Source organism: Nesoenas mayeri, assembly GCF_963082525.1.
Source record: "Nesoenas mayeri genome assembly, chromosome: 4".
Classification (NCBI taxonomy): Eukaryota; Metazoa; Chordata; class Aves; order Columbiformes; family Columbidae; genus Nesoenas; species Nesoenas mayeri.
Window position 1 is genome coordinate 43158632 of NC_137540.1, and position 288358 is coordinate 43446989.

General features: G+C 40.2%; 8 protein-coding genes across 23 annotated transcripts; 4 read left to right on the plus strand and 4 right to left on the minus strand.

Annotated features, from left to right (window-relative positions):
• Positions 1 to 21980: 21980 nt before the first annotated feature.
• Positions 21981 to 118973, plus strand: WWC2 (WW and C2 domain containing 2; the record flags this gene model as incomplete). Its single annotated transcript, XM_080344230.1, has 23 exons — positions 21981 to 22111; positions 56617 to 56726; positions 69997 to 70200; positions 71234 to 71310; positions 75245 to 75324; positions 78489 to 78618; positions 79207 to 79353; positions 80360 to 80433; positions 83881 to 84123; positions 88971 to 89060; positions 90850 to 91463; positions 94981 to 95104; positions 97652 to 97732; positions 97816 to 97902; positions 100959 to 101151; positions 102813 to 102977; positions 103811 to 103926; positions 104934 to 105126; positions 107046 to 107210; positions 109731 to 109823; positions 110853 to 111095; positions 116270 to 116397; positions 118907 to 118973. 23 exons carry the CDS (start codon positions 21981 to 21983, stop codon positions 118971 to 118973), a joined length of 3555 nt encoding a protein of 1184 aa, XP_080200356.1.
• Positions 118974 to 122268: 3295 nt separating this feature from the next.
• Positions 122269 to 123001, minus strand: LOC308040037 (claudin-22-like; the record flags this gene model as incomplete). The annotated part of the gene is given in 6 exon segments (XM_080343846.1): positions 122269 to 122439; positions 122441 to 122515; positions 122517 to 122758; positions 122761 to 122861; positions 122863 to 122959; positions 122962 to 123001. Coding segments are annotated over 6 exon segments (726 nt in total).
• A 1207-nt stretch (positions 123002 to 124208) lies between these two features.
• LOC308040402 (claudin-22-like) lies at positions 124209 to 124862 on the minus strand (the record flags this gene model as incomplete). Its single annotated transcript, XM_080344377.1, has 1 exon — positions 124209 to 124862. The coding sequence occupies one exon, from the start codon at positions 124860 to 124862 to the stop codon at positions 124209 to 124211; it is 654 nt and encodes a 217-aa protein (XP_080200503.1).
• A 44051-nt stretch (positions 124863 to 168913) lies between these two features.
• CDKN2AIP (CDKN2A interacting protein) lies at positions 168914 to 173907 on the plus strand. Its single transcript, XM_080343594.1, has 3 exons — positions 168914 to 169193; positions 169296 to 169426; positions 170179 to 173907. The coding sequence occupies exons 1-3, from the start codon at positions 168970 to 168972 to the stop codon at positions 171804 to 171806; spliced, it is 1983 nt and encodes a 660-aa protein (XP_080199720.1). The 5' UTR covers positions 168914 to 168969; the 3' UTR covers positions 171807 to 173907.
• A 6060-nt stretch (positions 173908 to 179967) lies between these two features.
• Positions 179968 to 219308, minus strand: LOC308039917 (uncharacterized protein). Of its 13 annotated transcripts, none has more exons than XM_080343663.1 (8): positions 219227 to 219303; positions 218517 to 218677; positions 214552 to 214734; positions 205175 to 205390; positions 203018 to 203113; positions 202488 to 202550; positions 201325 to 201532; positions 199289 to 199535 (listed from the first exon to the last, which is right to left on the minus strand). In XM_080343663.1, the coding sequence occupies exons 4-8, from the start codon at positions 205205 to 205207 to the stop codon at positions 199441 to 199443; spliced, it is 495 nt and encodes a 164-aa protein (XP_080199789.1). In that variant the 5' UTR covers positions 205208 to 205390; positions 214552 to 214734; positions 218517 to 218677; positions 219227 to 219303; the 3' UTR covers positions 199289 to 199440. The 13 variants fall into 13 exon arrangements, 9 of the variants coding, with proteins under 9 accessions (XP_080199789.1, XP_080199792.1, XP_080199786.1 ...); XM_080343666.1 differs by having other exon boundaries at positions 203018 to 203110; positions 219164 to 219302; XM_080343660.1 differs by having other exon boundaries at positions 219164 to 219302.
• ING2 (inhibitor of growth family member 2) lies at positions 185292 to 190785 on the plus strand (the record flags this gene model as incomplete). The annotated part of the gene is made up of 2 exons (XM_080343657.1): positions 185292 to 185481; positions 189046 to 190785. 2 exons carry the CDS (start codon positions 185292 to 185294, stop codon positions 189714 to 189716), a joined length of 861 nt encoding a protein of 286 aa, XP_080199783.1. The 3' UTR covers positions 189717 to 190785.
• A 1343-nt stretch (positions 219309 to 220651) lies between the features above and the next one.
• Positions 220652 to 227300, minus strand: RWDD4 (RWD domain containing 4). Its single transcript, XM_080343946.1, is given in 8 exon segments — positions 220652 to 221976; positions 221979 to 221994; positions 222163 to 222212; positions 223192 to 223306; positions 224090 to 224234; positions 224344 to 224453; positions 226854 to 226934; positions 227212 to 227300. Coding segments are annotated over 8 exon segments (579 nt in total). The 5' UTR covers positions 227236 to 227300; the 3' UTR covers positions 220652 to 221938.
• Positions 227301 to 227716: 416 nt separating this feature from the next.
• Positions 227717 to 254217, plus strand: TRAPPC11 (trafficking protein particle complex subunit 11). 4 transcript variants are annotated; one of them, XM_080344378.1, is made up of 29 exons: positions 227717 to 228134; positions 229117 to 229286; positions 230289 to 230359; positions 231193 to 231307; positions 233383 to 233482; positions 234220 to 234293; positions 234524 to 234620; positions 235399 to 235532; positions 235892 to 236039; positions 236880 to 236973; positions 238186 to 238265; positions 238389 to 238467; positions 238563 to 238617; positions 240068 to 240213; positions 241375 to 241436; positions 241539 to 241671; positions 242369 to 242499; positions 242997 to 243152; positions 243741 to 243928; positions 244592 to 244740; positions 246227 to 246348; positions 247006 to 247125; positions 247484 to 247549; positions 247646 to 247802; positions 249483 to 249591; positions 250324 to 250415; positions 251315 to 251448; positions 251820 to 251987; positions 253396 to 254217. In XM_080344378.1, the coding sequence occupies exons 1-29, from the start codon at positions 227931 to 227933 to the stop codon at positions 253438 to 253440; spliced, it is 3399 nt and encodes a 1132-aa protein (XP_080200504.1). In that variant the 5' UTR covers positions 227717 to 227930; the 3' UTR covers positions 253441 to 254217. The 4 variants fall into 4 exon arrangements, 3 of the variants coding, with proteins under 3 accessions (XP_080200504.1, XP_080200505.1, XP_080200506.1); XM_080344379.1 differs by lacking the exons at positions 227717 to 228134; positions 230289 to 230359 and having other exon boundaries at positions 229122 to 229286; XR_013922125.1 differs by lacking the exons at positions 251315 to 251448; positions 251820 to 251987; positions 253396 to 254217 and having other exon boundaries at positions 249494 to 249591; positions 250324 to 250344.
• Positions 254218 to 288358: the final 34141 nt, after the last annotated feature.

The following is a 288358-nucleotide window of genomic DNA, read 5'->3' on the forward strand; positions in this document are numbered from 1 at the left end:
GGAAAAAAAAAAAAGAGTATCACACAGGGTCATTACCTTCTGTTTCATGTGCAAGACCAGCTAAACAATAAAAGATGCCTGCTCAACAAGCAAAACCAAAAGATGCCTATGTATTTCCCTAGTATTCTTAGGGCAGAGGTTAAATCAGGATAGTCATCACATGTCATTATTGGAAGGAATTAAAATAGTAAGAGAGTAAGTGCAGCTGAAGAGGGGGAGGGGTGCTTTTTTTTCACAGTGAGTTCTAACCCTCACTACCTAGAGCAATACAGCTGTTTTCCTACTGATGTCAGATGCCTATGACGAAAACAGGACTGAAAGCAGTGATTGCGGGGGATCCTTTCTGAGAGGTTTTTGTGCTGGGAATCAAGGTACTGAGAAGAAAATAAACCTTCTCTTTGCCCTATCTGAACCCTTCTCACAGCAAGGGGCTCAACTAATCTCTGCCATGCTGGCCTGTTCTGTGTTGGTCTTTGTAGATCCTCTACGTTATTAAATCTTTCTAAGTCAGTATGGAGAGTGTTCATGGGTTTCTTTTGTGATTCTCTTGAATTAGCCTGTAGCTGTTCTTGCTTAATTCTGAACATATCTTAGATATTTTCATCATCTTACTGGTTGATGGTACTACAAAGGCTCTGTCAAACTCTCTGATGAATTTTAGATCTCTACTTTGTATCTAATATTTTCATAAAGAATTTTTCCTCAAAGACATTCAGATATCCACCTTTGGTAGATTTCCAGATTTCATATCCACACATTAAGATGCAAATTATCTCTACTCTCCCTCCTTAAAGCAATCTTCTATTGCTTCTTTTCATAATATTGCCAGTTTCTTACTTTTGAATGCTCAGTTTTGCAATACTAATGACCATTTTTGGTAGAATATGCAAAACAGAGCAATCTGCTGTTAGCACTACTGGCATCAGTGGTATTATTCCTACTCTTTGTGAGTATAATGATCAATACAGATAGGCGCAATGAATTCCAGAATAGTTTCTTGGGATCCTGTTCTGGACAATTTTCCATTTAATAGTTTCTTTTACAAAGCTTTCAAGACATCTAGAATTTTTAATAAGTATTTCTAATAGGCTGGAAGAAAGATAATAATGTTTTTAATAGGCATGTAGTGAATGAAGCTATGAGAATGAAATGAGGGTAGAAGCAAAAATGGAAGCAATCTTACTACTGTACTATAAAAGAAGGACTTACTGTGAGTTCCTTGCTTTATGTTATTATATGGAGAAGAATTCATATCTCAAATATACTTATTGGTAGCTCATTTATAACTAAATGGTCATCACCTGTGGTCTATATTGTGGTCTTGAAAATCGTATTTTATAGTCTCTACTTTTATGAAGAATCTGTTCCATCCTGTCAAATAATAATTGACAAAAATGATGTTTCATCCATGATGTTTACGATAAAAATTCTATGGCTTCTGGCATCAACTGACAACATTATTTTCTAAGAACAGGGGAATCATTAATCTTTAGAGACAATCAACTGCTAAATCAATTACAAAAATACAGGTGCATTCAGTTAGCTTTAATTGTTCATTATCACAAGAAACTCAAACACTTGGTGTAGCTGCCCAAGGCACCAGCTAAGCAAACCTATGATGAAGTTCCCATAGTTGCATGAAAGCGAAGCTAAAATATTTAAGTATTATCCAGGAACAAATTAACGGAGCATGGGTTGCCATACGAATCATAGCTACACCCAGCCTCCATTAGCTGCTTCCATTTCCCAGTTCCACTGAAATTTGAAGCACTGAAATGTAGTGGTAGGTCCTATTCATAGCATTTTCAGTAATGGTTTTCCATATAGCTGCCTCATTTTATTCTGCCCTAGGAAAATACACCTCCGTCCCTTAGGAAAAAAACAAAATCAGAAACAAACAAACAAAACAGAAAACAAAGAGCAAACATCAAGCTACACTCAAGCCCAAACAAAACAGAAACCAAAAAGCAAGCCAGAAATGCAAAGGGAGAAAGAGTTAGCTGATGCGGATGGGCCATACCTCAGCCTGCTGTACAAGAATTTCTAGTTGCAAGCATTAGTGAAGGATTTTTTCCAAGTATTACTGCAAATCAAAATATTCCCTTTAAATTATCACTGACAGAATTTTAAAATATTTACATTATTTATCAGCTCCTTCATCTCCTCATGTAAATGTAAGCTGTAATCAATAAATCATCAATGCCTCACTATATCTTTATTCTGTGGGAGCTAAATGATGCAGCTTTCTATTGTTCTATATCTATATGTGTGTGTGTGTGTGTGTGTATGTATCTATAATGCCCAGCCTTTCCAAACCCATCAGAAATAAACTTATTTCTAATCAATAAAGGTGGTCCTATCATTTGGGAGCTGTGACTACTTCTATATACTGAGTAATGAATTTAAATAGCAAAAAATAAAATGGCAGAAATTGTTCATGCATTCCAACTCTGCAGCCTTACAGCTTTGAAGATGAACGGAACCGGGTCCAATGTTTAGGCTGTGGTTTTATTTTATTTTGAATTGTGTGCTTGTCACTCCCTTCATGTGTCATGAGAATCAAGAATGCTCAAGGTCTGAAACTCTACTGTAGACAGAGGACAGAATGGAGAGGAGAGGAGAACAGGTATAAGTTAAATCTCTGAATTTCTGCAGTTTTTTAAAAGGATAGAATGGTGGGATGTGTTACTACCAAAAACTATCTTCCCCTTCCTGATTCTGTAAGCTTTGAAGTGATTCACAAGGAATGGTAAAACATTATAAGAACAGAGTCTTTGTTTTTCAGTAAAATACTTCCTTCAGGAAAGGTGAGATGGTTAATGAAGCAACAGTAAATGCTGAAGCTTGGCATATTTTTTGTAGTGGAAGTCATGTGGGGCTTGTAGGAGGCCTTGGGCTGGCTTTTTGAGTACAGCTATACTTCACCCACGCACTTGAATTGAAGTTCAGTTTTCTTAGGAATTTAACTAACTTCATTTCAAACCATGCAGAAAACAACCTTGAAAACTTCTTACTATTACTCCCAAACTTATTTTAAAGGCATCTTTTGATAAGAAAAACTAACTCATTAATCTGAATGACAATTGTTACTGTTCTCAAAACTAAAGCACTTAAAGAGTCTAAGGAGTTCTTACAGAAAAGCTTAAAACTATTATACTTCAAATTAAACTCGAAGGTGTTGCATATTGAGCTGCCTTTTTTTTTTCTCCCACTGTTTTTAATTACTAGTATATTTGCATAAAAATAGGATCTTTAATTCTTGAAAGCTCATCTGCTCTTGCTGCTTATTCTTCATTGAAGATGTCACATGCAAAGGGTTAGATCTTCAGGTGAGGTAAAAGCAAGAACAGATGTGCTTAGAAGAAAGAAAGTTTTTAATGCAAATATTATTTTTAATAAAACAGAAGAGGATAAGAAATGAGAATACATGTTCTGAAATAAAAATTCCAGTATCTCTTCCGGGAAATAAAGATGTCCCTCCAAACAAAAGTAAATTTGAACTTTAAAACTGAATACAGAACACGAAAACACAATATGAAACCCTAAAGATTCACTAGATCACTATTCACTTTAAAAGACCCCTAGCTTGATGCTCCCACGCTTACCATACAATAAGGAAGTACAAGGCCCAGGCAGTCAGGTTCATTTAAACCCTCAAAATAAGACTTTTCCTGTACAAAAGCTTCTAATTTTTGATGGTCCTTTATGAAACAAATGCCTGATTTCTATCCAAAGAGAGGCATTTGCCTTGTAGAAATCAATCAGTCAAATGCTTATGCCTTAATGTGAAGAAACCATGAGCAGCGAATACTGAATGAAGATGAACTATGAACTACCTATTGGCTCTTCCACGTGCAGATCCATTGGAAACACTGTGGTGCAACACTTTGGGGGAGTCTGCGCCATCATGAGTCTGTGCTTTCAGAAAGAACTGAAAGTATTTTGTATTTAACACCATATTTAATATATGACCCCTGCTTCTATTTCTTGATAATCTAGCTTTATTACAACTACCAACAAAAATGAGTACATGAAAACAGCAATGAGAGCCTGGGCTGTATTAGAAGTACAAGAAAAGCCAGCAAAGACTCACAGGGTAAAATCAAACTATTCTGACCTGAAAGAGATATTGTGCTCTACCAAATGTTATTGAAGTTTAACTGGTCTTCAGATACATCTGCCCAGTTAGGTAATAAATGTGGGGGGTTTATGTTCAACAACCATTGCAACTGCTGCAGCCTGCCTGGGAAGCATCCTGAAGCTCATCACACTCCGGGCACCAGACTGGTGATGACAGTAAATGAGTTGTTATTCATTGGATATTCCAAAACTGTACAGTAAAACTTGTTTTGGTAAATAATGTTTTGGAATAACAAAACAGCACAAATGATTTCCATGGTCAGATCCCTAGTCCATGTAGAGAAAACTGGAGGTAGTGGTGCCTCTCTGCTGAAAGGGTGCACCACTTGATGGGATGGGAAGGGAGGGTTGAGTTTGTAACATGAGTCCTAATAAGAAAAATACAGCTCTGTCAAAACTCCAGAAGTGGTATTTGACCTCATTTCTCCTGATACAGAAAATGCCACAGAGGCAGAGGCAAGGCCCAGCAAGCATTTTAGCTGCAGCCAGGAAAAACTGAGGGTGCACTCAGATGCTCAGATTCAAATCTGCAATACAAATGAATTGCTACTAATAAAAACAAAGCACAGAGTCCCTTTTACATTGTTTTATCCTGTTTAAAAGACAAACATTTGCGCACTGCAAGCCTCAAATGGATAAAAGCTACCATGAGAACTTATAAGCCATCTGCTAGCTTCCTAATGAAGCCAGTAACTATTATTGTTTACAGTTGAACACCAGGGGTCATGTGTATTTGCTGTAATGAAAGAATCAATGCATCACTGCAGATGCTAAAAGAGAAGTTTTTTTTCCAGACGGCTAATTATAAATACAATAAAATAGCAAATTAAAAAAAAATCTGTTCATCTCCATAGAGAAATAGTGTCGGGCACACCAAATACAAAATGCAGCACTCTTCTGTTTTCTAGTAGTCTCCACCTGACAGACTTGGATTATAGAAACAGAATCACAAAAAAGCTACCCTTCAATACTTAACAAACAGATGATCACCAAGGAATGCTTATTCTCTAATTCTCTTTACAGACCTCCTACATTATTTAATTGTATTGTTCATTTGAATTTAATGATGCATTAGCAGATACCTCTCTGCTGCTGTTTCACTCTGTTTCTCTTGCTTGAAGAAGATGCTATGACATATGAAAACTTGGCTTAGCTAAGCTATTAAAAATGTCCTAAAGTTTCTTGGATTTTTTAAATGTTGGTTGAAGAGAAACAGATATAAAGCAGTGATACAATTGATTTCTGGCTTACTATTTCATTACTCACACAAAAATACACATAAAAATACAAAAAAAAACCCCAGCAATATCACTTCCCAACATTTATTAAAAATTAGAAAATGAGAAATTATTGGGCATTTGTACCTGATGGAATTCTTAAATTCACTGAAAACAAGCCACTTACTTTTAAATCTTGTTAACAGCCTTTATTTGCTGTAAAAAAATACCTTAATTTCAGGGGAAAAAAGCCTGTGAATCAAGAAAGCTTACTTGCTTTGCTGAGTCAAAACACTACAAATGGGTCCTCATTGTCCTCTGAAACCACCAAGTCCATGGCACAGCCTTCTTGCAGCTTATATTCTCCTCATTCCACCTGCAGCATATGCAGAGGTACATATCTATCATATAGCTAAAATGCAGTATTACATTATAGCTAGATCATAGAATCACAGAATTGTAGAATAGTTTGGACTGGAAGGAACCTTAGAGATCATGTAGTCACAACGCCCTGCCATGGGCAGGGACACCTTCCACTAGATCAGGTTGCTCAGAGCCCCATCCAGCCTGGCCTTGAACACTGCCAGGGATGGGGCAGCCACAGCTTCTCTGGGCAGCCTGTTCCAGTGCCTCACCTCCCTTGTGGTGAGGGATTTCTTCCTTACATCTAATCTAAACCTGCTCTCTTTGAGTTTAAAGCCATTACCTCTTGTGCTCTCACTACATGCCCTTGTAAAAAGTCTCTCTCTAGCTTTCACGTAGGTACCTTTAAGTACTGGCAGGCTGCTATAAGGTCTCCACAGAGCCTTCTCATCTCCAGGCTGAACAACCCCAACTCTCTCAGCCGGTCCTCATAGGAGAGGTGCTCCAGCCCTCTGATCATCTTCATGGTCCTTCTCTGGACCCACTCCAACAGGTTCAGAGAGTAGTTCAGTTTCAGTTCCTACTCTGATGTTACCATCTTTGTGAACTTAAGTGAATAACTTAATTTATACGTCTTAATTATCTGTTTCATAAAATGTCTGAGATAAAACTTTCTTCCATAACCATATGCAAACGTGTATGAATATACTTGCTTCCCCAAATTACAGGGGAGTTGCAAGAATTAATTAGTTAATGTTTGCAAAGTGCTTTGAAGGCAGAAAGCACTCTATAAATGCTAATTATTAAATCAAAGGTTTATCTGACTTTATTACTACACCACTAATAAAATAAGTTACATAGCTGTTGCAGGTTGGAAAAGGCACTTTCACTGTCTAAAAGATATAAAGGTTTTAATTAGCAAATGTTTTTAAAGCACTTTGCTGAGGAAAAAAATGCTAACTGTTAATAAAGGTTTTCCCTAATGAAAACGGCTACAAAATATGAACTCCTGGATGCTACGCTAACTTCTGCATATATTATCTAAAGTTTTGTCCCATGACAACAATATTTTTATTTGAGGCACAATTTTTGTAATATTGATTAAAAAAATGGTGGTTATGTTTGTTGAATAAACGTTCAGATGCAGCAAGAGATTAAAGGTATCATTCTTAGCAGAGAATAGCAAAAGCTAACGTATTGTCAAATTATACATACATGCACACATACCATTATTTTTGCTATTTCAGTTTTAAGTTGTATTTTGCTAAGCTTCCGAGCTTGTGCTAATTTACAAGGTTCAGTTCTTCCAAATGCCCTACTGTACCTGCACGTATGTGACTTGTTACATATGTTATCTTAAAATCTAAGCATGCAAACAGATTTGAATCTTTTATGCATAGGCAGTTAGAAAGACTGAATTCTGAAAGTGCCTCAAACCTGAAACACTGTGGATCTTTAGGTTTGCATAGTTTCATCCTGCTAGGAGAAACCTTTGTTCATCTGTTTGTGACACTTGTTTCCCCTCTGGATTTAGTAATATAAACCTGGTATAATAATATAAAACTGTTGATTCATTAATATGAGTATAATAATTAACATATTAACACAACTGGTTCAGATTCATCCCCTTCATATGTACATTTTAGACATAAGCTTGCTTTTAGAGCCTTCCAGAGTCATACTGCTATTATTTAAAAATCACCAGCTAGTAATCAGTATTTCTCAAGTGCCTAGGCTAGTGGTTTGAAAACAAGTTTAAAAGTAGATCTTAACATGCCTAATACCTGCTGTATATACCTTAATATACCTAACACCTGCCTGTGGCTGTAGAAAACATGAAACGTTGGACATTAATCTATTAATCTGCTTTGCTGAGAGGGGAGAGGCGTGCCAGCATCCTCCCTATGCAAACCTGTGCTGACGGCAGGAGGATGCAGATGCACCCAGCCAGGCTCGCTTGGTGAAGCAATGCAGCCTGGCTGCCAGAAGCTGCTCATTTCCACGGAGAAAAAAAACCCTTGTGCTGTCCCTCATGCTCCCAGCAGGACAGAGAGATCCAGGTGTTGCTCCTACAGAAATCAAAGGGGTCTGCTGCTTTGCCGTGTCACAGACCAGTGGCTCCAAAAGGTCCCTCTCAAACACCCCCAGGGCAGGCAGTAGTATGTGTTCATTCATTGGAGCCTTAAATCACAATTTCATATGATAGGAAAATGTCCAGAAGGTGATACACTACAGCAAGGCGTTATGTCGATTTCTGTGCTCTTACTATAGCTCTTCCAGGCAGATGGGGAGAGTCAGAGCAGCAGCAGGAGTGATAAACCTTTATCACTGCATCCATTTGTCAAGCTGTCCTTGAAGGAAAGATGACTGGGATTTTTTGGAAAGGGGACAGGGTTCAGGGCTGGGGACAAGAAGGGCCATCTAGGAATAGATGGGAAAGCGAATGTATTCAGAAGACTTGTTAAAATGTCAAACGGGTCCTTAGCAGAAGAAACTCAAGATTACTGAATTTCTCTGAGCCCCGGGTTTTCTCAGTATGTTTTCTTGGGTTGCAAATTTACCTTATAAAAACATAATTATCATATCTTTACAAAACAATTCCAGACTAACTAATAAAAAGATAGCCCAAATTATTTTATAGATAGTCTAAAATTACAGATTGCAAAATAAAGTACCAAAGACATAAAGTAAAAATAGTAGTGCTCAAGTAAGTTCTTGAACAGTATTTTTGGTTTTATTGTTATTACTATTAGCCCTTATTTAAAAAAAAAAAAAAAAGGAAATTGTGTGGTCTTTCTGAAGAAAATGTATTGATTTAAAGGGAAAGAGTAGTATTAATATTACACTAAAAATTATGACAAAAATAATCCCTTTTTTATTTTTAACACCACATTAATTAAATCAAAATGGGCTCTGGTAAAATAAAGGTATACACAAATCCTAATTTGGAGAACCTTGAAATGTATATCAACTTCCATAGAATAATTTTGGTGGCATCAGAGCTCAAAAAGACAGATCTACCTTCAGTAGCATTTTGAATTCATGTAGTTTAGCTTTTCACATGCTGATATCAGTAGTGGTATTGGTCCATTCACAGATGGTAATAACAGAATTGGACGTAATGCAGAACAAAGCAGACATGCTCAAGAAATACTTCTGTCTTGTAGCTGAGGAAAAGGCACCTTCAGTATTAATAAACGATGCTAATAAAATACTTCCTGCTCTGACAGTGAATTGTGAAAAAACAGGTATGTAGGCACTGGGCACTAGAACTTTGGTATATGATGGCCAAAAGTAAGCAATGTGGGTTTCAATAGGAAAAATATAAAATCTTGTATCTGGGAAAAAGTATGCAGGTTATCTCTAGAGGATGGTGGCCTTAATCCTAGGAATCCCTATCACAGAGGAAGAGCTCAGGTCACAGTGGCAACCCTTGGACACAAGTCCCAGTGAGGTGCTGTGGCAAAAGGAGTTAATCCAATCTATAGCCAAAAAACTGTGGGAACTATAGTAGAAGTGGATGGATGTCACATATCCCTATATTTGGCATGTGTGACTGTTGCTGGGGAATTAGTTCTAGTTCTGATATTTCAAACTGAAGAAAGATCTACTTTAATTGGAGTGGATTTAGAGAAGCAAAATGAAAATGATTAAGGGACTGGAAAGTGAGCTTTACAGTGAAAACCTTCCAAAGAGGAGATTAAGACTGATCATACTATGTACATTCGCAAAACAGAAGTAGTCATTTCCACTTGTGCAAGATGGGGTTTAAACACAGCTGATAAAACACCAGAGTGAAGAATTCTGACAGGAAATGTTTACCTCTTTTCTATAGCTATGCCTAATTCTGATATGTATAGAGCACTAAAATTAAAATCCAATATTTGAAGAGTATGCAAAAAACACCTTCTTGCCTTGCTTCAAATAAAAATTCAACAGTTACTAACATTCAGCTCTTTGGGTTTCCTGTAATCATTTGAAGGCAAGTCTGAAAATGATTTTTTTCTATTTGTTTTGATATTCCATTATCCTTGCTTACTTTAGCAATGTAGTTTTCTTCCTACCTGCTATGTGTTTGCTTTCAAGAAAGTCTGCTCCTGTGATTTGTCCCAGAACAATTTGTTTATACAAGTACACAGATGAAAAATATGAAAAATATGAATAAGCCTAGCTACTGTTTGAGACAACCTCATATCTCAGAAATCATGTGCAACGATTGATGTAGATTATATCCTACTGTTGGTCAGGAAAAGCAAGGCTTTGCAGAGGTTAAGACGCCCTGTCATACCCTGAAATTGTCAGTGTTTGCCCTGTACCCAGCCAGATGGCATTTGGAATAGGGGATCATGTTGAGGATTTAAATCGTTGGACTAAGAGAACTTCACCGAGTGCTCCAAAAGTATCAGCTGTCAGGTAAGGCAGCAAAGAAAACAAAGATTTGACATGATCATTACGGGTTGGTTTTCATCCATCATTGTTTGGCTTTGGGGTTTTTTGTTATTTTTTAGTTTTCTGCAGGTCCTTCAGTATTTGACATGGTTTCAAAAAAATATGACATGACAAGACATCATAATTATTCTGTCATGATGATTTGGTATATTTGAACATATGAAAATGTAAATACAGTGAAGGGATATGAAAGAGAATTTTAGCTCTGCAGTCTGGTTTAAGGCCTCTGATTTTACTTTGATTTGGAAATGTCACGGTTCACTGCAAGCTTACCAGAGTGAGTTTAATGGATTAGAATATGTTATTAAAATGAGATTGCTAGAGAAGTGTATTCCACAGATGTGGAATACTGAGAAGGCAGATTAAACAAAATGACTGGTGAGAGCCCTCCACTGCATTAAAGGCAGCATATGCTACTTTTTCTTTCTTGCCTTACAGGATAAAGGACAGGAATAGCACTACAGGTTCACTACAGCAGACCAGTTTTCTCTGGTTTTAGCTTTTCTTCATTTATGTTGATACATCAAAAATGATCTTTTAAAGACGTATACAGAAAAGCACTGATGTTTCACATGGTGTCATGGACAAAAAATCTGCATATATGTGCTTTTGAGAATTTTTTACTTTTGAGATCTTTTTTTCTGAAACATGATTTCCTTCAGGGGTTTCTTTGATTCAAGAAAACTTATTTTCATTAACAACTCCTTACCTTCTTCTCACTTGCCCCAGTGTACCAAAACAAAATAGAAGTCTGTGTTAGGTTGCTCACGATCTATGAAAACCACCTAAAACTTTAAAAATATGTATTTAATTGGTCAGATCTTTGCTTTCTTTTAAGAGAATATCACAGCCTTTGATTAGTGGCGTTTTACATAACTTGAGAACAGCTCTTTCCATGCAACTAGAGTAGAGGGCACACTGATTCCAGGGGTGATGATGGCTCGTAACCTCCAGTTGCCGCCTCTTCCACCTGTCACCAGCTGAAACTGCTGGTGTGGCTATCAGCCAGGCGTGGGAGCTGCTGCAAGGCCACCAAAAGACATGCAGCATATTCGCCTCCACTCAGAGCCCTCCCTGGGCAGAATCCAGGAACGAGCAATCCTGATATGGTTTTGACCCTATTTATCCGTATCGCAAGAGTGGGATGGTTTGAGCGACAACCCCAGCCACTGACTCTATCAGCAGACGCCACTGTTGGCAGCACGGTCCTTTGCTGACTGCTCACAGCAACAACAGGGATGTGGGTGACTACAGCCACTAACAAGACTGTTCCAGGGAGTGCGGATGTGCAATGCACCGGAGAAGGGAGCAGCACAGTTGACACAGGTATGACAGCTCACATTGGGGAGCACAGTGCAAAGACACACGAGCTGTGAAGTAAGCCAGGTCCATCAGTGTTAGCTCCACTGTGGCCCAGGCCCCGGCAGATCAGAGCTGGTGGCTGCAGAGCAGTGAGAGCACCAGAGGGAGCAGCTGTAAGAAGAAAGGAGGTGGGGAGAGGATGGCAAGGAAAAGAGCAGGACCCAGCACCTGCCACAGAAAAAGGTGACACTGCCTTTCCTGCCCCCACCCTGATCAGTGATACATAAAAAATTACCGTGAATCTTAGTTATATGGGGCGAAACTAGATGGAAGCTGTAATACCAGCCCCTTGTTCTGCTATATTTTGAAGATACACTCCACTTTCTTTCCTTGGGTTGAAAGGCTTAATTCTGCAATTTGAAAAAAGGCCCAAACTAATAGTTTCTGAGTTCCTGGAGTGAGAGATAGGCTGCCACTTAAGAGCAGCATCCTTTTCCACATTTGTCATGTTCTGAAAAAAATTTATAAATGGTTAAGTAATCAGAGAGTTTCTGAGCTAGTGTCTGAAAACACCAGTTTACTTCTTTATTTAATATAACAATTTTATTTATTTCTATTGCTGAAGGTGGCATATTGAGTTGTAGAAACATGTATTAAAGTTTCCGTATGAGAACCAAGGTCTTCTATGAGTGGTGACATCCACAATACCTCTGAAGGCTGCAGAGACCACAGTCCCAAGGAGGTTAACCTCTTGTTTGATTGTCTAGTTAAACTAAAGGGAAAGCAGCACTGGCTATAAGTGCTCGGCTGCTGACTCGTCTGCACCTCTGGGGCACTTCTAATCTAGAGTTCAAGAAGCCAGTTTGTAGTGTGGTAGCTTCTCTGTTTTGGTGTGTTTGAATTATGTGGTATGCTTTTGTGCTCTTTAAAGAAGCGGAGAAATGGGCAAATGGGCAAATGGGCAAATCTCATGAAGTTCAGCAAAGAGAAATGCCACGTCCTGCACCTGGGGACGAATAACCTTGTGCACCAGTACATGCTCCAGGCTGACTGCCTGAAAAGCAGCTTTGCAGAAAAAGACTGGGGGTCCTGGTGGACAAAAAGCTGACCATGAGAAAGCAAATTGAACTGGAACTGTTCAGCCTGGAGACAAGAAGGCTGAAGGGTATCTCATCAATGTCTATAAATACTTGAAGGGAGAGTGCAAAGAAGATGGAGCCAGGCTTTTGTTAGTGGCGTATGGTGACAGATCCAGAGAAAAAAGACACAAAATTAAACAAGGGGGTTCCCTCTGAACATCAGGAAACAGGTTTTTTTCCTGTGAGGGTGGCTGAGCACTGGAGGAGGTTGCCCTGAGAGGTCGTTGAATCTCCATCCTTGGACATATTGAAAAATTAGCTGAAATCTCCATCCTTGGACATATTGAAAAATTAGCTGAACGTGGTCCTGGGCATCCATCTCTAGGTGGCCCTACTTAGCCATGGGGCTTGAATAAGATGACTTCCAGAGGTTACTTCCAACCTCAACCTTCCTGTGATTCTGTGATTCCTTTGGTACAAGCTTCAACTGTATATCCTTTGGCTTTACATTCACACCTTTACAGAACAGCTGATTATTGGCAACAGCTCTCTTGTTTCTTAGTCCAAGGATTACATTTTAATACTTAAATTTTGCAGGCTTTACCTAGCTTTGAATTATTTTCTTTGAATTATTGTTCAGTGTAATCTTTTCACGCTAGTCGAGGTTGTTTCTTTATTACTGTATTTAATTTATGGACACACAAGTACAGCTAACTACAATTTATGCTTTTTTAATGTTTCTCCAAGAAATTCACAGGAGAGAGTTGTTGAAATATTGTCATGTGTCTTGTACATGGACACAAGCATTTAATAACACATGCTTGACCATATGGAATTGATAACTTTTATATAACGCATTTTACCTTAGAATGAGATACTGAATAAAGCAAATTTTTGTATGAATTATAATATTTCCCTTGTAATAAGAAAGCTTACCCTAAGTATTTCTGAGACCACATATTGAAATAATAAAAATGACACAATGCAGTTAAACAGATTCATCTCAAGAGCTGAAAGCACCCTATGTTCTAATCCCTATCCTATTTCATTTAGGTATTTTTTACTCCATCATGTCACTTTACACATTTTTTTATGCCCACTGCAAAGTAGACATAATAATATCATGCTGTGTTCTTTAAATTTTTTCAGTCCTCTAAAAAGTGCAAACATTGGAATTCTGGGTTTTGGATAACCAGACAAGAATGAAAATTGCCATAGGATAATCCATACAATTCAGCAACATCTCTCTCTAGGAGTGCTACACCTCGGTACTGATGCATCTCCCATTTTTGCTGTAAGTTTGCACAGATTCTAATTTTTTATTTTTGCAGCATGTTTTTTAGCCTTAGTTAGCAATAAGACAGGATTGAAGTTCCTTTGTTGTTGGCCAGGATAGAAGTCAAACTACTTTGCAGTCATGCAAAGAAACTGTGCTTATTTGAGAGGAAAAAAAGAGGTGAAAAGTGGGTGAAAGAGAAAATAAGCTTCTTTTTTTCCGGTTGTAGTTTGGCAGGCTCATACCTGGTTTGTGTTTCAAATAAGATTTTTCATTTGTTAGAAGAAATGTTGTTGAGTCTTCTCCATCAGTCAGAGGGTCTGTGGTTTTTTGGTTTGGTTTGGGTATTTTCGTAATGCGGGTGTTAGATACTCAATTAGTCCAGTCTACTTCATTTACTGTGTCGTGCTTCTGAAAGTACATGGATGATACAGAAAAGAAATCTACTTCAGGATGTTGTTGCTAAAACATTCAATTTTGTATTTCACCTGTTGCCCCCCTTAGATACAACACAGCAGATGTACATAAAGTCCTTTCTTCTGGCTGTAGTGGGAGCCCTTACTCCTTGCACCAGCAGAGAGGGACTGTTAAAAGCATTAACTCTGTAAACCTGTACTTGATGCAGTATCTCACATACTTCAAGAAACTAATCACTGTTCTCCATCAAAGGAGCTGTTATTGAGAAACTCCTTCATTCTTCCTTCCCTGGCGATGAGCAGAAACCCTCTATTTGCTGGCCTATTTCTGTCTTGCACACAGCCAGAAGAGAGGACCAGGCCTTGGCTGACCAGGCATTCTTATGTGGTTCTCCAGAGCCACTCTAGACAGCAGTGGAGACAAACTGCAATTCCATCGATATGATGAAATATAGGCAAGTTAAATTTGTGTGTACAAGTATCAGAGATACATTTAAAAAATACAGTGAGACTGTTTCTATGGAAGATGTAACATCAAGACAACATACCAAGCCTGTACCAAGAAATTCTGTGGTAATATGCCTCAGAGGATAATTTGGACCTCATCAACCCAAAGATTTCTGGAACAACCAAAATTATCCATCTTTTTTTTTTTTTTTTTGTCCACAGAAATATCAGCAGCATGAATCAGAGTTAACAGAACTGAATGCTAAGTTAATTTAATAAATGGTTTGGGGTGAGTTTGAGAAGATTTTTACATAAAAACATTACTCACGTTTCTGTAGTTAGGTTTGAGGCAAAGCTCTTAATACATCATTTCCATTCTACCTAACCTAAACTTCTATAAATCAGTTAAAATAGTTCTGTGCACTTATTTTCAGATTTGTAGGATTAGAATTATATCTGCAAGGACTTGAAATGTATAATTGCTCATTACTTTCTCCTATGCATGCCTGGCAGCAAAAATAAGGCCAAAATTCAGAAAAATAAGCTAGCATATACTCATTTGAAGCAGAACCTCATATAGTCTTTTTCACTGATACTCTGGGAAGTCTTTGTAGGACATCCTATTTTAGCAGCAAGCTATCCAATTGAGTATCAGTGGAAAGAGCAGGCTTTGGAATAAAGATAAAAGCTGAATGAGCATAAGCATTATCAAAGCAGTTCTCTGGCTCCATTGCTTCTGCAGACCTTAATCATAAGGTCAACCAGAAACAATATTATTTAAACATCTTTCCCTCTCAGATGTATACGTGCATCAGAAGCTGACAACAGTATAAGAAGCATCCCTCCTCTTTTTGTCCCTCATGCATGTACACTTTTTAAATCCTTTTTTAAACTAGAAAAAAAAAATTGCAGCATAAAGGAGTCCTATTTTTTTGTGGGGCATTTTTTTTTTTTGAAAACGTAGCTGTCAGATAAAAATCACTGATGTTAAATAAACAAACAAGTATTTATAATGCTGAAAACACTATTTTTTAGAGTTCTACAGTAGCTGCATGTGAGAGAAGTCAGACTTGCTGCGTATATTTGGACAACGGTAAACACTCTGTTTAAGTGTCTAACGAAACCAAACATAACCTACACTTGTTTTCAAACATTTTTGTCAGATGTATTTAGAAATTAATCCTGTCACTATACTTCATAATTCATTCTGCACTCAAATTCTGTTTGAAAGCAGTGGAGGCTGAACTATGTAGATTTTCAGGCAGACAGCTGTGGCTCTTGATTCAGAGCCATTTGTTGATAGTACAAGTTAGAGTTGTAACAGCTGTAAATTTCTTCAGGGACATCACTCTAGTGTATCATGAAGTTAAGAGAGTCTCTTGTAATGGAAGGACAAGTTACAAACATGCCTTTTTTGATCACAGTCAGTCCCAAGAACAGATTCACTGTGAAAGAAGCAGCAAGCAGAGAGCATCAGGAGATTAACAACAGTAGCACAGACTGCAGTAGGGTATGCTTCTCATTATGTGACGGGGCAAAACCATTTGCCTTTACAGACCCTCTTTCTGGATTCAGCCACTTCCACATTTGTGTTTCAGAATTTCGCATAGACATTTTTCTCCTGGCTGATAACAGTAAGTAGAAAGCACATAAAATAGTTATGGTCCTAATGTGAACTTCTCCAGACCAGTTAAACATGTATATGCAAAGCAAAAGAAAGCAACAATTAGCTCCTTTTCATTGAGCATATCTTGCTATTTATCATACTTACTGATAAATACTTAAGTCATGCCATAGCTACATTGTTCCTTGCTTTTGGACAACTCCTTCATATGCACCCTTCTGTGCTTTGAATAAAGCATGCTTACATCTACTGAACTATGCTGTCTTATGCAATTAAGCCAAACAATCTGTGGTATGCTGTCAGCTGACAATGTCAGCACAAAATGCTAGGCAGGTTATCAGTTGAGATGTAGGAGGTATACTTACAAAACTACTTTTAGTTAGAATTTATAGCATATTTTAGGCTAGAAAGGATCATTATGAACATCTGCTCTGCCTTCCTATATTAAACATATGAAAAGAATATTAAACTGTAGTGGAACAAGTTATTTTCTACCAGTTCAAATTCCAAAAGACCAAAAACCGAGAGGATAATTGGATTCTGTTTTTTACAACAGTCATACTCCTTCAAAAAGCTAAATGTTTTCACTGGTATTATTAAAGGTCTCGCATTTAATTACACAAATATTACCTACTTTTTGTCAGTCTGCCTTCAAATAGCATCAGTTCTAAGTAGTCCTAAACTGGCATTCTGGACTGTAGACTCTAATTATAAATACAAACACAATGAAGTACTCAAACAATGGGAAAAGGAGGGAGGAAGGAGAGAGCTTAAAACCATGCAACAGTTTGTATTTCAGTGTAAGAACATCTGTATTTGCTCATGCAAGCATATATATAAAAATTAGACAATTGTGCAATGATCTTAGTACATTTATTTCCAAAAATTAAAAACTGCAATTTTGATTTATTCATGCAAATGAAAACATAGAATCATAAAATCATTTAGGTTAGAAAAGACCTTTATGAGCACTGAGTACAACCATTAACGTAACACTGCCAAGTCCACCACTAAATGATGTCCCTAAGAACCTCACCTACACATCTCTTAAACACCTCCAGGGATGGTGACTGCACCACTTCCCTCAGCAGCCTGTTCCAATGCCTGACAAACCTTTCTGTGAAGACTTTTTTCCTAATATCCAATCTAAAACTCCCCTGGTGCAACTTGAGGCCATTTCCCCCCTTGTCCTATCACTTGTTACTTGGGAGAAGAGACCAACACCCTTCATGATGCAACCTTCTTTCAGGTAGTTGTAGACAACAATAAGGTCTCCCCTCAGCCTCCTTATCTCCAGGCTGAACAGCCCCAGCTCCCTCAGGTGCTCATCATCAGACTTGTGCTCCAGACTCCTCACCAGCTTCATTGCTTGTCTTTAGACATCCTCCTTATTGATGTTTTCTGATGATAAGTTTTACCCTGGTAAAGAGGGTTATAAAACAGATCTATATCTACACCATGTGGATCTCATCTGACCAATAAACAAAGACATAGTTCCGACTGCCTTGGTGGTGACATAGAATAGGAATTAGGTATTACATTGACTGCCATAATTAACTTCAGGGGAAACATTGACATAAATGAGGTTTCAGTTTCACCTTGGTATTATAAATTTTCTAATCTCATACTTTCTTTTGTGTGGATTATTTAGAGAGTAGGAGTATAAGAGTGCTGCTGTATAACAGGCATGCTGTTTCAGGATGAAAAGGGCTGTGTCGTTATAAAAGCTTCTCTTTAGTGCCAAAGATGAGTAACTGGCAGCTAGTTTCAGAAAGAAAAGTATATCCTCTATAGCTTTTTATCAACTTACATTTAAAAAGTCTAATTGATAACTCAATCTGAACTTTAAAAGGAAAAAGGAAATCCAGTTTATCCTGTCCCACAACTGCCACATATACACTGTAGGATTTCACCTATGAACAAGTTTATAAAATTAGAGTAGACTATTTAAAAGGACACAAATGTAAATGGATAGTAGAAGTCCTTTTTTACACTGACGGAAAACAAGACAGGATTCAGCTCATTGAAACTTAATATTCTCAATGAAAATAAATTAGTCTGTCACTTTAATAGGCAGTGATCCTGTTGCTTTCCCTAAGTGGCTGAATTCTTACAGATATCCAGAAGTTAGAATGGCTCAGTTTTTCTCCACTAAGACCTTACTTCATGTATGTAGTTCCACTGCACATTACCTTACTGCAACAGATGTCAAATAAAATCCTCAAGATTCTGGATCTCAACATACAGGTATTTTGTCGAGGCACATGAGCCATTTACAGAGATAGTGTTACAGAATAAAATTAATAGAACTACTAAAATAATAAATGTCTTAGCTCTACCAGAGTGGCAATTAGCTAAATTAATGTCTTGCTGGCACTTTTTTCTATTTAGGATCAGATCGAACAGTGAGACTTAGATACCTGAAAATTAGTTACTGCAGTGCCTGTCAGCTATGTGGCCCCTAAAGTGGAACCCAAAAACTTACTATACAGTGAGCAAGTCCAGTACCTAAAAAGTTTAAGTTGTCTTAGAGGAATAATTCATAGAGCTGAATGCTAAAGATAGTGGTAATGGAGTAGATAAACAGATTAAAACCAAACCAAACCAAAACCAGCTCTGGGTCCCAGACTTCCTCTCCCAAGAAATTGTAGTTATTTTAAACGAGTAACTTTTGAGTGAGAAGAAATGAAACATTCCAGGAAACAGAGGGGAAAATGGTTAGGAACCTGCTACATCACTTGGACACCTACAAGTCTATGGGGACAGATGAGATACATCCAAGGGTGCTGAGGGAGCTGGTGGAGGTGATCACTAAGGCACTTTCTATTATCTATTAGCAATCCTGGCTAATTGGGGAGGTCCCAGTTGACTGGAAGTTGACTAATGTGATGCCCATCTACAAGAAGGGCCGGAAGGAGGATCTGGGGAACTACAGACCTGTCAGTCTGACCTTGGTGCTGGGGAAGGTCATGGAGCAGATTATCTTGAGTAACATCACATGGCACATACAAGAGAACCATATGATCAGGCCCAGTCAACATGGGTTTATGAAAGGCAGGTCCTGTTTGACCAACCTGATCTCCTTCTACGACAAGGCAACCTAACTAGTAGACGGAAAGGCTGTGGTTGTTGTGTACTTAGACTTCAGTAAAGCCTTTGACACCATATCCCACAGTATCCTCCTGAAGAAGCTGGCAGCTCATAGCCTGGATGGGTGTGCTCTGCAATGGATGAAGAACTGGCTGGACAGCCAGCCCCAAAGAGTTGTGGTGGAAGGAGCCAAATCCAGTTGGCAGCCGGTGACAAGTGGTGTTCCCCAGGGCTCAGTGTTGGAGCCAGTTCTGTTTAGTATCTTTATCAATGATCTGGATGAGGGGATTGAGTGCACCCTCAGTAAGTTTGCAGACGACACCAAATTGGGTGGGCATGTTGACCTGCTGGAAGGTAGGAAGGCCATACAGAGGGTTCTGGACCAGTTGGATATTTGGGCTGAGGCCAATTGTATGAGGTTTAACGAGGCCAAGTGCTGGGTCATGCACTTGGGTCATAACAACCCCATGGAGGACTACAGGCTGGGGGAAGAGTGGCTGGAAAGCTGCCAGGCAGAGAGGAATCTGGGGCTGTTGGTTGACAGACAGCTGAACATGAGCCAGCAGTGTGCCCAGGTGGCCAAAAAGGCCAACGCCATCCTGGCTTGTATCAGGAATAGCGTGGCCAGCAGGACTAGAGAAGTGATTGTGCCACTGTACTTGGTGCTGGTGAGGCCATACCTTGAATACTGTGTTCAGTTTTGGGCCCCTCATCATAAGAAGGACATTGAGGTGTTGAAGAGAGTTCAGAGGAGGGCAATGAGACTGGTGAGGGGTCTGGAGCACAAGTCTGATGAGGAGCACCTGAGGGAACTGGGGTTGTTTAGCCTGGAGAAAAGGAGGCTGAGCGGAGACCTTATTGCTCTCTACAGCTACCTGAAAGGAGGCTGTAGCATGGAGGGTGTTGGTCTCTTCTCCCACGTAGCGAGTGATAGGACAAGGGGAAATGGCTTCAAGTTGCGCCAGGGAAGGTTTAGATTGGATATTAGGAAAAAAGTCTTCACAGAAAGGTTTGTCAGGCATTGGAACAGGCTGCTGAGGGAAGTGGTGGAGTCACCATCCCTGGAGGTGTTTAGACAAGGGTCTTAGGGACACGGTTTAGTGCAAGAGTTAGGTTATGGTTGGACTCAAGAATCCTGAGGGCCTCTTGCAACTGAAATGATTCTATGATTCTAGGTACTAAAACTTGGGTTACCTAGGAATCTTAGCTGCTAAACTAGGGAGTCATATTCCTCCATAGGTGCTCTACTTTTTGTGCCAAATCTTGGGAATCAGATACACATGCAAATTAATAGAGCTCATTAAGTTACCATCTATCAGCTGAACCATGGTAACCAGCCTAGAGTACTCGTCTCCTGTGGCAAATGTGAGACAAACGCTCAGTAATTCACACCTGGTTTCTATACTTGAGACTCCTTAGCTGCCTGCTTTTTAGGCCAGAACAGCTTGGAGCACAAATTCTCCACTGGTGCTTCTGTTAAAAAGAAAAAGAAGAAAGGAAGTTTAGGTGCTTCCAGGGTTAAAGATGGGTTCCTTTTTTTGTTCGGTTTTTGAACTCAGGTATGTCAAGGTCCTTTTTGGAAACCTTAGCGCCTTGTTGGAGTTTAGCAAGAGTTCACAAGGATGTGAAACAAGGTTAGCGGGACCTGCGTGGAAAGGAAACTCTCGACACCCTCGCGACCCAGGGCACGGTGGCAGCAGCAAAACTGCCTTTTTCCGGGCACACTCCCCGTGTCCTGAGCGCCAAGGCACCCGCTGCGACCAAGCCTCCTGAGCCACCTGATGCGGGGCCGGCAGCGAGTTCACAGACAAAGGGACGCGCCGGCCGGTCGGTCGGTGCGGCCATCGCACCGGGCCGCCGCAGCCCCAGTCGCTGCTTTGCCCCGCGGGGCGCTGGTGGCTGGGGAGCAGCTCCCGCGCCCTCCCAGCTCCCCACAGCGGCTGCGGGGACGCGCCCGGAGTGCCTAAGCGCCCGGGAGCTGCAGGCGCGGGGACGCGGGCGGTTGGCAGCCTCAGGTGGTGGTTTGCTACCCCACACCGGTGCAGCCCCTGCGCGCCGCGGGCAGGGCTCGCTCGGAAGCAGCAGGGGCGCCCCTTGCCGCCTTCCCCCTCTCCTGCCCTCCGGCCTGCCCCACGCCGTCCCCCACTGAATGGTTTCTGTCCCGGATCCACGGCCGGGGCCTGCCCAGCCCGGCGGCGGCAGCGCCGGCAGGGTTAACCCTGAGGAATGCGGCGGGAGGAATGTGCATGCAGATGAGATGGATGCTAATCTCATGCTAATGAGCGGCGGCCGCGGCCGCCCGGGGCTCAGCCGGGCTCCCCGCGCCCAGACGGCAGCTGGGCTCCGCCGGTAACCCTGACCCGGGCTGCCGCGGCGCGGGCAAGGCGGCAGCCCAGGCATGGTGGACTGAGACCCGGCCGCGCAGGAGGGCTTTCCTGGGCTTCCGTGAGCGGCCTGCTGCGTGTTCCCAGCCCCCCTCCCGGCCCCTTCCCCGTCCCCCCGGCTCGGGTGGGGGCTTTTTCCCGCTTCCCGTCTTTCTTTCCGTCCCTATGGAGCAGCTACCCCCGCCGCCCGACCATGCCTAGGAAAGCGGGGAATGGGCAGCTCCCTTTACCCGATGGCTGGGAGGAGGCGAGGGATTACGACGGCAAAGTCTTCTACATCGACCACAACACCAAGCAGACCAGCTGGATTGACCCCCGGGACAGGTGGGTGCTCGGGCGGGGAGGTGGCGAGGCCCGGGCCGGCGGGGTGGGTTCGGAGCGGCGCTGCCGGGCCCCTCGCCGCTCAGGCGGATCCGTCGCAGAGGGACGGGGCGGGGGGGAGCACCGGAGGGTGCCTCTCTCGGGACGGGGGAGCGGGGTGAGGAGAAGCCCCTGCTTGCAGGCGGGTACGACGTGCCCTCCTTCCCATCGGCGTGGGTACAGCCTGTTTGAGTGAGCTGATGTTGGCGGGGTGTGGGTGTGCGGGACGCTCGTAGAGTTATTCCCGGAGGCCACGGGGGTCGCTGGCGTTCGAGGAGGTCCCGACAGGTACCGAAGTTGGCGAGTCCCTCCCAAAACGGAGGCGCTGGCTCTTCGCCATCCCTTCTGTTCCGGGCACCGCGCTGCGGGGCCGCCTCCCTGCCGGCCGGCGGAGCGTCCTGGCCGCCTGCCGTCCCTTGGCCCCCCCGCGCCCCGGTCCTGGGCACTGCCCGCCCCGAGAGCTCTGCGCTGCTGGGGGTGCTGGGCCTCGGTGCTAGCTAGGCCTCAGCCAGCCCAAATCCCCTCAGCACCCCGCCAGCCGGAGCACGGGCTGTTTGCGGCGCTTTCCCGGTCCGAGCGCTGTAAATCGGCAAAACTCCTTTGAAAGTGCTTCGGTGTGCGAGGTAAACAGCTCACAGGCCGGGACTCAACGGGGCAAGACTTGCAGCTGGGGAGGGATTCTGGAGCTTTGGGTGGACTTCAATAGCCGTTTTTAAATAGCTGGATGATAGACGTCCAAGATACCTATTTTAAAACGTGTATTTTGTCCAAAGTGGTCCCGAAAAGTAATTAAACCCCAAGCTTTGTATGTATTATGAAATACAGTGTTGCTATTGAAAACAGCGTGGGCTAATTATCAAAAACTTTTAAGACATTATAAATGTATGCAACAAGCTGCACTGAATTATAAATGAAGGCTTTGGCTTATATTTCTCTGGTGAAATTAGAAAAGGTAGTTGTGGTGAAGCTTGCTGGCTGTAAGTTGCATACTGAAAGTTCTGACAAGCATCATATGCTGGTTAGGCCCACTTCCCTGTGCTACTTGCTATAACAGCAAATTCCAGTAGTGGCAAACTTAATACTTAAATTCCTTCGTACTTCAAAACATGTTAAATGTTAGTTAGCTGGTAAGGTATACATGACAGTGTTATTAATTACACCCAGCCTTCTCGGATGATGTTTTTTTACATCAGACAGCAAAAACTTCTGGTTTTCCTGTCTCTAGAAATAGTGGATTTGAAGATCTATATAGTTTTAGACTTTTCATTTGTGTTTGCAGAGCAAAATACAAGATGGTATAATCATACCATGAGGTATGGGATATTGGAGTGTATTTGTTATAATACTGCCTCATGAATATACTAATTTTAAATATTTTTTTTTTACACATTCTGTAGTCCTGAAAAGTTCAAGAGTATTCATATTGGGTGGTAAAATTTGAGCCTTCACTCTCATAAACACTAGACAGCTAAGTGGGTAACACTTGTGTGTTTGCCACTTTAAAGGATGAATATTGTTTCATTAATACCTTGATTGCAGATGATAGAGAAATCAAGCTCTGAGACTTGATAAACTGTAATGAGAATGAAGGAAGTAAAGACCTTTTTCCAGAAAGAGTGGTGTTTGAAATAATTGTTAACCTATGTCAGTCATGCAAAACAAACAGAAAGAGGGATTTTGCCCTGGGTGCTTGAGAGAATTTGTTCTTTAGTTAGTGTACATAGCTCAACTGTGAAGCTGAATTGCCTGCACAGAAGAGAGACTGATAAGCCCATTTAATGTGCAGCTTACAGTATTTGTATTTATAATATCTGTATTTACAATCTGCATTTATAATGGTAACGTGGTTTGGAAAAGTGAATAAGAAATGCTTGAAAGTCCTGTGATGACTTTGCTCTAGATTCCACTGTATCTTCCAGGTACTTAGAGAATATATGTTCAGAAACCACGCAGGACATAATTAGGGCTTGCTGTCAGAAAAATTGAAAAATCATCTTCCAAGTTTGTCAATACAATAAAGTCTGGATTCGTGCTGTTTCTAGTACTTATCTTAAATTGTCAAAATGCAGATAATGGATTCTACAGAAAGATTGAAAACGTGTTCCCTTGTTTGATGATACTTTAGGACTCTCTTTTTTCAACTATTTTCTCTGGTCGGGGTCATAAAGTTTTCATAACATACTGGTGTAACATTATAGTACATGGGGTCCTAAAATCTTTCATTGGTAAAGCATGTGTAGAATACATAGATTTTTATGGACAATATTCCTTCTACTGCTGTTATATTGCATTCTGTGGATGATTAAATAGAAAAGACACACTGATGTTTTAAAACCATTTTTATCCTCTTTGATTTAGAAGATACAAATAGTGAAGACTAGTACTGTGAGACATCAGCTCTATGTCTGTGGGTTGCCAGGTGTATTTGAGAACAATTAGAAATGTCTTTGTTACTGGTTTAAAATATTCATGTCCAGAAATAGGCAGACAGTTGAAAACGCCATATTTCAAAGCTGCTTGAAAAATTTTGTGGTTTGTTGGTTTATTTTTAATATAGTGATGCTTTTTCTCATATGCTTTTTCTAGACTATTCTGATAGTACATATTCTAACTGCTGGTATGGTGCAGGTCTGTTATTATAATGATAGCCTTGTGTACAGCTGTGGAAAAAAAAATCAGCTTCAAGCTTGGGGCTCAGTTTTCAGTTTTGCCCCCTTCATTTATATGAGTAATCTGTTTGTTGTCTTTTAGGAGTGTTGTGGAAGCTATTTGAGTTGCTTTGTTCTTCAGGGTTTTTTAGTGTTTTACACTATTCAAGAGTGATTTTTTTATCTTCAGACACTTAGGGTACTGTGTTGATTTGTTTTGAAGACTGGTGGCCCAAAAGAGAGGGCACTTTAACATATAAAGGGTGAGAAAGAGAAACATAAAGGCAAGAATGTAGGAGTTGTAGCAACATTTTCACTCACTAAATATATAGATGTTATTTCTTTGTTTATGACTCTTCCAAGCTACAGCAAACTGAGAAATCATCGATCTTGACAGTTCTTCTGAAACTGGTTTATTGTAAGATGGGAAATAGCCCAAAATGCCAATCGTATCCTGCTACTACTTGACAAAGTTATAAAAAAACAACTGTGGACTGAAGAGGATGAGCCAGATGAAAAGGTGAGAAAGGGTTAGAGGAATTAATACTTTTCTTTGAAGTTCCCTTGAAACTCTTTCAAGTTCCTGGGATATGGAGTTACACTAAGGTGTTGGTGTGTGTATCGTTTTTGTTTGCTTGTTTTTTCTCTGATAGACAATTAAGAGAGGCTTGGGATGGAGACAGAAATTTGGAAAGGAAAATTTTTTCATTTTTTCCATTGTTCAACGTGTTATCAGTAGGCCTTGTGTTTGTTATATTCCTTAGTGGAACCAGCAGAATAGAGCGCCAAGGAGGAGCGGAATAGGAATCTCAGTACCCTCAAATCCTCAGCAGTTGGATGATGCTGAGCTTTCTCACCAGGAATGCAGGGCTTCTCATCTTCTTCTCATCTTGGTTTCTGTACAGTAAATTGTCCATACTCCACTGCTGATCACCACTGACTCAAAATAGATATGTTGTTTTTTATTTTTATAGCTTGCTTAAAATGAGTTCCTCAGCACAAATTCTGAAGCCGCAAGTGTTCTTTGTTAAAATGTTTATCTGAACTCCTGTTGGAGTGGTAAGGAGTGAGCTGCTATGAAAACAAAGCTATCCTTCAATTCTGCCTCCTTTTTACTTCTCTTGCCACTGAGGAGAAAAATCTGTTTAAAATAAATGAGTCCCTTTGAAATAGTTGGTAGTATACGTTTGCTACAGTGTTTCTAGAGTACTTACTAACAATATAACCAAGAAAGTGCTTGAGAAACATGGGATGTGCAGAAAATGGAGAACTTCACGAGTTAAGACATTGTGAAAGAGTTTTCTTTGTGGTGATGTGGAGAGGGAAGGCAGTTTGCATTGCTGATTTCATCTTTTGCGGAGGTGAAAACAACAGAATTTTTATCATAACTATAACTTGTACAAGATTTGCCTGAATTAGAACCTTTTCCAGGTTTCGGCAATTAAACGTTGCATGCCCTTTTCCCTTAGAAAAAAAAGGGCACTTTATTTCTTACTTTTTCACTGGAACTTGCCTTCTCATGTCCTGTGAACGGCAGAGGCTGTGAGGAGGGAAGATACTGAGGTTGAAGTTACTCGAGCAGGGGGACTTGGGTCCTGTGTCTCTCCTGGGCACTGCTGTAGCCCAGGGTGCATGGTAGGAGGCTGCCAGTCATAGTGGAGACTCAGAGAAACAAGAGGCATGTAAGATACTGTGGTGGTGAAAGTTCAAGGTAGCAAATAAGAGGTAAGCAGAAAACGGGACAGCATGACAGGAGGCATCATCAGAGGATGGAAAATACATTTGTATCTGTTCTTTTTTGCATGGAAGTGAGCTGTACTGTGACAGATGAATAATAACTTCTACTGTCTGAAATGCCTGGTGTCTGAGGCAAGTACTGTTCTGTGTGAAATTGGTGACTGCAGGACTTCAGCTAACACAGGAAAGAATTCTGAAACATTAAAACTTCTGGGTGGGTGGGAGTGAACAAAATTTAGCTGAAAAGCAGGAGTGTGATTCATCTATCCTTTGAAGAATAATGATGTTAAATTGAAGTGTTAGTCATTACATTTTGAAAGGGATGGATCTTAATTCTATTTTAAGTGCAAATCTCAACATTGCTGATTTAAGGTACAACTAGAGCAACTACCTGATAAATCCTTTCTTTAGGCAGTTGCCTGCTAAAAATGACTTAAATGCAAACCATTACCGAAAGGTTTCTGTTCTCATGCCCTTTCTATTTTCCCTTGCAACTCCCTTATTTGCTAGTAGCTGAGGAGGGAGTGGGTCTTTCACATTTTTGGTGGCACCCCTACATAAGTGATGAAATTCTAACCTTAACAAGAAGTAATCATCTGCTTATTTTGGAAAATTGTTAGAGGATCAGTCACTTGATGATGCTTCAAGGTGTACAACTTGCAATTATCCTGTAGTGAGACAGCACAATGATTTTTTTTTTTCCCCTAAATATCTTTTTCCACTCTGCTTCATCCTGAAGTATCATATGCTGGTTTTTATCCTAATTCCATATAATCTGTTCCTGTCTCCTTGTCTGCTCAGGAATGTGCATATTTCCCATGAAACTGTCTGATATCCCATTCTGGTTTCACTGACAGGTTGGGAACTGCTTTTACTTAATTGATGTATATTTATTCGAAATAAAACCCGTGATACAAGTACTGAACTTGCAATGAGAGACTAGCTGTGTCTGAACTTCTGACACCTTCATTTGTTTATCCAGTGTAAAGTAGAATTCTAATATTACAGTGCTAATATAGCTGTGATAGCATCAGACAGTGTTAAAATACATAGTGATTGTTGTATGTGGGTTTTTTAACTAGTCTGTCATTTGCTTGAGGCTATGTGTTGTTGATTTTAGCATTAGTGAAAATGGCTATGGTAACTCTGAGATAATGCATTTATTCTTGATTTCCTTGGGAGTGATAGGGCTGCACTATATCTTTCATCTCAGAGCATGTGAAGTTAACAAGTCAGGAAATGCTATGGAGTATTCGCTTGTGTGTGCAAAGTATGTACCGCTGCTTAAAGCCAAGGACTGTGACCCGGTATGTGAAGTGGGGCAAGTGGTCTAGATTTAGGTTTATCCAGACCTGTGTCTGTAGTACTTGCCTACTGGAGATATTTTGATTAAAACCTGTCTCGACTTACAAGATAGTATTACTATAGTTGTAATACACAATGTAAGCCTTGATGAGAAACTGTACACGTGAAGAAAAATACACCTTTTATCAAATGAATGGAACTGAGCTGTTTGCTGGAGATATTGTCCTACTACAATATAGTTAAATGAAGGAATCATTCAGAATTTAGACTTTCAGAGAAGAGGAACTGGCTTTACTTTGAAGTAATGGCTGTGAATGAAGTTTTCATTTCTACAAGTAAGGGTCAATATACAGATCAAATAGGACAAATTATTTACAACTTCAGAGAGCTGTGCAGATTACATTAAGAGTTCTTGTTTTCTTCCAGTTAAATAACTTGTGCTCAATCCTTTGGTTAAAATTCTGTGCTTTGAACATGTTATTAAGGTTATTAGAATAAGAGGGTTTCTCAACTTCCAGTCATTAATGAATGTAACATCTAGAGAGCAATTGAATTTGGTGAAGTAGATTTTGATTCAGTTTTCTTGCTACTTTTTTCTTTTTAGCCTAAAAAATAAATAGGTGTTTGAGATTTCACAGTTTTTATATCACACAGGTGACTGAAAACTAGAAGAATAATCATGGAAGTGATGGAAAAGACTGAAAATGGATGAACATACAGTAATATTTCCACGGTGACACACCTTCAGAAAGGCAGGAATAGAAACAATGCTGACATTCCACAACTGTTATGCTGGGACGTGTAAATTCTTATTACAGTGACCTGCAAGGGAAATGGCAAAGGATTGCAGAGGGGTAACACAGTCCACTGAGTGTGGGCTGTCATGATTCTGTTTACCTGTCCCTTTCCTGCCACCAAAGAGGAAATGGCCCCCAGGAGATGATCTGGCTAACATGAAACCCCTTGGGTTTAGGGTTGTTTTGCAGCAGAATCAGCTCATTGTGTCACTGGATGGATAGCGGTGTGAGACAGGAGGCAAGTCCAGAGCTGGGAGCAAAAGGCAAGAGCGATGCTGCAGAAACCAAGATGCACATAATCCTAGCTGATGTGGATCTGTCTTTGTAGATGTCCGTTTCTTTTGTTGGCTTTCTCCATTGTTTTCTTGTGTGTGTCTTTGTATTCACCTTTGCTTTACTGTGAACCACCAGTACAGCTGTCCCAGACATCTTGATCCTAAACACGTTTTCTGTCACCAAGAAACTTGTTAGAAACTTTTTACTGTCTTTTTAAATGTTTGTTACTGTGAACCTCTTGTTGAAGAGAAATTTTGTCATTGCACAGTTGCAGAACTAGATCCTGTTTTCTGGTAATATGTTGCTGTTGACAATATGCTTATGAATAGCTAATTTCTACTGCTTATGAAAGGAGATCAGAAATTCTTTGACTTTGGTGCATTTTTTTCCTAATTATTCATAAAATATGTTTTAGAGACCGCTGCAAAGTATCTCACCAGAATGTTGGTGTAGTTCAAGACTTAAAATGTTTCAACGTGCGAAGCAAACTGAAGCCATTTGTCTTCCTGTATTTGAAGGAGTCATCTGTATGGACAAATTGACTTGTCTTTCATGTGGAAGAAGCAGCTAGTGGCTGCAAAGGGGAGTGGTACAGTAGTTATGGTTTCCATTTTGTGTTGCTTGAGTATTTTGTAAGAATTTGCTCTGTGGGTGTAGGGTTTGGGTCTTTTTAAATAGCACATTTTGAGTGTTGCTGAACACAAATGCTCTTCCCACTAAGTTTTTCTGTGCAAAACCATTAGTGACAGTGAAGTTCCTACCTGATGAAGTCAGTCTCTGGCTCTTGTTTTTGAAATGCTAGTGAACGGACTTCTTGGGGGGGGGGCGGAGGTTGCTCTCCTCCCCAACCCCTTCTACCCCTGCCTTTACGTATACTTTTTTAAGGCTAATTTGCTTCTGGATTTTTTTGGTTGGTTAGGACTTCTGGGCTAGAGGCAGACTGTCAGTGGTATGAATGTATTCTGTCAACTGAAACAATCATTTGCATCTCATAGAACAAGATCAGATGCTATCCTTTGAACTCAGATACTGTTTGTACTTGAAGAAAGGCAACTTTATCTCATCAACTCTGAATACATATTGTATTCAAAGTGATTGTTTGGGTATGTAAAGACGCATTGTCTTGGGACAGCAAACTCAAATTTCTGCAAATTCTTGCTGCGTGCTATAAAATACTGTGTATTGGACCTGCTTTACTGTGTCTGTGCTATTTTTCTGACTTCATTAGATCAAACTTCAATTGTTATTTGAAAAACAAAAACCATACTGGGATGCCTTCCATAATATGCTGTTTATTCCAATAATCAGGCTTTCAGTGTCTAGAAACACCTTTTTTATTTTTTTTTTCTTTCAGTATAGAGGAAATGATGTAGAAGAATATGTATTTTAACTAAATCCTGCTAGGACACCCTCTTTGAATTAGCAACTTTCTCATGTTGTTATTGAAGGAACAGTACTTTACACACCTATTGTTTCTTTCCAAAGTACTTTTAAGTGCTAAACTGCAGTCCTGTCCAGATAAGCCTATCTTATGGCCTCCAGATGTGACCTGTGAAGAATTCTTACTCTGATTCAATGCTTTGCCCTTCGCTCTTAAGAGCTTACCACCCTCCCAGAGCTGGGAATGTCTAACAAATATGTAGGTATTTTTAATAATGTAGCAGATGAACTTTTGATATTCTGCAAATTATGTGCAAGCATGTCATGCCCGTGGTAGTAAATATGCCCCACACATGAGGAATGGTGTCTGCCTTTTAGCTGTGGGGCAGGCATGTAGGCATCTTAGTAGCATCTTGTCAAGTAACAGGGTTTGACTGAAGTGCAGGTGTCCCCTGTCATATACCTGCATGGCAGTGTATTTATTGGGATCACACTGTGGGGGAACAATTCTGGTTGCTCTTTGGGGCATTTCTGGTCATTGGAGGGCAGGGTGATTTACTCTGTGGTTCTCTAATACTTCCAGAAGAAGAGGTATGGCCTGTTTAAGCTGAAAAACTGGGCGTTGTGGCCTCACTCACTGTCTGTGGTGGGTTGCAGAAAATTGCCAGGGAAAGACTTTCTTTGTTCTTGGTGAGGAAACAATAGGGTGGGATTTTTCCTTTGTTTAATACCGTCAATTGTTAAACTGTAGTCTAGTCCAGAAAGGCCTGTCTCATGGCCTGATGACCGGACTGAGAAACGGTACTCTTATCCAAAGCCTAGTCCCTTCATTCTTGATTTCCTTGGTTATGCTTAAGTGTTTATGTAGACTTACAACTTTCTACCTCTTCACCAATGTTAACAAAATGTTTCTAAGAAAACTCTTATTTCTTGTTAGAAATAACCCTGTGCAAAAATTCATTTGGTTAATAAACACCGTGTATCAGAGAAATAGATGTGATTCAGATTTATGAACTAGATTTTTTAAAACGCTTTTGTTTAGCAAATGATTACAGTGTCATCCTGTGTTGCCATTCATGTTCATGAGCCGTTCTGGCTGTGCAGGAGCTCTAGGTGGGTGCTGCTCTCCTCACTGCAGCCTGACACAGAGCCCAACCAGGGGCTGCTGGTTTGGGTTTCCATTCCACAAAGACCCCGTGGAGACCAGTGGTTGTGGAGGAAGGTTTATGGTGCAGTAAGGTTGGAGTGGCTGGGAGCTGATCTAGGGAGGGGACATCTGAATGATTTTTTTCCTGTTGAGAGGGCAATGGGGAAAGTGGCACATGTAATGGAATCTAATGGACTGTCTGTGGTTACCATTGCTTACGGTTGTTAAGCTTCTTTGACCTATAGTAAGCCTTTGGTGTTTTTGTCTGAGATGTGTAGGATATAAAATTTCCTCATGAGCAAAATGACATTTCTGGTCCATAAATCATCCACTACTCAAATGTACTTCTCAAAACTTCAAATGTGTGTTGGTAGTTGAGGTTTGGTTTAAATTTTAAAACACTTCTGCTCTTGTGAGTTACACTGTGAATACCCAGCTTGAGGTATCTTTGTACATATAATTTCTTGGTACAGCATCACATAATGTAATTTAAATTTTTTATTATTTGTAAAGAGATATGGCAAGTATCCTGTGAGAAACTCAGGAGCCTTCAGAAGTTTAGGAGCTTAGTAGCTTCTTTTTTTAAGGAAGTGATAGCTATGTAGGAACATACTAACACATTACTTCTGTTCTTAATTTGTTGTTAAAACTTTGACAGAAGGTAGATCCTGGTTTTGCCTTAAGGAATATGGGGGACTTAATTATGCATTTTGTATACTACTGGGGATGTATTCCCAGGTGTACCTAAGCTCAGTGTCCATCCAGATCTGACCACCATATTTCCAAGGCCTGTACAGTGCCTCAGTGTGGTCACGTATTACCAAAAGAAAAATCAAGTCCTTTTCAGCTCATTCTGTCAGTGGCTGTCTTTTAACACATGCTATCTTGTACAGTAATTTGTGATAAATTTGCAAGTATCACCTTGCAAATATTATGTATGATTGTATTTTATTACATTGATTTTAATCACATTCCCAGTAATCGTCAACTTTGTTCGCTGCAGGATCTAACCCAAATGGTGTGGTGGTTTTTTGTCTGTTTTTTTATTGCTTGAGACTTTTAGTGCAAAGACTTGCACTTGCCTCTCCCTTTTTAGTTTGGATGGAATAGTATAGTGGTAAACAATTCTAGTTTGGTGTACCATGGACCTCTCTCAGAGAGATTTGCAAAATAAGCTGTGGTAAGAGTTAAAGGCACAGAACTATTCAGTACTGAATTTCAGAGTGAACAGTGAGTGACAAACTGCCAAAACTGGAACTGCGATGTCCACAGAGTTGGAGTGAAATAGAGAAAACAAATACTGCTCAGATGATGTGATCTCTGAGAGTCTGATGTGAGTTTCACCCTTCTGAAGTAAGTAATAGTGTTCCCTGTAATTTACTGGCTTGGAATGTAGACCCGTAGAGAACCCTCAGAAATTGAGGTTTTCTGTGTTTCTGGATCTTAGTGTTCCCGAACAGTAGGAGTTTTGCCAGAGCTCTTCCTATTTCCCACATTCTTTTGCAGTTGCCAGCCTTGTTTGATGCAGAAGTGGCAGGCTGCAATGGGGCTTCAGTGGGTTACAGCATGAAGGATCATTTGGAATGGAAGTATCACAGTATCACAGTGTGTTTGGGATTGGAAGGGACCTCAAAAGATCATCTAGTCCAATCCCCCTGCTGGAGCAGGAACACCTAGGTGAGGTTGCACAGGAACATGTCCAGGAGGGTCTTGAATGTCTCCAGAGAAGGAGACTCCACAACCCCCCTGGGCAGCCTGTTCCAGTGTCTGTCACCCTTACTGAGAAGAAGTTTTTTCTCAAATTTAAGTGGAAGTGTGAAGTATTAAATATTTAGAATATGTTTTGCTGAAGCATTGAATAGTAAATGCTTGTACATAAGAGGATGCAATTCAAGACAGCAACCTGACAAGGAGTAAAGACCTATTTCTGTCATGCTGTGAGTATTGCTATGTTTAAAGTGAACTGTTAACATATTTACAGTCATTCCGGTAAACAGTAGAATGCTATGGATGTGAATAATCATTTGAGACCGCTACAGGACATTCCTGAAATAGTGTTCAAATGACTAGAGAAATTATGGGATGCAGCAAAGCACACAAACACTGTAAGCCTTTTAGCCAGCTAGTCCAGTCAGTGGTTTACTACTGCTGTAAGGAAGGCTTAATTCACAGGAACTTACACAGTAAACAGATGATTTATTCAAGTTTCCCAGCTTTGCATGTTCTTTTCTGGTTTTTCTCTGTTATTTATACTTCCTAGGCTCTCTTTTTAGATCTGCTCTTTGAGAGAAAGACTTCAGTGAACTCAAGTTTGAGGTTTGCAGAGGAGTTGTTAATTGGTTACACTGCTGTGTTAGCTAAACTAACGATACTGTGGTCTAGAAGGAGAATTGCTCATAGGAAACAAATTATTATGGTGATATGGATTACACTTTTTGGTTCTTATTTGCTTGTCTGGTGGCTGTTCTGCCTTGCTAGCATGACTTATGATGATTAAAATGAGCCATGGGCTTCTGTGCTGTGGCAGGGTGTTGATTTGCATGCAGGACCTGGCTGGCCCATTTGCTCAGAATGTATGAAGCCATCAAAACTGTATTTTTTCAGGGAAGATTTTGGCAAGAAAATGAGCTTTGAGGACAAATGTGGAATAGTTAAGGGTTTTGTCTTAAACATCTTTAAAATCTCTTTTACTTGATGTTTTGTGTCCCTTTCTTTCCAGTTAGGTTTTGCTGAAAAGTTGTAAGGTATCTTCTTTCTGGTCATAGTTGTGGTGCCTAATGTGGCTAGTATAGTAAAAATGTATGAAGAGTATATTAAAACAAAAACCACACACACAAAAACAGACAAGCAAACCAACAAAACATACAACAACCAAAAAAACCCAAACAACAAAGTAGTGTTCCCATAATCAACACTTCATTTGTTATTTTATTCTAGGTTTGGCAGGCATACTAGATAGTTAAGCAGCTTCAGGCAGCTGCCTGCAGTTCTTGTGAAACAATTCCACTACAGGTGGCTATTGTGCAGGGGTGACAGTGCTTATCACAGGACCCTCCATGTGGCAGTACTGTCATTGCTGTTTATTGAGATAGTAGGTTTCTAACAGATCTTTGGGGAATAAACTCATTAACAGCTATTTTGTAATATTTTATTTGAAAAGCTTTTAAAAATGGGCAGAATTAGAACTTTATCTGAATGCTCTCTTTTTCATTGGGTGTGAATAGCATCTGTTTGAGACACACAGTGATGATGAATGCAGTAACATTCAGATATCATGAAAGGTTTCATGTGGCCTTGAGGATGGTGATGTCCTGATGGGGGTATTACAGTTACATAAAAAAACTGTATAAGAACTGAAATATTTAACATTAAACTTAAGGCAATTAAAGGTCATATCCCAACAAAAGCTTGTAGTACTACTGCATCAGTGAAAAGTTAATTTACTTTCTTTTTATTTTTCCCTTTTAAAAACTAGCTTTGGAGACTAAGGATAAGTTAGGTACAGAAGGTCTACCAAATTAATACTGACTGGTATTCCATACAGATGTTGATGTATGTGAAAGTAACAGCAGGCAATTGATGAAAAGTATATTTTTTTAATAGAAGCCACAGTGTTTTAACATGGAGATAGAATTTATACTTTTTGTTATGTTGAAAATGATGGGCCAATATATAATCTGTATCCCCAAGGAGCTTTAAAAATAATGGCAAGTGGAATTGCAATGATTTACTGAATTAAAAAAAGCGTGGAAGCATAGACTGGGATTTGTGGGCAAACACTAGAACACACTGCTCTGAGTGGTGGTGGACACGACTTGGAGCAACCTGGTCTGATTTCAGAGCTGTCCTGCATTGGGCCAGAGGTTCCTTCCCACATACATTATTCTGTGACTACCTTTTTTTTAAAAAGGGAAAAAATATTTTCTCTGGAAGACTGGCCTGCTATTACTAAAAGCAAATATTTCAGGATTTTATTACTGGCCTTTCCTTCATTATTTGTCTGGCATGTGTGGGTAAATGTGACTTTATCAGGGTTAGATCATCAAGCTAACTAAACATCATATTTTGGAAAAAAGACTGGTTTCAGATAAGTAATGTGTTGATGCAATCTGTTGAAATTTAAGGAGAGTACTTACTACCATACCCTGACACGAAGTCCTTAGTCCCAGACACCCGTGCCTTTAATAGAAAAATTGGGTGATGATAAAGTAGATGCAGAACAAGGAGACTAAAATGTACTATATTGGAATTGGAATTTTGAGGGTAATAGGAGGGTTACTAGTGCTGTTTTGCAATGTAATGGCAGTAACTCAACCACTGTCCATTTTAGTAATGTCTGTAAAATGATCTTTTTGCTCTAGCTGTCAATCCTGCAAGCAAAACTGTGGAAATTAAATTCCCCTCTCACTTTGAAGACCAGCTCTGCTCTATGTTGTATTGATATGCATCTCCAACACCCAGCAGTTAGCATGTACTAATAACTTGGATTTTAGAATTTGATGAGGGAAGTGTATATTATGTCTAGTGATTGTTTTATTAAAGATACACTGCAAACAGAATAACCTCCCCCCCGCCCCCTCCCCGCCCCGGTAATGTTAAAGTTACTGCTGCTAAATATACTAAAAGCATCCAGTTACGATTTTCTTGTGTTCCTTCAAATGTGACTTCGGAAGGCGCAACACTTTAAAGTTTATTCCAGAAGGCACTTTCAGAGATGGATGATTGAAAACAACTCTCCTGAATGGCACCTTGCTGTACTTCATAGATCATAACAGCTTTTATTCACCACTGTGATTGTTTTTTAAATTACTACCTGTGGATGGACTTGGATGAGTTGGCCTGCTGGCTGCATATTTGGTTTGATTGGGGCCTATCTTGAAGTTGCCTTTACATTACATGGGGTTCTTGATGACCCTAACATTTTCTAATCTTCTTTGTACTGCATGGCTTGTTTAATTTCTTATATTCTTGCCATTTTAGAAGCACAGTAATTTTATCATTAATTGCTTTCTTCTTTAAAAAAAAAAGGTGTCATTTCAACCTAAGATATACAGAGATGCTTCTTTTAGAATGACAAAGATGCTGCTTATTTTGCATTGTTTTTCCACTGGAAGCTGTAGATTATGTCATGAATAATTATTATACTAATAGTTGCTGATGGACTGAAAACTGTTTAATTTATAAAAGATACATTTGTCACAGGGAAAGCTCCAAGTGACATCCATATCAGTGGTGTACAAAAGCAATACTGCTTGAATACTTTATTTAAAATATCGATATAGCAGTGGCATGTTACTTGTTTTTCCACAGGTGGACATTTCATTTCAAGACAGACAGATGAAAAGAGAGAAAAGGAATGTCATAAGACAAAGTGACAATTGAAGTTAATTGAAGTATTTTGAATAAACTTTTTTTTCAGAAGTTGCGGTGTTGATAAGTCTAAATAAAACATTTCATTCTTCTGATTTGATTAATTTTTTTTTTTTATCAGGGGCTCTTTTGGGAGTGTAAAAGACTGGGAAGATTTTATTGCTTATTAGGCAGGGTATTGGTCTGGAATGTGAAAGAATCTGATTCCAGTCCCTTTCCTGGCTCAGAATGACTTGGTGCTATTGAAAAACCATTTTCCTTGAATAATGAGACAGAAGAGGGTACCTGAGCATCCCAGGCCTGGTTCCTGAACTGTTTTAACTCAAGGCAACAGGAAAATCTAGGTTACAGTTTTGAAAATTGAATATTCTGAAAATATTATGGGGAGAAAGACAGATGAATAAAAAGAAACAAAGCTGTAGAAATTTCTGTGAAATGTAGTTGTTGTCCTCTAGATAGCTCTAAGAGGTGTGTGCCTATCACTAGAAATATTTAACCAATCAAAGGATATCCGTAGTCTCCATAAATTCCTCTCAGATTTTTATCAACAGCAGTTCCCAGCTTCAGTTGCCATGTCCTGTGTTCCCTCTGTTCTAGCATTTGATCTTTTCTCTTTTCATTCAGAAAATAGCTTGAGTGAATATGCAGAAGACAGGAGTGTGGTGGAAAGAGTGGATCTCAGCCTATTCAGATATGTAGCTCCATCTGTATGAATAGTATGGGATAAATAAAAGGTGGGTAAGGGTGATGGCAACAGGAGAACACAACATTTTTAAATGCCCTGAAATCCTCAAAATGTTTTAGGTTGTTGACAGCTTAACCACACAACTAGGATTGTTAGCGACTGGCAGGAGGAGCATGATTTGTTCTGTTAGTTCTGGTTCTTGGGCCACAAAGATATGCTTAGCCAGGCCTTCCTTCTGCAGACCCTCAAAAATTGAGTTGCGGAGGCCCTAGCTGTGTTTTGGGCTACCTTTGCCTTTGGAAATTGCTTTCTCCCTTTTATTTTATTTTATTTTTTTTTTCCCCCCTGAGGCATATAGCAGCTGAAGGGAGCAAAACAAAAGGAAACAAAGACATGAAGGTCAGGGTTGGGGTGTTCTGGTCCTTGTATTGTCTTAGTGGAGAGTTTGCAGGCTACAGATGTTCCCCATACCACAGCTGAGGGATTTCTCTGACCCCTATCCACCTCAGTCTGTCCCTAGTGACTGCAAATCATGTTCTGCAAGTGATACTCTGCTCTATGGACAAATAGACTTAGCAGTTTTTCTGCCCAGTGTGAGTATCGTACCACTGGTTCATTTTGCCTCTATCCCTACTGTCTGAAGCAGTTACCACACTGCAGCACACCCTGTTACAACCCGTTCACAAGTACTCGGGCCACCTGTAAAGGACTTTGGTTATAGCCTAAGTGTAGTGAGCATCAGTACAGTACAGGTCCTTTAGACATCAATTAAACTTCCTAGAGAGGTTTGTGAAAGGAAGAGATTTTGTTTTCCCAAAGCCCAGTGAAAGGGTCAAAAAATGCTCTAGCTTGCTTTTTTTCAGCCGGCACAGTGGATTGCCATGCTCCATCAGCCAGACTAATTCTTTGGCTGCCAGTGAGGGTCACCAAGCACTGCTGCTTCCTTGCGTATCTCTCAGCAGCTGGTTTCAGAGGGACAACAGGAACAACAATCCAGGCTTGGAAAAACAAGAAGACAACGCTGTTAGTTACTTTGCAAACTCTATCCATTTCTTGTGCTGAAAGCCATACATTTCTTCTGCAGGCTCTGGTCAAAAGAAGACAGATGTCATTATTAAAAAACCCAAATGTGGCAGTGTTTGTTTTTTTAGGCTTTGTGTGTGTGTGTGCGTGGTTATGGATTCTAGGATTCCAAATAAAAGATGTCTGTTATTATAATTAGATTCTTGAAGGCAGGAACCACTTCTAGACAGAATGTCTTGTATGTGTTGATATAGAAATGCTAATAATGGTTGAAATACTGTAACGTTGAGAAATTAGCAGCACTGGTACCTGGAAACTGCTCTGGTACCATTTGGTGGAAGTCTCTTGTTCTTTAAAATGATATTCTGATTCATTCAAGTTTATGCACACCAAACCAGAGACCTTGTTACAAGCTGTTTATTGTAAATACAAGTGAGAGAACTTTAACATGGAAAAGGCAGTAAGGTGAAGGAGAGCAAATATGATGGGTAAAATTAAATGTTTTTTGTATCTGTGGCATGAAGCAGTGAAGTCAGCAAAAAGGACAGAAGTTAGACCCTTTCACCTGGACTTCCAATGAAAGCGCAGAATTTTTCCACTATTCAGTGTAAAAACTTATGAAACACAGGCGTTGGATTGAAAAAAAGCAGTGAAAAGCTATGCAGATCGCCTTTAGGAGGGAATGTGGGTGCTTTATTTTATTGCAAAACCCTGCATTTCTTCCTCACTGTTTTTGCCTATAAAAGTTCAGTTCTTCATAGCATGGCACAAAAAGAGATGCTCGGTATAATGACAGCTGAAACCCTGACATGATCAGCCTGCAAGTACGTTAAAAAATGATTAGAACTAAAAGAAAAGAGTGGATTTTTTTCATTAAATAAGCACGCAGCGCTGATGATTCCTGTTAACTTCTACCATTTCAAAGACTTGACAGAAGATCAAATCTCCCTTTTTGTGGCTGATTTAAATCAATCATTGTTCTGTCTGGCAAAATTCCAAGCCCACATATTAAAGCTCTTTTGAGAATTATCCTTCCCCCACCCTAGGTTAGATCTGCCAGATCAGGAAATTCCAGCTTCTTCTCTTAAATTTACTATGGAATCCCGAGAGTCTAAAATGCAGAAAACAGATTTTTTTTTTTTTCTTTTTTGGCTTTCCCTGGACTGTGAATAATCACGATCCTCTCTTTCTTCCTAAGCTTTTCACATACTTTCTAAAATAGATCTTTAGCCACTCTGAGTGCCTGCAGATAAGCTAAAAAAGAATTGCATGGACTGTCATGAGCTTGGAAATCTGTCCTCTTGTTAGGTCAAATTCCATGCTTGTATGCTTTCTGACTGAATCTTAATTTTACTTATAGTTGCTTTACTTAATATGCTGTAGAGCACTGAAATGCTTGCAGGTACCTAATGGTATTTTCAACAGATTAGAAGTTTGACTCCTATTTAATTACAGTGCACCTACTTTTAAGCTTTCCAATGCTTCTGGAAATTGTTTTAGATGACTCATGTCTATGGGACAAGTCAGAAGCCTAGCCTCCAAGTAGATATGTTTTAAAATAAAAGTTTGAATGATACATAAAGTAATTTCCCAAAGGAACCTAAGGATATCAGGTAGAACTGGAGGAAAAAAATAGTATCTCAAAGTATTAATATTTATGTTAGAGATTTTTCATGAAAGCAACCGATGTGGATTCATTTATAGTAAGATAGTAAGGTACTTCCATTGAGAAGCTTAAAGAGATTGCATAAGTAATTAGTAGAGATTTGTATATGGACTATCTTTTAAGAGCAATCTTTTTTATTCAGTTTAAAAGAATAATAAATGACAAATGGAGATGTAATGCTTATCTTGGCAAAGACTGACTGCATTTCCACTGTGAGAGCTCATGTTGAGGTTTTTCATTACTCAAACTGCATAAAAACTTTACATCTAACAAAATACTTAAAGTGATTTTTATGAAGTAATCATTTAAAAATACCGTGTCTAAGAAATTCGAGAAGTCTGTGAAATTGCAGCTTTCTAGTCAGCTGAATTTATTGAAACATTGCTTATATGGCAACTTGTCTCTTCCAGTACCAAAGATATATATAGCGTGGGAGATTACTGTTTAATCAATTGTTTATGCCTAGGTGTTGCTTTTCTCTGAAAGTGCCTCTGCTTAGTATTTGAGAAAGTATGGTAGTTTTCAGTGTCATTAGCAGTTGTTTTTTAAACTGTTTCCTTACTCTAGAGCCTAGTTTTGGCTAAAAAAAGTCAAAATATCACAAGTAAAACCTCTCACAGAAGGATAAAATATTTTTAGGTTTTATTTTGGCAAACCCGACAAAAGGTAACTAAGGTATTAATCACCTACAAAGTTTGCTTCTAGCATTGTTGAAAGCAATGGCAAGGCTGCCTTTGACTTTGGTGTAGAAGGAGGCTGCACGTGGAAGTTTCCTTGGCTTGTTCTGTGAAGTTGTGTGTCCTTCACAGGATTGGACACTTCACTGATTTACACTGTTCTCCTTTGAAATTCAAGTAGCCAGTAGATCAAGGTATTGCAATAAAAATAAATGTTCCTAGTTGCCCAAGGATTTCCATTTCATAATACAACAGGAATGAAATGCTGATCTCTGTAATTTTGTCCCTTTTCTCAGAAATAGGGCTTTGCAACCAGCTAAAGTTCATTGTTAGTCCAAAACCCCACCAAAATCCGCATAAAAACTGCACAAAGTAGTTAAGCACCCCTCCAGTTTTGCATGCTTAGTCTTTATATGTCTGTTTTAACAGCTTAATCGTTAAGAGTAGTAGTAGTAATCCCGTATACTACAGTACTGCCTACAGTCTGCAGCAAGAACCAGGGTTTCAGTGTCTGTTCCTAACTGTTGTTTCATGACTAGTTCACACCAATCCGAACTGGGACTGCAAGTGGTTCCACCCTTTCTCTTGCATTGGCACTTGTACCAGTAGTGAACTTGTTAGGCAGCTAAACTGGTTAAAAAAAAAAAGAATTCAATTTCCCCTACTGTTTTATTTCTTTGAACTGACTTACTATGGAGTCAGATGAGTGCCAGCACAAGTAGAAGAGAAGAAGCATGTACATGTAGCATGGAGGAAGAGCAGAACTGTGATAGCCAGGTCAGATCCACTTAAATTGTTATGAAACCTCAGTATTTGGTTTAACAAGTAACAAAGAATATTTTTTTGTAGTCAAGATACACACTGACAGAGTTCTAAGCTCCAAGAAATGAAAGCAAGGCAGGAGTGAATACATATATATGTATATGTGCACATGTGGTTTGGAAGTGTGGTGACAGCAAAGATTTAAAAATTATATGCAAACCCGATGATCAGCTGTGAGATCAGAGTTACTCAAGTACAACTTCTTGGGATAGCTTGTTCCACTGCATGCCTGTCCTCATGTTGATATTTTCTTTTTCCTTATATCCAGTCTGAACTTGTTTCAGCTTATGCCTGTTTTCTCTTATCCTCCCACCATGCCCACTCCTGCAAAGAGCCTGATGCAGTCGTCTTGAAAACTTCCTTGCAGGTAGGAGCTGCCTCTTCTCCAGGCTGAACAAACCCTTGTCCCTCAGCCTCTCTTCACAGAATAAGTGCTCCCAGCCATCCTGCTGGCCTTTCTCTGGATTTGCTCTGGTTTTTTGACATTTTTCTTGCTGTAGGAGACCAGAAGTGGATGCAGTCTGATTTGAGATGCAGTCTGCTGAGTGCAGAGTGGAGGGAGTAATCACTTCCTTTGAAGCCACACTCTGGCTGATACAGGAGACTGTTGGCCTTCTCTGCAGCCAGGGCACTGGATCACTGCCAGTTCACTGCCCACCAGGTCCCCAGAGCTGCTTCACAGCTGATCAGTCCCAGCCTGTGTCCCTCTAAGGAGCATTTCTTTCCTGGATGCAGGACTTCCCATTTATTATTGCTGAATCTCTGAGGGTTCCTGTTTGCCCATTCCTGTAGCCCAAGTCCTTCTGAACAGTGGTCATGTCCTTGACAATGTTGATTTCCACCCACCCCAGTCTGATGTCATCTGCAAGTCTGATGAGAACACACTCTGATGCCTCCTCCCAATCACTGATAAAGAGGTTAAACAGGACAGATCCCTCCAATAATCCACTTCTTACTGACTTCCAGGTAGAATACAACCCACGGACCACCCCAAAAGAAGGCAAGCCTGGACTGCAGGCTGCTCATACAAGACTAAAACAGATGGAGAGAACTGGTATAATGTTTTTAGTCAAAAGTGGAGAATAATTCTGACTTCTTTCCATTCAAGATGGAACCTGTTGCTGTAAGCATTGTGGGAGTTGTACTGCTCCAGTAACTGATCACTTTCTCAACTTGGGTTACCTTTCAATTTTTATTAGAATTCAATATTGACCATATGTCATTTCTCAGAAATTAGATTACTGTAAATCTAAGAAATGTCAAATTTGAGTGCTATTTATTTTTTAAAAACATGGTTTGTGCATATAACTCTACAGAAGAAGAAAAAAAAAGGAAAAACTCTAGTGGCTCATTATAAAATGTTAAATAAGTGTTTATTAAATAAGAATACATTAAAGGGACTTCAAAGATATATTTGCTTATGAGTTGCAGTAGCTCTGTAATGCTCTCTGTAGTGAGGCTGTTTGAAGAATTCTTTCTAACAAACGTCCAGTTTGAAGTGTGTGCACAAGGCCAAACTATTTTTTTCCCTCCCTCTGGGAAGCATTCTCTTCACTTTCATAATTGTGATTTAATTCTTAGGATTTGTCTATTATGTGTTCCTGTCTGTTGCCAAAGAAGAAAGACTGTGGCATACTGTTTAGCTATGCTGCTATTTTAGTAGCTGTCTTGAAAAGTATTGCCTCTCTTATGGGCTTTTGTTTGTTTTGTTGTCTTTAATCATTAATGTAAAGGTGAGCATCTCCTATGTAACCACTCTTTTATTTAAATTTACTTTAAGACAAGATATTGTATCTGACATGGTTTCTGTCTTTGGAGTTCCAATGGCCGGTTGTAACAGCCTCGGGAAAGGAAGGAGTAGCAGATTTAATTAATGTTTCTGCATGTGCTAGCAGAGGAGCAAATTTAGAATAGAAACTCCAATAGAAAAATTTCTGTCCTTGTAACTTGGTAACCAAGCTGTTTGGTGTTTTGGCTTCTGTTAAATGTTGAGCTGATTCAAAGAGCCATCCATGCAATCACAGAATGGTTTGGGTTGGAAGGGACCTTGAAGATCATGTAGTCACAACCCCCTGCCATGGGCAGGGACACCTTCCACTAGACCAGGTTGCCCAAAGCCCTATCCAACCTGGCATTGAACACTGCCAGGGATGGGGCATCCACAGCTTCTCTGGGCAGCCGGTTCCAGTGCCTCACCTCCCTCATGGTGAAAAATGTCTTCCTTATATCTAGTCTAAATCTACCCTCTTTCAGTTTATAAGCCACTACCCCTGGTCCCATCACTGCATGACCTTGTAAAAAGTCCGTCTCCAGCTTTCACGTAGGTACCTTTAGGTACTGTCAGGCTGCAATAAGGTCTTCCCAGAGCCTTCTCTCCAGGCTGAACAACTGCAACTTGCTCAGCCTGTCCTCATAGGAGAGGTGCTCCAGCCCTCTGATCATCTTCATGGCCTTTTTCTGGACTTTCTCCAACAGGTCCACGTGTCCTCCTTATGCTGAGGGCTCCAGGGTTGGATGCAGTACTCCAGGGGTCTCACAAGAGTGGAGTAGAGAGGGAGAATCACCTCCCTTGACTTGCTGGCTGTACTTCTTTTGATGCAGTCCAGGGTACAATTGGCTTTCTGGGCTGTGAGTACACATTGCTGGGTCATGTTGAGCTTCTCATCAACCAACACCCCAAGTCCTTCTCAAGGCTGCTCTGAATCCATTTTCTGCTCAGCCTGTATTTGTGCTTGGGTTTGCCCCAACCTAGGGCAGGACCTCAGGCTTGGCCTTGAGAAACTTTTTGAGGTTCACATAGGTCTACAAGGAGTTGAATGACTTCTTCAGTGGTGTTGGCAAAAATACATAATGTCTCCTGCTTCAATTAAAAGTTAATCAGCAACTGAATTTGAAAATGTGCAAAATAACCTCACTCTGGTATTCTTATCTTCTTTTCCCTTCTTGCATACACTTTCACCTTGAAAGACAGGGCTGATAAAACATTGCTGTTATGTACTCACAGGAGTATTGTGAATATTGCTTTGATGTTTGTAGGTTTATTTGAAGAAATTATGATAATTTAGTCTGTGCTATTAGCAACTATAGCCCAGGACTAGGTTTTAATATGTACTATGTTCTCTGAAGTAAATTTTTAACCTAGATTAGAATAATCTTTTTAAGCTAGTGATGCAAACTGCTAATAAACCTGAAGGAAGTGCATTTGCACATGTGAGAAAGGTACACAGCTCTATTCCAGTCTGGTCAGTAGAGCATTAGCTCATCTGGCAGTTCCAGGTTCCCTTTTACAGTATCTCACAGAATTCCTCAGCAATCTTTGCAAATTACTGCCTTGGAAGTATTTTCCCTGCTATGAACAACTGCTTGTGCCAAATGTACTGAGTAAAGAGGGATATGTGATAAGCAATTGTATGCTGGGGGTAGAGGAAAGGCTTAGAAGGCTTCAGTGCTTGGTTTTGTTCTTTGTTGACTACTAGAAAGCTTGCGATATTCATTACAGGTTTTGGGGTGTTTTTTTAAGGCAGTTTCTGGGAGTGGGTGTGAGGCACGGAAGTCACAGCAGAACACTTAGATGTTTCCTGTTGGATAATTGTTGCATATTTCCCATTCCTCAAACCATACTGCCACTGGGAAGAAATTTAATATAAAACTTGAATTCGGTTAATATTGTGAATAAAGAAATACAAAAACAGTAGAAATGCTGAATTAACTCTACATTGATTTTGTTTATTATAATACTATTTTGAGAGTGTCTTGGAATATGCGAAGAAAGGCAGTTTAATTTTAATAAAAGCATTATGAACTAGAGTTCTACATACTAAAATAATTGGTGGAAGGGATTAAATGTAGGCCAGAATATCTGTATATGTGAAGTCTTTTTATAATTGTAATTTTACAATACTGTAATGTTACGGTACCCTGACACTTCTGCATCTTGCACTTTTAAGTTCAATGTTAGATTTATGTAAAGGAAACATACTTGCTACAGCTGCTTCTTGTTATTTCAGTTTTGTGCAGTTTTCCTAATATATGTCATGCTGTGGCTTCCATCACTCTGCTCTCAAGAATGTAAAGATTTTTCTAGAGGCTGTATTCTGTGAAACCATAACTGAAGTTATTTGAGGGAACTTTGTTTGCACCAAGGGTTGGCAGACTTTTTAATGGTTTACTATTAATATGAAAATATAAATATATTCCTTCCTTTTTTTTAGTATTATGCTGCTTGCAGTTTTATAAAATCAATGGTGTATTTATTCATTTTCCATGCAAAAAAATTAATATAGTAACACAATAAATTATAATATCTATAAAATGTATTATAATTTTATTATAATTAAAGATTATATATAATATATAATTATATAATAATAAATATATAATATATAATTATATAATTTTATTATAATTAAAGATTTCTCTTTCTCTGGTAGCATCTGGAAATAGAGCTGCCCAGTGCCCAGAGGCTGGCCAAAGGACTGCGCACCCTTTGAGCTCTCATCTAGCTGTGTTCTGCAAAACACGTAATGATCTGATGAAGTATGCATTAAAAATTGCTAGAAAACAAATGATGGGATGAGAAGAAACTTCTCAGTGAGGGTGACAAAACACTGGAACAGGCTGCCCAGGGGAGTTGTGGAGTCTCCTGCTCTGGAGACATTTAAAACCCGCCTGGACACATTCCCGTGTAGCCTCATCTAGGTGTTCCTGCTCCGACAGGGGGATTGGACTAGATGATCTTTTGAGGTCCCTTCCAATCCCTAACATTCTGTGATTCTGTGAAGCTAGAAACTGGGACATGAAGAACTCAGTATGGAGAAAAATTGTTTGGAGTGGAGCGCTGTCTCCCTCTGGGCACGATTTGTAGGTCTGTAGCTGAATTGCAGTGACCTTGGAGTTTACTCAAGTTCGCTCCTCCCACCTTCTGGAATGATTGGAGTACTGGCTGGAGTGCTTTACAGCGCTGAAGTCCAATGTTTGTGAGGTTATTTGAGATGTTCAGATGGATGGTACTTTTCAGAAGTGCTTGTCACACATTTAAGTGTCCTGCTACTGAAATTGGTAACACTCCTGCTGACTTCAGTGGGAGCAGAGTTAGGTGAGGAGAGTCTTCAAATGTCCTCTCTATAAATCCAAAGGTTCCTTGCAATACAAGTGTTTGTTTACAAGAGGAGTGAAGGGGAGTTTGCAGCACCAAATTTTCAAACTAGTTTTCTATATCTGATGAGGTGAGTAGTGGGGTGATTTGGACTGGTGTCTTTATGAAATTACAGAAAGGAGGAGGGGGAAACGTCAGGGGCAGGGAAGATTTTTGAATGCTGATGTTAGCTATCATGACTCTTCTCTGGTTTTGACTGTGTTCTTTCTTGGAAATGCATTTCTCTTCCTGAGCCTTAATTTTCACACTACATAAGTCACAGAATGTTAGGGATTGGAAGGGACCTCAAAAGATCATCTAGTCCAATCCCTCTGCCAGAGCAGGAACACCTAGATGAGGTTACACAGGAATGTGTCCAGGTGGGTTTTGAATGTCCCCAGAGTAGGAGACTCCACAACCCGCCCTGGGCAGCCTGTTCCAGTGTTCTGATACCCTTACTGAGAAGAAGTTTCCTCTCAAATTAAGTGGAACCTCTTGTGTTCCAGTTTGAACCCATTACCCCTTGTCCTACCATTGGTTGTCACCGAGAAGAGCTTGGCTCCATCCTTGCGACACTCACCCTTTATTTATTTGTAAACGTTAATAATGTCACACCTCAATCTCCTCTTCTCCAAGCTAAAGAGACCCAGCTTCCACAGCCTTTCAGTTCTATACTTAATCCTGTGGTGGTGAACTATCTGCCCTGAAGATTGCTTTTGATACTTAGTGCCTGACAGAGAGCCAAGCTGACAAATCATCCAAAATAACAGAATAAATGTTTAAATTCCCTATTATAAGTGTTTCAGTTTTGATTTATTCTAATAAAGTATTCCAATCTATGGACATTTTCCTCCCATTGTTTGTTATACCATGCTTCAATTAAATGGTAAACCTTTGGGGACAGATGTTTCTCCTGTTTGCATATGGAAATTATTGCAGAGTTTATGCCTTTTTTTTGAATTCCACAAACCAATGCTTGACTGGGTCTGTGGTTTTGGTGGTTGATTTTATTTTTGTTTGGTTGGATTCTTTTACTTGTGTATTTACTTGTGTATTTCTAAGGGTACATCTTTGTATTGTAGAGGAATACTTTGACAATAAATGTATGAAATTAGAAGCAGAGTGGTACAAGACAGGTTAAGGAAACGTTTTCAAGTCCAGTTTGCATGTAGAAATTGTAGAACTGGGAGCACTTAAAATTACTGGGAAAATATAATGCTGTTCACGGTCTCAGATTAAAAGTAATAGCTGAGTGTCTTAACAGTTCTCCATTGATGACAACACAGTTTCCCTCTATCAAGAGCATACAGCCACGTATATACAAATAACCTATAGCAACCCTGCACATAATAGCCTTTTCATAATGTCACTGCATTTGAGCTTTCCGGGGGAAAGCTCAAAGGTCGTATCGTTGGTTTATGGCTGTGGAATTATCCCTGTGCTAGGGTATGGTTATCAGACATTCCTCACATTCCAGGTGTCTAATATTATAGTACTTACAGGCCAGCACAGGACCAACTGCTGTGTCAAAGAAAAACACAGGAGAAAACATGCATGGTATTAACCCATTTCCACTCTTCTGCTCCCCCTTTCCCCATAACCTTTCAAAATGTCTTCTTTGCATTGAACTTGGCAATGTTAAAGGGATAAACAAATTACAAGTAGTGATTTGGTTGGGGGATTTGCCCTACAAAAACAAATAGCTAGTATGCTGTGCTGGAAAATATTGGTTCTCCTTTTTACTTAAATATTTGGTTCCTTTCAGTACCCTCAAGGATAAAGTCATGTAGCAAAACATAGAGCTGTGTTCAACATGGGCTATTTTCCCTTCACTGATGGTAATTGTTAAGTGGAAGGCCAAAACAGTTTATCATAATCGAAAGGAAAAGGAAACAAAAAACCACGCCAGCAGGCAGTTTGACCTGGTCCTGCAACCAGTGGGTGTGGGTCCCTTCCTTCCCAGCAGCATTCTTCCCCTCCTGGTTCTGGGCTATTCAGTGTATGTGTCTTTTCAGAAGCACCTGTGAAGGGGCAGGGTGAGCTGACATGGAGCTAATGTTAACCCCTTTGTCACTGGGAAGAGGCAGATGTGCTCTGCTTCATTGTTGTTATAATGTGTTTTCATGGCAGCTACTAACACTCATGTGGCATCTGATGGTCAACTGGAAGGTGGCGTGTTCCCCCTCCACTCGCCTCCCTTGTCTTCTGCTTCTGGTACTGAAACCTTTAAGTTGTGTGTTCTCTACTTGCATTCTCTCATGTGCATGTGTGTGTGAGAAGGACAACGGTTCCCTGTTTTGTGTGTTTTTCTGTGGAGGACAGGCAGGTTCTTTAGAGACCCTGAAGATTTCCATCCTTAACTTTTCTGTATTGCATAAAGCTTAGGGAGTTTGTGGATGTGTAGGATTTTTGACCATTGAAAATAATCCTTTTTATTTCTTTATTTTAATATATTTTAAGTACTTAGTTGCTGATGATTTTGCAGGATACTTGCAAAACTAAGTGAAGTAGGATGAAATTTTTGGGGAAAACTGTGTGTTCCACCATATAAGTTTGGGTGTTTTTTTAAAAATTTATTTAGGTTTGATATTTTTACCCCCTTTGGTTAATTGCTTGGAGTTTGGTTTGCTTCACTACTGCGGATTTTATTTGTCTCTCTAAGACAAAAAAAAAACCCAGCTGGCTGTCCTTTATTTGTCTAAAGAGATAGCATTCATTATGTAGGGGTTTTTGTCATTGTTCAGTTATTTTTGTTTTCAAGTTTTGTTTTTGAAAACTTACTTGTTCTGCTGTTAAAATAAGTGGACTCAAATTCTTTACAGTTATAAGTAGATTTTTGGTTTAAAGAACTTGTTGCTCCCAATGTACAATGCATCTTTTCTAGTAAATACATGGCTGTATTGGCTTAAAGTTGTCCCAATGTACAATGCATCTTTTCTAGTAAATACATGGCTGTATTGGCTTAAAGTTGTTATGTTCGTAATAGATATTGGAAACTAAGAATGTTTGAGATTTCGTTTTTTTGGTGTTGCACAAGTTTAGTAAGTGATGAGTCAATATATTGAATTTAGGATTTTTTGTTGTGGTGGGTTTGCAGAAAGGTTAGGTGATTTGTTTTCATCCTTGCCCCGGCAGTTAAATGTTTAACTAGAACAAGAAGGGTAGTTCTGGAAAACATTTGAGGAATGGAGCACAGTTTTCTACTGTGGTTAGTGCTTGTGCTCAAGACCAGTCATGGGTGAGGTACCAGCTTTTCATTTCTAAGCAGCACTTACTGAATATGGTGTGTGGTTGTGTGCCATCGTTCAGTGTACAAAACTCTGAGCTGGTCTTCAAGAAGGGCTTTTGGCAGTAGCAGTCGGAACTGATCACAGGCTGATCCTGCCGTTTCACGTGGCAGTGTTGTTAAAGCCACTGCCTCTCTGGAGGGCTCTCTGACTGCAGACTGAGACACCGTGCAGCACATGGCCCTTCCCAGCAAAGCTTTTCAGAACAGCCTGGAGTACTTGGCCTAAATTACAGAGAAGCTGCTCATCCAGGACTCAAACAAGGTTTAAAAAAAACCCCAAGCCTATGAGGACAGATAAAGATTAGATTTTAATTTCTGCTTGATCTGTGTGCTACCTGAACACAATACTGTGTTCACCTGGGCTGCTGGCTAGTTAGACAAGTCTTTTAATGGGAAATGTATTTTTTAGTTTTAGGTGTTCCTCGAAACATCATTGAATGTGGTATAGTCCTATCTACATGAACCCGTAGCTGTCTTGTAGTATGGGAGATGATGTAAACCACTGTCACGACAAGTTCGGTACTGGAAACCAAGTTTTTGAACTTGTAAAATAGTTGTGAGAGCCCATTATCCCTGTAGTACCTACCCAAATAACGTCCAGCCATTCTATCTTGCTGTAAGGTGGTGACCTTATGTATCTGTCTTAGTATAACCCCCTATCTGCATGGGTGTACATTCTCATTTACCAATAAAACCCTCTAAAACCCAATAAGAGTTTTAAGTCCTGCAGCCTGTTTTAACTATTCAAGGTGTTAATATAATCATAGGGTAGAAATTGCATGCTATTGAAGATGACACTGTGTACGTCCATGTGTTTTTTAGAAAACTAGAATCAGTGCCCAAATATCTCAGGTTTCCATTATTTTCATAAAAATTGGACTTCTTCATCTTCATGTTACCAAGAGCCAAATGAGCTGAAATCTGGAAAACAAGTGAAAATTCGTGAAATGTGTCCAGGAAATACTTGCTGATTGAGTGAATAAATCAAAAGTGTTTAGCTCTGCTGTGACATTATTCTCTGCAGCTAGTTTTTGAGTATCCAGTTGTGGTGCAAAAAGGTGAAGGCATGGTACTGTTCATGTATTGCTGACTGCCCCATGTAAATGCCAGGAGCGTGGCTGGGAATGTTTGCCTGTAAACCTGTCCTGTTGGGTGCAGGCATGTGCGATACGAACCAGGCATAATGGTGCACATGCTAGTGGCTAGAGGCATAGAGCGGCATAATTTAACGTTCCTGAGAATTTTTTGTAATTAAAGAATGGGGTGATATTTAGTTTCAACTACTCTTATTTATTCTGTGTTGGTGTAGAAAAGGTAACATGCATGTTTGCTGTCTTTTAAATATAGACATTTGTTAAGGTTTTGTTGCACGCATCTTGTGAACAAGGTAAACAGATGTATGACCTTACTGTATTTATTTATTTTACACCACTATCTTAAAGCAGGGGCTGCCTCTGTGCTACTCCTTAGTTGATGTGTTTTAATGTTGTACTGATGTCCACTTAGTTACTGTTTCAAAATAATACGTGTAATGAAGTGGCAGTATATCTTAGTAATGCCCTTGTTAAAAGAGAATGTACCTAAGCAATACAAAGCTTGTACATAATGTCTTGGCCCAGCACCTGAATGGGAGGCACTACTGTGTTAAGAACATGGTGTTTAGAAGCTGAAATCCTGTCAACAGACTTATGAATGAGCTTTTTGGAGAGAGGGAGGGATTGTGTGTGGGATTTGCTAGTTTACTGAACTGAACGAATAAAAAATATGGTAAAAGGGTGCTTCATGGGTATGCAAATTCTGCCCTTTTCTACAGATAAATGGCCCAGTCATTACTTTTAAAGTTAGGAAAGTGACAGCAGTATTATTAATAAAAAGTAAATGTATTTTGTTGCAGCTTCAGCCACTGTAATTTGTAGAAGAGAAAATTGTCTTCCTGATGTAACGTAACTTTCATGCTGTTAATGGATACTGAGCTCAGCCGTAGGGAGCAGTATTGCCTCTTTTTAACTCTGACCTGCAACGTGGAACTGGAGCTTGGTCTCTTTTGCCATTTTATATGCACTTTGCTGCCTGGTATAGTATTTGTCCTGCTTAAATTTAGTTACCTTGTATGTGCTAAGGAGCATTGCATTCAGACTCCTTCTGTAGTTACTAGTAAGAGAGGGAAACCTTTGATGTGATCAATCTTTAAATAGATGTGTTGAATCAGACTCTCTAGGGAACCTAAAGGAGTAATTTGTGTTAGACAACTAACTTTTGAAGTTAATGAGATTGATTGCACCCCTGAGTTTTATATAAGAAATCTGTCTTGGGTGCCTAAAGTGAGTAAAATCCATGTTTGGGAGTATATCTGGGATGCAATTAGAAACATGTTTATAGATCCTTCAAAGTCACGATGTCTATTGCGTTAGAAAGTTGGGTAGGAATTGAATTGATTTTTAAGATTCAACTTGAGCACTAAATTCAGGAGTTCTAGTGAAGAATTCAGAGCCTTTTTCTTCTATTTATACATTCCTTTCCCTGATCAGTTGATTTAAATTTTTACATTTGCTGGTCTTGAGCTGCCGGATCAAAATAAGAATTAAATATTTCGTCATCCTTTTGCGAAATGAGAAATTAGCAGATGCTGATCACAGGTTCCTATTCTGTGTCATTGTGCTAACTGAAAATACTTGTGGGGAAGTGCTCAGAGGAAACTTTTTGTGTTACTGTTGTGTTATTGGTAAGTCATCTGTGCACCGTTCTATAATGGTGTATGTATGTAGTTAAATGAGCCAGATTCCAGGTAGGTGTACACGTGGTCCTTCCATCACTGGGTTGCTCTTGTTACAATAGGTGCTCATTCCTGCACATCTAAATGGTAACTTGTGTTTTGTCTTCTCAGTTCCCAGACTGTGGAGAAGAGGTATGTTTTTCAGAACAGTTTCTGTCTAGAAAAAGTAATAATGCATTGTAAGAGAATATAAATAATGTGTAATGTACAATATATGAGAATAAATGGATGTGAAATTTAGTCAGTACAACACTTCATGTAAGTGTCATGCAAGATCTTGCTACATGGCAAAGAACATGAGGTCATTTGGGTAGGGGATAATTGGGTTTTAGAGAAAGTTTTCAAATGCATGTTGAAGTTGTTATACAAGTTGAGCATTGACCCCAGTTATAATTGAATTCAAAACTACAAGTCTTGACTGTAGGTCAAGCACCACACAGCAAAGGATTTGTTCTTGGAAGTAGTTTTGAAAGAGATTTAGATGAACCTGTTCATAATTCTGTACCTCTTACCAACGTGCATTTTCTTCCTTTCTAATTGAGTAAGTCTCAGATTTTTATTTTTTTTCCCCCTCTGTGTCTCTTCCCTCTCCCCCTGCCTTTCCTGAGATCCACTTACTGTAACCTTTCTCTCTTCCCCACACCCTCCACCATATATATTAGAAATCACAGTCTTACAAAATTGATGCAAATAATTCTACCTGAGTAAAACATGTCAAGCTGTACTTGCATAGTCCTTCAGAGTGTGGGTAAAATCAGGTCTTGAAGTATGCTGAGGAGGTCAGTGGTGCTGGTATCATCTGGCTTTAGAATAGAGAGAAGACCAAATTCCTGAGTTACCTGTCAATAAAGCAGAGTCATAATCATAATATGGGTAACCTCTGGTTCAGTGTTACAGTTTATTTAATCCTGAGTGGATTCTGGAGAAAAAAGGAGTCAGAGCAAGAATGCAGCATTACTCTTGCGTAGAACAATGTGTTGAAAATAGTGTGTGTGTATATATATATACACACATACATATGCATACAGATTTTTAATAACATGCACATTGATAATCTCAGATCACAAAAGTGTGAAATAATACAGTGGATTGTCCATATCTTGACAGAAAGATAGCATTCACTAGTATATGTAATAAATTTCTCACTTTTTGTGGACCCTGACCTTAGGAAGAAACCTTTCTTCTGTGAATTTTTGTGGTCTAGGGAGTGCAGCAAGCAAGCAAGTGCACAAAGTTGTCCAAATGGAACAACATTGCACTGACAGTCCATCAGTCTGTAGTTATGTTTCTGTTTCACAGTGTCATCAACCTCTTTATCAACTTCAGATGCACATACAGACTCTTATAGGTGTGGCTGCAGCTGCAATAGCAACTATTAATGATAACACATATATCAATGTAGAGTCTACATTTTAAGATCTTAGCTTAACTTTATATTTCGAAAATGTTAAATAAAAGTGTGGATTTGAGGTGGCAGTACAGCTTCTGAATTTGCAAGCTGTATTTGTCTCCTGTGTTTTCCAGGGCATCTGTGAAGTGATTTGCAATAGCACAATTATATACTGTTTACATAATGGAAATACAGAATTCTTCCTGGTTTTCTTAAGAGTAGCTACTTCTTGTTACACATGCCTGCTGCTTTTTCTCTTGATCTGGGGAGTACACTTCTATCCGTATGCTGAAATTGGACTGTTGCAGCCATATAGGGTTAAGTAGATAAAAATGTTATATATGAGCTAAATGCTAATAAATTAGTCTTCACTTGGAAGGAGTTCTATAAAGTTAAAAAAAATTAAAAGTGCCCATAGCTGAGAATACTTGAGCTTAATGATATGTATTAACCCCCCACACACCTTTTGTTAACTAATTATACTTCACAGTATACTAAATGTGGACTTTAACTCATCCTTTTTAGAGTATTAACATTCTTTAAGAACATGTAAATTGATGACTACAAATGGAAAAAGAATTATAAACCACCTCAGAATATCAGTGCCCTGAGACACAGCACTTAATCCTCTACTATGATGCAATAAACCTCATTTTTCTTGGGTCATGGTTAATTAATGTAATGGCAGTCTGTCTATCATAGCTTATTATGTCACAGATAATGATCTTCACACAGAAAAGATTTCTTCAGTCCTTGCTCTCAGGTATTATTTCCTTTCCAATTACATCTCGTAACTCTCTTTGCTTTCAACTTTTGTCTTGCTAATTTTCTCTTCCATTTAACTTATCTTCATGTCATGGTAATCTCATCCATTTTCCATATGTATTTTGAAAGAAAATATTGTTTATGTTGGGACATTTCTGAAGACCCAAAGCAGTCTAATATCACCCTGTGCTGGTTGCTGCTCAGTTGTAAAAGTCTACATCAGGCTCAAAAAATCTTGTGCTATTGAAAGACTCTGGAACAAAAAATAGAGTCATAGGAATGTAACACTCTTAAGTAATTGTGATCTTGTTATGTACAAACCTTTTCGTGTTTTAAAATCTATTCAGGAGCAGTTTTCCTGACATAGTTCAGATCTTAAGGCTGCAATGTCCAAGAACGATCCAGCAGAGCAGAACTTGTCCAGTACTGCCTGTATTTTGGGGTCTCTGTCTCCCTCTTCCTCTTTTGTTTAAGGTCCAGAGTAAGTCACTCAATTAGTTTTCCAGGTTTTTTTAGTGTCACTTTAATTTATGGAATGTCTGGGATGAGAGAGCGGCTGCTATTCATTCTCATGGTGTCTGATTTCTGACAGGTGATAACACCTGGACAGCACGTCCACATGGCCAGAGTGGTCTGTGGTCTCACCTACAGAATGAGCTATAATAGTAATAAGTCAGTATTTGATTAAAAATAAATTGATATGGAGTGCAGATGAAAAGCCAGGATAGTACTGGGATTATATCCTTCCTGTGGAGGTAGTTTAAACATCAAGTCTAAGTGAGGTGTGTATTTTTGATGAAAGTTGAATGCTTATGTAGAGTTATAAATGCATTTATTAGATACCATCTGGGCATGTTTATGCTAGTTTATGATTTCTGCTAGATGATGTTTCAAATATTTTTACTACTTGAACTACAAGACCTGTGTTTTGAGTTAATGTTAAAACATTAAGGCTAAGGATAACATTGAACTTTGTTGTTTTTTTTTTTTTAATTCGGTTTATGACACGTTTTATGAAAATCCACAATTGTAATGTAATTTGAGGTGAGACCTAACAGCAAGATGTGCCCTAGTAGTTGGCACAGGTTCACATGACTAACCAGGTTTACCAAGGGGCTGTTGCTTTTACATGATTGACGCTTCCTCTGAGCAGTCGTGTTCTGGAAACTCTGACATGGGTATCCGTGTTCCGTCCGCTGTGTGCTGTGGACAGTCTGGCCAAAGTTTGATTGTGTGCATCGTCCTGGCTTCCAAAGGCTTCTCAGAGCAGCCTTGCTCGGAGCAGTGCCGTGTCCGGGTTTAAAAATGAATGTCAGCAGTGGGAGAGGATACAACAGGTAGGCTTGGCTTACTACTACAGACCTGGTTTCTCCCTAGAGATCACTGGGAGGTTTAATGAATTCAGAAGGATGGAATAGGGAAAAACAAACCTAAAGCCTAAACTTTAAGAGGGATAAACCAGCTTGCTCCCTTTTCTCCCTGCTATATTTTTTTAGCTTCTGTCTTAATAGGTATTCGTATGGATAACAAACATATGTATGGAAGAGAGAAAAGCTATACCATTAACTTGTTTCTTTGGTTTTAGGTTAACAAAACCCTTGTCATTTGCGGATTGTGTTGGGGATGAGCTACCGTGGGGATGGGAAGCTGCGTATGATCCTCAGATTGGTGTATACTATATTGATCACATCAACCGTAAGTATTTTTCAGTTCACCATATTGATTATATAAGAAGGCTCATCATGATTTAGAGCTTCCTAAGTAGCTTTTAAAGCATGACTGAGAGTACGGAAAAATTTATTGTGAGAGAAGTGTAGTTAAAGTAACAATTTCTGATTTTCAGTGGACAAACTACCCCATTTGTATGCATGGTTTTGTTGGGGATGGTTGCAGATGTATTATAGCTGGCTCAAAATTATTCCTATGACTCTTCATCTTTTGCTGTGGAAGAAGTCCATGTAATGTGTAGTAAATAAAGATAGTTTACTTCTGTTGGTATCTGTAAAGTATATTACGTTTGGTGGCTATTAAATGTTCAGTAATGCACACTGGCAGAGAGAGTCTGTATGAGTAACAAAAACTGGCTTCAGTTTAACTACTGAAAGAAACTATTGTGGATAAGGTAGTAAGGAATGTGTGGGCTATTTGTAAAAGGGTTACAAGAAAATCTGCTGATACAAAATGACTACACCTAATTTTACATCTATTTTTTATTTGCATGGGAATTATGTCTAAGCCATAAAAAACTACAGCAAAATTTGAAATACAATGCTTGTTGACTTATTGAAATGAATATATTCCTGAAAGCATTTTAATCTTCTTTTTATAGGTCTGTTACTCCATATTAATTGACAAATTCCATTTGAGATCAATACCTGAATATACGTGCCCGCATCTGTGCTAGCAGTGCTATGTACTTAAAGAATGTTAAGGTGTCTGTGGCCATGTGAGATGCTTTAGGTTAGCAAAGCCAACTGCATGAGGTCAGCAGGTATGGCATGGACAATAAGAGACCAGTGGTCTTTTGGAACAAAGGTGGAGATGAGGCTCATTACCCTATGGCACTCTGAAATGTATGGGCAAGTGAATCAACTCTGAGATGTTTAAGCTGCTTTTTCAGTCAATAGTTCTATGGTCAATACAGCCTGTGTAATGTAAAGTGTGATGTAGCTGCCTGTTTGGGTGACTGCTTTGAAGAAGAGCTGATTTTGGCTCTTTTGGTTGGGTTGGACTGGGATGCTGATAACCAGAATGAGACATTAGACATCTACTGTGCTTATTGAACCACCTGCAGATAGACACCTAATCTTGAACTGAATCCCATCCAGTAACCTCAATTGGGGTTTTATAGCCCAGCTTTATTGGAATAGCAATGGGAGTCCTGTGATCTTATATGTGGTGTTAAATGTTTTTGAACTTTAAAAAATTAGGGACATACCTGGTCGAATTCAAAAGGTGAAGAAAGAAAAGGATTTCCTTCTGAATCTAAATGCGGTTATAGAAGGAAACTTGTCTTTAGCTTCTGCTTTGGCTAAAACTATAAAATTTAAAGCTATAAAATTTTGAGCAGGCAATCCACATTTCTGGGTGTTTTGAAAGTGTTTTCAGATTGCTACTCTTCGTCACTCTGATAATTGTGCTCTTTTATTCCATACATGCTCAAAACTTTTTGTCAGTTCTAAAAATCCCAGCCTTTTAGTTTTGTGCCTTAAAAAAGGGGGGGGGGGGGGGGATTAAATATTTTCCTTATGGTTAAATGCTATTTCTGTGCATTGAAGGTGAATTCCTGAACACTACCAGCTGTTCGTGGGTTGAAGTTCTGCTTCACACATGTGTAAACTCTTGAGGCTTGGACAGCATTGTCCTGGAATTCTCTTGACATTCGTTAATATGCTGCAAACACTGATGTTTTACTTAATAGAGGAGTTGTGTACATCCATCTGTACACATCTTTCTGTGGCTGGGCCAAATAAGTATGATTAGCTAGGTTTCTTTATATTATGTTACTGTGTATGATGGATGACAAAGTGGTATACTTCGATATAATTGAACTGTTTTCCATCGATTGTTCAGTTGTGCATTTGGTTTCTGTTACGGTAACATACACGTTGCGTTGTAGCGATTTAAATGAAACTTATTATTTTGTAAAATGGTGTATTTAAGTTTTGTGTGCTGTATTTTGCAGTGTTTTGGTGAGAGTACTCGAGTCAATGGCAGGTAAACTGCTGAAGTGTTTAATGAGCAGATCATTTGCCTGATGTGCGAGGTGTGGAGATTATAACTTCTGCTTCATCTCACTGGAGCACATGTGTTGTTTTGATGCTATTGAAATTTTGGTATGGAGGTCACTAATAATTAGGGAGGGAAAAAGCCTTTCTAGAGAGTGTTTTTTGCGCCTGCTTACTGCTTTATTAGCAGTGCAATAATTCAGATGTGTTGAATACGCTTTTTGGATTTGAAATGTTAAAATACTCAGTCAGAACAATGGGTATGTTAGAATGAGGAAGATTCCTTTACTCTTTTACCTGCATCAGTTTTGATTTTGTTAATTCTTTCTTTTATTGGACCAAGAAGTTCAGTGAGAGAGAAAAAAACTGCATGCGCTGGTAGGAGAAGGACCAGATGGGTAGATGCCTGAAAAACAGGTTGGATGACATGGAATTTTAAGACTGTAAATGGCAGCTTGAGGGATAGTGCCCTGGGAAGAAATCTGCTCCCATGTATTAAGTAGGGAGAGTTGACTAGAAACGTTTCATGTTCACTGCCTTCTGCCTGGATTCATTTCAGCAAAATGTTTGAAGGAAGGCCCATTGATTCTCTTCTCTTGCATCCCATAATTAATTACTCTGAACAGCTTTTCTATTATCTGCTCTTTTCCCCCTTCTCTCTTCTTTCTTTTCCCCCTTCTCTCTTCTTTCTTTTCCCCCTTCTCTCTTCTTTCTTTTCCCCCTTCTCTCTTCTTTCTTTTCCCCCTTCTCTCTTCTTTCTTTTCCCCCTTCTCTCTTCTTTCTTTTCCCCCTTCTCTCTTCTTTCTTTTCCCCCTTCTCTCTTCTTTCTTTTCCCCCTTCTCTCTTCTTTCTTTTCCCCCTTCTCTCTTCTTTCTTTTCCCCCTTCTCTCTTCTTTCTTTTCCCCCTTCTCTCTTCTTTCTTTTCCCCCTTCTCTCTTCTTTCTTTTCCCCCTTCTCTCTTCTTTCTTTTCCCCCTTCTCTCTTCTTTCTTTTCCCCCTTCTTATAATGTCAATTCTTAAAAAAAATTTAAATCAATGCATATTTTTAAATAAAAATAAATATTTTCCCAATCTGTGTAATTACCTGTCTCAGTCCTTTACCTTCCCTTCTCCCATACAAACCTGAGCAAAGCCTGTTTTCCTTAGCTGCTGGGAGAAACTCAGTTTCTCCTCCACAGTGGGGAAGAGTTGGCTGTGAGCAGTCTGCAGTTGTAAAACACTCCTACAGACGTGAGGAACTTGCTTTTGGTGTCAATATGTCTAAGTGTAATTTGTTTGGTTTTGTCATCACACATTTTCTATAATTTTATATATTTGTATTAAGTTTGGGGTTTTTTTATTTTGGTTTTGTTTTTTTTTTCAAATACGGTGTTTGTGGTTTGTTTTTGTGTTTTCCTAGCTCTTACTGATTGTCTTAGAGCTTTCTCATGATCCTTTTGGATGAGGTAATACGCTTTGAGAAACACTGACTGAGGTCATTACCTTCTGAATATATTACCCCAATTAAGAGTTTTAATGTGATGCTTTCAGCTTCAAGGGAGACCAGATTACGGGCCATCTGGCAAGGCAGAACATGCATATGATGTGGGTAGCTAATACCATAAGAACCTAAATGCTTACCCTGTGGTTCAGTAGCACCCTTTGTAAGAAGGATGACTGAAGGGATATTATTTGATGGTCAGGGACTGGGGTGTTCCTTTTGTGCAGAATCCATCTTACTGTGGTTTGGGAGAGTCAAAAATTTTTATAGCTTACACTATTCACTCTTACAGTCATTATTGCTTGTATGTACTCATGTATTTATCTACTTCAGCTGTCTAATTTGCCAACATTTACTAATTTTGCTAAATAACATAGTCAGGAACTCAAGGCAATACTAAAAATAACACAAACCTATTACTCTATTTTGTATATCTACAGGCAAAGTCATCACTGTCACATTTTTCCAATTCTTTTGCAGGCTTTTCAACATCAGGCGTTAAGTGGCTAAGATGCAAACGTTTATGCTCTTAGAGCTTGGATTTGCAAACACTTTTAAGCTGATATAATCTCTGAAAGAATTGGTCCTACTCTATTGCTACCTCTGGCCTTTTGTTCTGTTCCTGCAATGTTTTTGCTTATACTGGCATGAACATTTCCATGGCCAGACAGTGAATCAGATCAGGGAGCTGATTCGAGTTGAAACTAATCTGATATGGAAAAAAAAAAGTTGCTGTTTGTTCTCCTTTCCACACCCCTATTTATGAGAGCAAGAGAGGGAAGGTGACCTGGGAATGCGAATGGTCAGGTGGAAGAGACAGGGGACAGCTGCTTTTCATGGTAGCACTGGTTAAAGGTATTTTAAAATTACAGCCTTGAACTTCCATCTGTACAGGTTTGCCAGGAAGCAGTTTTGACTCTGGGGCTGTGATTTGCAGGTGCACTTCTCGTGTGGTGGCAGCTGATGCAGATGTCATTGTTTGCTCTGATTCCTGCTCCTACATTGTCTCAGCATGAGGATGTGTAGTAAACGCAGACAACGGGGAAGCTCTTGGCTTTCTGCCGCGTGTGAGTTGTCATTCCCCTCCTTCCCTTCCCCACAGCCACTCAGGTTTTCTGATCCAGATTGTTGCATGGGATGTGTGTAGATAAACAGCTGTGGAGGTAATGGGAGCAAGAAAGGGAAGCTTCTACTTCTGGCTTGACATGAGTCTGTGGGAATCCTGAGCTGGGTGGAACAAGTTCTGTCTTGCCTTCAGCACCCTACATCTTCCTAAATAATTTATCCTCTTTACTTCCAGTTCTTATTTTCAGGCTCAGGAATAACCAGGCAAGTGGTTTTCTTCATTGCATTGGTCTAGTTATCCTATAAAACACATACTCTGCTTTTAGCAACGTTTAGTGACAAAGGTAACAGGAACTGAATCACAGCATTTAAAAGATAAGGATGGGAAGCAACAACTACTCCTAGCCCAGTTGTATTTCAGACCATCACAATCGCTTTCTTTTTGCCACTCTGTACTTTGTATTCAATATGGTGATTTTTCTCCCTGCCCTCCACCCCCAGAACTTTTCTTCAGAACAGAGTTAGACATCTGCCTTCTCTGCTTCTGCAGCTGCTCCACACTTAGTTTTAGTTGTCCTCTTTGGAAGCATGAATGCACTTTTCCGAGGGACTGCATTCTACTACTGTTTTGTCCTCAAAGAAAAAGAAAATTGGGTCAGAATGATGCTAAAACCTCAGGAAGCATAGAGGTAGAGGGATTTGTGTTTGCTTAGCTTGACCATAGAATTCACTGGAGGTCTTCATTTCCGCACTTGGTTTCCTTTCTTCTGAAATGTTCAAAGCCTCGCTATTTACTTACACCATTTGGCACTCGTAACACAATATTATAACTACAGGTATTCTATTTCTTGCTGTAATCTTAAAGGCTTTCAAGCCAGTTTGCACCTGTGAACTGGTTTATCTAACACGGGAATTTTTATAGATAGCCTGACTCTTCTCTATTCCAGCCTGGGACTGTAGTACATCTGCATCTATGAAAGTACGCCAGACTGCTTCAGAAAAGGGAGAAATCTGAAAATCCCACCATGAGTCAGCAGTTACCATTAACTTGAGGGAGCTGAATGATGTATCATGATCATAAACATGCAGTGTTTGTTCCCATGACCCATCACTGTCTTCTAAGCAAGTGGTGACATGCAGGCATTTGGGAAACAATTGTGAAGCCTCTTCACTGTCACCAAACACACGGTGAAAACCTAAGAGCAGTATATTTTATCTTGAATCTTATTTACAGGTAAGTATCTTCTCTGTGCCCTGACTCCCGGAAGGGATTAGGGTAATCTGGTGCCGTGCTGGCTGCAGAAAGAGGGCTCGAGCAAGGAAACCTCTGAATTCAAGATGATTTTAGCTGCTGACTTTTATGTAAACATCATACTTCTCTGTTTTTCTTATGTCTCAGTTCTGATTGCCATAGCAGTAGAACATTACCTACTTACTGTATAACATAGAGCAAAATGCTCTGAGTTTCTACTGCATTTGACTGAAATATATGAGCATATGCTACCCAATACCTAGAGGAAACTAATGTGCCGTAAGGATAACATACTTAATATTTCTTCGTAAAAATTTCTGAATAAATATTTCTTGGAAATCTGCTCATGCTTGCACAATGTAGCTGGAAAATTTTCTCTCATTACTCAAATTCAAGCACAGAATCATTTCATGGAGAAGTGAAGAAGGTGTCTGGTAGAGAGAGACATTTTTGTGTGCAGGCTCCGTGGCAGGAAACAAACTGTAGAGGGCTTGGTTGAGAGCATACTCTGAATAACCTAATTTTCCTCCATGTCTCTCTTTATAACCCATATTCCATCTTATTATGTGGTAGATCGTGATTTTCTATGAGTATCCAGCAATGTGTTAGATCATTTTTAAGACACTGTATATGTCATCTTGTTGGGCTGCATGGTCTTACTGAAACTGCTGTCTCTGTAATGTGCTATTCTTTATTTTTATGTACCGATTGAACAAATATATCAGTGTGAAATGATGTAGTATTTGTTTGTGAGTTCTTCCTCTAATTTTTGGGTATGAATTGCCTTTTTTTTTTTTTTTTTTTGAATGTGAATTGTAAGTATTTTTAAAAGTGGGGGGAGGGGGAAGCAATAAGAAAAAAAAAAAAGGCATTCAGAAAGCCTCTGGTATGTAAACAATAAAGTGCATTCCTTAAGCTAGTCAGTAACACTTGGTTATTCTCCCTGACACTAGTGCTGGTACATTTGCTCCTTTGCTGTTCATTAGGACTTGCATCTTAATTGCCTACAATATTTGTTATGCCAGTTGAAGTACAATAAAGTGATATTTGCACTCTTTTTTTCTTAAGTGTACCTTTTTCTGATTGCAGGCAAGAAGTACTGGAGATTTGAAAGCCAGTTTGTTTATCATGAAACGTGGGATATACTTGTAGAATAAACATATCCGCAGGGATTACATAACATTGTTGATAAAATTGCTGTCACCACCCGGCACTGAGCTAACTTGCATTATTCTGTGGTGGTTGATAGCAGACACCATTTTTCCTCTTCTGATGTTTTATGTTTCCACCATCTTGAAACATTTTTGTGTGAGATACCGTTGATATCTTGATTCTCCTTTGCTGTGACTGGCTCAGTTTGGCTTACCCTCAGCATGCAGTAAGCTGCTTCCCAGGTATCCCCTCCTCCTCAAACCACCTCTGTGGAGCAGGATGTAATCCTGTCACAGCAGAGACATGGGGGGCTGTTAAAAAAACAGTCTGGATTGAGCTTGTGCACTTTTTTGAGCCACTGGGGTTCAGGAGAAGCACCTGTGTTACTCGAAGATGGGATTTTGTTTGGTTGGAGGTAGTAGTCCTGCAATTATTATGCAAGACAACCAGAGATGTCGGGTGTAATGGAATTATCTTTTCATCACTTACTGTTTCAGGCAGAGATATTGCCACCCTGACACAGAGTGCCTGGCTGAGCTGTGACATGGTGAAGCCCAGAGCACAGCCAGCTGTGTGGCCACAGACTTCTGTGGTGGTCAGAACCTCTTTTCAGGGCTCAGCCACTGCAGTTTGCCACCTCTTGTCTTGTAGCCCTGTTTTCCAGGTCTGGAAACTTTCCTGTAAGTTGTATATGAGGGAGAAGGTGCATGGTATTGATGCGTAGATCCATATTTAAGATTCTAGTGGATGAACAGATCTGTAAGTGGGCTTGCTGCTGCCAGAAAAAAAAGGATGTCTAGTTCCTTCCCCAGCTGGATTCTTCTTCCTTTATACTGGCTCATTGGATCTTTGGTGACATGGCACAACTCACCTAACCTGCCAGAATGTGATGTATCTTCATGTTACCTTTTGGAACCAGTTGAGTGTTTGGGTGAGTTTCGTGCTTTGTGCTGGGTTGAGCGAGCACCAGAGACTCTGCGAGACACAACATGGGAATGTGTAGTGTTGGGGAGTGTGGGTTGAGGTGACATGGTGGAAACCATCCCTGCCAAAAAGGAGGGCTGTTACAGCAGCTCCAGCTGTGGCACACAATGTCCTGTTGCTTTCATCCTTACAGATCTTAGATCTCTGGTCCTTGTTTCTAACCAGGTCAACCACTTTCCCTTGGAATAGTTGCTCTTCTGAGGCGATGATTCTGCTACATTTACAAACTGAAAAAATACAGTCATATGTTTAAAAAGGTGAAACTCCTCTCTTCAGGGTGAAAAGTATAATGTCACAATTTCGTCTCCTCTTGCTATGTGTGTATCCTCAAGTAGCAATCTAACATCTCCAGCATTTTTTTAGTGGGAGCTCTTGAGGGTATTCATGCTCTGTGTTGCCTAAATGCAACGTGTCTGACCGAGCACTGTTTACATGTGGGTCATTCTAGGGCCAATCAATTCTATTGTTTTGTTTGGCAAGGGGAGATGTTGGAAAACTATTGCTTCCACATATTGTTAATCCTGTAGTAAAATGTCCAATTCTCTCTTGTCTAGCAGTAGGGCGTCAGGGAGCCATTCCCTTCCCTGTGGGATTTTCTAGTGGGATTTTAATTTCATGTACTTTAGGGAAATACTGCTGATAAGGTAATAGTTTCCTTCTGTTCAAGTAGACTGTAAAACATTGGCAGAGCTTCTTGATAGAAGACAGGAACATAACATATGAAAATATCACATTTTAAAAAAATGGCATGCCTGACTATTGTCTGTATCCTATGTATAATATATATCTTATGTATAATTATACAGAGCATGCATAATGTTGATGCCCTTGAAGCAAACTCTAGCCAAAGGAATAAATGAAACTCTCAAGGTGTAAAGTCAGTCCTGGCATTTTGGCTTTGAATTATTGTTCGGGCCAAATTCTTTGCCGAATTTAAGTGTATCAAACCTGGCTGGCAGGGAGCCAGGAAGGGTGCATTTCACAGGGGCAGTGTGATTAAAGCCAGCACAGCTCGCCCTTCTGAGCTGCAGGGCTGTGATCATCTCAGTGCACAGGAACATCCTTGGGTGGAGCTTGTACGGTCCTGCTGGGCGAGACCTCAAGTGTTTTCCATCTCACAGAATTTCCCCCCAGCATGAGTAGTCACTCAGATCTTTAAAAATAGGAGGAAATACACTACTTGTATTTTTTTATGAATCTATTAACTATGCACTTGCAGTAATTTGTTTAAAGTTAAGTCAATTGGTTTTAAATCAAGATCTCTTAATAGAATTGGGTAATTTTGATCTGCAAGTGGCTTTGCCAAATGACGCTAAAACAAGTTAAATTAGGAATGTGTAACCAGAATATTAGGTGCACCACCATCCCCTCATCCTGTTAATATGGATTATTGTGATTGGACAGAGAAAGTTGGTATGTAATTTCTTTTATTTTTTATTTTAATCTAAGCAGTGCTTTTGATAGAGCCCGATGTACAACTGTAAGTTTTTTAATGATCCATTTTAAGAGGATTCCTTTAGTTTATATGTAAGTTCATGCCACAGAAAACCATAGCCAGTATATCATTTTCATTTTCTGTACAAGAAACAACTGAATTCTTGAATTTAACTATCTAGTGATGCAGAAAGTGTTGGAGAGGTCATGCTCGGTGATTTGTTTGCTCTCCACTGCTGATGATTGAAGTCCAGTTAGCAATTTCTAGAACAGATACAACCCACAGCTCTGGCTGGTGTTCATAACCAGCGCTTACTCCTCACCTGACCAGCAGAAACAACATCATCTCATCTGTCTGGCAAGCAATCTGTCTGTTGCATGATTAGTACCTGCTGCAGATGAGGTTGTAAGGCATCCTATTGCAGTCACCAGTGGAAACATTTATGTGCCCTAAAAAAGGGAATGACACCTCCCAAGTTTGTTTTACATCAGCTGTTGAATAATAAGGGTAGGAAACTGTTTGGATGTTCTTTGTGGTTTAAATCACATTCTTTGGTTTAAGTGTGAAGGGCTTCACATCTCATTTTGAAATGTTCAGCAAGCTGTTCCCTCAATGATATGCACGTAACTATCCCAATAATATTCTTGTGTATACAAGTTTGACCTTAACAGCAGGTGCTTAAAACATTCTTGTCCAAGGAAAAAAATCCTTACCTTTGTGAGGTTTTATTCTGAGAAGTATAAATATTTGGTTTTGAAAAAACTCTACTTTTAAAAAATTTTTATTGGCTCTTGGAAGATGGATGTGCTCAAATGAACATGCTTTTCAAAATGCAGCACTACGGTACCAGAAATATTATCCATAGTTGTCTTTTTTTTTTTTAAATCTGTGGGGTAAACCTACTCATTAAAATTGAGATAACTGAAAATTAGGGATGAACAAGCAGATGGTGCTGCTACACAGGCACGTGTTTATAGTTATACATATATCTGAACAACTTGGCAAATAAATTATATGCTTTTTTGAGTTTTCCAGTTCATAATATTTAAGAAAAATACTCCAGAGCCTTCTCTGCTTGGTAAAAGTTGAGTAACAGTTCTGCGATAGTCATTCCAGTACTGCTTTGCTTTTTCCAGAATTAAGTATTTTCCTAGCTGCATGTTCCTTCCAAAATGAAATACATGCAGATAGAATAGCTAAGAATAATTTGACCAGTCAATGTACCTATACGGGCAAATACCCAAACGTCAGTACACTGCAGTTAACAGTGTGCAATTTTTAAAAAGCAGGGTCACCTTTAACTCACTTATGACTCTCGGTATAAAAGATTTCAGCTCATGTAATCATAGTATTGTTCTGCACATGCAGCCTGGGGAAGCAAAAAGAAAATGTTTGATTGTATTTGTCAGCAGTACAAAATGATCTGCTGTTGATCAGCTTTGTCCTTCTCTTGCAGTCACAAGGACAGGGCATCTGTAGGCCACATTTTAGGACTCTGCAGGCTACATTTGGTCTTTGGGCTGCATGTTGAGCAATCCTCCCTTAAAACCTACAAGGCAATTACCTGCAACATGCTTGAAGATGAGACCTTCCAATCTTGTAAGATTATTTGGTGGCTGCTGGTTGCACTCGTAAAACGCAATCACATCATTACATTCTTGTAAAAAAACAGCATAACTGCTTTTATCCTATTTGATCATTGACCCATGAGAATCCTGCTTCATGTTCTTCATCCTGCTTCGCAGAAAAGGACACCTCTGGATACCAGCACTTCTTATCTTGTCTAAATAACTGTGAATGTGGAGGTGTGTTAAAGTACAGCAGCAATAAGTGGCCACAGATGGGGACATGTGTTGACCATTTAGGAGAGAAAAGGGACCAATTTGCTTCTTTGTGTACCCAATATCTTTGTGGGAAAGAGCAGGTAGCTATAAACTTGGATATATATATGCGTGTGTCCGTAACTGTAGTTAGTTTTTTGGGAGAGAGTGTTCCTGTTGGGATTATTGGAAAACCAACTGTGTATAAAGCTTCTCTGCTTTAATCTTTTATGCACTGCACTTGATTTTACATGATTTATGCTCTCTATGTATCTATTTTGTACATCTGAGAAATACCTTTCCCAAGTATAACAGAAATGCAAAGGCTTGTCATGTTTCTAAATGGGGGAGTGGGGTGGGTATGTATATTTATTTGTTTTTAAAAGCATCAGTAGTTCCACAGGCATTGTCAGTTCAGGATTCTGCAGGATTAGTTTTATGTGATGCTCCTTTTTATTTGCTTGTCTTTTGTTTTATGTGATATTAAGACCAAAAAAGGCTTTTGAGAAACTGGTAGTCAGTCAATATGGGAAATTGTTATTAACCAGAGCCTGTCCTGATTAGCTTTGCTGTTACAAGATCTTTTTTCATCTATGGAGCTGAAAGAGTGCCTTCTCCCCAAGAGTGCACTTCAGCTGCAGGTGAGAGCAATCAGGTTGGTTGTGCTGCAGTTCTTTTTCCCCCCATGCCTTCAGCCACATGTTCCGTTTCCACACACCCCCCAGCATTGGTTCTCACTGTAAAGCAATTTAAAGAACTGCCGCTAAAGTGGTAGAAATCTGACCCAGAGAATAAACTTACCTCCTCCCTTTTTTTTGCAGAAAAATTCTGAAGTAAATACTCTGCAATTAAATACTTTGGTACTGAATGTCACTTTTTATCTCTGATCTATGTAGATTTACAGTATGTAATTTACAAAGAAAATGCAGCGTGGTGCATGTTTGCATTTAGATTTCCAACTTTTCGTGGCTATGTCTTATGAGAATGTTTTTGTATTTCTCGCTTTAAAGGAAGAATATTCATTGTACAGCTTCAAAAACTGCTGAACTAAGTCAGGAAATACTAATGATAAGATTGAACTTTCAGCATTAGCTCTTCCTCTTTGGATGTTTATATTAAAAAAATACATAAAAAATCTTAAAACCTATAATTAGATTGATCTTATCACATACTTTCTTAATATATATCACTTCATTATGTCTAATCCTTTCGTCTACACATTCTATGTAATTCTGTCTCCTGTATGGCCATGGTTGCTGGAGTTAAAATGGTTGACCTCAAGCCCTTTGCAAATTAAGGGCTTGTTCCAGCTCACTCATTTATGTTACCTGGGCAGTCAGTGGGAAGCAGCAGACACCTCAGAAAGGCAGTTTGGTCCCGTTTATCTTGGCACCTGTCTTTGGTGGAGCCAGGTGCCCTCTGAGGGCAGCCCTCGCTGTCTGTTGACCACAAAAGAGAGTTCTGTCTTAGCTCGGATACTTAGCTGTGGTCAGGGTAAAGTGAGGTGAGATGATCTGGAGAGTTAATACTCTGGTAGTTCAGTTACAGGGAAAGTTCAGGGAGGGAAAGGAGAGAGATAACTGCTATAAAACATAAATAACATATGGCTGTAAAAATTAATGAAGTGGAGAGGAGGGGGTGTTGAAAAAATATAATAGCCGGGATTACTTTTCATTTTTGTTCAGAAATGTGTTCAAGATGTTGTTGAAAGACTTTTTTGATTCCATCATTTCTGAGTACTGTGGTGCAGTTTTTTTTTTTTCTTGAGTTTTAGGATGTTATTAATTCAAGGTTGAAGATGTAGGAATGATCTACATAAGCATTTACCTATTGTACCCTAATTCCTAGTTTTGCAATTGATCCCTTAAATACTTTTCTCGCACATGCTATTGTGGCAAAGAAAAACTTAAATAAAATTGAGTATCTCCTTACCAAAGACAAGCTATGATTTATACTTCTATAACTGTGGATTACAGGCAAAGAAACAATTCAGTTGCCAATGGATTTCAGCAGAGGTCTCTTTAAATCCTTTCTTTTTCTCCTATAAAGAAACAACACAAATAGAAGATCCCAGGAAACAATGGAGGCAAGAACAAGAGAGAATGTTAAAAGATTATCTTATGGTAGCCCAGGATGCTCTGAGTACTCAGAAAGAGCTGTACCAGGTGAAGGAGCAGAGGCTGGCACTTGCACTGGATGAGTATGTACGGTTGAATGATGCCTACAAAGAAAAATCAAGCTCTCGTACAAGCTGTAAGTACAGTAGAGAATACAATGTAACTTCATTGATCTGCACCTTGCAGGGGGTCTTGTTTCTCTTTAGGATGAGTTTTCAAGGTTTGCTATGAACACCTTGTACTCTGGCTTTTTTAGAGATATCATCCCTACTTCCTTTTTTTTTCTTTTTTCTTTTTTAAAATATATATAAAGATATTCTGCTGGAGAGAGCCCTCTTCTCTCTGATACAATTGAACTGCTTTGAACCCTGGTTTGGAACAGCTGGCTCTGAAAACTGTTTTTCATGCAGTTTGTCAGAACAAAATTCTGCCCAATCTAGGTTCAAATAGGATCTCTTGCACCTCATGATGCATACTGCAATGACCCAACTGTGTTGACAGCTATCTGCAACAGACCAAGGAGGGAATTTGTTGCTGCTTTATGAGAAAAGCATACAATGATTTTGTAGCCTGTGTGCAGTGATCAGGGGTGAAGTAGAGATACACGTAGAGGTACATACTACAACACTGGGCAAGGAATTGGCATGCAGTAAAGTGCTGTCAGAGGCTTGTTGTTGGCCAGACATCTCTCTCAGAAGCAGATGGTATGATAAAAGTAACATGTACAGCTGTGGAGGAACTGAGTGGCAGACCTCTGAGGCTTCTGAATAAATCTGCTTCTCAGAAATCTCCTTAGAAGGTTACAGCTTCCAGGAAGGGGTGACCATGAGATGGCTGAGCTAGAAGAGTGGGAACAGAAAGCAAGGGAAAGAAGGCCAGGGAGAATGAGGTGGTACTTTAGGATCCTGGGACAGGCAAAGGAGGAGAGATACCAAATAATAGTAAGGGAATAAAGGGGGAAATTTTGATTATTCATTAATTATATCCATCCTGCAATGCTGGCTACTCTATAACAGGCTATTCATATATATATATATGAATTATTATTATATACACACATAGTATTATATGTGTTTCTGCACTTTGTAGTTTTAGATCAATGTGGATTCATTGAGGAAGGGACTAATTAATTATTTAAAAGTACTTAAATATTTGTCTTTTTTCTTAAGTATTCTCAGGCTCCTCATCAAGCACAAAGTATGACCCTGATATTTTGAAGGCTGAAATCTCCACTACAAGATTAAGGGTGAGAGTGATTAACTTATTTATTTCTATACTGTGTGCGAAGTTTATGACTATGGAATGCAAAGCTTAATCTAGCCAGAGGCATCCTGTACCCTGATACTGAAACCTCCTAATATTCTCATTAAATACCACTCAGAGGTTTTTAATGAATTTTTGGAGCTCTCTGTTACTTTCAGGTAATCCATTTTGGAGTAATTTTGGCAGATATTCTAGTTAGATCTGGTTTAAATAAAGCTGATAACTATTTTCACTTGTATGCTTTTGTTTTTAAAAGGAAGAATAGAAAACCTTAGGTGAAAATAGAAAAGTAGTAGGCCAAGGTGAGCTGCAGCTAGATGACTGTTTTTACGCAGTTTGTCTTCCGTGAGAAATGCACCATTAACTACATGAACTGCCTCACAAACTTATGTTGGTTTAAAAAGCACTTTTCAATAGTGGTGTGAAACTTCACTCTATTTTGTCAAAATGGAAGAGTTCAGATAAAGAATGAGTTTGTGTTCATATTTTGAAATTGCTGCCAAACAAAAATCAATTATTTGGTTAACTCTGTCCAGTATGGTAACTAACAGACTCCATGTAAAGAATTTTCATTCACAGGTTAGTGTGTACTGAATTAATTGTGAATAAGGAGGCGATGGTGTGGAGGGCATTTAAAATCTTTATAGGGAGTGCATTTATTTAAGCTGTGGCATATAATGCTCTATGGATAGCCTGAGCTTTTGGTAGTTTGTAATGAAAAAAATTAGATCAAACCACGGAGGTTAAAAAGGCAGCACCTCAGAGCATGGTCTTTTGATGATGGCTGGAACACAGACACTGCAATACAGATGCTGCAGGAGCAGGAGCAGTGCAAAGCAACAGCAGTTTATCAGCTCTTCCATTGCCCCCTCCTGGTTTCCTCACAGACCAGCACTCGTAGAAGCTTCCCAGAGTAACATCCTTCCTCCTTCACCGGGAGTAAGAGTTATGATGAGGAGTCTTAAATAATTAATGTTTAAAAGGAACTGTGGAATAGCTCATTCAAATTTTAAAACCCAGTATAAATCAGGGAGGATGGAATAGACCATAAAACTGGTGTCTGGATGTTGCCCTCCTGACTGCTTGTACACTTGTTCATCCTTACCCACCTCAGTTTGTAGTCCCTTGTCCTTTAAGGAGAAGGGACGGTGGTTAGTGAGAAAAATTATTTCAGCTCTGGAGGAGGTGGGAAGAAAAATTTTTAAGTTTAGTAGGGAGAATCAACAGCAGTAAAGACCCTGTCAGGAGCAAGAATGAAAAGACAAGGCGAGAGCTTCTTTCTGAAACGAGTGGAGCAGTAACAGATGTTCCCTTTGGCAAGGGGATCACTAGTATATTTGGGAAATTAACAGTGTTCTTGAAGAACAAAACACAGGATTGAATTTAAATATAGTCACAAGTCAAAGAGGGGAAAACTCAGACGTGGTCCTGTGCTCAGTTTTTCCGGTGGCTTAGATCTGTTCACCTCCCAGCTCAAGATGAAGGAACACTGGATCACCTTTTGGCTGCAGATTTACAATTTGTCTGTTCACTGAGAAGAGCAGGTGTGTTAATCACAGTAATTCATTTTCTGGAGGTGCTTTCCTCTCTTCATTGTTCCTTGGAGTCAAGGAACCCAATATCCTACTGGTTCCAAACACCTGATTTATTGGCATTGCAAAGTCCAAGCTGCATATGTGCCTAAAATAGGTGACCTGAATCTTGTCTGCAGAGTTTAGAAGGGTGCAGTCCAAGAATGTCTGTGTCAGCATAAAGTGTGTTGTCATCCAAAGCCACTGGATATGAAAATCATTGAGGTAAGAAAAAGGGGAACCCTGTAATTCTAGGACTGGAAAGTGGTTTTCACAGAAGATGGCAAGAGAGGTATGACTATTATCATAGTTTACCCTTGTTGGAATGTTTGAGGATGCTTGCTACTGTGCCACCTTTTGGCATTTTACACTATATGCATGCGTGGACTTAATGGGAAACAAAGTTAGTCATTAGGAAGCTGCTAGCTAGCTATTTAGAATTTGCACATTGTTTAGTGAACTATTAGGTCAGATGTACTAAACCTGTTTCTCACACTGGCCAAGGCTTTACTGGTATCATCAGGTTAATGGTGGCTGAAGGGGGGAAAATCGGCATTTGAGGAAGTTCTGAATGGGCCTTTGGCCTTTTCCTTGTTAGCTGTGCTTAATATATGCGTGTGGAGCCTTTTGGATAAATGAATTGCCTGTTGTGCAATAGGTTGTGGAGAAAATATGACAGAAATCAGACAGCCGTTAAATGAAATAAGCAGAAGAAAGACCTTTCTCGTTAGATCAGAATTGAAGGATCTGATCCTGCAGTGGACTTTGGGACTTTAATTAGTAATCAGATAATTCAAACAACACATATATCATCACAGTATGTTTATGCATATGCAGTGTGTAGGGGATGCACCTTTATAAAATAACAAGGTGGGGCTGTCGCTGTTGTTCCCTTAGTACTTGAGCACTGAGAACAGCAGAGGTTTAGTGCAGGAGACGGCTTGAAGGTGCAATTAGGAGAAAGAAGCGAGAGGCCTGTCAGGTGACTGAAGATGATGTGCAGAAGCAGTAGGAAGGGGTTGAAGGATAAAACAAGTGAAGAGTTGTGAAAAAGTGGGAATTATATGAAAGTTTTGAAGGAGAAGACAAGGAGCATGAGAATAGCTTAATGTAAGTATGATGCAGTAAACAGAGTTTGTATTATGATGTAGGTCACGTCCTTCTAGGATAATGTGCCTAACTCACATTTCTTTATAATGAAATGATGATGAATTATGGCAGAGGACACTCAGAAGATGATCTTGAGGAAAAACATAAGGGTTTCTGAGAGATCCAGTCCTCTAAGTTGAAATCAAGTGTGCTTTCTACTATTGCTAATAATTATCATTTCTGATTTAAGAAAAAAAAAAAAGTTGTGTGTGTTTCTGAGAAAAGTTGGGACTTCTTCATATTTGACACAGTATTTTACCTGGACCACAGAGGTGATATCTGTTCATTTTCTATAACCTTGATCAGAACACTTAAGAGATTATTCTTGGGGTTTTTGTGCTAGTGAAGGAATAAATAGTTAAGGAACACTGAATGTGAAGAGACATTGCCTATTTATCATGCTAACTATTCAGTATGGTCAAAATAAAAACAGTTTTCTGTTAAGCAAAGCAACTGGAGGCCATATTTTGCAAAAGCCTGGAACTAACCCCTCATCTAAAGAACAGATATTTTATAATAAATATTTTATAGTGTATTTATATTTGCTAATAGCTGAAATAGCAATATTAAGATCAAAAAGTACAGAATATGCAAATTTAGGGAAAGCAGGGAAGGTTTTGCCAGAGATGTTTCTATTTAATCGAGGTGCATATTTGTGATCCAAATGTGTTCAGTGTTTGCTGTCTTTCAGTGAAGCGAATGTGAATCATATATTTAGTGATCCAGCGTCTGTAAAGCTTTATAAGAAAGGATGGTTCATAGGAAAAAAAAAAAAAAAAGTCTACACGTAGTCTTTTACAGTCCAAATGATTCGAGAGCTTCCTGGAATGAAAAAGTGAAAATATAATAAGCCTGAAAATAAGCAGGCACGTCCCTGTAGGACAGTTGGAATGCATGCTTAACAAGTAAGGAGTAAATTACTTGTTAAAGTTCTCTCAGGTTTAATAACACAGTGTGGTATCGATACAAATAAGCAATGTGATTTAATCTGCTTGTGTCCCTTTAATACTAAAGCATGTTGCCCATAGACATCAGGAAGAGAACAGATCCTTTTGTTTTTAATATGTGTCAGCAGAGCAATCTACTCTCTTTTTTTGTCTCATCTGATGTAGAGAATATATTAATTGTTCAAAGCCATGTGTTACGCTGTTTTAACAAGAGGAATTTTCTAACTCTTGCTTTGATTTAACACACAAGGTTAAGAAGCTGAAGAGGGAACTCTCTCAGATGAAGCAAGAGCTGCTGTACAAGGAACAGGGCTTTGAAACACTGCAACAGTGAGTAAAAGAAAATAGTAAAAACTGAACTAATTAAGTCACCTGATTTTTTTGTCATGGAATTGAATCCATCTTATGTGAGAGAATTATTGGAGGAGAAAACGAGAATCTAATAGCTCTTTTTGTTGTAGTTAGGAAGCAGGAAACCTGTAGAAATGGCAAACCTATTGTGTAAGTGTTAACATGACAAATCTGGTCCCCTCCTATTTTTTTCCATGAGGTAGGTTGTGTTGCAAAAAGGTAGAAAGAAGGACAGTGGTTAAAGGTTCTGAGGAATAATTTAGCTGCTCTCTGTGTCCCGTTTAAAAATTTTTTAAAAAAGGTAATTAGGTCTTTCCTCCTTCCCACCTCTAAGATCAAAAGAGAGACAGAGAGGAGAGTGTTGTTCTTGGAGGTATAAATGGTGCACAGCTGTGTAGGGTTTGAAATGAGTCACAATTTCACAATTTGAGGATTAGAGACCTGACTTTCTTTGTTCCAGTTGCTGGGATGACTCGTGTCCAAAGGGCTGATGCTGAACTGGGTGAGCATTCTGGGTATTTAATCAGTTGGATTATTAGGGAATGAATTTTTTTCAGTCTGAGCATTCCCTGCTGCTCCTGACTTACAAAGTTGGGCCCTAAAATATTAGACCTAGCTGGAACTGTCACCACAGAGAACTTGCTGCAGAGGAATCCTTGCTAACAAGCATGTTTTCTTAACTAATGCGAACAGAAATTTATTAATGCTAGTTGTTTTCCATATTGTGGCATGTACCCATACCTTAAGGATACATTACATGCTGAGTTGTGTGCTCTTAGTACACCAATTCCAGTAGCAGAAGCAATGTTGCAGCATTAATGTAATATTGTCTGGATCCATTTACCCTTTTTGTCAGGACCTCCTGTGTATGGCAGCGTTCTGTCAGATAAGTAACAATTTTTATCCTGGAGAGCTTGCAGGATATATAGGAAGATTGACAAAAGATGGGAAAAGTGCATTTCTGTCTTCCAGGTACTAAGATACAAAGTGATTTGCAAAGGATGACAGAGCATCTGTCTTTGAAGCTGAGAGATTTGGGTTCGGTTCCCAGTCCTAACCAAAATATCTTGTAGGCTGTTGCCTGTGTATTTTAAGATATCAGTTCTGTACAGTAGGATTTTTTTTAATTGGGAGAAAAACATTTCTGGTCCAGGAAATGGCCACTTATAACTAGATATGTGAAAACAGACAACAAATATTTTTCTGCTATGAAGAGTTTGAAGTCAATTTGGAACTGAAAACCCTCAGCATCTTAGGAGGATGCCAGTCAACTCTCTATCCTCCTTCATTTTGACTAAAACAGAAATGTAAGTTTTGTCATTTAAATATATAAAGGCTAGCAAGGAGTGAAGGGAGAAAAGGATTGTTGATTGAATTTATTTATTCATAAATTAGATTCATTTGAAGCAAAATTTAGAAGAAGAAAGACATATTGATTCCAAAGCTTAAGGTAATAAAAACTCATGCTGCTGTCCCAGGATTAAAGGTTAGCCAGTCATGCTGGTTTTATTATATTAATTCAACAGTGAAGTATTGTTTCAGAGCAGCTTGCTCACAAGCCATTTTGATAGGAATCCAAAGCATGTTTCAGAAACTGTCAACAGCATTCCACAGAAACACAATGGACATTTGTTGTTAAAATTCAGTGAGCCACTTTCCAACAGTACTAATCCCATTAATTTAAAACAGGAAGATGAAATATCTTACATGTTAGAGATCTGTTTTGTCCATCTTAATTATCTACAGAGTTAAGCAGTTGTGATTTGAATGTGGCACATCATATTACTTGGCAGCACGTGATGTGTTACCCAGTTGTTCATTCATGATCCAATTGTTGGCATATTCTGTATATATTTGACCTTAGCAACCTGATCAGTTACCAAAAATTGAGTGTTGTCAGACATTGAGTGCATGCCTACCTAGGAAAGGGTTTGAGGAACGTTCAAGCTGAAACAAATATATCCTTGAATAGAAATCTGAGTGCTGAGTCACACAGGTAATTTTGTTACAAAAATGCAGTTCTAGTTGTCAGGAAACCAGAAATGTGGGGAAAGGAAAACAGACGTGCTCACAGCTTAAAATGCTGCTTTAGAACCTTGATATCTTAGTGCACAAAACTGGAAGTAAAATAGAATACTGTTACAGGTGTTTTGTGCAAGCTTCTGTTCTTGCAGGAGTTGCTCGAGATAACTTCTGATCATTAAAATATTTTTTCATTACTGACTCACAAGGTTAGTGTCTTCTAGCTAAGATGATGGAAGATGATAAAAACAGAAAACCAACTGCATTATAAAATAATTTATCCTCTACTTGATACTTGACTTTTGTGAAGATGGCTGTTGTTTTTAATTTTGTGAAGCACAGCTGCAGTCATTTCTATATGCTATGAAATATTCAGTTAAACCAGAGGTCAGAGAAATGTGTTTACAAACCTTACTTCTTGACGTAAATAAGGAAATACTAAAATGAAATATCTTTTTATCTATAAGTTTGGGGGCTTTTTTGTTTTGTTTTTACAAGTTACAGTTTTTAAAATCATTGATAGTCCAGGAATTTAATAATAAATTGTCCAATGAAAGACAGATGGTATTAATTATCCAGAGATTTTGTGAGTAAAGAGAGTCTGGTGACTGACTGAGCAGAGCAGCTTTTCTAGACTGTGTAGTGCCTGGGATTATGGTGAACGAGAGGGAAGCTGTGACAAGAGTGGAGCTGGTTATGCTGCTTCTCTGCAAGGCTGATGAGCACCAAGAAACCTGCCTATGTGCCCATGTCAGGATGTGGGTCTGGGTAGAGGAATACCGCTGCTTTCTGTGAGGGTCACGGACAGCTAGAGGTACTCAAAAGCTGCTCTCTGCTGCAGAGAGCTATGGTGGGGATGGGAACTTCCATAGTCGTGTCAGCAATGCTGCTGTACTCATGAGCACTGTGTGTGTGTTAGCTTGACATTTTTCCCAATGATTAAATAGTAAGTATTTTAATTGTGATTTCAGTGTCCTTTTTCCTTTTTGCATGTCTGTTACAGGAAATGCTATCTTATCTTCTTCCCTTCTGTTTCCTAATTATGCTTCTGCCTGAAGCTGAACAGCAGAGATGTTACTATTATTTTCTGTATCCAGTTTTAATAATCTGTATTCCCACAGAATTGACCAAAAAATGTCTGGAGGTCAGAGCGGGTATGAACTATGTGAGGCCAAAGCCATCCTGAGTGAACTGAAGTCCATCAGAAAGGCAATAAGTTCAGGGGAGAGAGAAAAACAAGATTTAATGAAGGTACTTTGAATGGTTGACATAAATATTTGTGTGGATTTGTTTTAACGTGAATAACTTTCCTGATACTAATTACTTAGCATTTTTTACTTTTTAAGCATTTCTCAAAACTCTTTGAGCCAAACTAGTATTAAAATCAGTTTTCAGATGCGGCAACTGAAGCCTGTAACTTTCCTAATTCAAAAAGCCACTATATGTCAGTCAAATAATACAAGTTTCTGAACTTCTATGTAAGGTACAATGCAGATGTTACCTCCAAAGGACTACTGAAAATATTAAGTGGACAAAATTGAGGTGTGTTTCTGTGATGCATGGGCATTTTCTAACTCAGTGGTAGTTTTCCAAATGGAAATTGCCCTATTTCCTTTCCTGAAAGCAGACTCTTTTTTTTTTTAATCAGCTAAGTATTTAATTGTTTGACAAGTTTAAAAAGAAAAGGGCACAAAACCATATGAGTAGCTTAATATGAAGTAAACCCAGAACTTTTATATTCAAGTCTTCTATGTAAACATCTTTTGGAGATAAACTGGTATAAACACAGTAAAGTACAAAGGAACTTTAACACCACTGTCTTCTCTGTTTCCTGGACAGAGTCTTGCAAAGCTAAGAGAGAAATTCCATCTTGACCAGACCATTGGAACATCTCAACCAGACTTGAGTTCCAGCTCTGTAAACTCCCAGCTGTGTTTTTCTAGACAAACTCTGGATACAGGGTCTCAGACTGACATTTCTGGTGAGGTGAGCTTTCTTCCAGTTTGACAAATGTAAAGAGAATTTGAATCAGAGTGTCGCGGTTAATGGAACTGGAATAAAATGGTTTACTGTTGCTGATAGGTGTGTGTGTATATATATATATTTATGTATATATATATATATATATATGCATACATGTTTAAGAGAGAATTACTTAGAATTTTTCTCCTTAAATTTTAAATCAAGATTCAGATCAACTTTCTATGTTTGTCATGAAGCATTTATGACCATTTTATTTAATCAAATAGTTCCAGTACAGTGAAGATCAGCATAAGTAGATATTATTCTTCTGGTCTATCTGTAGGGTATGTTTCACTTTGCAGACTTAATTCGGGATGAAGACATTTTTAATTTTCAGAAACAAGATCTCACAATTTAAATATGCAATTTCATTTCACAGAGCTGAAAAACTGTTAGTGGAACTACTTTTTCAGTGATTGATTAAAACCTCTTCTGTTTCACTGACAGTATATTTACATACACAGAAAGCTGTGCTTAATTTGGGTACTTTCTTTGAAGTTCTGTGAACTAAGTTTGTAAGGAAGAGGCTGTGCAAGGTTTTCCAAGCAAAGAGCTAAGCTTGTCTGGGTTTTGTAGCAAATTTATTGAAGTCTTACTTTGAAATGCACTGACTTAGTTCTAAATTCTGAGTTCAGTGGAGTTCAAAGTAGGAGATGAAAATTTTGGGTGCGACCACTGCAAGACTTCTTTGAAAATGCTCTTGCTTTACTCTGGTGGGATACGGACAATTGGTAGTAGAGTAGTTAATAAGAGATGAACTGGATCAGAAGAAAACAGCACTGCTTTGTACATCTCAGTAGATTCCTAACTATGCATTTAACAGCAAGTCCGTGGCTGCAGGTGAGTGTGGTTTTAGTTTAAGTCATGATTGTTCTAGCCTGTGCATAGTCTTTGTTGATTAATTTAGCAGCTTTACACAGCAATAAGGCAATTTTTTAAAATTAATTTATTTATTTATTTTTCTCAACAGGTTGGAGCAAGAAATAGATCAAATTTAGCAGAGAAGGTCAGATTAAGTCTTCAATATGAAGAAGCAAAGAGAAGGTAATAAGGCTAGAGGCTTTGTTAAGTTACAGGGTTGCGTTGGAAAGGTGGCGTATCCCCCGGCACGAACGCTGCGCTTGCACTGACATCTAGTGGGCTTCTCTCCCGAGGCACCGTGGGCTTCACGGCAAAGTGTGTGTGTATTTCTTCAGAGGGCAAGCGGCTTTCAGGAGCAGTTGGTGCTTTTGAGCAGTAGGCTTTACGTTCAATGCTAAGTTAAATGTGTTTAAAAAAAAAAAAAGATGCAGATGGTGACAAATTAATGGCCATTTCTTCTTGTCCTGTTGCTTGTTACCTGGGAAAAGAGTCTGACACCCAACTCACTACAGCTTCCTTTCAGGTAGCTGTAGAAAGCAATAAGGTCTCCCCTCAGCCTCCTTTTCTCCAGGCTGAACAGCCCCAGTTCCCTCAGCCGCTCCTCATCAGACTTGTGCTCCAGGCCCCTCACCAGCTTCATTTCTGGGGTCAGCCAGCTTTCCACTGAAGGAGTCACCAGATTATTTGTGTCCATTATATCCTTCTTCCAGATCGTCATTTTGGTTTACTATTCAATGAAGGCTCTTCAGCTTTAGAGTTGCTCCAGACTTCCAGTGCAGATTTAGTAGGCTTAATTGTTTCTTTTTTTTTTTCCCCCGGGGAATTTGAATAATTTAAATATTTATTATCACTACGGTGTTGGGTGTTTTTAATGAATTTAGCCTAAGGAGAAGAGAAATCAGGAACTGCTCCATTGATGAATGTGGAATGCCTTTCAAATGAAGTTCTGCAGCAGTCGCTCATGAAAGCAGTGCCACTTGGGTGAATTGCCACAGCACTGAAGAATGGGCATCAGAAAGCAGAACATTCAGGGTTACAATGATGTGTTTTCTGGCACACCAAAAGTGTGGCACAATACCAGGGAAAATTTTACCATTTAAAAAAGTGTGTGGGATATCTCTCTATTAATAATTTATTAAGTGTATTGTATTATATTCTAATACTTTTCACAAAATTAGGTGTCAGCTATACAGAAACCTTACAGTTTTTGTTATGGAGGTGCTTTGTAATTTAAGGGGAATAGAAATCTAAAAAGTTATCCCATACTCAAAATTCCCTTTTTACTATAAAGAACTAAACAGGGTGATAAAATAAAAAATAACACTTTTCTCCAGATGAAAGCTGTGCCTAAAATTCCATTTAATCTGAGATTTAAGTATTATTTCAGTTGGAATACTGTGGCATAGTCAATTACAAAACTAGGAAAAGAAATTTGCAGCTTGTAAGTACACAGTAAAGGCATAGTTAATTCTTATGTTTTGAAGGCAGGAGGCTGCACAACCAACTTTTTTTTTGCTTAATTTCAAATATATACCCTCCCCATACAGAGTAGTAGCTACCATCCTTGCCAGTAACAGCAGTAATCCTTTATATCCTTATTACAGATCATAAAATTTTATTATATATTCAATGCATTCAGCAAAGAGTGCTAAAACTGTTGTGTATGTTTAGTATTGAGCATGTTTGATTTTGGCTCAGAATCATCATGTACACAGTGTTAATTGTCAGATGGTGTTTTAGATGCCGAGACATGGCATTTTTTTCCTCAGGTGTAACTGATACAAAACCAGATCATCTTCTCTTTTGACTATGTCTTAAAACCAAGCAGTCCCATCATTGTGTTCTGTCTTTCATCTCTATCATCCAACAGCTGTCAGTAACAGGTCCTTTCAGAACAAGGTTAGGGGGAACCAGTGACCTGGAGATGAGTCTTAACAAATGTCTGAAATCTGAAATTATTCGGTTGTTTTCCCTCTGAGTACTGCTCCTCTAAAGGACTGTTGAATATAAATGATACATGTAACAGCTGCAAAATATGTTGAAATGCTTCATTTCATCCCACCATTTGGTTATGGTAGTACTGCTGATAGCATTTCTGTTTATTTTACATTGTTTTTCTGTGAAAATACCTTGAGTCACACTTGTTCTTGCAGGGCTTTGGTGGGAGTGTTGGTTGTTTTCATTTTTGAAGCGTTTTTTTTATATTGAGGTGCAGATGAGAAGGAAATATTACCTATGGAAAGAAAAAGGGGAGTGGTTCCCTTTAAGCTTCTAGTATAAGCAATGAAATAGTTAGATTCAACATTAACTATTCTTAGCTTTGACCATAAATAAATGCCTCAATGTGCTGTAAAATTAATACTGGAGATGCAAAATAAGCATGATATTATTAGTTTTGTTAATCACAGAAAACAGACTGGAAATAAGAAAAATGTATTCCCCGAAATCTATTAGAACTGCAGAAGGATTATACACACCAAATTATTTGTGAAGTATGGCATGGGTCATTACCTTAGGTGTAGTGCCTGGTAACATTCAAGTTGCACAGACTTTTAGCATTTGTTGAGATGACTGAGGTGTATTTATCTATGGTAGTTACAAATAAATGAAAGTAACAGATCGGTTCCTCTTGCCTGAGATTGTATGGAAACTTCTTCCTATTTTGATTTCTCACTTCTTGGCCTTTTTCCCAGCCTGCAAGAGGGAGGTGAAGCAGGCTAGGAGCTGTTACAGAGCTCAGACCTTCCATATCTTTAGCTATGCAGCTGCTTCAGGTATGGCTAAGGCTGGAAGTGACTGAAAGGTATCATCCTGTTAGATATGTGGCACTTCTAACAGGAATGTATAGGCTTTCCCAGTGGACAATGAGTTTTTATTGCAAGACCTGCACTTTTAAAGCTACACTGCTGAGCCCATGGACAGCACGATTACGGAGACTGAACACTGGAAATAACCTGTCCTGATCAGGACTGAGCTATAGTACAATAACAATGTAGGGAAGTTTCTGCTTCCATTATATGTGTGTATCTGTGCAATATGTGTGGATAATGAAGTCTTGTGTGTCTTAACTCTGTGGTTCAACATCTGCAATGGGAACAGCAGTTGCGCAAACTCACACGTTTCGAGTTAATGATCTCCTTTCTCTTTAGGTGGCCGCTATACTATTACCTTTATTATAATCCCATAGAAGAACAATGCTTTTGCCTGTTAAGATTTGCATACATGCATGCTGTTGAGCACCTTGCTACGGTGTGTGTTCTTTCTCCATTGTCATTGTTGTTTCTGAGGAGCAGTCAGCCTCCAACAGCTTAGGAAAAATCCATGGTACTCCTAGATGTGCCACTACTACATTACCAGATATTTATTAATGTTCTGATTTTTACTTTGGCTAGGCATTTGAACAGGAGCAAATAATTTTTAATGCATATGCATGTTGCTTTTGGCCTGGATAGATGTCCTGCTTTTCTAGCATAGTCTGTATCCTTGTGAAGCAAAACTAATTAAAAGTGTGACTTTGAGTAGAAAATGTTGTGATATCCTGATACATTTCATAATATTGTATCACTTCTCTCTTTGCTGGGATTTGTGTGCTGTGCTGGGCTCAGACAGATCTGCTGTGTTTTATTTTAGCATGGCTAACTTGAAGATTGAACTCTCTAAGCTAGATAGTGAAGCCTGGCCTGGGGCATTGGATGTGGAAAAGGAAAAACTGATGTTAATCAATGAAAAAGAAGAGCTTTTAAAGGAACTCCAGTTTATTACACCATGCAAACGTACTCAAGATGAGCTAGAGCAGCTAGAAGCAGAAAGGAAGAGGCTTGAAGAAGAGCTGCTCTCTGTAAAAAGCACACCCAGTCAAGCACTTGCTGAAAGGTAAGGGGTTGTCTTTTGCTAATATTAAATGCTGCTTTCTGCAATCTAACCTTTGTACTCATTACAGACCCTGAACTATGCCTTGATGGGCTCTTTTCCTTCAGTAACTGTTCCATGTAGATCTTAATTAAATTTGTTATTAGCCCACTGGGCAGAAACACAAAGAACTCTTCTGTACTGTGAGAGAATGTGAGCACCCTGTATGTGCTCTGCAATATCAGTTGCTCTGCCTTTGTTACCAGCATGAAAATGCCTGTGACAGATGTTAAATAACTGAAGAATGTCAACATATCAGCAGGAGGGCAATACATCATTCACTCGTTTCTGATAATAGCTGTAAACTATTTGAACTCAGGTTACAAAGATTATCTTGATTGTTGCAACATCTGAAGCCTTTGATTGTGAGTTTTATTGCATACAAAAATGCAACCAAAAAGGGGGGCAAAAAAGAGTTCAGAGGAGGCACATAATTGCTGCAAAACTTTTCTAACTTGCTTCTACCTAAATGGTAACTGAAGCAACTCCCACAATAAATTATTTCAGTCAGATTCAGAGTTTGAGAACATCAAAGGTGACTGCCACAAATGGACTTTTCATCAACTGTAAGTGGAAATAAATTTATGGGCACCTCTAGCACACATAAAATGCAATAAACATGAAATGTCATTGTGTGTATTGGTGTAGAAGTAATACAATCAGCACTGTAACCCTTTCCTACTTCCCTCTGCTAGGAAACACCTGCTATTGCTCCAGTTTCACTGAATGGCGGAATTCCTCTTAGTGGCATTAGAACTTGGGTCTTAAACTGTAGCTGAGCAGTGAGGCATTTCTTTTGTTTACAAAGTACATACGTGTGTATTAGGCATGATTTTTTTAAAATGTATTTGAACACTTTATGGTCATTTCAATCGCATTATATTGATAAGCCTTCTTCTGAAACATGTTTGGATTATGTCCTCCTGGAACTATCTATTTTTGTAGGAGAAATTACCTGTCTGTAGTAATAGTGGTATATAAATTGCCATGGATCCATTGCTTTCTGACTTCCATTTATACATGGAGACAAAGGGATCAATGATAAAATCACATTCACAAATAAACAATTGGAATCTAAGGTTCTAATAATATGCTGTTGTTAGTAATAGCTAAACCTTGGTTCATGCTGTAAATAAGTAGGTGGTTTCTTAGTCTTGTGTTTTAGATGTGCCAGTTTAGTGCCAAAGAAAGTTCTGCACCTGATCATTTTCATGTATGTTTCAGATGCCAAACTTTGCATACCAAGGGAAGTAAAATTGTCTTCCACTGTCAAAAAGAAATGAAACAGCATATTTTTCCATGTATGTGTGACACAAATAGTTGTTACAGCTTGAAGTTTTTCCCTCTATTTTCTTAATTTTTTTCTCTTTTGATTTTCACTCCTGAAAATGTGGAATTTTTTCCTGAGGTTACTGTAAGATTTCATGTCGTACACTGCTGGTTGAGGTAGGATTTATGGTGGCTTCTGGTTTGCTTTTTTGCCAGTCCAGTGAATTCCTACCTGCAACTCTTTATGATATTAAAACTGTCTCTCTTGATGACTTCTTTCACATTAAGCTATTTTGAGGTTTATTTCTGGTATTTCTGCTATAAACATAAAGAAAATTTTCATTTTGTAGAAGGATTCAGATGGTGAAACTTTTCCTGAAATGTTAATTTGAGAAAAGGACACAGTTAATTCTATCTCATCAACCATCAGCATTTTAATTTTAGGAGATGAGGAAGATTCTCCTCTCCATTATGAGTGGAGGAGCCACACCACCTCCAAGGCGCTGCACTGTTGTTGCATTACTATTTTCTTTCATAAAGTTTCATGAATGCCTTAAGTTTCCAGTGTTCGTGCACGTACCGATACTGAAGCAACAGCGTAAGAAGCTATGGATTGTGTCAGAGTTTGATGTGATGAGGATTTTTTGGTGTGGCCTTTTTTATTATTTTAGTTTTTTCTAAAGGCGGGGAATAAACAGAAGACTTGCTCTGACTTAAAAACTTTACAGCATAGCCTGGGGTTATTTTGGAGTAGGATGCTGAAATTACCACTAGTAGATGTGCTCTGAATCAATTTACAGAAGAAGGGTATAAAACATAACATATCAGCTTCAAAAATGCAGAGACAGGGCGTACTCTGACTGCTTCGAGAAGCCCCGCAGCAACTATATAGCAATATCTGGAATGTGGAACTGTTGAGAACTATTTGCTATTATACTTTCTTGCTTCTGTGTTCATGCCGGGGAGATTCCATCACTCCTTTAGTCCTTGGCAAAGTCTTCTGAGTAATCACAGACAATTAAACAGATGCATGATTTAACTACTTGATTGTGCTGTTGCCTGTCATAAACAAGTCCATGTAAGTTTGCACTTTAAGTTTGTAATGTTTTTTAAGAGTCTATACCCCTCTCAGCAATGTTACAATTTAAGATCAAAACTGGAGATAGATGTCTCATTGACACTCAAGTCACTCCTGCAACAAGTAATAGGTTAATTTAGATAGGAGGGGTGCAAACAGGCTAGAGGGAGATCCATGTTAGAACAAGTAACAGGATGTTTAGGTGTTTACATGGGCTTTGTAATATTAAAGTTCCTGCTGAAGCTATAAAGAGGGAAGGTTCATTGTTGGAAAGTTTGAGGGGTGGGTTGTTTGCTTTTAATTTGGCTTGATGCAGAATGAAAAAAAAAATCCTCGAATGACAATTTGTTGTGAGATAGTAAAAATATTTCCTGTGTGTCTTGGAACTTCCAGGAGTGATTTTATCATCTGGCTTGTGTTTGTGGCTTGTGACTAACATCTTTCTGAAATTTACTTACAGGTATTAATACTAGTTCTTTAATGACTAGTAGCTCAAATTATACCTAGGAAAGATTTATTTTTTTTTCCAGGAGCTAAATTATATGGGATAAGTTACATTTTATCAGCTTCCTTAAAATAATAAAGGAAAACAAACTTTCACTTGTACTTTGGAGGAAAACAAACAAACAAAATCAAACCCAAAAACTAAAGCAAAACAACCTTTTAGTTTAGTAGTGCATATTCAGTGGAACAACGCTAGCTGTCTGTTTTGAGGACTCCAGTCAGGGAAGTTCCTAAGCTTTTAATTTTCTTTCTTGCCTTTTGCCATTGGTAGTTGAACACATACAGCCATTTATGTGCCCTTCCTTGAAGACAAAATGATAGTTTAGTATTGAAAAGCCAGAAAAGAGTGAAGAGCACTCTTTCCTGGGAAAAGCAGGCTAGATGAGGCTTTAGAAGAAGGCAGAAGGCGATGATAAATAGTAAAATGGTAGGAAAGAGAGTCTGATGCCATGGATGAGCATAATTCTTGGTTTGGAAACCTGTGTGCATGTCTTCCTGAGCAAAGAATGAAGCACTGTGGATGCTTTTAAGAGTCCTAGCAGGTTTGGGCAGATGAACACATTAGTGTCGTGTAAGAGCACAGGCAGCGGAGTGGAAGTTCACACCCTGGCTGACCTCGGGGTAACTTATTCACCTTTGCATAACCCAGATTTGCTCGCTGAATAAGCATGGGTGTAAGCAAGTGCTTTTCATGCTTTACTGAATTGAGGACTTAATGTCTTTTTACTGGTATCTGACACGCAAAGAGTGTGAATTCTGGGAACTCTTGAGTATTTCATTCAGTTTGCATTAGAAAGCAATGGTTGGTTTTGAGGGCTTGTTCTTTGAAGTGTTCTCTGCATTTGAATTTTAATTTGTATGCCCTTGAGATGCCAGAAAGGTCAAAGGAAAGATTTCTGAGAATAAACAACAAACCTTTTTTTCCCTTTTTTCTTTTTTTTTTTTTTATTAATGGAGGTAGGTAATTTGTCCCTCAGATTTGTTGCTTGAGAACTTCTGACATGTGTCAGTTGACTGAGCAAGGGCTAGAGGATGATATACTAATCCACAATTACAGGAGGGTTTAGCTGAATCCACTGAGGGAACGCAATTTATTTGGTGTTGTAAATGGAGTGATAAAAGGGAATTATAAAAGAAAGGATCACTGTAAATGTTAGTGAATCCTTTCTGCTTGCAGCCAGCCAAAAGGAATGGGAGAGTTCTACCATTTGCGATTTTAGAGTTAGGTTGGATAGCAATGCAGGAAGCAATAAATCTTTCTTTTTCATAAAGGTGAACCTTGATAATGAGCATTACAATGCTCTGTGGCTCTGAGGTGATGACAAAGCTGTTGGGGATGTAGAAATCTTTACCAAGGACTCCTAAATATGGTCCATCATCTCAGAACCTTGTGGTTGAATGCTGCTTTGATTTACTGTGCTTTGTCTCTATGTGAAGACTCTGAAATCAAAGGGAGTGCTTTAATTTTAAACTTCCTGCAGTGCTACTCCAATTTCTTGTGTTCTCAGAACTAATGCTGCTATTTGTGTTCCTTTTTCTTTTATCTTTTTTTTTCCCTGAAACTATATAAAGTGAGGAGCCAGTCTACAGCATGGCATTAAAAAACTGTATTAGTGCAGATCTTGTTCTCCTGAAGTTGCAGCTATTTTCCCAGAGCTTACCTGTGACTCTTTTATTGGGTGTGCATTTCCCTTGGTGCAGTGTGAGTCCACCAATGCTTTGTACGCTTAGCAGGTCTGTTACAGTACTTAGTATTCTGCAGGTAGAGTCACTCTACTGGTGTGGTTTGGCTTTTACAATACGACTGAGAGCTAACACAGTCTCTTTGATTTTAGTAGTTGGCAACCAGATAAAAATATGAGGGATCTTCACTTTGTTTCTGTCTTATCTAGAAAGTATTTTAGTCTCTGGGTTATTTTGTAATGCTTTCCTATATTTACATATATATGTCTCTTTCCAGGTTGAAATTGGAGGAGAGAAGAAAAGAGTTGGTACAGAAACTTGAAGAAACTACAAAGCTAACTACGTATTTGCATTCACAGCTTAGGAGGTGAGGTTGTACTGCATATTGTAAAGCCGGTTTTCAGCAACAGCCTAGTGGAGCTGGCTGTCTGAACTTCATTCTTATGTTGTTCTCTGAGCTGGAAGCTGAACAGAATTTGTTTAATATTTACATAAGACAAAAAAGTCTAATGGCTTTAAGCATTTTGCCACCATACAAACCTGATAAACCTTTATAATTTCAGTAAGCACTCGGGACTGGATTGAATGGATTTTTTTGTGCAGCTTCTATAATTAAGCAGGGAGACATTATTTTACTTCTGTGTAAATAAATAAAACAGGAATTCTCTAATTGGTCATATCTCCAAAATGCTGTCATCAAGGAGACCAAATAGCTTCTCAGATTTCTGTCTAAAATAAGTTATTAGAACTGTAGCCTTTATTCTGTGTAATAACAGGAGAGGCTCAATGAGTACATGTATGCACATAAACACTTAGGTGAATAGTTGATTCTGGTTTCAGTCTTCAACACTGACCTATGTTTTCTATAGACAGAGAAGTACCCTCAGCAGGATATTTTTTTTCCTGGCAATTATTGATTCAAAATTTGACTCTTGGTTTATGAAATTCAAAGTGATAACAAAAAAGCAATCAGGTACAGCGACTGTGAACTCAAACTCATTGTTCTGATAGGAATTCTGATATTTAATGTACATGTAACCTCCTAAGGAAGGGTTTCTCTCCCTTCTGGACTTGCACTCTGGGCCACCAAACCATATGTCCATTATATTTATTTAGAAAATCCTGAATTTGGTCAAACTGCTTGCATAGCACAGTGGGATACACCAATCAGACACTGCATTGATGTTTACCAGTTCTCTTAGAAATCAGAAAGGGGCTTTAAGAGGGAAAATGTTTTTAGGTATTCTATAAAGGTCCTCTCAAAATAAGCCATGGCATCCCACTCCTGGGATCTAGGCTGGCTTAGTCATTTCAAACATAGGGGAAGAGTCTTTAAATTCCTTTTTTCTCTTTTTTTCTTTTTTTTTTTTTTTTCTTTTTTTTCTCTTTTTTTCTTTTTTCTTTTATCTTTTTTTCCTTTTTTTCCCTTTTTTCTTTTTTTCTTTTGTTTCTTTTTTTCTCTTTTTTTTTCTTCTTTTTCTTTTTTTTTTCTTTTTTCTTTTTTTTTCAGGGTGCTTCTTTGTTTGGAATTGTGAGTCTTTTTATCCCATTAAACACAGTTTTCTAGTCCAGTGGCAAAATTTTAAAGTTGATAGCTTTCCTATTGTTCAGTAAACATCTTTGAAGTGTGTAGAAAGGACTTCCTCGAATTACTTTTCCTGATACTTTTTCCCAGCAGAGTCCTCCTGAGCCCGGGCAGTGACACTCAGTTTCTCTGGCCTGGCAGGGCATAATTTGGGCATAAATTGCTTCAGAGGTGGCAGCACTGCTCTGCTGCCATGACATCCTTCCTGGGGATCCCTTTCCTGTCACATGGACCCCATGAGTGCCCACATCAGAGTGGAGCAGGTCTCTGAGGGAATATGGCAGCTGAGAAGCTGCTGTTACTGCTGGACCAGGTTGTCAAATCTGCAGCTTCTTCTGGAAGGAAAGAAGCTCTGGCAACAGGCCGTAAGCTGGATTAATTGCCACGATGGTGTGCAGATTGGGTATGCCAATCTATGCCAAGTGTGGCTGCTTAAAAAACTTAATGTTCCAAGCAGCATTCGGTTGTAAAAAGTTCATGTGCAGCTCCAGTCAATCTTGTCTGTCCTCATACCATTTTGCGCTGATTTAGTTTAGTAACATCAGTGTATATGTTTGTGCTTTCCTTGCAGCCTCTCAGCTAGTACGTTATCTGTGTCTTCGGGGAGCAGTTTGGGATCCCTGGCATCCAGCCGGGGATCTCTGAACACGTCAAGCAGAGGGTCGCTGAACTCGCTCAGCTCCACAGATCTCTACTATAACCAAGGCGATCAAATAACAGATTTGGACTACCAGTATAAACTTGACTTCATATTGCAAGAAAAGAGTGGTTACATTCCTTCGGGACCTATCACTACTATTCATGAAAATGAAGTGGTCAGTTCCCATGGGAGACTGGGTTACAATGACTCTCCTTCAGCTGCAGACCATCCCAAATTGACTGAACCTCCCAAATCTGTGACATCACTGTCTTCCAGATCCTCTCTGTCCTCCTTGTCCCCTCCAGGCTCCCCATTGGCTTTAGAAGCTGTGTTTTCAGTGTCAGCTCAAAATTCCCCACTGCATCACCTCACTGCTGACTTTGAAGACTCTGACCTTTTGGGTGATTTTGCAGGCATTAGTCTCTGTGAGAGCCAAATATTATTGGACTCTGAAGCCAGCACAGGATCTCAGATTCCTCCAGATGATAAAGATCTTAATGAAGGCGTTAGGCAGCCTCTGCCTTCTCTACATGAAGGAAGTTCAGGTAATAAAAAAAAACTTATGCCAAATGTGTATGTTACATGAAAATTTTGAACTAACAGCAGGTTCTTGAATGGGGAGGTACCTCATGTAACTGAAGAGTATCTTGATCAGCACACCCATTGGCCATGGTGGGCAGTCAGTAATTCTGAGGGATGTTGAATCTAGTTTTGGGTACAGAGAGCTATGATCGCCCCAATTTCATCTACATTTTTTCAATAGCTGCCTCACAAGGAAAGTTCACGTATTGCAGACTATGTCATGAAGAAGTAACAGAAAAACCTGGAGCTGGATCTTAAAGACACGAAGGATACACGGTGTTCCCTTGTGTTCCTAGGTATTGTCAGGAATGTGTGGGGATAGAGCCAAAACACCCTCTGCTGGTTGTTGGTAGCTTGAAATCAGATACTTTGTTTCTCACTGACATATAAGTTACAAACTGACATCCGAAGTAAAAGAGATTTCTGCAATTGAAGTTAGAATATGTGTGTATGTATATCTAGTTATTTGAACCTGCTGTCCCTCAAAGATCTGCAGTTCATTGTTTGAGTCAAGAGATACAAGTAGCCACATGCCATGCAAGTTACAGTGAGACTCCTCCCATTTCTAGCATGGATTGAATAGCTTTTAGCTTTTTATCCACGAGTTGGAGCAGAGCTCCTAAGCTAGTCTAGGCTGCCCCTGCAGTCTGTGGGTGACTTCCATAATGGTGGGTCATCCTATCTGAAAACATGCTTCCCTTTAAGGAGGGACTCTGTGAAGGACTGATGGACTCTGTGAGTTATCAAGGTACCCTGAGTCACTAATTAACTTTGAGATGGCTGAATTAGGTGTAATGAATCCCACTTGTAGTCTGTAGTAAAAGCCATGCAACATACTGAGTCACCTTGTATGGTCAAAGCCTTTAGCAGAGTTGGAACTCTGAAAACCCCAGCTGTCATGAACTGGTGGCTTGTTCTCAGTCTTAGACCATTGAGTTTGCTACCTTTTGTTAGGGTTGACAGTATGTTGTGCTTCCGCTGCACATTTATTGACTTTTTCTAGTGTCATTGTTTTTAAGTATGTTGCAAACCATTCACGTGTTTACATTACACAGTGGCTCTGTTTTCCCCAGGAGGAACTGGGGGTGCCAGATCTGTGCTAGTGCTGGGCACTGGCAGCCCCATTTGAAACGTGAGCAGTACCTGGCGTACCCTGCTCCACGTGTCCAGGCCTGAGCTGATAGCGAAGTGGCTAACTAAGGAGTTTGGGTGTCTTAGAATAAATACAGCCTAGCTCTAGAGAGCACATTGTCCAAATTCGTGGCCAAGCTTGAACCGTTGTGCCTGGAGTCTGCTGGTTTTCAATAAAAGTACCTGGACATACTGATACAGATATATATTTTAATGAGAAATTTGCTTTTATTTATATATCAAGAAATGTTTTAACATCTGTTAGTTAATCAGATTAGGTTAGTGCAGTACTGTCGTAATTTCAATATTGACCAGAGCAATGTGGCACCAGAATTTATGGTATATATAGTACAAGCTGGGACTTCCCTGCGTTGTTCAACTGTGCAGAAAGAAAAAAAGAAATTGACTGAAGTCCTAATGGTCGGAACCTGTGAAATGCAAAGTGGAAAAACATGGAAAGGGATTAGGGAGGGAACGGATCATTTTGTCCTTTGTCTTTTCAGCATAGTGTAACAGTCTTTGCTTTAGAGCTATATTATGAAAGTTGGAAAAAATAATTAATTTTCCTGCGCATATTCCAGCAGCGCATCCTTTCCAAATTAACAACTTTCAGTCTCTCTATCTTTGTAACGTGGCTGCGACTCACCTAGTCTGTGAACTGGATTTAAGATGGCTTGTAATCTGGGAACACAAAGGGTTATGAGGAATCATGTATTGTATTGTTTTATATTTATTGCTTTAGACCATTATTTTCAGATGCATCGTGAGGTTGTCTAACATTTTTAAGGTTTTTTGATGTCCTGTTATTCTGGATAGTGTCAGGGTGTCTTTTAAGTCTATAAGTAGTTATGGTTTTAACACAGAACTTCTTCATACTGATACTCCCTCATGTAGTGTCATATATATGATACAAATTATCTTTAAATCTGTATTAAGACTATCAAAACAAGCACCCAGATTTTGAAAAGCCAGATATTAATTTATTATCCTTCAGTACCTCTAGTGTCCATGGTAAGATGGGCCTTGTGGTGAGGCCTCAGCACATTAGCAGTGAGACATAGACCTGGGGTTGGTTCAGTTTTTCTACTCCAGTTTCATTCTTGGAACTGCTGCGATGCTGAATGGGAAAGTTTTCAACAAACTCAGCCAGAGGCGGAAAACCTGCATGGAAGATTTCAGCCCACACACTTAAGACAGCAGATCTGAATACTGCTGAATTTTAACTTGGAGGTAGACAAAAACATACCCCAAGACAGTCTAGGTAGTATTGTCGTGTAGTAATCTGCATTGCCTCTTTAGATAGAGTGCTCACCTGCTTCTCTGTCTGTGACTTTTCTGTACAGGTGAACCATACAGATATTTGCTTCTCTGCACATGTCCCTGCTGTCAGAAACCAAGTTGGAATATCATGTAGTTCTTCCACAGTCACTCTCTGTCATTGTCAAAGTCAATTCAGGCTGCTGTGGTAATTCCTAAGGGTAATCAATAAATCATGTCATCACCTTCACCCCTCGCATGGTGGGGGGGAAGGGAAAGAGCACTTCATCATCAAGCAAAAAGCATTCCTACTGCCATAAATAAAAGCACAAATGCCGCAATCAATCATCTAATCTGAAGCCTTATATTTTAAACATCTTAACAAGATGTAAAGTCATGATTCAGGTAGGGACAATAGCGCATACCAATATCCTCACCCCTTGGCAGACACAAGTACTGCACAGGCCCTCAGCTCTCTGTACTGCAGAACGTGGCTTTCCCTGAGTGCTGCTGCTTCACCGCGTGACACTAGCGTATGGATGCGAGTTGAAGATTAAAGCTAAGTAGTAGTTGATAGTAAAGAGACCATAGCATAAAAAGGTTTTGATGATAATAAGCCAGAGGGGATTTTTCATTTCTAGCAGTTTTATCACTGGGGACAGGGTGTCTGTCTGACTCCTGAATATTTAATAAACAGTAGGCAATCACTTTGCATGTAGCCAAAGTGTTACTGCAGTGCAGAATGAGAACACAGCAAATACAGGTTTAAAGATGAGGATAATGAGGGTTAATAATGAAGATAATGAAGGATAATAACTAGCTCAACAGCTACGGGTGATGATAGGAGCCTGTAACTCTGGGAAGGAATAATAGTTGTACATTTTCAAGTTCATCAGTGTGGTTATATCCCTAGCCAGGATATGTGGTAACAGCAGTACAGTCTCAGAATGTTTAATGATGTGAAACAATGCTACTCTGTGATACTCAGTTATGGGTCACCGCTTTCAACTTAACGCCTTTCTAAGCTATGTGCTTCTCTCTTTCTGACTGTTCATCTCTTGGACTAATTTCCATTCTTCTTTCTTTTTCTAGGTGATGACTTCCCGCGGAGAACAGGTAGTCACCTGCTGGAGGAGAAGACAGCCTGTGTATCTGCTGCCGTGTCCGATGAGTCTGTAGCTGGAGATAGTGGTGTATATGAAGCTTCTGTGAAACAGTAGGTTTGCGTAATAACACAAGTCTTTCCACCAAAAATTTAAATATATCTATAAGCAATTACATAATATCAGCATAAGCAGTTTATTAGTCTTGCCTTTTTTAGTAAATATTTTGTCCTTTCACATTGAAAGGAAGGCACATTTGCCAAACAATGAAGTTTAATTGCTTTTTTAAGCTAATAAGTTTGCATTAGTTTGCTTGTATAACTTGCTTAAGTATCATTAATATGCTACCTTCTAATCCTGTTTTTTTTTTTTCTTATTAGAAGGCATTCTCTTTCCTGAGAGAAAAGCTATATTTAAACTCTACAGATTCTGCCATGTGGCTGTATTGACTCTACTCAGAGTGGCTCTTACTACTTCTTGTTTTGTTTAGGTGTAATATTAAGATTGCATAGTGTTTTGCTTGAATATTAATATAGATTTTTTTTTTAAAGAGAATACAGGAAAGATAAGATCCTCAGTTGTGATGTCAGTATAAAAAGAATCCAGTATGGGGTTTAACATTCATGCTTCACTGTGGTTAACAGGATACAAGACATGTATTTGCTCTTGTTGCTTTTTGACAAGACAGAAGTTCTACAGGATTCTTCATACTAGTTTATATGGTATTGTCTGTTTTCTGGCAGTGAGAACACTGGACTTTAGACTGCCTAACAGAAGACTATTGCAAACTGGGAGAGAAACTAAAATCTTTATTTTCCACCTCAGTTTTGGCAAGTTCTTCACATTTAGGATTATTTTTGTCCTTTTGAATATTCAGAGGGGTGTTTTGGCAGGATCCCTACAAAGATGTAGATGCATGTCTTCTGTTGCCAGGCAAAAAGCTTTTCTATTAGGACAGGTAGAGGTGCGTTATGGTATCATAAATGCATTTTATTGGCCTCTGATAAAATTACTTCTACTTCTCAAGTCTTTCACAAATTAAAACGTAATAAAATGGAAGAGACCAAACAAAAAACCTGAAATACAAAAGGGATTTTTCCTAAAGTGTTACTACGGCTCTTCAATTTCATCTTAGGTCATGGACCCATATTTCACCCTGAACTCTGCATCCTAGTATTAGTATGCTCCATGTCTTTAGTTAGACCGAATGCAACTTCTCAGGCTGAAATAAACTCCCATCTATTAAAAACTTGGCCTTTGCTTGACTGAGCACCAGTGACTGTGTATTTTGGTTCAGTAACCATTGTTGTCTTCCCATTTGGTTTCAATTCTGAGCCAGTGTGATCAAAACTTATTCTCTGCTCCAGTTATAAGCCCAGTGGATAGAAATGAAAAGGCACTGCACTAAAAGCCATGGATGGTTCTGTGGAGAAAGTCTTTACCTGCCCTCTCCAATGGCTGCGAGTGGTGGGACAGCTGGAAAACAGAACAAATTCCTGTCTTCTTCCTGTCTTTACTCACGAAAAGACAAAAGGCAATAGTTGCATCCCTTGGACCTATGTACAAAAGGAAACTGTTGCCATTGGTGCCAGCTGAGATTTACAGACACTAGTTATGCCATGATAGCTCCAGGTGTGGATACTCTTAATTCTTACTGAGTAGGAAATAGTGAAGAGGCAATGAGTGTCTCTGTGTGAGTTGCTTATGCTTAGTAGAAGTGTCTTTATGAACACTGTGTATGGAATAACTTATAATTTGTCTGTGCTCCTGAAGTTACAGTACAGCGATTTCTACTGTACAGACCAGTTTGCATTGAGGAATTTAAGGCAGGGGAGGAAATAAATACACTCTATAAAATTAGCCATAAAATGAATAGTAAAAAAAAAATCTCTAAATGCAGAGTCTTAAAATAATGCTGTCATGTCTCGATGAGGCGTGGGATGTCTGTGTCATTCTCCACTTTTCCTGTCTTGCCATTTCTTATTTTGATCTGGTTTATTGATCTCAGCAGTCTAGTTTTAAAAATCAATGAAACACATTAATACCACACCCTCACTCAAACCTCCCAGAAGATGACTGGAAATTATTTTGCCACATGGATTCTCTGTAATTCCATTCAATGCTAGAGTTGCTCTTCAGCTCTGAGACCTGAGTCGCTTTGGTTCTTTGAGAGCTTCTGCAAACAGGCTCAGAGGAAAGATGCTTCTTGTTTGCACAGAAACCTCTTCATTTTCCAAAGCTTCTGCTTCTCAAATATTCTCCAAAGCAGCATTTCATGTTCAGTTTATGTATGGTTTGATGTTTTGAAGAAACTTTAATTTCCAATTTTGTATTCTGGTGAGTAAAGAAATACTAAATATGTATAGGAAAATGTCATGAGGTTTTGGGGGTGTTTTTTTCCTTGTTAGTCTGGCCTGCTTCAGTAATCAGCCTGAGGCCCTTCCAACTCATTACCAGAGTTGTCAAACTGTTCGGGCAGCGACTGTCCCTAAACCAGGTATTGCTATTGTGTAGGCTCTAAAATTCTCAGTTGGAGTGCATGCTGTAATTAAATCAGCCTGTTTAGGAGGATGTATATACGTTCTGGGTATGCATACCTTAATTATTGCTGAAAGCTATCTATAATTTTCCTAAATTTGAATATTTGCTTGTTTCCCTAGACCAAATGAAACTGAGGACATTGTATATAGTGAAGATGATGCAACAACTCTAGAGGCTGCCCAGGTACAAATAGGACTCAGGTAAGTGACCAGTAAAGGGAATATTTCTGTTCATACATAAATGCAAATAGTAAACTTCTCTCATGTTGTCCTTTCTTTAACAGATACGTCCACGGCAATTCAAGTTTTGTGATAATCATAGCACAGCTCAGAAATCTTCCAGTGTTTTCGGTCCCCCTTGGCTCTAAAGTGTAAGTCAGACAATCACTGAGCAGTAGTGTTGAAATATCAGAGTATAATAATAAATGATACAAATTTTCCAAAGGAAGGGATTGATTTACTGCTTAGTGGCACTAAAATGTGTTCAGAACTTTTCAAACGGTAGTAGTATTTAGCTTTTACGTATTCCAGCAATGCTGCAAGATGAAGTTATCAGGAAATTTGTACATTCCACTGAAGTGGAACAAAAAGGATTTTTTTAAAACGATGCTTCATGTAATGTTTCTAAACATTCTGTAGCTTTGTGAGTGCAGAACAGCTACTTGGTAGTTAATAAAAATATTATTTTGATACTTTGCCATTCTTTCAGCTCAGAATGTTGTATTTTTATACTTATCTGGCATTTCAATGTAAAATGACGTTAAAGTAGTATGTGTCTTTTAAGTGAGCATTTAAAGGTAAGGGGTAATTTGATAAATTGCAAGTGGACAAGCACAGCCACATTGAGATACACCTGCCCGAGCAACGGGAGCTTGGAGGTCTGTTAAGAATTAGTTCTTGTGTTGAATTGGACAGAAAGGTCTAAAAGTAATAACAGTGGAAATCATATGTAGGAAATGAGCAAAAATGCCTGAATAAAAATATATTACCACTGAGATTCTAATCCCAAACTCTCATCTGTACAAATAAGTACAGCTTGCCTCGGCTCCTTGGGGACACTTGAACTTCAGTGAGCTTTTTTGCAGACTGGAAAGCTACCTTAAACTGTTGAGAAGCTTCATAAGATTAGAATAAAACATAATCAGTCCCTGGAAAATTGAGTTTTCTTGCTGGTTCCCTTCCCCCTGTCTCCTGTCACCTTGAATTTGATTGGCAGATCAATAGGAAGCCACTGAATATGGAAAGGATGCATAGGGATGCAGGTCTGGGTGCTTGTTGGGTTTTTCTGTTTGTTTTTAATAACAAATGGTTGTCTACTGCCATCCTTCCTTCTCTGACCTCCATCTTTCCACTGCTGACCTTCCAAGTCCTCTAGCATTTAGCACAAGAATATAGAATAACTATTGAAGAAAAAATTGACACAGCTGAGAGGAAAAGTAGATAATGTAGAATCTAAAAAGAACATCAATAAAATGGTCAGTAAGATAAAGTTAGGTCATAGCTGGCATCTTTTTAGAAATTGAAGTATAAAGTTGTAATTAATAGTCAAGCATCTTCAGAGCAAAAGTCCAGACCTGCTGCTGCTAAAAAGATTTAATAAAACTAAAGCTACCCAAAATGAGGAGGAAGAAAGGACAAGGTAAAAGAAGAACTTTGCAAATAGCATTTTTTCTGTCATTAATGATTGTAGGCATATATGTATAGACTGTACAGATATGTACAATGATAAAAAATATTGGCTGTGGAAAATGATGTGATAACTGTATTTTCTAGAACATCAAATTGGATAGATTAGTATTTTATTGAACCTTTACACAGAGAAGAATAGATTTGACATGAGGCCTTACTGGTATCTGTTGCCACTGTTTGTAGAAGCTGTTCACTTTTAGAGTAAGTAGAGCCTAGCTGAGTACTTATTATTTGTGTCAGGATCATTTTTTCATCAGTTGAGAAGTCACAGGTTTGTCACAGGGAAACCTGAGGCATTGGCTGACTTTTCAACTCTTTTAATTAAAATGAAAGTAAGCGCTCCTGTAAAACAAAGCCAGTGAGCAATTTTTCTTTTACTTCCCTGTTAACCCCTCATTCTGGCCTGATGCCAATAAGTTGGCTAACAGTTATTACAAGAAAGCTCCAATGAACCACCTTTTAAACACACTTTTAATGTAGTTTATCTTCTATTCCTACCTCTTTTCTAAGTGTTTCCTAATTGCTCGATCTATTAAAATCGCTGTTTTCAGTAGACCATGCAAATAGCTCACTTACATATCTGTGAAAACAGCAGCAACATTACTGGAATTACATTACGCTACTGCTTAACTTTGGGATTGTTTTGTCAAAATGCTGGATACCTGCTTTCCAGGCTATACATGCGAACCAAACCACTTAGATCTTACTTTTTATCCCAAGAAGCTTGGCACAACTGGGGAATAAAGGCTATGCCAAATAACAAAATTAAGTATCTCACAGACCTAATTTCTTTTGGTTTAATTAATGTAAAACTAAGTTTTAAATCATAATAGCAGTAACATTACCAGAAACAAGTTTTTCCTTTGGTCCACTTTTTCTCCTTGCTTTAGCTAGCTTCATTGTTTCATTACATTCTGTTCTACAGTGAATGTCAATTATATTTAAAGCCAATTCTGAAAATACACTAATGCATAGACAGAGAAAAGATGTATAACAGCGACTGTGCTCATTCATGTGTATGAGAAGCTGTGCAATAGGTAAATAACATGTACAGATTGCATTAGGAAATGTCTTTATCAACTAATGCGAGACCTGCAAGTTAGCAAGTGTTACCTGTATCCACATAGTAGCCATTCATATTTGTCTGTAAAAAGAATGCAGCTGCATAACAGTTTCAAGTTATTCCCCGTGCTTAAGTTCAGGCTTGCAAGATGCGTTCTTCTAAGTCTCACTTCATGTGGCCTGAGCTATTTTCTTCCTCAGTTTCCTTAGTTTTCTCTTTTTTTTTTTTTTTTCAGAGGTTTGATTCTGTTTCTTTCAAAGAGTAAAAGACATTACTGCTTTTCAGTGCTGCTCACATTATTCTAACAGTTTAATTTTTACATCCAACCGGATCTTTCATATTTTTTTAATTAACATTAAGGTCATGTTTCTTCTCATCTGTGACATGATCTTCAGTGTTCACAGTAATAAACTGGGGGATAAATGTGGATGGAGACAGGAATAGCTACCTTTCTTGCTGCTACCTTACCAGGCACAGGAATTCCTTTTTGGGAGATGTTTGTGTGAGGGGCAGGAGGTGTTTCTCACTTCTCTTTTTCACTCACTCAGTTTCTGATTTGTTGCTCTTTCGTTTTTCTTGCTATGCAGCCCATTAGTCGATGGGGTCAACTTCTATCATGTGTCACCAGCGAGTACCACTTTAAATACAGGTAAAGATCTGTTTTGTTTCTGGCAGGTATATTAGACTTGCAGTACTTCCATCCTCAACTGACATCAGCTGTCTGTTCCGCACAAAACTCCATCCAGCCACGGAAACCATCTTATTCAACGAGATATTCAGAGTAGCAATTTCCCAAGTAACACTGCTACAGAAGACGCTGAGAGTAGATGTTTGTGCTGTCAGTAGAAGTCGTCGGGAAGAATGCTTGGTATGCAGTTTTATTTCTGGCCTCTTTTTTTTTTTGCATGCATTTGTTTATAGTGTCCCCTCTGATTTTGATGGTCAAGGCTGCTAAAATTCCCCAATACTTGGAAACAAACCCTGAAGTGTAACTTAGTTGTTGTGACAGTACTTAAAATACTGCCTTTCTTGGAAATTCCTGATACAGAAGCTAATCCTGGATGGAAGTTTCAGGAGGTGTTTTGGTAATTCTAACACTGCATTACCTTAACCCTTTAATTACAGATTGATATTCTGTCTTTGCGGTTTTATACATAAAAAATCTCACCCAACTTCATTGCAACATTAGTCTAACAGTAGATTTTAAAGTAAAAGCTGAATCAGATCAACAGTATGTCCAAAAAAACAAAAAAGCAAACCCGTGTTATCACAACTTGCCACAAAGAACAAACGAAATTATATTTTTGCATGTTGTTGTCAATTATATGATGTCCACCTTTTTAGTCTTTCTGGTCTGCAGAAATAATAAAAAGGCACGACAGTTATAGACCAGCCTATTGGAAACTGGCACTTTTTAAATTTTGTTATTAATTGTGGCCGTCATCTAATTTGTGATGCTTCATTTACTTTCAAATTGCTTTTGCATGGTCTGGTACAACTCAGTTTAGTTTTTCACCATGAGGCTGACTTAGTAGCACAGCAAGATTTTTCATTACAAGATGCTGAAGAGATGCTGGAATCTTGTGCTGTTCATGTGCCCTGACTTCTGGGCACAGCCTCTCACTGTCAAAAATGTAGAAATTAACTTAATTCCTGGGGAATGTGTTGGCCTTTTTCATTATATAAGAGGTTTCCCCTCAGCTAGGGGAAGGGCAGCACGACAAAAATACAACAGAATGCAGGATACAAAGGTGAAGAAAAAAACCATCAACAACAACAACAAAGACGCACAACACCAAAGACACAAGAGTTAATCACAAGATCAAAGAGTTGGGACTACCATCCCCAGCAGAAAGCCCTGGGCAACATGACCAGAGTCTTGGCAAGAGCCATGTTTGCAGCCCAGTAGCTGTGAGGATGGTTTGTTTTGCCAAAGAACAGTGTGTTTTGATCTCCAAGGCACAGCCCAAACACAAATACTTCATCAGTTTTCCCAGAGTGCCAACTCAGTGGATGTCAGTGCTTGTCCAGATGAAAGGGTTTCTTAATCTCTTTTACTGTCTTTTCATCTGTTCTTCACTGGTTAGAGCAAACAAGGTCATCCGTTATTGTTTGCCGTATTGATGGTTTTTGTGGTGGAACAACTGAAAAATTGACTGAAACTTGCTGCTCCATGAGTTGGTGCTGCAGCTTTCACTGACAGTTTTTCATTATTGAATGCTATAGAAATCAGACATGTGCATTGCAGTGATATAGAGGGTTTTGTGTGTGTGCACGTGAGGAGAAATCCCACAGGCTGAAGAGATGGCAGAATGGACAATATGAAGGACCTTTCCATGTATTTCTATTTGTTTCTTTTAACTAGAAGTGGAGGGAAATAAAAATTGTACCATTAAAGAGGGAATTAAGATTCATGTCAAATTTGTGCTCCCTATTTTACATGATACATACTGCAAAATTTCTTTTCAGCTGTCTCTCAGGAAGAAGAAAATATTTAAACAATTTCCTCCTCTTTCTTATTTTGTGCAGGCTGGGACTCAGATCAGTCTGGCAGATTTATCATTTTCTCACGAGACTTGTACTCTTTGGTACAACCTGTTGCCTTGCAGGCAGATTGCCGGCAAAAAAAACAAGGAACAAAATGAAGAATCCATGTTTCTGTTAAGCAAGCGGGCATCAGACTTACTGGACTTGGTGAGCGAAGTGTTGGCTATTACTGTAATAGCAAGAAAAACCCCATAGATTCTAATTGTGCTGTTGCACTGTGATTACTTGAATATGTAAGTTGCCCTACCCTGAAGGTCCAAGGCCCTGTTGTCTTGCAGGCATTTTTGTCTATAGTGCCTTTGTGTGGGAGAAGCTCCTATATGGGATTTCAGGCTTGTTAGCAAGTGTGGATGGAGCTGATGCTGCTTAGTGGGATACAAAATTGCACTCCAAGTTGAAACCCTTCAGCTGTGTTTCATTTTAAAAAGAATGTTATTGAAAAGCTTCCTTAGATTTACCGTTGATTTTAATATGCACACATTAAAAATTGCTATTTATTAATTATTTGAATTTGCATGCTTAAAGCCATTGCACTGAAAATGCTGTTTATGCGAAGCACATACTAATTCTTCTGGTTAAATAAGTTTTTTCTGCTTTAATACCTCCTTGAGAACTATGTTAAAAATGTAACTTTTAAGAACAACCTTTTTTTACAGAGGCATATTACAAGTATGAGAGGGAGAGACGAGACATTAAGGGATGACAGGAGTGTATTTGATTGCATCATCATTTTACAATCTATTTTTGATTTAGATTTACTCTATGTGTGTGTATATATATGTGTATATATATATATATAAAAAATCTGTTAATGTGCTAAACACTGACAATTCAAACGCCTTATAGTTGTGATCTGAGTCACATTTTTGGTGGCATCAGGAAGAAGCAGGATAATGCAGCTCTTGTAAGATTTGTCGTTTTTTTAACCAATGTTATGTATCACTGAATTTTGGTTTCATCCTCTCTTTCCTTGTGAGCAGGATGCTGTGTCAGCTCTGCTGGAAAGGACATCGGCTGAGCTGGAAGCAGTAGAACAAGAGCTGGCTGAAGATGAGGAGGAGGAGGAACAGGACCGAAGGGGCTCTGAGGAAGACTGGTAAAGCCACTGTTCCTTCCTCACTGCTCATGCCTGAATGACTCCACTCGTTCCTCCTATTTTTAGGCAAATGAAAGGGTTGTACTTTTGGAGGATATCATAGAATGCTTTGGGCTGAGAGGGACCTTTAAAGACCATCTAGTCCAACTCCCCTGCCATGCCATGGGCAGGGACACCTTCCCCTAGACCAGGCTGCTCAAAGCCCCCTCCGACTTGGCCTTGAACGCTGCCAGAGATGGGGCATCCACAGCTTCTCTGTGCAGCCTGTTCCAGTGCCTCACCACCACTGGAACTGGTGTTAAATCTTGTTCTCTTGTAAAGTCAACGCATTCACCTTCTTTTAGGTTTATGGTGTCTTGGCTGCTCCGTTAACTCCTGCTACTGGTGCTCCTCCATTCCATGTACATCTTCCTGTGAAACCACCTGGGGAGCCTAAGCACTGGAGGTGTACTAGAATGTCTCATACCAACTATTAGTTGCATTAACTATAATAAGCAACTAATAGGATTTGAAAGGAGAGAGCTGCTGTCTGCCAAAGCGTGTATGTGTGCTTCCACTGATGCTCTTGTTTTTGAAGCAGTTCCCAAGAAACAGATTTCTTGCTGTATTGCAATGTTGAGTCCTGTTCCTGTGCAATTTCTTAGCTGCAGTGTAGAAATAAATACATGCTGTATGGTGAGCGAAGGGGAGACTTACTAATTTGTTTTATTAATTTATTGCAACCAAAGTTCTTTGACGTTTTATCAATATAAAGCTATTTAATGTAGTGCAGGGTTATCATCATGATCTCAAAGGTAAACTATAGTAGAGCTTGCTGGGTTTTATTGGAGCATATAGTGAAATGTGCCTTCATGTGAACTTAATGGAAGCGTTTGGGTGATACTCTTGTTTTCCCTGTCACAAAAATGTGTCTGTTATAGCTGTGTGAAGGCCTAGGCCTTCTGATACCTTTCTCTGGTGGGCTTTTTCAGTTTGAGAATAAGCCGGGGATACTTCTGTTGATGCAGGTTAGAAATGCTCGCAGAAGCCTCTGATGAAATTGTGGATGAAGAGGAAGATGACATTAAGCTGGTAGTAGAAGACAACTGTACTGATGACATGGGGTTACTCACTGATGCACCAGAAACAAATGAAGACAAGGACAGGGAGAAGAGTGATGAGGCCCTTCAAAGCCACCAAGCTTCTTTAATACTAACACTGGTGAGTATCTTAAAATACACATTCCTACAGTATCTCACTGTTTCTGAAGATGTATTTCTGAGCAGTTAATGTAGAAGTCTGCTGCACCTGAGCATTTACTGTTGGATGTGGCCTTTGCTGTAACACTTTGCTGTACTTTTAACGGAAACGATGTGGTCACTTCTGAACTTTGAAGAAGGCATTTAGCAGACATGCTGGGCAGAACTTCGAAGTCAAAGATAATTATCTAAACATGTCTATCTTCCCCGTTTTTGTTGCATAGGGAGAGTATTTAAAATACAAGTGCAGTTCAGTAACTTCCATTTGTGCACATTTTAAATATTTTTGCACATCTGGTTCATTGTTTTTTTTATTTTTTAATCTGATAAAAAATGGGGGAGACAGAACAATGGTCAAGATCTTTAAACCAGTGAGGGGATTTCCTTATTTCTTCCTTTTATTTTAGGATATGAAATACAAAAACTGGCTTAGCAGAGAAGAAGAAGAAAGATTAATGAACGGAAATTTCCAAAATGTGTAATAAACTATCTACTATTGAACTACCCACACGCTGCACATAACAAATTCTAATTCCATGTTCTTGTTAACTGTTTGCTTTAAATTACATTCCACCTGTCTGAAAGCACTTTTAGTAAATTTTTGGTAAACGTATCCCTGATGTGGTAGCACATGTTCTCGAAATAAAATTTTTAGAACACCTTTCTGCATCTTAATGAAAAATCTGTAAAACAGCAAAGGTAAAAAGGCAAAGAATCACATCTTTTTCCTTCATTTTTGTGACGATACAACAGTCTTAACACTTCAGTGGACTTGCTGGAAACTGTAATTAACTTCCAATTAACGTGGCAAGATGCCAAATGAGCTAAGGCCATGGTATTAAAAGGACTGACAGTCTGCTGGGTAGCAAGCAAATATAGATCAAAGCCCTAACGCAGCAAGAGGAGACATCAAGGACAACATCTGAAGGTTGGGCACGCACACAAGTGTTTTGCTAAGCCTGAGCTGGATGGACCTGGACAGTGAGTGAAAGACACAGCAGAACTCATTGTAAAGCCAGCCACAGTATAGACCTTCGTGTGCCAGATCCTCTCCAGGTTGCAGTTGTGTGATTTAGGTCATTGTATTTATCACCTGCATGTTGAAAACCATGAACCTCTTTAAATTACCCAAGGTGAAGAAAATGCCCCAGTGCACATGGTTAACAACAAATCTGCCAGCTGCTGCGGTGCTTGTTCTAGCCGAGCTGTCAGGATGATTGCTGCATGTAAGCATGGGCTGTGCCACCTACGGGGAGGCTGGCACCTGAGGCTCCCTGTGGCTCGTGTGGGCAGCTGTAGTAGGCAGCAGGCCCTTCTGAGGGACAGCAGCTAGCAGAGTCTTTGCCCTGGGTTGATAAGGCTGGTGCAGCTCTGCAGATTGCCCTAAAGCAGCCCCACTGCCAGGGTTTGGGGGACATATGACAGTATGTCAGGATGAACCTGGGCAATGTAACTTTCCCAGCTGCCCCTTTAGTGTGCATGGGCACCATCTCTAGCATGGCAGAAACTTGCTGTTCTGCAAATGCAGAACAAAATAAATATAAATGTGCAGTAGTAATAATAACATCTGCAAAACACTTGTTGCACCATGGTTGCATCAAACCATCTGCAAGGCAGCAAAGGCCTTTCTGCAAAAGCCTTGGTTTTACTGGATACAAAGAGTACCTTTAACGACTCCTCACGCACTGTGAAGTGTTTTGGAGTTTTGTGTTTCTTTACTTAGTATAGCTTCTCTGTATGTGCAAGATACTTTTTGCCCCTGATATTTTTCCATCCACTGCAACGTAACAAGAATGCTTGTAAATTCCAAAGGCACAAAATCTACGTGGTGGCATGTGTCTGGATATAGTGAGTTCTTATAAACTAAATTCCTTTTCATAGGTTGATAAAGAGACTAACACTGAGGAGTCTGTTAATGAGAACGCAACAGTCCGACCCAAGGACAGAGCCAGCTGGAGCTCAAGACAGCGTCCTTTTGTCAGGAACAGCATGATAGTGCGCTCACAAACCTTCTCTCCAGGCGAGCGGAACCAATACATCTGTAGGGTAAGAGGAAAAACACTTGGAATGAAGAGCTATTAACTAAAGAGTCATTTAACTTCTTGGGAATGATGCATTAATGACAGTGAGTCATGTACCAATTTTCCCTGCAAGAGGCAGAGCCTGTGCTTTCTCTAGGTTCTTTCTTTCCCTACCTGACCTGATGCGTAGTAGAACTGACTTTCAGCAGAGTTGCATACTCTTGCAAAACACCTCAACTAGGGCAAAATTACATCCCACTGGAGAGAAGTAACACAGATTCCTGTGCTGGCTGTCTGCAAAGTGTTTTGCTACATGTCAGCAACTACAGCTCTCATAAAGAAAAACAATTTGTTAAAATGTAGAATAGAGTTCACTGTAAACTGCCATTGCATTATCATATTTTAATAATGTAACCATTTAAGGGTAAGAGTGCAGAAAGAGCTCAGTCATCAATTCTAAATCTCACTTTGTATCGCCACTGGTTTTAAAGCCCAAATCCTGCTGTAATTATATCTTTGAAAGGTGTGTGAACGCTGCCTAGGGGCTGAGTTTTAAATATGGCTTTGGTAACAAAGCTCTCCAGTCTCTCTACATCTATGGTAGCATGGAAAAAAAAGAATTAAATTATCAGCCCTGTTGCTGCTAAACTAACTGTGAAAATCATGTGTTTAAAGATTCAAGCATGGAATATCAGCTCTATGGATTTTAATTACAGACACCCAAGAAAAGGCAGTTTATTTTTGATCTTTAGTTTTTATGGGTTATTCACACAAGTATGACTTTTTTTAAAAAAATACTTATGCTTTGATTCTTCTCCAGTTCGGTTAGTGGTAGTTGCCTTAATTATTTGGGAATATTGAAGTTCATCACTTCTCTGTGATTATCATTGGCTTAAAAAAGATACATATCTATAGTCAGTATCTATGTACTTAGGTAACTGTTCCATATACCCTCCAGAGTGAAACACAGCAGATTGTTTTATAACAGTCTTTACATAATTCGGATAGATTATTGGCTGAATTCAGAACCTAGCCTTCATCTTCATTCCTCTACACTGGAAATTAGTTGTATTGGCAAAAAATGTAGCCTTAGTTTACTGCCTGTGGAGGTCTTCAACAGGAAGTAACACTAGTTGCTCTGATAGTTTAGTTACTAATAGTATAAACTCCTGAGGTTTTTGCATCTGGAAAAGTATTGGCCTTCTGTAGCTTTGAACATTGCTATGTACCCACTGCCAGAAGCCAGAATCTAAACCAGCATCCCTTGAATAAACCATTCTCTTTCTCACTGTGCACAGTATTACCTGGAAGCAAAGTAGCCTAGGAAAAATGCATGTTTGCACAGATGTATCTTTTGCAGGTTCAGAAATACTTGTAGTCTGCTGTCAGGGCTCGAGATTGGGCACTGTAGCTGCACCAGAGTCCACCAGGAGGGCTGAACAACCCAGGTCTCCCCAGCCCCGGTCCCCAGCTTGCACCACAGGGATATCCAGCCTCGCTTGCTTTGTGGTGCTGTGCCAGAGGAAAGCATCTGCTGGATGCGCTCTGGCCGACTACCAGCTCTGCTCTCTTCAGAAGAGATGGCCTGGATTTAACAAAGCACCTACTCTCATATGATGTTATAGCAAACACAAAGATTTTTGAGGTGTAAGGACAGACCCGAAGTCTGTTTGTGCTTTTGAAAATATCCCTTGATAAGTGGTTAAAGAACAGTGGTGATGATAGCCACCTGTGCATACCCAGGGCTGAGCGCCCAGTAGTGGCTCCACAGTGAAAAGACAGATTTGTCTCTCAAGAGGTGCATCCATATTGCAAGAGGTTGTATTTCTCACCCTCAGTTCCTAGTCAGTCCTGCGTAAGCATGCTTTGGGGCTCTGGCTTTGGTTATTGGAGTGTCAGCAGGATGATTCTTTTCATCTGTCCTTTTCTGAAGAGGTGAAATAGATGTCCTGCAGATAGATGCTTCTGCTTTCTCTGAAGGTTACCACCACATGTGCTGACGTATCTAGCAATGAGTCCACACTGATGTATGTGGAACTAATGCCAGAATTAAGAAGCAGCTACTGCTGAGCTGTGGTGCGTATTTTTGAGAAGCAGAAAGTGTTTCTGAAAGAAGCTGTAGGCACACATATACTTGTTACAAAAAATAATAATAATACAAAAATACCATTTGGACAGGTGCATGTCTACAGTAATTTACCTTCCCTATAGTAAATTTGTCAAAAACCTATCCCAGGTAAATGAAATCAATAGTTTATAATCTGCAGTCATATTAAAGCCAGGTAGTGACTTGGCAGTACTTAATAACCATACTTATCTTCCTTACATTCCTAAAGAGTCTGTTGACTATTCAGTCAGTGAGATCAATGGCTGTCTTGCTTTAGCAATGGAATTTGAGAGTTGACATGTTCTAGTTGAAAAAAAAAAGTTATACTAACAGTGACCTACATGTGTGTCAATACTGATGTTTTGTGACTCATATTATCAATACAGATGTATTTGTACATGAAGATGCTTTATATCTCTGTTGTATATGTTTTGACAGTTGAATCGAAGTGACAGCGACAGTTCCACACTAGCCAAAAAGTCTCTCTTTGTGAGGAATGCCACAGAACGGCGGAGCCTACGAGTTAAAAGGGTATGTGCTATGTTACCTGGACGCTGTTTAAAACAAACTGTGGGGAGAGTAGGAGTAGCAAACAACTTAAATCATATGCTTTTTTACAAGTGTTTCAGCAAAAGCGATGCAAGTGCCACATGTAGTTTCAGGTTGAAATCTCAGTGCCATGGTCTCAGTCCTGCATCTTCCCCCACCAACAAAGCTTAAGTTGTTGTAGTTACAGCTGAAGCCACTAGCAGAACACTGCTGTCCAGCAGAGGTAAAGAACACAAATACTACAGAGTGACCCAAGGTGGCTTATGCTGCACAAAAGTCACTAGCAGCAATATATCTCTTGAGCAAATTTTGGTGGAGATTTTAAGGATTCTGATGTCCTTTTAAAGTGGGTTTACTCTTCTCCAGGAGTGTTTTAGCAAAATGGCTGAAGGACAAGAGACTAAGACTCTATTTCTCTTGCATGGAGTTCATTGTTATGTAAGTTGAGAGAGGTATTGTAACTAAAAAACACTTCTGCAGAAGAGTTTTTACCAGAGTTGTCATATTTGGCATAAAAAAGGAATACTGAATAGTCTGGAATGGCTTCTCCTGCCTAACTTATTCATGTGAAAAATTGCTGTGAAAGGACAGTAAATAAAATGTGAAATACAGTAAAGAAATGCATGTTTACAGAGTTCATAACATTATGTGTTTGCTTAGGCCTTGAAAAAGCAAATGCTGATAAAAATAAATAATGTAGTTGAAACCTATAGGGAAATCTCTGTAGTTTTAGTCTTCTGGCCTTGTGTCGCCCTGGGGATCAGAATGGGTTTTTTGTTTTCAGCTTGTAAATATTGTACACCTGGTTGGAGAAAGTTGTGCATTTACTTTTAGCTAGTGACTGAAGGAAAATTCCAGAATAAATGAATATTTGGACTTGGATCTCATCATAGCAGCTTTCTGCTAAAGAAAAACAAAAAATATTTGAGCTTTTCTACGCGTTTTATGTGAAATCCTACATGAGCCTCTGTGGATATTAATTTTTATTGTTCTGTTTCCCAAACAATTCAGCCTGTTTGCCAACCAATCATGCGAAGAGCTACGCAAGAGTGCCCCATACGCACGTCTCTTGACTTGGAGTTGGACCTCCAGGCATCACGCACAAGACAGAATCGCCTGAATGATGAGCTTCAGGCCTTGCGGGATCTTAAACAAAAGCTTGAGGAAATGAAAGGTAGAGGAGAGACAGACCTTCCCCTGTGTGTGCTAGAGGATGAACAATTCCAGAAACTCTTGAAACAAGCTGAAAAACAGGTATGAGCAGCATACAGATATTGTGAGAATGTGTATGCATATGCCCCTGCCTTTCCTATAAATTCATTATAAAAATCAGTCAAAGGTTTTTACAGAAGCTCACATTTTGACTAATTATACATCTGAATTACATAGTGTAAACAATATTTCATTATTAGTTAATACTACAACATTGAAACCTAGAGTTTGAGGTAGTGCCTTTCTAGTATCCTCTAAATACTTTGGTAATTGAGAGCAGAAACTATTTGGAGTAACAGTTGCGGTTGATGTAGTAAAATAGTATAGACACCTACTTAATTTAAAATTCTCGCATCCCAGACATACTTCTACAAACACACATATGCTTTTTGTCCTTTGGCATCAGTTGATTTGCAGTCTGCACAGAACTTGTAGCCAAAAGATCTTTGTAATGGGTAAAGAGAGGCAGTGACAATTACATACAGTGATGGTGGCATGTGGGAAAGGCTGTACTGCCTCTGTCGCCTATTTCTTTATGCAGGACGTTCAAGTTTTGACAAAGGAAAGCTGAATTCTATTCTCTATGTTACGATCTCTCAAATAATACAAATATAGGCATTGTCTCTAAAGTGCCATAAGGCAAGACGGGATGTCCTGAGGATATAAGACAAGACACAAGATAGAAGGAGTGAGAGCCAACAGCGACAAGTTGGAAAATTCTGACAAGATACATCAAAAAGTTGGATGTTGTGGGATTTTTGTTTTGTTTTGAGGAAGTTTTTTGTTTTTATAAATTGCGAGGGTGATCATACACTGGAATAAGGGCCTAGAGAGGTTGTCAGAGGAGGAACAAACCCAACCAAACAACAACAAGCCAACCTCCATAGCTGGAGATATTCAGAACCTAACTGGACAAGACCCTGAGTACCCAGCTCTGGCTTCACCTGCTCTGAGCAGGAGGTTGAAACAGATGTCCTCTGGAGACCCCTTCCCAGTGTCAGTCAATGTACACCAGTTTTCAATGAGGGCAGGTTGCTACTGACATCCAGGAGTGACTTGTACTCTTCAGCTATTTATGGTTGATAGAGATTAGTTATTCAGAGTAATAAACATGGGAAGCAGTTTTAACAAGATGCAGAGGACCCCCTAAGATGTGACCCATAGCTGTTGATTTATTTTTTTAAAGCTAAATCTCAGTACATAGATTTATATAGAGCAGTGAAGAGATGATCCTAATCTTTACATATACAGAGCTGAGCTCTGAGTTAGATGTTAGGAATGAGATACTCCAGATATAAAAAAAAAAACATCAGCCAAAACTTCACAGCAATCAGCAGGTGTCAAAAAGCAAGTAAGGCAGGAATTACTAAGAAAAGAAGCTGGAACAAAACAAATAATTGCTTTATGATATAAATACATCTTACGTATGTAACTTAAACATTGTGCAGCTCTGGATCCCCTTCTCAAAGTGGATAACAAAACTACAGATAGTGGAGAGCAATGGTCAAAGGAGGAAGCATATTAGGTGGCTAAGTAGCTACAACTGAAGTCTAGAAAACTGTGAGTGGAGTGAAAGAGAGCAATTAATCATTGTCTTTTTATAAAACAGGAAGTAGGGAATTGAAGATGTGGCAGGTTAAACGCAAGTAAACAAAGCACAACACTTAGAAACTGTAAAAATCTTTTCCACAGGACACTGAGTGCTGCAAGTTTACATAGGTTCAAAAAAACCAGTTTGATAAATTAATGGAAGAAAAATCCATGACAGATCATTAACCATAACGATACCACATACTTCGAGAAGCCCTTGACCATCTGACAGCTTAGGAAACAAAGCTTTTTCCCCGTATGTTCTCCCAGCTCTGCATTTATGTCCTGTTATGAACTGCGTGTCTTCCTGTCTCTCTTGCCTTGGCATTTTCTATAGCTAGCACTATACCTTGGCTGTAGCTAGTGGAGTTCTAAAATGGCTATAAAATACAGGCAGAGTTTAGGCTGAGTGTTGACAAGTGTTCTGAAAAACCCTTGGGTAAAATGGGATAAGACAGCACATCTGAACATCACACAGTGTAACTGTGTGGGCATTTCACCACGTGAATTCACTCTATGAATTTGATCTTTATAAGTTTTAAGCAGTAATAATAGAAGCTTATATAAAAGAAGCATAGCGAAATTTATTTAGAAGTTCATAGCTTCTATCTAATGCTGGATGCAGGATAGAAATTATAATTTTGAATTGTTTATTTAATTTTAAACTACTCCCCCTCCAAAGCTATTCCCACTAGAACAGAATATGCCTCTGCAACATATAATATTATAAATCCTTTGGATTTGTGCTTTCTTATTTCACCTGACTCTTTCAAGGCAACAGATAGGTTGGTCAAATTTTGTATCTCTGGTGTCAGTGATCAACACCATGACACAGGCTGTGATGAGGAATAAGGGTAAAACATACATTCTTAAAGTATATGCAGGCTGCAGCACAGCATTTAAGTCCTTCTTTCCAAGCTAAAAGTCACAACAACAATCACAGCCACTCCACCTCTTTGAAGAGCGCTTACAAAGTTTCTAGAAATATTTTTACCCTTAAACTCTCATTGCAGCCTTTCCCTGCAGAGCAAAACAACCCTGAAAACGCTGTACTCTGCTGTCTGTGTTTCTTCTTGTTTAGCAAAACACAGCAGCCTAGACAACATTGTCATAGATTATTATTTAGATCCTGCAGGCATTATAATGGCTCAGACTAATGCAGCAGCTGGAAGTGCCAGAGAAATTGAGAGTCTCAAGTAAGAAATGAAACCACAGATGTGGGGGATGTTGAAAATCAGTGGCTGCTTGCTAGCATGCAGTTACTCTGCTTGAAGCCAAATACACAGACTCTGTACCTTCCCTCCCTTCCTACCACACCTTCTTAAGTACAGCAAGTACATAAAGCCCACTAATACCTGCAGATCAGAAAACAGAAGGATTTTCTCTTGTTTAGTTGCATTTTTGTGAGATATCGTGCAGTATTTTAAATTTTGATTCTTAAGTCATCGTACAAGTTTTCAGGCACCTAGTATCCTCTGAAGTACTACTTCTTTGTGTATGTCCAAAAAGATTCCTGTGAGTGTCTGTAAAGATCATCTTTATTTATTTTCAGTACATCTTCTGTGTAGAAGTAATGTGTAATTATGTCATTAATAACACAAATATGTCCTTGTGCCAGTATTTTGGGTTTTTTTGCACAGTTAACAATTTTTCTTTAGATTCGCTTCATTCTTTTATACAAAAGCCACTGGACAAGACAGGAATTAGCATTTCAGCTTTAATTTTGATAGTGCTGCTTCTTCGTTATCTCATGCTTGAGCAAAGTGCAGATACAGACACTGCTATCTGGCTCTTACTTTTGGCACTTATTGAATGTATGCCCAACGTGTGTGTGCTTTTCTGTATTTTATATGATGGAGGGTTCACCATCTTTATAATTAACTCAAGAAACATGATGTAAATATAAACCTACTCATGTACATACCTTCTCATGTGCATACTCTTGGAGACATTGGGCTGAAATCTAAGTTCCTCTGAGAGCATCCTGAAAAAATACAAGGATTAAAACATGAAAAAGGACTATAAGGTAATGGAGAGTATTAAAACAAAGAAGTCATCTTTGCTGTTAACTTGAAATGCAGTAGACACAAGAATCTTCTGTATAGCTAGGGAAACAATAAAATTAGAAAATCTTGAAATATGGTATATTTAGTGCTTTGATGATAAATATCAACTAGGGGAGTTGATAAAACATATGGCTAGTGACATATGTAAAATTATTACACTACCAGTTGTAGGTTGCAAATTTATGTTCAGTAGCTAATAAGGAAAATGATATTTATAGGTTAATTTTAGAGTCATAGCTATTTTGGAGTTGGGTACTGAAGAAGTTAACAGCAGTACAAGCTGACTGGATTTTGAGTGCGTTTTTGAAAGGATGGTGTCCTTTCATGTAAAACACTTTCAACTGGAGTGCATTTCAACAGACAGAGGGTACCACTACCTTACTGTGAACAGATTTCTATAAATACCCAGTATGAAACTGAGAGTATGGACTAACTTTTATGAATTAGTTGCTTTTGTTGGTTGGGAGTCTACTGGATTGAATTCAGAACTGGAGATGTGAACTCCTAAGTTTCAAACTAACTTCCAAGATTGCTGTTTCTGGCTTGGGGGTGTATCTTAATCTGCAGTAACAGAACAGCATTTTTCAGGTCTGAGTGCCTAAAGTTATGCATCAAAAATTAACCTCTAAAGAACTTCAGAAATTAATAGAAGCAGTTCACGTTCTTAAACAAATTTTGATGGCTGGCAAAATTCAAATACAACTCTTAATAGTAGTCTGTTGCCAAAATGGTGGATGGTAGAGCTGTGACTGTCCTGTTGATAGAGCAGTGCTTGGTAAAGACATATGTAATTGAGCCAGCAATGGTGAGGTACAGAACTACCGTAATGTACTGCTGTGCATGTAGTTGCTCAACAATGTTCACATCAAGATCCTTGATCTCTTCTTACCACTGGTGTTCTGCTCACTTGCCTTGGCTTTTACATCTCTACAAATGAAAGAATTGAGTCTCTTGTGCAAAACAAGTGTCGTGTCATGAATAAAAGCACGAGAGTTCATGAATATTAACTTTGCTAAAAAGGTCAGCAAAACTGGAAAGTGTATTTTGAAAGCATGCCTTCTCTACTCTTCTTTTTTTGTCTGTCATTTTAGAGTAGGTATAGGCAACTTTCGTGGGAGCTTTCATAGGAAATAAAAGTATTTTACATGAGAAGAGAATCACTGTATCCCAGTTCTAAAAACATACTTGGCTAGACAACATTTGTTCATACAGATTTAGGTATTGTCTGTCTGCAGCCCTAAGAAATATTCCATCAAAATTTGCAACACCTAGTAGCCACCTGTGATGGCATGGGATTTGCTCTATTTATTTTTTTAGGAAAAGCTCCATTATCTTATTTTGTGCCTGTAGCACAGGCTGGTGCTGTTAGTCTTTTATATTGCTGACTCTTTCTAAAGAGATTTTCATAGAATTATTTAGGTTGGAAGAGTTAGGATCACCAAGTCCAACCATAATCCTAACACTGCCAAGTGTTTTGTGTGACACAGAAGAATCTGTCATTTCTTCGAAATGAGTAGTTGGTCATTGTTAGCAAAATGTAGTGGTTTTCCCCATTTACAGGCTGAGCAGTCAAAAGAAGAACAGAAACAAGGTTTAAGTGCTGAGAAACTGATGAGGAAAGCTTCTAAGGATGTATGTCGGCTACGGGAGCAGAGCCAGAAAGTGCCGCTGCAGGTGCAGTCATTCAGGTATGGCCTGTTTTGCTTTTCACGCTCTTTTTATTTTAGTCAAGTAACACAAATTATTTCCAAATATAATCAGACATGCTCTGCAATATTAGTCAAAAATCCACATGCCTTTGAGTTGCAGGACACATCATGCATTTCTAACATAGCTCAAAGTTGGAGTTTGAAAGGGCCAGATGTCAGCTGAGCTGAGGTGGGGAGGAAGCAAAGTGAAAAGTTTCAGACCCCCATGTGGTGTCTGCTGTGGGCAAGCACATGTGTGTGACCACTGCCATGGCTCAGCAGATTGACAGTAGACTTTAAGTAATGGGATCTTTTCTAGTGGCAGCAGGTACTTGAAGCAAATCACCCCTCAAGAAGTACAACAGTATCCAGCTCATCAGGAAACTGATTAACCCACTACTTGTGCCTTGCTCAAGGCTTATTATTCAAGAGAAATCTTGAATCCCTCCTTCTTTTGGTTGCAGGAACAACCACCAATTACCTGAGGCAAATGATGAACTGTTCTTGCTTAGTGTAAGTGAGAATGGACACTTTCTATCTCAAACTTAATTCTAACTGGTCTAAATTCCTAAAAGGCTGGACAATAAGTGGCAGGCTAGCAGCCCAAAGGCCACACTTCTATATAAAAATGAACATAAACCTGTTGATTAAAAAAAGTTTGCTTTTCCATACAGAAGCAGTACTGCAAGCTTATTTAGTCTAATTTGTCACTAACACATTTTTAAAGTTTGATTTCTGAATTCCTGTATAGGAAATGTAAGTCAGCTGCTAATATGTGTCAGGATTTTTTCCCTTTTTCAAGTGAGCAGTTTGAGAAGTCCATAAGCGAATAGGGAGGCACACACTGCAAACCACAACTGTAAGTGATGCAGAATCAAAGCAACAGAGAAAGGAAAGGGGTTCCTCAGCAAAGAAGCATTGCAGCTGAGCTCTTTTTCTTCAGTATCACATTCAGAGCATCTTCAAAGAGTTTTTACTTTCTCTGCAAGTCTTGAGAAAGAGTTTTGGTCAGTGCTGGTCATTTAACAGTCATCACAGAGTGCTGCACAACATTACAGGAACACGTAATAGTTCTCAAGGTATCATTCCCCTGCAAAAAGGGTATTGTGAGACTCCATTCTCCTTTATCTTCTAATCACCACACAAATAGCCAAGGAATACAGTTTACATAGTTGATTTTGCTCTGAGCTACTGTTTTTGATGGGAACTCACACTTAGCCAGTGGAAAACATGGTTTAGCCTACTGGACAAATAGTTACCTTCTAAGGCTGAATTGCACTCACCCTGCTAGTTAGATTTGTTACATTACTGTGGCTTTGTGGTGCCTTGACCCTCACTGGACACCGGGTGCCTACCAAGCTGCTCTGTCACTCCCCTCCTCAGCAGGATGAGGAAGAGGAGAAAATAGGATGGAAAAAAACCTCGTGGGTAAGATGAAGGCAGTTTAATAAAACAAAAGCTGTGTGCGGACACAGTGGAAAACAACACATTTATTCTCTAGTTCCCATCAGCAGGTGATGCCCAGCCTGTTCCTGGGAAGCCGGGCTTCAGTGTGCATGGCTGTTGCTCCAGAAGACAAATGTCGCAATAACGAATGTCCCTCCTCCTCCTCCTTTCTCTTAGCTTGTATTGCTGCGCAGATGTCATACAGTATGGAATGTCCCTTTGGTCCCCTTGGGTCAGCTGTCCTGGCTGTGCCCCCTCTCAGGACCTTGCCCAGCCCCAGCCTCCTACTGAGGGGGGACGTGGAGCCAGCCCTGAGCTGTCACCAAACGCTGGCGTGTTATCAACACCTGCCCAGCACAGCACTGCGAGGGCTGCTGTGGGGAAAACTAACTCTGGCTCAGCCAGACCCAGTGCCGGCCTCCAAGACTAATCGCACAAAGGCATTTTTGAAGCTCTCAAGAAGAATGACTGTTCTGAGCTTTAGTTTTTAAGCCCCCAATACTTATCTGCTTTCTAGGCTGCTGGCAGACAAGTTTACACAAACTTGTTATGCTTCAGTAATCCCTCAGTTCATAGGCAATGGAAATGGTAACAGCACAGCGGCAGCAACTAGACAGTAGCTGACAATTCTGCTTCTCTGAGTCTTGCCCAGACTCAATTATGATTTTTTTTTTTTCCTCACTTTTCCCAAGTCAGGATAAAATGTTTTATTTTGCCTTTTCATCCTCCCACTGAAATATCATCATAGGAAATTTAGTGACTAGATCAATATTGCAGTTTCATCATTGGAGGTATTAGTGAAATATTGATTTTTATTTTTTTTTTTAATCTTCCGAAATTGGAACTGCTTTTTACATAAATCTGCGTAAGAAGGGCATTATGTCAGAATGCTCTGGTAATCACATTTGTTGTAAGTAAACTGACTGTGGATTTTCTTCACTGTATGTTTTCCAAACCTGTCTTTTAAAGATCTATGCTGTAACATCAGCAACTCTACAGCAGATGACATTGGAGCCATGCTATAAATAGTAAAATAATAACTTGTTTTCTTTTCTAATTTCAGGGAGAAGATAGCGTACTTCACAAGAGCAAAGATCAGTATACCAGCCCTCCCAGCAGATGATGTGTAATTGATTGTGATGATGCATTTTCATTGAAGTGTTTTTCCACTTGCTCATCTCTTTTCAGATGAACTTCGTAGTTCCAATGACCTGCTTTTGAAGATCTTCTATTTTACGCTCACTATTGATGTGTTTCTTTGTAAAATATGATGAATTGAATTGTTGTATGCTTAAAAAATGGCAAAAATACCAACCACCGGAAAACCAAAGTAGACTAATTTTGGTATACTGATGCTGATTTTGTACAGTTTGTATGTATTGCATGTGTGTTTTTATTTTGTAAAGATGGAACAAAGGCAGTACCAAGCATGTATACTGTTGAACTGCACTGTGTTGAGAAATATTACGTTCAACAGAAGATTATCTTTATTTTCCTGTCAGCAGACTGTGAAGATGGCTGTTTTGCCATGCAATATTTTTGTACAAGAGTGTGACTTTTATAGATTAAAGTTAACCACAAGTGAAAGCTCCTTTCCAAAATATCAAGGCTGCCTCACAACAGCTGCTAATCAAGATTCAGCACTCACACTGGAATTTTGTTTCTGAAAACAAATTTTTCTGGTTTTGTTTTCTAATGCTTTGTAGGAAGCTACGGAGTTCAGAGTTTAGTTTTGTGAATGGACAGTACTTTAACCTGCACTGAAGGGTTTCTTGTACCTGTAGGAGAGTGGGCCAGGCAAGGCAGGCAAGTAATGCTAAAAACTTGTGAGACTACCAAAAAGGGGCAGCTGCTTTCTGAACTGAAGGGTGAATCAGATTCATAGTACCAACACTGAAATTGGAATAGTTATAACCACTGTACACTTAAAAATGAGAGATTCTCTTTGTTAATCTTTTGTCCTAGTGGCTGTCTTATTGCCAGCTAGGAATACATAAAAGTGTTTGTTAGGTTTACAAATGTGAAGGTGTTTTCATTGAAGTATTTGTACCAGAAGAAAAATCTGTCACATAGTAACTCAGCTATCAGAAGCCTTGCTGGAAAGGTAAAGCCTTTCTGAAAAAGAAAAGTTCCTGACTAGAACTCTTCACATATTTTGGTACCATAAAGTAACATTTTTTTCAAAATAAACGGTTGACCCTGTGTGCAGCTGAGGGTGCACAGGTTTCATAAATAGATGTGAATGGCATGTTTCAGATTTCTCTTACGTGCTAAGGAGAAGCATCAACTTGGATATATTTTGTTAGAAGTCCAGAACATCAGGTGTAGGTGTTGAAGCAGCCCTGTCTTGCTGAAGCAGTTGGGCTCTTCTGTGGGTACCGTGTAAGTAGGTGCACATTGCAGATAACAGGATTATTTTATTTTCCACTTAATATGTTGCACTCAGATGTATTTAATTAATTGGCGGAAGTTTTCTTCCCCAAGCAACAAGCCATGTATATACGAACTTCATCTTTCAAAAAGGCTATAATTACTTGGTGAGAAAACGGAAGCAAATATAACCACAATATGGTAGCAGCTGTCTCAAATTCAAAGTGACAATTCTGTGAGGAGAGGTCTGTGTAACACCCAAGGGTTTTCTTATGCACAAATGTATCAGTTCACTTAAGTGTATAGACAAACATGCTACTTTCTGCAAGATGACTGATTGAACATCCTTTACGAGTGCCCCATTTGTTTTTCATTTCTGAGGTTTGAGATAACATTCATGTTTGAAAGGTCAATTTAAAAAAAAATCTGCAATTATTTATGTAGAGGTGAAATGAAGGTTGACAGTTTCAACTTCTCAATTTGATTATGTAAGTTGTTTGTAGAATGATGTTTAGAGGTGTACTTTATGATTTTTCTTTTATTTATTTACAGTCTTATTTATGTTCTGTTTAATATAGTTCAGTTCTGGCCATAAAAATATTTGACATGGAGGATGCTATTGTGAAAAATATTTAGAGCTAAACAAATTCTTGCCAGGTTAGCTATATTTCAAAAAAAAAGTATTGCAGTCTGATTTGTAAGGATAAGGTGAGGTTGAAATTTCAGTATTGCTGGCTTTAGCTTGCAAAACTCATTTAAAAATGAGACTTAAGCATATTCATGTTCCTTGTTTTCCAAACTGGTCAAGTTGAACATATTTACAGGCAGCTTTTAACAATTTGGGGGTTGGTGTTTTGGGGTTTTTTTACTAATTCAGATTACTCACACTTGAAACACTCAAGAGAATAAGCTAAAATAATACATACAAATAAACCCCCATCAGTTTAAAATTATAAATATTTCTCTTGAATTGGAATTTACTCTGCACAGCAGGGGAAAATGAATGTAATTAGTTCTAGTTCCAGGTACCAATGTCACTGCAGTTGCATATATCAAAGTCTAAATACTACTGGTACAAGCATATTTAGCCAATGAGCAAAGTTCAGCAGAAATCGTAATAGAATACAAATCAAATAATTTTAAGGTTTTGGTTTTTTTACTATTACTATGTTTATTCTATATTAAATATCAAATGCTCAGGACTGAACTAAATATTTAATCAGGTTATATTCTGAATGTGTTTCTGTTCTAATTTTGTCTGTAAAAGTATGCAACTACATCACATAGATTAACTTGTCTCTGCACTTTCCATGTGTTTCAGTGATTGGAAAATACATTTTTTAACAAAGCTCTTTTCCAGGCCAGTGTTTCATGTAATTGTTTTATTGCAGTTTTATGTCTTTATACGCTCTGCAGAAACAGATGGCTGCTACAGCTTTGTCAATGTAAAATCATTGCAATTTGTAGAAAGTTCACATCAATCACGGACAAGTCTTAGGATAAGTTATATAGAAGCTGATTCATATACTTGAAGTTAGTTCTTTACATTCATTAAGTAAAAACTCTAATAGCAATGAACATGGTAGACTCTCCACTGGACAAAGTCTCCTTATTACTTGGAGACAGTGGCTTGCCAGAGAGAGAGATTGTGCAGGGATACATTCCATCTATCTCTCTCCCCTTGTATTACATGACATTATGTCTGGGAACATTTAGTTTATACTGGTGTAAATGATACAGGTCCAGGGAACTTCATTCAAGGTAGTGCTATATTAGGTTTTTGTAATGCATGTTGAACTGGCACTACAAACTGTTTCAGGACTTAAATACTATTTTTGTAAAAAAAACATTGTATCAAGCAGCCTCAGTAGGAGTTCTGCCATTCAAAATCTGGTCAAGTCTCCATATATGCCTAGAGATAAAAAAAGTTATTAAAAAAAACCCACCAAACCTGCAATTGATCAGATTTTGTGCAATACAGTGGTGACTTTAATCACCTTCAATTTTAATTACAATGATTGATGAACTGTGGAAAGTAGTGATTAAAGGAATTACTTAGCAAGAAACAGTCCCTCCCCTCCAATCTTGTAAACAGTAACCTGTCTGTTCAGCAGACCTCTCTGATTGTAATGCAGGAGTAAGGAATCTGAAAACCTGAGATCTACCCTTTTTAAAGTCTTCCATTTCCAGATGTTGCTGGATGTCTTGGAGATCTGGCATTGCATACTTGCTCTGGTGACTGATGCCCAGACGATAAGTGGGTTGTGGAGAGGAGTAGAGAGATCTCTGGAGTTATAAAGAAAGCCACCAAACCAACCACTGAGCAGTGCATCCCCTGGGATGTCTTCATCCCAAAATTCTTGCATTATATTAGGGACAACCCAAGAAACAGGGACTAAGGCCAGAACTCCAGCCATCCACAGGAGTAGTCCTCCAGGTACTAACAGCTGTTTCTGTACTGTCTGCTCTGTATCCTCCACCTTTAGGCAGTTTGAACCACGACCAGAGATCACAGGGCTCAGAAGTCCTAGTCCATGTGATGTAATATTAAAATCCTGGAAATCTTGAATTCTAGAGGCAAAGCTAGGAAAGAATCAAAACCTTCACACCGTGTCCCTCCTACACGTTGGAGTATACAGATTTGCCAGGGTCCAAAGCTCCAGTACACTTAAGTCTAAACTGAGATTTTTCCAGTCTGGTAAAAAGTTACAGGTAGCGGTTAAAATCCATCCTAGTACAGCCAAAGAAATCCAACTAACTGTAGCCTGTGTCTGTGGACCAAGTTCATTTTTAACAGTAACAGAAGCTCTAAACCACTCACTTTTTCAGACACCATTGTGTGCAATTCTTTGTCATACCAAACATAAACAAAAGTTAAACAATGCTCTATAAAGCATGAAATACTCCTCCCCCTCCTGCTTTGTGTTGCCTGATTCCACCTGTAGTGTTTGAGGATAGGGAGATAGCAAAATAAACCAATAACTGAAGGGTGTGACCACAGCTGGGCTGACTTTTCATTAGTTTTGATTATATTAAGAAAAACATATATTTTACTTTTCACCGATCTGCTAAAGTATTACAACAGTTCTGCCGGTTTGGCATCTCACAGTTTGTTTTCAAATTAAGTTCTAACACCACATTGATAGATTTCTGCTTAGAGCAAATGAAGCTGTCTGCTTTGCGGCTGCTTAAATAGAATTTGTTTAAAGTCAAAGGTTCCATGTTCAGCACAACATGTTGCTGTAAATGAATGGAGCTTAGAGAGCCTTTGATTGGAGGCATAATGCTTCCATACCTGTATCAGAAAAAGAGCGTATAAGTATCTTTTAAAGTAGCATTTCCCAGACTATTTTTGTTGCATAAAGTATGCAGGTGCCAGAAACGCTTAGAATAACTTGTATGAGCAGCTTAATGTGCCAGACTGGGAAAACACAACTCGGTTGCTATGAAGCACCCACCCCGTACATCTGCAAAGCCTGCTAGAATTTCAGAAACCTACAGTTTTCTCAGCACAACAATTTCCAAGTATACAGGAAAACAACTTGATGCAATGCATGTATATTTAGTCTGTTTAGGATGTGAAAACTCTCAAGTTTTTATGTCCCTAGATTAGGCAAGTGGAGAACTGCAACCGGGAGTCAAGCTTTGAGGCTCATTTAATTGGTGCATATAAAAAGGAAGCATATTCTGGTTAAAAGCCAAGCTGTAAAGGAACATGCATATTCATTTTCAGGATTTTACAGTGCAGTTGAGAAAGCAAAAGCAGCTTTTCTGTGCAGTCTATGAAAACTTCAGCATTCTGCTGTGGAACACAGTTTTAAACAGGTGAGAAAACACACCACCTTCCAGGACCAGTTATGGAGAAAACACCTAAGTTTAGGAAATCAGCTAGATAACAAAGAGTCCTTTGAATCACCACTGGAACAAGCTTCTGGCTTGCATGAGGGTTTGAAAAAGATAGGGCAGTCTTTCCGTATTCCTTAAAACTTTCCATTTTAAGGCCTAGTTTCAGTTTCCAAGTGTTGACACTGGTCTTGCTGTTCTGCTACTGTGTAACGGACCGAAGAGCGATGAACTTCAGTCGAACAGATGGTGCAATTAAGTAGAGATCCTCCTAATATGAGACAAAATCCAGCAAGCCAGCCAACAAATAACGCTTCCCCAAAATCCCACCTGGGAACAATATCTGGTATATTCTCATCCCAAAATTCCTGGACTGTGGAGTGGGCAACCCAAGAAACTGGGACAATAGCTGTAATCCCCGATATCCAGAAGAGCATTCCTCCAAACAGCAACAGCCGCTTCTTTTGTTCCTGTTGTCTTTCACCAATTTTCAAACAGTCCAACCCAAAGCCTGAGACCAAGAGGCCCAAAAGCCCTGATCCATTGGAAAAAAACATCAAAATCCTAGAAATCCTGAGCTCTGGAGGCAAAGCTAGGAAAGAATCAAAGTCCTTGCACTGCATCCCCCCTTCTTCCTGGACAACACAAGCTTGCCAGAGTCCCATGGTCCAGATCTCCAGTTCATTCAGTTCCAAGTTAAGATTTTTCCACTGGGGTAAATAGGTGGTGAGACAGGATAGGACCCATCCCACCAGAGAGAAGAGCATGCCACTTAATTGCATCATTGGTCGATGCACCAAGGCCATTATAAGGGCAGAGTCTTAAAAGCTTGCGGAGGAAGGTCTCCCCGGCAGTTCTGGAACAACTGCTACCTTGAGGGACAGTGGAAGCTATGATGATTTTACTTCTCTGCTGCCCCAAATATAAGCCTTTGCTATTAACCCTTTGTAGGCTCTGAAACACTTTTTTGTTCTTCACGAATATAAAGTTTCACACAAAGGACGAAGGACTTCACTAAACCATGAGTTAGGCTTTCCGATAAGGATTTGATCTGTTACCTTCCAATTTGCTTGGTAAAATTATATCCCAGTGCCTGATGATTACAAGCCTGAGGATGAACAAAGAGGGCTCTATGACCCCTCACCCTAAAACACAACAGAAATCTTTGTGCTTCAATACGGATTAATTAGATTTTAAGTGGTGATAAAAAGTCAGCTCTGTGTGCAACAGGAGTTCATTGTAATAGCTAAATTTGAGATTTCAGGGATGTAAATCAAGGCCTTGTAAAGAAAGGTGGACTGTTTGCCTATAATCTTTATTCTTAGACTTCCTCAACATACATAACGGCTTATCTTCCACTGCCCTGTTTTACGTCCCCAGCACTGTAAAAGACGCTTTGTAAAAGATCCTTATGTTTCACATTTTCTACATTCATGTCTTTTAAAATAGGCTTTGTTTTGACTGACTATTAAGGGGAAAAGGAGACGGATATGGTGAAAGTCCCATAGAAAATGAAATCCTAGACATTCCCCCACCATAATGAACCCCGGCATGTCAGCAACCAGCGTAAACTTTACTTGCCCCAGGACTTCACCATGGTAGCAGCTTACACCAGCTCAGTGTCCCCTTTCCTAGCGCACATGTCCCAGATGGCACAGAGTGTATACACTTAGTGTTTAGCAACATTTGGCACTCAGTGCTCCCAGGGCCAGGAATGCCTAGTACCTTTCTGATCAAAGCAAGATACCATTATGCCATTACCCCATTAGGAAACCCTGCTTTTTTCTGCTCTCCTATCAGCTACACTTGTGCTTGTCCACTGAGTCAGCAAGGAGAACATTTGTCTGCTGCTCCCCTGTGCAGATGTAAGAACACAGCCTGTACAGGAGGGAGCTGAGCAGTGTGAGCACATACACACCTGTACAACACAGAGGTGCTTCTCAGTCTTTCTTGACTTCATTTCCTAAATGCAATAATGTACTCGTCTGCATATTTTAGTTCTCAGTTGCTCAAAATGGGTTATCACATGATGGAAAAACACAACACTGATTTTGAAGGTTTGCAAAATCCTAAAGATTATTACTAAGAAATTTCACTGTGAGAGATCTCTTCTTCACTTCTATATTGAGTCTTAATTTCTAACCCGTATGTTTTTTGTGTCACAAGCTACAAAGAGCCAACACAAAGATTATCATCTCCTTCCTTTTGTTCGTGTACCAACCCAGTCCAATGACTTACACCTGGTCAAAAAATTACCATGCACAAGAGTAGCAATCACTAAAGATATCACTGACAACACTGGTAACAAACTGATGCAAGCAAGGCTCTAATTTTGGCCTTCCACTAGGCAAAAGAAGAAGAAAATAACAACCCTGTATTCATTCAAACTCCAGATTGTATTTTCAGATTTGGCAATGTAATTTCTCTCCCCTGTCTGTGTTCAGAGCAAGAATACTAGTTCTGGAAACCATCACAACATTCAATGAGAAACTCCATAACGCCGTTTGAACAATTTTTGAGATAAACAACTATGCTTCGGGAGTGCTTCTGCTCATTCAGGGGCTACATGCTTATTTGACTTTTAAATCACAGCTTCTCTCGTCCGTGAACTTTTAACATTTTCTTCCCTGCTCTTTTAATTCCAACATTCAATACAGTGTGAGAGCACAGGATCAGGCACGTGAAGGCCATTCATTTTACTAATGTTGACCACAGCTGGAGCAGTGTGACAGCCTTTAAATTTCAGCAATCAGAAGCAATCAGACTGCTGCATCAGTAAGATCTGCCAATTAAATTCTGCCGCTTACTGTTAAGCCTGCACTAACTTAGAGCAAGCACAGTTTCCTGATACTATCCTGTACAAGATTATAAAAGAATCTGGGTGGATGGGGCAGGGGGAGAGGTAGGAAATAATTCTCTTATTCTATTCTGTTCTATGACTTGTCACCTGGATAATAAAAAGGGCTGAAATTACTTAACTCGGAACTTACTGATCTTATGAAAATTCCAGCAGACCCATAAACAACAACAATGAAAGAACTTCTAGCTGAACTGAGATACGTAAATTCTTGGCTCAGTAATGGCCTTAGTCCTTTCTCCCTTATCAACCTTTCACATTTTTTCCTCCCCACTATTATTTGTCTCACATCTAAAAATGTCTCATTCCCAGAGTAATTTTATTTTGGTAGACTCGTGTCTGCACAGAAGGTAACACATCAGAGTTACTGCATATCCTAAGGGCTAGAATTGGGCAATATACAGCAACCACATGTACACCGCAGAGGTCCATGTCCCAGCTGTGCTAAACCCAAGCTGAAGGGCCTTCTCCACCACTGAGCCCAAATCTCCCATCAGTTTCTGTTTCACTGTTCAGGGTAATTTAAAACATAAAAACAGAGTGTACTTTTACAATGTAATGACAAAAAACATCTGCTGCTACCATTCCACCTGCACCAACAGCAGCTGCAGCGGCCTGACATCTCCAGGGGTTGCAGTGAAGGTGGCCAGTGCCCTCCAGGCTGGTGGTGCAGAGAAGCTGCCTGCCAGGGACCTCCCCAGCCATTGCCACAGGGCCACACACGGGTGAGCTGCTCCGGGACAATTTCACCCCTTCTCCTTCCCCTGCCCACCCCGCCAGCCTCTGCACAAGGACTGTGCTTGTCTAACACAAGCTTGTCAAGAAGACAAGGAAGGGCAGGTACACCTGTCACTGAGCACTGCACTTTCAGGCAGGGGGATGAGGATGAATTTAGAGGTGGTTTTGACTAGTTTTAGAGCTGCTGCCTTTCTTTTTTCCTTTACAGACTTTAAATAAAGTCTGATGTGAGCAACACCCACAGCAGCTTAAGCAGCTAAAATAATCCAAACATGAGATGCAGAGAAGAGAGACTTCTGGTCACTTCCCCAGGGCCCGCAGTGCCTGCCACATGCAGGAGCCAGCAGAGACTCTCTGGAGCATCAGCCCCACCAAAGCCAGGAACTTGCCGAAGACACACAGATTGGTACATCTTACACATGCTGTTGCCATTCGACCATTTCAGCAGCCAGTTCTGTGAGAACTTTTGTAGCTCTCATTACACATGATCCCCAGGAAGAATAAAGCATAGGTCACAAGCAGGTTCCTACAGTTCCAGTAACAGTGTTTAAGGCATCAGAGATCACATCATTCCTTCAAAGTAACTCCAAGTATCATTTTGCAAACTGATTTTTGACTAGGCTAAAGCAGAATGGGGATGGTCAGCATGCATATAATTTTATCCGGGTACGTGCTTTAAATTTTTACTCCCCATAAGACCATTTCAGGCTGAACACAAGGATTCTGAATCCTATTGCAAGTAATAGGACTATAGGACTATACTTACTCTTATGGGAACCCCCTGGCCAGAGACAGATACAATAATACTTTATCCCCTACAAAGATTATTAGGGAAATGTTGTCTTTGCACAGCTCTGCAGCCCACACAATTATCCAAATGTTTTAGATTCAGCATAAGCAGAAAGAAGTATCAGGTGCAGCACTTTGGGGGCTGATTAAGCAATTTAATCCCACAAAAGCAGTTGGTGTATTACAAGAAACTGATTCTTCACCACATTTCAGTTCCTTCGTAAGGCATAAACGTGTTCATGTTGTGGGCTTGTTTATTCTCCTCCAGCAGTCCAAAAGTGTGGTCATTGCTCATTTAAATAGCTAGTATTTTCATTAATCATTCACAGGTGTTTCTTATCTTTAGATTCCCATCTTATAGACACGTATGCAAAATATGGAAGTAAGAGCCAGTGAATAGATTTTCTATAACTGAATCTCAATTACAGCCAGTAAAACATAGCTGCTGTCAGAAGTTGTCAAGGTAGTGTCTTCATCATCCTACTACAAGTGAGTTAATTCATTCAGCTTGGCAGTCTTTTGCTTTCCACCTTATTGCTTGACCTGGAAGTTGTGGGAGTTAGCATTTTCTTACCCAGCTAAGAACCCATCTCTTTGTGAGGCTGGAGCGTATTTGGGTTTGCATATCCAATGTGCTCTTCAGTGAAACCCATCGAAACATCAAGCAAAGAACACAACCCATACTACTATCCATACAGACTTACTCTAGTCTGCATTTAAGTCACCTTTGACAAAAGTAATTATTTGTATTGGTAGATCCTAAAGTTTCATGGTGCTTCTGAGAGCATCACAGTAGAGAGAGGTTGACTTCTCCCTGAATAATTATCTGTGTGTCTCCAGCCACTGAGAGTCATAAACTTTGCAACAGAGCGATAGCAGGTACATTCTGGCCTGCTAAGAAGTGGACTGATCTGAATTTTATTTATTGCTAAAATTATGGTTCTTCTTCCACTTTATTTCCTCTTTGTTTGCCTCATTGAAATTATAGTACCAAGTTAGATATAGGCTCGTACAGAGCTCAAGGGTAGAGTCCATTGCAAAAGCAGGGTCTAGAGGTAGTATGGAGAGGGGCACGCTGGTGATGGAGACAATGACAATTTCCATTTTGAAAGGGTAAAAGAAAGTAACTTTTAAACACCCACAAAGAGTTAGATCTTGGTGTCATTACACTTTCATAAAACATCTAGCTCAGTATTTAGAGGTGATGGTTTATGAGACTACATTATTTGTTTCTGTAGTACATCTGAAGATAGTGCCCCTCAGGGCGCTGCCAGAGCGAAGAAGTCACAAAACAAACAAGCAAATGTTTTGCGTAGAAGTTACAGCAGAAGGAGACAGCCCAGCAGAGACAAAGCAAATCATCACGAAGGCCACATCACCTCTTTTGATCCACTGTCCCTGATGCAGGCAGAGAACATACCCCAGCAGTGCAGCCACTGCTGACAATTTGACACCGCTGCAGCACCAGGGCCAGCAAGGCAAAGTGGGGCAAGAGCATCCATGGAAGGTGAAGACTAAGTGAGCACACGCCACCTCAGCACCTTCAGAAGAGCCAGGAAGGGGGTGCAGAACCTTCTCACAGGGGCAAATGGCACAGCCATTGCTGCGCCTCTGAATAGGACCTCCCTCCCTTCCCTCTTCAAGTACTAGATGGCATTTATTAAGCATCTTTAACAAGAACCTATTTTATATGCAAAAGAAATGCACTTCTGGGAATGAAGGACCTTGCTGACAGTTCTGTAAGATTAATCAAAAGCTTGAAATAAGATGTCATGTGGGATTAATGACAATTGGACAAGATCTGGAAGGGAAAGGCACTGAAAGAGTTAAGCACAGCAAGGTGAAACTGCCTATTTCCACTTTAGGGATTTATTCAAAAGATTGAAATGAGAGAGGGTAGATTTTGAATCATTATACTGGAAGAATAAAGAATGCTTTAAGGCTCAGTACTTCAACCTTTGCAGAAACTTTTCCATCACCATCCCAATCCAGACTTCAAAGTGAGGGCTGACTGGGTTAGAAAATTAGCCTTATTCTTCAGGGAACTATTTTTGACATACTGTCAATACAGGAGGTTACTGTAAGTATGAAAACTCATGTCACTTGAACAGTGATTGGAATGTGATTTCCTTGAATGATGAAAGTCTAAGAAATTAATTTCTGAGCTGTGAAATATGTAGGTTTCTTTATCATTATCCATCTCTTATTATGAGATTCTGGTTTAATAGAGTGTTACACATATATATTTCTATAATGTTTTTCATTTAACACCTGCAAACAATTATTATAACAAGCTTTCTCATTCCTTAAGAGGTGTTTCTTATTATCAGTAAACTTATGAGAAATTATTTGTACTACCCAGCTGAACCTACATGGGATATTGTTATTGCATGACTACAGGGATTACAAAAATAACATGGACTTGTTAACCATAAATTAGAAGAGTGTACATACCCTTTAACATCAAGCTAGCCAGAGTGTGAAATGAGCCATGAGAATTTCTGACAAGTTAAGGAAGTGAGGGGAACCTGTGGTGTTTTGCTCATCTGCTATAATTGAGATTTGGGGTGAAGGGAGAAAAGAAGCTGAACAAATTATGTTAGTCATTTGAAATATGATTGTTCTTCAGATTCTACTGTGTTTAGTGTTTTACTATGTTTAGTGTTTACTGCTTTAGTGTTTTACGTTTTAAGGTGCAAGGAGCTAGGAGACAGAGAAAGGGGAGGTTGTTCCTAAGCAAGCAATTGTTCTCTCTAACATTACAGATCTTTTTGACTGAAAAAAAAAAAAAGCATCTTAAAAGCTTTCTTCCCTTACAGGATTTAACCAGGATTTAAATATGCCCTCAAACTGAAATCTAAGCAAGTTTACAGTTTAAAGAGTTCATGACACCCTGTCATTAACAAATTAAACCATTAAGATTTGTCAGTATTAGTTAAAACTTAAGTATACACCTTGCTGTCATCTTCTGTCATATTCATTCCTATCCCTTCTCTCTACTCCCTCTCGCCTTCCCTACTTTACATTAAAAAAAAGCTAAAAGGCCTTTATCCAGGTTCCTTCAGGGAGGGAAGTGAGGAGGGAGTCAAGCAGAGATGTCTATGGCTCCTCCTAAGGGAGGGCAGGAGGGCGCAGGGAGGGCAGGAGGAACAGCAGTTTCCTCCCTTCACTTTCCCCTGGCCCTGCCGCCAATTGCGGCCACCCAGCAGCATCCTCAGATGTCACATACTGCCTGCAGAGGGGAAAAGGATCACACGCAGAATCCACTAACACATGTCATGCATGTGTTTTGCAATACAGTATCACTGAGCCAAGTGAGACTGCAGGAGTTCTGATTAATTCTGCATCAGGAGATTGAGACAATGCCTGACCATGTTCATTATCATCCCAGAGAGAGGGAACTGCTGAAGACTTCTAATATCATACCTCTGCAACAGTTATGTGATAGTTATTTTTGTTTTAACTAATTGGTGATGACTGCATATTGGAAAGGAGCTAAGTATCTTCTGCAAATCTAAACACACTTGCATAGAGATGAGGGCTACCTCTGTACCATGGATTTGAACATTAAAACACAGTGCTTTATCCTAAATGAAAGACTGTGGAGAAGCTTAGGTTCTAACTGCAAGAAAATAATTGTGAGGATGATTACAACTGGTATTTCCCAATATAAAGATAACCTGTGTTCACTTGAGCAGACATCTGCTCTGTTTGGTGATGTCTCTTGTGGTGACCCTACCTTACCACTGTCAGGATTCAATACAGTGTGCACACTATCATTCCGTAACAGAATTAATGGGGGAAAATAAACCTCTTCTTTCACACCATGACCATCATGATTGTCATAGTTCTGTTTGTGTTCACCATACACTTTAGCACAAAAAAAACCCCAAAACAACAACGTTAAAATCTTTCCTGAAGTTGGAAATATTGTGAACAGCACCATCTTGGTCACAACAACCCCCTGCAGCACTGCAGGCTGGGCGCAGAGTAGCTGGAGAGCAGTCAGGCAGAAAGGGACCTGGGGGTACTAATTGACAGGAAGCTCAAAATGAGCCAACAGTGTGCCCAGGTGGCCAAGAAGGCCAATGGTATCCTGTCCTGTATCAAAAATAGCATGGTAAGCAGGACAAGGGAAGTGATCCTTCCCCTGTACTCTGCATTGGGGAGGCCACAGCTGGAGTACTGTGTTCAGTTCTGGGGCCCTCAGTTCAAGAAAGACATTGAGGTGCTGGAGCGGGTCCAGAGAAGAGCAACACGACTGGTGAAGGGACTTGAGCACAAGACCTATGGGGAGAGGCTGAGGGAGCTGGGGTTGTTTAGTCTGGAGAAGAGGAGGCTCAGAGGTGACCTCATCACTCTCTATAACTACCTGAAGGGAAGTTATAGCCAGGTGGGGATTGGTCTCTTCTCCCAGGCAGTCAGCAATAGGACAAGGGGGCATGGGCTTAAACTCTGCCAGGGGAAATTTAGGCTGGATATTAGAAAGAAATTCTTTACAGAGAGAGTGGTCAGGCATTGGAATGGCTGCCCAGGGAGGTGGTGGACTCGCCGTCCCTGGAGGTTTTTAAACTGAGATTGGACATGGCACTTAGTGCCATGATCTAGTAAACGGACTGGAGTTGGACCAAAGGTTGGACTCGACGATCTCTGAGGTCTTTTCCAACCCAGTCGATTCTGTGATTCTGTGATCTTATTGGTATGTTGGTATCTGCATTTCACCATTTGGGGAAAATAAGAACTCTAGCCCAAAAAATGAAATGGAAAAAAAAATAATTCTCTCCACAGCAGTCCAATTGAAATCCAGTATCTTCCGCTGTAAGATATGATTTTTAAAATGGGTATTTTTTTGTTTAAATAGGAAGGATACACTCCCAAGCAGATGTAAAAACAAGTTTCCTATAATATTCTGCCAGATGCACAGATGGCATGAGATTAGGAAAAGTGCTCCTGGCACCAAGTGCATGAAGATTTTCATAAAGTATAGGTTCGGTGATTGGGAATAATGCATCTGTATTCATGTGAAAACCCTTTATGCTACATCATATTATCATGCTTTCTCTTTACTTAATTATCACTTCTCTGCAGGAGAGTGACCACGGAATTTGCTGCTATTACGGTATAAGGAAAAATGGGATATTATATCCCTCAAGGAGGGCAAGTGAACTTCTCTGACCTGTATGTCCAGTTACACAAACCACAACCCACAGGAACACCACTGACAGCAGGGTGCAGAAATATTTTTCATGTGGGGAGTTCCCCCACAAAGGTGGAATAAGATTACATGTAGTTTCCATATAAATTGAAAGAACCATTAAAAGTAATTTTGCCCATCTTTTTCTTACAAGACAAAATAAAGCAAACCTACACTAACAGACAGTTACTTAGCTTTTCTTTAAAAATTTCTGCTGACAGAAAAAATACAGCATTCCAAAGCTACCTATTCTAATGAAGCACTGGAATACAAATCGCATTTTTAAGGCCACGTCTTTTTTCTCCCCTTTTGTCCTCCTTTCTTATAAAAAACATTCCTCTTGTTGCAATCCCCAAAAGGAAGTAGCTTGTTGTTGTTGTTTACACCATTGTTAAATCAGATTCAGTTTATGATTCGCTATGATTTTGAATTCTGGTATGATGTTCACGTTCCATGCAGCACACACATATGCATTCTGTCTTCTGATGATGTTGAGAGGACAAGGACCTGTCCTAACTCCTAGCACATGTGGGGGAGAAGATGGGGGCTGACAAGCATTCCCCTCCCTCTACTCCCTGCTAGATGTGATGGAGAACATGCAGGTTTTTCCTGGCAGAAAAACCTTTGTCTCTCACCTCTGCAAGTTGTTTGCTTTCAGAAATGTTTGATTGCTGAGCTCCCTGCTGAACTCTTACTACATCCCCACAAATGCAAGAGAGAGGCAGCCTCTTTCAGGTTTCCGAATCAGAATCAAACAACATCCAAATTGTGAAAGGCTGGAAGTGGGGTGGCTTGAGGAAAGAAAAGGGAAAGGATACATCTTGGGAGCATCTTGTTAAACATTTGGAATTCAGTTCCTAAATACTGTGCCCATACAAGGCATAGCATGTATCAGAAGGTGAGTCAGGATGCAGCTCTGGCACTTTCTCCCTCTTAATTACAGAACAGTCACATCTCTTCGGATTATTTTCTAGGGCACAGAAAACTCTAGTGTGCTCAAATCATCTCACAGCCACCACACAGAACATTTACCTTTCTTGTCGTCAGACTGTGTTCCACCAAAGACAGCAAATAAACTGGCTTCTCAGAGTTGTACAGGAAAATATAGCTCTAGCTCCACTTGATCTGGGGTAGCCCAAGCTGCAAAGCCAGCAATCCTCATGGGGCTGAGGAGACCAGCTTCCATGGAACCAGCAGGAGGAAGGAAGAGCTTTTATCAGCATAGAGCAATAATGCTGCACCACAGTCCTCAAATCCCAATGTAACAGGATCTTCTGACCCACTGTAGACTTTGGAGCTATGTTATTTGTGCAAGACCAGGAGAAGTGGGCAAGGGAAAGGTCTGGGAGATCCTGTGGCACTCCCAGGAGTGCCAGGCAAAACAATAATAAAAATCCTGGCTCCTTTGTTTTTTGTGTGATTTAGCTTTCTGTATCAGGGAAGAGCAGAAGTGAAAATACACTGTTAGAGCCTAGTAAGTGACCTAAACAACCAATAACAGATAAAAAGATCTTGGAGTGTGATGGAAGGAAGATACCCAAGTTTCGGTAGAAGGATCTACAGTGTCAAGTACCGCAGCACAGTCTGGGACTGCCACAATCCCCAGTGCCAGCTAGAATAGAAATTAAGGGCAGACATGAATGACTCTTGCAAATGAGACAGGAGCTACAGATGCATAATTTGAGAGTTTCCAACAGCTCAGGGAAGAAGCAGTAGCTGATAGAAAGCTGAGAGCTGCCTACTAACATTTCAGCAATAAAGGCAAGAAAGATTTACAGTCAGCTGGGCAAACTGGGACAAGAAGCTTTCTTTGAGAGTGTCCCTCACAGAAATGCTGCCAAGTAAAGCACATAAAGATCTTTGAAATGCTACATATATTAAGTATTAGAAAAGCCATAAAGAAAACTCAAGACTCTGCACTGCCAAGAGCATCAGATACAGATAAAAACCTAATTTATAAAGACACACCTAGGGCCTTGAAGGCAAAAAATAGAAAAAAAAATCGATCATAAAGCAAAGAAACCCCATTGTTAGAATTTGATGAGAAGCAGTCAAGCGGGTGGGTTGTTGCAGGAGTGAAAAGGCAGTTCGTATCTAAATACATCTTGAACTGTCTTTGACTACCTTGTTTTAATTTGCTTTTAAATGTGGGGGCTCAGTTATTTTTGAGAGCTCAAAGAGTTTTAACTGCAAACATACTGACAGCCCTAAACAATAAGTGTTCTGTTGCCCAGACACACACAGATCATGCTAAATCCATTAGGAGCACAGACCGCAGCCATACACCCAAGCACTGCTTAGCCAGCATCCTATTTCCATCAGGAACTAGTGGTGGGTGCTAGAGAAGAGAGCAAGAAGATAGTGCTAATTCCCCAATATCTTCTCCAGCTTCCACCTAAATGCAGGTCAGGGGCTTCCTAATTCTAGAGGTGGTGTCTCTGCATCCACTAGACCTACACTGTTCTTTCATCATTTTGTCCAAGCACTTACTGAAATCACGTTCAGCTACAAAAAAAACTTCTCAGGACAAGCCTACAAAAAACTCTTGCCAATGAAACAGTGGAAGCTTGTGGCGATAGCCAGTTCTTTCCCTCCCTTTTAAAATCAGCACCTAAATATGTTTTTCTGCTTGTACAGCTTATTCCATTTTGAGGGAATACAATACATTAGACAACAAGACATAATAGAAGGTTTTTCTAGTTCAGATATCCAAGCAAGCCTATTCTAGGCTCTAGAAAAACAGCCAGGTGACAGAAATAGATATTTAATAGTGCCCACAGAAATTAAACATTTAAATATAAACATGTATGTTCATTTTGGTATTACATCTATTAAAAAAAAGGTCCAAGCTGTTCCAAATTTTGTTTTCTGTGAATCAAAGCTTACGCTTTACTTTCAGAAATTGAATGCTGTTCCCAGTAGTCTCATCTCATCCATCCTTAAAGCATAATACTTACACTGCAAACTATTTCTTGGGGTTCTGGAATAACTGAACAGTGCTTTATGCCTTCTCTTTGTTTAGTTATGTGCAAACTAAACACTAATCCCCTCCAGGCAAAAAACAGACTTACTGGTTCTATGGAAGTGACAAGAACCTCAAGGGTAGCATAAAGTTATTGTACACCAGTAATCACAACAATAAAATAACTTTTAATGCATTGAAATAAGCAGAAAAATCCCAAAAAAGCATTAACAAGTAGAGCTTCCATGAGTGGCCATGAGAAGATCTGAGCTCAAGCTTTTATCTCCACACAAACTGGCTTGCTGACAAATAATCACCGTTCCCAGTTCCATAATACAATCTGGATTCAGTGGCTCTCTAGCCCGAGCAAAGCAGTATGTAACATGCACAACAAGGAAAATGACCAAGGGCTGGAAGTCAGGCTCTGGTCTTTTTCTCAACCCTGATAATGGACTTACTTTTAAGAAGCAATTTACATTTTGTGTAAGTACTCTGTTTTTCTTCACCTATAAAACGGGATTCAGAGCAGAAAAAAATCATTGCACATCTAAGGTGGCCAGAAAGAACAGAACAGTTACTGTGTAATGTATTTGTACAAGAAGCAATCTAATTTTGCATACTTATAAGGCAAATCAACTTTCAAAAGAAAAAAGGCTATATTGGGTGAACATTTTAGTGCATAGCACATTTAGGAATAAGTCTAGCAGTGTCAGTATTCTGATGAAGAAAGTGGTCCTAAGGGTTGATACATCTTATGAGTATAGGAGAATTGATGGAAGAAGAGAATTCTTTGATGTTTTATTTAAAAGTTTTGCTCAATAATTCAATAAAGAGATCCATTATAAATCAGGAAAGTGTAAGAACGTGCCACGAGTACAATCCAGTAATGAATAAAAACCAAACCAACACAAGGATAGCAAGTATCTGTAATTTAGGAAGCATATAATTCACTATTTAACCCGACCAAATTAAGTTACCTGGGGTATAAACCAGCACGGAGTCTTGGATCTAAATAGTGACCCTACTGTAACTCCCTCGTCCTGTGAGAGTGAATAGATGAAAATTACACAGCAGCTCCAATGTTTTTATTAACAGACATGCAATGCTCTACCTTTTGATCACCTATTAATGCCAGATTATTTCAGGCTTCCAGGTGAGGCAAACATAAAAAGTAAGATGTATGTGTTTTGTTGCTGTATCATTCCCACTCATCCCTCAACTAGTATTGTCAGGTCAGTTAGATACCCCGATGCCTATTAATTAAGAAAACTCTGTTGCACACAAATCCCAAGAACAGGATTAAACTGTATTCATCCCAAAAAGAGGATTAACCTTTATTTCATGGAAAGATATGTTGCCTTAGTGCTCCCAAGTGTCAAAAAGAACATGTGGCACAACACAATTGGCTTTCTAGATTTCTGGTGGATACACCTTCATGGACACCTCATGTCCCCTTCAAGCTGCCTGTATTTAGTCTCACATATAGATGATTAAAAATACAAATTTCTTACATTCCCACATATGTTGCCATTCTGCATTTTCTAGCAGGAAGCATAAAATTATTTCACATAACCTCACAAGGAATCTGCTAGCAGCAAGGAAGCCAAACCAAATTAGGAAATGCACTTCCACAAGTCTTCCATCAAAACACAGCAAATATGGAAATTTCCAACAGCTCAGCAGGTTGCTACATTGCCATTTGCCCATAAATTCCTATAATACATAGCTCTGGGATCCCATTAGCATCCTAGAGAGTGAATAACAAGTGAGCTATAAATCTCAAGCCCTATAATCACAGTCACGGCTACCTATCCCAAATCTTTGAATCCAAAAATTTTTTTTTTTTAAATTGCATTAGTTGTTTTTACTTTATTTTGTGCCAAAATAAGCAATTCTGAACTGAATGTCACCTTTTGTCAGCTTCAGCTTTAACGTTGTCATCTACCACCACTTTCTCTAAACAAGACATCCAGGTAGAAAATAAATATCTAAAAATCTGGTGTTCAGGATCTGTTATTACAGCAGCAACATCACCATTAGATATAGGAGGCTAAGCACTTCGTGCTTCCTTCTCAGGAAGTAATATTTCTACCTCTTGCTATTCTCGCCTGTCCCCCCAACCCCTCCAATACCTATTCTATTCCAGATAGTCCTGATTGTCCCTTCAGAATACATCATATTTTGTCCCAGATGCTTCTCTGTAAGTACTGATTAAAATAATAATCACAGCTATCTTTCTTCCTGACCCAGGTACCACTGATGCTCCCAAGGTCAATATCAACACAAGCCAGAATTTAGCAGGACACGACAGCGGTAACATTCGCAAGGAAACAAGATCTTGCTTTAATCAGTCTCCTGCTGCTTTATATTCTTAATCTGAAGGCAAATGCCGCTAGGTTGATATGCCTTCAGGTAAAGAATAGCTGCCTTTGTTTGTTCATCCTAACAGGATTGTGAAAAGAAAATCAATTTTAAAAAATCCATGTCTCTAAAAGATTACTTAGTGGTAAGTTCTGAGAATCATATAAACCTTTCTTATGCTATGATGTCAGGCACAACTGGAAAGCCAGAAGAAATGGAAAATATAAGCCAGAAGAACTAAATGCAAGTGAAGCAGAACTAAACCATCTCCCCTTAAGCGTCTTTTCTATTTCTCTTTCTCAGTTTTGGAAAGCTGTAGTAGAACTCTCTTCCTTTACAGACATCCCATAAGTATTCAAATGTAAAACTTCTCAGATTGTGTAACAAATCTTCAACCTGAGGCATAGGCTTACATAGCTGGCAATAGAAATTAGAAGTTTCTATTCTTGCCATTAATTAAATTCTTAAAAGTCAGATCTGGCAGTCATCACAACTATGCTAGGAGCTAAACACTAAAAGGGTGTGTCTTGTAAAGGGTTGTGGTGGCATTTTTATGCTTATTTCATCTGTAGGATAGGGGGGTTATGTTTATGCTGCTATTGTCTCTGGATATTCTCTTTCAAAAAGGCTAGAATCATTTACTGTACCATAAACTAGCCCAGACATGCCAGATTGAGCTCTTTTTAAGTAAAGCTCCTTCTTTTAAACAAACGACGTAACAAGTTATTCATGTGCACATTGTTTTCTGTTGCTATGTATACTAATATCCTTTAATGAGAATACAGTTTTTAAACAAGCAAAATGTAAGTGTATTTCTGCAAAACCACGATCAAATAGTAGTAAAGTGATGGACAACAGTTCCAGGCAGTTTTTCCTCAAATAAGTTTCCTCTCCACTTACACGAGAGACATTTAGGGATTATTTCCAGAGGCAGTTTATGTGTATTCATAAACCAAACCAATTTGTTACATACCTCGGAGAAAGTTACAACAAAACATTGATTAATGTTATATTTACCTCTCTCACAACTTCTCTTATGTTGTGGCCTGAGCCAACAGCGTTTTCAAAGATTAAGTTTTCAACTAAATGCAGCTCTAGTTCTTCAGCATCCGAGAGACTAACTGCTAAACATCCTTATTACATAGCTTACATTTTAACACCAGTGCAATAATGTAGGACAAGTTGATTGTTATTGTTCTAACATAAGAAAGGGCATATGGTTCCTGTCAGACTATTCTGTTTATTTCATTCTTACAGCTGTTGTGGAAGCAAATAGAAATTTTAGGTAGACCTCTCAAAACTTTAATTGGTTTCTGTGTGCATAGCTATTTATGCTAAAAGCTTTCATTTAAACAAATACCTCAGTGCAGTTTGCACAACGCAAAAGCAATTGAGAGTCATTCACCATTTGTTTTTCCTTTCATTATATGACTACTCAGTGATCCCAGGCAGAAATGGAACAGCGCTGGGAGACATGCTATGACAGCAGACAAAATGTTAGTGCCTGGTCCTGAAGGACTTTCAGTCAAAAAAAAGATTAAATCCTGGTGTAATAGCTTCCCTGCAGGCCTGATGAAAAAGCCACATTTAATATTATTGCAAAAGTTCACTGAGGCTCTAACCAGTGCACAACAAAACTAGATGCTGTGCTAAGTAACAACACTTGCCTCAACTTTCTTTCTCTGCTCTTGAGTCCCCTTTCTTACTCGGAGCACAGCCCATGATCAGATGGGCAGCCTGGGGCTACTTAAAGAAAACATTCATTCTCCTCAGCTCTATGACAACTATTAAACAAACAGTTGTTTAAAACTGCTTCCAATTTTGGAACATTAGAAATGGCCTCAGTAAAAACAGATCTGTAAGGCACAGAAGGCTGCCAGCAGTGAGGAACAAGTTCAATCAATAAAATTTACTACCTCTCCATCTGATGAAATCTGACATGTCTCTTCAGACTGTAGCAAATACATGCAAATATGTTCTAACAAAATATTTATTTCATCACATCTGGAAAGATTATAGCATTTTCCCCATGTAAATGAAAGCAGCAGCCTGGTAGTATGTATGGGCAGAGCAGATTCAAGCGGGAGTACCAGCTTCTGGAGTCCAGCAATTACAACCAAATCTATGCTTCCAGTTTTCGATCATCAAATATAGCAAAGCATGCGTGAATTTGCAGAAAGATGAATTCAATTGCTTTGGCAAATGCAAGTAACTTCTTGATCGTGCATGGATTGTAACCTCATGACTCACTGCTAGACCCAAAGAACATGGATGCCTTCCAAAACTGAGCTGTACAAACGCAATGGCCTCAGCCAAAACTGTTGCTATACAGTCCATATATTATACTTATCTTCAGTAAAGCCTGCTTGGTATTGCTCCTGGCACTAATCTAAGGGGGCATCTGGAAACAGAGAAGACTCACTGCTTGGTATATAAGCAAGTTCTAGGACAGTACGCACTTATAAATTTGAGTCTGTCCAGAATGATTCTAGGTGCGCTTGTCATTAGCATATAACTAGCAAGGAAATAAATCCTACAAACTACATCTGTGCCCAGACAGTAGAATTAATAAGCAGAAGGAATAAGTGTGCTTCACATTTCTATTAGTAATGTATTATCTTGCTGTAAATATTAACTTTGTGGTAGTTTAGATCGCTAAATGCAAATTAATGGAAAGCTATGGGAACATAGAGAGACTATGCTCTTAATGATCTTCTTAATACTACCTTTCAGCATACCAGTGGGAATTATGGAGAGATGCATTGTGAGATATTAGTTCTAGTGCCATTAGATCCTTAAGACACACATATAAAAGTGTAAGATGACATAAGTACGCATAAGGAGGATTTTAGTGACTTTTTAAATGACTTCTTAATCATAGAAGTGCTTCTAATACAATTGTTTCCAGCATGTAATTTACATTGAAAGTTAATATTTAACAGGAATAGATGTAACGAACCGGTTTTAGTAGGTTTTTGTATTAGAATACCCCAGTTTTGCCAATTAGCAGAAGCTAATATTTTAATATTATACACTGCCACAGTAAAAGACGACAGCTCTGAAGGGTTAGAAAATAAGTAACACTGCTTCTTTGTTCAGCCCTGTTTTGTGATAGACACCAAATACAATTTCTAACATGCCATTTAGAAGGGTTCAGAGTGGAAAAAAAACCAAACCAAAACAAAACCAAAAACACCCATTTACAACTTATTAGGGAGAAAGCAGCTGAGAACCTTTATTATGGCAAGACAAAACATGTATCTCAGCTACAGGGAGACCATTTTGTGTTTGCAAAAGAGATAATTCCTTAACACAAGATTAGGATAGATCATCTCTAAATCAATTAAATGCTTCCCCTTTAAGCAAAGTAACTTCTAAATGGCAACAGAACAATCTAGTGAAGCTCTGCTGAATAACATACAAGTTCAAAACAGTAGCCTCTGCAATTACCTAGGCAGATTTGTTGATTTAGATCTGTCCTGAGTTTTGCAACAAGATGCAGCTCTTACACCACACCAATATGATGCAAGACATGCTCTGTGTCACCAGCAGTAAACTCCAGGGCTACAAAAAGGCCTCAGGTAACCTATAGACTCCCTGCCAATGCCACTACAGATACAACTAAGTAGTGTAAGAGAGGAAACCTTGCATCATTTGTGTCTCTCCTTGACCATTGAAGTTAGAACTATGTGCAGGGCGGGGGGTGGGAGGGGAGGAAGCAGTTTCCTTGCCTGCATTAACTGATGGGGTATACAGAGGTATTACACCACTAGCCATTTTGAGTCACAAATTCCAGGTTCAGGTAAGCCTATGAAGCAAACAAGTCCTACAGTCAAAAACCCCAAGTCTAATGACAAGTCTGTCAGCAATGCTGCCTGTATCCCTCCTGCAAAGCCAAGTTTCAGATGCCTCCATCTCAGCCATTAGAAAGAAATCCATGAGCATTCATTCAATACACCTGTGTATCACCAGACATTCACATGAAGGGGACAGACAGGACATTACTTATGAACACCAGGAAACAACTGGGAAAAGCACCATAATATGAATACCAAAGCACCCACTGCCCTGCCGCAGGCACACATACATGTTGCTATGTCTGTCCTCAGGGAGGTAAAAGGTTAATTTGCGGGACAATCCATCAAAGCTATCAGCCTCTTTCCAAGTAACACTCAACACTTCCCTTTGTTCGATCTAATGTCTGTCTGCAAACAACAACTTTCCACACCACTGCTGCCACACAAATCCTGCTGGACTGTGCAAACTAGAGCCTCAGTCAGGATTTAAGCACGAGCACCACAAAAAACAGAGCTGCTTTCAGGGTGCTCGGTAAGGCCTTGCTGTAGCACTTCACCTCACAGAGCAGCACAGCCTCCTCTACTCCTGCATCTCTTGCTAAAAAACACTGCAGAGCAAGAAGGTCTGGCCCTCTCACAGCACAATTCTATGCAGAGCTCCCATTTAATCCCAGTCTTCCCTCACTCTAAGTGCAGCCCATAACCTCAGTTTCAGCTCCCACCTGTGTTCCTGCAGCTCTGTTTCCTCTTCCAGTTCACAAAGATTTTCTAAATTTGCAGCCAGTGTCACCATAGAGTTCTCCTCTTGTAGGTCCTTCCTGTCCACCTTCCCTGCTGCAGCCACAGGTACCTCACACCCCCAGGCACAGCTGAAGGCTAATGAGGTACTCAGACAACATTAAACCTCCTCCCTGCTAATTCAGGGTTGTACCTCTGCACTATTAGGATAGATCATCTCTAAATCAATTAAATGCTTCCCCTTTAAGCAAAGTAACTTCTAAATGGAAACAGAACAATCTAGCCAAGCTCTGCTGAATAACACACAAGTTCAAAACAATAGCCCCTGCAATTACCTAGGCAGATTTGCTGATTTAGATCTGTCCTGGACAAGAGTTTTGCAACAAGATGCAGCTCTTATACCCACAACAACTGCCCATCCCTATGGTGCAAAGAGGGCAGACTTCGATCTCCCTTGTGCACAGAAGACATTGAGGAGCTTCCAGGTTGCTTTTGACTTGGAACAAGGCAAGAACCAGTCTGCTTTCTACCATTACAAAGATTTGCAGCTGTTTCAGAAACATATTTTGGTTTGCTTTGAGATGGACCTGTATGGTTTAAAAACCTACAGGAATAAAATGAGATAAACCTGCTCGCTTCAGAAGAGTAAACAATTCTGGTTGTTCAGCTGAGATCAAAGACCATCTATTCCAACGGATTCTGACCTGTGCCTCTTAGATTTCAAATGAGCGTCCCAGTCACTTAGGTATGCTCACACACGTGTACTCGCTCTTGACTCCGAATGCCATTTACACTGGAGAAGTTTGCAGTGAATGGGTATGTTCTTGCAGAAACTTCTGAGTTACCAAACTAGCACTTTCTACAAACAAAACCACTTCCCTTCCCCCCAGAATATGGATACTTTTGCCTTTAATGCAGCAAACTGAACATGAAGTACTCCCACCACCATGCTTCATCAGGTTTAGGAACAGCATTGAGGAGCTGCTCCTTAATCCAGGGTGAAAGTACTCAATTGAACAGCCCAGTTTTTAATTTTTGCATGTATGGAGAGTAACCTCTACAGCATGGTAGTTAGATCTCCATAAGGGAGGACACATGGATTTCAGTCCCTCTTTTGGCAGCTATCTACACTAATTATCCATAAGAACCAGAACCCCACACCTTCCCTTTTCTTTGGGAGTTCTCTAACCAGCAAGTGACACACTCACTTTTCCCGACCCAAAGCATATTTAATTATTCCATGCAAAACATCACTAAAGGGAATCCAGTAAACAGAATACTAGAACACTTTATAGCCCAGCAATTAGGGCATTGCCTTTCAAATTCCTGCAAGCCATGAAAGAAATGGACTTTGTGTACCTACTGTCTGCATGAACATTCTAATTGTTAAGGCTCTGGATAAACAAGGGGAGGGTATAGGCTACTCTTGCCTTTTACCAGCTTAAGATTGTAAATAAAACTTTTCTATCTCAAGTTCATTTTAAACACAAACGAAAAATACCAATAGCATGTCAACCCACAAAGAAGCAAAACATTTTCTCTATCCTTTCTCTACCTGACTCTTCAGGCCAGAGTGCAGGAACGGGCCACCATCACACAGAGTCACCTGGCTGCCCACAACCCCTGAATATCCATCCTTTCCAGAAGCACTCAGCTTTAGACCACTCATTTCTCTTTCCGGACAGGTAACTAGTTTACACTGTTCAGTATGAATCAGGCACCCACAGGTTGTTTTATTAAGTATTACGGCTTATTAAGTATTCTCTTAGGCCTATGGAGGACCCCTTTCTCCATATTTCCTCTCCTAAAAAGAACCACTGCCTGTTCCTGAGATAACTGTGTTTTGCATGGAGCCTGTGCTTGTTAAGTCCAGAATGACAGCTGGATTAATTTCCATATATGAAGGAGGTACCTTACCTGTGAACCTCAATGGAACCTACATAGATGAGAGGGAGTGCAGAGCTCTCCAGCATCACCAAGTGTGAGACATGCCCGGGCATGGCACATGCTGTGTGGGAACTTTATCATCAGAGAAGCAGGCATCTGTGGATTATAGATCCTTCAATGCAAAATTGCAGCAGAGTATAAATCTTAACCTCACATACATCAATACCACTTAAATCCATTTGCGGATCTAACCTTTAGGCCTTAAAAAAAAAAAACAAACCACTAACCTCAGCAGATATTTTTCTCACTTTACTATTAATACTTTTCTCTTTCCCATCTAACCTGGAAATTGAAAGAGTCAACCAGTCTACAACAAGGCTACAAACCACAGTCTGGAAAATACAGAAGGCAAATTTGCTTAACATCTACCCCACTCAAATGAACCCCAAGTTCATTGGGCATTGATCCTTAAAGCACACAAAAAACCTGTTCTGGGATAATCGGTTTACGCACATTCCCAGAGTGTACCATTCATTGCATGCCCAATACAAACCCCTGTTCTGTGCTAAAAGACAGAAGGGCTCTGTAGGTTTACTGGTCATGAATGAAAAGTCTTGCTCTATATCACAATGTAAGCTAGTAAATGTATCATGAAGCCAAGCCAATGCATTACAGTACAGGATAACATTTTTTAAAAGCATATCAAGATACCTCCTTAAAAACAAGTCAGACTATAAATTCATAGGATAGCTCCCTCCCAGGTACTACTATGAGCTAAATGCTAGTTTCAAATCCATGCAGTAGGCTCCTTGACTAACATTTGGCTCTCAATAAAAAGATTACTGTAGGATTAAGCCTTACCTTGGGAGGTAGGGAAGAAACAAATCTCTAATTATCTCTACTCTTGTACTCTGGCCATGATTTCTTTTTCTCTGGGGAAAAATAAGCTTTGTATTGTCTAAAGTTTAATGTGTGTATTCTTTCAGTTAGTTTTAGTATACTTTAAAGTATTAATAAGGTAAATTGTAACTTCTATTTTCTAATTGTTACATGTACTTTTTAATAAGAATTTTTTTTTAATTGTTACTGCAACATATACACGTCCATGCTAAAACACTCTTTTAAATGTTTTACTCTACAACCTGAAATTCCCTTTTATGTAAGACCTAAACCACTTGAACCAATACAGGAGAAGGAATTTTGGATTTGTAACCAAACAGTTTACTTTTTGTTACTATTTAACTAATCTGTTGACAAATATTTGCAAAGCAAACTCTCTTGGTTAATGACTAAATACCATCAAGAACAAAAATAACCTTCCTCATTTTGAGAGGAACGCCATCCAAGGGGGAAAATTTACTATCTTATTCTTCCTCCTAGGGGCAAAGTTGAAATTGGAAGAAAAATAACTGAGGAAAAAAACAAGGAGGTCTTATCTAGAAAAATAAAATCATGGCTCTGCTGAGTGAAGAGGGAAGGAAATTGAAGGAGCTGCTTTCTAGTAACATGAGAGAAAACATAACTCAGTGGGTGACTCCAAGGGACAGAAGGGGAAGTTAGCGGCAGACAGGAACTACAGTTTAAAATAACTTTAGAAAAACACATGAGATGGTGCTTTTGGTAAATTTGGTGAAGAGGAAAAAGAAAGATGAATGCAGAGAAGGAAATATGTATAGAAATGAGGGAGACCGACAAGCCATCACAATGAGGTATGGGAAGAGAGTAAGGAAAAAGCATGAGGAAAATGTGAGAGAAAAACATGGATTAGTGCATGAGAGGAAAACCAGGATGAGTGCTGACGTTGCACGTGCAGAAGGAATTAAAGTCAACAGTAAAAATCCACTAAGCTACAATGGGCAGGGGAGGGAGGGGGGGAAGAAAAATAAAAATTAAGAAAACCTTAAGTTATCTGTCATTTTCTCATTTGTACTAAACCTAATCTAAATTATACACACTTTTGTTTCATTTAGAGGAAGTCAGGAAAGCTCTACAAATATTTTTCTCCCTGAAAAACGAAGTGTACAAATCACATTTTTCCTGAAATGTTTCTATTATTTTAGGAAAGCAGAACAAAATATGTTATTCTGAGTTAAGCTGAACTGGTGCTAAGTTTGCCTAACCAATCAAACCCCCTTATTTGGGGTTAATCTATAACTAAACTTTTCCTGTGTGAATTGTACCGTTTCTGGGGAGTTATTGTTCAACTACCACATTCTATTCAATGAATTAACTTTCCCAAGGAGGATTGCAGCTTCTCATCTGTCAAAACTGTTACATTATACACTACTTGCAGGAAAACCAGTATGTCACAGGAGACATCGCCTAAACAGACACCTAGTCTAGAGAGGAAAATGGGAATAAGGCACAGAACTGTTTCTTTCATAGAGGCCCCTTCCCACTTGTACTCATTCTTCGCTTCCAGTCCACAGCCTTATTATGGTTTTCTATTTCGTACTCTCACCTCCTCTCACACCGAAGGATATTTCTTCTACACTCCATTCTATTACCACTACTACCACATTTCTTTCCAAATTACTGCTGCCTTCTCTCTGCCCTCATCCTTATTTACTAGACACTGTCTGCTATGCAGACTAGTATGTCTGCTATGAAAAGTAATATGCTCCCCTTGGTATTTCAGGCACATCAGCTTGTCCAGGAACCTTCATTCTCCAATGACTGCCTCTCAGACCCTTTTCACAAGCTCAGAAAACAAGCCTCTTTCTTAGCCTCTGCTATTTAAGGGGTCAGTGGAGAATGTGAGTGTGTTTGTAAAACAAGTCCTTGGTGTGTGTGTGCTCACACAAAGGATACATATTTATAGATTTAAAAAAAACCCAAACCACATTTATAAGCTAAAAAAAAAAAAAAAGAAAGAAAGAAAAAAAGAAAAGACTCAGTACCGACAAAGAATTTCAAGCATAAAAAAGAGAACATTTTTCAATTACATGTTGTGATGTATAGGCCCAGGGCATATACACGAGCACGTATGTTCTCATGATAGGTATGTGTGCTGATGATAAGAAATGTTTTCAGTTCCTGCTGATTTCTTTCTTACCCCTAGGACTTGTTATAGAAGAAAATAGATTTCCAAAAATCTATTACACAAAGTATGGTAAGATAGTTACATTTAAGGTATACAAAAGGAATTTAGTCTCGGGTTATAGTTCAATTGTAACTAGGTTTCTTCTGGCTTTTTTAAAGACCGCAACTTCGTGTATTTTACAAACTAAATAAGCTTATATGCAAAATTAACCACCATATATTGCAAATTTGTAAGATATTTTAGCCTTTCCTTCTGAAATCAACTAACCTCACTCATCAGTCACACAGGACAAAACCTTTTCAAAGCTTCCCTCCAAAGAACATTTGTGACTGAATTGTGAGAGACCTAAAGGATGAACCAGTCATATGTTCTCCAAATCCTGACTAAATCGGCTTTGTGTTGTCTTCCTCCCCCACAAAGGAATTTCAAAGGTGTAAGTTATTCAATGTACTTGTATTTTTCAACAGAAATAACAGATGTTCTCAAGTTTCTCCAAGCTGTAAGTCCAACTGTTGTGCTGAAAAAAGTCATAACCCAGCTCTTACAAGCATATTAAAACTGATTTTATTTCACTTTACATTTTATTAGCCAGTTATTCTATTTATACCATTAAACATGATGCTTTCAACGACAAAGGGACCCATCATACACTAATTGAAACCAATGTCAGCACTCCAACTGAGTGCCAGAGTCCTTTACACATATTGGCAAGCATATTCAGTGAACTCATGTTTAAAAATGTCCTATATTTGCATAATTTCTAATGTCTTGTATTCAGAATACCAAAATAATAGCCACAGGAATCAAAGCTTTTTTTCAAGGATCTGTCCCTTTCTAGTTACACCCCAAAACTATAAGGTTATACCTTCTTTCTCTCTATTATTAGATGCCTGCTTGAATAAAGCACATGTGAATCAGTGACACAACCATGGTATAAAGCTCGTGAACTGCTAATCTGGTGCAGGGCAGGACTAAATCAAGTTCACAGAGGATAAGTGTACCTTTAAAAATACACAATATCATTTGCATGTACTCTTTAGTCCACTTTGTCCCCTACCTGCAAGCTTGACAAGAGGTAGCACATAATGTGCAACTTCTGAGTTACGCATGTACCTACTGGTCATCTAGCATACCTTAGGGAAATGGTAACAGCTGAGCTCCTTCCTACACCTCTTCACCACAATAACCTTCATATGAGTTTCTACCCACCTGTCAATATTCACTAAACTTGCAGGATTCCAAGTGATTATGATATTTAAAAACTATTTTCTTCTTAAACTTAGCAGAAATTGGTGCATAGATTCAAAACTTATTATGGACAGATTGATAAAGAGCATGAAACCAGGCAAAATAGTAGCATTGCACAGAATTAATGCTGCCCATGCTGAATACATTAAAATGCGTGATTGACAGATCCTAGAAAGTAATTACCATGGTGAAGTCATTAACTAGTGTTGTGTTCACTCTGTGGAGCTCTGCAAACAAAGATTCTCTTTTAGTCTGTCAGTGGCTTAAGAGAATAATATCTTTCTCTTCAGGATTTATGGGCTGAAATACTAAAAGAGTTTGTTATCCGAGTCATACAAATCTATCACAGTAAAGCCTTCACTTAAAATCTCTGTTGATAACACTAGTTGATTGTTACAACATATTCATAATCCCAAGAAACTTTCTTAAGCACAATACAGGTTGCACTTTAGTACTTTAGGAAAAGTATATTTAATTTTGTCTCCCTCATAGCAAATTAGACAATTTTTAGTTTAATAAAGTCAGATAAAGAATGCCTGTCTTCTCACAGCATTGTCTCAATCAAAATATACTTCTGCAACAAAATGTGTTTTGACTGCTGACAACTGAACTGATTTTATACAAAATAATTTCTCTAGTGTCTTGTTTCCTACACACATCAGACAAACATTTGGAGCCTCAGGTCTCTACATATTCATGGCTAAAAAGACATGAATGTGTAGCCTTTGAGACTTTTTCACATAAAGGAGGGAGGCTTCCTCAACTGTAATCAGAGAGGTTTTGTCTATGGATGATTTATTCATATAGTGTGTACATTATTTGAATGACTTAAGAGTATGTACCTGCTAGAATCAATACTTAACATCCAGATGATTAATGGGGTTTGCAGCTTGGGAATCAAGTCTTTCAGAATACTAAAGAGTCAAATATCTAGTGATGTTTATTGGGTGTATAATCACCTTTTAAAAGCATAAATATTCTGAAAGGTCATGGCCTGTCACCTTAATTAGCCAAACCATTAGGCAATTCAGACATTTTATTATCAGTGCTTTTTATTCCTGAGTGCTAGAAAAAACAGTTTTGCCTTTCATTGCCTGCATGGAGAAAGCGCTGAGAAATTGACTGAGAATTGTGCTGAGAAATGTAATGAAATCACTGAGAGAAAACTTCATATAATTTAGTATCAATAAATGGCATTAGAGACTGATCGCCATCACAGAGGGGCTGAAACACTCCACTCTCAACTGGCACGTGTGTTCACACTGCCAGGGCTCCTGTCCTACTGATGGCTTGGAGAGTAGTTTTCGCCCTTTCACTATTCAATCCAGACACTCTGTTGATTCGTCCTACGGCATGTGAATGATAGCTGGATATTCGTCAAGGTATCTATATATCTATTGTGAACTGGATTGAGTCATGCCCTGCACTAGGCTCATTTTAAATTAGCAGTTCATGAGCTTTATTCCATGGTTGCAAAGACTGGACCACTTTAAACTAGAAGCATGATGACATAATAAAGTAATGGAAAACATGGAAAGGAGTCAGGCTTACTGCAGGGAGCTGTGATATAGCAAACAACCATACAGAAAAACAAGTTTAATTTGTTTGCTTCACATATATCTCTTCTATGTAGGCTGCCGTATAGAATAGAACAAATGCCTAACATAAACTCTAGTGTATTATGTCAATAGAATCATCTTTATCAAATGTACTTGTAATCTTGCCAAATATTTTTTTTCTCTCTTAGTGTCTATGGCAAATTTGTTCCCGAAATCTACAGATTTAAGCAACTTTGGTATGGCAAACTAAACATCTTATGTTGGAGCTACTTCCTGGATGTTTGTTACAGACTTACAAACAAGACAAATAATTTGGTTTACCCTGTTTTTATTATTAATACTGGTCTTAAAATTCCACCTAAACCCACCCTCCTTGTAGCTTGCACTGTACTGACATAAAAGGGCTGTTTTGAGTCTAAAGTGCTTATTATTTTATTACTAGGCTTATAGAGAGAAGATGAACAGGACGAAGATGTGATACTGAAAAAGTGTATCTAGCAAAACAGCTATGTAGCTATGCTTGAACTCTGACAAACCTTGAGGCAAAGACAAAATGCTTGAAAGAGCAGAGGAAGATGGGCTTAGGGGTATTTACACAGATTTTGTGCTATACATAATGAGCAGCATTGGTGAAAGCATGGAAGTGAATGTACGAGAGTGCTTTAAAAGACTGGTGTCATCTATATTATGGCAGTGAGGGACTAGTTTTTGGTGTTGTAGATGAGACATGGCTTGGAAAGTAGAGAGAAGTCATTTGTATTTCACACAGTGAACAAAGGGGAGCCAATGACATGGTGCAAAAAAGAAGAGTGACAGGACTGCAACAATGAGCCAAGAAAATGACCTTTGCAATTGGATTGAAAGACAATGAAAGTGTTGTTAAGTGCATATATGTTATGCACATAGCTTCCAGCAGGTTGTTCTAGGGGGAGGGAGGCAGGAGGCCACTGGAAGCTGAGAAGGTAAGATATACCTGAAAAAGATAAAAAGCAGCAACAGGGCAGAAATCAACCTTGGAAACACACCAAAGCCCAGAGATTAACAACTACAACAGCTGGTTTGGATGAGAAAAGAGCCAGCACACGTGCATCCTACCATTGTGTCCTGCTATTAAAGGTTAGAAATACTTTCTAAGACATTCATACAAATCAGACACTGCAGTCTGGAAAGTAGTGGTAAGGGAGACCTGCAACTCAGAAACAGTGTCAGTCCTGAAATAGTTAAGTACATGCTGAACTTCAGGAAAACTGGGCAGTTCTTGGTATTTGTTTTATTAAAACAGAGGTGAACCTCAATTAAGTTTAAAGCAATTGTATTGTAGTTAGGGTCTTTCTCCCAGTGTCTCTGTAGTTTTCCCACTAGGACTTAAAAACCGTGAGCAAGCAGAGATGAAGGACAAGTCTCAAGAAAAAGTCTGTCTCCTGCCAGAACTCTTCAGCACGGATTTGGGGATAGAACAAAGATGTGGATTTGGATTAGCAGGCTACCCATGGATTCTCCCAGCATACTGAATTCCTCTGGATTGTAATGGTCTGGCTATAGCATAAACAGTAAAACATGTCCTGCTTTGTCCAAGAAAAAACCCTTTATTTTCACATTCTGTCCAGGTGTTGTTCTGCCAGGGAAAAGAGATTTGCCATAAGCCTTTAAGTGTTGTACACTGACCAAACTCTATATAAAAAAGTTCCATGTGGACAAATCAGACTACAGCACACATTGAGGGAGACTTGGGAGACCTACAGGAGCACTTTCATGCAGTGATAGCAAAGAATAATCTGACAGCTAGAAAAACTCTGCTGTGAGCTGCTAATTATCGTGTGCTCCAAACCTCTTTTCACAGGCTAAACCCCTTTGCAGTTGAAGCTCTGCAGTCTTTGAAAAGCTTATCTGGAGTTTATCCTTGGGAGGCTGTGGGGAGAAGGAGAGTGACCCTTTCCTAACTAATTATGTAGCTTTATCTGCCTTCTCAGATGAAAGATGAAATTTCAGTTTTGAAGGCTTTTCTATAGTCTCGCCATATTTTTTGCTGCTTTAAAAAAATAGTTACCCAGTTTTGCACTTACTGAAACAAATGCTTTTTGAGGTATAGGGTTCTAATAAATGATCCATCACCCTTTTCACAGGAGGAGAAAAAGTTGCCTTGGTATAATCAATGCCTCTTTCTGTGCCTGCATACAGCTCGGTGGTTTGAGCCTAAGCTGCATCTAGCCTGGGAAGAAATGGTACCACCGCAAGGTTGCCTTATAGTAGGGAGATTATCACCTTTCCAGCATGGCCTGTAAGGAATCAAAGACAGGATTACCCTGTGCTAAGAGGTCAGAGCACTAACAAGATGAAATAGCCCTGTAAATCTTTAATATTCTGCATCCTATGCCTTGGTAGGGTTTTCCCCCCTTTTCTAGGACTAGAATCAACTTGTGTTTTGTTCTGATCTACAAGTCTACCAACTTCTAAATACACAGCCATCAGGTCTTGCAATCAGTTAGTTCTTCATGATACTTTGTCTGGGTTGTCTGGCAGACTTTCACATGACACCGTCTTTTCAGCATAATAATGTTTCATCTGGTCTTTGGTGGGACACAGATAGTTTAGATATCTTTGTTCATTATCTGCTAAATGCATTTCTGAGCAACTCTTCTTACCTAAATAAAAACACAGCTCTACATTTGGTGTTCATTTCTTACCCACAGATTCGCTCATAGTGAATTACGGAATGGTTACATTGTCTTAATTCTTGCTATACTGTTTTCAGCTGTGGTGTTTTTCTTTAAGAAAGAGGGTTTGTTTCCTTATTTTTGGCTAGATTAAATCTGATAACTTTTAAGCCACTGTTCTGCATTTAAATATGAGAAGAAGAGAAAGTACCCTCTACAAACTCATCAGGAGTTTGCATCTCGGAGATAATATATCTGATCGTTTTACTGTATTCAGCAAATACAAACCACAAGCTTATGCTTATGGTATCAACAGTCAAGGCTCTAGCTTATAAATAAAATTAATAACAAGGCAGCCAAAAGTTTAATATTTTGCTCGTGTTGTTGCCAGCTCCCTCTTGTTTATGTAAATGATCTTCATGCACTCGCTGTAGAAAAAGAACTCTGATGCTGGCCCAGAATAAGAATTTGATTTTTGCCCCAGTGTTAGATTTTGAGTTCCTGTCTGCAGTAATTAATTATGAACCATCGCTCCCAGGCTGCCTTCTCTAGTACTGTTTTCTGAACAGCAGCTCCTGATTTTGTATATATAATAATAATTACTTCCCAGGTGTATTACCTTACATTTATCTATATTAAATCTCATGTCTCTTTCCTCTGTCCATCTCTCAAAAGTTGCCCCTAACCTTATTCTCCAGTGAGGAGAGATCCTTTCCCAGAGCTGTTTTGTTTATGGGATGTATTGCTGGAAGTGCGTAATAGGTAAAATAATTGTGCAGCTCCTCCAGATTTCTCATTTCCTCTTTTCTGCATTCCAATTCTGCTCCCTCTCATGTAGTCATCGACTTCAATTCAATCAAGAACAAGCATTTAAAGAGCTGGCCCATTGTCTAGATAATGGCAGCAGTCCCGTTATTGAAATTTCTTAATCCTTTGTTTGGATTAAATTTCTTGTTCTCTTCTGCAAGAGGCATGGGGGATGAGAGAAGAGATTAAACTGTATTACACTGCATCCCAAGCCTACAAAAATATTTAATAAAAGCAACTTGTAAATACTCTCACTGTCTGCTGTTTCTCTGCACCTGAAGGAATTCATTTAATCTCATGCCAGCACTTTCATTTTGGCCTGTTCGGATTCAGTTGTGTCTCTACTGGACTGAAGTTTGATTTTTTAGCTGACAGATTTTTGGTTCTAGCTTTTGGCACAGCAGCCCCAGTATGGTACATCATCATTGATTTGTAGCCTGATGTCTCTCAAGTCTTCTAGAATTCTCTCTGCATATCAGCAAAATGAAGATGAACTGAGATGAGAACAACCCTTCAGGTTTTACATAGCCTTTGACAAGACCTTGCCCAGGAAGTAGATTTGCCTGATCCCAGCCTAACTGAATCTGGGCAAACTCCTCATACACATGAGAAAGTGAATATTTTCCGCCAGTGTCGCTTGAAATGTTCTTGAAATGCTCTATAGAGGCCAACAGTTGCTGCAGTAGCCTGCTCAGAGTCTTGGGAGCTCCTGCTCCCTTTTTGGCTTTGGCACTAACGATCATGCAGTCCCGCAGGGAGGCAGCTCAGCCACGATGCTAATTACAGACTGCAGACAGGAACTCAAAATGTAACATTGTTGAAAAAATCAAATGTCTGTGCTGTTTTGTCTGCAGCTGGTCTCTAATGGTTGCATTTGGGGAAAATCTTTAGCACAGCTAAGAGCAAAAGCTCTCTCTGCTGTTAAGGAAGTATAGTAGCGAAGCATAGAACAGTAGCAAATGCAACAGATTACGAAGTGGCTAAAGCAAAATACAGGATAAAGAAAAATTAGTTCTCAGCAGTTTAACAGTAGGGTGCTCTTAGGATAGTGCTAGAAACGTAAGACTGGAAGAGACCACCTGGGTCACTGAGTCAGTCCCTGCAAACACAAGCTGTCATTCAATACACTGAGTCCAGAATGATCTACAGAATATTGACTCTGCATGCCTCCATATGCAACAGGCCTCTTTCAACATCTTACAATAATCTTAAGACCTACTGTGAACACAAAAAGTCACATCAATAATGTGTTTCAGGAAAAGAACATGTAAAATCATGGACATTGTCAGCGTTTAAGGACACAGATTAACAGCTCAGACTTTCTCCTTTCCCCGTCTCACCATGTGTACTAGCACACTGCCTCAGATCAGGTAGCAAATTTGTATGAAAACTCACTCTATAAAATCGTGGTTCATTTTCAGCCTTGTGAACTGCCTGAAACCAGTCAAAAACAAGCCGTTCTTTTTTTTGTTTGGTTAGGATTTTTTGTTTGTTTGGAGATTTTTGTTTGGTTGGGGTTTTTTTGATTGTTTCTTTTTGGCAAGCTTAGTTCTTGGCTGCAAAGCTTCCAGGACCAACCTACTGCTCAGGTGCACAGACACCAGGAGGGACCATGGTAGGTCTGACTTAGATAAGGAGAAACTGCTATGGAACCGCACTCCAGAGATGAAATTTCTCATTGCAGGAAAGCCAAACAAATGGCTAGCTGCTGTTGCATACAAGTCTGCCCCAACTGGCACTGCTGCTCAATAAACCATTCAATAGCTACTTACTTTCTATGGTGAGGCTTATTTTCCTCTAGTTCAGTTCTCCACAGCCACCAGAGATGTGGAAAGGCATAGCCAGGAAGGAGGAAGAGAAGTAGGACCACCTTACTTTTTTGCACTGGCAAACTGCTAGGGTTGCGTGGTTGCATTGCAAAGCTGCGCTACATAAGAAGTTCACTTTGCATGCTCACACCTGGTCCTGTACCATTTGTGTGCCAGCACCCATAGTCATAAAGATGCACAGGAGCAAGGGTCTAATTAAACTCAAGAAGTCTGGAGGGAAAAAAAAAAAAAAGGCTTTTTTTTTTCAGCCAGGGGTGTTTCTTGATCACATTCACATTAGAGGTGAACAAGATTGACCTGCATGAACAAAAAAAAGTTGACAGATGTAGTAGATAAGGAGTTGGAGGAACTGTGGACAACATTTTCACATGATCCAAGGAGTCCATTCCTAGGCAAGTGTTGGCAATAGCACAGAGCTGGACTATTTGACTTCCAGGTGTTCCTCCCAAACAACATTTCTGTGATTTTATAATTCCATACTACAGGAATTAAAAGCCACACACCAGTACTTACAGCAGGTTTTGTACATGGGCTAAATGAACTATACTAACGAGTGTATTTTAAACCTGCACAAGCTATTTATGACAAGTTTCTCTTACTGGTTTTTCATGTGTCCAGCGTCAAGCCAGCCAGCTCTGCTACATTTCAGCTTTTCTGTGGGAAGACTCCCAACTGGGTGATATTTCTACTTTCCAGCTGCTCAGGAAAGCAGTCACTCAGAGCTTTCTCAGAATGCTGCCATAAGGGCTTCTCTGCCCTTATTCCTTCTACTCTGAGCACAGCAACAGAATAGTTCCTCTGTTTCCCTTCCTAAGGTAGGACCTCTCCTACAGGAAGGACAAAATTCACTTTTTACAACCCAGCCCTTCCCTCTTAATTTAGAAAATGTATATGAATTAGTAGGATTTATGAATCATCTAGGTAGCAAAAAGGGATGTAATATGACAGAAGGCAGGCATTGTTCCTTTAGTTCAGAGCACACATGAGGTAGGGTAATTCAAACACACATTCAGGATGCAAGTGTCACACCTCCACAGTTCTAGGGACTGTATCCAGCAAATGCCAGCTGTAATATATAATAACCATTTATCAGCTATATAAAAAAAGAAATAACTATTAGGATGTGACCTTGCTGGACACATAACATTAGGAAAAAAGTGCCCATGATTCAAGAAGGATATTGAAACCCTAGAAAAAATTCAGACAGAGAGCAGCAAAAATGATCCAGAGATCGAAAAACAGTCGCTACAGTATAAGAAATCTACTAAATGTATCAGGGTAGTGACTGGATGACTGTGCACAGTCAGGTACACATAGAAAAGATACTTGATAGTAGGGGCGGCTTTTCAGTCTTGCAGGCAGAAACGTAACACGATATAATGACCGGAAATGGGAGTTAGACAAATTCATGATTGAAATAAGATGAAATTTCTTAGCAGTGGGAATAGCTAAATACTGGAACAACTTACCAGGTCATAAGATCTGGTCACCACTGCTTGCAGTCTTCAAGGCAAAATGAGGTATTTTCCTTGCAGACATACTTCACTCCAGCCTCTAGGAAAACTCCTGAAGGAAATTAGATAAAATGATCACTAAGGTTGCTTATAGCCTTCCAGCCAGGAAGCCTCTTCATGCAAGTCTATGAATGTACCCTAACAGAGTCCCTGATATGCCGTCTGAGTTGGGGAACGGAGGCTGGGCCTACAGTACCAAATTTATTATGCCCCTCTGGAAGGAATAGTGCCCTCACATCCCAGGCACAAATTTGATCTAAATATTTATCATCTGCTAGCAGCAGATGGATTTTTAAAATTAAATAAATAAACCAGAAATCAAACATATATTGCCTATAAATATTTACATAATCTTCATGGATAAGGTTGGCTTTTGTGTGTCTCTCTTTAAAAGCATTTTGCTAAGTGCCATGACTTTAGAAGTTGGAGATCTCTAGCTGTGCATGCATAAATTTTCCTGGCAGAGATAGTGGAAAAAAACTAATTGAAGATAACATCAAAAAGGATTTGAAAAAAACCCAAAAAAACAAACTTCATTTTCTTTACTACTTCCTCTGTGCATGCCTTTTGCTTAGCAATATCAATTTTTAAAATCTATGTTCCTGTTATCATGTGCTCACTATCACTGTCATACCTTGGATTGAAAAAAACCAAGGTTGATGACATTATAAAGTTTAAAATGATTGCTCAAATCTTCAGGGAACTGAGTCCTTCCTGGTGACATTAAAAAATTTACAAAACACCAGGAACAACCATCCCAATATCAAGAAGCTAATAATTTTAATAATTTTCATTATTTCACAGGTGTCAAATCTTAATCCATTATGACCAAGTATATAATGCTGCATAGTTCTTTGCTGGCTTGCCATGGGCTAATTATTGATGGTTCACTACTCTGTCACAAAACTTCTATCTCATCTGTCAAATGGAAATGAAATAACAGAGAGAAGTTGCTAAAATGACTACTCGAGATCCTTTAAAAAATATACAAGAGGAGAAAGATATTCTATTACCTTCCATCCCAAGGGGCATTCTGAACACTGCCTCTTGAACAATGTTTTTGTTTTGCTTCTTCAGTTTAACTTTTTCTTGCCAATAAGCACGCACCAGCCTTCATACAAACATCAACTTGAATCTTCAAATTATTTTGAAAGCATGCTATGTTCATGGATATATTAATCACTTATTTGAGAAGACAGCAATTCTGCAGTCAGTGCTTTGGGAATACACTTGCCACCCAGTTACAGAGACACAGAATTTATGCTGTGGTCATGATTATATCTCTAACCTGAAACATTGCTTTGTCTCACTGAAGGGGAAAGGTAGGTCCCCTGATAAATGTACTGGAGGAGATTGTGCTTTGCTCTTTGCCATGCTGCTGTCTGCTTCCATGACCTTGCAGTAGATTCACAATTTCAATAAAGTTATGGTGGCTGAAAAAAATACCATCCCCATCTTTCCTGCCCCTCTGTCAGTACTTACTGTCTTAATTAAGAAGTAAAACAGCAGAGTTTTGAGAAGCAGCTATGTTGGATGTCCATTATTACACAGCAACAACTCAAAGCCTGAAATACATGCTTAAAAGGTCATCTTCTGTTTTTACCAAAGGGGAGGTAATCCCTGGCACAAAGCCACATTTGACACCTGTACATGGCAAATGCATCTGTTACTGCAGCTAAACCCTACAGGGGTAATGAACAAGAGGCCACGGGCAAACCATTTCTCTCTCTGGATGCGCACATATGGCTTGATGCAGCAGTCTGTGAGGAATCCTCCAGCCAGGTCTGAGCCAGAGTCACAGGCACTGTGTATCTACAAGACCACACTGTTGTAACCAACCTAATTAGCACCATGTCCATCCTAATTAGCACCACCTACCAACAGGGTTAAGTACTTATGGTGCAGCAACAGGCATATGCAAGTCTACAGCTGCTGCTTCCTATTCTGCAAGTAACCTGAGAGTGTGTGTTCTGCTAAGTCCTGTGCTCCATTGCAATGTGTAGAGGTGCCCTCTGTCATGTTCTTTCTTTTCAACAGCAAACACAGATAATTTTATTTCATTGCTTCCAAGGCAATGCAAAACTTCACTTACTGCTGGTTTTCCATACACTTTCTATTTAACTGAATAGGGAAAAAATACTTAGCATACCAAAATACTAGAATAAAATATGTTTAGGATATGCTTCTACATATGTCTAAAAAGAACCCAAACAATGAAAACAACTAGGTGAAAATAAATCCCTAAGCCTCTATACTCAGCTGCTCATGTAAGCGCTGACTCCCTGCTATCTGGTCTCTGGGGCACTAATTTACAATTCTGTAAGATGTTACTGTAAACTGCTTAGTAGGAATGCTATGTCCATTTCTACAAGCATGAATGATGATCCAAGGTGTGAAGAAACAGAAAATCAGCCTCTGGTGTTTATATATGACCTTAGGGAAGTAAATCTCCTTCAGGGCATAGCTTTGTGAGTTTTTGTTGGTTTGGTTTGGTTTTTTTTTTAAAAAAAGTGTGGCAGTTTAATCCCCTCTAGCTTCTCAAATAAGCTGATAAGACTATGCCAATTTCAAGCTAATACACGGACAAATTAAGTGTAGTAATGAAATCCAAAATTCCTACAAGCACATAAACTGGGCATTATCAGTTGGCAGTTCACCATGTGTTATGTCATGGTAGAAGAAATCTTGAGAGATTTAAAGGATGCAGCAATTGCTTCAGGGAGGGTATTCCATATGTCGCGAGTGACCAAAAGGACATCATTAACAAAGCTACAAGACAAACAGATGGAGGAGATATGGAGACTGAGAGAGAAGAGGACAGTAGATGACAGGAAAAGGCAAAGTAGTGAAGTGTGGTGGTGCAATCGAGAACACAGCTGAGCTGACAGAGCACCCAGCTGCTGCTGAGCGAGTGGGCTCCATGGGTACACGGCAGAACAATCCGGCAAGCCCTTAGAAGAAGTGAATGCTTCTGTGCCATGTTAGCTCCCACAGTTGGCTCACTGGGCTGGGATAAGTACCAGTGTTGGCACAAGGGAAGCGTCAGGAACCAACCCATGATGAGGGGTGAGGAAGGAGGTGCAACACTACTCTTTCAGCAGTAACTAGCTATTAGTTCAGCTTAGCTCTATCGTCAAAATCTGGTCACGGCTCAACAGCTACCAACAGCGCCATATACACCAGCACAAGCCACTGCTGCTCTGCAACCCCATGTCTCTCACCACTTCTCTCTGTCCCAGACCCAACCCCTCAGTTGCACCAGCAGAAGTGTTGCCTGATAAACTAGATTGGAGAAATAAGCTGGTTGAAAAACGTGCCTCCCCTTCCTCCACCATGCCACTCTTCAGCCAAATCAGGTTCCTAATCTGGTTTACTACACAGCTGAGCAAAACAACTGTGCCAGCAAATTAGTGGGCATATCAAAGTGATAGGAGTGAATGGCTGGGAGCAGAGACTATCGTAGGCCAGCACAGCTGCCAAAAATATTGTCAAACTGCGCTGTCAAAGGGCTAGAGGGCTTGCAGAAGCAGGGAAATCTATGGATATACTAAAGAGGTAAGTACAAAAAGAAGCCACAGAAATAGGCCATGGAGATAAGCACAAGAATAGTGTTTCAAGGGATTTTTTTGACAGGTCAGGTCAGGCATAGGAAAGGAAGCTGTCATAAGCAGGATGAGAGATAACAAAAGCCTTAAAAAGCATATCTGTGATATGGACAGAGATAAGAGGAGACTTGAGAGAAGAAAAGGAAACAAAATTCATATATATCAAGATAAACAGGTCAAAAAAAGAGAGTGGAGGCAAAGATGACTCCCAAGTTCCAGGTCTGATTGACAGAGAGTAATTGTGTGCTTTCCAGGCAGGATCACATAGTCCCTACCCAAGAAGAAACAGGGGTCCTTGTGTGGGGACTGCAGATGGAGTTTCAGGTCGGGAGGTTCTCTGAAATACTATACATTTCCTCAACAGGTGGAAGCTTTTCATTTTGAATGAATTCCTATGTAGTTTTTCAAATGAGCTCAAAAGTTAACATACTTCCAGCACTTGTTCATAGTAGAAGAGGCCAGTATTGACAGCACTGCCATGGAGAACAGGGACCAAATATTTTTCAGATGTTTTGCAAACCTTCACCCAAGAATCTAGAATGGGCCAAAGCTGCACCTTTTAGCCTTTACGTTTTTGCAGGGGCAAGGGGTAGTAATATTCAGAAGCTTCCACTCTGCTTCCACTGTAATTTTGCTACTGTTAAAACCTAGATCTATATCTAGGAGTGTTTAAGAGCTGGTTTTGATGACAAATTATTACACCAAGATGGAAAATTAGTCCACATTGTCTGTTTCAGTAACGGAATGAAAATGTAAGCCACTCTATCTTTTTGGAGTTATGCTTAACTTCTGGAGATATTTCCATGCAATCCTGTCTCCTTCAGTGCCATCCAGTGGAATTAGTGTGAAATATGCACAAGGAGGATATACAAAAATACCGCAGCACACAAAACAGCTCTCTGTTTTCAGGAGGTGCTGTTCATAGCAGGTAAATTGCAGGTTGTCAGGAATATTGGTATAACAATAATGAAAAACAGAACCATGATTTTTCAATAGCAATAATTCAAATTAGATCTGGCATTGTTGCCTGGAGTCTCAGGAAAGCTCCTTATATCATTTCTAAAATAGTTATTTGTGTCTGCAAAATATGTAGCACATACAAAATTCATACTGGTACAGCATGGTATAAAGATTTAATAGCATCCATTTGTGTAATTCACCTATCCACAACCCAAGCCAATATAATATTAGTTGTAATTTTTCTTTTCCTTCAAGGCATGAATAGTTTGACTTAAGCAGTACAAGTATCTAGATTTATAGGTGCTTACACTCTCAATAATACAAGTATTTTTAAAACATATTCACACATATCTGTATTGTATTACATATGTATGTGTAGGTAGACATATATGTATACACATATATGCACACACACAAATAAAAATTCACTATGTTATAGGCTCATAATAGATTATTTTTTTCAGGAAAGACCTCCTTGCCCGTTTAGTGCTTTCCTGAATCCTCTTGAATTACAATGAACTCATGCCAATATTTGCATTAAGATTCCAAAGGCTGTTTTCTTGCTTTTTCCAACTCTAGGGTACAGCTGTCTGCCAAAGGCCTAAGGCTTCCTACCTAAACACTCTTTAAAGGTGGCTTGCAGGATGGATTTCTGCAAGTGAAAGGATTTCTACCTCTTTTGTTCCTTTATAGCACACAGAAAAGACAAGAAAATACCTTCTACTAAATTAGAATGGCAGAATATTTTCTTGGTCTTACTTACTGTCAAGGGTTTTAATTGCGGGGTGACAATAAAACTGTGGCAGATGTATTGTTAACCTCCTCTCCCCCTTCAGCCCCCTCCTTTCTCCGCCCTTCCCACTGAGGACAGGCGATCAGAGGGAAAGAAGGACAGAGAGAAGAGAGTTGGGAAAATTAAAAATGTTTTACTAATGCTACTAATAAGAATAGAGAAAATAATACAAAATATACAAAACCAATCTTGAAAGTCTCAGCAACTGCAGAGCCGGCACCTGAAGTCCTGGATTGGACTCTATAGCCAACCGGAGCTGGATTCAGCCTGTCACTAGGCCTCAGTTCGCAGGGACGAGTAGCAAGGTCCTCTCCTAATGTCGGCCATAAGCAAATGGGAAAGGGACGAGATCCTCGTGGTCTCCCACTTTTATATGAAGTATTCACATGAATGGAATGTTATACTCAGCTGGTCAGTTTCTTGGTCACCTGTTTCTTGTTGCCCGTCCCGCGAGAGGTGCATCCATTCATTATCAATAAGTTTGCATTCCATTGCTGTGTTTACCAAAACATGTATCTGGTTCTCCAGGAAAATGCAGCTAATATGAAGGCTTTAACTGACAGGCAAATTCACTAAAAGAGAAACTTGTTTTTTAACAAAACCAGGACACTTACCCTTGCAGATGCCTACTGCAACAGGAAGACAGCATTGAAAGGCTGTCTCTGTACTGTCCAAATTTTAACTCTCCTTTCTCTGTATTCAGATCCCAGTGGTTCCTCTGTTAATGCTCCCTTCCCATCACAGCTTGTTCCTTTGCTCAGAATCAAGAGTTGATTCTGTTTGATTTTGTCTGCTCTACCACTGTACTCTCATTCTTCTGGCTTCCTCACTGGCTTCCACACATTTATCCTTTCTAATTTCTCATTTCTTAGTCCTAGGCTCCTGACATACAGTCCCTCTCCAATTCCTCATCTATATGTACTTCTCCCCTTGCTTTGAACTCATTTACCTTCATTTTTCCTTGATAATTTAATTTCCTTTCTCACCTAATCCCAGTATCCTATCCCTATTAGTTTCATGCTAAGCTTTTCTACCCCCTAGTAGTTTCAGTCTCACCATCACCTCCATACTCACTGTTTCCCTCCTCTCAGTCTGCTCCTTGTTCCTATCAGACATGCTCAAGCACAGGTGAAGAGGAGAAAATGGCAGGTTTTTGGGTAGCACAGTGGATGATCTCCACAGTCTCACTCTCAGTCCAGAGACCCACCCCAGTCCACAGTGGCAAAGAGAGGACTCTTTTGGGCCCTGCAGCCCACAACTGGGGTGGACCTGACTGCAGTAGTAGCAAGGATGGTGGGAGCACAGCCTAAATGAGCAATGTGGAAAATGCATTTCTTCAAAGGCTTATAAATTATGCTAAGTGTAGTCAGAAGATCAGATGCCCCTCGTCCCAAATCAGTTTTTTGTAACAAATTCGATGTCTGCTCTAGAGTGTAAAGGCATTCAAGCACTTCATAGATAAGATCTCCACAATATTTTATCCTAGACAAAACCCCATTTCCCTGCCTTTGTTCTTAGATCATGTTTGCTAGCAGTACAGCATCCTAAACTGCCATTCTCAATATGGAAAATTTCACACCAAACCATGGACCTTAGCAAGTGCTGTGCTACCTAAAGCATAGTTTAGCAAGCAAAACTTGGGAAGTGGAATGCTACCTTTAGCTGTTCCTAAAGCTTAACAAACTCATTTAAAGGAAAACAACTGACAACCCTATTGTAGGCATTGCTATATATTTCAAGTATAACATATTACTAAATGCAAAATAGTATTTAAGCTAGTAATAAGAGCGAATACATGCAAAGAAAAATTATCAAATCAGCTCTTCATTTTTACCTTTAGTTTTATCCACTGCATTACAGAATATATTTTCCTCAGTTGAGAAATCTCAGAAGAGTACATGATTTTGTAGCAAAACAACAGTTACATAATTGTGGTCAAACAAAACCTACAGATTTACTCTAACTGCCTTTCCTTTGACAAGCCTGCATAGTTGTTAATGCTCTTTTAGTAAGTAATTTATTCCAAGAATTAGTTTACTGAACAATAAGGACTGGCAACCTTGGCACATGCAGACTCCCTGGAAGTGCTGTCCCTTGCCTGGCAAGAGCTCTGACGATCTGCTCCAGCAGCACACCTATGTTATCTGAGGAAACAGTACAATGTCTCTTCACCATGCTTCTTCAAGCTGCATTTCTAATGAACTTAAGCCAGGACTCTCAAGTGTGCTGTTACTACTTGTGGCAGGGACCAATCTACAGACGGAGCTCAGAGGATTCACTGCACCAGGCCAGTAAGACACCACTCTTAATGCATTTCTGTGGCACTCTGAGCTTTCCTTTGCATTGCTGTGATGTTGAGGGCACACTTCTCATATGAAGCTGAACAAAGAGTGTCACTATATATTAACCTCAATTGCACAGAATGTAATTGAACTCAATGGGGCTACTGCCCTCTGTTTCAGCAGGACTTGACTTTGAAGAAATAATAATTCACTGGTTTACAAAGGCAGAAATAAACTTTCTTTATTATACAGGAAGTGCAGGTGCAATACTGTGATTATAGATACTAGTATGATTCACTTTGAGATTTTAGTTATATCTTGCCAAAAGAAGCTATTATCAAGCCCCAAATGACTTTAACGACACTACTATCAATGTGGCATTTAGAAGTTCCCTCCCTGGTGGGAACAAAAACATCTCTTTTCTTCCAATGTTGAAAATTAAATGCACAGAATTAGCACCATCAATGAGGTGTTTAACTTCAAAATTGCCTTTCCTGGTGAGAACGAAAACACTACTTGTTTCCTTTTTTAAAATTAACAGCAGTGTTTCTCTCTCTTTTCTACTACACGCATTTGTTTAATCAACTTGAGAAACAGTATGTCTCCAGTGCTCAGAGAGCACTGCGAGAATGCAGCTATCTGTGTTTGCCTGCACGTGCACATGCGTGACATCCCACACTCCGGGGCTGGGATCTAGCCTGTTTCCAGTGTGATTCAAACACACAACAAAGTAGAAAGAATATGTCAGGAAAAAACAGGTAGGGAAGACAAAAGGTTCAATTTTAGTTCAAGTCATCTTTGTGCCAACAAGGCCACATTGATGCAGAAGGAGCATTAGAGAAAATTAACCCAAAATTAACAGCATCGGCTGCCAGAAAGGTACCAGACCATACAGGTTGCTCACTACAGACAAAAAACTGTTGTGAGCCATTCCAGAAGTATGCACGACTGTCCTCTGCCTTTTCTCTAGATGTCACCTATGTTTGTGTTCACTCGTATTGTCGGTGGACAAAGAGGTGAAATGGCTTTCAGTTGATGTGTCCTCCAAAATCGGGCAAGAAAAAGTTGTTCTCCTCAGTCCTTGAGCCACTCTAGCACCAGATACTCTACTATGCTTTGTAGCTATGCTCAGTCTTCAACACTCCCTAGAATGATGCTTTTGGAGAAGTCCAGGTCACACAAGTGATTCCATATAATCGCATACATGTGGGGCGACCAAGTGCAGACACAAAAGTCTGAGATGTGGAGGCCTACCTCTGATGTTTGGCACCAGGAGCTGTCATTCACCCATCAACACCAGAATATGACTTCTGGGGATCCCTTTGAGTGTATGGGATTGGCCCTGTCACCTGCTGGAGCCTCACCCTCCTCAGCTTCTACTCTTAAGTGGTATATGACCAGATGAACATGGATTAGTTCTCAGTAACTTGGCAGCTCAGATGGCTGCAAAGGAACACAGGGCATTCAAGGCTTGCTGTTTGCTCTGCAACCTTTGCAGAAGTAAAGGCAGCCCTGTTACAGCTACTCGGGCCTGGTTGAATTCCTGTGGTCCCTGACGGGCACATCTCAAGCCTGGACCAAGCCCCAACTAGCTTTGTTAGAAAGCGATCTGGTTCACTGAAGAGTGTGAACAAACAGGCTGGCAGCACAGCTGATCTCGGCTCAAGCGTGACCTTGAACCTATGTTTGCCAGGGATTCCCTTTATCTTTGTCTTCTAGAGTCTGTATTGACACTGGTCTAGAACTGTGGTGCTGTTTCTAAACCTTCAGACATTGTTTCTAAACAAACCCATTGCTCCACATCACAGCGTATACAAAATTTCCACGCTTTTCTTGCTGTACATGCAGACACAAAACAAGAATGAGTTTTTCAAGTCCCATCCTACTCATTCATTACTATTTGCTCACTCTCTGTCACTGAATTACTCTTGGCAATGCATGACATAACATGGCATGGGCTAACAAAGAAAGTGAAGGAAAAGCACTTCCACTCTAACAATGGATACAGAGCAAAAGTGTGCTGGAGTATTTTTTCCTGGCTTAGTCTCCTTAATCACTTAGTTTTGCACCACAGAGGTACTACAAGTTAGATCACTACACAACAATTTCCATGAAATAAGACATTAAAGTCACTTAAGGAGAAACACTCCTCCTTTAAATGCAATGTCTTGTAGTTCAGTCATGATGACACGTAGGTGTTAAAAATTGAAAACTTAAGCAAACACAGACTTCTAATTCAGGAAGAATAAAATCAATACAGCTCTCCTGGGACAGCCCTTTGGAATTCAAAACTCTCTCCAATGCAGTAATTCAGCAAGCTCCATCTCAGCAGACCAAAGCTTGGGCTGTTTTCACAGCATGTTCATTACTTTTTCAAACAGAATTCTCCAACTGGTTTTGAACAAAACTCTGGGGTAAATTCTGTAATGTCAAGACAGCCCAGAGTTGCACAAGCTATTATTTGAACCCTCTGCAGCCAGCAGCCTACTTACAACTCGTCATTTATTGTTTCCTTCAAAATGCTACAAGAACCCATTTCCTTGCCACCACCTTCCTATCACACACCAAGGAGGCAAAACTATGAATTGGTCCCATAACTCCAACCTCAGCAAGACTGGAACGGATCTGGAAGCAGAATGATGAAACAAACCCAGAAGTAATGCTCCTGTTCCCACTTTTACCAGGCGGAACGCCACACAGGTAACCGTGCCCATGCCATACAGGCAGCCTGTCTGGGCCGAGGATGGCAGGCCAGTGGCTCTTCACTTCTCACACTCTTCCAAGTACCAGCCTGACCGTAACAATTTGTGTGCAGTATCCACACCTGCCCTGTGAAACACCTCAGGCTCCAACTACAGTACAAACAAACAAAGGCCCAACCGAAGCCAGTCCGCGGGCCGTATGAAAATGCCTCAACGGGAGCAGGCGCAAGCGGACACGACAGGCGAGATGTCTGAAGGGCGAGGTACTCGCCGTGACCCCATGGCCAGCGGGCGGGCGGCCGTCCCAGCCCCGGCCCCGCCGTGGGGCTCCGGGCCCTGAGCCCCGCCTCCGCCCCGCCCCGCCCCGCCCCGCCCCGCCCCGCCCCGCGCCGACCGTTAGGGCTCCCCCTCTGGCTGCTGACGGCACAATCCCCTCCTCGTTCGCCCCACCTCGCGCGCCGCAAAGCCGCCTGGGGCGGCAGCGGCGGGCTGCCGCGCGCGCCGGTTGTGAGGTCATCCCGCGCGGCCGGAAGGAGCAGAGCGGGGCCGTTGTTTCCGTTGTGCAGGGCGGTGGAGGGCCCCGCGCGCGGGGCCATGGCGGCGGGGAAGGCGGCGGCCGAGCCCCTGGGGCGCACGGCGGAGGAGGTGGCTTGGGCCGAGGCGCTGCGCGGGGCCTGCGAGCCCGAGCACCACTGGCGGCACCGGCGGGAGTTTCTGCTGCGGAACGTGGGGGAGCCGCCGGCGGCGGGCAGCGCCCAGCTCCAGCGCCTGGTGTCGCTTTCCATGGTGTGGGCAAACCACGTCTTCCTGGGCTGCCGGTGAGTGCAGGCCGGGGCGGCGGGACCCGCGGGGGCGCGGCGCGGCCGTCTGACGGCGCCTCTCCCCTCCCCTTCTCTTCTCTCCCCTTGTCGCCCCTGCAGGTACCCGCCGCAGGTCATGGAAAAGGCGCTGGAAATGGCCGAAGGCATCCAAGTGACCGACGCGCCTGTCCGCACCACGAGAGACGAACTGGTTGCCAAGGTGAAGAAAAGAGGCATATCAAGTAGCAATGGTTAGCAGATCATAGCTGTGACAATACATAGGAGTCTAGAAAATGCTTGTTTTTGAATGTTCTCCGTTTACCTCGGGCTTAGAAAGTACTCAAAATAACTTACTTTGAAAACTCCTTATTAATCGTTTCCCCTATCTCTGCTATTTTACCTCATAAAATACCTGTAAAATAGATGTAATGCATAAGTATTTTGTTGGTAATGTAGAGCTCTTGTTTTGAATTTCTACAACTGGTGCACTTTAAGCTGATTATTTGCTTAATGTGATGTAGACTATTGTAATCCGGCTTAAATGTATTATTCTTACTTTACCTTTCACACTAGTCAGACATTGTTGCTTTGTGAGAAACTTAAGTTTCTCAAAGTGGTATTTTAAAAATGGTTTTATGATATTAGTAAACAATATAAACTTTTATTTTGGGTCAGATAGTCTTAAATGTATTAAGTCTTTAATATACTTTGGTCATTTTTGGTTTGGACTTCAAGAATACTAATATTAATACTTGCCTACAGGTCCCAAACCAAAATCTGAAGTCTTGCACATGAGTACTTTTAGTTTTTTTGTCCAAAAATGCTAAAATATTCTGAAATACTAGGTTAATGCTTGAAATGGCAGCTCAAGGTGTATCCCTAATATATACCATTTAAATTCGCATATATTATTGTTAGAGGTTTTTGGAAAATAGATTGTTTCTAGATGGATATTTCATAGAGCAGAAATTAAAGAGGATAACATATTTTACTTGTTTTGCAGAAGGGGTAGAGGAGCCCCCCAGGAAGCGAGCTGTTGAGAAAAGCAAAGATTCTAAGGATACTGGAAAGGATATGAAAACAAGCAAGGCAGAAGCCCCAATGGAAACAGAGAGCACATTGCCAAAAAAGCAGGAAAAGCATACCAGCAAAGATCCAGAAAGCTCCCAGTTAACTTGCAGCTCAGATCAAGAAATGGTCATGGCATCAGACATAGAAACAGAAGGAAAACCTGCTAATGCTGAAAATACCACTGAGCAAAATCCATCTTCATTTGAAAAAGAGTCAGGAGAGAAACCTTGCTCAAGTCCACTTAAGGAAAGCAAGTGTGAAAATGCGCTATCACCTGAAAAGAAAACTACAGTAAGTGCAGTGCCACAAGCTGCCCCGCAGGCAGAGGTGGTGGCTGCCGTGGTGCCACCGGCTGCCAAGAGTGCCCCCCAGGCAGCAGCAGTGCCAGTGGCTGCCAAGAGTGCCTCACAGGCAGAGACGGTGACAGCAGTGGTGACAACAGCTGCCAAGAGCAACTCACAGGCAGCGGCAGTGACAACAGTAGTGACACCGACCACCAAGAGCGCCCCACAGACAGCAGCGGCGCCACCAACCACCAAGAGCACCCCGCAGGCAGCAACAGTGCCACCAGCTGCCAAGAGCACACCACAAACAAGTGCTACATTGCTGTCTTCCAGAAACCAAGCGAGTGCCCCAGCGTCGGTGTCCAAGACCAGCGCTCAGGCGGGCACCTCGCTGCTGCTGGCACCCAAGAGCAGTGCTCAGGTGCCCTCCTCACTGCTGCTGGCCCCCAAAGGTGGGACTCAGGCAGGCACCTCGCTGCTGCTGGCTTCCAAGGGCACTGCTAAGGCAGGATCTTCACTCCTGGCTTCCAAGAGCAGCGCTGAGGTGGCTGCCTCGTTGCTGGCCGCTCGGAGTGGCGCTCAGCAGGGATCCTCACTGCTGACTTCCAAGAGCAGCGCTCAGGTGGGTGCTTCACTGCTGGGCACTCGTGGTGGCACTCAGCAAGGTCCCTCCTCGCTGGCGTCCCGGGGTGGAGCTCAGGCAGGTGCTTCCCTGATGGCTTCCAAGGGTGGCATGCAGGCAGGTTCACCACAGCTTGCCTCCAAGAGTGGCTCACAGGCAAGTGAAAGCCCTGCTAAGGCTCTGTGCAAACCATTAACCAGCGAAGATGCAAAGGAAAGACAGCCTTTTTTCAACAGACTATACAAAGCTGTAGCCTGGAAACTGGTTGCTGTTGGAGGCTTCAGTCCTAATGTAAATCACGTAGAACTTCTGAACTCATCAATTCAGTCTGTAAAAGCTACGTTAGATGTTGCTTTTGTTCCCCTGAAGGAACTTGCAGACTTGCCTCAAAATAAGAGCTCTCTAGAAAATATAGTTTGTGAACTGAGGTGCAAGTCTGTCTACTTGGGTACTGGCTGTGGTAAAAGTATGGAAAATGCCAAAGCGGTTGCTTCAAGAGAAGCTTTGAAATTATTCCTCAAGAAGAAAGTTATTGTGAAGATATGTAAAAGAAAATACAAAGGTAGTGAAATTGAAGATTTAGTACTTCTGGATGAAGAATCAAAACCTTCGAATTTACCTCCAGCTTTAAGAAATCCTCGTGAGATCTTGTAGGCGAGAATTGCTGTTTGTACCGTGTATATTTCAACACAAGGACTGAGGGTTAATTTTGTACTTTAAAAATGTAGGCTTCCAGATATTTTGTATTTCTTTATCAGTTTTGCAAGACAATGATAGTCCTTTCACTTGGTAGCAATTGTATAAACTTGTTAGAGATGACAAGTGCGCATTTAAAGGTATGCCTTAATATATAGCACACTAGCGTGCTGTTTTATTTGCAAAATAGTCTACCTACGTCTTCTATTTTTAATTAAATGATTAAGGTACAACTTGCTGTTTAAAACCTGACAATTTTGTAATTCTGACGATTTGATGGCACTGTTCAGTTGTCTACTATGTCTTTTTTAGCCACAGAAGTATGTAAATAGGGACCATAATACTTGAATGATTGAAAGTTGTTTAAAAATTTCAGTCAAAAAGTTGAATCATCTGTTTCAGGTGTGTTGCTCATAATGTTCGCTCATACTAGGAGAGAAAATAGTTGGGTGACTATTTTTTACTAGGAGACAAAATAGTTGGTTGACTCTTTTTGTGGGATGTTTTCGTAACACTGGCAATATCAATGACACCCTGATCCCATTTAACATTATACTGGCAGGATAGATCCCATTTAGCACTATACTGGCAAATTAGCAATTAGCAGTCAAGTCACAGATACTTCAGACACCAAAACTCTGTAAGCAGATTTAATTTATATTGTGAAATATTTACGTTGTTTTCAGATAAACACGGATTTCTATACTAGGCATATTTTGACTGCTACTAAACCAATAAAACCTCCGGGATATGCTTTTATAGCACTTTGGTTTTGGCTATTAAATATTCCAACCATTTCAATAACTTTGCAACACCTTAAGAAAAGCTTTACTTTTAGTTGCTTCAAGGTGTAGTTCCACAAGGAGGAGTTGTTTTTTTTGGATGCATAGCTGAAATACTGTAAAACTGATAGAGTGGACCTATAGAATATCCATTTCTACTTTTGTATCACTTACCAAGATAAGAAAAATGAAGATGCTGCTGTCTCCTGGAGACAGAGAGTGTATTGTAAAGCATTCACGCTGATTGAGCCCTTTTGCTACATTTTTACGCAATGTACAGATGGTTTGAAGCAAAGAAAGTAGATTACCTTTTATTTTCAATGTTACTGAAATAACCTGCACAAACTGCATGTTTTGATATATTGCATAATGACATATAATTGTAAAAACATGATGTCTTCAGTGCTATTTTGGATTAATCTTGTCTGATTACAGTAGCTAGTGTCATTTAATGGAGACCTGACACTTGACTGACAGATCCATTGATCGAGTAGTACAGCAGTGATTAGGAATTCCTGGGATCTCAGTAGTATATGTGTCCACTTAGAGACTTCAAGTTCTTTCGTGATTTTGGGACTAAACCACAATGGCATTGTTACACTGTACCCTACATGATTTTGAAGAGCCGCGGCTGCCTGGTCCATAGCACTCGAAGCCTGTAAGGCGCTCGTGCTTCCCCATGCCAGTTGAGAACTTCCTCCATCTGATAGCTGTGCTGCAGTGCCTGCGGTCGCCCTTGGCTCTAGTTAGGTTTCTCAGGAGCTCCCCCTCTGTGTTTCTGGAGCATCACCTGGAGTTTGGAACGCGATGTGTTAAATTGCATCTCACACAGCTCAACAATTGGAGTGTGTTACTAGCACAGAGCAAGTTTCATGCTGTATATAGGAGTTGTGTTCATGCCAGGAAGCATGAGATCTGTTTTCAGATCCTCACCCTGTTCGGGTAGAGACATGGAGTGACTGTTTTTGTGGGGTGGGAATTGCGCCCTGCACCCTCTGAAGTACAGCCTTTCTAGCTGTTTATTTCGGCATCTTGAGATCTCTGGTTGAGAATTGCAGCAAGTGTTGCAATGTGAAAACCTGTGTTTCGTGTCTGTAAAGCAAAGCCAACAGTATTTACCAACCTCGAGAAGATGTTGGGGTGACTGTGTTAAAAGGCTGAGGTGCTAGATGCCTTTTTAAAGTCCTGACTGAAGCTTACTTTTTAAAAAATTTTATGAATGTTATTCCTCTTTGATGTTTGGTTGTGATTCATTAAAAGATGAGTCTGTAGCTACTCTTAATAGAAACTGAAAGTGGACGTGTTTTTGTTAATTTCACATTCTGCATGGAAAGCAGCTCAACAGGCAAATTCCAGCATACAAGTATATAAGCATTAAGCGTTTGAATAAGAATTTATTAACATTTCATTAACCCTAAAGTAAGAAAAAGCATTTTGAAGAACTGGCTGTGGCAAAGAAGTGTTGGTACAGTCCCATCAGCTGTAAAACCTCTGAGTCTCCCTTCCAGGTGCTGTCCTGGTCTCTAGCAATTTGGCCACTGGCCTTTAATTGTCAGACCCTGCTGATGAGGACCATCTGGAACAAATGCACAAACACTGTGGGTGTGCAAAGTTGTCTCGGGGGAAAATGAAACCAACCGACCGAAAGAAAAACCGACCCTGCTTTTTGAGCGGGAGTGCAGGAAATTGCAGCCATTAAGCATGACTCCGTTTCCTCTGAGGGCCGCTAGAACAGCTCAGGCCCGCATGGCTGGTTCCTTGCGGACAGCGGCTCCGCCGGTTGCTGTTAGCGGGTTACCAGGTACATACCAGTTCTGGTGGCTACAGGTGAAAACTTCCTCCAGCTTGCAGGGGAAGTGAGGCGGGGCGCTGGCCACGAGGTGGCGCTAGAGCGTCCCGCCGGCGGGGTTCCCGCCCTGCCCCCAGGCCCGCGCAGGGGCGGAGCTGCAGCGCGCCATTTGCTTAATGTATTCCTGGGGGTGGGGCCGCGCCGGTGGACCCTCCATGGGGCAGGAATCGCGCCCCCCGGGAGCGTGGCGCTCCTATGGGGCCGGTCGGGCAGCGTCCCTGTCTGTGCACCGGCTGCGGAGACCAGCAGGAAGAGAAACGGGGCGGAGTGCACTGCTCGCCCTATCCTGGGGGTCTCCTGACCGCCGGCCGATATAAGCTCGCGACGGGGAGGAAAGGGGGTTGTCGGGATGTTCTGAAGACCTGCTCGCTAGGCCACGCACGGAGGACACTGGTTCCTCATGGGCCCCGCGCCCGCCTAGGGGAAAGTCCCCGGACCGCCGGCAGAGAGTGCCGGGCGCTGTGCGCGCCCTGGCCCGCCCCCATCTCACACAGTGCCCGCCGAGACGCCCCCGGGCCGAGCGGGTGAGGGCGGGGCGGGCTCTCGTCACGGTCACAGAAACGCAGGTAGTGCGCAGGCGCACTAACAGAACGGGGCTCACTCTCAGGCCATCCCTTTTTGCTGCGCCGTGCTGGCCACTCCCGGCGCAGGAACATCGCGGGGGAAAACTTGCAGCGTGGGACCCCCTCGGCACAGCAGAGCTGTTTGCAAGCAGAGCAAAGCGCGCGTGGGGCCACACCGCTTCCGCGGCAGGGGCTCTGGCTGGCAGGATGCGTCCCACAACCCCGTTCTCACACCCGCAGAACCTCGGGGTGCCTCCTGACCTACAGGCTCATTAAGGGAGGCCTGACCGAGCTCATGTCCCTGCCCGAAAGCCTTTCCTTCCTTCCCTGCTCCAGTAAGAAGGAAGAGGCCAGATGGGCGCATCTTGCCATGTTTGTTTGCCTTACGCAACGAACAGTTAAACAGCGAACGCAGAAGAGCCTGATGCGTATCTGAGTGATGGCATAAAACCTGACGTAGCACAAACATCTCACCTTTCTAGCGCAGCAGTCACGCACACGCTGATGTGCAGGGCTGTGCCTGCGGGGTGTACAGCTGGGGCTCCCCTGCTCGCTTGGACCTCCTCAGAGAAAGCAGCACCTCTGAGCAGTGAGTGCCACCAGGGTTACCTGCCCTCCCGAGGCGGATTTTCATGCTTATGCTATCAGGAGAATCTATGCAAGATGCTGCTCCCTGCAGCAATCACGCATATGTACTAGCCGTGCTGATGAGCTGAATTAATATCATAGGCAGTTCTGTTCTTGCCTCTAGTTTGTCAAACATATAAAGCACCACCATGCTTGACTCCATGGAAGTAAGCCTTCTGCTGCCCATAAGTCCTGTCTGGGTATGAAACGTGACAGAAGGGCACTGGCAGAGATGCCCAAAATAACATGAAGTTCAGGCATCTCAAGCCAAAAACGTGAATAATGGAGCAGCCAAGCTGCCCAGAGCCAATGCGTCCTTCTGGTTCACGCTCTCTTGGTATTCATGAAGCTCCTGTGGTAAGCCCAGGTCTGCTGAACTAGCAGTGTCTTTCTTTTTGGTCAACGACAGGCACACGGCCTATCTGCAGGCACAGTACAGTTTGCAAACCCCGCTGGTTTCCAACATTTGCAATTCTTCTTCCAGCAATATCTGCACAGCGACACCTTTTCAGCAATGTCAGAGCCCTGCGCTCAGCAGAAGAGACCAGCGTGCAGAGCGGGGAGTAGCTCCGTGCAGAACTAGCTATGGCAGCTCTGACTGCTTCACACCAGAGCTTTGAAAGGGTGCACAAAGGGCTGACAAACCCCCTGGCTTGAGCCATCTTGGTTGCTGTCTTAGTCACTTGAACTACTTAAGTGTCTTTCTTTCCTCCCATAATTCTTCATATGATCAGTTATATGTATATGGGAAAAAAGAGATTTCAAATTAAAATGCTATCAAAGAACCCATCCCAAAAGAAACAGCTAAACTAGGACACAGCTTTAAGAAGTTCTCTGTTGTTTTTTTTCTTTGTTGTTGAGAAGCTGTAATGAAATCCTGGTGTCCTAGTTTCATCTGCTAAAAAGGATATATCTAAGGCTCTATGAAGCTAACATTTCATGAGCTGTCATCCTTTTGTAGTGCAGGTAGCAGTTGCAGTACAGGCTGAAGACTGCAGACACACTTGTGTAGACAAGCTGAAGCTTGTGTAGTGATTGATGTGGGGTTTTGATTTTTGTGTTTGGACCCTAAAGATTGCACTAAAGCACCTCAACAATTTGGGCTCATTTTCTCTGTGTGTGGACAATATTCTCTCACTTCTATAACAGTTTATGGTAAATGTTGGTCTTCAAATCTGTTAACAGGAGAGAAAAGGTAAAACATCAAACCCATTTCAACTATAGTTGACAATGAAGAGACGTGATCTAGTGGTCCAGAGACTGAGGGAAAAAAGCACACATCAGAAGAGTTTTGATGCTTGCTTTCACTAAGCAGATCTGTCTCCCGCCTTTCTAAGTTGCAAACTGCAGAGAAAATAACAGCAATATCTGCTTTGTAGAACATTTAGGCTTTTCTTTCAGCTAAAATGTGCATTTTTGCAATGTTTTGCATAGTGTATGATATGTCACACTCTTTGTCCATTTAACAACAATGAACTTGTGTTCATGTGTCTTCTAAATGGTTCTGTTACTTGTCACTGCCACAGCAAAGGTATTGCCATTAGCTAGGTTATGTGTTTTTAAGAAAACACTGTAATTTATGCTCATTACTTCTGCACCACTCCTCATTTTAAATCTGCTGTCAGGAAGTATCAATTTTTAGGCTATGACTAATTGTTTTCCTTGCATGCATTTAAACCTGTGCAGTTTCACGGATCCCCTGTGATGACAGTTATTGCATGTGGCTGAGCCGAGATACCTGCTGAGGTAGAGCTGGCCTGAGTGGAGAGTCACCAGCACTTGCAGGTGACTATTCAGACATACAGCTGGCCTTTTGTAAATGACAGCCAAGGTTTCCATCTCCCTTTCAATCCCTAACATTCTGTGATTCTGTGAAGACACACCCATACAAGTATTCAGAAAAATGGGCTTTATGTTGATACCTGGTAATGGTCTCAAATATGTTGCAGGCTAATTTGAAAATCACACATGATAATTTCTGAACACAACTGCCTGTTACTAAGGCAATGAATGACTGGGCTCCAGTGGTTACCAGTTATTTTCTTCCTCCAGTAGCATTCCTGAAACTAAAAATGCATTGTTCAGCTCCAGCATCTGAACCTACAGCCCTTTAAGGTTTGAATTGTCACTGATGGTCAAGTAAAATTAGTTTTTAGGCCCAAGTGGACTGTGAAACTATATGTTTTACATGCCACTGTCAGAGAGCATTGGGCACATTGGGCAAAAGGTACTTTGTTACTAGTAAAAAAGCCGATCTAACCAATGTTTGCCTGATTTTCTAAATCCTCTGGTGTTTTACATTTTAACTGCAGTTTAAGAGACAAACTGTATTCAGTCAGGTGCTGCTCATATTTTGATAATAGCCTTTGACCCCAAACCCCTCCTTAGTTTGGAGCAAATGTCACATTTCTGTTTATTATTTTGGGGAAGAGGATGGTTGAGAGGCTAGAGATCATGTTTAACCAGTACTTTTTCCTCACAATTACAACAGCATAATAAAGCAAATGTAAACTCTGTCAGTTATTGGAAAAAATAAAAGTGTACTTTAGTCATATGTTAGAAGTTTAGAATAATACTGACATAAGTAACTTGACATAAGTGGTGACACTGAAAAATTTGCATAGCAGCAGCACCCCTAAGAAGCACATAATGCAGGTGACTTAGTGCTACAGAGTTATTTTGTAGATATGAAATTACTCTCTAGTGCTATTTTTGGTGACTTTTCAGTCATACTATATATTAGTATATTTATATGCCAAAATTCTCATCAAGTTTTCAGGGGAACTCTAAAATTCATAAATAGTAACTATAGGCATGTAATTACCCCATTTTCACATAGAGAGTGGAATTCATTTCACTGACATCTGTGACAGCAGACTTGGGCTCCCCTTAAAGTCAATGGAGACATTTTTAGGGCAAGACCTATTTATACTAAGATTCTCTCTCATCTGACATATTTGACTGAATGACTCCCACGTTTATCTCCTGGAGTGGAAAGGAGAATTAACATCCATGTACGGGAGAGTATTATGAATGTCTTAAACCATCAACTATTGAAACTGCCTGCAGGTGCAGTGTCTGCCCTCATTTCAGAACCTCTATCACAAAGGTACAATTATGTGTGTTTGTTCCTCTCAAGGGGAAGAAGTAAGAATGTGGCTTTCACATGACCTGTGCTGAGTAGCAGAATCACAGCCACACAGGATGCATGTTAGGGTGTAGCTCAGGTAAGAACACACAAAAAATGCTTTGTTTATTGTAGGAAAAAGGGGCTCTGTTCTTTCCCATTAAAGTCACCTGGACTCTTCGTTTACTTAAATAGAGGAGGATCAAGCTTCAAGTAAGACAATAAAGACAGTTGCTGCATATTTGCATAAGGTTAACTTGTTACCATTCCTCACCTGGCTTCCCTAAACATAATCTGCACACTTGCTGAATTGTTCAGCATGGTGATTGTCTCTGGAGCTGGAAAGCAAATCCATCTATTGTTTATGCTTTAAAACAATAGGTGAGGAAGAAGAGTCACTGTCTGAAAGCTGTTTCCTGGAGAGGAAAAGAGGGACCTGTTACTTCAGCCACGAGTGGACAGATCCATGTTGTAAATGAGAGGAAATGATCCATGTGGCTTTACCCCTTGCAGCAGCCAGTTGCTGCCCCTCAGCTGGTTAGGAGTGTCCCCCTCCTCTAAGGAACTGCAGTTTCTATGTCAGCCAGCATGTTCCATAGCACCTGTGAGAAGTTGGTGTTGTCCAGCTCCTGCTGACTTCCAGAGGACATTCTGAACAGAGTGGATACTCTAAAAAAGGAGCACTGTGGTTCTGCTCAAAACAAAGTGACAATAAGTCAGTATGCTCTCATGGAAGCAATGATGTCATATAAAAGTGAATTCCTTACACCATGTCCTGCCTTGGGCCTATCAATTTCTCAAAACAATTTTGAGTACAGCCATCGGATTAGAATATGGAAGCTGAATGGGAAGAATTGTAAAAATAAATAGTTACTACAAAACAAAGCACAAAGTAAACTGGGTTTGCACGCTTTACTCCATTTTTTCACTTTTCTTGTGTTGAGATAAACAGAACACACAAGTTTGAAGAAAAAAGATGAGCTAGATATTGCAGCTGCCTTTTTCCCCATGTTAAAACAAGTCAACTGATCACTAATTTGGGCACAGGAAGAAATTTTCTTTTACAGCATATTGCCAGAAAACTTGGAGCTTCTCCAGTTTTTGAACAGATGTTTGCATTGGATGAGGAATAACATACATCTCCTGATCAGTACGGGATGTTTGTTACTTGGTGCTAGACAGCTCTTTGATGCAGATGAGTATGATGCTAGCTGGGAAAAAAAAAAAACCACCACACCAGTGTGTTCAGGAGATGTACTGGTTTAGTACATCACCTTATTGAAATGATCTGATGTTAGCCAATGTCTTGTTTTCAGGTGTCCTACACTTGTGTAAATGAAAGAGAAAAATAATAATGGTTGCTTCCATACGATTTGTGTTAAACTAGATAAATCAAGCCTAGTATTTAAGGAAAATCAAAAGTGATGTCGTCGGCCATTACAGGGAAATGGCTTTTTTGGATGACCTGATGTTAAATAAGTTTTCGAGAATAGCTTACTCAGATAAACATGCTTCTCTCTCTAGCTCTGGCAAGGATAGCCTCTTCCTGGAATATCATCTATATGAAGATCAACTATGGCCTTCTGCGTGAGCTTTCCATGGCCGATAGCTTTCTTCAGCTGAGTTTTCAAAAAGCCCGTCTGGCTTGTACTCATTCTTTCTTTTCATTGTGTTTCTTTTCTTGGTATCTTGGCGAATTCTTCACCCTCTTCATCCCATGGAAACCTGCCAAGAAATACATATTGTAAGAAATCAGTTCTGTGTCATTTGCTTAAAAGAAGCACCCTGTTACCATCCTTTGAACATGTCCACTAAATGCTAAGTAGGTCTTTCACAATTACAGCCCCTTCTGGACTTGTCCTCATCAATAATGAGGCTGAAACTCTTCCTGAAAGCTAAAAAAAAATCTAACCAACTTCTGTATTATTAGGTGAAACAGTACAGGAATCAACTATGATTTGAGGATGTAAAATCAAGACTACGAAAGATGAGGGGCAAAACTGCAAATGAGGAAATAATATTTGGATTAAATATCTGGAAATATTTTTATCATAGTATAATCTATTAATATAATGAAATAATCTTTAAAAAAAGAAAAGGAATACTCTGATTGAGACTTTCAAAAACTATACCGGGAAATTATGAAGAAACAAAACTGTTGGGATCTATTCTCCATGAAAAGTGGGGGTAGTTTAGAGACATATGAATAAATCTAAATAAACTGAATATATGACTTCTCTGTATTATTTACACTTGGAAGACAACCACTGAGGTGGGTTTTATGCAATACACCCTAATAATCTCTGATACCACTGTGAATGTCAACCTCAAGCTGACAATTCTCCACTTAGTAGAGAGGGTTGGTGGAAATACGTGGTCCTACTTTCTGTCCATCTCTACAAATAGCAGGGTTTTGCTCTACCACACCTCTTCTTATCTCCAGATTATTTTCACAGTCATGAAAGAAGAGACATAGTTGAGTCACAGAGGCTATCAACCTGCAAACTTGAGTCCAGTACATCAAAATGATCCACTGCTTGCTCCTATCACTTTGAAACATGATCAAACCAGAGAATTGAGCCTTGCTTCTTGCTTTCCTCCCCGCTGAGGATTCAAACATGCAGCAAGCTACAGCTTCTTTTTCCTAGGGAAATCTGCTCTAACATTATCGCTGCATTCTTAAGAGTACTAAAAGTTTAAATCTTTATTCTAGTGTTCAAAAGCAGCAGACAGCATTTAAATTCAGGAAATGTTAGCTGATCTCCGCGGTACCTTAGACACTGCTTCCCCCACAGTGACAAACATTAAGTTTTCAGCACAGAAACCACCTACAACAAATGTTACTAATTATTCTAAAAAGACTTTCTTGGCTATTTCTTTACTAACGATGCATATATAGCTTCTCCGAAAATGTGATGCCAAAATAATATTTTAAAATTAACAATTAATTAACATTTAATTTCAAATAACATGTTAATTTTTGATAAACATTTTTGCTTTATTTTTCTGCTCGTCAGGGAAAATCTCAATTTCTCGGCTTTATTTCTTCATGAGATGGCAGAACACTACAGCCATTCAAACTTACTATGAGAAAAACAACCCCTCAAAACAGACAAGATCTTTCTAAAGAATATTGTACCACTTATATTAATCTAAGTCCTTTTGCACTAGTATACAGGTAGAGCTTTTTGCCTGCACAGTAACTGTTATCTGTTAATATTATATAAAAGAATTCAATCGATGAGGTTTCAGTTATTCAGAAGTGACAGCAGTGAACACAGAATAAAGTTCCAGTGGTTTACTGCCAATAGAAGTGAGGGTAACTAGGTTATTTTTACTTTCTAAACCTATTTGTGCAAAAATGAGACAAGTAGTATAAAATGATCTGAGACTTAGCTTCATTAGTCTGAGCTGTCACAATACACAAAAAAGAAGCAGCTGGTTTTACTGGTACAGATTTTAAGACACAGGTGTCCTCTTAAGAATATGAACACACCGAGTTGCAGACTTCTTGGGGTTTTGGCCAGTGAAAACACTGTAATAAATAATGTTTTGACAGTACTGACTACAACTTCTGTTTTAATTAATTTTTATGAACTTGCCAATACATTGATGACTCGGGCAAAACCATCCATCTACAGCTATAATTCCTCAACATCTTAGACACAGATGTATGAAAATCAGTGTCATGTAGGATACCAGCTTAACAGCTGCATGAGTTGAAAGTTAAGAATGTGTTTAAATACTTTCATGAGCTGTGGTCTTATGAAAATAATACTGGTAGACTGCCATCATGTGAGATGCTGATCTGTGGGCTGGTCAGATGAAGTCAGTGAATTTCAACACACAAACTTTGTCATAGGACTAGCCATGGAGCTATCTGGCACAGATCCCATACTAACAGAATCGTAGGAAAAAAGTAGGCTGGAAGGGATCCTCTGAAAGCCATCCAAGCAGAGCTTGCTTCACAGCCAGATCTGGTTGTGCCAGGCCTCCTCCAGTTAGGCTCAAAAAATATCCAATGATGGAGACTATACAACCTCTCTGTGCAGCCTGTGCTGCTGCTTAACCACTACTCTAGATCATATCACCTTGAAATGTTGTTATTTACAGGATTAGTATGGGTAGTCTTTTAGTGCTGGCCATAGGTAGCTATAGGTAGGAATGCAAGACAGAAGGGGTTTTGGGGGTTGTATTTTTTTTTTTTTCATTTTACTCTTGAATTCAGTTATCTCTGATGCTGTTTTTTCTAAGTTTGCCAAAAATAATATTTTTCCCCACTTTTTTCAGGTTCCTGAAATATAATGCAACATACTGTAAAATGTACAGGTCTCCTCAGGGTGTTTCAAGAGTCCACAAGATTTTTTTCCTGATGCTTACCAATTATTATTAATGTACTAAAGGTCAGAAAAATGAGAGAGAGGTGGGGATGAAATCTCAACCTTTTAGTACTACTGTCTGCTTTATATCATTCTCTCAATAGGAAAAGTATATAGCAAAATAGTATATTTCTACTTTTGTTTCCTACTATACTTGTGGACAACATTTGATACAAATTCTGCAACAGCCTTGGGAAAGACAGGATATTGTAAAAATTGGGAGATTTGTTGGCAGGTGAGTGGGTTTAAAAAGGCTAAACTTCTTTGACACCTTATTTAAAATTCTCTAAAATTATTCCTCAGCATAAAATGTCACTCAGCTTCCCTAAGTAATAGTTTATCACAAATCATTTTGCCCTTCTTTAAAGCTAAATCAGGTAGCTCTTATTAAGGGCAAGAACAGTTTAAGTTGCTGCTTTGTACAGTTGGAGGATATGAATTAATTAGATCCCTCACCCTATCAACTGCTACAGTGAGAAAAGCTTGGCTACGGTGCACACTCTTGTGTACCAGACAGAAACTTGCCTTCCCTGCACATAGCTTCTCACTACGCCACCGATACAAACCTCGCCTCATGGTGAAAACTGCTCTTCAGAAATAAATTGTTGCAGATATAGCTCAAAACAGTGTTTGGGAGAGAAACGCGCAGGCCATCTGCAAACAATTTAATGCGTATATACATTTTATTGCAATAAAACTTACTTGCGTTCCTCTCCTGTCAGACACAATGCCTTTGGAACGGTGTATTTTGAGACATTTAGTGCCACCAGTGCTGACATATTATTTAGTATGCCAAAATATTTCAAGAAAATTACAGGATAGTGCAAAGGCAAAGGTTTCACCATCAAACGTAAAACTTCTGCACTTTTCTTCTTGCTTAGATAGCTTTTGAATTATCTCCTAACAAAGTGGGACAGTTCAGGATTATGACTGAAAATACAGTGCAGAGCTTCACGGCCTATATAGGGAGCAAGAGTAATCCATAACAGCCGCAATGTGACCTCGAGATGAACTCCTCCACGACACTGAAGACGTAATTTTTTCGGAAAAGCAAACTAACATGGGCGGACTGAGCGAGGAAGAGCATTAATCGGTGCTAGTAAGTACAGCCCACGAGAGCAGGAGGAGGCACGCCCGAGAGACCTTCACGGACCCCGCGGTCCCCAGAGCCCGGTCACAGCGCTGCTACGGCAGGCACTGACTGGACGCTGGGTGCTCATTGTCGCTCTCTTCACCTCACACAGGTGCGCGCCCGCGGCAGGGGGCACAGGGAACGCGCCAAGCGTCCCGGTGAGGCTGCTCGGTGAGGCTGCTCGGTGAAGCTGCCCGGTGAGGCTGCTCGGCGAGGCTGCTCGGCGAGGCTGCTCGGTGAGGCTGGGCGCGGAGCCGGCGCTGCCTGAGGGAGGCACGCGCCCGCCCGTTGGGCAGCGGCCGTTGGGGGAGTCCCGGCCCGGCCCCGCCCCGCCCGGCGCGTGGCGCCTCAGCGCCCCCCGCAACGGCCGCCCGCCCCCGTCCACACACGGGCGCTGCGGGGCACCTGGCGCGGACAGGGGCAGGGCGAGCAGCTCAGTAGCAGTCGCCCCGCTGCATGCCGTCGCAGGGTGCGAGTGGCCCGCTGCGGCAGCTACCTCTGTCAGGCGGCGACCCCCGCCGATCCCCGGTGAGAGTCACCGCTCCGCCTGGGTGCGGAAACAGGGGACGCGTGCGCCCTTAAGGCAGGCTCCGCCTCCGCTCTGGCTCCCGCCCCTTGCCGCACGCGGGGCCAGTAGGGGCGGGCGAGAGGGGAAGGCGCGAGAATGCGAACCCCTCGCAGCACCGCCAGCCGCGCCTTATAAGGGCAGGGCCTCGCGCATGCGTGCAGCCCGGCGGCCAGGGGCGGGGGCGCCTAGTGGGTTTTGCTTCGGCAGCGGCACCGCGGCGGGAAGGGGTGCGGGACCCTGCGGAGCGGCAGCCCGGCCCGGCGCTCAGCCCCCACCGCCCCCTGTGGCGCCTCCGCCCGGCTCGGCCCGGCCAGTGCAGCTCGGCCAGCGGCAGGCAGAGCGGCGGCGGCAGGAGGGAGCGGAGCGGGGCCGCTGCGGGGACCCCGCGCCCGGTACGGGCGGCGCGGCGGCGGCGGATGTGCTGCTGGCGCGGGGGGATGATGCTGGCGGGGCCGCAGCTGGTGGCGGGGCCGGCGGCGCCGGGCGGGGAGCGGGCCCGGCTGCTCTCGCTCTACGTGCAGGACTACCTGGAGTGCGTGGAGTCGCTGCCGCTGGACATCCAGCGCAACGCCTCCCTGCTGCGGGAGATGGACACGCAGTGCCAAGGTGGGTGCCGCCGCGGGACGCGGCCTCCGCCACAGGACACCGGGCGGGGGAGGGAAGGGGGGGGGGGTGCCCGCCCGCCGCACATGCGCCCGGCGCGGAGGGGCCGGAGCTGGGGCGGGTCCGGTGGAGGGAGGTGGGCGCCGGGGTGGGCCCCCTGCCGGGGCCTGCGCGGGGCTGAGCCCGCGGCCGTGTCGGGATGTCGCGCTCGGTCCCTGCCGGGGCGGGCGGCGGCCGGTCCCTGCCGGGGGAGGGCGCCTGGCGGGAGTGGGAGCCGGCGGTGCCTCCCTGCCCGGTGCTAGGCCCCGGCTCCGCGTGGGGGGCCGCTCCCCTGTGCGGGGCCGCTGCCGCCGGGCAGCCCTGCTGGTTGAACCGGGGACGGGTTTTACTGCTGGCTCTGCCCGCCGCTGCGCGGGGGTGCGGTTGTCGCGTCCCGGCCGAGCCGTGACCCTGTGCCCCCGTCCCGCCGGGCGCTGAGGTTCGGCGCAAGGGAGGGGGATGCGCGAAGAGTTGTCAGCGTTCCCTGTGGTGATAGAGAGGGTCCCTGGAGCGGGAAGTTACCGCGAACTTCAGTGGAAGACACAGCGTCTTCCAAAATGCAGGTTAAATATCCATAAAATCCATTACGCCTGGCACTCTCGGGCGGCGCAGTCGTGGAATCTTTTGCTTTTAATTACTGCCTTACCGCCTAATTGTACGAGAGTGCCTGCTGAAGAGTCCCATTGCCTGAGCTGTGCAGCAGAGGACCCGCTGCGGGGGGGGCGCGGATTTGGCCCGGTGCAGCGGGAGCCCGGAGCCGTGTCTCCCTGCGAATGGGAGACTTGCTTCGGAACGGCTGAGAGGGGACACCTAAGGCCTTTCAGACGTTAAACGGGCCACCTCAGAAGACAGCTGTTGTAAACGGATTCTTTCCATTATCTTTCTAATTACCCAGGAAGATACATAAGAACAGGCTTTTGTAAGTTTCCTGTGTTTTTAAAGTCTAAAGGGCACAGACTTCTCTGCCCCATTTTGAATTTTTAGTCAAGGCTGGACTGCCTAGCAGGCTCTTTACCCAATCTGTGGTGACAACGCTCTAGATCTGTCTTGAATAGATTCAGCCTTTTATTTAGGCTCTATCTCCTGTATGTATTACTCCAGCCACTAATACAGTACTGGGACTAAGCAGAGGTTCAGTGCTAGTTTTACCAAAGTCTTCAAGTCTTTTTAAAAAAAAGCAACAAAAAAAAACCCCCACCAAACCCCTAGATATTTGATAAAAATATTTTTGGCTTAAGTCTGAAGATGTGAAAGCAGTGCTATATAATTTCAGCTAATTTAAAAGGTAGTGATAGTTCATGCAGGAGGGAAAAAGCCACTGCTGTGCTTGGAAAACTGAAATCCTTTTAGCTTTTATTAGCTCCACCAAACTTAATCACATTATCTGTAATGAACACTTGGCTTTGCTTTCTCTGTTGTGTGTTTTGTGGGTTGTTGTGGTGTGTGTGTGTGTTTGGTGTGGGGTGTTGTGTTTTTTGTTTTGGGGGGTGTTTTTTTGTTTGTTTGTTTTTGGGTGTGTGTTTGTTTTTTAAACAAGGAAGTGTTTAGTTGTAGATGCCTTCTTTAATGTTGGGGACCAACAAGGGATTTGGTGAACTTGTGTCTCTGTCAGTCCATAAGTTCTTCTTCTTAATGGATGGTGATCCATTTGAAGTGTTCACCATATCTTCATGGGCTGCATCCTGGAAATAATCTGCTCAGGGTGAATGCTGTTCTGTCACAGCATGAAAAAGCAAATAGTTAATGCTTGTGGATTCTCCTGGGCAGGGCATTCCCAATGTGGGAAGTCTGTGTGACTACGTGTGCCCTTCTCTTCCCTCATTTAAAAAAAAAAAAAAATGTGGCTGCAGAATATTGTACTCTGGTTATGCATTTCTAGGTCAACAGCCTACAAAGTACCTTACTCCATGCTTTTCAGGAGCAAAGAGTAAGATTTTTGGGGTGTTTTTTTTTTAATCCTCTGTCAGGGCAACAAGCAAGGGATGTAGCTGAAGATGCAGGGAAACAAAGCTCGTGTTTTTAATGGTAGCTGGAATGCTAGTATTGAGAAAAAGTAGGTTAAATGAGTTATTGGATAGGCAGAGTAGTGGTTTTTATCTTCCCCTAGTGAAAGTCTAGAACAGAACAAAATGCTGTTGGCTCCTTTTGTTATATGTTTCAGAATTGATAGTAAAAAGTGGCTGTTCATGCTTGAGCTACTGTTTCAAGATGTCAGCAGGAAAAAAATCACTGTGATTGCTGTTGAGATAATATATATATATAGCTTCCATGTAGCGCAAGCTTTGAATCATTTCACAACTGTACAATGCAGACAAATTCTTTAAAAATGAAAGCTGGTCTGTGAAGCACAGATCTTTAGGAAGAGATATATTGTACTGCTTATCTTCTCACTTTAGAAGTAAATAGTTTAGTATCATTCATAAATTCCCTTGCTTGTTTCAATATAAAAGCCTTACATTGTTTCTGAAGGAACCAGTTCTGTACCTCACTGTGCATCAAGTTGCACTGTCAGTTCTACTAATCTACTTCCTTCTACATTAGCAATTTCTCTGTCTTTTCTAGACCAAAAGTTACAATAGATCTATATATAAAATATTATTTTAAAATCCAGCAATATAGAACAATAATGTATAGACTGACTGGCTTATATGGCATTTGCTAATCTCCTATTTGGGTTCATTAAACTTGCTTCTAACAACTAAGTTTTATAAAAGATTCAGAGCAATTCATCCAGTTATTTTGCATGACTTGCAAGAAGAAAAAAGCTTAGAAGCCAAACTGTGAGCCACTCATTACCAGTTGCTTAAAAATATCCTGTGATGCACTAAACAGTAGGTCACCTATTCTGAAAAGTTCAGCCTTGATTTAAAATGCATCTTGCTGTAATTTGTCTTGGTAATAGGAAAAGCATTTTGAGTGGTTAAAGTTATTTAAATCCTGATTATAAATCTGCTGTTGTGTAACTTCAATTGTCATAGTCCTTTTAGAACTACGTTTACTTGAAAGTGTAATACTAAACCTTTAGATGATTAAGAAGGGGAAGGTAGGGGACCAGGATATATAATTCTGGAGTGCTGTATATCATGATGTATAATGATTGTACAAGTTCCATGTTTGTTCTTGTGATACAGTCAGATATTGCTTTGGTTTGTGGCCCAGGCTTTGGAACTATGGTAGTAAGGACTCTTGACAGAAATTCCTGCTTGATCAGATGGAGGCAGGATCTGGACTATCCACACTTCAAGGAGCTATGCTCCCCTTTCATGGGTTAGCCTTTCTTTTTCCAATGGCTAAAATAAGTTTGCTTTTCCTTAGAACTTGAGATTCTTTTTTCTTGCAACAGATTATTATCTCTTAAAACACTGATTTGATGATCACATGCAACTTGAATAGAATATCCAATCTAGCCCACTGGGGTATACTATAATTAAAATTTGTATTATTTCTTATCAGTTAGAATTATCATTTCTATATTTTCTTAAGCATGTTCCATCTTGTGTAATTACTCCTATTATCTTTATTTTATAGAAGCATTAAAAGAAATAGATGATGTCTATGAAAAATACAAGTCAGAAAATGATCCTGTTCAGAAGAAGCGCTTGCAGCAGCATCTTCAGCGTGCGTTAATCAATAGCCAAGAACTTGGAGATGAGAAAATTCAAATAGTTACTCAAATGCTAGAACTGGTAGAGAATAGAGCCCGGCAAATGGAAACACACTCTCAGTGTTTTCAAGATCTGTCTGAGAATGAAAAGCCTCTAGAAAAGGCAAAGATGGAGTCCTGCCAGCCAGAGAGATCTTCACGTAGACCTCGTCGCCAGCGAACCAGCGAAAGCCGTGACCTGTGCCATATAGCAAATGGGATTGATGACTGCGATGATCAGCCACCTAAAGAAAAAAGATCTAAATCTTCCAAGAAGAAAAAACGTTCCAAAGCCAAACAAGAGAGAGAGGTTTCACCTGTAGAATTTGCAATTGATCCCAATGAACCAACTTACTGCTTATGCAACCAAGTGTCTTATGGTGAAATGATAGGATGTGATAATGAACAGTGTCCTATTGAGTGGTTCCACTTTTCGTGTGTTGGACTCACCTACAAACCAAAGGGGAAATGGTATTGTCCCAAGTGCAGAGGAGACAATGAGAAGACGATGGACAAATGTACTGACAAATCAAAAAAGGATAGAAGGTCGAGGTAGTGAAAGCAATTCATGTTTTAAAGAGTTGCTCCTTTTATATTAAATGTTTAATTTCCAGAGAACGCTGTTTTAGGAAATGCATAAGACTATGCAATAATTTTTAATCTATAATATTAATGGAGTATTAAAAGCTGTTATACCTTCTGTGATCTTTAACTTTCTGCACTGAATAACCAAATAGTTGAAACAGGGTGGCTTTAGACCTTCGCAGAAGACATTACAAGCATATGGCGCTTGGTTTCAATTTAACCCCATTAGTATTTTTTTAAAAAAAAAAAAACCCATGTGAATCTTGAAATAATGGTGGTGGGAAAGATACTGAAGGACTTTTCATTATATGGGAAAGGCACTGAAAGGCCTCATTTAACTGCTAGAATCTTAACAACTGAATTTATTCTTTATCCCAGGTCTTAAGTTTTCAGTTTTTGTGTTAACATCACACCCTTGCAATTAGGGCATTTTAATTCAGCTGTAACTGTAAAAGTCTTCCGAGCTAAAAGCAGACCTCTTCAGTGACTTTCAAATGACCAGTATGTTATTTCAAGGAAGAAAGTACCACTAACTTAAGCGCCTTTTTTTTTTTTTTTTTGGTCAATATTAAACTCTTGTCTTTGTGACTTTACACTTGGGAGTCAATTTTTGGATATGATAGAATTATGTTGTATAAGCAGTTTTGGATACTTTTAGTGGGTTTTATTGTAGTTCTGTCAAACAACCTGATGTGGTCTTTATTGTTCAAGATGATCTGTCTAATGCTGAAACTTTTCTTTATTATGTTTTGCCACTGCCTATATAAGCTTTGAAGTGGTATAAGGATTCTTTGAGAGGGGATATGATATATTGGGGAACAGAAATTGCAAATGTGATGGAATCTTGATCCTAATGGATCTCTAGAGAGCTGAAACATGACTGGTATTCTCTGGGATGTAAACTTTGCTTTTCCTCAAGTGGTGTTTGGGCACGTGTGGCCACACTTGGGTTTAGGCACAGCACCACAGTTCTTGGACTTGGCAACTGTCTAAAAAGCCTAAAGCACAAGCTTTCAATAAAAGTTTTGATAGAGAATAAAAATCAAAACATAAGTATTACTGGCACAGAGCCAGTAGACAAATCCCAGCAGGTTTCTGACAGGCTAAGTTAACTGTGTTGTCCTGAAATATGCCAGTAGTGTTGAAACACTACTTGGGTGGTAGTTAAAAGTGAATTTCCTCACCTCCATGCCTTAAAGTAGGTAGGAAAAAAGATGAAAACAGCTGTTTCTGCTCCTTTGCAATGGGAGATGCTAATAGAGAAGTGAGAGGTGTACCTGTGTTGTATCAAAGCTTACACCTAAGGTTCCTGCCCAACAGCGTTCTTCATTGAGACTGCCTGTGCCCTGGCAAGGCTTGGCAAGGCAGACAGAGCAGCTCTGCAGGGCTGGGTGTGCTGGTCCTCACTAGGTGGGCTGCAGGAGCCCTGAAGTCCCTGTAGGTCTCTGCTCTTTTCTGCTAAGGTCTCCCTTGACAGCACAGAGGGAGAAGCGGCACCATCTCTGGGCAAGCCTGATTGTGAAGCAGTTGTGCTAAGTTGAGAGCAGCCCAGAAGGGTGATGAGCGAAAGCAAGCCCTGATGGATGAATGCATCTCCGCTAGAGGGCTGGGGTGGTTGGGGCTGGATGCGCTGCACTTGGAAGCCTCCGTGCTGTCGGGCCAGATGGTATGAATCAATGCACAGGACTGTAACTATTATAAGCTACGTAAAATACCGAGCCTGTTTCCACAGTTATGATCTGATTCCTTAACAGAATTTAGCATTTGCAAGTAATACTAGTTAACATATGGCAGGGGAGCGTAAAGCCAGTGTTTTGAATTTTTGCTTTGAATTTTAGCTTTAAGTGGTGTAGCTCTGCTGCGGAGACCTGCACGACAGTAAGCAAACAGCTTTTACAGAGAACTCCTGTTAAGGGCTGTGACCATCAGGAGGACAGGAGAGAAGGCAAAGCTTATCCCAAGGCCCTGTCCTGCTTCCCACGCTAGTGGTTAATCTGAGATTGCAAAGATAGGCTTCTTCGGGGGGTGGATCATTGCTACTAATGTTGCATGGAGAAGAAGAATGAGGCCAGCTGTTGGAGACAAGTGTCTTAAGTCCTTCTTTGCTTTTTAGTCCTTTGTTTGTTACATCTTAATGATTCTTATATTTCCTTTTTGAGAAGACTAGCTGGAAGCCTTGGACTGGGGATTGTATCAACATCTAATGTCTACCTAATGTCAATGCTCCCTAGTATTAACAAACAAACATAACTTAAGTAAACACTGAAGCTGCAGAACAAAGTACAAGTGAGATTTTAACTGTTAATATTACTAATTTATCTTGAAAAATATTGGTTTAATTTCTACTTGATAAATCAAAAATACTTTTTTCCAAGGCAGAGAAGAAAGCTGGGAGCCTGATATAATTGTTCATTGGAATAATTGTTGAAATAGGAGGTATATACAGAAAGAAAACTTTAGATTCTGAAAGTGGTCCAGATAAATATCTTTAATGCGGGGATGCTTTCTTTCATGCTAATGGCCCTTCTGGTAGGGAATATGAACTCCCAGGGTTTCCAGTGAAAGATATTGCTAGGGAAACAGCACTTACCTATTACATGAAATTGCTCAACACAGAAATAATTCAGTTAACAGGAAGACTAGCAGTGTGCCTTGAATATACACGGTTGCATATAAAATTACCTCTTTTAAATAATCTGGTTATTTTGTCATTAAAACTCACATGAGAAAAGATCTGATGTTATTTGGCATTTAGCATTTCACCACTTTTTTTTAACCAAACCCAGATTTTGTGGGTTTGCATCTGTTTTCTTAGAACATCAATGGTAATTGCTCAAGATGTGTATAAGATGCTAGTATGAAATCAGAAAGGTAAGTAGAGAGCTCTTATGTTGCTTCTTAATGTTGAGTTCCTTTTTTTAAAGGGAAGAACCTCACTAGTGAAGTGAAAATGAGAAGTACGCACTATTAAACAAGTTAATCTTCAAAATATGTATTGATTGTCATAAGGTAAGTCTAGGTTCTTGCAAAAAAAAAAAAAAAGTGGGGAGCACAGGTGCTTTCAAATTTGATAGACGCATATGTAACTAGATGGGGAACTGCTTCTTCCTTGTGAACATTAATGCTATATCCTAATTCAGCATGGATCAAAAGTCAAGGTTGCATCTTGTTTTCTTAAAGCTTGTGAAAATATGGTAAACTTCTAAGTTCTTGGTTTTGCCTTTCAGCTGTGAAGCGATGCAAGTTCATCAGCAGCAAAAGGTCCCTGTAAACTATTTAAAAGGAATGGTATCTGAGCAGAAGTGTTTCTTGATCATTGTCCCATGGACAAGTTTGATTAATCTTAACAAAATAATAATTAAATGAAACTTTAAAGCAAAATACATACACCTAATAGAAACCTTACTGTTTGGAAAGCAAAATGAGCCATTTAATATTTGTTGTCTATATGAAAAGGCCATTTTGCTATCTCCAGCAGCTACTGCATTTTTTTTGAAGTTCGGGCAGGTCTGGTGTAGTACACAAGATTAATACAGGTTTCCTCCAGTTGCTGTGTATTAACTTCATTCACTTGTGTAAGCTGCCTGAATCCAAACACAGTTAATTACTACTCATGATAGGTACAAATTCTTTCAGTGTTGTCTCCTGCATGCTGTTGTACATTCATACCTGTTGATTGCTAAAATGCACAGTGATATGTCTGTATTTATGCTAGTTTTAACTGTGTTTCCCTGCCAAGCATTAACTAATCTACACACCCAGAAGGGGTAATGTGGTACTGACAAATCTTGAATCTGGTACAGAAGGGTTGTGAAATGCCCTCTTCTTCCCTGAGTTTATCTAAGGATTTCCTGCTTTTATTTTAGAGCTGAAGTGGGCCTTTTTACAGATGATGCATCCTAATGTTGAAGACCTTCACTTAAAAGCCTATAACTTCAGCTGGAAGGAAACTACTACAGTTTGTCCAAATTCATACTTTAAAAAGGAGCATTTTGGCACTTCTGTGCCTTGCACCATTTCTAACTGCAACCAGTCTGCTTTTTGAAGTCTTAATCTGGGTTTTTATTCTTTAGACCCAGCTGGACTGAACTGCACCTTGCTTGGTCTCCCATAAACCCCAAACAGTCTATTGGCACAAAACTGCAGTGATTGCCACATCAGCAAGTTAAGGACTTGGAGTTCTTTCTCCCTCTTACCTGCCTATATGTTTCTTTTTATTAAGAAGTTCCATCTCCAGTAGTTCTGCAGGTCTTTGACACTGGCAACTCAGACCAAAAAAGTAGCACAGATTTAATATAAAAGCCCAACTTGCTTTAAATGCTGCAATCTAATCTAGACCCTTTCTATCTTCCATACATACTTTACAGAGCAATGATAAAAACCCCTGCAAATCATGAAGATACTTTTATCATGTCAGTCAATATGTCTGAAGTTCTGTTGCACATTCCAAAGCTAATACCACCTTGGTAGCTATTGCTGGCTGAAGCCCAGTTTAAACTCAAATGACACGTATTAGTACTGAAAGGCACTGTATCTACACAGTGAGTGTCAGCAAAGAAATGTGTCATGGGCAAAGAAAAAGCAACTTATGATATAGCTTAGAAGTAGCATACCTTCCTCTGACAGGACCAGCAACCCTGGCTAGTCTCTCCAGAGAAGACAAGGCAGGCCAGGTATGGTTTGACCTGTGGAATGCCACCAGACAAAGTTGACTGAGATACATGTTTGAAGGGTCTGTGCTAGACCAGTCAGATAAGGTCAGGAAAGTAGTGATGCTTACTGTTCTGTGAGAGTTTCCTATAGGAGTCTAGCTGAAAAACCTTGAGCGGAGATGTGTACCTCACTGCAATTCAGAGTAAAACATTTGTTCTTGAAGATATGCATTTCCTGTCTTATTCTCCTCACCTCTCAAAAGTTCTTTTGAGGTACTTTAAGCAGTTTCCTTGACCATTATAGCTCTCTGAATCCTATGGACAGTGTATAGCTTTTCATGAGCACAGAGAACAATTACATCTCTGAATAGCTGTCTTCAAGAGATCTAAGATGCTTCATGTCTTGAATCATTGGACAGTCTAGTTTCCTTCAGGCTCTTCCTGGCCGCTAGTGGATACTTCTCCAAAGAAGTCTCTTTCAGTGGAATGGACAGTTGGTTTTGCATCCAGTCCTCTCAACATGATGAGCAGGGCTGCCACTCAAACCCATAAGAATTGTTTTTCTGTGCAGTGCTTGTTAGGTGAGACATGTTTCTGTCAGTGGTAAAACCAGATGTTACTGGGCAACTGTTCAAGTCCCATAAAACTTACATGTCCTAGAATGAAAAAGGTGTTTATTTTTTACTGTTATCATGCCTTTCTTATAATACATGCCATCAAAGAGTTGAAAAAGTTTGAAGTCCTCTTTGTGCCAATTTTCTGGTTACCCTACAGTTTTTGGAACAGCTAGATGATTGTGGATTTCCACTATAGCTGGCCAGTAAACAGTTCTACTTTGTGAAAATTCTGGAAAAAAAGTTAAATGATTGCTTTTGAATCCAAATATCTTCTTAAGATCAAGCTCATATTGCATCTGAATTATTTTTAATTTTGGTTGGGGCAAGGTAAGAGTTATAAAAGCTTATTTTGACAAATTCTGCCTTTTTTTTCCCCACCTATTTCTGCATTCTTTTGGTTTTATTTTGGTAGGGTGAATTTGGTTTCAAGTCAGCTAGCTATGTTTTTACTGCAAGTATTAGACTGGACTGCATGTCTTTTCCTGCAGCTGTGTTCTAGCAAAACATTACTGACTGTAGCATGGCCCATTTCGTACTTCTCAGAGATGCACTTTGTGCATCACACGCTGCTTTCTTAAATATATAATACATCAAAGAAGTTATGAGTGGCATACAGATAGGTTCAAAGTGTAATTACTCCTGTTGCAAAGACCTGTTTTCCAGTGAAGAGATTAGTGCTTAGTGGGCACATAGAAAATAAAATCACCGCCAAATATTTGCTTCTGCATACTTAGGGAGTACCCTCAGTGAAAACGGTAAAACTGTTGAATGAATTTCACTACAGTGGGTAGCTGCTCACATAAAGACTAGTAGAAAGTTACAGCTGGTAATTGGAGGATGTAGGGGGAAAGCGACTTGGGTACTTCTGTGGTTGAATGTAGTGTGATTTAAGAAGCCTAAAAGGAAACTTTCATCTCCTGCTGAGGAACAGAATGAAATAAAAAGAATTCTAGAACCTTTGAGAATAGCTTTCAGTAGAGAAATTAGGATAAAATCCTGTCCCAATTTAAAGAAAATTCTGTTGAGCAGGGCTCTACTCAGCATACAGATTTCCAGCTTCCTTTGACTACAGCCTAAAAAAAGATTAAAGCTCCATGGTAACTGCTATCTTAACTCCTGACAGCCATAGTATAAATTACATCTTGGAAAAATTTAATACTGAAAGTTTTATTTAGGTCAGCAGGCAGGCTAGGAAATGGTAGGCTTACAGATACCACTCTAAACTTCATTTTGCCCCTGCATGGTCTCAGGTGGAGATTTTGTGGGAGGCAAACTGGATGCAATATAATTATATTCTGTATTAATTTAAAAATCTGACAAGTTTTAGGTGTGTAAATTTGTTTTGGGAAGAAGACTGCAATTTACTTGCAACTGTAACCTTCCAGTGTGAGGAATGCAGCAAGGTTCATCTGGGAGACAGCAGCCCAGACAGGTACAATGTGAGGTTACCACAGCAGCTGCATTTGCTGGCAGTGGAGGAACAGTGTTGTGTGGGTTTGTGTTCTTTGTTTTTAATGGAGAGGGGAGGGAGATGGACGGAGGTTGTGCAATGAATTCATTTTCTCACAGGGGCCCCAGCATCCATACTTGTGCCATGGAAGCTACATATCCCTTTTGGGCTTGTATGAAGGTACTGCTTTCTTGCTGTTTGAGGTTAACAACAAATAGGTTCTTAGTTTGAGTGGTAGAAATTAATATAAATGGACATTAAAAGTCTAGAGTAAAGGGAACCTGTGGTAAACAACAACAACAACAGACCCCGCCCCCCCCCCCCGAATTTCTGCTGTTTGCATGACGATTGTCTGGTAGTGTTGTTTCCTTAGTTCTGCTTTCTTGTTCTTTGACTATTTTTGACCCTATCCTCTCTGGACTGTGTGCTTTTTCAGGCCTTGAAGAATGCCTTTGATTGTTGTCTGAGGAACACTACTGGAATCATTAAGGTAGCCTGGTGCCTGAGATCAGGAGGGACTGGTCACTGGGATCATCAATCCTGCTCTCTAGTGCAGAGACAAAAAGTGGGCTGCGTGCTCCCATGTCTGTCAGCTGCTGCTCTGCAGACGGAATTATTCTGAGGCTCCTTTTGACCTCATCAGATAGGAAAATTTAAGTCCTCAATATGCCATTTAAGAGGAGAAAGTACCCATCATTTCTCAAATAAAAATAAAATGAAGAAAATATCAAAACCATATTAGAGTTTCAGCCAACCTACATTACTGCCTACTTAGAAATTTTGCCTCTAAATGTTTAATACTAACATGCCTTCTATTACTGGAGAAGGATGAGAAGTAGAATTGTAGAAGCATTATCAGTATAATAACCATTTTTACAAACCTGCAAGTAGGACTGCTGTTGCCCTTTCCTCTAGCATCTGGAGTTTGCTGACCACAGCAGTACGACGTACAGCTTCTACTGGGGTTCAAATGGATCCTAAACCTTTATCCTGTGTACAGATAACAAAAGCACACTCAAAGACATATAGATGTTAAATTCTATAAGAAAAAAAAACCCCTAATTACTCATTTTTTTCCCCCTAAAGGTATAATACTGAGATGCTAACAAATAATTGTGTTGTCAGTTGAACAAATCTAGGCAGAAGCTTATTTTAAAAACTCAGTAAGAAAAAGTTGTTATTAAGATCATGTTAGTATGCTTGCCAAAACAACATCATCTGATAAGGTTCCTTGAACCTTATGGCCAAAGTACATCTACATGTAAAAATATGTAAAATGTGCCTAGATTATAGTCCTAGTTTTCCTTCTCACTAAATTAAGCACAGCTTCTAATTGGAATTATCTGATGAATATAAAGATGACATACTGTCATTCAGTTTTTTTATAGCTGAAGCTAAGTTCTTTAGGCTGACTGCTTTCAAACACCTTTGATTTTTTCTCACTAATATAAACTGATATTATTTTCTAACAGCTTGCGGCTTCCCTCTCTACCCATTTCTCCAAAGGTGTTGTGCAAACATCCTCTTCAGCAGATGCTTCATCTTCTACTCAAGAGCCTGAATTACTGATAAGACCGAGCTACAATTTTAAATCGTGGCCTTGGCAAAATACGGAATCTGCAGAGAGCAGGTTCTGTCTCAGTTCAAAAGCTGGCTCCAGTAAAAAAACAACAACAACAACCAAACAGAAACACATAATTGTGTTGAAACTGTTTATTTTTGCATTGCAGAGCAAAAATGAGGAGAGACGGTAGGTACAAGCTCCTGAACTAAAGCCAGTCATGCAAATACTGACTAATGAGATGACACTAAGCTTATTTCTGTAAGATACTACTTGTGTTTTCAGCAAAGTGCCCAGGTTTCTACTGATGGCTTAAGTGCATCAACTGAAAGCATCTAACTAAGGTATCCCAATTTAAATCATCTAACTCAAGGATCTAAACCATGGCTAGCCTTCTGCTGGGTCAGGGTTCTCAAACTCCATGGACAGTAACTGTGGTATTGCTATTTCTGCCACACTTTGAACCATGGAGGAAGATAAAATATTTAATGGAGTGTTACAGGTTTCAGTTGAAGATCATACTGATTTAAACAACTCAATTAAAATAGCCTGTACTGGCATAGTTTTATTTCAGTGTATAATTTCAAGCAATCTCTTTTTAAACCTTAAACAACCCATTAGAGATGACCATGTATGCTATTATACTTGGAAAGATCAGAAAACAGCACAAGTGTAGGGGCTGACTGGACTTTTAATAACTCTAAATAAATGGCATGCATAACTCCTCTCAGTTATCTCTCATTACTGCTGTGCAAGCCTTAAAAACACTAAGTTTCTTCGAAGTCTTACTTTGATATTAATATAGACACAGGAGTCCTGTCACCTTCTACTGGAATCTCATGGGGTAGCTGGGGATGGCTGGCTGCCTTTGACACTAAATTTTACCTAGATTCCTTTATTTTGTTTGATGCTTGGGCTTCCAAATTGTACCTTCTTCAGCCCAGAGTCTCCCTGTGTTGTTTGTGTCACTGTGATTAGATTTTTTTACTCCAGAATGGAAGGATTGTCATCTACTTCAGCTGGGAAAAGAGGGCGCCATTCACAAATAGGCACAACTTAAAACCTAAGTCCCATATAAAGAGAGCAGTGCTTAATAAAGATGACACACAACAAAGCCTAATTTCAAACAAATCATGCAACTCTTAGTAATGACTGCCCAACATTCCTGTTAGTATAAACTAATATATTTGTAATTCTAAACCAATGGTTATCAGCCATTTGTCTCATTTCTTAAGGCAGCAAAAATCTGGCAAGATGACCAACCACAGTTTTATTGTATTTAGTGAAAGGGTGCAAGCAAGTGGCAGAAAATGATGTAACAGTCATTTTGTTTGAAAAGATAAAGTAATTTTTACAAACATGCAAAATCCTTGATTTAGCAGCAGCACAGAATCTATTAACTTTTTCTTTGCACTTCATGAAGTTACTTTGTCAGCATTAGCCAGCTTCCTCATTTTTCCTTTCTGAGCAAGTAATTTGATAGAGGAACTTGATGATTGTGGAGTGTACCCTTTGTGTAATAACAAAAGAGGAACATATTAATGAGTTTATCTGTTTTCCATCATGACTACAAAACCAATTCTACTGGCATCATCTGTAACCTAAAATTTAGAAAAATAGTTATTTAAAGTATCTGTCAGATAAACACATCTACTATTAATTTAATATTAGTCTTAAGGAATAGCACTTTAATGATTATTTAATATAGTACAATCATCAATGAAAATTAAAAACCCCAGGATCTGAAGAAAGATCAACACATCACTAATTTTGCACCATTGCAAAAAACAAAAAAACAAAAAACCAAACCCAACCAAATCTTTTGAGATTAATAAACAGAGATTCTGGTTTGAGACATGTTAAGTAATTATATGCTACTCAGTTCTGGAAACCACACTTATGGGCAGAGAGAGTTCAAATAAGCAAGAAGGTAGAGAAGTGTAGAAGACCGTGAATTCTAATGAAAAATAGAACAAAGCCTAGGAACAAGAGGACTGAAGTCAGTAGTCCTCAGTAAGGTGAAAGTTTGCTTCTGACAGGAAAGAGACAATCCAAGTGAAAAGGACAATAATTAATGTCCTTCAGATGGAGCACTGAAGGTTTAAATAAGACACTAGGGAGAAAACAAAACAAAAGAACTGTCCAACCATAATGGCAACAAAGCACCGGAATATATTACTTTGGAATGTAAAGATCTCCAGTGATGAAGATGCTACAAGACAGGCCAGACAATCGTGTCAGCATTGGTTTAATTCTAACTGACCCTGTCCTTGAGCAGGGGAGATGGATTGGATCAGCAGCTCTTGAGCTGTGGGAAGGCACTGACACATCCTTGGAGACCCAGCCAGGATAATTTAATCTGCTATTTCTCCTTCTTCCTACCTTTTCCCTTGAAAGTTCTCTTGGAAAACTATTTGAAGGTTGTAGTATTTACTCTCGGCCAGCAGGACAGGAGAGGAGCAGAGCCATCAGATCCACCTTATTTAAGGGCACATTATGAGCATGGCCAGTGGCCAGCTAGGTGGACACCTGTTGCACATTCCTTGCACTCCCCTGGTGAAAGGGAGGTGAGCTGTGTTGGAGGTTATGCTGGGAAGGCTGGCCTTTCTCTTCCCAGAGAAATCCAGATCCACATCCACAGGAGGAACAATTAAAGGCACAGGATTTGAGGAATGGTGCAATTTCCCAGGGACATCAAGGCTAGGATCAGGGAGAGGGAGGTTCTAATGATACCTGGTGCTTCAGGAGATGGCTGCAGAACACAACTACCCAGAGACAAGATTCTAGGTATTGTACAAAAGTACTGCCTATTTGCTGGAGTGAAAACAGGGAGGTAGACTACAGCAGAAAGATAGGCCAAATAATAAATTTCAGTACCGTTGAAATAAATGGCCTTCTAAATTGATTTCCAGCTCTGCTTTCTATTTGTTGCACATGTAATTAATTAATAACAATTATATTCTTCACACTCAAAGAAAATTTGTTAGATGTTCAGGTATTTTGAGCAGCAAACCTGGATGCTATGCTTTCGTTCTTGTCTGTTGAAGAAACACTGGAATAATGTTCCACAGTGTTTTCTTTGATAAGCATTAATTTTTGGTGGAAGGCACTGGCAGAATGAATACATTATAGCAACTGGAGAACATGTTCAGTAAGTAATCCTTACTGTGCTGATAATTTCTGAGTAGTTTAATGCAAATATTAACCACCAAACTCCTGGTTATTTTTATAAATACCACATCTAGCTGTCACTTTTCAACATGGATAGTGCATTTAAGCTTACAAAAGGTAATACCTACCATTCTGGTTTCTAAGTTCCACAGTATGATAAAGTAAATTTTTCTCTTCTTCAGTGTAGCTGGGGAGCACCGGATAGTGGGTAATATAGGCCAAGGCGGTAGTATATAGAAAGAGGATGGATGTGCTGGTTTCAAGGAGATGGAGTTGGCACAGGGCTTGCCAATTGAACTCAGCGAGATGGTGTGCATGGCATGACCATGGCATGACCTAGGGAGCAAGAGATCATCCAGCAAGTTAATCACAAGCTCAAGAACTTTTCTGCAGGTTTGTGTCAGCACTTTTCTCTCTCTTTTATAGTTAATTAAAAATATGTACCTTTTTCTCTATCTTAGTGTATTTATTTATGTTAGTAGTTAAGTGGCATTGGTGTTGGTCAACGGACCTTAAAACCTAATGGACCTCTAGGTGTAAGTCCTTTCATATGGACATATAAATTAATGTGTATGTACACACATGTACTTTTAATAACTTCTCCAGCTGATCTGTTTGTTGACGCAATGCAGTGATCACTGAGAAAAATCAAGGTAAACCATGTCAAATCAACATAGGGCTGAGACTATCTACAGCAAGTCAGATCAGACGGGAAACTGTTCATAGTAAAACCAAACACAGCCCAGCAGTGATACTTTATATATGCAGATGACAGTAAATAGCAAAGATTACTAATAAACTTTGCAAACCTGTGAAAAAAAGGAATACTGATTACAGCACCATGAAGCTGTAAAATTCCTATTATATTACAATTTAGGATCTGATCTTTAGGAGGGAAAAACTAGAGAATTTCTCATTAGAAAATTGATAATCAGTGTAAATCAAGCAATCAAAAGGTGGACTTAATTATGATTATGACCCCATAACACCTATTCAAGACCTTCCTGATACCAGATCATAATGGAAACTATGGAGTGAAAAAAGACAGAAATAGGGACATCATAAAAAAAAGGAATACCAAGTAGGACAAGATAGCTTCTCAGCATTCTAACAGTAGTTACATAACATAACAATCAGTAAGCAGAACAATATTATGAGATTTGAGAGAAACTGTATGAGCATGATACATCACGATACTGTTTCTCACCTTTTTGTCTCCACTAAGAAAGTACTAATCAATACCATTATGTTATTCACTAGTAAGTTCCTTTTGTTCCATTTCTTGTTTTACCTTTTTCTCCAGTCTCCTTTCCAGTCTTAATTTCCTTGCATATTTCCCATGGAGTCCAAACTTCTGGGAGGAAAAAAAAAAAAGAAAGACATTTATAACCCCTTACAACATTTTGATTACATTCATTGAAGCAAAATTCCTCAGAAGGATGCACACTTTACTTAATACGTAATCACTACAATTTTAAGGCTTCTGGAAAACCTGCTTCCTTCTCATATTTTGTATATTGTAAGCAGTTGGTGATAGACTGCACCTTAAATAACTACTGTGAACAGCAACAGCAGATTCAAGATAAATTCATTACATTTACTCAGAAGTCAAATTAGGCTGTCTGCAACTCTGGACTTTAAGAGGTGAATGGCAGGTAGTGAGGAAAACTGTCAGTGTGCTTACCCTCCATTCACCCAGGACTGCCTTGCCAGTGAAGAAAATGTATGGGTTACAGATGGAAAAAAGATTGGAAACCACTGGTCTAGAGAGACAGTGATGCTACTACTTAAATAGCATTTAAGTCAGCATAGTCACGTTACCTTCTTCTCAGTTCTCAAGCAGCCAGGGCCACTAATTCTTGCCGTTGAAGGAATATAATAATTGTACATCTGGTCTTCATCTCTTTGATCTTCCTGCTTCAAGACAAAGACACTTTGGCTTTAAGGAAGGTTACAATAAGCTGGTTTATTTATTAAAAGTATTCGTATTTCTGTGCAGATACATGGCCTGGGCAACTGATGTTTCAGCTCCAGCTCTGCAGTGCTAAAGAAGTTAAAGTTGTCACCTGTTGTTCCCTTGCTCATTCTCCTTTTGGGTGGAGTCTCCTGTTACAGGTCCCCGGTGGCCTTTGACAGAAGGTGGCCTGCCAGAATAGGTTGCTTAGGAGTTTTGTCTTTGTATTCTGGCTCAACCAATTCTTTACAAACCCAGCCTCTACATTCCCAATGACAAAAAGGCCCCTGGCAACACATCAGGATTCTCTGATATCATATGAACCATGTTCTGGGAACAGCACCTAAAGATCTTATCCAAAGATTTCTCACAGGCCTCACTAACGGTAGGGAAAACCAAATCAGTCCAACAGGCACAGGGAAGAATGAGTTGCATCTTTCTGCTACAGTGAGGACTTCATTACTGTTAAAGAGTTTTATCCCCAGAAAGTGACTTCTTTTGTCTTCATTTCTGGAAAAGGGAGGCTCAGCTCACAGTTTGAGCCTCACAATAGCTTTGAAACTAAGAAGTACAACTGACCTGAACCAGACTTAAAGTTTTCATTCAGATACACAATATACTTTAAATAATTGCTTATTTACAGATTTTAACTTTATTTAGAGACACTTCCATGACTATCTGCTGGATTTTAAGAGAACGCCCTTCATACTAATAACTACTGTGACTTGAGAAAATAAAAGAAAATTGGACTATTGAATGAACAATCGTTCTATCTAAAAGTATTTAGCAGTTTGTTGTATGGAGCATGAACATAGGATTACTTCTATATGTAGAACTTTGTGGATCATGCAGTCAGTGCCAGAGATAAACTCCTACCTGTTCTCAGAGAGGCCAAGCAGTAGCCTTCCCTCAAGAATCCTGTGCTATTTACTTCAGCAAGGAACGATGTAATGACCTGACTGCTTTTTCATATACTTCTTTTTCAACAGATCATAAGTTAACAGAGTCCAGTAAAAATATGAAAAAAACCCAACTTGCCCGCTTTGTGTTATTAATTATATAAGTAAATGTCTTGTTTAATTAGGTTTTACAGAAATGTAAAAAAAAATCCATAAACATGCACACCCTTTCAAACGTACTTTCTGATTAAATTCATATTTAATACCTGAAAAATGAGTCTCAGAGAAACTATAAGAGAAGCCAGACCCTTTTCTGTAAATACAAGGAGTTTTGTATGCCTCACCAGCCCAGTTACAATACTTTCTACAACTCCATTTTCTGTTCTAATAGCATGGCATTTTGATTTTACTGTGTTCCACACTGTAATCACTTCAGCACTGAGATTCCTGCATACAATGTATATCTAAGACCAAAAAAAAAAAACCCCAAAAAACCCCCACCAACAAAACCCAAAACCAAACAGCAACAACAACAAAAAACCAAACAAACATATAAAATATATATTCAATTATAGAGCTTTGATAATAGTATTCAGTTTACTGGTGAAGTGTTGAGATAGTAACAAAAGCTTGAGTTCAGCACTGAAAAGAATATATTTGGTTTCCAGAATGTGGAGATTTTTAGGATTAGAGAGTACATTTCAGTGATAAGGAGCAATCATAACATTTGAAACTTAAATTCTCTTAAAGTTCCACAAAATTAACATGAAATCTGTTTCAGATCTCTTGTATTCTCATAAGAATGAATATATTTGTTCACCACTTAAGCCTGTCTCCTCTGTTGCACGATTATTTTCAGAGCACTCAAGTCACTTGGTATTAGTTTCTTTTAACCACATGGCACATTGTGTTCCATTGCAATCTTGTTATAGATGTTCATGTGAAACAGTAGGAAATTAAATAATGTACCATGATAAAGTAGAAGAGATTATTGAAATAGAATATGGAATGACAATATCAATAGTTTCAGATTTCCATCTGTATGATCCTTTCGGAAATCAATCAATCCAAAGAAAAAAAATTGTCCTTTATTTAACAAATGTCAACAGAAATGAAACCACTCACCTCCAGCATGAACTGAAGGTAACTTGGCCACATGCCTGTAGTCTTCAGACTCCAGCGTATTGTCTCAGTGGTATTAGGCTGCTGGATGGCTGCAAGTGTGACTTTCAAAAACTCCAGAAGAATTTGAAGACCTCACAAGCCACCCAAATATTTTAAAAATTGGGCACAACTTCTTTTTCTGGAGAAGCAAGAATATAGTTTCTAAACATTCATTACCTAGGGATCACAAGGAAGTAGTCATTAGTTACAGCTTCTCCCTGAACAGCAGCCACAGTCTTGGCATATCAGCTTAACAACCACATTCCTTTGCTAGCACTGAACACCATGACTTATTTTCTATTCCTGTACAAAAGTAAAGCCAATTAAAACAGAGAAAACATACCTTGTAGCCTTATTCTACCACACTACTCAATAAAACCTGAAGACTAAGTGCACATAGAGGGAAGGCTGAAGTGTTTCCAGATGTGTATGCACAACCCAGTGCAAGAAGCATATGACAACATCAGGTCTATATTGTCAGAATCAACCAGACAAGCAAGGTACAGAGTGAACCCCAGATGCTCTGATACAGCCTGATTTGGACTATTTATACCAGCTATGACATGGCTGGGAGGGGGAGGTTTGGAAGGGCAAACATGCTGCTTGGGCAGTGACAGTTCAGGAAGAAAAAATTATCAGATTGACAAATATGATAGTTAACTGCACCTGTTAATGCTATAAAAGATTGTCATGCACAGTAGTTGTGATTTTTATTGTGGTTTGATTTTGCATCTTTTGAAACATTTTGCCCCCATCTCTGCCTGCACTGAATCTAGATGCAGCATACATCATGATGTGCTGTGTTCCCAATGTCATTACCATCTGCAAGTCCAGCTTTTAAACCCTTCAGACTTACCAGTGACAGAAGACAGGACTAAATAAGGACATCAGCATACATTTTGGATGATTCTCTTTATAATCTCTTTTATGGATGGCATATTGCTTCCTTCCTTTTTCAATCAATTTTCTCTGTAACACTTTGTCTTAACTCCTTGCAGCTGGATTTGCCTTCACAAAGTACTTCTGTCTTTGATACAGAATATTCCCAGTGCCATTTGAAAATCAAATTAACGTGACTGGCAGACACTGAGCTTCTCCTAAACCAAATAATTCAAATCCTGTCAAACATACTGCATAAGTAATTGTGACTATCCTTTCCTACCATTATATGCTATAGAAGTGAACCAGTCACCCTTAGAGAACCTGCCATTTTTTACGTGACTGAAATATTTACACAGAGCAAAGATGACTAATGATGTCCCAGCTGACACTGGGAGTAGGACACTAGCTGAGAGAACACTCCTGCGCTGCACTAGCACAAATCGCATTCTCAGAAATATTAATTTGACGATGTCAACAAACATTGTGCAAAGCTGTGAGCTGGACTGGTGTATCAAACCAGGAAAGAATGTCCTTCAACTTATATTTGGAAGAAGTACTTGAGTAGCAGTTTGTTGGTGGAAGATACAGTAGGTTGTTGAAGTGATGAGGGAATTCATACTGACAAAATGTACCTTTAGGATTAATTCCTTATTACATTTGGATTATATAATGACAGTACATCAATTATAGGGCAATGGAGTAAATGCAAAGAAATGATTAACAGACCTGACTTGCACAGCAGTATAATGATGGAAGGCTGATATTCAGTTGAGTTACAAAAAGGAATTTTTTAATCCTGAATTTTCACTGGTGAAAAATAACCTCCTACTACTCTACAAGCACATAGAATATAATCTTTCACTGAATTCCTTGATGTAACTATAGAGTAATCCCAGTGTGTATAAATATCTGCTGAAGAAATGTATATTTCATGCAGCAACTGGCATGAGTCCCTCAGATCAAAACCCTGAAATAATAAAAAAGCACAGAGGTTCAAACACAGAGTTGAGCATATTTCCTGAGTCTGCAGCTGGCACAGAATTCCTTCCCCTTCCCTGACCTCAGAATGAAGTATGAGGCAATAAAATTCTGAGGGGAAGAGAAGTCAAATGTGAAAACAGTGAAAATGAAAGTGTCACCCACAAAGCAAGGGAGAAAAATAAACCCAAACAAGAGAGGCAACTGAAACAAAGATCGAAATGACAGTGGGAATGAAGTGCAGACACAGAAGAAAAAAGCTGTCAGAAATAACCAGGAGTAGCATAAAAAGTAATCCAAGAAAACTAAAAAAGAGAAGTGAAGGGTCATTTTATAGCATCTGAAAGAGATTATAATATAATGTATCTGCTCTTCCAAAAAAAAAAGTAGGATTTTCTCCCTTTCTATTTTCTTTAATTAAGAAAATCCTGAAGTGCACATTCAAAGTGTCATACAGCACTGTAATTTACCAAACAGCCACTGCTGAGGAGGTACAATTGTAAACTGCATAATTTAAGGTTTGTTTTGTTTTTCAAATTTATGAGTTTCCTGCTAATCTTTTTGAAGTTTTTACATTTCTCTTTTTATTTACTACATTTGACAGATTAATTCCCATTGAAATGCTGGAAAATGCCAGAAAATGCCTATGAAAAGTCCTGACAGGTGTGCCATTATTTGACTAAATTGACAGCAAAACAAACACAGAAATAAATCTTCCTCTCTGAAATGCTGAAATATGGATAATGAGCCCTTCGTGAGTTAGATAGGATCCAGACATCAAAAAAATCCCAGCAAAACTATTAAAACCTTATGCTCCAGTATATAAGACAACTTCTAACTGAGGAAGCCATAAAGTGAAGTCCATTAGCCAGCAATTTGATATAAACTGTCTTATACCTTCCTTTGAAGGACATGACAAGATAATGTCAAGGAACACAAATCTGAGCTGAAATTGAAGTTATTTGATGTGACTGTTACCATTTCTGTATGACAAGATTTTGAATTTGAAAAAAAGTCCTACAGGAGAACTAATAGACTGTTTACCCACAATTGGTGGTGTAGAAAGCAAATTTGCCTATTACCTAGGGAACTTTCAATGTCTCCCAGCGGTAATAATTCTTATGACCAATAGACCAATGGCTTTGCAGAAGTCAAAGCATGGCACAGCACTGAAAATCACCAATGAGTTAAGCAAGTAGCAAGCAGCCCAGAGGCAACAAGGACCAGTTTGTATATAATTGCTCAGCTGTAATTAACTTTGTGAGCTTTCCTGCCTTTTGTAGGACAAAGAAGTCACGTCCACCTATTCCTAAAGACTGTTTATGTTCATATAGTCAGCTATTACTCAGAAATGTTATAAGAAGCTGTTCCTTACCACCTCTCAGCCCTTAATCTCCATGTCTCAACATCAACTTATTTCTCTGTGGACAACTTATTCCAAGTGCAGAAGGAACCATGGCAAGAAGTTCATTTGTCCTTAAGGACCAGCACTCCTCCCATCCTCCATGTCACAGGAAGATTTTCATCAAAAGATGGTGAAATATAAATGGATCTTATGATCTAATGAACAAAAAGAAAACCAAGAACAACAAAACCCCTCTCACCTCGATCAGTTGGTTACCATAAAAAAAAAATCCCAAGGAGTTCCCCCTTCATTGCCCATGTCAGTACTGGCACACCCAGTACTGGATATGCCCGTGTTAATCCCTCGTGTTTATTGATAAATAAATTAGGCATATCAACATTCTCAAGACTTCTTTTTTTCTAATCGCTTTTTATGGAATGTGTCAGGCACCTAACCTGTTCATGATAGCACTAAGACTTAATTTAAAACCATTTTAGAGGGCATGGGGTCTTTACAAGTAATAAAGAAAACATAGCTTGGTATAACTAAAAAATGGCTTGAATTTTAACAAGCTTCTACCAATATATGTCTAAGAAACCACTGTAGTTGAGCTGGATAAAAAATTAGCTGATTAAAAAAATCAGAACATTCTTCAGTATATCATCTCTTAATTGGGATAAGCTGGAATATGTCAAAATACTGTGATTTTTAATGAAAAAGGAATATATCTAAGTTTTGAAACACTTAAACACTTAGTTCCAAAATTCTCAGTTACAACAAACACTTTAGACACCTGACACATAGAATCACAGAATGGTTGGGGTTGGAAGGGACCTCAGGTTCACCTTCTGTGCTGAAGAAAATCAAAACATGAATATGCCTGAACTACACCTTGGATCTTTCTTTCAGCCAATTCATTTATTGATAAAACAAATGTCAGCTTAATATATAGCAGAAATATCCTCCAGCCTGTTTGTAGTCAGGAATTTTGAGAGATTTCCTTTTAGAGACAGACAACCTATTCACCCTTGCTTCTACCTGGCCTAATTTTCCTCAGGGATAATTAGTTTACTCTCAAAGTTATTTCTCTTTTATATAATTTTGGTGTCCTTAGTCACGTTATAAAGAACAGCATACATCAACCCCAAAGAACAATGACATGTACATCACAAGGTTTTGCTTTGCTTACTTTGACACTGAAGTGACAGTTCCCAAAAGACGTCATAACCTGCCATAGGGAGGTGCACTGATTTCTTACCTGCTCTCCATCTGCTCCCAAGCTAATTTGGGAACACATGCCCAAATCCAAAGCCCTGTGAAGTGTAAGCAAGGCCTTTCACAAGGGAACACTCTTGGAGCTGAAAGGCCAACTCAAGTTGCGCCAGGAGAGATTTGGATTGGATATTAGGAAAAATTCATTCACCAAAAGGATGGTCAGGCACTGGGACAGGCTGCCCAGGGAAGTGGTTGAGTCACCATCCCTGGAGGTGGTTAAAAGATGCGTAGATGTGGCACTTAGGGACATGGTTTAGTGGTGGACTTGGCAGTGTCAGGCTGACGATTGGACTCAACTATCTTACCCATCTTTTCCAACATAAATGATTCTATTAAAATCTGACAGTTCTTGGCTTCGGCTCCCTCTGGTGGGTAACTCACACTCCAGAGAACAGCAACTACTGGTAAAAGTGACCACCATGAAACAAAACAACATGCAGGTTGCTATAGTTTTCTTAAAATATACAGAAATATACCAGCTGAGAAATGATTATAATGGAGATCAGAGCTTTAGGCTGCAACTTGAAAAATTTGTCCTGAAAAAAGAAGATGCAAAGTTCCCACCAGAACTGAACTCCCTTCAAATTCAGAGAAGAGATGGGTGATTTGGTGTAGGTGGAAATCTATCTTCAGTACTTAATGCTGATTAAAATAGTGTAAGAAACTAGTTAAACACTAGTCTTTTTGAGAAGAACTTTCTCTTGGATTTCTGTTCCTGAGTGATACTTTGAGGCCTAAAGTTTGATGTCCTTTCTCAAAAAAATTTTGTTTGCAGGATTCAGAAAATATTCATTATTTCACAAATCTCACACCCCACAGAGTCTTTATTTGTTACAAGGAGTTCAGTTTCAGCAGAAAAGAAAAATATGCTTTTAAATCTGTGATATCTTACCTAACAATGATACATGTCTACACATTTACCAGCTGAAACAATTGCAAATTAAAGCATATTTTATAATTTATATTCTTGGGCACAAATCTAAGTCCTTCCACAAGAACAATGTGCATGCTGCATTGTAGTATTCCAAATACTCATCAACAAACCACTTTGATTAATGGGGAAATTGCCATGGGGACTGATGAAGAACTAAATAGATCTAACTCATACTAACCAATGACCAACAGGGGTAGTCTTCAAATACAGAAATAACCCCCAAAAAATCCCAGAAGGAACAACTTTCTTTACTGGATCAGAAGCTAACAGCTTGATTGTCTCTCTAAATAATTTAACTGCTCATCTGAGCACTATGAGCACCATACTGTGGAAAGTGTGGCAGAAAAAAGTACTAAATTACTTTCTCAGAGAAAACATTTGTTTTTCCTTTGTTTTTCATCTGAAAAGCAGAAAAGATGTGTTTGTAAAAAACCTCACGAAATGCATGGTTTAAGCTTATTCTGCAGTGACTGCTTTTATTTTCTGCATTAAATATAATTTCACAGCATGTGTTTTATTTTCTTTGGCCAAACTCCATGCTTTTTCTCCTCTAGTAGATTCTAAAGACTTGCCTGGAAATTGTAGAAGGAGTTGCATATGTTTAAGTGAACTGAACAGTACAGCAAACAGGAAAAGGCATTAAGAGCTATCGAGAAGTAACGTCTTTGGAGTTGTCTATTTTACATATTTATTACAGCAGTAACACACTTATTTAAATATTGCTTATCCTACCACAAGATTCTGAAGAGTCCCAAAACTGGTGATGTCTCTGACTCCTTTACCTTATTACTGAAACTAACCTTTCTCCTTTTAGGAACTAATATATTGTTGATCATTCCAGCTAAGTGCCCTTCTCTTCATTTTGGGTTTCTGGTCTTATCTGTCTCAAGAAGCTTCCTCCCTGAGAGTAAGTGTAGCATATTCCTGAAGTATCTTGTGCAGCTTCTTTCAAGAGTTCAACCATTTGCTCTTAGCTTGCTGCCTGTGTGCAAGATCACTGCATAAAACATCCCTGTAAAACGTGCTATCAAGATGAGCAAAAGACTCGCTGTGAGAACATACTGGAAAATTAAGAAGCTGCTCTAATCATAAAACATTAGTAAAGAAAACCATTACTTCAGGTAGGTACACCTCTAGCCCACCAAATTGCTGCACAGTTTGGCAGATGGATAGAAACAGGTTTGAGTCTTATTACCTCTATATAATAAGTATATATCTCAAATGGGTCTCAGTTACACCCTCTGTAAGATGGGGATAAAATATCATATGCCTATTTAATGACAGTTATCAGCATCATTAATAAAGATTCAGGGGATATTTTACTTCAAATGATACCTTCTAATGTTGTACTTCATACTATAGTGAGAAAAGCACTGCTGCTCATTTAAATCAAGTTATTATTCACTTGCAGGATATAACATGGAAGGAAATCCTTCAGACTTAGTATTTCTTTCATTTAAGTGATTAGCAATAAAACTTCCAGTTATTAAAGCAGTGAACCACTTTCAGACTAATAAAGAATAAACTGATATCCTTTGTGGACTGGAAGGAAAACGACATTTATTCCTTTACCAAAATAACTTCTGAACAGAAGGAACTGAGCACTAACCTGATAGGCTGTGGTTTGTAAATACCTGAAACAAAACTTTCATCCTGCCTGTACCACTGGTTAAGAGGCTGCATTTCTTTGCACATTCAACAGCAGGTTTATGCTTGAGGAATGAAGATGGCACATTAAACAGATCCTACTGGTCTGAAATGCTTGAGTTTGATTCTCCTTTAGAGTGAATTCCAGTTATATTTTCTTTTGATGATTTGCCAGTTCCCAAAAAGTGTTGAGTAAAACCTGCCTGATTATCATCTGTCTGCACTGTTTTTTTCAGTCAGAACTGCCTATTTTGATTCCCCGTGAGATGCAACACTTAACATTTTCTGCTTTTGCATTATTTCAGTTAGTTTCATTCTTCAAATTATACATTTAATTAATTCCAAGTTTTCCTTTTCTAATATTCCTGGCAGGATCATCAGGCTTTCACCCAACAAAAACCTGAAAGCAATGAAAAAAGAAATACATATACAAAGGATACAAATACAACCCTGATTTATATACAGCGCAAAAGCCAACCTAACAGGTTTCTTATAGTGTGTATTGGTCAAGACTTTGCTTTGCTATCCCTTCTTTTGCGTTCTAGGTTTAAAAATATGCCCTTTATATAATAAACCCAGTACTACACTTATTGTACCATAAAAATTCAATTGAATTAAAAGAAAATAAATAAAAATATTTCCCAAAAAACTTACAACAAATGCTTGATGTCTCATCTCTTGACACTTCTTCAAAATTTCCAAATGCAGTAAAAATTTGTGGTGATCTCTTCTGACACCACCTAGAAGCCCTCACCTCAGGACCATCAGCTGGAGTTACAGCCTGTTTCTTTACAGTAATTGTATAATTGAGGACAGGATTCTTCCATTAATGCATTTCTTTCTGCCTCTGATTCCAACACAAGTAAGCATAATGAAATCAGATTGTTCTAATAATGAAAAAAAATCGTTGCAGTTTTGATTATTTTGCTGCATTTGATGACAAGAAAAGCTTTGAATGAGCTAGAGGATAAATATTTCTCAGACAAGACAGATGTTCTCACAGGGCATATACTTTGTACACATGTAACTTAAGTTTAATTGGACATTTAAATACTGATGAGCCAAATTTGCATGTGCTAAATGTACATCTAAATCCAAATTTTGTGTGCTACCCTTTCTTAGAGCAGGTAAAATTCTGAACTTGCAACGCTCAAAATAGTAAACTACTCAGAATCTGTCAGGACAGATGAAACTAGATTTGAGAGTTGTATCCATCTCTTCATATAATGGAAATTGCATTTGCTTGGTATACAAGAATCTCACAGCTTCATATCAAAATTTCTATATTTGCTCCTGTGTATAACTTTCTTCTTGTTGACATTCTTTCCTGCCCTCAATGATTTACGATTAACACCTTCAAAGATATTTTATCATCTTTTAAAATACCTCAGGGATGTTTTAACACGCAGAGAAACAGTTTATCAACTGTATTTTTTAGAAGAGTAACCAACCATGTTCTTAAGGCTCCAGAGCTCAAGCTGTTCCTCGCTCTTTTCTTTCACCTCTTCAATACTTCTGTCATCTTCTCTCCCTGAACGGATATCCAAAGAAGTAACGCTTGCTTTTCATATTTAGTGTGTCTCCTCATAAAATAAATTTCTTCCCCATTTCCCGATCCTGCAAGACACCAACCACCTCTGCTTCTTTTGAGTTTATTGATAATACAGCGTCTAGCAGAGTAGGGCTTGTGTCTGTCCAACAAAAATTACTGTGATGATCACAAAGAGATTCTGCCCAATCTTTACCAGTCAGAGGTTGTAGTAGAAGTCTCAAATATATACATTTAAAACAGGAGAAGATAAATTGAGGGGAGACATATTGTAGCTTGTGATATTATATTATGTTATGTTATATGCAAAGTGACACAGATCATCTTAATTAGTTCCATCTGTACCAGTCAGTAGTTTAATTTTTTTCCTCCTCCCCCATACAATATACCTGTCTACACAAAAGCCATGAAGGAAACTCACAGTGATGCTGAGTACCATTTTTTGCCCATGCTGGCAAGAAAACCAGGGGAGGGACATTATCTGTAGGTATGCACCATGAAAAGAGGTAGAGAACATTCATCATACCATGAAATTAGGAAAGACAAGGTAACTGCTCGTGAACTCATCTGACCAAACAGTTACTTGACACATACACTAGCTAATAAGCTAATGTGTCTGTTTGCACTCACAACATACTAAACATCACAATCAGCAAGTTAACAAAGAAAAAAATGTATAAAAATAGTGGGTTCATTTAAGCTACTAAAATTATCCCATAGAACTTCACCTTTTTAACTCTTTCAGACTGATCATAATGCCTCTTAACCAAATCCAGGTAGCCTTCATTGGCAGCATACATGTGGATGTCTTGTGTCCCAGGGAAGGGAATAGCGTATCTCTTTTCCTTCCATCAAATGAAAAGGGATGGAACCAGAGCTCATTAACAACACATTGCAATCTGCACTGACTTCTGTAACACAAATTTATTGAAAGCAATGCTTAATCATATGGACTGTAGCTATAAAGTCAACTTAAAATTATCCATAAGCATTTACATGTCACAGATCCACTGCATGGGGACAGACTCTGAAATAGGCACTAAAGCCACTGAGATCCAGACAGTTTTATTAAAACAAATTCATTTCCCTCTATACCTGTTCAAATGTCCACTTTGTTCCAAGGACAGTTATGTTACTTTATTCATTTCTATTAACTGAAAACTTTCTTCCCTTTTCAGATTTAGGCACATACAGTTTTTGTACTGCTTTCCTACTACTGGAGACAGAAGGAAGCAAAGCACTAAGCACCTGCTTGGACACTACCAGAGGGAGACAAACAAAAAACAAAACAAAACAAAACAAACAAAGCAACCCACACACACAAACCAACCCCCAAACCCCATGTAGTCACAGAAAGAAAGTCTTCCTATGCATTTTTTTCATATAAACATCACATAGGCAGCTTTAATTCTGGCATATCCTTACTTCTGAGTAAGACTGATTTCCTTTGAGTGGATTTGTAGCTTTAGCACTATTTTAATCTAGGAGATAAATTTCTATACTACATCCTGTACTTTTATCATCTAAAGACATATGGCGTGAGGGGGGAAAAAAAAAAATCAATGTCATGCTGAATGCCAGTTAACTAAAACCTGGTAATATTCTAGTTCTGATCTTCAGAACTAGAATACAAACCTGATAATGCTGTGCAAATTTGTTCACCATTTATAGAGGCTCTGTACTTTTCATCAACAGGCTTCTGCACTTTCCCTGTACTACTATAAATTCTGTCTCTTCAAGGTCAATTGAACCATAGTTTTCCCTATAAGTAGAGATCAAATGGTTCTCTATGGCGGAGACAGCAGCTTTTTAGATAGTAATGCTTTCTTCATGTGTTTTTCCTGCAGGAAATAATAAAATGCATTACTGACAGAGATACTTGATTTAAAGATCCTGTTCAGAAGAGTGACTCTATACAAGACTATGTTTATGTTTATCACCTCTCAGTGACACTATAACAGATAATTGTTTGAGAAGGAACAGATTATCTCTTCTTGAATGATAGCTTCAAAACTCATCCTAGACTGACTTTTTCATTTCAGTGATCATTACCGGTAATAAAGATACTGCAGAAGAAATTATGCCCTCAGAGACGTGCACATAACCCCATTTCTTTCCACTAAGGCTGTGCAGTTATAGTTTGGCTTTCTCTCTGATTGCTGTGACCTTACCCCACCTCACAACATAAGCAACTTGCAGCAGGTAAATCACAGCAAGAGTTTTCAAATTTCTGCTGTATTTAGACATAAATACTTAAAACACATGCTACTGTAGGAACCATTACCATGAAAGCTCAGGAAGGGATAGTTATGTAGACTTTAAACTAGACAGACAAACTTTCAGTCTGACATGGGACACTGGTGTCTGGATATAGACTCTCCTAAGTCTTGTGTAATTCAGCCTCACTTTGCTCTGAATGAAGGAGACAGAAGAGAAACAGTTAACTCTTTATTTCATCCATATAAACTATTCTAACATGATTTTCCAGCATCTAGTCAATATGTTTTGTCTTAATTCTGGGAGTGCACTAGACTTTCAGAGGTTGCTTCTGTGGGCTCAGAAACAAACAGGAAGCACAGAAGTCAGCAAACAGAAATTCTTGTCACAACCATGGGGCAGACTGTTCTGAGACAAAGCCAAATCCATACTGGTGACACAATAGGTGACAGCAACAGAAAGAAAATCTACAATCCTCTTGTCTTTTACCATAACCCCACCTCATGCCAGAATCTATGGCTCTGCAACCCTAAGCTTAGCCATTGTTTTGTTGTACTCTCCTGCAGCAATGAAGATTTATCCCCTACACTCTTCTAGTTTTACGTATGAGGATGTTTTTCCTCCTCCAGTCCACCCAGAACTCTCACACTTCTGGTGTTTCATCTGTTGAACAAACATTTCCTCCCCGCTTCATTCTGCTGTTAAGAAGTACTTAGGATGCCGTACTATAAGCCACAAAACACAGAGGAAGGAAACAATTTGCAAAGTGGAACTATTTCTGATTCAAACCAGTTCCATGGTTTTCACAGCACGAATTTCACAGTATAACTTGAAATCACTTGTATTGCCTCAGATGAAAGGACTCCCTATGTTTGCACTTCTGCTGAAGGTCTTGTATGAATAAATGCTGGGGTTTTTTCCATACTCCTATTTTACTGACCAAAATCTAATAGCTCATCATCTGGGCCGGTCTTTATCTACGCACCCCACATCCAACCTATTGCAGTGGTATTGCAGACATCAGCAGCCCCAGTTTCCCTGTCAGCTGTGCCGGGGTGAGCACAGGGCTGAGCAGGAGACATGAGGACATGCGGCTCATCAGTCACAGCTGTCACCCCTCCTCTCAACCCACTGACAGAAACTCTATGTTATTCCCCGGGATTTGATACATGACAATGCAATGAAGCGTCTTCGGGCTTGGTTCTAATAACACTGAATGAACCTGTATTTAACAGCACACAAATACAATTTAAGACTGCTCTGAAGTTTTTATTCAAAATAAAGTATAAAATACCAATGTGATAGTGACAGTTCTTGTGCCCCTGCCATACTTTTTTTTTTCCTCCTGTATTCTTCAAATACCTGTATCAACAACAGAAAGAGCTGAACAGATATTTGAGAACAGGTCACTGTGTTTCAGAGATACCAAATTTGTAGCAAATAGCAATTTTGTAGCAAAATACCAATTTTGTAGCAAAAACTGCACCCATCCTGTGCTAATATCTCCTGTAAGTTGAGGCCGGCAAGTGCACTGCCTAGCAATGTGCTCCAGGGCACCACAAGGACTGACAAAGGGGGGAAAAAAGAGAGAGAGAGACTCCCTGCCTCCATAGCAGCAAGCAAACAAACCACAAAATGACAGCCTGCTGAGGAAAGTTTTGAAAAAAATGCAAAAGCATATCTTAAAATTAATTAGCAAATCAATAAAGACACTAGGAATATCAACCAATTCAAATATGTACTAAAAGACTGAGGAGCAAAAATATTTTAAGCCAAATTTCAGTTTAAAAACCTAAACTTCATTTAAGCATTGGCATTGCCACCTCAATTTTCTGCACCAAATTTGTCCCAAGGAAAGATTCTCAGAGCCAAATTTGGAAAAGGGGAAAAAAGTAAGCTATGCTTGATCAGGTGAGATTTCCAAATGATTACTGCAAGAACAACACTATAGATAAAAGGTATTTCTTAAAAGCTCTTTCAACTGGTGCTTCAGCAAGGCAATTACTATCTAGGCAGTATGGAAAATTTTGTAAACTGACAAATTCCTTTTCAATCATCCTGTATTTTAGACACTTGCTACTTTTACTGTTACTAGTATTGACATTTGTTTTCTCAGGCCAACCAAAGATTTACTGCAAAACCCATTTATTTAAATATATTGTGTAGCTCTACAATCAAAACACTCTTGCCCTACTGAAATAAAGCATAAACCACCATTTTTTCACTGCCAGTGGGTTTTTAATTGAAAAAAGGTGGTGGTGGTGGTGTGTTTTTCAACAGTGTTTAGAATTCCCACTGTAGTCATGATCTCTATTTACAGTTGTGCCTATCTTGGTAAGATTCTTTACATTTTCCCTCCCTTCCCCTCACTTGTTGCTGCTCAGGCCTTTCCATAATATAAAGTACCTAGACTTTTGAAATGACCACATTCCAACCATCGTGCCTTATGAGAAAATGGCTTAACGACAAAAATTACCTTCCCAAATTTGCAGAGAAGCAAATAATTGATACAGAAGTTCCCAGTGCAAAATATTTTCCTTGAACGAAGACTTCGAATCAAACACGTTTAATAACAGAACCACAGAAGCTTGCTCCGGTGTCTTCACAAGAGTGTGTGGTTTATAGGCAGACTAGGAGCTAAAAAACCAGGCATTTCACAAGTTTGCCATTACACACAGTAACACCATCAAAGCAAGAGATGTGGTTTTTATCTATCCTTCCCCCGCCCTCCCTCACTAATCTATTCAGATAAATTGTCATGGCAACTTGACTCATACATCAAGGATTGGAGCAATGACAAGTCAATTCCCCTTGGAAACCTTGTGAAAAGAAAACGTCCTGCCTGTTCTGATGCTGGCAGACACTAAAGCTGAATGCCCTTCCTTCTCACAGGACTGCAGTGTGCAGCCACAGCAACTTCTCCCTGCCAGACACTCTTGCTCAGATGTAGCCATGAGCCTCCCATTTATGTCAAAGGCAAGATTGCGTCATTTGGAAAATGTCCTGCCTTGTGTACTTTACCAGCTATTACTAAATATGAGTTGAGTTCATAGAGAAATCATGACCTTCTGAAATTAAGAATTCTTTAAGTATTTTCCTTACTGAGGAAGAACATACACTTACTGATTTTAAACCCAGTGTTTGAAGAAAAAGTACAGCCTCTTCTTGGATGACAGCAATACACACCATATTTCTTTCAGATGTCTTCATATTTCTTTCAGAAGAGTGAAAAGCACAGAACAAATTCAATTTTTCTTCCTTCACCTGCAGTCACAACAATTCATATATTTTTTTCTTTATATCTATGAAGACAAGCAGTAATTTTGCAATATATTTAGTGTATCCTCCTTTGTTAAAACAGATATAATTCAAGAGAATGATACTAACATGTTGTATGTAAGCTCTCTTGATGCAGACAGTAGCACAAACACTTCCACTCCATCAACAGAAGTCCTAACATGACAGTCACATAAACTATCCTCTATTTGCTACACTGGCTCTTGGCACCACCACCCAGAGCATCCAGCCTGCGCCTCTAACATCCCTCTCACCAAATGCTGTGTGCGGCGGAGCGCACGTTTTCAAAGAAACAATGAACGTAATGGTGACTCTCTTACAATTCTCAGTGGGATGACTGACCCTCATATTAACAGCAAACACAACTACCCTGAAAAACATGTAAACATATACTGAGAGAGGGAAGATGTAATTCTTCCACCAATTTTTAAGAATGCTTTCTTTGTGACAGAAAATCCTTCGCAAGTTCAAACTTCGCCCTAGAATTGCAGTAGGCAATACACAATTAAAAAAAATAAACACATACCACAGCAGATAAATAAGCATTTATTAAAGTTCATCTCAAAACAAACAACAATAAGGGACATTAAGGCATCTTGTAGTCAGTAACCATTCATATAGCAAAGACGACTTCTCTTTCTGATGCAAGATAGCAGATTAGGAAAAAAAAAGTTCTCCCAACACATTTGGCAGAGTGCTGACTTCCACCATGCCACCACTTGGTCAGCAACCCCTCCAAGGAATGCCCCATTTCTCCAATGAAAGAGCTACAGAATCACAATACTCACTGAGACATGTGCAAGAAAGCACTTCTCCCTCCCCTCAGACGTCCAACCATCTGTGGGGATGCACACTGGAGAAAGACTAACAGATGGATACCGCAGAGAATAAAGAAGACATACGCCTGCTATAACCACTCAGTTTTGAGCAGACTAGAATGTTTGGCCTTGCTTTTGCTAGTATTTACTATTTCAGACAGTAACTAGTGAAGAGGGGACCACAAGCTTCAGTCTATTACAATGTAACAAGTTTTATGTTCTCCTTCTACATTCATATTAGATAAACAAATGACAAAGGTCTTGTTTCCATGGAATAATTTATTTTGATGAATTATGCTGTCAAGTGACCAATCACTGTTATAGCGCTTTTTTCTTCAGTTGGAATAAGAACACCAGGAAATGTTTACAGTATCATTGGGTTCACTATAACAGGATTTTTACTACAGAATAAAATATAAATTAATAAACACTGCATATAGCACTATTCACTTCACCACATGAGCTCTCTATATCCTTTGTCACATTCTAACCTTCATTTAAGGCAAGTTTGTTTTTATTTTTCCAAAGAAGACCACATAGTCTCGAGATAAACTTGTGTGACTAGGTTTGCGAGTTAGGAAATTGAGCTTTATAAAATGTTTACTTCAACAAATATGAAAGGTATTAAGAGAAAGATGGTGGCCCAAAATTGTACTGTATTAAAAGGTGGAGTTTCCTTGTACCAAAGTCCTTTATTCATCATCTTTAGAACCAGTTTTGCTTAACTATAAAAGAGACACAAAAAGAAAGTATTCAGAGTTTAGACTGCCATGCCATTTATTAGGAAACAAGAACATTATCTCCATCTTACATAGAACACATGTATATTTAATTAATAATACAGACTGATTGTGCTACTGTACCAAAAGACTGAAAAGCATCAAAAATAATTTCTTAAGCTTAGACACTAAATGAGCTTATTTCCTGAATGCAAAAGTGGACTTTACAAAGCAACACCGCAAAACCCCAGAAAAACCTCAGGGTACTGTTTCTGTTTAATTTTAAGATTCTGTCAACAGCTCTCCAAAATAAATAAGATGGACTAATGGAAAAAAGTATCTCCACGCACCTCTGAGAGAATTCCCATGTGGAAATTTACACAATAAAAAAGAGACATTAATTCACTATTTCTCACTTTTTTAAAGCTAATTATTACATGCAGTGCATCTATCGTGATATCTATCTGGAATTCAAGACATTCACTACAAATAGCCACTTTTAACCCAGAAGGACTCTGCCCATAACCACCATCATCATTTACTTGCTCTTATTTAACAACCGCACCAGTAAGAATTACTTATAGTTGTGTAAAATAAAATAGTTTACTTTCAAAATTGCAAAGCAGCTATACGGATTTCCACTGAATCAGCAAAGACAAGAGGGTGGCAGAAATCAATGCAGAGAGAGCAAGCAGAAAATAATTATTCACTGAAGGAGCTGCAGCAGAGAACACTCAGGCTTGTAGGAGGCAGCAAAATGCTCCCGCTTGGGACAACTCCCTTCTGCTTACTTATCCATTGCCCTCCAGAACGTGGCAACACCACTGACTTTATTTTATATCTTGTTGCCAGATGAAGACAGAATATTTGCAGTGCATTTGGCTAGCAAAGCTCTCTCATCATAACATTAAGATTTAATTGCTCAATAAATGAAAAAGGCATACTAGGCCAACAAAGTTCAAAGAGGAATCAAAGTCCTTCTAACTCTAATATTCAGAAGGACTAACCATATTAAAGCATTTGAGTAATATGTAAATTAGAATCCAAAAGAGCAACAGTTCTTACTATTTCTTGAAAATCTTTTTAACATTGAAAAAGATGGCTTGAAAATACTTACATGCTGGATGCACATAGAAATGAATCAGACACCACAGTCAAATTCAAACAAAGTTAGGAAGAAAAGCAAGAAAAAAAAATTAGATTAGTTTTCTTGAGATATAAATACAAATTATTTTTAACGTACATATGCAGTATTTCCAAAATACTGCATACCATACAGTCATGCTACCTTAATTACGTCCACCCAGTTCCATCCTCGCGGAAGCTCCCCTTTGTTATCTGCAGAATAAGAAGGTTTTATTTTCAACATGCAAGCTAAGGAGAAATCTTTACCATTCTTTAACATCAACACACAAAATTCTAAAGATCCAAAAACCTTAATTTCTCCACTACAAAGCCATGAGGACAAAAAGAGGTATTACTGTCTTAAACATATACTTCTTCAAAGTAGTCCTGTTTGAATAAAAACACTCCAGTCCATCTGACATTTAATTTAGAAGGCAACTCTAACATGAGCTGGGCTGACCAGCAGTGATGCATTCTATCAAAGAAAAAAAAAATTTACACAACTTTTGCTTTATATGGTCAACATTTATTCTGCCAATTATACATTAGGTCAGAAAAATTATAGGCAGAAATTGCTATCACAGGGTACAATTTGTTGCTCCAATATGACAGTATTATCCAGATCATTATTAAAAATTAAGGTTGAACACATAAAAGTCATCAGCAGGATTAGCTGAAATATTGAACGCTTTTCAATCAGAAACCTACCATTTCATTGAAAGCATAAAGTATCTGCAGAAGTGATTCTATTTTGAACATACAAACTAAATTTAATATTTTATTTTGGGTTCCAAAACAAATACTTTCATTTAGAAATTGCATTTTTAATAATGTCAATTATTTATGAGGGCCCATGAACAAACCACTTTCTGTTGAAAGTGAATGTTCAGAAGTCAGAAACACTCTCCTCCCACAACTATTTTTTGAAAGTTGTACTTCTGTCACGTATTGAAATAAAGATATAAAACAAACCCAATAACATTGTGAAATCCCCACTCTACAGAAAGTTGCTTTGACCAGAACTAACAACTCAGGCAAAAACAATTCATCTAAAACAAGCAAAACAGAGACCACAGACTTAAAGTAGTTAATCTTATAAATAAATGACTGCTGAGTCTGACCCTAGCAAGATGTCCCTGCCATAAAGTTTGGATTCTCATACTGCTCAAACAAAATATTATAGTGAACAAACCTGTTTTATCGGCCAGTTTTCGTTTCTGGGTTTTGGATAACTGCTCCTTTTTATCTTTTTTCTTACTTGCTGGCACATCAGGAGTTCCAATTGCAATACTATTGCTTACTGAAGTCTGAGAAGGACAAAAATGGTTGTTAATATTTTGCATATTTGTTCCACAGATACCTCTATGTGTGATGACCGAACCTGACATACTGAAATATCTTGACTGTCAGAAAGAAGCAATGCTGTCAGCAGTCTGCAGCATTTAATCAACATATAATTGTGACTGTAGTTTTAAAACAAGGGTTGGGGACTGGAATTATTTCCTTTGAGAGCTGCAAAGGGCACTTCTTACACTTTTTAAATTTAATCATGGAGTGTGGTTTAGTCTGAAGAGATGGATTCAGACTTCCCAAGCATGGAAAACAATCCTTCTCCCTCAAAGCAAATCTGCAGCAACAGAGGCCAATAACGTCCTTGTACAACACAGAAGCCACAAACAGATCCAGCCTGACTCATTCAAGACCCTGGAGCTGCACTTATGTAATCCATTGCATCCCAGGAAGGTTGCAGTAATTTGCTCTGTCCCCCCATCCCCCTCCCTGGGCAGATGCTTTTAATCTCCATTTCAGCTCTCTTTAGTTTTGCTTCTGCTCCAAGTCTTCATTTTTATGTTATTCTATGGGACAGAACTGCAGCCCGCAAACATTTTGGTGTAAGAGCAAAATAACAATTAACTGTAACAATTATGGCACCATACTCTGTGTGTCACTGTTTAGCCACTAGAATGGGTGTACCCGATACACTGATTAACAACTCAAAGACAGAGCTATGAAGTATTTAGAGTTGTCATAACCTTTTTTTTTTTTCAGTTTTAAAAGCAAGAGATTAAAATCTGAAATTACCTACTTACCACAGTGTTAACCGGCTGCTTTTCCATGAACAACTCTTTATTATCTTTGGCGTATTCAAAAAGTGTGTATGTCATAGCAGTTCCAAGATTTGCTTCAACTTCTACCATTAACTTATCCAAAATACTTTGTTTAATAGCTGAAGATCTAAAAGAAATCATAAAACTCCACTATAATCTAGACAGATGAAGAAAAGCTTCTCAATCAAAAAACCCCTACATATGAGGCTGGGAGTGAAGCTGTCATAAATACTGACATTGTGTTGTTGAAAAAAGCGTCCATCGATATGACTGGTGCTGTTTGTGGATATGTTTCTGGCCAAGAAACTTCTATTAGAAAGGCTTTGGGGTCTCCGCTTTCACCTATCTGAAGTGAAAAGAAAAACTTTATAAATCAACAGTTTCCAGTCACTCGTTAAAGATTACAATGTCAATATGCATGTCTTTCACTTGTTTAAGACTATCCAGATTCCTTAAGATAACAACTATTATCATCATAAAGGTATCAGAAAATAAAGCTGTTATCTAGAAAAAATACTAAATTTCTGACATCAATAGTAACTCTTAACTGGCAGTTTTCATCCTAGGAAAAGCAAGAGAAACATTCAAAGCTCTCTTTATTTTTTTTTAATTGCTTTGTTTTAAAAACTACTTTGCAGCATCTGCAAGCCAAATATTATACAATAATATATGTGAACAGAAAAGATGAAGCCTTCTTTCCCCCTCCCATGCATCCAAGATCAGAGCAATATGAAAACAAACCACAAGACAGTGCTGAGATAAAGAGAATGATAAACTAGTGACCTGAGACAGCAAAAAACAACAGATAAGAATTTCAGTATTTCTGTCTTCTATTTCATTATAAGAAGGAATGAGTAGTAAAAGATTTAAGATGACAGTAGAATGAGAATGGATAAAAAAGCATAACATTAAAAAAGCCTCACTTTAATAATCATTCACATCCAACCAATTAAGTGAACCCAAATTACACATATGATCCTTACAATTATGTTGAATTAAATTTTAAAAACTTTTTTTTTTTTAAATTTAAAACTAGTACAGGTGCTACCAAAGGCATGCTATACAAACAGAAATAACAGTTTCACACATGATTTGGAAAACTAGTGCAACAAAGTTGCTTAAATCCGTACTCTAAAACCACCTGAAAATTCTTCCTTATTTCCCTCATTATAGAATAGTCTATATCTGGCTTCATCAAATTTTATAGAATGACATTTAACCAGAAGAAAAGTCCTAATCAAGGCAAGGGTACCGTACATTAATTTTTTTTTAGAGTTGGTGGTTTTTTTTATTCACAGTGTCTGTTTCAGCAGAGTGGACAAACTGACATTCAGAAGCATCTGTTTTAGAGGTAAAATAAATAGCACTTTACATCAAGAATCTGCAACATTTTTCAAGACATCATCTACAGTGTAGCAATCTCGTTACCACCAGTGCCAAGAAGAGAACTGGGGGTGCAGTTTACAGAGTTGCCTCAGGAAAGCCCTGTCTGCACACTGAGCAAATCCATACCGAAAGCTGCGTGACATGACCGTGCTCCTCCTTTTCAGTGCAACCTAAAAATTGGGTGGTCTTACTTCAAATGCTGTTGCTGCTACATTTTCTCAATATTTGAAAAATATTTCTTTAATCTCAATTTCATAGCACACTGATTACAAAACAGCTGTGTTTTGTATGCAAGATGTGTGAGAAATGAGGCTCAGAAAAATGGGATACTAATTCTTTCTACCTTCTCATGCATTCACTTGCACTATGCTTTCTCATAATACAAATTCTCCTTCATAGGAAAGATGTATTATTGCCCTTTTCTGCCACTAAGTTTTACAGTACTTAAATTGAGTTGTCCTAACTGTTGACAATTATTTTTTATCTAATATTAGCAATGAGCAAAGCTAGTAAAATGTAGAATGATACACTGCAGGCTTGCAGATATACTGCATTTACTCTTTTGAAGAAATTAAACTTACTAATAAAGGTCCTATCAATGAAAGAAGGCTGCGCTTAAATGGATGGGATTCAAGTGCCATTAATTAAGTTGACCTATATTTCATTACAACTACTGATGTTATTCTGAAGTTATTTGAGAAGTTACAAAAAGGTAATATGCATATGGCATTTTCAGAAGTCTCCCTTCTGTCCCATAGGTGCCTGAGTTTTCAGTAAATTTCTCTGGCCATCTAAAGATCTGCCTCAGTCTGTGTCCAGAACTTCCAGGTCTCTAAATTTTGGAAAATTGCAAATCTCAAGCTCAGCACTCCCTGTATGTGTTTTCTGAGCAGACTGTATCAATGTACATACCTGAAGCATTTTGTGAATTTTCTCTTTAGCAAGTAGACAAGGCAGCCAGCTATCTCTGGACAAAAGACTGTAATTTAGCAATAAGGAAGTTTCAGAGCTTTACATAGAAACTGACTACCTAGTTTAAGTATTATTAAGCATTACTCAGCAGGCTGGCTCCTGCAGCCAGTCTGCCGGTTCTACCTATGTAGTACATGGACGTGTAGGTAGGATGCCCAGCTAAGGGCTGACAAACCTGAGTGGGAACAGGTTCCTAAACACAAAGCATTGTACTATCAGGAATCATCATACCAAAGATCCTGAAACAACGGCCTGCAGATCGAGTTTTCACTGCCCGCCTCACGCCTGTTCGTTTCAGAAAACGCCCGGTATGTCAAACACAGGGCAGCAGAGCAGCTTCGAGGCAAAGCCTGCACCGCAGAGTCCCGCAGACCTTGCCCCGCCTTACCCGGTACTGGAAGGACACGGGGCTGAGCTCCCTGAAGCACAGGTCTCCCTCGTAGATAGAGCGCAGCGCTTCCAGCTCCATCTGCAGCACGGACAAGCCGGTTACCGCCGCCAGCCCGCACACGGCGCTCGGTTTGACACGCTCCGCACGGCCCCGCCGCTTGCCCGGCCCGGCCCGCCCCGATCCCCCCGCCCCGCCGCCGCCCGGCTTCCTCCCCCTCGCCCGCTCAAGCGGCCGGCTCTTCCCTCCCGCCGCCCACCACCTCCTGTCTCCGCGCACGGAGGTTCCCTCTCGCTGCAAAGGAGCGTCCCGGGCCGGCTCCCCTCAGGCCCCGGGCGCGGGCAGGGCCCGGACTCACCTCCTGGTCTTCGTTGGCCGCCATGGCGCGCGCTGCGGGGCGGGCAGCGCGCGGAGATCCGATCCGCTCCCCACCCCCCGCTCCTTCCCTCTCTCCCTCCCTCCCTCCCCCCCTCCCCGCCGCCGGGGTTGGGCGGGACCCGCTGGCGGGGACCCGCTGGCGCGGCCCCGCCGGTGTGGCGCCGGTGTGGCACACGGAGGCCCGAGCGGCCCCGCCTGACGGACACACCTACCCTGAGGGCAGCGCGGCCCCGGTCTCTCGCTGCTATTGGTGCCCTCTTCCTGTCGTCACCTCCTCCTTGTCTTTCCATTGGCCAGCCCTGCTAGGCTTGCATCGCTTCCTTCTTCAGCTAACTGGCTCCTTCACTAGTGACGCGCCTGCGCGGGCCCTCTCTGACTGGCCCGGCGGAGGAGCGGAGGTGCCGATTGGTCGCTTCTGCTGCCCTTCCGATGCCCGGCACTCGTTTCCTGAGGCGGCGGCTCATCCTTCACTCCGCCCGCCGGCGCCTCCCGTGACCCGCGGCTGCTCCCGGTTGTGCTGCCCGTGGCTGCGAGCGGCGACTGGGGGGACGTGCCCGACACCGGGTCAGAGCCCGGCAACGCAGCGGAGAGCTCCTGCAGCCGGGCTGGGCCGGGGAGGAGCGGCCGGCCTGGGCCGCCGAGGCGCCGCGCTGAGAGTCGCCCTCGGGCCGCCTCGCAGGCTGCCAGCCCGGGCGCAGGATGACCCCGACGCAGTGGGACTTCCCCGTGGAGCTGTGCTGCCGGCCTATGGCGTTTGTCACCCTCACCGGCCTGGACGTGGTGTACAACGCCGTGCACAGGGCCGTGTGGGACGCCTTCTGCGCCAACCGCAGGGCCGACCGTGTCCCCATCTCCTTCAAAGTGCTGCCCGGCGACCACGAGTACCCCAAGTGCAGGACCAAGGTACCCAGCGGCCTGTGCCCCGGCTGCGCCCCGCCTTGGCGGGCCCGGCCCCTCGCGGGATTCCGGCCTCTGCCCGTGTGGCAGGAGCCGGCGGCGGGCCCGAGGGGCGGGATGCGGGAGGGGGTGTAGGGGAAGGGCTGTGGCGAGAGGCTGCGCTGATTTACCCGGGTCGCAGGCAGCTGAGCAGCAGCCGCGCTGCTGAGCTCCCAGCTGGAGCTCTGCCGCCTCCCCCACGCTGTTGGAGGGGAAGCCCCAGAACTTGACGTGTGCGAAAAGCTGTGAGGGCTAAGGGAGAGCCACTGGCGTTGTGGCGGAGTGGTATAGATGCACGGGAAACGACGGCGCCTTAGTTCATTAGTGAGAAGCAGAGAAAACAAATATATATATTTTTTTTGAGTACTTGCTGTTCGTTTATTCAGCATTAAGGTGTGCTTGTAAAATCTGAGCTTTGATGAAACCCAAAGTTTAACTCTGCAGAAACTATATAGTTGAAATTGGTCTATTTTGGAAAAAAAAAAAAAAAGTAAAGCTTTTAGGCAAGTGAAATGCAGTAGAAATAATATTTTTGCTCTAATTGCTGCTTTCCAATCACAGTTAAGAAGTAATGTCAATGGGCAATGACATGGTTCTGTGATGCTGGCAAGGAACAAGAATGCTGTTTTCTCCTGGCTCTGTTTGAGAGCCCCCTTTTAAAATAGACCTGATTTTTCATGAAAGTGTGCAAAACATGCTTCTGAACTTGACCTTTTTCTCCAGAGTACCTGGTATCTGCTGTTCTTTGTTACTGCTATCTCAGGCATCAGGCTCCAATGCTAGGCAATTAGGTGTGTGTCTTGATAGGAATCAAAGGCTTGAGGGGAATAATGGTAAAGATGACAAACATCTGCAAGTGGCAAGAATGTAGAGGAGATTCCCTTTCTGCTATACTAAGAGGCCAGTAAATGGATTTGGTAGCTTGCTTTAATAACCTCAATATTTTCAGAGAACTTCCTATGAATGGTATATTCCAAAAGGAATACTGAAGACTGGTTGGATGAACAAACACCTGAATTTGGTTCCAGCACTTGTGGTGGTGTTCTATGAACTAGACTGGGATGAGCCACAGTGGAAAGAAAAACAGTCGGAATGTGCTACTCGAGTTGAAATTGTCAGGTAGGGTTTTTTCACTTGGTTCATAATGTGCTGCAAGCTAATGGTAGGTGTGAGTTGCAGAATCCTTTTTGCATTCTAAGATATATAACTATTATTCTTTTCCTGAACACAAGAGGAACTTGAGCTTTGCTTTTTAATGTACAACTGACAGCAAATAAACTTCTTTTTTAAGAGGTTTCCTTGTAAGAGACATTTAAGTAAAAATAGCCCCTGAAATTTTGCTTACTAGGCTGAGCACAATTATTCTGTTCCATCTGAACAGCTCAGCATTCTCTGAATGGCTGTCGTGGTTTAACCCCAGCCATCAACTAAGCACCATGTAGCTGCTCACTCACTCTCCCCAGGCTGGGATGGAGGAAAGACTCAGAACAATAAAAGTGAGAAAACTTATGAGTTGAGATAAAGACAGTTTAATAAGTAAAGCAAAAGCTCCTCACATAAGAAAACCAAAGAATTCATTCACTACTTCCCATGGGCAGGCAGGTGTCAAGCCATCCCCAGGAAAGCAGGACTCAATTGTGTTTAACAGCTACTTGGGAAGACAAAATGCTGTAACTCTGAATGTCTTCCCCTGCCTCCTTCCCTCAGCTTTATATATTGAGCATGATGTCATACAGCGTGAAATATCCCTTTGGCCAGCTGGAATCAGCCGTCCAGGTTGTATCTTGTCCCAACCTTCTGTGCACTCCCCACGTGCTTGTTGGCAGGCCAGTGTGAGGGGCTGAAAAGTCCTTGACTGCTTATAACAACTAAAACATCACTGTGTTATCAACATTATTCTCATCCTAAATCCAAGACACAGCACCATACAGCTACTAGCCAGAAAATTAACTCTATCCCAGCCGAAACCAGGACAATGATACAGTATGTTGTTCTGTTTGGTTTTATTTCTTATATAGCATTATTTCAATGCTTTCATCTAGACAGAAATCTCATTTTTTTCTGATTATTCAGAAATTAGAAGAGAAACCTTGACACTATGCTGTGTTGTTTTTATTTTAGGCAAAGTTTGCAGGGAAGAAATACGAAAGTCGCTGTGGTCTTGATTCAGAAAAAAACACCATTACCTCCAGGTACTAGAAAACTCTGTGCATGTTTGCAGTGATCTCACTTTTCAGAAGGCCTGATGGACTGAGCTGGCTAACATTTGTCACATTATCTGCAGTTCTTAGTATAATGTCATCTGCATACGTTAAATGCATTGTGGCTGCAGGAAGGTGTACAGAGAGGAAGAGTGCTCAGGGCAGTTGACCTTAACATTTGATACTTTCATCCTTGACTATTTCTTATGTCCAGGTCTGTGTTTTGATACACAGTATCAAAAATGATTTGCCGGTGTGACACACCTCCTTACAGGCGAGCGACATTTTACACCTTACTTGAGATTAAAAAAGCTTTGAAAGCAATGAAAACTTAAAGAAAAGGGTATTTAGTACCTACAGAAGCCATTGAACTCTGTTTTAATTCATAAAATTCTGGAGTCAATTGGATCTGTGAAATGTGATATATTTTAATGTATGTTTCTGTAGAGCTGCTGCTGCAGCTGTAGCTGCATACTTTCTAGTGTCTGGCAAACTTTTATTTTTTTTCTTTTCCCCCCCTCTACCTGTTATACATACTTGTCTGGATGCTATTGCATTTTTCAAGACAAAGGATATTTAATTCTGTGTGACAGAGGAACAACTTAAGTCGTACTTATAGGTTGTTGCTAGCTAAGCCATTCCTAGAAAGTTTCTGCAATGTTTTCTACTGGGTGAACTGCATAGTGCTCTGAAAGAGGAATGGATGTGATCATAGTTTTATCTGTATTAGATGTTTCCATACCTTCTACTTGTCAAGCTTTTAGAACTAGTTTGACATTGCAGCACCTCATACTGCTTACTTGTGCTTTCCTTGACTTTACTAGGGGAAGATGTTATTGCATCGGAGAGGGCAGCAGCTTTATGTAATGCCTGTGACCTTTCTGGAAAGTCTCTCTTTGTACTTCCACACACTGATCATCTTGTTGGTTATATTATAAGGTAAGTGACTGTGAAACATTGTTTTGCTCTGTGTGCTAATGGAGGTGTCAAGAGAGTTGGTAGGTGGGGATGACTGCTGTGTGACACGCTGCTTGTAGACCAGCAGTGGATGTATTGTCTGTTTGCTGGAATCCTTCAGATTGTTCTGCAACCCGATGAATTCCACACAGGTCCCATTTTTGTGTGAGGCTGAGTAGTGACTATTGGAGATGGTGCATTTGAAGAAACATTATTTGATATCCCAAGACATTCCCTTCCTCAAGTCAGGTAGAGGCAAAGTGGGCTTTTCTGCCTCTACACTGGTTTGGGCCTTGCTGGTTTGAAATAATTTTTCCTACATATCTTTCATTAAGTGTAACTCTGTGTTAGCAGGTCTTTATTTTTGCCCCTCCGTTACTTCTTGTCTGTATAGGTATCTCTCTGTTTATTCTAAGTGGTGTTTATCCAGTTGCAAATATTGTGTCATTCTCATTTTTTTTTTACATTTCTTATGCTTCCTGTTTTAATATTTACAGGGAACATAGCTTCAAATAAATTATGAAGGCCTTTCAAAAACAGAACAGGGAAAGGAAGACAGTCTTGTGTAGACCTAAAAAGGAGGGCTCAAACTAAGGCAAACCATGGTTTATTAAAATTAGTTTAATTTTTCCAGATATGTTCAGGGAGAGGAGGAGTTGTGATCTGAAAGTCTAATTCTTCCTTCTCTCACCCTCCTATTTATATATAAACAATAAAGTTCTCAACATAAATCAGTGCTGTTATTGTATCTGTGCTGCTCATAAACAATTACTAAAATTGAACAAAATAAAGTAACTGTTACTTCTAGGTTTTCATGTTTTACTCAGTGGCAAAGAGGGAATGTTCACTGCGTGTTAACTAGTGTAAGCTTTTGCAAACTGCATATAGTTGCATTTTGATATGAGATTCGCAACTGTCTCCAAGTTTATGAAGGTGAGGCTATATCTTTAGGGATTATTAGCTCTTCATGCACATTAAAAAATGTTTGAGCATATAAACATGTCAAAATTCCTGGTATTAATATTTTTGGTTTGATATTTTTAATTAAGATTTTGTAGCAGTAAAAGAGAAATTTTCTTTAACCTTTTGGACTGGCTTGTCTTTTCTCATACATCCACAATACACTGCTAAATTAAGTATGATAGGTAGACTTAATTTATCTTGTCTACCTTTTGTGACTGAGCTCATAGTTAACAATTGCTGTCTATTGATCTGTCTTGTTTTCATCACCATCCTCTGTGTGGTGAGCAGAACACAGATTGTCATCTGCCGTAGTCAAAATCTGCAAGTGATCCTTTCATGTCAGAGTAACAGAATTCATCCTTTATTCCCTGTGTGTTTCAGTGCTATAGAATGTATTCCTCTCCTGGATTCTGGTCTTGTTCTAGTTGATGTTACTCCTCATGATTTGATCATACAGCATATGCTTCTCAGGTCCTCCTCAGACTCACACTGTATTCAGTGTTCTGGGCCACTGTCTTTCTCTTCTCCCTCTGACTTGCCTTGGGCTATTTATCTTGCAAACAAAAGTTCGACTGTTACCTCTGCAACCCAGGTAGCTGTTGATGTTTGAACAGAATGATGAAACCTTGTCTGGGCCCTCATAATTTTATTTACTGCTGTTTTTTCCTTCCCAGTCCTTCCCCCACAGTCCAGCAAATAAGATCCTGACCTGCTCAGACTTATCCCAGGAGCCTCTGCAAAATTTGCTTGTTTTGAATGAGGCATCTCCTCACTTTCTGTTGCTTTGCAAAAGCCTAACAGCTTATCCTCAGACTTTTTCATGTTAAATACTAGAGATTGCTGTGTGAGTAATCAGTTCACCAGGCTCCTGAATGTACTTGTTCTACTTTGTGCTCTCCCTGTTTAAGGCTTTGTGTGAAGATCTTTTGTCCGCAAACTCTTACCCTGTGTGGTAACTTGAAGAGTTTAGTAAAACCTCAAGTTTCTTTTGACAGCCTTAAAATAAGCATGATTAAAAGTTACTTTTTCTGAAGTTCTTAGATTCTTTATATGTGGGAAAAACTTAGTGAAACTTATGAGCAACTTTGTTGCAGGTTGGAAAATGCTTTCTATGAGCATGCACAAACTTACTATTATACAGAAATACGAAGAGTTAAATCTCATAAGGAGTTCTTGAACAAAACCACTCATCAGGTAATATTACCCTGTTTCTGAAATACTGTGCAAGTTATAGTGCATGCTAAAACGTGAAAATAAGGGTTGTTTGTTTAAACATTTTTTATTCCCTCTCCTTCCAGTTTGAAATGCCTTCTCTCAGTATAAAAAGTAAAACTGGTTTTAATTTCTGCAATTCTGATTTTGGTTTTGTTTTCACATTTGTCTTCCTTACATCTTCCCTAGAAAAAGAGCACGTAGGAAGAGCCATAGCCCACAAATGAAGTTCTCTGAAATTTTCTATATGGGTTGACCTGTTTGAATATAGTTTTTGAACAAGTTGTGGGAAGTGCTTCCCTTAGAAGCTCAGAACTTAAACTTGCCCTTGATTTGGCTTTTAGCTTTTGCTTTTTAAGTTGTTAAATATCTGCTCAGACACACAATGTTCTGTTACAGTTGCTAGCTTCCTTCCCTTGGAAACTGGGATCCAAGTGTTGAACCCCAGACCAACAATCAACACTGGTGTGGAGATTTTTGGGGTGTTACAAAGCCTCTCCTCTGTTCCAGAGTGAAAGGCTTAGAATAGATTAAATCTGTTGAAAGATCACAGCTGTGTCATGGTGGCAGAGAGAACTATTAGGAAACAGTTGCATAATCTGTTTTTCACGTCTCCTGGTATATTATGTAAACCTCTGAAATTATCACCTGTGTCTGTTTTGTACGTAACAGGTATGTTCAGGTGTTTGTGAATGATGTACACTGGTTGTGTCTTGCAGCTTTTATTTGTTAGACACCAGTTCAAAATCGCATTCTTCAGTGAGCTGAAACAGGATACGCAGAATGCTCTCAAGTAAGACTCATGTAATCTTCTCCCACCTTTTCTATCCCAAATTACTGCTAAGACATAGACTATGATAAATATTTTCTTGAATGCAAAATTATTTAAACATGTATGTAAGGAGTGAGTTCTTCACTGTGAAGAACACTCTGATTGGAAGGCTGTTTTCTGCTGTCAGCAATCCTGTCCTTAAGTTCTATTATCTTAGATGATTTAACTCTAATTTAAATATTTCTGCTTAGAAATTACAGAACTGCCTATAATCTTGTGCATGAATTGAGGGCTCATGAAACAAACATGCTGGAAATCAAGACCATGGCAGGATTTATAAACTACAAGGTAACAAGTGTACTTCTAATCTTAGTCAACCTTTACTTAAAAAGAAAACAAAAAATCCTCCACACAAATGTTGATGCATCTTTAAATGTTGATGCGTAAAGTTTTATGGATGAGAAATGGCTATCAGCAGAATACCAGTTGCACTCAGACTTGCAAAGATTTCTGAGTTCCACACAAAAGAAAGATCCTTAGCTGAAGTTTTGGAGTATCTTGAAGGACTCGCATTCATTTGAAATGCAGTCAGCTGAAATACTAGACTTGCTCTAACTCTTGCTCTGTGCAGCGAGAATGAATACAAGGGTTGCTTGTTCCTTGAATACTTTTTGTCTTCTTGCAAAGCTGAAGCCAATGTAGTTCAGTTCCTGCTTGTTAGGAAGAAGAAAGTAACTCTTTAAGAATCAGGCATACTTTTGTGGTCTTTTGAGGGCTTTGAGGTAAAACAAAACCATCACACCATTCACAACAATATAATGATCTCCCTAATGGCTCTGCAGTTCCATCTTGAGTTTGGCTGTGAGCTACAAAATCTTCCATTGATGATTTGAGGGAGAAAGGGAAGAAAAATAACATTAGATAGAATAGAGGACCATGTGGTTTCAGGTGTAGTACATTATGGTTTACATCTGTTTTTCTCCCTCTTTTCTATGCTATTTGAGCTCTTCAGAAATATGTAAAAATCGTTTGTTTGGGTTTTTTGCAGGTGGCTTTTTTTTTTTTTTTAACCTAATCCTTAGCAGCCTACCAAAGTTATTTTTCCTCTTATTTTCATTTTTTCTAGATCTGTCGCCTCTGTTTTCAGCATAATACTCCACTGGATGCAATTGCTCAGTTCAGGAAACATATTGACTTGTGCAAGAAAAAAATAGGAAGCGCAGAACTGGCTTTTGAGCATGCTGCCTGGATGTCTAAACAGTATGTTTTTGCCTAGTAATGTTTCTGTTCCAATTCTTATACAACCTTATGCAGTTCACTGTTTTACTTGTCTAGGCAAGACACAAATTTTGAGCTCTTTGTCTAAGAAAGAGAGACACTAGATCATAAAAGCTATATGCTGCCATGCCATTTTGCATAGATTATGGACCACTTTTCTCTGGGCATGAGCAGGGTATGACACAAATACAGCCGTAGAACTTAGATGCAAATGTCCAGAGAAGTATGTGTCTTAAGACTAACCAGAATTTTTGATTGAAATGTACCTTTCAGTTCAAATTATCATTCTGTATATGATCTTGATGGCTTTTGTTTTTCTTTTTTTTTTTTTTTTGTAATAGGTTTCAGGCTTTTGGTGACTTGTTTGATGAAGCTATTAAGCTTGGATTGACAGCAATTCAGACTCAGAATCCAGGTTTCTATTACCAGCAGGCAGCCTACTATGCGCAGGAACGGAAACAACTATCAAGTATGCTTTGTAACCATGATGTAAGTTGGGAAGGGATGCCTCACAAGTAACCAGATAGTAAATTGGCTAATGTTTTAATCTCAGATGATAGTGGAATATGTGTAAATGAAATCCAAGGGAAAGATATGTGCTTTTGTGATGCTTACAACTTTACAAGGATTTATTATGTATTGGGAAGGTTGCTCCAGAACAAATGCATTGGTGGTTTTTTTATTACAAATAATTCTGACGTGTTTTAAAAATACTTGTAACAATAATATACTTTCTACATCTTTGGATGCTTGAAAACTTGCTGTTTTATTTTCCAAGTGTATTTCCCTATACGTACACTGTATCTAGTGACTTACAGGAAGCAGAGAAACAACAGCATTGGTATTGCAGTGCTAGGGGGTGGGTTGTTGCTGATTTGGGGTTTTTTGACACTTGCCTGGCAGAAAGGGTTCCATGGAAAATGGATCTCTGAAGTTGATTAGACGTACATGATAACAGTATATAGCTGCTCTCCAGCTGACATGTCCTTATTATTTTAAAATGTCTCTGTTCCTATTGGTGCTATTTATTTGTTGTTCCTGGATTATCTTGTTAGGAACCAGTTTTTTAAAGGATTATCCAGTTATTCTTTAACAGTAGTTGAGACAAAGGAAGGTGAATGAGGTAGGATGTCAGACTGAATTAATGAGAAGCATTTAAATGGCTGGTAGTACTGAAGTACTATTTTTATACAGGTGGCTGGAAAGGTTATATGTTTTAAAGCAAATTTCTTCTTTTATGTGCATGTTTATCAGAGTATCACATCACCTTTAATGCTTTAAAATGAAACATAAACCCTTTTTTTATTACTGCATTTGTTGAATTTACAGTCCTCTGTGATATATCCCAATCCTGACCCACTGGAAACGCAAACTGGAGTTCTTGACTTCTATGGACAAAGACCATGGCGGCAGGGAATATTAAGTACGTTTCTGTGTCTTGTGTCTGTGACATTCAGACAAACTTCTTTAATTGTTGATCCTACCAGCTGACTGGTTATCAGCAGGTAATCCTTTTTCCACAGAGCCAGATGCAAGTCTGGACCTCACTCTCTTGTTAGTTGGTGGTACAACTTAAATCAGGTGTCAATGGGAAGTGCAGGAAGTGTGTTTGACCTTTATAACAGATAGAAAAAGGAACCTCAGGTTTATGCAGGATCAGGTATTCAGCAAAGTTGCATGGGCCATACTGAAGTTCTGCTGCTGCTTTGTTTCAATTGCTGCTGAAGCTGCCTGTAACCTGTGTGCTGCAGGAATCCTGAAACATTTCTGAAAAATATTTTTGGATTTTCAAATAGATTGAGAGGATACAATGACTAGATTTTAATCTAAGAAAGAAATTTGTGATTTTTTCCTATTCAGGAGGGTGTTTTCTCAGAAATTGAGACTTCGAATGTGCAGCTTTGAGCTATGTATGAGTACACATGTGGTTCTGAGATCTTCATTGACTGTAGCTTTACTTTCCTTTCTCATTCTCCATTTGGTCTCCTGTTCTTTCTTCTCTGTATATCCTTTGGGCTTTGCTGCTTTGACTGCTGTCTTTTAAAGACTTTATTTCATTTGCCGTAAATACGATGCTGTGTAACCTGTTTTATTTTCAGGTGTTACTGTTTTAGAATTAGTTAGAATCTACTGCTAAGGTTGAACAGTTTAAGATGAAGAGAAACTTTACCTGCTAATATATTCAGACTTTTTGGTTCCATCAAGAGTTTATGTTCTTTTAAAACCCTGTACAGTTCCTCAAATGTTGGTGTTCTCTACTCCTAGAGAAACATAAGCTTAAATTCTTACATCAGATCAGATAAGAAAAGGGATGCAAATTTCTTAACATATGTGCTTTAAATGTTAACAGGTGCAGCCTGAAGACTAGGTCGTCTTACTGTAGTTTGCTATTTTTGGACAGCTTCAGATGACTTATTTTAAATGAGAGGCAAGATATTTGTTCTAGAATTTCCCTTCTAGAACACAGAGGGTGGATGGGTTCTTAAAGCAATATATCTGTCTCCTAGGCAAAAGAATGTTTGAGAGTTCGAGTGTGCTTGAGTTGAAGCTTGTGTTACACATATCTTACCACATAAATAGGCCTTTGGGTCTGGACAAAATTCTAATTTCATGGATTTTTCACTGTCTTATGCAGGCTTTGATCTTTCTGATCCTGAAAAAGAGAAGATGGGGATTTTATGCCTACAGTTGAAAGAGAGAAATGTCCTTCACTCTGTAAGTTTTATTCTACACACACACACACCAAAAAAAAAAAAAAAAAAAGAAAAAAAATCTGTTTTCTAACATTATCCTAATGTTTGCATATATAATGATAACAGTAATCGTTTTATCTGTTAGGAGCTAATAATCACTTTGTTGAGTAATGCTGTCGCACAGTTCAAGAAATACAAATGTCCAAGAATGAAAAGTCATTTGAGTGAGTATAGACAATCAGATGCATTTTTAAAAATAAATTTTGCAGAGACTTTTGGTATTGATCTGATACATTTCTTTTTCTTTCTTTTTTTAAAGTGGTTCAAATGGGAGAAGAATATTACTATGCTAAAGATTATGCCAAAGCTTTGAAGTGAGTACCATCCATGATTGTTTCTTTCACATACTATTCTTCTCACTAAGACCCCATGTCTTACTGCTATGGAATAATGTTGAAAGCTCATCTAAAATGCACATAGTACCTGGATTTGATTGAAACATGAGCCTTGCAGCCTATGAACTCCACTTTTATCAAAGAAAGCAAAATGGCTGTGATGAGTCAGTTATTAGAGTAGAAAAACTTCCTGCTGTAAGATGTTGTGGTGATTTGCCTTATTGGACAAATTTATTTATGTAAAATTTCAATTACTTATTTATTTTCAGCTGGGTGATTGTGTGTCATCTTTCTCTCTCCCCCAGAAGCTGTTTCTGAAACTTGACTGCTACTGCAATGAGAATATAGTTACATTTAATTACAGACTTCATAGTTACAAGATTTTAAAAAATACAGAAATGTAGCTGAATTTCATTTGGTTTATATGCCAGGGAATTAGCAAAAGGCATTATTTTACTGGTGCAGTTTTCTACAATTAATGACTACAGAGGTAGGAAAGCTTAGTGCTGAGGTACAGCTACCATATTTTCTGAAGGATGTGTCTTACACTTAGTTTTTTAACTTTGTATTTTTAAGGGGAAACAGAATCAAGCTCATGTTCAATAGGAGTCCCACAACATTTTCCTTAATTAGGTTTCAAAGATCACATGTTGTAGAGTGAGTATGTTTGAGGTAGGACAGATGTGTTGTTACCAGCTCACTGGAACCTATGTGGAGGAGAAGATAGGTTAGGATAAGCAGATCAATTTGTATCAAGCCTAATTTTTGTACAAACAAACACTTCTTATTTAGGTTTCAGCAGATTTTTCTGAAGTAGGCAGAAACTCCTATCTTGAATAGTTAAACACAGTTTAAAAAAATCGCTTTGCTAATAATAGCGAACATTGTTTAGTATTAAAACCATATTTAAGGTGTGCAGTTTTGCTTGATAGAGATTAATATATTTAGTGTTTGTAGGCCTTTGAAACTCTTGAAGGGAGCAGGGGATAGGAGGTAGGAGGGAAAAGAAATGTTGCAGCTTAAAGAACATTAAAATTCTTCAGTTTGGAAGGGGACTTTATCATGGGGTTTTGGTTTTTCTCAAAACTTACCACATACTCAGTAGTAAAGCTTATTTATAATGCAGTGCTGACTAAGACTCTTCTGTCCAGGTGATGTTTTACTAGTTCTTTATGTGAAGGCAGGTGAGATTTCTTGTTGCCTTGTGAAAATTTTTCTAACCTGAAATAGAAAATTCATGAAATAAATGTTTCTTTGCAATGATTTCATGCTGTTTCCAATATATCATTGCCATATGTAAACAGTAGACTTGATTTGAATCTAGCATTTGTTTTAGTGAAGATGTTTTCTATTAATGGTACCAAATAAATGCAAGCTTCTAAAAATATTGGTGAGTATAACTTGTTTTTCTCAATTTACTGTGTTGCAGGCTCTTGGATTATGTTATGTGTGAATATCGCAGTGAAGGATGGTGGACTCTTCTCACTTCCATATTGACAACAGCTCTCAAATGTTCATATCTGATGGCCCAGCTAAAAGATTATATGACATACTCCTTAGAGCTACTGGGTAGAGGTATTCTTTTAAGAAATATACTCAACCTGTACAGAAAAATTAAAGTACATGTGTTTGGAAGCCTGACAAATCATTGTCAGACACAGTGCTTACAGTACTTCAAATTATTTGACTAGAAAATAACTGTATGCCTGTGCTGAATTGTTATTACCTTCTCTCATATGGTGGAGGTTGAATTTTCTTGCTCTTCTATTACAGAATTCATGGCATTCAAATAGGTTGTGTCAGGATATCTGAGGCACAGGGCTTTATTTGAGTCTGTTCAAATAATATCTCAGAAACTGAGCTGTGGGATGGGGGAAGAACTGCAATATAGCTAAAGGGGAAAACCACTTTTCCTAGAAGTAACAAAGCCAGCACCATTCTTGTGGACTCAAACTCCCAAAATGCTTCTCTGATTTCATATATATAATTTTTTCTTTTTTTTTTACTAGAACTCTACTGATTAAATATGCATGTGGTGTGTTTTAGGGCAAGAATGTGGTGGCTGCACAGTAAGAATGCTTCACAGTAAGAATACTCTGCTTCATGTAATGTCTGTTACTTGACATTACAGAAATAATGCTTTTGTGCCCTAAATTGCTAACTAATACCACTGATAGGGTAGGTGTGGTAAAAATGGGTTTGCATCTTCTGTTAGCCAGCCAGGCTACTCTGCTTTGTATTGAAGAATAGACAATGAGACAAACCCGCCTTTCTTCATCATTGAGAGAAGAGTCCTTATTTTTATTAGTCCTTTTTTCTTCCTATCACCTTGTCTATATGTTGTTTGTAATATTATCTGAGCTTGCATCTTTGCATCTCCCAGAGTTTTGTTTTCCACTGTTTCTTTTATTTTTAAACATAAATAATAAGATACAGACATTGTTCTCATGGGGTTTTCCTCCAATAAATTATGAAGTGGTTGTCTAACCAAAAATATTTTACTTGGCTCAAGTGGAAGTAGGAGGAAACACTTAAAATGGGGTAAATTCTGAAAACTGAATGAATCCTTCATTACTGGTAGATGGATATTAGAATTTTTTTTCCCCAGAATGTGTTTTTGAAAGGTGAAATCTAAAGGAAAGATTTATTTTGAAGTGTGGGGTTTTTGGTGTTTGATTTTGTTGTTTTTAAGACTTACTTCTGTCTTCTAATCTTTGGGTTTGTTCTGTTTGATAGCATCTACTCTAAAAGAAGATCAGAAATCACGAATAGAAAAAAATCTGATAAAAGTTTTAATGGTAAGTGGCAAAACTTGTAGTGCCCTTTTAAATAATCTGAAGAGTGGTCAGTGTTTGGTAATCTTCTTTTATTCTTACTTGTAATCTTCTATCTGGTTACAGAATGAAAGCCCTGATCCTGAACCCGATTGTGATGCTGCTGCTGTGAAAGCATCACAAAAATTGTGGGCTGACCGTGTTTCCTTGGCAGGCAGTAATGTTTTTACAATAGAAGTGCAAGACTTTATACCATTTGGTAAGTAAAAAATTGACACCAGGTTATAAATTTCAATATGGTTATATCTTGAGAATAACTAATTAGGGAAAAAATAAAAGTGTATATCAAAGCCAACAACACTGAAACTTTTGTTTCAGCATTGCACTCTTACTATCTAAGAAAGATAATAAGTCATGAGAGAAGCCAGTGATCTCTTATCCCCAACATGTATTACTAAAGAAGAATCCTTTGAGCGTTGTGTCGGGGGGTAGGAAATGTCTGAATTTCCAGCTGAGGCTACCTATGCCTTTAAACCCAGTAGAAGTAGTAAACCCTTGCTTTTTGAAAGACTTCTGTCACTCTGATGTGCTTTGAAGTAAGGTTCTGTGGAAAAAAGGGTGTAATGTGAGCAAAGCAATACTCCTTGTAGAAAGGGGGCATGAGTGAGTGTTACCTACAGAAGAAGTGTATCCACGTGTACAGGATTACTTTTTCTGCTGGGCATCTGCCTTGCCTGTCCACTGCAGAGATTTTGGCCACGTCCTGAGAAGTGGCTTTCTGTGACAGCATTAGCAGCCGTATTTGTCCCACTTACATACAAACTGAAGTTTTAAAAGTATACACACAACAATCCTTACCACAATGATTTCAAGAGTGTGCTTCTGGAATTTAATGTTGTAGTTTGGTATGTTTAACACCTACTTCTTCTTTGGATTTTTATTTTTTTCAATTCCAGTGCAGTGCAAAGCAAAATTTCTTGCTCCTAGTTTTCATGTTGATGTTCCTGTGCAGTTTGATATATACTTGAGAGCAGATTGTCCTCATCCTATCAGGTTTTCTAAGCTCTGCATCAGTTTCAATAATCAGGTAAACATGGTAACTGTCTGTCTCTGATGTAGTAATAGAAGCTTATTATAATAATGGAATAATATCTATTATATTTTATGTTTTAAAACACTGTTTTCAAAAAATTACATTAATACTCTAAGTTAGAAATATGTTTTTCTTTTTGCATTATCTATCACTTTTTGTGAGTATATTAATACTGGGTTAAAACTCCCAAATACCGTTTGATTACTTTGTCTGTTATATCTGTGTTTTTCTATGGAGCTCTGTAAAGTTTCAGAATTATAATTTTAATGTCTCTTAATGTTATTACATTAATTAATAAAATGGATATCTTGTGTCAAAGAATTGTGTTGTAATTACTTGCTAAGTAACCTCTGTAGTTTGAAAAGTAGCAAGAACCCATATAGTTTAATCCAGTAACACAGAGCCTTAACATTTGCTATACTGCTATTACTCTCTAAAGGTGTCTTAAGTCTGGATTTATCAACTTTTTTTTCCCTGTTCCTCCACTGTAGGATTACAACCAGTACTGTGTCGTAGAAGAAGCCTATCAAAAAGGTGATATTCTAGAACAGTCATCACAAGGAACAATGTGCTTAGTCCCTGGCAAAACAAGAAAGTTCACTTTCAAATTTGTTGCAAAAACAGAAGATGTAGGAAAGAAGATTGAGGTTTGTTAATTTGTTTTACACCTTTCTTATTGATGCTTACGAAGAACATAGAACTACAAAGCTGCCTCTAATCTGACACCAGTTACTAATGTCACTGCAGTTCCAAATATTTGCATTCTTGAAACTAAGTACCAAAAATGAGAGTAAAATTTTATTGTCAATACCAAAGCAAAAAATTATCACAGAAACTTAAGTATTGCTTCAAGTGTTGTGTGGTTGTTGTGGTGGTTTTTTGGGTTTTTTTTTTTTTTGTTAGTGTAGCTTTTGGAGTTGGGGGGGGGAGTCATTGTGGGTTTTTTTGTTGGTTGGTTGTTTTTTTCTAATGGGCGAGGGATGGTATAGCACTGTGGGAGGGCAGGAAACTACAGGATACTACACTGCACACACATGAGCACAGACACTTTTCCCACCACTCTTTCCTTAAATGAAATCCTGGAGTGGTGGAGTATCTTCTGCCTGCAAAGCTGCTGGAAGCTTTTTGGTCATATAAAGGCACCATAAAGATATGAATGTTGGAGAACTCTATTATTACGGGAGGTGGTCCGAGACAAAGTTATCAGTATGTGTTATCAAATTTGTGTCTGTCAGATTACATCTGTGGATTTGATCCTGGGAAGTGAATCTGGCCGCTGTGTGATCTTGAACTGGCGTGGAGGAGGTGGAGATGCTGCATCGTCTCAAGAAGCATTGCAGGCAGCACGTTCCTTCAGGCGAAGACCTAAGCTTCCAGATAATGAAGTGCACTGGGACAGTTTGACTATTCAGGCAAGCACTATGTGAGTAAAAACTTGAAAATATCTAGGATATAACATTCTGAGTCTCCTGCGAAGTCCTGATCACTCTGCCTAAAAGAAGAAGAAAGACTTGTTGGCATTCCTTTAATATTAAATTTTAATATGTCTTTGCTTAACTGGGAATAAGACATGTACTATCTTAATTCTTTGGGACTTTTGAGACTCTGGATAGCTAGAAGTACAGAAAAAGCTTGGATGGATCTCTGAGCATACCAACTATGCTTTAGTTCTCCCCTTCACCTAACTTCTCTAGATAGACGTTTCCCATATTTTTGTGCAAACTAGGAGGTATTACTGTTCTCTTACAAAAGCCAGCACACAAAGAATCCCAAAGAAGCTATATTGGAAAATAATTATTAATGAATAGGCTAACACTAATTTAAATATATTCAAAAGAATTAAATCTGATGGCTGTTGATGAGGGTGCTTTTTTTTTTCCTGTCAGAACATCTGAACCATTAATGCTTATTACTGGGGTTCCAAACTGGTTTTACAGAGTTTTTCCATCATGCTGCTTTTCAGGAATCTCTCATCTCCTAGTTGTCAGAACCCTCTTAAACAATAGGCTGTTTTAATCTCCTTTAAACTGGTCTTAAAAACTTGTTACATAAGAAACATACAATAACAGAGTCTTTTCTCTTAAAGGATTATTTCTAGAGTGCCAAACATTTCTGTTCAGCTCCGTCATGAACCTCCTGCCCTGACTAATGAAATGTATTGTTTGGTCGTGACAGTCCAGTCACATGAGGAGACAGTGGCCAAAGATGTTAAGCTTACAGCAGGCTTAAAGCCAGGTATTTGGGGTTATTTTATTTTAATCCAGCAGTCTGCTAATTGATGCAATGCAGAGAAATATAGTAAAAATGAAGGTTAGGAATGATGAGATACTTGTGGCAAGAGTTAACAGGCTCATTCAGTTATGGTTATTTTATGGTTATTTTAACCCCTGCTTTTCAGTAGTGTTTATGTGGGTATTTTCAAAAGATAAGCCTATATAAGTTTGAAAGAAAAAATGGAGGCTTTTGTATTCCTTCCTAACCTTTTATTTAATTTGCTCATAACTAAATTTTTCTTTTCCCAAGACACAGATCTTTTTCTTGCTGAGGTGAAAAGGTTATCCAGTGCTAGATAAATGTTTTCTTATTATAGTCTGTGTGGGTTTTCTCTCCCACTCGCCCTTGCTTTTTTTCCTCCTTCATGGACAATGTGGTTTAGTTTTTAAGCCACTTGAAATTTGGGGAGCAGTGGAGAACCGAGAAGGTATTCCTTTGAATGAAAAGGAAAAAATGCCAACACTGTATGTTTAAGTCATCGTTAGCGGTATATAGTTATTGCTGACAGTTTTTAATATGTGACGGCAAATGTTACAGTTGGTACATTTATTTGTAGCAATTATCCTAAAATATAAAGATATTTTTAAGCCACTAACATATAGGATGCACTATGTGCTATTTACTCTGAAATAGAACCTCATCCCCTATACACTTGTATGGTTCATTAAAGTTAGTGGAGTGTTCTTGAAACTTATTTAATTGGAAGTTTGAGCTTGGGTCCAAAAGCAGTGTTTAATCACTGGTCTTACTGGCCCCCTGCTCCTTGATCTTGACTCTTAACACAATAAGCAAGATCAATGTGGGCTTGCTGATTACATTAAAAGAACAATTGAAATTTGACATTTAATTTATAGGGAAGGTAATATATTTTACACAGTGGCAACTCTGGTAAGATGTAGCTTGTTTTGCTTGAAAATTATCCCACATGATTGCATTCTTCTAGTCAACCTCTAATTGAAGAGTGGTGTCATTTAACATCTATACATTTCTTTTTATGTATTTTAAACACAGATTTGGAAGAACAATTTTTAAAAGATATAAAATCATTAAGCTGTGCTCTTGAAAACAGAGGAATTGCAGAGCAGTGAAACTTCCTTTTTATTTCATATAGAGTACCAAGAAAAACTTGGATCACATAATCATGTTGTGTTTTGTATATGATAGGGAATATCTAGATATGACTTCTGATTTTTGAGATTTTTTTTTCCTCTAGCCTAAATGAATGGATTACATCCTGCAAAGTTTTTATTCCATTGAAGTTAGAAAACTTAACGTGCTGTCAAATGTACCCTCTGTTGGTACTTTTGAAAGCTTCTGTCAACCAAATGAACAATGTTAATTCTTCATGCATTGCTTTTTGAGATTAATGTCTTATTATTTTTAGTTATTGCATTCATGCTTCAGTGATGTAAGCCTGTGTGGATATTAAGACTGTTTTTAATCCTAGGGCAAGATGCCAACCTGACTCAGAAAACTCAGGTGACTCTTCATGGAGCAGATGCTTGTGATGACTCCTTTCCTGCACTGCTTCCTGATATCCCTGTAGGAGACCTGCAACCAGGGGAAAAGGTGAAGGCTTAAAACCTTAAGAAAACAGCAATCAACTAATAAAAGACTCTCATAGAAGGACCTATGTTTGCCTTCAGATATCTGAACCGATAAATGAAATACTTATGGCATATTTAACCTATTGTTTACTTGTAGTTGAGCATTTCTTTAGCTAGATCCCCTTTTGGACTAAAGTTGGGAATAAAGTGTATTCTGGGATTGTTGATACAGCTAGGAGATAAAAAATAAAATAAGGAGGCTAATCTCAACTGTTAATTAAATGCACTGCCTAATGGACAGTAGCTAATAATAGCCAGCAAGTGTGATTCAACATGGTAGAGGATGAAATATGCAGATGTTGCACCAAAATGAAACTGTGACTAGTAAATTAGAAGTTGGGCATATCGTATATTACACAGTAATGGTTCTTTTCTTGTACTGATAAGTAACAGACAAGCATCAGTATTGAAGCAACTGGAGCTGGGCTACTCTGATTAAAGTCATTCACTGTGTGATTAAGATCATGCACTATAGGAGATTCTTTATGGTCACAATAATACCTATTCTACTATCGCCCTCTTGGATTAAGTAAGCTGATTAACAAGTTTTGGACATCTATAGGCCTAATTAATGTAATGTAGGTATAGCTTGGCTCATACTGTCTCCTTTATTTTGCAGCTGGAAAAACCAATATATATTCGCTGTGGAACAGTCGGTGCAAGAATGTTTCTGGTTTATGTTTCTTACTTAATCAACACTGTCGTCGAGGGGAAAGAAATCCTCTGCAAGTGTCACCGGGTAGGATGTAAAGATGCGCCAATTGCTGGAGCTACATCATGAAATGCAAGAAATATTTTCAGTCTAAAGGCTGTGATTCCAAGCCTCTTAGAAGCCTTTCTAGTAGACAGAAAAAATTCAAAATCAGCAGTATGGTAGCCTAATTTAGAATGAGCAGTTTCATAAGTATAATCAGAAGAAAATTTTTTTATATTTATTCTTAAATATCTTAAGAGACATTTTGCCTTGGGGATGACTTGGTTAAATTGATGATTAAAAGTAACTTTACATGAGTAACCTTTGACATCAATAGTCAGGTCTTAAACTGAATATCACTTTTCTCCCCCTTCTTCTTCCCACCCTTTCATTACCTATGCAGGATGAAACTGTAACCATAGAAACAGTATTTCCCTTTGACGTTGCTGTCAAATTTGTCTCCACAAAGGTATGTGTTTGAAAAGTTGATATTTTGGAATTGCACGACTTTCAATAGTTGCACCCTGTTTAGTTAGAAATAGCCAGATCTTGTGTGTCTTGACAGCTGGAGCACTTGGACAGAGTATTTGCAGATATACCATTTCTCCTGATGACAGACATCCTGAGTGCCTCTCCTTGGCCCATCACCATTGTAACCAGTCAGCTACAACTGTCAGCTTCCATGGCCCCAGTAGATCAGCTGGAATCTTATGTGGAGAATGGTGAGTTCTCTTAAATTATTCTCTCTGTCAGGAGGATACATTTGCATAAGTTGAAAGTAAGGAAGGGGGATATTTTAAACAGCATTTGCTTATCAGTCTCTAAATAGAAATCTGCTTGATGCTCTAGTTGGTTGCCAGAACTCAACTTAGACAGCAGTATGCTTCAAAATGTGGTTCTGCTTCACCCATCAAGTAAATAGACGTGATTGGTAAATGGTGCCCAAAAATCTAAATATAACAAATGTAAGAGAAAGCACATGAAGGTACTTCTGATATATAACTTCTTAGGTATCCATATGAAAAGATACTCAGTATTTTCAGTGTGTATGGACTGCATATATTTCCTGGAATGCAAACGTTTCACCGCATAGTAGGGGCAGCATCCAAAGGCTAAACTGATCCATGTCCATGAAACAAAAAAATGTGAAGCTAGACAGAGTAGGCTATTTAAAAAAGAAAAAAATAGAAGCAAGGAACTTTTTTATATATTAACACAGTTTAAAAGCTTGTTACTTAAATGTAAAAAAGAAATTAGCTTAGTGAACTTTTAAAGACTGAGATATGTGTGTTAGCTTTAGAGTAAATTAATTTGAGTGCTTAGCAATAGAGCTAATTGAAAATCTTCCAACAAAACATCGTCTTTGCATTTGCTTAGTCAGAAATGTGAAAACATATATTCGATCAAAACTTGGAATACAAATGAGGCACTTTGGATGGCTGCCTGATTATGGGGCAGCTGCCCACCTGGGTAATCTTGGTGGTCAAATCTCACCCTAGAGCCTTTCATAGATTCAAGGGTTACCTGGCAAAATCAATTGTTTCCCAGGTTCTTTAATCTCCAAACTATAAGATTTTATCTTCAGCTCTGGCACATTGTGCTTCATGGCTTCCAGCTGGTGCTCCTAAAGAGCTGTCAGGAGGTACAAACCCCCTCAGATAGCAGCTATTCAGCTGCCTAGACTTTGGTTGGTATCCCTGCCTCCCCCCCCTCCCACTTTCTAAGACTTAATAAAGATTAATTATTATTTTGAATGACTGAAACTTCTATTTTTTTAATGCTGTTTGAAAATTAAAAAAAAAAAAAAACAAAACAAAACAACTCAAAACCAACCAACCAAACCAAAACGCTCTCCAAGTGAAAAGGTTGTGAGGTTTTGTGGTTTTTCTTGTTTTGGTTTTGTGTGCTTTTGTTTTTTTTACTTGAATGAACTTTGAAGATGAAAATTCAAAGCCAGTAGATTTTTCTTATGTTCACTCTCTTCCCCACCTCTCATCCATTTGCTTGGGAGAAGAGAAATGTACATATTCATTTTAAAACATGAGACATGCTGACGTTTTGGAATTTGTTGTGAAAGAGAAGTGTAGAGTTTGAATCAGCATTATTTTGCTTTTTTTTTCTGCTTATGAACTCTAAATTTGTAATGGCTTGTTCTGTGTAGACATGAAAGACCTCATGATGCTGTTCAGAAAGTAAATTGTCATATGTTTGTATATGTCACCCTTTTATATATTCAGATACTTCACAATCTTAGTGAATTTATTTCTTATAGGTGCAGTTTGCAAAGCACTTCAAGGCCTTTACAGCTGAACATTTGTGTTTGTGTAATATTGGATTTTTAGGCTTGGTGGCTTTTGCAGTAATGGCTTATGCTTTGATTTTAAACAAAATCTTGCTGATAGTTGTTTTACAGACAGGTGAGAGTGCCAGTGAGTGCTTTTGCCTTCGGTGCCCACCAGTTACAAATGCTAGTGGAGTGGCAACTGGATGTTATGTCGTTTCCTGGAAGAGGTGAGCATCTCTTTGCCTAGATGGGGAGAGGAAACAAACTTGTTTTTAGGCATGATGGTGGGGTGGTATGTATGGTATGTATGTATGTATGTATTTATTTATTTATTAAATCTTCCTGTAGCAAGTGCTGTCTAGACTTTGGACCTTACTAATTATACTGCTTAGCTTGTTAGAATTTTGAATAAATATTTATTTAACTTAAGAGATACATATTATGTGGTTACAGTTTTAACATTCTGTGAAGCTGTCTTCTTGGCTTCTTGGTAAGATATTAGATCACTTTCAAAGCTGTTCTGTCACCTTCCATTCCCTGATTTCTCCAGTCATGAAATATTTCACTTGAGAAGCCAAATCAAAGGAATAGTTTTGCAGTAGTGGAAACAAACAAATTTCTGAAATGGGAAAGCTGACTGTTTTTCTACCCTAGATGGGTGGGTTTATGTATTCACTCCTTTTTCCAAGTCAAATGTTTAGGTATATCTTTCTTCTAGTTTCCTTTTTTTAGTTTTAGAGCTGTTTAGCACACTTACTTGCCTTTTACTTTTATCTCCATGCCATGGCACTTTTTTGCTCGCTTCTAACAATACAATATAAGGATTTGGGTTTTTTCTGTCCACGACTGCAATGATTTTAATTTGGTCACATATAAATGATGTTCTTTTGGTGTACTCATTTGGTACTTTGTTGTGTAACTTTCAACACAGTTTGCATTTGTCTTTTTTTTTCCTGCAGAAGTTCACCTGTGGAAAGTGTACCTGTCGTTAGTACAGTCATCACTCTCCCGCATGTGATTGTAGAGAGCATTCCCCTCCATGTTAATGCAGGTAATAGTAATTTGGTAACATACATGTCCCTGTTAGAATTCTAAGAACCTCTGCAGTTTTACAGCATCCAGACCTTGCATTTACTGCAGCAAAAGACTGAAAAATGGTGCTGGATATTATAGGGCTAGTGGAAAAATCTGTACTGTCGCTTAGACTGCCCCAAGCCTTGCCCCCTTTCCCCTATAAAAGTCAAGGGAGGATCTAGAAAGTTATTATAGTTACAAAAGTGCATTCATTTAAGCTGTCGGTGGATCGACCTGTGTTATGTGGCAGCAGAGAGGCCAGAGTTACCTCTGCTGATGCCACCTTCCCAGTAGGTTTGTCTAGATGCCTATGGCAAGAATTGTTCCATCCACCCACACCCTGGCTGCCTCCCAGGGAAGAAACAGCCTGGAGAACGAGAGCTGCTCGCGGGCAGGTGAACTGTTTCTCTTGTAGCGCTTCGCCTGCACAATACCAGAGGGGGAGTGGAGAGCTCACTGAACACACAGAATTCCTATGCATTCCCCAGTTTGGTTTCACTTGTACTGAGATTCTTCCACTGTCCTTTTCTGTTACATTTTGAAGGAGCTTCCTGGCAGTATCTGATAAGGTTTTGGTAAGCTGAAAATACCCAGTATTAACCAAAGTGATTTCTAGTTAGCATTCCTGGACAATGTATTAATAGTTGGGGTTTTGTTACTAGATGTTGAGGTAGTGTTATTGAAAAGTTGTAATAAAGTTGTGTTCTGCTCTGTAATATCTAACTTTTTTTTTCCTGAGAAATCTTGTCAGAAATGCTTTAGATGCCCAGTTATTCTATCTTTTTCTTCAAACTTTACACTGCTGTTTGTGATAGACTTATTTTTTACAAATGGAACTTTAAAATGTCTTCTGTATTACTTTTTTTTTCCCCAAAGATCTGCCATCATTTGGTCGAGTCCGAGAATCCCTACCTGTCAGATATCACCTGCAAAATAAGACTAACTTAGTCCAGGATGTGGAGGTGTCTGTGGAACCCAGTGATGCCTTTATGTTCTCTGGCCTTAAACAGGTACAAAATTGTCACATTTACTGATCTTGCCAACTTATAATGCATTGATTAGATGTACGCTGATGTACAGAGAGGACAAACTCATTGTTTTTTAGATGTTTAAAGTATGATAAATTCTGTCTGGAAGAATGCACGGATGCAGACTCCATTTAAAGAAAAGTTAAATGGAAACCTGACTAGGAGCCGTTTGTCATGTTGTTTATGGGCAACGTGGTGTTTCAGTGTAGATGTAATAGTTTAACTAGAATAGGAAAATAGTTACATTTTTTTCCAATTCCAGAAAGTGAAGAGTGTATAAATAGAAAGTAAATGGAAGACTGCTCTTGGTCACAGAACTTACTTATGTTTGGCTTTTTCTTTTCTTTTCTAAGATCCGATTAAGAATCCTTCCTGGCACACAGCAGGAAATGTTGTATAACTTCTATCCTCTGATGGCTGGATATCAGCAGTTACCATCTCTTCATGTGAATTTGCTGCGATTCCCAAATTTCACTAGTCAGCTGCTCAGACGATTCATACCGACACACATTTTTGTGAAGGTAAGGCTGTGAGAAGTGCCTTGTGTTTAAAGGCTCACTGTGGGGCTGCTCGTTTTTTGGGGACTACCATTCCAGCTCTGTTCAAAGCTGAGTGTTTCTAAGCAGATTAAAATGACCAGAGATACTTGCTTTGAAAAGTCTTGGTTTGTGCAGTAGTGGCATTAACCAGACTTCTTAAAAAATGTGTTTAAGTGCATTACAATTAGATGAACTAGCTAAATGTGCTTAGCCTGTCCCTGAAATTTCATGTTTTACTCTGTAAAATAAGTTTTAAAGTTGTCTGTATTTTGAGTACAATGGAGTGAGCTAAATGTAATGAAATACTTTATTAACATAAGTTGTAGCACTCCTGAAAAAAAGTGTTTGAGCAACCCATATGTGACTGGATTCCGAAACACTGCAGCATCGCACATCTCCCTGAATATATTTGAGAAACACATCCTTTCAGTGAATCTCTCAGTCTATATTTTTTTTAAGTGATCTGACTGAAGACAATTAAGTCATTTCCTGAAAAGTACATCACAGGTTTCTTTTGACTTTTTGAGAATAATTTAAATCCACTTGCCCAAAACAATGCTTTCTCATTCCACTGCAGCTGTTTCCACAATATCGCATTCACTTTTCAGTCAGACTCTTAGCAAGCAAGCAGCCTGAAGAGTTTGTTTATATGACTTGAGATGGACTTGTTCAGACATCTGTAATCCAGTTTCCAGGAAACAGGCCTGGCATTCTTGCAATTTTCTTATAGCCAAAAGAGATAGGCAGAGCTTACTTTTTATGTATGCTGTCAATCAGTGGCTCTTCTAGATTGGTTGTCAAGATGTCCTCCTAAGTCAATACAAACAGCTTTTTTCCTCAAAAGCATGTAGTTCTCAGTGCTCCTGTGGAGCCTCTCAGGCTTCAGAATTCTTTATTTTTGCTTTGGAGTTGTCAGGACCTCAAAAATCCTTATCATAAAGATGCCTTTTTGTTAAACCTTCCTCCTTGCTTTCTCCCATCTCTAGTGATTCTACACAAAATTCCTCCAAGAAACTGTCGGTCTCATTCCTGTTTCATGCATCATAGTTATCCGATTTTTATGCGGCAGTAATGCTGGGAACCCTGGTCAGCCAGACCTTGTGCTAAGCTGTCCAAGTGTGTACGGGGATGCTCTTGGCGTTTAACAGGGCAGTCAAGGAGCTGAGGCCTCTACCAAGTACTCACTTGGCCAAACTGAAATTTCAGTTGGATGGTGTTCTCTGTGTTTGTAGGCTTAATGCCACACTTGTGTGCTACAGCTGCATTGAAAAATACAATGTATTATAAAGCAATTTTCACAATGGCATTAGCCTTCTGTGTTTGTTCTGTGTGGTTTGTTTGTTTGTGTGGGTGTGTTTTGTTTTGTTTTTAATTCTCTATTTTCTTAAAGCCTCAGGGTCGTCAAGCAGATGATAACTCAATTGCAGCTGCATAATTTCAAGACCTGTACCTCTGCACTTCAAGAAAATGGGATGTTGCACAAAATATATAAAGCTCACTTTGGAAACGTGGCTTTGATCAAACCATGAGAATTAAATTTTATTTTCAAGTTGCAACCCTTAGCAAAACTAATGTTGTAAAAAAACCTAGTCTTTCTTTAGGAATAAACATATGGGGAAAACTTGGTGTTTAATTTAACAGGAACATTCTTTTGAAGTTAACTTTGAATGTCAAACTCTTAAAAGTATTATTAAAGCATATTAAATATCTTGAGTATTTAAGTGAAGTGCTAATTCATTTGACCAAAACCAAAAGATGTTTCCATAATTAACAGTAAGTTGAAGTTTCTACTTACTGAGATTTACAACACTGAAAACGATAATTCTTGACAGAAGTTTGTTTGGTGCCACTTGTTTTGAGGGCAGAACAGGGTGTGCAGGAGCACAGTAAACTACAGATGGTTACATTGTGCTGTTGGAATTGAGAAGCTCACTGTTTTTTTTTAAAACCATCGATCTAAAAGGCATTATTTCTTCTGGGTAAGCCATACATGCAAATCTGAATACAGCAACAGCTAGCCTAATGAGCAGAGAGATTCATTTGGAACATCTGGACTATCCAGCCTGAAGTTAATATGATTTGGGATTATTTTTACACACACAGCTTCCAGATGAAAGGTATGTCTTGGTAGTCTCCTGTGTGAATGGATGTCCTACTGTTGTACAGCTCTGGATGAACTAGTGTTTAAAATAGAGTAAATCATGTATATAAAAAATGCATTTTGAAAACTTCAGTTGTTTAACTTTCTAAACAATTACATTTTGATTGCTTGGGAAATACCTTATTTATTGTCAAAGTGGAGTTCTAATAAACAGCTTGTAACAGAGTACTTCTGAAACTGTGTCCCTCATTGCATTGTTTTCACAGCTGTTATGTCATAACTCAGGTCTCTCTTGTGGGCTGATACATATGTTTATGGCACTGAAGTAAAAAATAACAGCTGTAATACTTGGAGAAAAGCATTAGAGAAGTGTGTAAACATTCCTTACCAGTGAAAGGACTGTGGACTAATTGGCAGCCCTGAAAAAATACGTGAGAGCATATATAACTTTTCCATGAAGTGCATATGTAGTTCGACGTTTTTTTCAGTATTAGAGGAAAAGAAGATGACTGACAAACTGTGCTGGGAAGAACAAATGAAACCTTCCTTATTCTTTGCATAAATATCATTAACTAAGTGGCAGTCATGGAATAGGTATCTTATCTCTTAAATTAAGAATGGAAAATGTATTTCATTTCCAGATATTTTTTTTTTCTTTAGGTAGCCACTCAGATTACAGCAAGTCTGGCACCTCTGCTACTACTTTTCAAAAGACATGTTGATGCAAGCGGTGTAAGTGTTTGGTGCAGAACTGGGGTGCCTTTTTTCCACCCCCTGAAAGAGTCTAACAGCAAAAGAATGATTTGCATTCCTTTGAGAAAGGAGAGGGCATAAAATGCTTTGGTGGTTACAGTGATGTTAAAGTTTTAAGTGAATTGCATAAATAGGTTTCTATTTAAGATGGTGAATAGTGAAAGTGGGAACAATATAAAAATAATACAGAAGTACAGAAATGCAAACTTCTCTCACATCATGGAAAAAATTACTTGCTATTTTGCCATAGTTATAGGTTTGTGGTTTTGTGTTTTTTTTAAGAGAATCTTTTCTTGGTTTGTGTGATGTTATTGTAGCTGTAAACACTACAAAGCAAAGATTTGTCTTAGTTGTCTGTAAAGTGCTAGGCACACCTTTTATGCTATGTAAATGACTGATGTGGATGAAAACATGCAGCAAGCAGGAACCACCTTGTTAGAAATGCTTGAGAAGTTATTAATGATGACTATCTTACTGACTCATGGGATCTAATGCTGAGGGGAATGTTTGTGATTTGTAACCCAAATCCCATTGGAAGTCTTGAGATAAAAAGGGCACGTATATTTCTGGGTAAATGCAGGGTTTTTATTATTTACTGCATTTTGATGAGCACCATTCAAACTTCAGCGTAGATTACTTAAATGTAGTCTATTTTAACTGGAACTAATTAAGCATCAAAGAAAAGAGAAGCTACTTTTAGACTAGTTTAAAAACCTTCCAGGGGAAAAAAAAGGTGAGATGAACATGTTCAGACTGCTACTGAGCTGGAGACTGAGCCAGAGCAATAGCGTTTCCTCCCCTTTTATGCCCTCAAGTTCCTGAGAGGGGATCACCCCAAATCCCCTGGCCTACAGTGAAGTTTAGAGCAAAGAAAGGGACTCTGTCCCTTTTTCATTGCTTGTGACCACTGAATGTTGTTTATAAAACTCTGGGAGAGGTGAAGGATTGAAAGAGAGATTTCAATTCCTGATCAACGTTTAGGGTGTTGCACAATGCTTTCTCAGATCATTGATTTACACATGGGTGCTGGAGGTTCTACCAGCTTCCGCTTTGCATGTCCTAATGAACAAGGTTTTTCCCTTCATGCTCTCTCTGCCTTCATTTGGAGGACTGAAAGTTTCTGGGTAAGAAGACTTCTGCTATGAATCTCCTTCAGGTTTGAGGTTGCAGTGTGTGGAGTGACAGATTCCCTTGGGTATAAGAGCTGTGCTCTCTCATGATAGTCCACAAGTGACAAAGCAAACAGCTGTAATAAACATCAAAACATGTATGATAATCACAGAGGGAAGGAAATTATAAAAGCACTCAAAAAATATGAGAAAGCTTTCTATTTAGCTTTCTGTATGATGTTTAGGTTTTGGTTTTATTTTTTCCTGTGGGCCAACATTAGAAAGCTAAAAAGCAAAATAATGATATTTTAGTACAGCTTTCAACTCTATATTCAGCTGCTATATAACAGTGAAAATGCTGATTTTTCTCCATCTGCTTATAAAATAGCCCATTGATAAGACTTTTTACCTGGCCAGGAAGCTGCAGAACGGTCAGACAAATGTTATATTTTAATAAAGTCTCTCTCTGGGTTACTGTTCCTCTGTGGAAGACTTTTGTACAGGTAATGTAGCAATTGCCTGCATTAATTTATGACCTTGAAGATACTCATCACTTGGAGTGGATTTGGACTTGAGAAGTTTTTCGTTCAAATACACTTATAGCCCAGGAACGAAGGGGACGCTGATAAGAATGATTGATGAATTCAGTGAAGGAGCTTTTAGCTAGTGAGAGAGGAATGCTCTTATCCCCTTCAGCCAGGTACTACTGAGTGTGTGAGGTAATTTTAACAGGAATGTCTTTCTGTTTCCTGGGTTAGTTACATGTCCCTAAGAGGCTCTTTGCACTGACCTGAATGGAGCTGTGCCTGTTTGCACCTGGGGCAATCTGGCAAGATGCTCTTCATGCCAGGGCTACCCCATGGGATGAAACCTGCGCTGGGATTTACCTGGGATTTCACTGCTGGGGAAAACCAGTATTACTTACAAGCACTAAAAGTTACGATCTATCCGTGATGGGGAAAGGGCATAGCATTTTCTATAGGAAAATAGAGATGCACAGCTATGATTAAGCTTTGTGTTTGTTACTGTAATGCAAATCATTGTGGTAAACTTAGGCTTGTGATTGCTGTCCTATTTCTAGGTAAATTAATTAGATGTTTTATTAATTTCTCCATATGAGATCAACGAACGCTGGCTGTTTGAACTCTGCTGGATGGTTTTACTGCAAGTAATCTGCCTGCTGAGATCATAAAGCCAAAGACCATCTCCAGAGAACCAGGGCCTGGATCTCCTGGAGTTTCCCCTGCCCTGTACGCCCAGGCTGGAAGGAAGACTGTGCTGAGCCAGCTGCAGGGTGCTCCCCAGGCACATGTTCATGGGGCAGCTGTGGCCCACACTGCACTTCCTTAAATATACTGATTTTGTTTTTCATGGAAAAAAGAAAAAAAAAAAAGCGATGGGCTTTTCCACTTGGACTCCACTAAGCCTCAGAGAAATTTTCCTTTAGGAAGCTCGCAGTTCTCTTTTACTAATGACACTTGGTAAATGGTTAAAACTTCCTTTTCTTGCTTGTAGACTTTCTCCCAGTAGCATTGTTGTGCTTCGTCTGTGCTCTGGATCTGTGAACTCACACCAATCTGCAGCCTACAGCGCTCAGGCATGTCCCCAACTCCCTCCCCACCTTGTGCTGCTGCTCAGCTGTTGTACTGACCCCCACGTGTTCTGCTAAGAACTCACAAAATAATAAAATCGCATTTTAGTGACCATGTGGTATTGCAAAATCAGCCGTGTATTTTCCTTGCCCTTGCCTTAGGAAGGCAGCTGGCACTGAGGGCAGGAACCTGTTGTGTGGTGAACACCAGACATGCCCTGCACGGTGGCTTGTGCTCTGGGTTTGCTCTGTCCTGGAGCTGTGGTTTGCATTGCTGTTGGAAGGAGGGGGTGCACTGCAGGGGTCTCTGTCTTATAAAGTCTCCTGAGGGTATATGCACACCAGGGATTGATTTTGCAATGTATCTTGCACGCCTGTTTCCAGAAAGAAAAGCTGCCGAAACTTTTATAAATCGTGAACTATGTTTTTCTGCTCTCCATCACATTTAGTTTCCAGGGTACTCTGAGCCATTCGCTCACATGGCCTCATGTCCTTTGTTGCAGGCTGGAGCTGTCCCAGACCCCTGGAATGGATAATTCCCAGCTCCTCAACCTCAGCCACAACAGGGTATGAACACGTACCACCTGCTTTGGGGCACGAGAAAGGCTCACCCAGGGCTTTGTCCCCCAGCAAGAGAGTTGACCCAGCAATCGCCCATCTACCCTGGCCTGGGTACCACTTTCTTCCTCTGGCCTTGGGGAAGGGGAAGATGTTGGACTGGAGGTCCAGCTCCTGGGGCCACCTAAGCCAGCACCAGAGGAGGAGCAGATCTGCCAGGTCTCTCATTACCCCGGCGTTATCAGCCCAAGTTCTTCCACCTTTGGTTTTCAGTGACTGCTCTGCTACCAGCGGTACTCCTCTGTGCTCTCAGGTTTTCCCCCAATGGGGCTTAGGGGTGCAGGGCCAAAGCCCCAGCGATGCCCACAGGCTGCTTGCACGTGCTTCTGCCTGTCAAAAAGGTCTCGAGTTTGAAAATGGAAGCCATCAAGGCTTGGATTAGCAGCAGTCAGCCCAATTGCCCCTAACCCCTCTGTATAGCACCATCCACTGGTGCCTGCTGAAGCCGGATTGCCACAACTGCCGGCTGGTCGGAGCTGGGTTGCATCCAGCTCTGATCTCCATGGGATCTCCAGGTGCACCACCTTGAGTACTTCATATGGTGAGGCAGTGCGTGCCGAAAGAGAAGTAAGGAAATCCTGAAGTTTCCTTCTTCCTCCCTCCTTTCCGTAAACCTGTGCCTGCTTCACGCCTGTGTCAGCATGAAAAACCCGGAGCCATCCACCCTTTGAGAGCAACAGTAGATGGGCCTCAGAAAGGGCCACAAGGTCAAGTATGAGCTGATCATAGTTGGTAGCTGCAGCATCTCTGAATGTGCTCTTTCAGCTCAGAGAAGTGAGACCACAAAAGCTGGCTGTTGGGTTCTGTAACATGCAGCATTTCCTACAGCAAAGAGAGGAAAAGCCAAAGTAGTTTTCTGTCTAAATCTACCACATATCCTGGCAAAGCTCTTCCCATAACACCCATGGCAAAAAATACTCATTCCTACCTCTGCCTTGCAAAGAAATTATCTGATTCACGCAACTCTCTTCTGCACAAATATGGAACAGTGATGTCTCAATTTTTTATAAAAAAATAAACAACCTCCCTTAAAATCAAGAGAACATTTCCCTTAAAATCAAGAGAAAATTTATTTAGAAGAGTCATTTTTGCTACTGTAGCAAGAAATTATGTTTTCTGCTGGGTTTGACATTTACCAACAAAGCCGTCTGAGATCTAGCTACTGAAATGTGCACCAGCCCAAAAAATAACCCAGGAGAGCTCGGAGCATTCCCTGGTACAGCTCTTGAGCTCTTCGTGCCCTTTCCATCTGAGCCAGTCCTCCATATCCCAGAGGGGCAGGGATTTCCCTCAGGAGCCACAGTGGGGTCGAAGCAGAACTGCTGCCGTGACCAAGGGCAGCCCTTGCTCTCCTCGTCTGAGGCTGAGCTGGGAATGATGGTGAAACATGGGGTGGCATTGCATGGAGATCCCTTGGGAAACCATGAGGAAGAGTGAGGGAGAGGAGATGGGAGGATGGGTGGTGCTGGATGTGGAGGGAAAGAAAAAAGAGGAGCAGAGTGGAGAAGGAGCCACTGCTCACCATGCCTGACATTTTTAAAACAGTAAGCCAATAATAGCTGCTAGAAGAACAAAAGCTAAACTGTCTGTTTTAGCCTGGTGCTGGGTCTCTGGATTATCTTCAAAGAGGCACTACAAAATTTAGAAGCAATTAAGCTCTGGGAAATGTTAAATCTGACACACCTGGTTTATAGAGGTTTTTTACTTTCTTTTTCTGGATGCTGTTGTGTTTTCATTTTTCTGTCAGAGTGCCAAAGGCGATTCTCTCTGTCAAAGGTAGACTCTTGACCTTCTAGTCGGGATGACAAAGGAGTTATCCCAGGGTGTGTCCACACCTGTCAGGCAATATTAGGCACAAAATAGAGCTGTCTGTCTTCTTTAGCTAAAATGGTTTCACAAATACTTCATAAATGCCTGTCTCCACAGAGCAGAGAATTGCCTGTATTATCTCGGTGCATTCAATATTGAGATTGATGACAACTGGGGTCATCGGTTAAACTGTCTAATCCTGACAAGCCGAGGCAAAGGGAGGAGGCAGGAGAGCGGCAGGATGGCTGCGGAAAATACCTGCGAGGGACATGGGTCCCCAGAGCTTGCGAGGGAAGCGGCAGCTCTTTGTTGTGACTCACGCACCAAATCCCGCTGTTCAGAGACGCCGTCTCAGGGACTTGGCCCGTACTTGAGGATCGCCAGTTGTGACATCGGGCAGGTTTACCTCAGCTCCCATAAAACAGAAGCAGAGCTTGCACCTGCAATTATGGCTATTATAAAAAGATTAAGGCAATGGGGCAGCATTCAGGAGACAGGAGCCAAATTGCCATTTTTGCAAAAGGCTTAAATGTAATGAAGGGCTACTAAACAAGGAATTAATTCTCCTACATCCAGCCCAGCCTTCCTTTCACGGACTCTGTGTTGCCAAAGGGGACCTGAAAGTGAGCATCTAGCCCATCAACCTTTGTAGCTCTCTCTTTGAAAGGAAGATGACGGGGCGGACAAGCTCACGGATGGCTGGCAGACACTGTAATCTCCATGTGCACCAGTGCCTGGCACTCGCCCAACAGGTACAAAACCAGCGCTGGAAGAGCTGCGGCCGGTCCTATGGGAGACGGTGCCTTTCACCTCTCTGCCCGCACACAGGAGCATTTGCTGGGCTGTTCCACCGCCCCACACCACTTAAAAGAGCAAAAGGGGAGGATTCACACCACACCAAAACCAATTTCAGACTAGTTTAAAATTGATAATTGCTTATTGTAGGCAGCTGTAGAGTGCCTTTTACTTTTGTATTTGTAAAACAAGCATGGCTTTGACTGAACTAGATCACTGAGGGCAGGAAACTAAAGGCCTGAAGTAAAGTGAAAAGAGAGAAGAGTATTGAACAGAGCAAACTGGGTAAGAAATTTCTGTAAAAAAAACCCCAAACAAACAAAACACAAAATGAAACAACAAACCACAAACAACCAAGCCCACAAGATGGGAATTTCTCTTTCAGGGCATCTGTACCAAGCAAAGAAACATCAGAAATTGGTATCCTGATCAATAAAAGATGCAGATATGTTAAATGCATGCTGGTAGGATGTCAGTAGCTGGAGAAGCAGCAAGTGTGAGCAGTGAATTAAAAGGCACAGCATTCAATATGTCTTGCTACATCCAACCTTCCCCTGAGCTCAGAGGTGGTGATAGTGGTTAGTCCCCCCTCCCACAGGCATTTTTCCTTGCTTGAGTGCAAAAATTATCTTCCTGCAAAGCTCAGGGGATTCTTGGTTTAGAGGAGGCCAGAGGAAGGCTGTAAGCCTGGCTCATATTTTCTGAACTGAGCTGTGCTCAGTGGATCGGTGCACAGAAAGTGGAAAGATGTCACCAGGCAGTTACAGAGAGTGCGCCTGCTGGCCAGCCTGGGCTATCTGGCAGGAAAAGTGAGAAAGTATTGGCATGGTGGAGCCTCCTTGGATCTTGATTTACTGTATCCCTCCGCTGCTTATCAGTATGGGTGCCTGCCTGCCTGAAACACAATGCAAAACCTCAAAGAACTTTTATAACCAAAACCAGCAACACCAGTCGCTTTCCCTTTTTCCAGTCAGAGGGGAGGTGTTATCATCCAAAAACTGGCATGCCAAATGACTGTGAAGCTTCCCCATCCTGTGATCTGGGAAAGCCTCCCCACATCGGTGCCACTGAGGGGGTCTGTGAGAAGCCAAGATGTGTCAACTGGTCCTCCAGTGCCCCCTGCCAGCTCTCCACATGCTTGGGGGCACCACTGAAGGTCCCTTGCCCCCACCTGCAGGGATGGACTGCATGGTTCCCATCAACGCAGTATTTTACAGCTCCAGTTTTGGTTAGGCATGGTATTCTTGCCCTTTTTAAGCCCACATCAGAGCTGTTCAGCTGGGACTGATGTCCATGCATTGCCCACAGCTGTGCTGCCAGGGCAGAGCCAAGGCTGCTCACAAAGCCCATGCCCAGCTCTGGGTCCCACACCCCGTGTGCTGAGCACCCTACCCTGCCTGCAGAGTGCCTTGTTGCACAGAATCCTTTCTTTTTTATCACAGAATCACAGAATGCTAGGGATTGGAAGGGACCTCAAAAGATCATCTAGTCCAATCCCCCTGCCAGAGCATTGTTTTTTTCCTTCCTTTTGTTTTCCCTCGGTGGGTATTGCGATAGCAGCCCCTGCTTAAATTTTTCTTCTTGACAGTGGAAAAGTTTATTTAATTGTTTGCTTGGAAGTGTTTGGCTATGCTTATCTCACTTTTTTGGTTAGGCACAAAATATACTTCTCGAATTAAAGTGCAGGGTTATGGCTCATCGTGCTCTCCTTTCAGGTCCCCAGTCTAATGGGGTCCCTACAGGAAAATCGAGCCAGTACAGGTTGGAGCTCTTGGCTATGGCACGTCACATCAACAAGGATTTCCCCTTACCTCACTTTGCCTGTGTATGCCATTCACGTTTGCATAGTCTTAGGGGTATACGTCTACCACTGTAATTTCATTCTCAAGTGCAACTTTGCACTGCCTGCAGCATTTCTTCACAGGACTTGCCTTGCACTACATGAGAAGGGGCAGTAGAAGGAAAACATACCTATTCAAAGCAGAGAAATTTCAGATTAAAATGCCAAGGCTGGTGGAAACCTTCTGATCCCCTTGGGCTGACTTTGGAGTCATTAACTCGGTGATGTGAGGACTGCCCAGGATCAGCCACAAGCCATTGCTTGGTGGGGCTGGGAGTCAGCAGAGTCCCCCCAAGCTTCAGGCCATGGACTGCGAGACAAAATATGAAAAAGAACAGAGAAATAGGTTTTAGTGCTCTTTCTTCCAGAAAATTAATGGCCATTTCATTGACAATTTATTTCTATTGCTGGTAAGGGAATCATAAAAACAAAACCCAGTTATTTTGGTATATCAATGCCTGAGCTGCCTGAATGTGTTTTCCGTGGTTCTTGAAAGGCAATGCGACAAACACACATTTTAGGCAAACTGGTGTGCCATTTCTATAATTAAAATTGCATGTAACCTGCAAGTATTGAGCCCTTTATGGCTCCAGTGGAGCAGAACTGCAGGATTTGAAGCAAAATCCTGTCTGTCAAACACATGGTCTAAGCTCGTGCCTTAGTGTCTGGCTGTAACCTGGCCAAAAGCAACCATCAGTATCACAGCAGATAAGAGACGATTACAGGTTGGAAAGCATTTTTCTACTCTAGATAAATATATTCAGAGGGCTGAGATATAAATATGCTCTTCTCTTCCCTCCTTATTAATTTGCAGTCAAGAGTTTCCCATGCAGGAAACCTATTCTGGCTCCATTTACCTGTCCCACTGCAATGAGCTGTTTATGAGCTTTTTGGCTTCAAAACATCTGTAAGTCTTATTTCCCTCTTTGCAATTTCATAAATAAATAAAATTAAAAAGCTTTCCAATCTCAGGGTTTTAGTACAGTGTTATTTACCTGTCTAAACATAGGCACCTGAATTTGAATGTCAGAGACTTGCACTCTGTATTATACATGTCCTGTGAGTAAAGTGGAAACTTGTTTTCCATGTCTGCTGGGGAGGTGACTTTTCTCCTGGTCAGTGTAACTTCCCCAGTATGCGTAGGCTATTGTTGAGCACACAATAGATAATTGTCTGCCTATCGGCCCACCTATCCAAGCCATAGTCACTTCATTGCAAAGATTTAATACGGTTGCCAAAGGTTTTCCTGAAGAGGAAGATGGGCACGGCTGCCATAACTCACGATCTCCTCTCCTCCCTCGGGTCTCATCCTGCCCCCGGAATCCTTCTTGATGCCAGCAAGTCTGAGTCAGGTAAAAGCACAGAGCTTAAAAATGATGCAGTCAGCTGTCTCCTACGCTGCTTATTAGTTGGGTGTTTAGTTTGGACCTAGATCATCACTCCTCACGCAGGAAACTCCCATTGACTTCGCTGGGAACTCTGCCTGAGCAAGGACTTCTGAGGAGGGCTTCTTGATGGAGGATGGTAGGACAGGACTGAGAACAGAAATACTTGACTCCTACCAGAGCAGAGATTGTCAAATAGCCATTCCCAGGGTGATTTTTAATAGCAGGACTCAAGAGACTTTACAAACGTGAGAAGAATTATCATAATCCTTGTATTTAAAAAAAAATGGTTACCAAAACAAAAGAGTAAAAAAAAAAAAGAGCTAAACAAGATGCTATTTTAGGAATTCTTGGTGAGAAACCAGTGTCTTCATGTAATGCAAACTAGGCAAATGAAGAGCTATATTTGCCTACAATGGCTGCCACACTTCTGGGAATGGTTTTAAGGAACAGCTGCTAGCGCACCCCTTCTACCACCTCGCTTTTCTTACATGCATGTTACCACCACTGTTCACAATCTCTGTGGTTTGAGAGCATTCATTCTTCTGAGATTGCTCCTGGTTTTTCTCAGGCTATGACAAGAAGAGCACCAGGCCTGTGTGTTACGGACATACCTGCTCCTGGACCCCGTCCTACCTGCACGTCCACAGTGGCAAAGCCAGAAGTCAGAGTCAGTTTACACCAACACCATGTCCAAGCAAGTCTGGTAGGGTACACATACCTCTCTGCTGGGGAAGGAGGAGGGTGCAACTCGTCTCAAAATTTATTAGTGAGGTCTGTAAGTTCTGGTCTCATGAGGGCTGAAGTAAGAGCTGTATTTGACAATGACAGTCACACTGAGCTCTGCATCACTGGGCCCCAGCTTCAATCAGCCTTCCACATAAAGCATATATGTTAAAAATAAAGCCCAGGCATCCTGTAGCTGGCAATTCTGCAACAGCTTGGCGGTTTCTTGACAAACACTTCAGGCACCCAAAGCCCCATGTAGTGGTAAGAACAGCTTCTTCCTGGGAAGTGTGCAGGATTCCCTCACCAGATAACAGCACTAGAGGGGTAGTAAGGAGTGAAGGTATCATTTCTTCCTCTATGAAATCACTAGAAAGATTTTTTTTAAAAAAGTTTTCCAATAGGAAATACTCTTTAAAAAAGCCTCACAGAAAAAAAGCCTGAATAAGACACTTGCCTGAATACTATGTCTGAAGCAGATCACTTGCTGACATACTATGTAGGCTGCAAAAAGTGTGTAACTTGTCTTACTATGTACAAATCAAGAAGACACAATGACTATTAATGACGCTTGTTTCACCTCAGCCTGCCTTTTCCATTCTGTGGCCTGGATGAATTCTGGGGGAATACTCTTTTCCCAGAGAATATTTAATACGGTGACATTGGCAGCAGACAGAAGTACCCTGCCTGAGCTCTGGATCAGGCGATGCAGACGGTCAGAGAACACAGCTCCATCTGGTTTGTTCAGCTTTCTGCTCCCACCTAGAATAAACGACGCCATTTGCTGAGGACCACTTGCCATTGCTGATGCATTCCAAATAGATGTGTCTAAATCTTCAGGGGTTTCACCCTGCTAGGAGGGTAAACTTCTGCCTTTCTAAACACTTCAGAGGCACTTAGGAGTTCCACTTCACCAGCTTTCAATACCTGGCCGTAAGAAGATTGTAGGCTGTCTTCTTGGTTGTATTTCTACTGGGAAATACCAGATTTGCTTTAGTTTGGCTATAGATCTTGATTGCTTCGAAGAAATCCCTAAAGTGAGAGTGAGAGAGGCTGTTCAACCCCTAACTGGCAAGTAATGTAATGCAAATAAACCAAAATAAACCAAATCCCCCAGAATTCTGAGGCAAAAAAAAAAAAGTTTGAATCAGTAATGAAATGGGAAAAAAAAGGGGAATGATGAAGGACAAAAAGTTTACTCGGTACATACTTGTCATCCACAGCCTTTTTCCAGGCCCTTGAAACAACAGGAGTCCCTTAATCAGGGCCTTGAGGTCCAGCTCAGGCAATCCTGGTGCTGGCTTTTACAGGGATGGCATCTAAGCTCCAGCATATGGTGTATTTTGGTTTGTGCCACAATCACTGTGCTCCGTCCGACATGTTTTGAACAAATTTATAGCGTACTCTCTTTTGTTACCTTGTCATTACACTTGTGTGTGACATTTCATGTGTACAAGCTGTGGAGAGAGGTTATGTGCTGATGGAGGGAGAGAGGGAGGAATAAAGAGAAGGAGGGAGGACCAGCCTGTAGCACAGGGGAGAGGTGTGAAACAGTGTGAGGGAAGAGGTGATGAAAGCAGGGTGGGAGAGGATTAGCATGCTGAGGACTAGCCTTTACAGGAGAACAAACCGGGGCCAGGGAAGATGTTGACAGCTCACAAGTGTTAGTGCAAATGCAGGAAAATGACTGCGTGCATTTGCTACACCAATTGCTTAAGAAATTAGCACTGAAGGAGAGAGTAATGTTGATGCCATGACTGAAAGCTGAAAGGCATGCTACACTGAATACGTGCTTTTTCCAGAGGCAGCGGAAGGATCATGGATTGGCACTTGAGATTTGGGGGCTGCAGGCAAAGTGTGAGGCCCCACATATAAGCGCTCAGCACGCATCTGGTGCAGAAATCTAGAAACAGACAAAAGGCTCAATTTGGGTCCTTTATTCATGCAGGGAGGAATAAAAATTTAAAATCCATACAAGCCCTTAATTTACCCAGTGACTCTGATCAACAGTCGAGATGTCAATGTGATGTGCCCCACACAAAGGCAACACAAAGGTGAGCCCTGCCCAGGAGAACTGTAATGAAAGTATGATGGGAGAGATAAAAGGCTGACATAATGCAGAGAGGAGGAAGGCATAAAGTAAGAATAACGTGAGTATGACAAGATCATGACAGTAGTTCAATGTACTGATACTAGCTCTTTTAAGAGGCAATCAATGGATCAGGTGAACTTGGGGAAGGACAATGAAGATGCTGGGGGGTCCTCTTGCAAAGCTTAGGGCTCAGTGACAGTGTGAAAGTGCTCCTTTGAAATCCTGACAGCAGCAGCACCAAAACTACTGCTAGCTGGTGTGAGGGGAATCTTGAAATCTTGTATTGCGTGGATACTTGGGAAGGGCTTAGAGACTTGCAAGACTGTGTTAACAGGCTCTGCTCCTGGCTCAAAACGACTCATGGTGATTCTGGTTAATTTATTTTACCTCTGACTTCCCCTTTGGTAAAGTCGGTTTCATACAACTTGTCTCCTTGTAAAACTCTTTGGGATGCTAGTGGATCTGACCTTCCTCTGTACAATACCTAGACAGCACTGGATAAAACCACAAAAGTAGGGAATTGGGGTGTCAGAGAAGCCTGACTTATACAGTGCTCCAGAGAAGGAAATGGATGAAACGAGATGGAGAGTGCCACAGGTTTTGAATGAGGTTAGAACCAAACAGGTAATAGTTTAAGGGGGCCAGAAGTCCCAGGGATCGTTGATGTGAGTCAATTCAGGAGCAACAGCCCTGACCAATTCAGGAGCCCAAGCCCCATTTTGAGAAAGGAGAGATCTGGTTTAGCTGTGAGTTTGAGGGTTTCTTCAGAAGATGGGAGTGAGATCCCTAAATCTGCTTTCTCTAAAGTGTAACTGACACCTTGTCACCAGTACCTGTGGCTGAGCAGTCACCTTCTGCCTTGATGTATGCCCCAGGCCAGGCTCTGCCCAGAAGGATCTCTGTGATTTCTGCTCAGCCCTTGCACATTTTTGCTGAGCTCTCCCTCAGGCCTCACAGGCAGCCACTGACCCGGAGCGCAGCGGAAGCAAAATATTAAACTGCTAGAAAAAAGCCACAGAAGTTTGGAGTAGACCTTGCACTCGTTCCATCACTATCAAATTTCAGTACCCCTAAGACACAAAGCAGCTCAAGGTTATTATGCGTGAAGCATAAGGTAATGGATGTCTGGACACAGTCAGTGTCAGTGCTGCTCACTGGGCATTTTACCAACAGCTGTGTACCTATTGCAAGAAGTACAAATATAAGGACTGTGAGACTTTCTGAGATTTATATAGAATGGGTCGGGGAATCCAGGGCAGAGCTGCCGCTGTATTTCATGCGGGGAAAGGAAATGTGAGGTCTCCCAGAAGCGGCGGGTGAAGGGAGAAAGTCTACACCACTAGCCGGGACACGCGGCGGGCTCGTTTCTTTACCGGGAAGGGTGCTCCGGTTCCCGCGCAAGGACGGGAGACGGGCCGTGGGGTGCGATGGGATGCGGTGGGGTATGGGTTTCCCGGCCGGGAGGCGGCGGCCGCTGCCCGGGATAACATCCCCGCCTCTCCCGCGGTGCCGGACCGTGCCGTGCCGTGTCGGGGGTGTGCCGGGGGCGGAGCGGCCCGGGCCGGGCCGGGCCGGGCCGTGGCGGGGGCGGAGCGGCGCGGAGCACGGACAGCGGCCGCGGGAGGCAGCGCGGCCGCGGAAGGCATGTTCATGCCCGTGCCTGTGCCCGGCGGCGGGCGGTGAGCGGCCATGCCGCGCAGGGCGGAGCGGTGCCTGCAGATCGCCCCGCACTCCCTGGCCATCGTCCTGGGCGCCGCGGCCGGGGAGCGGCCGGGGGGCGGCGGCGGTGCTGGTGCCGGTGCCGGTGGCGTTGCGGGGCCGGCGGCGGAGCTGGGCCGCCACCGCATCGGCTACGAGATCTTCGCGGACTTCAAGCGGGAGAACATGCAGCACCACTGGGACCGGCGGGCCACGGCGGCGGTGGCCGAGACCTTCTTCCTGGGCTGGATCGACGAGCAGGTGCTGCTGGTGCAGGGCAAGGAGGAGCACCTGGAGGTGCTGCGGCAGGGCTGGGCGCGCCGCTCCCTCAAGCCGCCCAGCGGCTTCCACATCAAGTGCCTGGGTAGGTGCCGGTGGGGAGCCGGGGGGGGTCTCTCCGACCCGGGCGGGAGGCGCGGCGGCCCCACGGAGCTGCCCTCGGAGCGGTCGCGCTCGCCGCCGTTGCCCGGCGGAGTCAGGGGCTAGGGGGCGAAAAAGGGAGGCCCTCCCCGCCGCGGGGTTTGCACCCCCAAAAGTGGGTGGATGCGAAAGGGCTGAGGCGGGACAGGAGCGGCGACTTGGCAAGGATGCGCTGCGAGTAATTGGGGTTCGTCAGAAGAGCTACGGGCGACAGCTGTAGGGTCGGGTGGGAGAGGTGTGTTCCCCCGTTTCCAGCGCGGGAAGTTAAAACCATAAACCGTAAATTTTGGAGTATAGCCCTTGCAGGGAGAAATGCCGGCTGTCTTGTAGGCCAAGTTCTGCGGCTCCTCTGGCATGCCCATCCCACGTGTTTCTTTACAGGGGGATCCCGCACCCTCCTGAGCTCTGAGATCTTTACACACCTCAGGAATGATTGCTGACACTTACAAAGAGTGCACGTTTTTAATTAGAGTTATAACTGGTTCGTTAAAAAATAATAATTTCGAGCATTAGAAATCTAAAAATAATAATAATAATAAAAAAATAATTTTAGCATTTCTAGTCTTGCCAAACCACTTTATAGTTGGATCTACTTGATGGCTTGAACTTGTGTCACAGTATTGCTGTGAAGGTGTCATCCGTGGCAAAAAGTAGTAGTAGAAGATGTGGAATGTATGTTTATGTTTATTTGCGGTGCAAGGCAGGTGGGTTTTGGAGCAGTAAATGGCAAGTCTGTCACGCTGTGGTGGGCAGAAGATTCAAGTTATGGTGTGATCCCTCAATAGAATCTTACCTGTGTGCAGTGTGGCCTAGGAAGGAGCATGTCTCTTCATGAATTTTCTTCAGCAACCAAAAAAAAATCCTACCATGGAGAGCAAAAATGTTTGTAGCACTTATTTTGACACACACGAATAAACAAAAAATTCTCTGAGAAATAATGCTATGGCTATTTGGTGCATATGTTGGGGAGTTGTGAAGAACAAGGGAAGTTTTCATTAGGATTAAGGTACTTTCATAGCTTAAGACACACAGCTTCTCTTACAGAGAGAAGACAAATCGTGAAGTTTTATTTTATTGCTGTCAGCATCTCATTGCTTCCCAGGGCTGCTACAGTGGTGATGGTGAGGCAAGCTGTTTTCTCCTTAGGTACAACTTCTGTCATGTGTGCCTTTCACAGTGGGCACCTGGAACAGGTCACAGAGTTAGAGATGCTCTCTCTGCACTGGGAGCTTCAGATCCTTAAAATGAGATGCTCCCATGCATTTATTTTTTAAAAAAATTAACTGTGAAAGGTTTCATGCAAAGAATGGAGCATGGATATTTGGTGTTTCTCTGTTTCCTTTTAAAATCTTGGTTTTGAATGTTTTTAGCTGTCACTGCCCTTCCAGAATAGGCAATGCAGAGTCTGATCACTTCTGTTCATTGACAGTCTTGTCCCTTGCACGCTTCTCATACACTTCTTTGTCATATCCCCGCCAGATATATTCAAGTGTTACTATTTCTTCTGTGCTGAGGCGGAAACTCAAAACAAGCTGCCTGTTTAAAAATGAGCTAATGGACCTTTTTTCCCCTCATTATAGTGAAATTTCCTCTGGACCTGACAAAACAGTGTTGGAGGATAGGTGGTAAATCCCATTCTGGTGATAGAAAAGTTTTCTCTGTTCCACCAATATTTGGAGGAGAGTAAACGGTTGGGTAGTGGACCTGCACTGTGGCAGGGGTTTGGATGGAGCTGCTGTTCATGGCCAGCAAACAAGGGGGGAACACCTGCATGTGCTGCCTTCCACCCAAGGCTGTTAAATCCTTGTGCCTTTACTTTCATGGCAAAGTGTGGTGGTGAACCTAGAGATACGGGCAGTGGTTGGTGCTAGCCGCTCAGTGTAGCTTGTGTGGGCTTTTTGGCTCCAGTGGGACCGAGGATGAAGAGCTTTGGAATGGGTGCTATCGCCCAATGGAGTGTAAGGGTCAGTGTTTGATTTTTGGGGTGTCCCTGGACCCTATCCAACAGGTGACATTCCTCAGGCTGCTGTGCAGGAGGGCTCTGGAAGGGTGCGCTCTGACCTTGACATTACTGAAGTCAGACCAGGAATGTAAATAGGTCTTTGTCGCTTGTTTTAAAATACAGAAACACAATTTTTGCTAGAAGTTCATGTTAATAAGTAAGCTCACTGGTGTGTAAATAATATGCATTCCTTGAGGGGTTATCTTCAACGTGAATTTACAAAAGACTGGAGCCAAGAATTTTCATTTGACTTTCGGAATAGCAAATGCTTCTCAGTATTTGATTCAAGGCTATGAAAGAAGAGCAGGGACCTGCTGGAGTCTTGCTTGTTGTGCAGTGTCCTTAGCTGTGCTAAATGAGATGGCAGCAACTGACTTTTTTTTCACTGTCTTTTTTCCACACCCAGACTGATAATTCAGGTCTTATATCTAAGTAGATTCAACTTGCACTGATTGTAAAGTTAGGTGGTTAAAGAAGAGTCAAAGTAACGGGCCTGGCCCTTGGACATGAGTATCTGCTTATATGTGTGTAATTGTATTTTCAACATAATTAGCTGCCTAATGTGTAAATGGCTGTGACTTATTTAGGAGCTCTGTCCCGCTTTATTCTCCGCTTTGTAGCTTTAAAGCAACAAACAGTACACCTACAAACACAAATAAAAAGTCCCTATGCTATTCAGCTTTTAAAAATAAGTGGTGGGTATCTCAAGCTGAGAGAAAAACCTGCCTGTTGGGAGGTACGGAACAGTAATATTTTACTAGTGTTAATAAATAACTGATGGGGTCAAGGGGAAAAGTGGCATGGTATTTTTGATGAAGGTGAAGCTGCTGTTTTCTGCTGCTTTGGCCCAGTTGGTGTCCCCTGTGCTGTGGGGGAATAGGGGGTTGCTGTGGCCAGGTGTAGCAGTGGGAGGGTGCATGGGGCTGGCCCGGGAGGGTCTCTCTCTGCACGCCAGGGCTATGGGCGTACCCAGCCGATGCTGTGGCAGGCCATGGGGCTGGCTCTTGCCTTTTCTCTTGCCTGTTTGGCTGTTTGCAGAAAGGTTTGGGGCAGTTATTTGCCTCCCTGTCCTTGGAGCCTGGCTGAGATGGGAGGCTGGAGGATGAGCTGCCTGCCCCAAAGTGATGCAGGAAGAGTGTCCTGACCTCCTGTTGCTGCCTGGTAGGGGGCAAGGGACATAAATGCCTTCTCAGCTGCACAACCTCCATGCACAGGTACAGGTCAGCCTTGGACAACACTTCCTTTCACCTGCATCATAAAGGGCTAACATGACCCAGAAATGATGACTGCAGCCTGACTTTCAAACTTCTGCTGGTCTTGCTGATGTTTCTTGTTCGTTGTGATCCAGAGCCATGGCTGGTCTGATGAGTAATGGGGTTGTGATGGCTACAGAGAAGGTAACTGGAAGAAAAAGTACCTGGTGAGGAGGAGGGAATACTAAACCTCTAATATGCACAGTACATTTTCTGCTGCTGGAATTGTGAAATATAAACCAGGAGAGGACTTGTTGCTGAACAGTCTTTTCCACATTTAAGTCACCCCCGCTTGATAACAAATAACACTTGCGAAGTTCCTGAAACTGTGATGTGTATTTAACAGGGACAGTCCTTGTATGCTTGGTGCAAGTGTATCTGAGCCAGAGAGTAAAGGGATTGAAATCCACATGAGATTCTGATGTATGAAGATTCAACTCTTGCATTGTAAAATTAGATTAGACGGTGAAATAGGGCGGGAATATGAAGCATGTCAGAGAGTTGCCTTAGTACCTCAGCTTAGGGTTTGAGGATACAGGGAATGAAATGTTTCACGTGTGACTTAAAAACTTACCTCTCTGGCAATTTTCTTAAACTAAATGGTTACACCATAAAAGCTTGCTCAGCATCCGCTTTTGTAGCAACCAGACTTACTTGGATATTAGGAAATTGGTGGGTGTATCTAGGTTTTAAAGTTGGCTGAAGGGGAACATTTGGGAAACGTAAGCAGACTTTGAATAAATAAAACGCTCAAAGCAGCACATGCTAAATTTGCTGATTTAGAGGGTCAAGGAAACCTTATGCAAACCTATTGGTCCTGTGGTGAAATTAGTTGTCTTTGGTAAGACTGATTTGAAACTTTCTTGTAAGTTTGCAAGGCTTTTGCAACTTAAGTCTTTAATGGGCGTTGTTATTTTAATAAGATTTCTGTCTTTGACACACCTTGCATTTGCACCCACTAATATTTGTCATCCTGGAAGATGATTTTTTTTTTCTCCTTTCAGCTCTTCTATGTAAGGCACTGCTGGTGTAGCAGGATGCTCCACCTGGTTTTCATATCTTCATTGCCTTTTGTGTTCCCAGCTGAGACTTCCTTCTCTATCTATTGCACTTGATTTCTTTGTCTTGGACAATGGACATCTTTGAGAGGTTTTCATACGCTTCGTGGAAGGGCCATGCCCTTTTGTAACAATTGCTTGAAAAGAAGTGACCAAACTTTATAACAACCCTCTGGTCATGCCCTGGGCAATTTCTCTAATTAGAAGCTGATGTTTCAATAAACGTATGTGCAATAATTTAACTAACAGGAGTTATAGTTCAGCAAAGTCGGTGGGGCTGGGCTGTTGTCCATTGTTCCTGCTCGGCCAGGCGTAGGGGGGGGGAATATTTTTTGCCGCGCTGGGAGCTGGAGCTAAGTGCTCCCTTTCTTTTGTCTCCCTGCCATGTTTTCTCTTGCCACCAAAAATTAAATTAACACCCCACCAGTTTAGGTTCAGTAATTTTCACAGTGAGTTTTCCAGTCATTAGTGGATGATTATGGTGTGGTGTAGACTGTTGGACATTAAATGTTACTCGTCTACAGCCAGTCATAAAACATGAATTGTCTTTTTTCCTCCCAATTATCTCCTTTATATCATGAGCATTTCTTTTCAGTGAGGGAGCATTAGGTTTCATAGTAATAAAACCTCTGAGGAGGAGTTTGCCGCACACTCATCTGCAGCTTTTGTATGCCTCATGGTATTACCATGGGAACTCCACGGGATTTATACTACAATTTTTTTTCTCCTCTCTCCCACCCCAACTTAGATTTGGTTAGAGATCAACTACATGCTTTGTATATCTGTAAGGTGGTAGTTTCAGGCTAAAAACACCAAACCAAAACAACCCCCCCAAACAAAACCAGATAAACTAAAGCTGATGACCTGCCTGAGGTGCTTATGAATTTACTCCCAGCTTTGAGCAAAGAACTTCACTGCTCAGAATTGTTGGGTTGGGTCTTTACCGTACTTTATATAAGCAGCTTTTAGAGACTGGGAGGAGAGAGAGAGAGGAGCTAAATGAGTATGGACTGCATCTGAAGTGCCTGATCTCTCACTATGTGGTTTGTACTTGTGTTTTGGGAGTGAAATCTTGGAGTCAGGAATGCTTTTTGCTTTTTAAAGAAAGCTGTGGATGGTCTACAAAAGTAGTGCAAGTTCTCTAAAATGTACTGTGAAAATAAAAAAACACACAGGAAGGGAAAATATGACCTATTACATTTCATTTATTTTTTTTTTCCACTCAAAGCAGCTTCTCTTGAAGAAGCAAAGTCAAATACACTGACGCATGGTTTTCATTGTGCAACTCAAGTGAAGGATTTATAAGGTTAATGGCCAGCTAGTACTGTCTCGCCACCTCCTTCCACCCCACAGAGAGCACCATTGTGTAGTAAAGAGTCCTTCCCAGTGGCAAATAAGTCATCCAGCCTTGCAAGTTAAGCATACACTCAGTGTAAAGAAGTGATGCTTGTAAGAGAATGGCGGTGGCCAAGAGCAGCCCTTGGCCGCAGGGCTCTTTGCAAGCGGATGTGGCACCAGGGCCCTCACTCTTTCCAGCTCTGTCTGCATGTGAGGGTCTGGTCTTTAATTAAAAATGCTCCTCACTTCCCTCCTCAAAGAGCCCTTGTCTTTGCATGGGAGCAGCCTGGCGGGTGTGCACTGAATGAAGCCCTTGTCAGGTGTTATTCCCAGTACTTAAGGTGGACTCCCAGGCTGCCAGCATCACATTTTCGTCTGTTCTGCTCTTGTTTGGTACACAGTCATTTTTGGTTTTACAATAGCTGAGGTGGATGGGGTGCCTGGGGATGGTGGCAAGGGGTGGCCGCAGGGCTGCCAGCCACAGACACCCTTATCTCTCCTGCTCTGCTTCATGGTTTGGTGGCACAAAAACTCGGTGGTGTGTTTCCAACTTTGTCCTGCCTTTGTAATTTGCTAGTTAGAGACACGTTGCTTATTTTTTTTTATCAAATTGTAATGATTTAGTGGACTAATTTTAGATCTTTTATGCATGTTGCCACAGTTTAAAATTTAGCTTGACATGGGTTTGTTTTGATTCCTAGAGAGATGTGCATTTAGTGCAGAGATGCTATAGGGTCAGCTGTGTATGTAAACACTACTTTCCCTGGGCTTGAGTGGCAGGGTTTTGATCGGCTCCTTTGTAAAGGGAATGGTAAAGAAGTTGATGGTCTTTCCCAGCTCTTCTGGTGCTGTTGCCTCGGGCCACTGATGCAGATTGTGAACCTGTCCTTCTTTCCGCTGACCAGGAGAATCACAAAGCTTTGCCATGTTCTTTTCTGCATTCAACACACCCATTTAGAGAGAGGAGCCAGCAGAAAAGATGCAATGCAGATGGATCGGGTGTCCTCCAAGACTCTTGGCATCCAGAGCTGCCTTCTGAGCAACATCACTCCTTCCCTTGGCTTCAGCAAGCGTGGTGGCCAGGCTTCTCTTTTCTTGGTGGTCAAGTAAAGGCTGAAGTGGTTGGAGAAAAGAAAAGCTGCAACCAGATGGTGGTTTCTACTGCAGAAACTGAGACTGTGAAATGTGAGTAAGGGAGGAACTTCTTAATAATAATTTTCTGCAGTAGCAGAAATTTAACTACGTTCTGAAAATTCAAGCTCTCTCTGAACTTTGTTTCTTTGTTTTAAATAAAAATCATAAATGTTTTGATTGTTTTCTAAGGATGTTGACTGCTGGGGATGTTATTGCAGTCTCCTGTTTCCACTATCGAAACTGCTCCCCGGGTGGGCCAGATCTGGAAAGGTTTTTAAGGGTATTATGTTCTTCTTGGAATCAAATGCATTTACCTAATATGTAAACATGCTTTCTTCTGTCCGGTGTACTTGATCCCTCAGTTTATGACATGCAATTTCACCTGAGACCTGTGATGAGTAATATCTGCATGTTAAGAATGCACAAACACATATATTTTGACGAAACAAAGTGCTTTCCTAGTGACATTTGAGCAGGTCTTCATGGCTCTTTTTCAATCAGGCTCCTGTTCTGAGCCACAATAGCAATAGAGCGTGCATTCAAAGGTCAGTAACTATCCAGGGAATCTGAATCGTGGTTCTTCTAGTTGCCTTTTTTTTTTTTCTATAGCAGAAAAGCAGTGGTGTAATATTGCCATCTGCACTTATTAAGCCTATTTTTGGTTTTCTTATAGAAGAAAGTTACTATACTGTGCACTTAAGTATGCACAGAATAATGACTTCTGCAGTGTGTTTTCTGGAGCCGTATGTACTACTAACCCCAGCAATATGAGACTAATATGAGCCTTAGTTGTTCTTCCTCCTTGAAGGGGAGGGACATGGGATGAGACACCGAAACAGCAGAAGTTGAAGTAAAATACAGCAGCCTCTTAGTTTAACCTTGAATTCCACTGTCAAATGATTAATGAAGGGATATGCGAGTGGATCAAAGATTGCTCTTCTAGAAAGGCAAACCAATTTACTTAAAATCGATTAAATTATGCCAGACTTGGTTCTTTACAAGATGTATACACTATGACAGTGAAAAATATTTCTATTTCTAGAGCATGTTTTGGGTAGCTTTTTTTTTGTTCTATTTTGAAAGCAGTTTTTTCTAGCTGTTAGTGATTCAGAAGGTACATAGGGTAGCTCATGCTTGCCTTCAGAGGAGAGTGGAGATGCCGAGGGGCCCATTGCTGATGTCAGCACAGGGAATCCCACCAAAAGAGGGGAGAGGGGGTGACAAGGCCCAGTGGCTTTCCCAATAGCATGGCTTAAAATGTAGCAGCCAGCGGAACTAGGCTGGTTGTGGAGGAGGCTGATTCCTTCTTCTGGTGGCAGCAGAAAGGGAGAAAGGTGTGTTTGGGGATGTAGAAGACCTGGGGCTGGACTGTGGCTTGGTCCCTGCATTTGTAGCAGGGCAGTGCAGCATTGTGTCCATCCTCACCAGTAACTGCAGCTCCAGTAACTCCTGCTTATCTTCTGCCTTTAAGTTGTGTGGACTGCAACGTGTGATCTCACTGCATGCTCAGAGGTTGTGAAGGGGAAAGACTGCAAGAACAGTGGTTGACACTGGGGCTGTAAAACTCAAGATGTATTATTAGCATTAGAAGAAGTGGAGTGCTGTCACAGTGTTTGAGATTTGGCAACAGAGTCTTACATATATATAGTCTTGGGGCTTTAAAATTGAGCATTTCTTATTTAAAAATGGGAACTATTTTTCCGTTAAGGAATGCCTATACCAAGTCTATTGAAACTTTTAGCTTAAGAAGAAAGACAAATCAATATTCACTTTTTCAGATGGTAGTTGTATTTTCCACTTTGGTAATAATATCTATGGATATCTTTCTATATACAAAGAATATGGAAGAAATATATAGGTTTCTGGATGCATCAGCTTTTCTTCAGGTAATTGTGAGGAAGACTTAATAGCCTAATAAATATATTGCATCTACCTACCTTGTTTCACCAGTATCCTTGTGTCCATGTGCTTATAGAGCCCTACAACTGTGTCAGCAGCAATGCATACATTTCATTACTGATGTCCCTTCACAAAGAGATCAACCCAACATAAATGGGATTTATCAATCCCTGCTAATTGATTGTGCTCAAATGCTACAGAGCGATAACCAAAGTCCTGTAAGCTCCATGTGATGCTGCAGTGAACTTCTGTATGTTTGTTGAAGTTCAGTGTTTTGGGGGGATTTTTTTCTTTTTCCATTTTATTTTATGGGGATGTTTTAGTAGAAGGATCCTGGATGTGTCATTTGGCTGCCAGTAGTGCTCAGCCTGCCCTCGAGCCTTCCAGCTGCTCCTCAGCCGGTGTGGGAGTGGACTCTGCCCTTGCAGACCGGCATTGAATGTTTGCTCTCCTGCTTGCACGTATGGCGGGGTTAGTGCCCAGACAAGTTCCCGTTTCATTGACAGATGAAATAACAATAGCTTGCATTAAGCACAAGCTGAGCTGTTTTCTTTGGGTGTCCCTGAAGGGCCTCCTTTGTCTCCACCATCTCCGCTCAGGGAAACCCGTACACCTCGCTTAATCCGAGGGTGCTGTTGAGATGCTCTGGCTTCTGAAGACAGACGTAGGTCAGCACCTGTGCGGGACATTTCCACCTGCCTGGTTTGCCTGCCAGCAGGAGCCTCCTGCTGAGGTCTTGCAAATGGGGCCTATCAAGCAGGATGGTCCAGGCTAATGTGGGCAACCTGGAGAGCACAAAGGGAGGGTGAGTGTCCACAACACTGAGAAGGAGAGTAGAGAAAGGAGGCCCTGGTGGACTGTCACATCCTTGGTGTTTATATGGCTGTTTAAGTCAAAGGAGGAGCAGGTTGTGGGCAGCTGGATGAGCCTGAACGGAGGTTCTCAGGTGCCTGGTGTCACGTTGCATGTGGTCCTGGTCTGGCTGTGAGAAGCCAGTGACTTGCCTGGGATGTAGGGATGTCCTAATTAGCTGCATGTTCACAAGGCAGTTTAACCAGTTGAAAAACAGGATTTTAAGGTCTATTTTAAATCGAAGACAGTATCTAACATACTAGACACTATCCACAGGAGAGGTTATTAAAAATTTATATAAAAGGGTGTGAATTTTCTCCCTAGTTTAATTAGATAAAAAATAATTTAAAGGGGCACGTTCGCTCATGGTTTCTGAAGTGGGGCTGAAAAAAGCTTTGAGGTCACCGAGCTTTCTTGCCATAATTGATAATTGGTTACAATTATACTTTTGGCTAAAAGGACGTGCTTTCTTGGTGTTACTGACTAAAAATCCCAAGAAATTAAAGAGGAAAACATTGGTTTTGTGAGAAGCTACAGAGAACGGTCATGAAGGGGTAAACACTGGGTAAACAGGGAGCAGGAAAATAATAATTTCCAGCCTCTGCAATCTTAGGTGCTCTAGAAACAAGTATGTTTTTCAAACAGGCATCTTCAGACCAGACGTCAGCCTTGTATAGAAGGCTTGTTTATGAATATGAACATCTGGAAGCAGCAGGAGACCAAAAGAGAAGAGAGGTCAGGCAGGTTTTTAGTGATATGAACAGATAATGTTGGATGTTGTGCTTCATGTAGTGGGGAAGCAAGTCTGATAGGTGTCAGGTCTGCTGTGTTTTTATCAAAAGTGGAGATTTTTCTTGGGAGGTCTAGCTATGTGGCATCATCTCCACCTTTCAGCAGATTGAGAGGTGCTGCTGCAAGGTGGGAATGGAGGAACACAGGCCTTGTAGGACTGTGAAGCTTTGCAGCATTTCTCAAAGACATTTTTTGTGCTTAAGCATTCCACAGTAGAAGCTTAGGGCAATTTTCAGCTGGAGTTCCTTCATACAGAGATGTGTGTGAGGGTGTATATAATATTTTAAGTGTTATATAAACAGAGGTTTCCCATTGCTTTGAGTGGTCTTGACTGAACAAGACACGGTTGCCCAAATGTGCACATAGCAAGTCTTTGCTTTGGTGGGAGGACTTGCATTTTAAAATATAGGCATGTTGTACCTTCATGTATTTGCTTGACTGTTGTTGAGAGATACGCCAGAGGAATCTCTTCCTGGTTAATGTCAGAGTGGGTTGTCTGCGTCTAAGTCAGGAGCCCTTTGAAAATTAAGCTTGCAAAGTCAGGACTAGTATTCTTTGCACTTTTATTTTTGATACTCTAACAAAAACAGCAGAAGAGTTCATCCAGGGTCTGTAAGTGCCTTCAGAAGAAGTACAAAGAGGAAGTCTTAATTAATACTTCTTCAATAGAAGTATGAAGAGGAAGTCTTAATTAATACTTCGTCAGTAAAGATGAAGTCACAAAAACTAGGCAACTTGACCTACAATCATTTTGGTTTCTTTCCTTGGGCAGGATTTAATAGCTATCATCTTGTCATTTTTTATTTATGGCAGTAGCTTGTAGCCGTTAGTTTATAGATTTCTTATTAATTCAAGTCCTTTGGTTATGTTTCTGAGGTATTTTCTGATTGTTAGTTTATCTTTGTTAGAGGTGTACAGCTAGAGCTCTTCAGTGAAGCTGATGCTGAATAGCTGTTGGAAGGTCTGTAGGGACTTGCTTCTTGGCTGCCTTTCAAGTGCAATATGGCTGTAAAATGTTTTAGTGTCAGAATCATTACATCTACCATTGCGCTGCTTTTCTCTGTCAATAACTAGTCTCATTCAGTGACATATTTGATCTTAAAGAGGAAAAGCAGATTTATCTGTGTGCCATCACATAAGCCTTTTAAATTTTTTTTTTCTCAGATAATTGTTGGGCTTCTGGTTTCAGTGGTTACTTAAATTAATCCCAATGCCGTCTTTCCAATCTCTTCAATGTTTGTGTTGAGACAGAGCCCAAAACGTATCCTGTCTGTTGTGAGCCACTGGGCACCAATCATCTTGTGAGATGGAAGAGAAGTGGACTACAGACTTCAGAGTTTATTTTTGTGATGAATGATGAGGGTAAAAAGGAAATAATTTTGACAGAACTTTTTTCCCACTAGCTAAGAAAATGTTGAACAACTGATATGTGCATTTTTTTTTGGTGCTTTTTTGTTTTGTTTTGTTTGGTTTTTTTTTGTTATTTCCATACTGGTGAATGCTTTTTCTCAGTGTCTTGTGCACCCGTTTCCAATGCCAGAGGATTTTCCGTTGCTTAGAATCATTTACATTGCCTCTTGTCCCACTCAGTAAGAACCTTCTGGTGTAATGGTCCTCAGCATCAGTTTGCTGACTTTCCAGTGGAAACACAGCAAATATAAGTGGTGCTTTTCACTTCTGTCTTTCTGTAGACCTTCTGGAAAGGAGCTCACAGATCACTTGGGGTTCTGCAGACACCAAGTTGAAAAACACTGACCTGATCAAGCCCAGCATTTAACACCTAGTGTGCAGGTATGTCTGCACTTGAAGCTTGTGCTGCAGACTTTGTCAAACCTTCCCTTTCATGGTTCACAATTCATCACCTATAGCCCCTACCCTGAACCTTAGTGCTCACTTTGCGACTTTTCCCCTTCTCCTCGCTTCAAGGACACCTGTGGTGGTAATGTTTTGGACAGTCCATCTAAGGGTGTATGGGACTGGCACTTCGAGGACTGCCTGCTGGAAAGCTTGGTCCAAGTGTTGACAGCACAAGTGCTTTGGGGTGGAGAACTTGGTGGCTTTGTCAGATTGATGTTGTGCTGGGCACGGCAGTGCTGACCCGAGGCTGAAGTCCGTAGGTTCTCTCCTGGTGCAAACCCCTATATAATTATACTCATATCCGAGGTTACTTGTGAATGAGCAGTAATCTCTAAATATGCAACTGGGCAAAGAATTCTTGCTAAAAACCTGCCTGGATTTGCTTTACCTATTTTCTCACCACTTGAGCTGTAGTAATTACTTGCTGTGGCACCACTCAGCCTGCTTCATGAATGAGTTTCATGCGTAAGCCTTTTGAAAGCTTTAGTAGAGCTATGGTTAGTGTGCAATCACAGATACTTAGGTATGTGTTTGACTTGACTCTGGAGCCACAAACATGTAATACTTCATAAATGGCTATCCTTACTTTTTCACTCTTGTTGTTCACCAAGAAAATGAGCGCAGGGCCCATTAGGTCAGTAGACATAAGAATAGACATGTCACACTGTCCTGGTCCGTGGTCTTGCACTCTTGGGATATGCCATGAAAACACTAGCAGTGATTGCATAGGGTGTTGCAGAAGGGAACTGGAGTCTGTAGTGGCTTATACGGTGTTTCTTTCACTAGCACTCTTCACTAGCACTTCACTACTCTTCACTAGCACTTCACTACTCTTCACTAGCACTTCACTACTCTTCACTAGCACTTCACTACTCTTCACTAGCACCAAAATTTAGTGCTAGAGATGGGTTAAGTTATGGTTGGACTTGATGATCCTGAGGGTCTCTTCCAACTGAAATGATTCTATGATTCTATGAAACTGCAAAATAATGATTCTTGTGTGATATTACTTATAGGTTTTAGTACTGTATATGACTTGTTGCAGGCTTGTTCTTTCCTAATTAGGGTAAGAAAATATGAGATTTGCACCTCAAGCCAACGTGGTGTCTTCTGTTGAAGCATGTTTGTCAGTGCTGTCTGGTTCTCTTTGTGGCAATGCCCAGAAATACCTTTGGGGAACTGACCTGCTCTTATCCTGGAAAAGCAAGAGTGGAAAGGAAAGGGGTATCTTGTGGGATTTTCTTTTCCCTTTCTGAAACCATAGGTCTCAGCACTTCTGCAAGATGACCAAGCTTCGTTTCATCTTTAGGTTCCTTGATTTTTCCTGCATATGTTGCAGCTGAACATAAATGTATCTGAGCTAGTTTTGAGCTAACCAGCTCATGTATGGTTTACATTCTTCAACTCCAACAGTAATTATGTCTTTTACCAGCGAATAAATCCCCTTGCTGCTCAGGCAGCCTGTGATGAGCTGCTGCAATAAGTGACTTAAGCCCCTAGATTAAAACTAGCTCAGGCTTATCTAGACTATATTGAGGTGCTGGGATACTGTAACCCTCCTTTACAAACCAAGCTCTTGTAGTGAATTCCTCAGGGCTTTTTTCTTCCTGCCTTTTAAATTTCTTTTTTCTGTGAACTTAGCAAGTGTGGCTTATACCTTTATCCACGACTGACCTTTTTTCAGTGCTATCTCTCTGCACAAAAGCTTGCACCAGCACGCAAGCTCTTGTCTTCCTCTCCACGGGTGGCTTTGTGCCAGGATCACAGCAGCCTGATGAGGATTCAATAATGGCCTGTCCCTTCCCAGCCTACCTGCTGCTTGCAGCACTGTCATTTTTCTGTTTGCTCTGCTCTAGCTGCTTCTGCAGTCTCCACCTTCCTCGGAGGCATCTTGTCTCTCTTGATGGCTCCAGAAATGCCTTTGGTTCCAGTTGGTGCTAGCTGGGGCTGAGCCTCCAAAAGTTGGTTCTTGGAATGGAGATGGTGTTATTTGGCTTTGAAGTCAGTCAGACCACACGTTTTGCAAACTGCTTGCTCTTGATCCTTAAAAACATGAGATGGTTAAGGTAAGACATGGTGCCAACCAGCTGTGGGAACAATGGGGCTGAGAACCATCTACTGGGGCCTAATAGGGTAGAAATGGAAAGTGCCTGGATCAGCCTTTACCAGTGTTGTCCCTAACTTGCCTTTTTGATCCCTGCTTCCTCTTAATTGAGGAAGGTGCCGGTCCATTTTCAGATGTTTGACTACAGGAACTGAACTTCCTTCTGTATCTGCACTGCCACAGTGGTTTTAGCTGGTGTGGGTCAGCACCATGAAGGTCTCCCAGTCTTTGCTCTCCCATGGAAGTCCACAATGAGCCAGCTCAAAACCTAACCTGGAGTGAGAAGGGAAGAAAAGAGAGATTTGGATAAATTGTTGTGGACCTACAGCCTTACCTTATTTGCATTGCAGTCTGAAAATAGATATTCATGGGATTGTAAAGTAATTCAGGTGGGAAGGGACTTCCAGAGGTCCCTGATCCAACCTCCTGCTCACAGCAGGACCAGCTGTGGATGGGGCAAGGTTGCCCACATCATCTAACCCACAGCACCCCGTTGAACACAGCAACAGCTAACAGTGGCTCTGGTGGATCTCATGGGCGGTTTACATTTTCCTGCATGTTTTGCTGTGGACAGGTCCTTTTGTAACTCTGGCTCCTGCATAACAGGTTCCCCTGGTCCTCCTGCCTCCAGTTTCTCTGCGTAATGGGAGACCCGGGAGCACACAGCGTGTCTGGCTGGCTCTGCCACCCGCACTGTTTGGACACTGTCTCTTTTGACACAAATGGGAGACCTTCTGGAATGCACAGCTATTAAATATTAGGCAGCTGATGACTTCGGTTGCAATGTGCTTGTTCTTTATAAAACAAAACAAAAAAGCACGTTCCCCTGAAATGTTGGCCTGCCTCAGCTGTATTTGTCTGTTTTGACAGATGCTTAAGGTGATTGACAGAGCCATAGTTGCCAGCAGCTTTTTATAGGAGGATCCCTTCTTACCATGCTGCTTGTTCTTGGGCAAGAGTTATTTTTTGCCAGCCACTTCTTCCATGGTTGATTTTTTTTTTTTCCCCCAGAAACCCAGCTATAAGTGCTTGAAGTAATTGTGGTAGACCTTTTGAAATGGCCAGTAAGCCTGACCTTTCCTTAATTTTAAATGCTGAGAAATTAGATTGTAATGACTTGGTGAATGGAAGTTACAGAAAACAAATTAACCAAGTGCTCTTTTTTTCTCTAGTAACCTAATTTTTCCACTTCTTTTGTGACTTTTCTGTCTGCAGTTGACCTGCTCCTTGAGCAACCACAGTCTTTTTACTCAGCTCATTAAATCATGTTTTCAGCCTGGCTTTAGAATCACAAACTACTCTTGTTAGCGAGCATTTCCTTCTTATCTCCTTTCTTTCATTCTTATCTCAGCCTTTTGGCAGAAAGCACTTAACAGAGGCTGTGGGCCTTGAAGTTGGTCTCCGTCAATGAGGGGAGGAGGAGACATTGACCATTCACTCTGATTTCAGTGTTCCTGCATTGATAACCTCAGGGCTGTGAAAATACCTGCTTCATTGACTTGAAGAATTCATCCTCTGAATAAATGATTAAATAAAACCTCACCTTGGTTTTGTTGGGTTTTTTGTTTGGTTGTTTTTGCATAGACTATGATGTCACTAAAAACCACAGAAAACACAAAATTCGCAAGCTTTCTAGCCTGTCTACTGCAATTGTGTACTATAATTTCTAATACAACAGATCTGTTAATCTGCTCCCGATGGAGGGTTAGACTGGTTGTGTTCAGTGTGGCTGATCAGCAGATTTGGGGGACTACACCACAGCAGACCTGCAAAGGGACTGTTTAAAGGAAGAAGCCATCTAGAGAGATGACCCTTGTGCTTTTTTAGGAGCTGTTACCAAGGGCCTAGTGGGTTTCTGGAGGAGGCAAGCTATAGGGCTTCCCATCCCATCTTACATAAAATATGCAATTTTCATTTGCATCAGTGAGAATTTTCCAGTGACAGTAGCGCCTAGATTGTGTGAAATAAGAAATAGAGATGCCACAAGTAAGGGGAACACAGGAGAGAACGAATATATGAAAACACAGACTTTGCAATTTGTCTTATTCTTTCTTCTAATATCCATTTCCTCTCTTCTTGCCCAGGAAAATAGATTTTGCCATTGAATTATTAATGGATCAGCTTCTGAGGGTCCAGTCAGGAAACACTTTCTCAGTCTTCAGAAATGAGAGTGCTCTTTCAGAAACAGTTTACAGCCCTCCTCATGGTTGTGAAGAGAACATGAATGATGGTAGTTGCGTAAAACTGTTCTGTAAATGCTGAAGCCAAACTCACCTGGGACTCAGTGAAGAGGGGAGGTCACACTTTTTAATATTGTTCTAGCCTAACTATGCAAACTGCTGTTAAAGTTGAATATGCATGTTATTTAGTTGCTGTCAAGAGTAAATACATTTTTCTATTATCTTCTGGACAAACTGTAGCTTTCTTTGTGTGCTGTAAGTGGCTGGTTTCAGGTAAATTGTAGAAGATATGGTGGGATAAAATCAAGCAATTCTCTGCTCATGTGCTCCAGTTGTTCTGCTATCCATTTAAGCAGTTCAGAAGTGTGTGTAAGAAAAGCTTTACTGCCAGTTGAGTGAGCTTATATACTTTTCCTGATGGTAGAACTCCTACAAAACACGCTGTTCAAAGCATCACTAGAAATACAATATAGTGACATTTGCAAGCCCAGGCAGTTATGTACAAGATTTTCTAAATGCAGAATCCAGAGCTGCCTGTCTGACTGATACATTGGTAGGGACATGCCTGACTTTATTAGATAGTAATCTGTTCTTTGACTTTATTAGAAAGGAGTCTGAAACTACTTTTTTTCTTTCTGGCTAGCTAGCAGTGTGTGGGCAAGCTATCTCACACTGTTCACTCCTGACTACTTGAAAGTAAAAGCATTGTCCCGTTTCTTTGAAAGTTTCTGAAATCTGTTACTGTACATCATAAACAGTGAGGCAAAAAATATAGATGATGTGTTAATAGGATTATTGTTGGTGACGTTCGTATTTCCTTCTCTCAGTCCGTTTGCCACTCATTTGAATGAAATCTGTTTTCCTTCCCAATCCCATGTTTGTGTTGGGTGTCAGCCTGTGTTTACAGTGGTGGTGTTGGGCATCCCACACTGGCATTCATGACCAGGAGTTCATGCTGATGACTGGACAACACTGAGAATGCAGATGCACAACAAACACAATTAAAATGTCTTTGTTCCTTTTAAGAATATGTTGCTAGGTATGTTAAAATGCAAGGGTGTGAATTACCTTCCTAACTATGGTTGTGTTGTTGGTTTTTTTTTTTTGGAAGGTCACTGCTTTTTCATTGGAGGAATTTTTGCATATTTACTCTGGCTGAGAAGGCAACTGGACCAAAGGTTTTTGCTCAGCCTTCTTTAGGCAGCAGCCCAAGTACTCGGGCACTTCAGTCTAAAGGATAGGAAACCAGTTCAGTAACAGACTCAAGTTGATAACAAAAAAGTAAATAGAAAATTGCAGAAACTAAAGCAGGAACTTGATTTTCTGACACTCTTAGTGTTTTACCAGTTTGTTTTGAAATTAAAGTATTTTTTTTTTCCTTCTGCAAATGTATGGTTTAAGAAATAGAAAATAAACTTGAAGATGATAGGATACCAATGTGTAATCACCGTGGTGTGTAGGTATGTTTAATACTGTGTGAAGTTTGTTTTCCCAAGTGGAATCATGCCCCTCCCCGCTCCAAACAAAAAAAATGGCAGCATGAAAAAAGCCAGAGAGCTACAACAGATGCAAGGAAAGGTAACAAGGGTGCTCCAAAGCATGGAGAAGCTATATTGCAGAAGCTGCTTGAATTCTGAGTCTTGTGGAGAAGCTGAGTAGAGCAATGATGTCCTTCTGTCTTTTCTGATGTAAGGATTTGGGAGCATGAAATTGCATTATTAGGAGGCAAGCCTGAAACAAACAAAAGAGCTACTTTCCCAGAAAACTTAATAAAACAACAAGAAAGTAATGTTTTAATTTTTTAGCATCCTCCATATCTTATATGAAAGATTTCTTTAAAAACACAAAACCAACCAAACAAAAAAACAAAACAAGAAAACCACAACAAAACAATTTTTCCCCCCAGACCTGCAAGGTTTTTCCTTTCAAAAGTAAATAGGTACATTCATAGAAGAAATACCTGGCATACACAAGAACTTTGTGTGCTGCCAGACCTTGCCTGGCTCCCCCTTTGACTAACATGGAGCCAGCTTCTGTAGCCACAGGTGGCTCCCAGAAGAGTTCCCAGGTGGAGTCATGCATGGAGATGCTCCCTTTTGTGCTCCATGTAGCACTGGTGGTCGCCCAGTGCCACAGGCCAGGGGGAAATACCTTGCCTGTGGTTCTGGAACCATGAGGGTTTGCCATCCGCAGTTTGGCGTCTTGCTGAAAGCCAAAGCACGAGGTGCATTGAGCAGAAGATCCAAGCCTGGAAATGCTGCCTTTGAATTCCTCATCGTGGGTTGAAGGGGGTCAGCGCACTGGTATGCTGCCTATTGTATGATCTCCCTTCTACTTTTACAGACACATAATTTTCTTCATCTGATAATTTGTTTCAAGGACCAGAAAAGTGAGTCTGTGGTATTTGCCCGCGTCGCTGAAAGAAAAACCTGAGGACCTCCCAAGAGCTTGTAGAGTTGCAAGGACCCATAGCGATCTAGGGGTTCTTGGTGTCTGGGACTCATTACAAAAGGAGATATTCACTACAGTATTGAGTTAAAAATGGGCTGCTTTACTTAGAAGTGCTGATCTTGGAACTGAGTGCAGCACATTAGTGGCTTTCGGATCCCAATCTCTGCAAATGCTTGAAGAGGAGATTAAATGTTTCTTCACAGGAGTAGTTATAATGACTTTGTTGTGATTACTCATGTGAATATTTTCCATAGCGTGACCATAAAGTACAAATATTTCGGATAACATGTAATCTAGGGAGGTGGGGAGAATTCTTTTGCCACCTCTCTTGAATAGCACCAACAGAACAAAGATAATAGTTCATAAATACCTCCGGTAAAAGAAGAAAACAACGCTACCTATGCAATGTGAAAAATATTTGATGAGTAAAAATATACTGAGCTAGGGTTTTGAATTTGTTTGTTTGTGGTGGTTTTTTTTGTAATATTCCTGGTTG

Coding starts and splice junctions, on each gene's coding strand:
- CDKN2AIP (XM_080343594.1), top strand. CDS start 168,970: ATGGCGGCGGGGAAGGCGGCGGCCGAGCCCCTGGGGCGCACGGCGGAG. Junction 169,194..169,295: donor CACGTCTTCCTGGGCTGCCG/GTGAGTGCAGGC, acceptor TCGCCCCTGCAG/GTACCCGCCGCAGGTCATGG. Junction 169,427..170,178: donor AGGCATATCAAGTAGCAATG/GTTAGCAGATCA, acceptor CTTGTTTTGCAG/AAGGGGTAGAGGAGCCCCCC.
- LOC308039917 (XM_080343658.1), bottom strand. CDS start 219,250: ATGAAGACATCTGAAAGAAATATGGTGTGTATTGCTGTCATCCAAGAA. Junction 202,551..203,017: donor GCTTGAGAACTGAGAAGAAG/GTAACGTGACTA, acceptor TTTTCCTCCCAG/AAGTTTGGACTCCATGGGAA. Junction 199,536..201,324: donor GGAACTTAGAAACCAGAATG/GTAGGTATTACC, acceptor TATTACACAAAG/GGTACACTCCACAATCATCA.
- TRAPPC11 (XM_080344378.1), top strand. CDS start 227,931: ATGACCCCGACGCAGTGGGACTTCCCCGTGGAGCTGTGCTGCCGGCCT. Junction 229,287..230,288: donor ACTCGAGTTGAAATTGTCAG/GTAGGGTTTTTT, acceptor TTTTTATTTTAG/GCAAAGTTTGCAGGGAAGAA. Junction 244,741..246,226: donor TACAGCAGGCTTAAAGCCAG/GTATTTGGGGTT, acceptor TTTTAATCCTAG/GGCAAGATGCCAACCTGACT.